This window comes from Cydia strobilella, chromosome 18, assembly GCF_947568885.1.
Source record: "Cydia strobilella chromosome 18, ilCydStro3.1, whole genome shotgun sequence".
NCBI classification, from domain to species: domain Eukaryota; kingdom Metazoa; phylum Arthropoda; class Insecta; order Lepidoptera; family Tortricidae; genus Cydia; species Cydia strobilella.
In genome coordinates, this window is record NC_086058.1 from 7,769,519 (window position 1) to 8,017,500 (window position 247,982).

The window sequence follows — 247,982 nt, forward strand, 5'->3', positions numbered from 1 at the left end:
TAATTTTAACCATTTTTCTCTTATTAATTTTTCACATAGCTTATAGGTACGATAACAGCTGTCATCTCAATATATATTTTGTTTTTTAAGTCTTTTATGCTTATTAATTGTATGGAGATGACAGCTGTCACCGTACCCAAGCTATTTGAAGAATACTATAGTCTCAAGGACTTGATCTTCAGTTGGCGCCGTAAACTGCATGCAGGTTTATGTTCTATAGATATATCGTCTTACGTAATAATTAATGTCACGCTTAAAATCATCTTACAGCGTCAACTCGAAGCCAAGGCCTTATTAGCTGGAATACAGCCTATCCCTTAACAAGGCCGATGCTCTTGCCGACGTCGGCGAACGCTTGCACCGCACGGGCGACGTCTTCCGGCGTGTGCGCCGCGCTCAGCTGCACGCGTACTCGCGCGCCGCCCTTCGGCACCACGGGGTAGCTGAATGCCACCACGTAGATTCCTCGCTCTGGAAAAATGTATAAAAACAACGACACTATTTAGACTGACTACAATATTTAGCCCTTAACACTACAGTCCCTAGCGGGTAAGAAGAAGTAAATTTTGATAGTTATGAATTGACCCATAAATATGACAGTAAGACTAACAGTTAAACGGTAGGTCTTAGCTTTATTAAATCAATATTTAGACTTGGTATATAGTAGGTAACAAATGCAGAAAAATCCATGACAGAGCTCCGCAGCCTTATACCCAGACCCTCGCGGTAGCTGCGTGGATTTTGATAGTCACTTGCGAGGCTTCTGTCAGTAGGACTAACAACTATTAAGTAGAAAGGTACTTACGTAGCATGCCCGAGGCGAGTTCAACAGCCAGCGGAGCATCGTCGACCATGACGGGCATATGGGATGGTCGTCACCGGCCACGGTCAGACCGGCTGCCTTCAGACCCTCGCGGAAGGTGTGGGTCTCATGCATCGCAGTGGAACATACATAGGCTTATAATGAAAGGTAGTTAGGTGTACTAACGTAACATGCCCGAGGCGAGTTCAACTGCCAGTGGTGCTTCACCGACCATGACGGGGCAGATGGGGTGGTCGTCACCGGCCACAGCCAGTCCAGCTGCCTTCAGACCCTCACGGAAGCTGCGAGTGTTTAGCTGGAGTCGCTCACGAAGCTCGCTGCTTCCCTCCACTAGATCTAACGACTGTTAAGTAGAAAATATAGCGTTAGCAAATTCGCAAGCGCGTGAATTATTATTGTTGATACATATATGAAACAACGCGTCAACAGTACTACCACTCTCGATTACTTTTCCAATCTGCAACAGTTTAATTATTGTAAAGATAGAGACATATGTCTTTTTGTTATGCTATCAGATACTGGTAGATACTTTTGACGCATAGGCTGATACATTTGATGCTGACTGTACCACAGTAAAAGTATGGACATGATGATTGAACATTCGAATTACATTTGAGGTAATGTAAAATCGACTCATTTACGATTTACCTTTAGTGAAGCGGCGACCACAGGCGGTGGCGGTGCGTTAGAGAACAGGTACGGCCTGGAAACGTTGCGCAGCAGTGTGATGAGCTCCTTAGGCCCCGTGGTGTAGCCGCCGGCCGCGCCGCTCACAGCCTTGCCGAGCGTTGAGCATATAATATCCGCTGCGCCCATTATTTTGCAATATTCTTCTGTGCCTCTAGTGTGTAAAGAAGTAAACTGAGATAAAATCAGATAAAAACAGAAAGGATTAGGTCATAGCTGGTAATTTCCCTAAACCACAGAATAAATAATAGTACTAAGTACAAAAGGTTCACTCTCTAACAAAACTCTGTCTATTACGACAGATATGACCTATATTTAACTATCCCATGTGACATTAAAAACATGAACACCATTTCGAGTTTTAACTCGCGATTAAAATGTTTGTTGGTTCAGAAGGCCTATTGTTCCGAAAATGAGTTTATTAATGAGAACAATGAGACCTGACGTGTTTTACTTAGGTACTTATATAAATATTTTTATTTAATTCTATACTATCCTCTCATTAAGAGAATTGTATATATAAATGACAATGTATGACTATTACTGAATAAATGATATATGATATGATATCAAGGGACTTCAAAGGCCGTTCGTAGGTATACATGGTAATAAGAGTGAGTTTTACCTTCCAGTTGCTCCGAAAAACCCAGTAGCATGGCTGTCGTCAACCGCCAGCAATGCCCGGTATTTATCTGCCAGGATTCGCAGTCCAGGCAAAGGAGCCACATTGCCATCCATAGAAAACACGCCATCGGTTACTATGAGCTTTATGCGCGCTTCGCTGTGCGCCAGTAAGTGCTCCAACTCTGAAAGTTTAATTTACGTTTAGTTAAGATAGTGGGACTTAGGCATATTATAATTACGCGATTAGAAGATCTAGGACATTGTAGCCTCGTCTATGGACTACCTACTGGACCCGTCGTAGCGCCCTCTGCCTGAAGTATGGATAAGGACTTGAACAAGCCTATCGCTATCTTACCTACTCTCGAACGTGAAACTGAACCAGAATATTCATCGATTAAAAGGTAAGCTCACCACTGAGATCTCTGTGCGGGTACCGGTACTTCTGTGCCTTGCAGAGCCGTATTCCATCGATGATAGATGCGTGGTTGAGCGCATCTGAGAACACAGCGTCCTCTGGCGTAAGCATTGATTCGAAGAGGCCGGCGTTCGCATCGAAACACGACCCGTACAGGATGGCTTCCTCGCGCCCGTGGAACTGCGCCAGACGATGCTCTAATTCCTGTTACAGATCATGATTAACAGCTTATTAAACGTTCTACTGGGAACAGAAATAAACACGAGCTTATTTATTTGCCGTCGGATTTTAAAAGGCATTCTTCTGTGAACAAATTTTTCTAAGACTGCATGCCTTTTATAAAGTGTCCGACGGCAGTTAGGTATAATACGCAGTTTATGATGAGAATGTGAATGAAATTACATAGATTGTTCTGACTGTGACTAGAAATTAGCCTGATAGCACAAAAGACAAGTTCAGGGTTAATAGTGTGCATGCAATGCATGCCTTGCATGTTCATAAATTGGTTCCATCAACGACAAAGAGACCGAAGCCACGTGACGTGTGATTTATTCACGATGTAGTCCCGTTCTAGGTAGGTAATAAGTTATATGTAGAACCCGCAAAATTTTCGAAACAATTGAGTGATGATTCTTACCTTATGTAAAGTTTGTGTGCCACAAATAAATCTAACGGAACTAAGCCCAGCGCCATATTTCCGCAGGCCCTCTCTCGCTGCCTCTACCACTTCAGGGTGATTCTGTAAAAAAAAAACAACATCAACACGCTACACGGAAAGCACAATTTCTAACTCTAATGTAACGAAATAAGTGATAATGTAACGAGCATGATAGTGATTATTTGATTAGAGTTAGTTCTTACCGATAATCCTAGATAATTGTTTGCGCAGAAATTCAGGAACTCCCCTTCCGCTCCCTGCACCCTCACCTATAAAATTTAATAGCAGAATTTACTAATCTGGAAATAATATGTAGGCAGATAAAGTTAGGTAGCAGTAGCACCTATACATTGAGGGAAAATGCAAAGCGTTTTTATTTAAACTTGTTGCAAACATTACAAGTTACTATTTACTACTCGTCGTGTTTTTAATGTTAGCCGCCTCAGCCTGATTAACACTGTATTTATCATTGTACAAAAACGGCTTGTCACATACACATGTAACTTCACATGCCTAGTGTTTCAAATTGTTGCTTTACTTTAATATTAATTTCTAATAACGAAAACTCTCTATTCAAAAAACGTCCGCTCCCTTGGGTGTCGCTATTATATATAGGTAGAGTTTACACTGTACTGTATTTCATTTATTGACGACTACTTAATTAACCTAATTGTATTACTTATGAGGGAATCAACCCAAAACGTGGTTCACTGTTTCAGGTCTACTAATTAATCTACCTACTTGTAATTTACGGTCACAAAACATGCTTTAACACACAGAAAACCGTTGCATTACCGAATCTGACACGAAAGTTACACCTTACTTTTGTGTCCTGTGGTGAGGTGAGAATTCTCTCATGCTTCCATGTCTTAGCCTTCTTGATTTCCTGCAGCCGGTCGTCGAGGATCTCTCTCAGTCTTGTCACTCCCGCCCGTTCCTTGCCCTTCAGCTCGTGGAGCTGGCGTGTTGCTTGCTTGCCAGCATATACTAAAAGTGTAAATAGTTTCATGAACATTAAAATTCTAACTCTAAATAACGGTGGAACTCTAGAAACTTAGATATATTTTACTAAATATTTGTAAGGGCTTCGTTGATTCATTGGACAGTAGTCTAGTAGACAGGCAATCTGCCCTTGATGCGGCCTGTGCGACTCTACTTCGAGGGTAACAGACTGAAATGTTTTTGTCCAAAACTCCAACCGTAAATAGTTACCTCGCACTGTTATCAAGTTGCCCTTTTGTATTTTCTACTTCTCCAGAAAACTATGCAAAAATTGGATTTTTCTGTTTCAACGGCCTTAGTGCTTTGCATTGCAATAGCATGAAGCTAAATGCCTTTGCATGCATTGTTTTCTTACACTGTTTTAGGCACTTAGTGTAAAAAAAAAACGGAAAAAATAAGACTTAATTACCTACATTTGTTTTACCTAATAATGTTGTGTTCCTGCCGGTGAGTAAGGTTGCCAGAGCTCGAGGGAGAGGAGTGTTAGGGTCGGAAACGCGCATGTAACTCCTCTGGAGTTGCAGGCGTACATAGGCTATGGAGACTGCTTAACATCAGGTGGGCCGTATGCTTGTTTGCCATCGACGTAGTATTAAAAAAAAACATTTGCTAGGGAGATCTTAAAGCACTGTGAATTAACTTTTAATCTGCATTCCTTTATCGCAAACGTAAAGGTAAAAACTGTGAATACGATACGAATAATATTGAATTACAATTCGATTTGGATTAGATTAAGATACGCAGAATGGTGTCCCTTAGCTCTTTAAACTTAATGGCAACGCCCATATAAAGTTGCACTAAATTGTGTCAATAGGTACATATTTCGCTTAGTCTTTCCTTTATACTGTGTAAAAGATGTACTTAATGATCAACTAAGACAACACACTGCATGGGTATTATCTGTCTATTTAACATACAGCACACCTCTAGATATTATTCCAACTAAGTAGAGCGGAAGACCAAAATACGCACCAAGGTCATAATTGGCTGAATTTACTTGTACTAAGTATTAACATACATGATGTCTGCATCTTCATATTAACGGGCAAAAATCTTAAAACTTACCTAAATAAGATCACATAGTTATTTATATTTATAGGTCCTTAATAATAAGTAGGTACTTATTGGTATATTCAAGATGATTTTTTTACATTTAAGGCAGAAAAATATTTAAGAAACACCATAGTGTACAGTATTTACCTACTTGAAACGTATGTTATCGTGGTATATTCAGTCAAAACGACCTTCATGATATCATCCTTAAAAACTCTACCAACGAACAACACAAGATTGGCTGCTTCTCGTAACAGTACATTAAACACTGGAACCGTCTCCAATACCACAACCAAAGTTTACAACTTGTAAATTATGTATTTTAAAATAAAAATAAATGTAGTAAAATTACCAGTGCGCAGGAGTTGTGAGCAGAGCGCCATCGCGTCGATTGGAGGCGCGGCGCCGGCGCGGCCCGGCCGGCCTTCGACTCGTTAGTAGACTGGTCACGCAGGTTTCTGTTTACGTTTAATTTGTTTTCGTTGCTACGCGGTTCTTACGAATATCAACTCAATCAAGCCTCTTCTCGCCATCAATGAACTACCTATATTGAAAGACTTAAAACCAGAGCAAACTATGCAATTAAACTAATTACCCCAACAATAGCTATTTGTGCAACAAGAGAGGAAAGTTAGTTTTTCTTGCGAGTGTTTATTTTGAGTCCCGAGAAAGCGATAGATTCTAAGTTAGAATCTTGAGCGTAGCGAGGGACTCAAAAACACGAGATGTAAAATAGCTTTGCTCTCGTGTTGCACATATAATTTTTCACCTCAGTAGTGATATTAAAGTCATATTAAAGATTAAAATGTATTTCGAATTACAGATAATAATACAGAGGAAAAAAAATGTATGAAGTGGCAGTTCATGGCCTTCACTAAATTAAAAAGCTACTTTGTTTCACTCCCTGGAGTGACGAAAGTAGGCTTGTTCGAGCTGCTGAGCTGAAAAATAGGTAACTGACCTAAGCTATGGGGTAAGAGTAGAGCCTTGCTCAGAAAAAATATACTTACCTTAGTCACAGATTATATAATAGTTGCCTTAGTATAGTAGGCGCTTACGTTGTTAAGTGTAACATATATATGTTTTAGAACATCGGTAATAATGTCGTAACGCTACCGAACTAATGCATTTCCCTAAGAACGGCACATTTGTTAAGTACCTACATATTAACTAAGGTTTTACTGCTAGTAAACTAGGACTTTTGCTGTCCTTGGTTCTTGCTTCATCACTACCTATAAGTAAGACGTGACGTGAGTGAGAAAATTCTTGGCACTCATTTTGCAATTACTGTATCTATTATTCTTATAGTTAGTAATTGAATATACCTAAGGTAAACAGAAAAGTGACTACTGTAATAGGTACAGTGAATAGAGTACAATGTTGTTCTGAAATTATAAATAAATTCAAAACTAAAGATAATTTATTGGTTATCTTACAATTAGTACATGGTCTACTGAAATATTCGAAAACACACACACAAGGCTCAAACTCATACATACAGACAAGTTCAAATAACACAGTAAGTATTAAAGCCCTGTAACTCACGGCAACCTCTTAGTTAAGTCCGGTTCCTTGATCCGGTAATTCAAATTAGGACATCCCAGGAGCCTAGGGCGACATTACAAAAGAGTAGTTCAGCGACCCGAGTTTCCAGAAATGGGTCACTGACAGGTTATTCCTTGATCTGTGTGCCGCGGACCTGAGAATTCTAAGTGTAAAGTTCGGCGGGGCGTGCAGCATGGCGTCGGGCTCACAAGTAATAGTAGTAGTAGCTGAATAGTAGTAATCACTTTATTGTCTTTTTTGTACACAACACTGGTTTACATAAATAAATTACACTAATGAAAGTACAAAGGCGAACTTATCCCTATAAGGAATCTCTTCCAGCTAACCTTCGAATGAGTGGAAAACTAGTCAGGTGCTGAAGACTTTCACCCGGCGCCATAACCTGCGACAACAATAATATATGTATACCGTATACCTATATCTAAGTAAGTATAACGTATACAAATAAAACTAAAAACTAGTGCCTATGTAACTAACATTTTTATGGACATACTATGTCTGAAATAAACAATTTTTATTTTATTTTTTTATGCCAATTCTTGGGATTAGTAAAGTTGTCAAGCGGACCCCAGGCTCCCATGAGCCATGGAAAATAGACGGGATATTAACGCAAGGAAGATGATGATCGTATACAAATAAATTAAAAATTCACGTGATATTCCGTCTGTAAGTAAAAACACCCATATGTAAAAATTACACCACAATAAAATTGCTGTGAAGTAGTTTCCCGAGATTATTTTTGTATCAATTTTCTTCTTCTTCTTTTAAAATTATGGCTTCAGCCCAGTGGGACTATTTCGCCAGTATCAAGGTATTAAGAGGTATAAAAACGACAAAAATTGTACGGTTGTACAAGACAGTGTACGGTGATTTGTTAGCTCTTGTAAATCGATAGCTAGACTTTACAAGAAGCACGTGGACTACCGGCCGTTGACTCCAAGATGGTGGTTAAACGCGCTTCAAAATTAATTCTCCATTTACTGCACACTACCACATTAGTTTACTGTATAATAAGCTATCGATATTACACTTTAAACAATATTAATGAGCAAAAAACAAAGTAATTAATCACGATGCTAACTATCAAGATGGCGCTCGAACCGGAAGTCCTCTGTATCAATTTTAAATATTCGCGGGACATGCGCGGTTGAAAGCAGGCTCGAGGCCATCTCGAGGCACATGACACAAATTGTCAAAATAATTTTTTTTCGACGTTTCGTTCAGTCACTGGAATAGTTTTTGATATTTTTCAGCTGGCAATAATCAATTGAATTCATTTACTTCATTCGTTTCGTTCATTCAATTTTGTCAAGGCCACGACGAATCCATTGTGCCTCTCACTCGATCAATGTGAAAACTGAATGTACCAAAAAGAGACAAAGCAAACAAACAACAAGAAAACAACGTCCTAAAAAAATATTTAATTTATTTTCATCCTTTGCTCTGCGTAGACGCATGTTGGGAACTGTGAACTGTCATTCGCTTCGAATGCGTATAGTTCGAGGAATTTGATATATTTACTTGTGTTTGTGTGTGTATTAACTAGTGTTCAAAACTAGTAATATGTTCATATGTTACAAGTGTTAACGTACGTTTGTTGACTTTGCCATTGATTCGACTTAGTGGAACTCACACCATGTCTCTGAAGGTGTGCGGAGTGTTGGTTGGAGTCCTTCTGCTGGCCCTGCCTATAGTTTTCGCGTGCAACGAGGCTATTTGCGCCAGCGTCGTGTCTAAATGCATGTTGACCCAGTCATGCAAGTGTGACCTGAAGGACTGCTCATGTTGTAAAGAGTGCTTTAGCTGCTTAAGTACCTTGTACAGCGAGTGCTGCAGCTGTGTTGGTAAGCATTCTGTTCTTCTACTAACAGACAAAACATGTATTATCGGGGTCATGTTATTAGGGGCATGTTTGATTCACCCAATACCTATAAAAAACTTAATACCCCTTCTACTTTCCTGTTCATATTGGGACACGTACATTACTGGCACCAAACATGTTACATGTTGATTTTTTCCTAAACTAGTATTTCCTTTGTAGTGTGAAAATGTAAAGCAGAACAGTATATTTCACATTTTTTTTTACTGCTAGTAATTTATTTCCCCAGGTTTTATCAATGCAATCTGTTAAAAAACACATAAAATAATTTTATTTGTTAAGTATGTGATTTTTATAACAAAAAAATTGCAGATGATAATCCGGACACCTTGCCTGGGTTATCAAGCTCCTACTGAATCAGTTGTTAAACATAGAACCTGTATGATTACTATGGATCCTTTTTATACCTCAAGATCATGGTAAAATTATGGATAAAATTGGGCTAATAACTCACCCAGTTAACCTTGTCCCCCATCTAGCATATATGCCCCTCACATCTAGACCTAGCATCTTGAGGTTCCCCATGCATTTGCTCATAAGTACATTTTATACATATGTATAATTTTTTATTTTCATGTTTTTGTTGAATGATCATACTTCGCTTTTTTATAGCCTACGTAAGCATTTTTAAACACCTCATCTCTTGATTTCTATCTTATTTCTATCAATTCCAAATTTATTCTTAGAAAAAAAATTATTCCTACATCAAAGTTGTTTATTCAACAGATATGTGCCCTAAACCAAATGACACAGCAACTGCACTGTCGAAGACATCCTATGTGGAAGAGCTGGCAGCCGACAGTGTCCCTGTCTTGTTCAGTAGTCTGACCAGTGATCCAGACCCAGAGGAGCGGTGGCTGTCAATCACATACCCGGTGGACCTTGACATATCTGCGTACAGGCCTGCTAAAGACAATCAGCTGGTGTATCATTTGCGTAAGTTTTAATAAGCTAAGCACAGATACTTAGCACTATACAAATTTTTACAGTGTATGAGTATCAAAACTTTTAATTGATGTACTTGGTGGGAATAATGGAAATATAGTTCATTTTTACCGTAAATACTTAATATAATGTTAAGTACATAAATGTAAATTATGTTAAGTACATATATAAGCTCCAAAATAAATGTAACAAGTACAAATCATAAAGGCATGTTAAGAATCAACGTTAAAAACTGGACCATAGTTGTAATATATGACTATAGTTACCTGAATTTACGGTACTGATAAAATGTATTCCATCTATAAGTATGCATTTGATTCCCTTAACTTAAATCTGATATCATTAGCCCATTAACCCTTAAATGCATGATTTTTTGTATAACTTTTTAATAAATTGAAATAGATGTGTCATGTTGTATAGATTGAGGGAAAAATAAAGAAAAAAACCATAGTATTTAAAAAAACCATCAAATATACGATGCATATATACATCATTATGCATTTAAGGGTTAAGCATCCATCCTCCTGCAACGAAAGTTGCCAAACGTGTCTAGTATCTTACGTTTGTCTATATTTCTTTAACCATATTTCTACTGCATTACCTACTTGTATTGCAAGTATCCAACTTCATTTAACAATATCATGATATTGAAATATTCCTAAGGTAGGTACTTATATCGCCACCATGTAACATTGATTCCTTAAGTATCAAATGTTTCATGTGCATGCTGGAAACAATTCAAATTCCAAATTTTAGTTTCCGCGAAAGTAATAAGTACCTACAATACCTATGCTGCTATTCATAATAAACACTATCAAATTCTTAGAACTAACAGTTTCTGCCTCACTGATTAGATAAGTGCAAACTTCCTCAGCTACTTAACTGTTGCATTACATTAAGCATAGAACAATACGGTTAATCTTCAAACGGTCCTCAAAGCCACACAAGTCGGCAATAAAAAGGGTCCCCCGCCGCGTGATCCCCTAAATGAGTCATTATTTTGGAATGCCTACCTGCTCGTAGAGTTCTCAGGCATTATAAATCGCCTTTTACTTATTTGGCGTGATGTATTGGTAATTAATACTACCGCGCAAGTCATTTACGCTATCTGCATTTGAAAACTCACTCAATTTATTCCTTGTTAAACTGAAATAAATGTCATATACTAAGAAAAAATGACCAAGGCCTCCAGTGCCCCAGGCTGGCTGGCTTATTACTTGTTTTCATACACATTAAGTTACATAATTGAATGAGTTCTTAAACGCAGATACGTCGGATAAGCCTAGCACGCCAGTATAAACATCACAGTGGTGAAACAAATTAAACAGCACCTGCATCTTATTATGCTAATTGAATCATATCTAACGTTGCCATTTGTCATAACTGTCATGAGACTGAGATTTTGTTAGAAGCTAAACAAGTAGGAATATTAATTTCGCGTAAGAATGTAATTTATAGAAGTGAATAGATATTTAGATACTACCTACTAGCTATTTCAGGGTTTATGTGATCGATCATTGTTTTAATTGCTTCTTAATAATAAGCTTATTGACTATTGATGTTGCTCTGAGCTTCTTTCTTTTGTGTGTATAACCCCTTTAACGATTTATTTTACCACGTAGTTACACGTAGGAAAAGGTGGGGTCCCTTTGTTTGACATAATTATTGAAAGTCATAATGTAATGATTGTCATATTTTCATTAGTCATAATTCTGAAACCGTTAACTTTTTAGGATTTTCCTCGGGTTACCCTATAGCTAGGTTAGGTTAGGTTAAGTTTGTTTTATGGCAATCCTGAAAAGTTACGCGTTTCTGAGAAAAACCAAATTATGACTAATGATAATATGACAATCATTACATCATGACTTTCAATAATTATGTCAAACAATAGAGACCCAGGAAAGGTACGTAAATTTACATGAAACTCACGTCAAATTTCTGCATTTACAGAGAGCATAGAGCAGGAAGCGGAACCGACCAGCCGCGACGTGGTCACATTCAACTGCACCATCGCGTACATGGCGCAGTGCATGTCGAGCGACAAGTGCCGGACGCTGTGCCGGTCCATGGGCGCCAGCAGCTTGCGGTAAGATTATGCCACAGTCTTACTATTTGTATAACAAATAGCAGTTCGTTCATCTTTTTTCGTAGTGTGTTTTCGATGGATGGATGGATGGGGAAGCAGACCAAGGACTACTACTGCGCAAACAAGGACAGACATACTCAAAGTATTGTTTGACGCACATCATGAGATGCGAAGCTTTAACCTTCCTGTAATATACACAAAACTCATTCGCGATGCAATTATTGCAAACCTTTGCACAATTTACAAATCTTATTAATAATATTTTATTTTTCACGCAAAATAGGCGAATAATATGACGTGGAGTTGCGGAAACCATGCCCGCGAATACCTAAATATAACCTATAGGTAGATGTTTTTCATCTAAGTAGATAAGAACATTTCCTGTAATGATTATATTATGTATTTGAAAAAAATTCAAATTAAGTTGGTAACTTTTTACCAAGGCAAGGTGGTTTTAGGTAATACAAGTTTCTTTGAAATAGGATGTTTTTTTTTTTTTAACTATGAGATATTTTAAATGGCTTATTAATTATTCTCCGTTATCGTTTTCAGGTGGTTCCACGACGGCTGCTGCGAGTGTGTGGGAGATAAATGCCTGTCATACGGCCTCAACGAGAGCAGGTAAAGTTTGAAATCCCATGAACTCCAGAGTATGCGCGTTGTATAAACAAACGATGTGAAAATAGCCCGCCGCTGAAAGATAAACAACACTGCAGAAACTTGAAGGAATATATAGGACTACAATAAAAATCCGCTAAGTGCGTACCTTCACTCACATACTTCACAAAAGAATATAGCTATTAATGAGACCATTTTTTGGGCATATCTCAAAAGTGCCACCAATTTTATAACAGTTATCATTAACAGTATTTGTTTTATGGATCGATTTACTATTTTTCGGTTATTCTCAAATTATGTTGTAGGCGTAAAGGCGTTGTAGCTATTGGGCCTAGAACAATACAGCAGTTATTTGCAGGTCTCATAACCCACAAGTGTTACTCAATACAAACGGTTACTACAGGCACATCTATTAGCCAAGCAGAGCGAAGGATACCCTCCCTCCTAACAACGGTGATTCATGCAAACACAACACACAAACATACACAAACACACACACACGTACAAACAGGCACTCACATAACCGCGAGCATTCCTAATGTCTAGTTATTGTTTTTATTACAATGTCATGTTGTTTCTTTATGTTATAAGTTTCTATTTTGTAATTTAACTTGTTATTATTATCTTCAATTGTTCCTATTTTAATGACCATAGCGTCAATTGTACTTAATTACGAGCACAGATGTTATCATTGTAATTGATATAGTTAATAATTATGCTACCCTCCGGCCGTCCTAGTCTGGGACCGGTCTGAAAACCAGCGCCGGGCATCTCGGCCCGGCACACGCTGAGACTGGAAACCCTTTGCCCAATTGATTGTACTTACTTATAAATTAATAATTGTTTTTTCTTATTCTTGTTTTATGTAATTTTATTTTATTATCTTTTGTACTTGATAATGTGGCAATAAACAATTCTTATTCTTATATCCGAATTAACTGTAAAATAAATTTGAACCATAGGAATAACATGGTAAAATTGCTTTTTAAACGGCTTTTATTCGACTAGCCGGTCCTACCGAGAACGAGCCGCAGTGCACAAAATTACGGTCTAAATCGAAACGAAAAGTTCACCTGACTTACTTCTTTGCCACGACATTGCGCGACTGGCTTCGGCTCAACAATAGGCTGGAGCGAGACACAGCGATCGGACATTTCGTTCCCACCTATGGTTTTCGCCTTAGCTGAAGCCAGTCGCGCAATGTCGTGGCCAGGACGTTATGCTCTACCTACACCACCATATAATAAAGTTGTAAACAACTTTGCTCGCTTTTTATTCATCCCTTTTATAATACATATATAGAATTATAGACGTATAAATGCATTAAAGAACAAAAAATGTATTTGTCTAGTGCCGACCACCTGTGAAGGCGCGGCGCGAACATTATCATAATGACCGCGGACATGTATCAGATAACACGCAGGTGGCGATTCATACAGTATTCTTGTATCAATATCGATATGTCATAAATGTGATCTCATGGTTTATTAATGTCACATGGTTTTTTTTTGTAATAATAACTTATTGATACAGGGTGGCATCGCAGTTGTAGATAACTAGAAGTTACCTTTTCTTGATCTGCAATTTGTAAAGAAATTATTCGAAATTCAAATTATTTAACTAATAACAATTCACGATCAAACTTGCTTTTTACAATATTTTCTTTTGATTTTAAGTATTGATCAGGTACACATACCACAACTAAGCAGCTCCTTTCGGCAAATACGATTTTAATCTTTTCAAAGAGTTTAAAACAGTCGCAAGTACCTGATTAGGTTATTTTGTGAACCAAGGAGTTTCATTTTAGGCCCTACTGGTAACTACTTAAAGGTCTTTGCTTGTTATTCTATAGTAAAACAAAGATAGGCAACAAAGAGGATATAATAGGATAGAGCGGTACTTCGTATTAAATTTAGTAGTCACAGTAAATTCACTGCCTCCTATCGACACATGATTAGAACTAAAAATGAAGATGTATAAAAATACCATATATGTATTTCTATATGGATAAATGTTTTTTTTGCATTAATTATTTTTATATGATTTTGACCCATGGTCTTTCACTGATATGCGTTAAAATTGTTAAATAACAAACGAAACCGTCAACGCAATTTATTTGAAAGTAGGCCAAAGGTAGTGGCGCCATCTGATCGAGAATCAATTTTTTTTGATTTTCGAGGCACGTTTTTTCCTTAGACTATCCATATATTACAGAGTTATATATCTTTGATAGGCAAGCAAAAATAAAACGTACACCCAACTGCAAAAGTACATGACCATGGCATTATGCGTCCATGCAGTTTTGCAGCTTGCTGTACCTGATCAAAACCACTCATCGCCTCCATTAACAAAACGAATATTGTTTTCAGATGCCCAGGCTGCCCCGCCGGCAAGGAGGAGGAGGACGAGCTCGCCTTCGACGAGCTGGACTACGGAGAAGAAGTTATGTCCGTCGCCGACGCCAAGCACAACTCCTAGCCTGTAGGAAGTAAGATCTGATCGTGCCCCTTTAAGGCTTATTTTAGTTACATTCAGTAAAATTTGGTCAGCAGACGCTTACATGTTGTCTCTATGCGAAATTACTGTATCATCAAGGTTTATTTTTCCATTATTTATTCTTCACATTCATCTGATCACAGAACGTACCGTCTTTCTCTTATATAATATAATTATTATAATATAATTCCTTTTTCGACTATTGTAATGTGAATGTGGTTCACATTTTGTGTAGTCTTGCCGTAATTGAATCGAGGATAAAATTGGTTCACGACGAGTAGGCTACTCGTCGTACCAACCAACGGAGTAGCTACTCGGAGTAGCTGCTCTCAACTCTCAATCAGTAGCAAAATTGATACGTATAGTAACTTACTAACCATTTTTTTGGTATTTAGTTTTGCCTTCTGATTTGGTCAGGTAAATATATTGCTGTTGTTCATTTTATTAAAATACCTTAAAGTATCATTTCAGTTCATATCAGGTTGTTGCGACGAAACTTTTATTTACCCCTTTGAATGCCACGCCTATCGTGTGCGGTGAAAGATGATATTGAGATCTAGCCGCACGCGTCAGTTGACATCTTCGTCACAGGGTTAAATTGTAAAGTGATGCTTTTTTACTTCATTTTTTGAACACATATTTGAGATATACTCAAAATATTGCGATATAATCGAAAATCATCTTATGAATCTCGTTAAATATGTACTCGTACATTTCGATTCGATATCAAACATTAAACAAGAAGAAGACATGTAACCTTATATTGGAAACTGTGTGTTAACTATACATGCCTTATTTTGAAATAGTTATAAAAGATCTGATTCTAAACCTTGTAAATTCAGATACGGTAGTTAGGTTAGGGAACAGTATTTATTTATGTATAATCTTATTACTACTTATTTAGAAATATTTTCAGTCCTTAAATACGTTGCGTTAATTATTTTTGTAATGAAGATCGTAGGTACAAATATGAACAATTCTTAGTTATAATAAGTAAGTTTATGAGCTTTAAAATTATTAAATACGTGCCTCTTTCGTCTTATGTGCCTCTTACTTGCAAATAATGATAAGATACATAGGTATGTATTTGTTACTTTAATTTTGCTTTACAGCTACGTAAAGTACTTATTGTTTTTTAAGTAACTGTAGTACTGAAGAAATGTTTTTGATAAAGAACTATAATTGGCATCAAGAGGTGAGTTTGCAACTCCAATCTCGAATCACGAAGAAATATGTGGTTGAGTGCTTCTCGAGCTCTTTTAAGATGCAACCGGGAAAAGGCCTTGGCCTTATCTTATCTTGATAAGGAGGACGAATCTCGCAGTTTATAACTTTTACACGATAGTGTGACCGGTGTGAGTGAGGGTCTTAATTTCGACGGTTCGAAGCAGAACTGGTTTTCATTTTACTAATGTAATCACACTAAAGATTGATTACAATAATAACCCGCGTCCGGTCTACCACATTAAAAGCATTGGAGAAATCTAATCAGTACCAACAGCGTAACTTTGGAAGATTCCATGCCGAGTCTTCCTGATGAAATATATGATGTATTTGTGTTGAAATTTCCGTCCTTTCGTATTATGATGTTTCGTAGTGTCTTGAAATTACTAATTGTTTAAAATTACTAGTGTAGCTAAATCATGAACAATTTATTTTTACATATTTGGTAGATACACCAGAAGTACTGCCACGTGCCTAGCAAGTCTCCAAGTGCCAAATGAGTTGCTTGTACAAACAATGCCATGTGTATTAGAATAATATGACTACTTAATTCTTACCTTATTTACTTCCTGATATGTCGGCGGCCGATCGTAAGATCAGGCAGATCGTGAAATTCCTAGGCATATCTTGATACTTGAAATTCTTTGTCTCATTCCCTGAGTCGATGGAGCCCGCGCTTCTATTTCTGGACAGTTTGCCCTTCGCGCATCTGAAGCAACCTAACGAACGACGAACCTATCCTATTGGTTTATTATTCAAGACTAAAGAAAATAGTAGTCGGTTGTGTTGGGGGCGTGGGGCACGCCGGTCGAAGGCGCGCCGGCAAAGCTGGTAGTTTGTATGGCAGATGCAGGACTTTATTGCTAAGTCAGTAAGGGTCGTAAAAGATGATTTAACTTTATGCTCTAGAAGACTTTATGTCGTCTACGCACGACTTAAGTCGAACTTTACTAGCATGAGAAGTGTAAACATTATTTCTACATTTTCTATATCCGTTCCATAATATGTAATAGATTTTGAGGCCCAGAATATTCGGAATCCCGAATCACTTTCTTGGAATGAAATAATAGTCAGCATTGAGTAGTCTGAAGAATAGTTCTACTTAATATTTATTATAATATGAACGATGTATTTTTGTAATATCCGCCATAAATGCCCTAGTGCAGAGCCTTAACAATATTATGTAAGATTACTTTATTTAGTTTAAGTTATAATAAGTTGCCTTTTACATATTTTTGATATTTTACTTTTTTTGAGATCTACATATGTGCCTTGGTAAGAAATAAATAAATTGTATACGTTTTATGTAAACTTTGTTTTAATTAAATACATTGAAATACAGTACTGATCACCACTGTCAAAATAATACAAGTAGGTTTAAATTTATGAGCAACGTCAAGATAACTATAAGATAAACTAGGTGTTGCCTACTAAATTTGTTACGAGTTCGCAACGCATGAAGTATGGTTTTGGCAGCTGTAATACTTGTATTGTAAATTTAAACCATAAATTATTGCCGTGCGCTACATAACCGACACCTGTGTGTAGTATACCGTAGACCAAATAGAGAGTTAACTGACGTTTCGTGGACCTTATTGCAAAGACATACGGTGCAATCAAGTGTAATAATATGGGTGCATATAACTTACTCAAAAGTATATCCCATAGTTCTTAATTCGCTGACATAAGAGCTATGGGACATATTTTTGAGTATGATGTGTGCACCCATATTTTTACACTTGATTGTACAAAGATGGTCAATTAAAAAGTCATGGAGACTGTATAAAGGAGCCAAATCTCTATTTATGAAAAGTGTCCATCAAAAAACAGTAATTAGGCGGCGCCACCATACACCGAAATACTATCAAAAACAACCTACGTAATTTGATCGGGTTATTTGTTGCCTTATATGGTTCATGTTATACTCATGTCCCAGAGCCTAACTAGCGCCACCGGAGAGATTAGGAACTATTATTTAAAGCTGAAAGCGGTCACTTTTGCAACAATTCTGCCATAAGAGATTAGCATCCTTTCTTTACCATCCATATAAAAAGTGTTGGTGTTAGTACAGTCACGGAATTTGAAAGTTTGTCACTTTTGAACCTTAAGGCCTCATACGCACGAGAGCTTAAAAAGCGTTGCGTGTGTGACGCACCCATAAGTAAGAGCGAGAAAGCGATATCTCTTTCTCGCTCTTACTTATGGGTGCGTCACACACGCAACGCTTTTTAAGCTCTCGTGCGATGGGGCCTAATGCCATTACATAAATTCGAAACTTCAACTTCCGTGACTGTACATGACTAGATGAAGTTTTAATTACACGCGTTTATATATCACTTATACAGTATAGTATTTTTAATACCACAACGGTTACAGGCATTTCATATTTCTATGGTTACAGGCAAGCGTAAAGGCGCTTTATAGGACAGTGGACGCCGTCATGAGCGTGTTTTCGACACAAAACGTATATAAGGATTTACTGTGACAGTAGTCACAAGGTCACGGCCGACCATAAAATTACGTAAGTACCTATGTATAGCTGATAATTTAGTAAAAGCTGTAGTTACTAATTAAAACCCATTCAGCGCTAATCATGACACATTGTCGTTTTGCATCTACGAAGCATTATCGCTACATAGCGGGAAACTCATCTGTTACGACGTAGCGCTACGTCCGTAGCCTAGCGGTGAATGCGTTAAGGAAGGATCCGAATAGTTGATTCTGGTCCCTAAGATTTTTTTAAAATTGAAGTGGAAAAATAACTGATATAGTTATGTATGTGTTTAATCCTCATTCTACAAACCTACTTATTATCCTGTATTCAATTATGTTAGAGTCCCACTCGCACTTTAACGATTTTAAATCGCAGTGTTTAGCGTTAAGTGAGGCCATATTTTTGAGGCTTGTTTCGTGTTATCAAATCGTTTTATAGTTAGGTAATAACAATAAACGACGTCGGATGTAGCTGTGTCACGATGATAAAAATATCTGCGGCTACAGAAAAACACTGCAGATGCCGTGCTAACTATTTTGAAGATGCACAGTTTCAGATTATTAGGGTTCCGTACCCAAAGGGTAAAAACGGGATCCTATTACTAAGACTCCGCTGTCCGTCTGTCTGTCTGTCACCAGACTATATCTCACGAACCGTGATAGCTAGACAGTTGAAATTTTCACAGATGATGTATTTCTGTTGCCGCTACAACAACAAATACTAAAAAGTACGGAACCCTCGGTGGGCGAGTCCGACTCGCACTTATCCGGTATTTAGCTCGAAGGTGCACCACCACAGAATTGTGTACTTTCGAAGACTTACGTAAGTTTACTGAGAAATGATGTATCACCGTATTGCTCAGCTCAGGGCCATTGTGATGAAGCTTTTCATCAGTCTAGGTAAAGACATTACCGTGACACAGCTTGGAACGTGTCAAATGGAAGATTGGTTTGAAGAGGTGGTGTTCGGTGGCAAAATATTCAATGGTTGGGAAATTAAATAAATATACACAGGTTATCGTCGTGTAGTGCCGACCGTGTCGAAACTCTAACTCTGGGCCATCTTGTTCGTTATGCGACTGTGAAGGCTGTGAAAAAAAAAACGCGTTGCAAAGATAGCCGAAGTTTTGAACACGACTTTTTGGCTGTTAAGGGTCATCTATCAATTACATCACACGTTTAGGGGCAGGGAGGGGAGAAAATGTGAGATGTGGCAGTCACAAACCTTGTGGCGTCACTTTAACTTTATCATCGATTTTAATTATACCTAATTGTATTTTTAATTTTAAGTTTTATCTCAATTTATATTTTAATTTTTTGGCAAGTAAATTGTTTTTATGAATAAAATGATTATGATGATGAAAATTTAAGTCCTATTTAAATTATTTTATTCGCTGTACAGTTTAATAATAATATCAAGTTTTTGGAACGATAATAGGTTTTATTCGTTTAATTTTCTTTCCTAATCAGTTTTGGGTTATAAAATGACTAATATTTCTTAAAATATTCTGATAAAATATTAAGAATACTTAATTCGATTTGCCGATTTCGTTAAAAAAATATGTCGTCACACCAAGGGGGGGGGCAAATGTGACCAAGTGTGACAAGGAGGAGTCAAAAAACTACAAATTCGTATGATGTAATTAATGGATGAAGGTCAATACGTTTGTTTTCAACGCACGCCACTACAAGGGCTTATAACCACGAGCCTCGAAAAATCGAAGTTTAGTCTCTTCCCTCTCTATCACTCTCATACCTATGTGAGAGCGACAGATAGGCATTCAATCAACGTTCGCGGCAGGCCCACAGCGATAAGCGACATAGCACTGACAGAACCTTTTCTTCCGTGGCTAAGGGGTAGGGTTTCCTAAGTTCAGAACAGAACACAGAAGCTAACTTGTAAATAAAAAAGTGTGTGCATGATATAGGCTCGTTTGTTGACCCTTAGGCATAGCACAGTAGCTATATATTTACGTGTTGAATAAGTACCTGTGCACATGTACCGACAATGACAACCCTGTTACCGCTAAAGAAATAAACAAAAATATAAAATTATAAACGTCAGTATTTTAAAAGTTAAACTCCCTTGCACCTTGACTTTAAACAAAGTATTTTACTTACAACTTACAACCTACTTGGTTCGTATGAATTAGTGACATAATTAAAAACGAAAACTAACTCGCTAGGGAGTTATAGGTTTTATTTTTTCACAATCCGTAACTCCCGCGGGAACAATGTACACCTGCATGAAATATAGTTATTTGTTATACAAGGGTGCAAAGTTGTATTTTACCCGCGAGTGTAGAATTGAAACACGAGCAAGCGAAAGGATTCTATAGGTGAACCACGAGCGAAGCGAGTGGTTCTAAAATAGAATCCTGAGCGTAGCGAGTGTTTCAACACACGAGAAGTAAAATACATTTGCGCCCGTGTGTAACACAAAACTTTTCACCTCACTATAGCGAGGAAAGTGCAACATCCACAGGCGTTAGATCATCTTCATCACTGAAATCACTCATTTCTTTACGATATTATAACAGAAAACTCTGGAAGTTGTGTATTTTTACGCGAGTCGGTGAGAAAAGGTTTTTTTTAAGTAAAAGAATTGTTGACAATGTTGACATTTCTGATGTATGTCATAGTCATAGTCATATCATTTATTGCATAAATGTGTTTACATTAGGTCTTATTTATATCTTAGGTTACAACATGCACCCGTTAGGGCATAGCAACATAGTTACTTAAATAATACTTAGTCTAAATTATATTTTATTATATTATATTTTATTTTATGAAATGTCAACGATGCGTTTTGAAATTGCATCGACTCAAATTGTGCGTTCAGAATTATATTTAACATCATTATTTTAAAAACAAACGTTTCTTATGGAATTTTAAGGTTTATGACTTAAAATCATTAAATAAAGCTAAATTTGGTATTTTTTATTAGATTCTCAAACCATTTATTTAATGATAATTAATATCGAACGAACCATTATCATGAGCGTTTTACGTTTTGTTATCTGTCAAGCTACTTAAACACGCTCCATCCAAGGTCAAATTACTTTCCCCACTAGAGGATAAAACGCGTTTTTCCCCGCTTGCATTGAAGGATAAACGACAACTTTACGAGCTAGTGAGGGGAAAAGATCTTTTCCGAGCAAGTGTGATGAAAATATTTAAAATGTCGAGGGGCCTAGGCTTAGAAGGTAGGTTTTAGGGATTTTCATTATTAGTTAAGTTTAGTTTTAGTTGTTTTTTTTTAGGTAGCCAATTATTTATCCCATTGTATTTTTGTAGACCTATAATTCTACATACTTATTATTATGATTATGAATAAATCTTAGGCTCCCTAGCCTTCTTTAATTGGTCGGACTGGCGGGCACCGGCGCGCCCGACCGCCTGCGCGGTGCGCGGCCCGCGGCCGCCCGCCGCGCCGCCCGCGGCCGGGGCGAGGGGCGGCCGGCAGTATGACAGATGCAACACACAATACTAACTGTTTTAACTATTAAAATTTGATTAATATGAAAGTTTCTTTTTTTTCTCGCAAGTGTGTTGAAAAACGTCGTATGAAACGCGTGTGCATTGGTCATTACACACATCGGCTTTCTTATTGCGCGCTCGCTTGCAGCTCGCGCGCACAATATCGCCTCGTGTGTAATGGCCAACTTAGCACACTTGTATCATAATGTACTATTAGTTTTGATTCTCGGTGACAAGTTGATAATTGGTACAAGGTTAATAAAACTCATATCTCACAAAGGAATTTGAAATTCATTTGTAAAAATTAATAAAAATAAGAAGTTAATCAACTATGCTTTATATGACATCCGCTTAGTATGACGTATTTGTCACTTCCCTTCGATGTAATTATAAGCGGATTCTACTTTATACATTATTATGTATTATCCTTGCGGAGAGATAATTTATCGGTGTTTGCTTATCTCATAAAAATCATACCTACATCGCTTTAATAACGTTATCGAATCGACACGTGACTTAACCATGTATTTTCAACAACAACCTCTAATCGCATGGCTCGCATAGGTACATAAAAGGCATTTAAACTAAACCTCTTTATTCGTCATACATATTAAACTTATGCACGATATATTTTTCTACAAGTTTCTATTTGACACGTGCTGTCTCCTCCATAAGAGCTTTACTCGACTCGAGTCATCCTCATCTCTACAAAGGCGCTCTGTTCTAACTAGGTAGAGCTTCTGTTCGACACCCGTTATTTCTTTTCTGCGAAGAAGCTCTATTCGACACGTGCTTTGGCTCTTTAACTTTTTTTCAAGCGTTATTTATCTTCTACGAAGAAGAACGGCGCGAAGCCAGCATACAACTAATATAGAAGAGTGATAGAGAGACACAAAGCATATCGTTATCGTAACTCAAACGATTGTCACCTTGGTTAGGCACCCTGCATTTGCCCTGCATCCAACACGATTCACCATTTTCTTGTCGTTCAACAGGGGTATTATGGTACTATCGAGCTGATCTGATGATTGAGACAGGAGGTGGTCATAGGAACTCTTTGATAAAACAACGCAACCTAATAAAATTGTGTTCTAATTGTGTGTGGAAAGAAAAGTACAGTCAGAGATAAAAGCTTGTTCCAAAAATTAAATTTTTGCTAAACAATTATTTATTATGCTTTTAATTGAAGGCATTAAAGTACATATATACCTATCTATTTAAAAAAAATTGTTTAGATTGGATAAATGTAGTACCTAGCCTACAAGACCCACTAAAATTATTTAGACATTTATAATAGACTGTATGTTGTAAGTAGGCTTGCTTATCTTTTATTTTTTATTTACTGATCTTTTAGAATGTAGATAATGTTATTTATTGCCATCGCTCTCATAAACCAAGGTAGAATTATCGATGGAGTCGTTATATTTAATAAGGTATCATAAATTAAACCGATAACTGTTTAATTTGGCGAGTAATACCCCTAGCATTAGCGTGAATTATTAGGTTGTCTCCCCACGATGATCCATCGACACGTGACTCGTAAGGGACACCGGTTAGCTAACAGTTAAACTGCATCCAAATAATTCCATATTATTTATAGTGGGCGAATCAGCTGACGCGCGGCGGCAGAGCGCGAACCGCGGCCGCGCGCACCGCACCGACCGGCACTGCGCGGACGCGGACCTTATCGTGGCCACACGTGAACCGTTGTCGGCGCCGCGCGCGAGCTAATGCCGCGATTAATTACGAGACTCGCAGCCGAACGACACGCCGCGCTTTAAACAGTGATATATTGTGATGTAAATAATCCAATTATGTAACATAAATATTTGGTAGTGTTCCGTTCGATACGAGTGCGTGTAAAGGTTTGAGGGTGGCCGAGTGGGAGGTGACGATGAGGAGCGACGTCATGGTGCCCAGCGAGCTGGAGGGGACGGACTACCTGCTCTCCTCCACCATGCGGCTCGAGGACAGCTTTCTGCAAATACTCGGTGAGACAACATTGACCTTGCGAGACGAGTTTATACATGCCGATGCTAATGGAATTTTAAATTACTGTGCATCTATGAGAAGCACTAGCCGCCTGACGACCCGGTTTCAAAATTTGCCAGCTTAAATTTAACTCTGTCAGGTTGACAAAGAGTCAAAAGTTATTTGAGGCCTAATGTACTACTTGTAGGACGCGGGTCGTAAGGAGGCTAGAATCGTCGTTAAGATATACATTAGAGTTTTGAATGATTCAGGATTCAGGCTATAGACCAAGATTAAATAAGCTCATAAATAATACAAAAGGTAATCACGGTCTATATCCCGGTGAATATAAGTCTAGTGAAGATATACATTAGTACGATTTCTAGGTAGGTATGTATACTAGTGTTAAGTAACAGTGGTAGCGCCAACATTATAAGCTATAAAGACACAGCTTTTTTTTTATTCAATAGTAAATTTGGCTTTCGTTATAGTGTTTAAATTAATTGCGAATACATGCATGATTATTAACAGCTATTAGGCTAGGCCATACACTGAAAGCAAAACAAAAAAATCCCCTCATGTACCGGGTTGAATTTCTGGTTGTGACTTGGGAGTGTCCCTCCCTACATCACCCAAAACTGGTCCCGACATAGTTTACGGTACCTATATAATATAGTATCAAAATTGTGGATAATTTGTTTAAAAAAAAAAGACATGTGAACACTAAATCTGTGCGTAACCTAACTACAAAATTAAGGAAGACAGAAAGTAAAAACCCATAGATACTAATCGGTTCTTTTCTTACTGACCGCAATAATTAACACTGCACCCCAAAATTTTAACGGTGCATCGTGCATCCAACTTGTTTAACTGGTAGTCAAGTGCAGTTACACGTGATTTACCCAGAAACAAGTAAAAACGACATCGTGTCGATTTATTTGGTCTCAGTTTTCCAGCAAGAAATTGGCAAAAAGTACCTGTAGTTTAGCCTGTACATCTACACCCTCACCGATAATTTCATGCGTCACATTGCGTCATATTTGGCCGCAATAAAGTATCTAAAATTGCATGCGATTTGTTGCAAGGTCCTTAAAGAGCTTAAAACAACGTATACATTTCTGTAACAGGACTGCATCCTACTTAGAAATATGAAAGAATAATTTTACAATTGCCGATCTGGGAGTCTGAAACCGCGATCGTGAGTTGGCTTGGCTTTTCCGACCTTGCTTGAGCTTCTGCATTTCATGGTTCGAGGATCACATGTTCGTCTCGGTAGTTAAACATGTATAATTTTAGACGACTAACTAATTAAAACGTAGGTAACCTAAGACTATGTAGACATGCATTGCAATTAAACATAGAACTGCAGATTAATTTAGTCTAAATTTTATGGTGTTTTTTTTTTATTAACAATTTCAACAGACTTTATTGCTTCATGGGCCCGATGGCAGTCGCTTTCGTAAAAACTATAGTGCCTAAGCCAATTCTTAGGATTAGTTGCCAAGCGGATCCCATCACCCCAGGCTCCCATGAGCCGTGGCAAAAAACTGGAACAATGCAAGGAAGATGATGATAACATTCATGACCTACTCGAATTAATAAAAAAACTATTCGTGCAGACTTCTCTGTAGTAAATAGTCCCCTTGAGAACTGTCCATCACATATTAATTATGTTGTGATGCACTATCATAGAACCTAACAACTAGAATTGCAGCAATTGCCTAACGAGGTGGCCTAGCTCGCCGGTCGTGTACTAAATTAAACCTTAATTACTCGTCCAAAGGTTCAAAATGTGTTATTGATAGAAATCTATATAGGAGGTTGGGAATTTTAATCATCTATTATGGACTCTGATTACTAGCCTCCATAGGAGCGTCTGTTATTACGCGAATAAAGTTAAAGCATTTTTATAACTTAAATTAAATTGGCTACTTATCATACCCCGGGGTTTTGGGTGCGGGAATGTTTTACACTAGCCAAACGCCAAACCATGTTAAAAACTGTAAAAACTATTTTTGCAATGTTTGGAACTTACTACCTTTTTTTAATTCATCGTTTGGTAAATATTTTACAATAAACAGTTATAAATGCACGAAATCGAATCCGCATATTCCGCATCCAAAACCCCAGGGTACGCTAATTAGCTAATTACTTAGCTAGAGGCCTATTGCACTGCATGGCAATGTCATGGCCGAACGGTCAAATTTAGCTTTTCGTTAAATAGGTAGGTACTTATATTATGTAATCGATCGATCGCGTTGAAATCTTTTGACGGGCCTAATAAATTGCTCTTTCATACACTAAACTTGACGTAGACTTAAAATAATAATATGTAAGGACCACTTGCACCATTCACTAACCCGGGGTTAACCGGTTAAACCTTTAGTTACCATGAGTACTAGTACAATTTGACACTGGGTTAGTGCTTTAACCGGTTAGTGGGATGGTGCAAGTGGCGCTAAGAGTCCAAGAGACAAACATTAATGGCAGTCCTTTTAACTGAACTACAGCGAAGCCAAAAGAAAGAGTTAAATTATGTTTTTTGAATACGTATCTATATACAATGCAATATACATTGTATATTTTGGATGTATTTTCTACGGTAGGGTCAGGTGGGGTAAATATAAGACACGGGTAAGTCGGCAAAAAATAAGAATACATTTTTAACACTCAAAAACTTATTTTTTAATACAGTTGCTCAAAAAGTGCTACTTTACGTAGCTGTTTAGCGTGCGGAAAGTTGGTTTTCGCGAACTAGTGCTTTTTACTTTCCAATTTTTTTTAATTTATTCTTGTTCCAATTCATGACTACTTATTGGTAGGAGTGTTAATATTAGTTTCCTTTAAACGTCGTAATCAACATAAAAACCTACTGTTAATGCATATTTTATTACTTACCTCTTCATCATTATAATACGTCTATTTTAAAAACCGTTCTTAATAAGTTGTCTGAATGGAACGGAACGCCTGTGTCAAAGAAGAGACGTTTTTTCTTTCTGCTTTAAGTTTCCAAAGGCAACATTCGATATTGTTTTTATAAATATACGATACACAAATAATCGTAATTAACGATATTTGGGTAATAATAGTAAATGTTTTATATTTACAATTGTTTCTGTCTTATAGAAAATGCATTTAAAAAAAAACTTTCATTGAAGTGGGTTCAGCGGGTCAATGATGTCACAGAATTAATAATATAAAAGTTTCGAATTCCTTACTTGTTGTTTTTCTTATTTTTTCGCAACTGTATTAAAAAACGTCGTTCGATACACGTGCGGAAATGTTATTTTTCACTCGCCCCGAGTCTTGCCACGAGCCGTAGGCGAGTGGCAAGATATTTCGGTACTCGTGAAGTAATGACATACTTTCCGCACTAGCATCGAAATGTACTATTACTTCATTCCTATTCCATTTGAAAAGTCGAAGAAGAAGAAGCCTTGTGTAGACTTCTTTTAAAATGGAATAGGAATGATATATAATACGTTTTTTAGTGTCTTATTTTTACCCGTGTCTCATATTTACCCCACCTGACCCGTCGACAATAGGTACTGAGCCTGAAAAAAATATGCATCAAATTGTGTAATTTACTTCTAGTAGGTAGAGTCGCTAATTTCGCGATTTTTCTGTGTCACAGTAGGTAAAGTGTATCCCACCAAAAACATTTTCATGTAAAATGTTGCCAAGACGACCATAATATATGGCTCGCATTGTTAAAATTTATCAGATCTCATGTAGAGCCAAGCTTCTATCTCTACACGCCCTAACTCTACAAGCTTTGGCTTCAAACGAAGAATATTGTATAACAGAAAAGTAATAAGTGAAAAGTAGTTAGAAGCTTGGCTCTACATGATATCTGATAACTTTATGACAATGCGAGCCATATGGTCGTCTTGGCAACATTTTACATGAAAATGTTATTGGTGGGATTTTACTACTTGTTGTAGGTTATTTATGACAATCTTTCATCCCCTAATTTAAAGGAAGGGGGTGATTTAATAAAAATCCTGAAATACGTATATTTTATTATTTATAATAAGGAGTCCCTATATCAATTTTCAGACCTCTAGCATCAAAACTTGCGGAAGTCTCATACAAACTTCCATCCCCTAGTTTCAGGGGTTGGGGGGTAAAAATCCCATCTTTTAGGATTTTTTTGTTGTTTGTATCGTAATACTAGCTTACATACCAAATTTCAGCTTTCTAGGACTTCAGGAAGTATCCTAAGAATTTTGATGATCATCAGTGAGTGAGTGTCGAAATCGGGGTATTTTAAAATCTGAAGAGATATCCCGAGAATTTTGTTTATTATCGAAACCCAAGTTATGAGGGTTAAAAAAAATGACGAAGCGCTTTGAGAAAAGGTAGGTAGTGCCCTTGCGCTTCGCTTGCCTCGTCTTGGCGGGGGCACTACCGTGCCCCCAGATTATTTAATTGACCTTCAACCCTTCAAGAAAAGAGCGAAGTTACGCCCATCTTAAAGGCCGGCAACGCACTTACAATCCCTCCGGTGTTGGGTGTCCATAGGCGACGGTAATCGCTTACCATCAGGCGATCCGTTTTCCCGAAATTAGTAAAATATATTCAATAAGTAAGAAAAATATTAACTACGTATTATTGACTAAGTAGATATTAGATTAATTTTTGTTTTCTTGGTTTACCTAACGAATTTAATAATTTGCATTCAATTTAACCTCTTTAAATGCACTTACAATGAGAGTAGAGGGGGCAGCAGTGGATAGGCTGCTGGCCGGTGATTAAATGATGGTAACGATGACGATATTATTGCTAGGTAGATTAGTTAAATATATTTTTTACCGTGCACTTTAATTTTTTATTTAGATTCGATTGTGCTTAGCGTAGGTATAGGATAGTTGCGATTTTATATTGATCGTTTTGCAACTCGCGCTTAAATTACATACATAATTATAAAAACGCGAAGTCCATGATAACAGACGATTAAAACACGACCACCATAGGCCGGTAAGTGTTGTAAAAATTGATAATTTATATTACGTTGCTTATCAATCGACTGTCTCAACCTTGTAATGTGTAGGATTAAACTGGTATTACTTCAGATGTTTTCGATGCCGTATGTTGTCGGCAATCAATAAACAGATTAACTAAAAAAATACCAACCAAGTAACCATCAAAAAAATTATAAATCTTGTCTTGCATAATGTTGCTGTAAACAATTTGCGATTACGTTTATGAAAAGTAGGTACGTAACGTACATAGTACATACGAGTATTTTTTTACTGTCAGATTTTACAAAAAATAAAAACTAGTCACCGATAGCTACCTATTTTGTATACGAATACGCGAGAGTAGGTATTACAGTTCTGCGCAATATAATAGCAGTCAATAGGAAAATGAAAATTAGGGGAAAACTATAACTTTAACGGATTTTTTTATAATTCTTCTGCATTACTTGACATTGTTTCAAAATTAACTGTAATATTTACTTAAAAGGACTTCCGGTTCGAGCGCCATCTTGATAGTTAGCATCGTGATTAATTACTTTGTTTTTTGCTTATTAATATTGTTTAAAGTGTAATATCGATAGCTTATTATACAGTAAACTAATGTGGTAGTGTGCAGTGAATGGAGAATTAATTTTGAAGCGCGTTTAACCACCATCTTGGAGTCAACGGCCGGTAGTCCACGTGCTTCTTGTAAAGACTAGCTATCGATTTACAAGAGCTAACAAATCACCGTACACTGTCTTGTACAACCGTACAATTTTTGTCGTTTGTAAACCTCTCAATACCTTGATACTGGCGAAATAGTCCCACTGGGCTGAAGCCATAATTTTAAAAGAAGAAGAAGAAGAAGATTTACTTAAAAAATATTGGAAGTGAAAAAAATATGAAAATCGGCTTTTTTACTAAATACCTCGCGGAAATTCTTATACAAACGTAACAACGTACGAAAAAAGTACAATTGTGTACTATAATTGTAATTTAGTATCTTGCCTATTATTTGCAATCATCTAAATCCATATCATCCAGAAAAAAAAACTTTTCTATAAGACGATCTTCGTGGCAGAGTTACTCACGGATCTCGCATAACAGCATAGCTCAAGACTTGATGAGGAACAGGAGAGTTGCGTTAAGTGTCGCACTCCAAAAATATAAAAGTTAATTTCCGTCCATCATCAAAAATAGAGGAATACTGTGCAAGAACCAGGCCGTTAAATTGTTTACCAAACTACCTGTAGAACTAAAAACAATCTCAAGAAGATATCTTTAAACACAAATTAATAAGTTTTTATTGAGAGGGTGTTTTTATACTGTGGATGAAGTGTTCGATTACGTATGTTTAGTCTTAAGTGTTGATTTACTTGTTTTTGTTTAGTTTTAAGTTTAAGTGTGTTGTCTAGTTGTATATTTGATAAGTTCTTTTTGTTTTTCCCTCTCTTAGTGTATTTTTAAACACAATCCTGTATTGTTCATTTATTTATTTTGTTTTATTTTTTACTGTGAAACCAATAGACATTTTATACACATACACATAGTACACAAGTCAGTATTAACATATCACAGTAGTCCATCGTTCGGACTTTTTTGGTGATTTTTAAACAAATACTTGGTTTTGTTTGTTTGCTCTAAATGATATGCCGCCCATGACAAACCAAGTAGTCGGTCAAAAATCAACAACAGTCCGAATGATGGACTACTAGTACACTCTGCCTCGAAGATCGTCTTATTTTTTTATTTCTAAATTACAATTATAGTAGGTAGACAATTGTATTTTTTCGTAGGTAGCTAGGTAGTTACGTTTCTATAAGAATTTCCGCGAGGTAGTAAAAAAACCGATTTTCATGATATTTTTTTACTTCCAACAATATTTAAGTAAAGGTACACAAGGGTTAAGGCCGTTCCATCGGTTTGCCGCTGTCACTGTCACATTTTGCAAGAAAGAACGGGAAAGATCATACGCGCCAAGTGTCAATTTTGATCGAATTTTGCCAATTTTTTTTATTTTAAAAACGTTACCTTACAATATCGAAATTCGAAAGCTATGAAATTACTATTTAAGTTAAGATTATTTTTTCTCCTTTTTTTGTTTATAGTATCACATAATAAATAACCGAGTAAAGTAGGATTAAAAGTCCGAGTTAGAGGTTACTTTGGGAATTAATTGTATCGAGCGAAGTGTCATACATAATTCGTGTATCGGAAGCTATGTTGTTAAAGATAATATAGTCAAGAACTACATATATTTTTTCTACGTCTACAAATATCAACGCCTCTTAGAAAAACATGATCATATAAGGGGATTTTTCGCCTTCTGGCTCAGGAAACCGCCTAAATTTTGGAAAAATGTCAAGTAATGCAGAAGAATTATAAAAAAAGGTCCAATAAGTATAATTATTCTAAAGTTATAGTTTTCCCCTTTTTTTTAAATAATTTCCCCTAATTTTCATTTTCGTATTTGACTGCTATTATATTGCACACAACTGTATAGGTATGTATGTTCAATATTTTTTTTCATAAGTTAAGATAAATAAAGAACGTGTAATATTTGTCGAAGAATGGCGAGCCATACTTAGTGTAGGGTTCCGTAGTTGGGAAACTTTTACGTAACTACACTGTCACAATAGGCTGACTTAAAAGGGGGCTTTTTTGTACTAAGTCCTAAAAGGGTTCCGTTATCCGTACCTTAAAAGGAAAGAACGGAAACCTTATAGGATCACTTTGTTGTCTGTCCGTCCGTCTGTCTGTCCAGACCCTTTATCTCGGGAACGCGTGGAGGTATCGAGTTGAAATTTAAACCATAATAATATGCTCAGGTCTACGGTTCCTTGAAGCTATGAAAAAATCAAACTTATGAAGCAACGTAAAAAAAAAGATACGGCCGTTTGTCGCAAAGCAAAAGACATATATTTTGACACTCAATGGAATCAAAATTCATAGGGTACTTCCCGTTGACCTAGAACTACGAAATTTGGCAAGTAATATCTTATTTTTTTTTTATTTTTTTAAACTTTATTGCACAAGCAAAGAAAAATGTACAAATGGCGGACTTAATGCCAAAAGGCATTCTCTACCAGTCAACCATTAGGTCAAACAGAGACATAAATGTTGGTGCAGGATAGATTCATAAATTATAACGAGAAATAGAACCAAAAAAATTCAAATATTATGTATATATATATATAAACATAATAACGTAAACTAACAAAATTATGATTAAATACTAATACTTATATGATATACAAAAGATAAACTAATACATATTAGTACATACAAGATGGAGAACATTATTTAAATTCTTCTGACAGAAGATGCTAATATCTTCTTATACTACAAATACGGGATAAATCTCAAAACTCTAAATTTGGAAAACAAGGTTAAATTTGTACGGAACCCTCGGTGGGCGAGTCCGACTCGAACTTGTCCGGTTTTTTATAGAGGAAATCAACAAGCCAAGGAAGGATCATTGCAGCACTTAGGTAATTACATCGTTTTACTACGAAGGAAGGACTTTTCAAGTCAAAAACGGCTTTCAATTTTCAAAAATAGTTTTCAATAATATTAATTTACTTTTACTTTATGTAAGTTATGTATTTTATTCATAAGAACTTCATCGACACCCCTCACCATATAGTTGAGTGCTTTGAGTGTTGAGGACATGGGGAAATTTGTTTTGCATTGACATTTAGGACCACGACCCCAAACCTCAAAATAACCCAAGTACATAGGTAACTAACGATCACTGAGCAGTGAGCTAAGTCGCGAATAGACAGACGGACTTAGCGAAAAAAGTCGATTACGGATCCCTAAAAATGGTGATTGCAGTCATAACAAAGTATTGATATTATTTACCTTCCCGGATGTCCTAATCGACACTATAATATCCACGAAAACGACAGATAAATTATCAACAAGTAGATAGGTATGTAGTTAACGTCTTGTCGTTGTGAGTGTATAGAACTCACTTTTAAAATGGTACTATAATATAAATTATTGCAGTTTTAGGTAATAAGTAAAATTTCCTATTGGCGGCCACGAAACCTAAAATACCTTAGTTATTCTGACTGTTGAAGTCTGTCAAACAAAATGTACCTTACTTTGTATAGTAAGGTCTAATCTGTTAAACAAAAGCCTTTGTTTATTTTATGGAGAGGCTCCTTTGGCGCGTGCCAAAGCAAACATGTCGTTAAATAGCAACTATCGTGATAGTATTAAGGTTCAAATTTATGTGTAGCTCATTCTGAAATAACGCGACTTTGGGTAATGTAGGACGTTCGGTCGCCTGTGTGGCGTGTCAGATAAATGTTACTTGAATTTGAACCATATAAATAGGACAGTAAAAATAAACTTATATTGACCGGGATATAGACCGTGATTACATTTGAATGAGGGTAGACAGAGCGCTGTCTACACAACTTTGACACCCACCCGCTATCTTCAGTCACCCGTGAACATGATGCATGTAACTGCGTCGAAATATCGGGAGCTCACAAATAATACAAAAGGTAATCACGGTCTATATCCCGGTCAATATAAGTCTAGTGAAACTAACCGTGAATCATTCAAAACTCTAACAGTAAAAATAAGTTTGTTCCGGTTTGTTTTCCCGCGGTGGTATTAACCGCTGCACAAAAGAAACAAAGGTTTTAGTTTAACAGATTAGGGTCTGAGGCGTAAAAATCATTTGAGAAAATTCATACTATACCTACCTTTGAAAAGGATCCCGAAAGTTGACATTTCGCCCACGCCGCGCGTTGTCGTCCCTACTACTACTACTACTGCTGTGGCGCGACGACCCGAAGTGGATCTTGGCCTCCGACACCAAGGACCGCCATGCTACTCTGTCCAAAGCCGTTTCTGTCCAGTCGAAGGCGCCGAGTTCCCCTAATAAAAATAAATATTTGAGGTTCCAATTCGCATACAAAATGTTAGACAACCAGAATATGGTTGTCTAACATTTTGTAAGTTGTTAAGAAACGTTATAAACAAGACCTATTTCATAATTGCCTATTATCTGGTTGGAAAGTGACCTTAAAGACGCTTCTCTTTGTTCACTATAGTCACAACAATTTTATTTTTTGTACTTATTCGGTGTGTGTGTAAAATCGAGGTGAAGAGTTTATCTAAATTTAAATGTTAAGTATTATAATTTATTTCTAGCTACTTTGCTTATGACACGTGTCATAAATAGGCAGAAAACCCAAAATTATATTATCTTCCCGCTCTACACCCAAATGAGAATAGGTATTAAAGACTAATTTCTGGTGATCGCCCAGAACCTTTCTAACATAGTTCACGGGTGTTTCAAAGTTGGTATTTTTATGTATTTTACCAATATTCTTAATTTTCAGGAATGAAAAATATTACAGATGATGACTTAAAATTGATAGACCGGCCTAAAAACCTTGTTTTGCTTTAAAAGAAAAATACAGGGAATTACTTAAACTATTTTTATATTTTTGTTGGTACGTGTTTGCTTTTTAATCTGCAAAGGAATATTAAAGGACTGTATTGAAATGCTAAAGACCTATTATAATATTCATGAACGGTCTAAAGTAAAACAATATAGGTTGCGACCCCCAGCGCCGGTCGTATTCGTTCATTACCCGCCCTCTGACAATTTTCTCTTTCTAACGTCAAACCAATTTTGTTATCCTTTCCTAAACTGCTAATTAACAATTTAATAAAAAAAAGAAAAGCGAATACGTAATCCACTGCCTCATTATTATTATTATAATACCACGTCGATGGCAAACAAGCATACGGCCCGCCTGATGGTAAGCAGTCACCGTAGCTTATGGACGCCTGCAACACCAGAGATATTACATGCGCGTTGCCGACCCTTTAAAAACCTGTACACTCCTTTTTTGAAGAACCCCATACTGTAGCCCCTCGGGAAAACCTCGGCAGCTCGGGAGCTCATTCCACAGCCGAATTTGAGATACTAACGTATTAGGTACCCTTCTGCATAATTAGGTTAGGTTCTTTCAGGTAAAAAAGTTTTCGAAATAATGAAAAAAAGAAAACTTGAAATGGAAAAATCGAAGTTAGTAAAGCGAGAGCCCGAGACCTAGGCTATCCTATCCCGTACCGGAGTCGGGAATTAAAGTCTCGTCCGAGGCAGTGGATTATTGTCACTGCACTGCATATGCACTTTAGTGTCAAGTAGTAAATAAAGATTTTCCGCAAATTAATAGTACTTTCTTACGCTTCGCCACATATAACAACAATACTAGCTAGCCCTAGTATGTTGATGTTACATTACATTTAAACACCTTACATTATTGTCCTGCCTGAGTTTCAGTACGTATCCATGCGAGAAAACAAACATTAACTTATCAAAGTCAACGTCACAAACCGCTATTATCAGATAACAAGTGGGAAACGTACTGTGTATCTTCGCAGATTACTGCCAAATAATTTGCTACGTTTAAAATCGATAGGTAGGTAGTTTACTGAAGCACAGCTGTGTAAGAGTGGACACTTAAATGGTCAAGTAGTTAGTATTAGAATAATAGTGTAAGCCGTTCGAATTAAAAAACCACAAATCGATGTACAGGTTAGCTGTTTGGCACACGCATACTAGAGGTTAAAACAAAATTTTTGACCCGCAGTTCCTAAACAAAATTCCCGGGGGAAACCTATCGTGTGTGGTATCATACGAAAGGGCTTTTTGAGGCGATTCTAAAAATATATCACATTACATTTCGGCCATTTTATTCCATAAAAAAAAAACATTTTGCCACCCCCCCGGGAATTTTTTGCGGTTTTTCTTTGTAATTGGTGTCGAGCGGCTTCCGCTAGAAGCAAGATGACGGTATTCAATCATTTCAATCTGCACAGGAGTTACAGGACTGACGGCACCTGGGGCGGTGCGTACTGCGTACGTTGATTGTATGGTAACTTGTAAAATTTTCACTCGACTACTAGTCTGCGTACAAATGTATCGATATTCATCATATATTCATGCATGCAATACATCTCGTGGATAAGAAAATTCTTAATAATTAATAAATGAAAATAAAGTTAAAAATTTGATAAAGACACTATATTTTACTTATTTTATTGAACAATTAAACTAATAAACTTAAAAAAGAATTCACAGATTATCACGGAAAATAAATTCTACTTTTAACAAATAATAATCTCTACTATAGTTGACAAATAATAAGTATCCTCAATTCGGAACGTATCTTAGTTTTTTTTTTACAAAAAAAGGCAATTGAAGTGTCAATTGATCTTCGTTATTTCCATATTATTTTACTGAAATTTACTTCATTTTGTTTTTGTGTTTAATTGCTTTAATTAAACTTAATTGCTAGAATCGACTGATAGTCTACCGATTTTTGCGTGGAAGGGGCACGTCAAATGTATACGTAACGTAAAAATAGCCATGTCAGATTAAACGTCAGTCCATACATTGGGTATGACCATTGGCCGCCTATTTTCGACAAAGGGGAACGCCTGTTAATGGCTACTCCGTTTGGTTAAATTATATCCTCTAAGTTTGTGTTGTATCAGTCGATCTTATGAAAACTGAGTGAATAAGTGATGAAGAAGGATTACATTTTTCAAGTTATCTAATATGTTCTCACTGCTGAGGTGAAAAGTTGTGTGCTTTTGAGTCCCTCACTAAGCTCAAGATTATAGATTGTAGAATATTTCGCTTGCACGGGACTCAAAATAAGCACTCGAAGAAATATCAAACTTTGCTCTCTTGTTGTACAAATAACTGTTGTCCATCAGTACACCTGCCTGCATGAAATAAGGTATTTTTCGAGCAAGTGTGATGCAAAGATAATAATAATTATGTAATAGTTCCAAACAATTCTTAATAAATCACAGGCTATTCTTCTTTTTTAAAACCTTCTAAATCATAGTGTTTTTTTCGTTAACATTTTCATTTACAGATACAATACTTATATAAACTGATTCAAAACTTAATACCTATTGTAGAGGTGATTTCACGGTGATTTCCACTTGAAGATCGTAATAAAGAATATTGTTTTCGTTTTCCATATAAAATCGGAGTAACATTACTTAAATTATCTCGGGTCACGGACAAGGTCAAGACTGAATTTCTTATAAATCTTTCTTAATATTAAACAATCAACCTTATTTCTATAAACCGAAGGTTGATATCGTCCAACAAACACATGTGAAACATAAGACCGAGTCGCGGTTTTGTTTTTCTTTTGGCACTGAAACGCATTTGGATCTGATCGCCCTTGAGAAGTTAGGATCGGTCAGGTCACAAGAGGAATGACATTTGGCTGAATGTGACATATCTATATTATTTTGTTGCGTTTGCATGAACTTATTTTTTAATTATGAGTGTTTCGGCCTGAGTGAATATAAATACTTTTACAAGATAAGGTCCCTTTTTATAGTTTTTCGTAAAAAAATCTTAAACGGTGGCCCGTAGCAAGAAATGTTCTATTACATAATCTACATAATTTATTCTACAAAAAAAGTTTAGTACACTTTTTCGCTAGGATCAATATTCCAATAGTTATTTTCAATACAAGTGCGGAAAAGAGGAAATTCAAAATGAGTGGCGATAAATTAAAACACGACCACATGGAGTGTTTTAAATCGACACGAGTTGCGAATTACCTATTCGCACGTGTATCGAACAACGGTTTAGTACATATTTTACAGTACGGTTTACAGTAAAATATTTTACAGTACATATGGTGCTACTTTCTCGCACTAGTGCGTAAAGTGCACTTTTCGTGCATATGTAGAAAGTTTAAAGGGCCATATGTACTGTAAAAACGTTGTTCGATACACGTGCGAAAAGCTAATTCGCAACTCGTGTCGATTAAAAACACTCCCTGCGGTCGTGTTTAAAGGGGCCCACTGACTATCAGTCCGCCGGACGATATCGGCCTGTCAGTTAGAACAAAAATTTGACAGTTCCGAACAACTGACAGACCGATATCGTCCGGCGGACTGATAGTCAGTGGGCCCCTTTAATTTATCGCCACTCGTTTCGAATTTCCTCTTTTCCGCACTTGTATCGAAAATAACTATTAAAGTGGGATAGTTACTTATAATTTGTTATGTCGTTTGTTTTTAGTTTTCCTAAATAACTCATAAAGCAAAAAATTGTCTTGTGTGTAAATAATCTATATAAAATTTCCTACAAAATAGATATACAGGGTATCGCAAAAATACCACATCAAACTGACACTGGTGGTATAGGACACCGTTTAAGAATTATTTACGAAAAACTATTAAATGGGACCTTTAAACCGTACATTGCGTGAGGTGTGCAATAATAGTTATTTGTGCAACAAGAGAGGAAAGTTGGTTTTTCTTGCGAGTGTTTATTTTGAGTCCCGAGAAAGCGAACGATTCTATAATTGAATCACGAGCGAAGCGACTCGCTACGCTAAAGATTCTAACTTAGAATCACTCGCTTCGCTCGTGATTCAATTATAGAATCATTCGCTTTCTCGGGACTCAAAAACACGAGATGTAAAATAACTTTGCTCTCGTGTTGCACACATAATTTTTCACCTCAGTAGTGAGAACATATTAAAGGTTAAAATGTATTTCGAGTTACACAGAATAAAAATGTAATAATAGTATGAAGTGGCAGTTCATGGCCTTCACTAAATTAAAAAGCTACTTTGTTTCACTCCCTGGAGTGAGGAAAGTCGCACGAAAGTATTGTATAGTTCTCGCTTAGGGGGCCGATTTTTTAATTTCGACCGCTCGATTTCGTCACTCGAAAATCTGTGGAAAACGGCAAATTGATATTTTTGAAATACGAGCAATAGAAATTGAGAATCTAGTGGTATTGACGTCTCGTTTGTTGTAAATCCTTAGTAGTGGAGATATATTAAAGGGAGCCCCACGAAATCAAGCGCTCGAAATTCAAAAATCGGTCCCCAGGAGTTGTTTGTTGGGTTCGGCCAACGAGGTCAATCGGCCACGCGGTTGTTTGTTATTTTTTGCCTACCCCACCATCAAAAATAACGAAGTAAACTAGTGGATAGACAGGCCAGTGAACATCCGAGATGAAATATCAAAATAACTAATGTTACGTATCCACGCGGCGCCATACAAACCTTAATGCCGGTATCTATTTGGGACGGTTTGATGCAATCGCCGAAGATAATGCAGCATGAAAACATCAGTCTTTAGTCATTTGTTTTTCCTTCCATTTAACGCCTTTGCCTTATTATCGTTGAATATTATATTATATAAACAGGATCTTATAGGTAGCTAGATAATTTAATAAAACGTGGCCGTAACTGTTTACCTACTATTTGTTTTTCAGTACATTCCTAATTTAGTATTTTTATTTTATAAATGTAAATTACGATATATTTACATATATCGTAATTAAAAGGCTTATTTTATTATGAATAGGTATATAACAATCTGTATTGAATAACATTTAATTAGGAATATACGTATTAAAAGACTCTACCCGCTCTACGTAAGTTACAAATATTTAAATTAGTTGCATACGTAAGTATTTATTTAGCAAACGATTTTAGGTAGTAAGGTAGTTATTACTATTTGTTTATTATTTAGGGCCTTACGTGTCCTACTGCTGGGCAAAGGCCTCCCCCAATTTCTCCACAGATCTCTTTCCAATGCTGTGTCTGATGGCCACTCCTTTAAAAAGGAGTGTCTAGTTCATCCCGCTATCGCCGGCGGGGTCTGCCAAATCCCCGATTTGAGTTTTCGGGCTCCCACTCTGTAGCTATTTTGCACCACACCTGACCAGTAATTTACATATATTATTTTGTTACAATTTTCTATCACCGACTGTTGTTTTCTTTACTCTTTAACCCCACCTATACCACCACCTCAAATACTTAATGGTCAAGCAAGCCTTAAATTTGCCGACACAAAGGAGAGGAAGTGGAAGACCACCTGCCACTTGGCTGACGACAGTCGAAAAAGACATGAAAGATGTTAATACAGACGCTGAAATAGCCAAAAACCGTGTATTATGGAAGAAAAGGACAAGAAAGGCCGACCCCAAGTAAATGGGAAAAAGGTCAAGGAGGAAGAAGAATTAAAGTAGTCGAATTACCGGTAAGAAGCCGTCGTTGCGATGATTTGTGCAGTGGTTTGCCTTGAGCCGCGGCCGCGCCGCAAATTACCATAGAATCATTATACCTGCTAGCGCCAGCATTTACACGCATTTTGACAGCAGAATATACGAATATATTTGTATGTACCTGTTGCACTAAATACTATAATCCTCAATTATATACAAATACCGGTTCCTAAGTAATATTAGATACACTCTGAAACATAATTTCAGGATGTAGGTATGTAAAAACAGCAAAGTATAAAAATATGGGTGCATACAACTTACTCAAAAATATGTACATAAGAGCGCCCATATTTTTACACTGACTTGTAGGTAGTCATAATCATAACTGTAGTAGGTAGTCGGGGTAGTCCTGACGTTTCAGATTCAGATCAAATTCAGATGCAGGGGTACACTACATAATTCCGAAAGTTTTTATTCCGAATTTTAGAAAGTCGAATTTTATCATTCCGATTTTTAAATGCTCGACCCATCAAAATTCCGACTGTCGTAATTACGAATGATGAAAATCACGAAGATTTATATTTCCGAAAACCCAAAAAGCCAAATTTTGTAAATTCCGAACCCCATAATTCCGATTATAACAATTCCGATGGAGACAAAACCGATTTTAACAATTACGATTTTTGAAATCAAGAATTCCGAATTGCCATTATTCCGAAATTTTAAATTCCGAACCACATAATTCCGATTAAGTATAACAATTCCGACAGTGACAAACGCCGTATTTAACATTTACGATTTTCAAAATCACTAATTCTGAATTGCCCTTATTCCGAATTGATCTGATTCCTATTTTAAATATCCCAATTTTTTTATTTCCCTTGAAGGTCTCAGTTCTAACGTAACCTAATCCGCTTTTCTGGCAACAGTTCGTTTTCTTGGGGGTCGCAGTTCTAACCTAACCTAACCCACTTTTCTGGGAACAGTTCGTTTTCTTGGGGGTCGCAGTTCTAACCTAACCCACTTCTGGCAACAGTTCGGGTTTGCCTAATTTATTTATGCCGAATTTTTATGCCAAAAATATTTGATGCCGAATTTAACACGATGCGGCACGACAGGCACCCGTAATAATTACTAAAACGTGAGTCTTCATTTGAATATCACGGATTTAATGTTTCCGACCTTACAAAAAACCTAATTTCTGAATACTGAATTACTAAAGTAAAACGTGAGTCTTTATTTGAATATCACGAATTTCATTTTTCCGATCTTACAAAAGACCGAATTTCTGAATACCGAATTATTTTATTTCCGATCGGACAGATTTTTCGGAATTTAGGAATTCGGAAAAAATATTTTCGGAAAGTGTATAATCGGAACTTTAAGTGTTCGGTCAAGTGACAATCGGATTTTAAGATTTCGGAAATAGCACATTCGTGATTTTAGTCCATCGTGTTTTTTAAAATCGTAATTTTGATATTTCGGACTTATAAAAAATCGGGATTATGAAAATCGTGGTTATAAAAATCGGAAAAACGTATTTCGGAATATTTGGGTGTTCCCAGTCACATTTATTTCATCTCACTGCCGGTAGTAAACGATAAACTGGCGCCTTTTCTGTACGACTTGTACGATAGGTACTTTCGTGTCTTAAAACTACGATTTGCATTGTTATTATCATTACTCATCATCAAAAGTATTTAACGATCCTATTTGGTTCGTCAATCTAATAGTGGAAAATATGAATGATTAAACTTATGATAGCCATGTCATAAGTGTAATTCAGACTAGTGGAATGCGCTCCAAGTTAGTAACTATATAGTGATACATGTACGTAAAATTAGAAATACATAAACACTAAAATGTGGCCAACAAAAGTCTTCTGAAATAAAACCGATCGTGCGTAGCAAGTGTCTTTTTTTTTCCTGGCAGTACCGCTGAAATATAAAAGCGCTGGTGGCCTAGCGGTAAGAGCGTGCGACTTTCAATCTGGAGGTTGCGGGTTCAAACCCCGACTCGTACCAATGAGTTTTTCGGAACTTATGTTCGAAATATCATTTGATACTTATATCAATACCAGTTGCTTTTCGGTGAAGGAAAACATCGTGAGGAAACCGGACCGGACTAATCCCAATAAGGCCTAGTTTCCCCTCCGGGTTGGAAGGTCAGATGGCAGTCGCTTTCGTAAAAAGTAGTGCTTACGTCAATTCTTGGGATTAGTTGTCAAGCGGACCCAGGCTCCCATAAGCCGTGGCAAAATGCCGGGATAACGCGAGGAAGAAGAGAGTACCGCTGAAATATAATGAATAAATGAACTGAATAAGGACTGGGTGCTCAAATTTCTAGGGCCCATATTAACACTCGTTCGTAAAAGGAGGTGTTCCTGTAGCCAGGAGTGGGACTATTCGTACAGGCACAGTCAAATGATGATCCAGCATATTGTTATATTTCACATAAGTAGGTATTGAATGATAACGATTATCTAAAGGCCTACATCGGTATGAATGGATCGCGTCACTCCGCTGTAACGACCGTGTCATTGAACGACCTGCACCCCTGCCAACTGCAGCGCTCCGAGTGCTGCCAACTTCTCACGCACACTTACAAAGACGGACGTATTACCAGCACCTGTGCAGTTGCGGCCTTTTAGAAAAACTCGTCGTCTGACGTCACCGATATTTATACCGCTGTATTATTAAACATGTTATGCATTTGGTTATGCAAGGAAGCGTGGTGGAAGCATTATGACCTAGTATGTTCGATTGTAGAGATTAACATGATCTGCATTAGGTCCATCGGGGTGGGTGAGTCGTTCGCGCAACAAGTTCCAAGAATTATTCTCAGCTCAAGCAAGCGAAAGGGTACATGTGCGCCGCGCCGTGCGTAAGTAATAGACAGCCCCCTACTAAGTATAGTAGGGGGCAATCGGGGCTCCCTACGATACCTTAAACTGAATTTTCTTGCTCTTTAATGCTAAAGACAATAGATTTTTCCCTAACTCTTGTGTTAAAGTTGTTGAACAATGTCCTAACAATGGGGTTAGTGTGTATACGGGCATGCTTTACTCGTAGTGAATGTAAAGTCACTAAAAATATTTTTTTAATAAGTATCGTAGGTAGTAAAAGAGGAAATCAGTAAAAGTGGTCTCTGCCTACCCCTTTGGGAAATAGGCGTGATTACGTGTGTGTATGTATTTTAATTATTAAAAAAATACGTTGTTACGTAACGCCTTGTTCCAACCCCCCCTACGGCCCCTGTAACGCATCGTAGCGTTTTACAAGACCCCCTCCTAAATTGCGTAACGTAATATTTGAACGCCCCCTTAGCGAAAATATTAGGTATCTATATAATAGGTTACATTAGGTAGGTACCGTAAAATGGGGTGAGTAGGGACAAAACAGATTTTCAAACCTCGATAAAAAATTATTTTCACAAGTGGCACGTTGATTTTTATACATTTAAAATTGTCCGGCCGTGTGAATTTTAATTTTTTTATCATTATCTGTCGTTTCATTTCATAATTTTGACGACAAGTACAAAATAGTGCGAAATACCACGTCACCCCGTAGTTGAGGTTATAGGGGATAGCAATGGGGTGAGCTGGAAAAATGTATGGGGTAAACCTTTCGGATTGTGTATTTCGGATTAGCTTGCCTTGATCCGCTGTCTGTTCCACGCTCCTCTTTTGCATGATCACAGAGGGCCTACACTGCGACGGAGAGGAAACACGTCGAACCCCGCCACCCTGATTCCGCTCCCGGCTTTACACCTCTCTCACTTCTAGATTCCAGTTTTTTTAACGTTATAATTTGGCTACTCGGTGTTGCCACTATAAAAATAAATATGTCTAAAAGTATAATACAATTACTCTTAAAGCAACCTGAGCCAGAAAATCAAAGTAGTACTAACAGAAAACATTCGCGTCCCTTCTGCCCCCTACGGTACTTATATGACGTCGAATGATAGGCAATTAAGTGATATTTGCTTTGTTGAGAGAAGAAATTTAGACAAAGTGGCGTTTAAAATTTCTTTTGGCCCGGAACCCGGATTGTATGTGAACAGTGAGTTGTTATGGAGATAAAAATAAAATCGCCCAAGATTGTCAGGGTCGTGAGATGAATAATTGACTATACCATCAGGATTTGTCGTAGTTAAATTAAGATTTGGAGAACCAGATGGACATTAATGTAACATTCTTTTGCTTGACCTCTAGATTCGTAAAAAAGTATAAGTAAATAAAATTAAGATAAATTCTGCAACGTGTAGGTAGGTACGTACGTTGTATCTGTAAGAGTAAGAACCATGTTTATCAGTCAACAAGGCTTATTTTAATACCATCTAAATTCTAATTTCAGACTGGGTCAACCTGCTCTATTCTATTACTATTGCTAGCGAAAGCAACTTATTGACAAAATGTGATTTTCCATTAGAGAAAGAGTAAATGCTTCATCTGCAATAAGGACGTTTCTACTCGTATTAGAATTTCTGTTGGAATTTCAGATGGAAACAACCGGCCCAAACCACACCTAAAGCATAGGACCACAAAAGGGGAAAATTCCAGTGTAGGTAATAAGGATGGAAGTGTAATACGGAATGCCACAAATGACAATATTTCCTATTTTGTGTCAACTCAACTTTTTTATACAACGACGGTGACAAACAAGTGTACATAATATTGTCTTCGGTTACCGCGTTAGTTACTCATGAAATAAAACTATGAAAACGGATTATATCGCGTATATTGAATTTATAATACATCCCGACGTTTCGAACTCTTTACAGCGTTCGTGGTCAACGGGTGACTTAGGAAAAATTACAATGTGCAAAAATACCCACATACTAAAATAATGAACAATCATAGACTACAAACTTTAAGGCTGGTTGTACATGCAAAATCGGTTCATAAGGCTAGTTATACACTACAATTATTTTCAAGTAAAGATATATATATATATATAAGTGTACAGTCACCGTCATAAAAATTGATTACCCTAGCTATGGATGGTATAAAAAGGATGCCAATCTCTTATGGCAGAATTGTTGCAAAGTGACCGCTTTCAGCTTTAATAGTTATTTGTGCAACAAGAGAGGAAAGTCGGTTTTTCTTGCGAGTGTTTATTTTGAGTCCCGAGAAAGCGAAAGATTCTATAATTGAATCACGAGCGAAGCGAGTGATTCTAAGGTAGAATCTTGAGCGGAGCGAGGGACTCAAAAATACGAGATGTAAAATAACTTTGCTCTCGTGTTGCACGCATAATTTTTCACCTCAATAGTGAGAACATATTAAAGGACCGGACCGGACCGGACCGTAGCGGACCGTACCGTAAAATACCATAAAAAAAATGTAATAAAAGTATGAAGTTCATGGCCTTCACTAAATTAAAAAGCTACATTGTTTCACTCCCTGGATTGAGGAAAGTCGCACTTTCCTCACTCCAGGGAGTGACGAAAGTAGGCTTGTTCGAGCCGCTGAGGTGAAAAAAATAGTTCCTAATCTCTCCGGTGGCGCTAGTTAGGCTCTGGGACATGAGTATAACATGAAACATATAAGGCAACAAATAACCCGACCAAATTACGTTGGTTGTTTTTGGTAGTATTTCGGTGTATGGTGGCGCCGCCTAATTACTGTTTTTTGATCGACACTTTTCATACATAGAGATTTGGCTCCCTTATAGCCTCCATGACCCTAGCGCTTAACGGTAGTTATGTAGGTTAAGGTTAAGGTTACATATTTATACCTAAGTTCGGTTGAAATTACTTGTACCTACTACAACTTATATAACAAGTCGTATAGTCGTAACAACTTGTATAGTCTATTTCAGTTTACCTCTTGCGGTACCCTACCCGCCTGCCTACAGTAATAACAAGGATATATGATGCATTTTTGTGTACTGTCTCTAATTATTACTTGTAGATAGAGAGTATCACGAAGAATTAAAGTAGAGGTACTTAGTGTTAGTATTAGCACATTAAACATCTACCTCTCTTTCATATTTACACGTGGAAATCGAGAAATAAGAATAGAAAATAGAGCATCTATAAAACGACTATTTTAGCCGAAGCGGTCTGGAAATCAAGGACACTATCGTTTATTTTTTTCTGTATGAACCACTAAATTAGAAACAGTAGCAGTGGGTACATGTAGAAAAACAATCTTATTTTTAATTCAAATATTTAATTCTTTACAATTATATAATATCTATACCTATATATAAATGCGTGCGTATCTCTCTATATCTTCTATATATATATAAATTAAAATATAAATGCGTGTGTCCGTGTTCTGACTAATCAACGCAGAGCCGAAACTACAAATGATATAAAGTTGAAATTTGCACACTTGCATTTATAGTGTACTTTGTATGGCGTTCAAATTTTAGTTTAAGCTAGGAAGTTGAAACTTCGTAAAAGGTATTAATATTAAAAGAGAGGAAAAGTAATTTCAGCGTTTTTGGAAATTCATCCCCCAAAGGGGCTAAAAAGGGGATGAAAGTTCGTAAAAAAAGTATTATATTAAAATAAAAGAAAAGCAATAACATCGTTTTTGGAAATTCATCCCCTAATAGGGTTAAAAAGGGGTTGAAAGTTTATAACGGGAACGATTTGAGTAGGGACTTAAAATTAGAAGGGAGAGAAAATATTACAAAGTAAATACCTACGAAAAATACTTAATTTTAGAGCTTTTGAAAATTCAGCCCCTAATCCACGTGGACGAAGTCGTGGGCAACAGCTAGTTATATATTTATATATACTGACTGACTGATTCGTCAACGCAGAACCGACACTACAAAAGCTAGAAAGTTGTAATTTTGCACACCAGATTACATTTATAATTTGTACAAGAGATAAGAAGCGATTTCGAGAAATTCAACGAAAGTTTGTATTTGGTTCAAGTATTATTTTAAGCTAGGAACTCGAAACGACTTCGTAAAAAGGTATTATATAAAATAAATAAAGAAAATAAAATAAAATAAGAAGAAAAGTAATTTCAGCGTTTTTGGAAATTCATAAAGGTGGCGGAAAAAGGGGTTGAAAGTTTGTAGGTAACGATATTTTTTGTGACTTGAGATTCGTAGGAAGACACAATATTAGAAAGTAAGAAATAGTCGATTGTTAACCAAGGGATGAAAGGCACCCATTCCTGCAGAGGTAGTTTGGCGCTCGAACGCAGCGAGAGCGCCAATAGTCCGAAACTGAAAAAGTGCCTTCCACCCGAGTTAAACACTACTTTTCATTTCGAATACGAGGAAAGTAAAATATACATGTGTATTTAAAAAACATGACTAAGTAAGTACATATATACTTTTATAGTATTTCTTGAGGGTACTTTCAATTAACAATTTAGGTAAAAGTATCACGATAAATATCAGAATGGAAATTAGGTATACAACAAATCCATTTAATATCAAATTTTAATTGCTTAACGTTTGGACTGCTTTTTGGACCCGGGTGTGTCCTTAAACTACGTCCGGACCCGGGTATGACCTTAAACTACGTCCGAAGGAGAGGTATGGGCACTGTGAATGACATCTCGCTTTGTGTGGTAGGGCACAGGACAGCGGATGTCATCTAGAGCAGAGCCCAACGGGGGAAATACCTCCACCTTACAGAAAACCGCAGCCAAATATCACTAGACCCTACTCATAGTGTTGTGTTCCTGCCGGTGAGTAAGGTTGCCAGAGCTGAACGAGGGTGCGTAGTGTTAGGGTCGGCAACGCGCATGTAACTCCTATGCTATGAGTAAAAGAAAAAAACGTACTGGGAAAGTAAAATGCTCTAGTGCAGAAACGTATCATTTTCTGCACACTTATTAGAACAACAACGACCCACTTTCCGAGCATGAGAAATGAAAAATAATTTCAGAGCTTTAGACAATTAGATAAACTACGCAAAAACGTATGACTTGATTAATGGATGCCCCCTAAATAGGTACGCTCAATACACAGCTTTTAAACACACAACAGATAAACGTTGCTTGCATGAACAATAAAATACCTACTGTTAATGAAAGACACGTGTAAAGGCAGCAGTCAGCAACATTTTGTCTCACATTAATAGACTACCTAACCTATGCTAATTGCCTTCATGGCTTTTCCTGTGGCTAGCTTAATTTTTCCCATGTCTAATAAAGGCCGTTTTATATCTGAAAAACTACAGATACCTACGGAAATAGTAGATTGTGTCACAAGGGAGTAAAATGACATCTTTACGGCGAGGGCGTACATTGAATCCTGAACGAAGCGAAGAATTCTATAATTGCATCCTGAGCGTAGCGAGGGATTCTAAAATAGGATCCTGAGCGTAGTGAGGGATCCAAGTGTTATAACGCCCAAGGTGGAAATAATTTTGCTACCATGTGACACATACTGCTTTTTACATCACCTACGAGGAAATTGTTGTTCCAAAATATTATTTAACCTAAAAAAATTGTATGCAAAAAAGAAAAAAGTCATGTCCTAGAACAGAAAAGTGCCACTTTGATCCCTCCTAGCAGAGAAGAAAAGTGCCTCTTTGATCCCTCCTAGCGGGGAAGAAAAAGCCCTTTTTCGAATAGATGATGTGAAAAAGCGTATTTTTCTCTAATTGGGTATCTATAATAAAAATAAATAATCTTCTTAGAAATAAACGCAACGCTAGCGCCACAGACTCGGAATGATCAAGCTAATTGCAGTCAACTGCCCCAAGGTACTGAAGTAAATAATACCTACCTACTGGCTCCTAACAATGCAACTCATAGCATGGCTAATACACATAATAGAGTCAATAATAGAAATTACATTGCCAACTTATTTTCATTTAATAATGTTATTTCGTTGCCTTTAAGGGAACTAGTTGTAAAAGTGAAACGAAAGAAAAAAACGGCGGCCCACTACGGCACACGTGTGGGCAGAATTATACATCCTGTAGTAAGTTCTGTTGTGGAAGTATGCTATTTAATTTCATATTAATATCAACCCTCCTAATTAGGAGGTTTAATAAACTTCTCTATGCGCCGCTATTGAAGATTGAAGCCAACATTTTAATATATTACATATTACCTACCAAGAACCTCACCAAATATCACTTGCGTGATTTGTGCAGAAGCCTACTAAGTTGTTCAGTATGACCGACATATTTACTCCTCAGTTTGGTCAGTGATAACATGGTGAATGGTGATAACAAAAGCAGCCTGTATGTATACGACAAAAGATTTTTCTTATTGCAGCGACATCTATGCTTTTGTATAAAACATCTACATTTTAGTACAACAGTTTGTCTACTCACCGCTAGATGTCACTAAAAGGAAACGTTTAGATTTTTTTGTTATGGCAACCCAATACAACCATTCATTCTTTCATTCACTATATTTTGACATACATACTATGACATACTTCCGGATGTCAAATTGGCAGCAGCTGTCAATTATTTACATATTTGTTGAAATACTTGTTACCAAATAAATGTTTAATTGTGTGGAAAATAACAATTACTTGGGTGCTAAAGAAGTCAGGAGTGACGGCCCAGGAAAAAAGACTACAAATAAAAACATGGGACTCTGCGATGAAGGTATTTATGCACATTCTTCAATAATCGTCATCATGGTACCGTGATGAGGTAAACAAGATAATTATCCAAGACATTTACGTATATATTTTTCGTATTTTTATAGTACGTCTGTGATTATTTAACTAGCACTAACTATAAAGATTATTTACTGCGACAGTGTGACAGAATCTTTGTTTGTTTAGTTAGTCAGTGACAATGTTTTCAGTTTGTTTAGTTAAAGGTGTTTGGTTTAACACTTATTACCCTTCCATGCAATCTCAATTCTCATCACGGAACTAATGTACGAGAACAGGTTTGACCTCTAATCTCGTTTACACAATGTTTATGCTGGAGATATTATGAATAGAAGGGTTATCTACCAGTGCATATTTAGGTCAATGAAATGATTTAACATGCTCTTATTGACAGTTTATGAAGCTAGCATCGGCTATTAACCCGTGTAGCGCCCGTGTGTCACAGTAGTATGAAGTTAGTATCACACGTGTGGTTCTAGGGCGCTCCATGGGTTAACTACGTTAAAAACCTTATTATAGTGATATTATCATACAATTAATCAGGAAATGAACTGTTTTTGTTTTTGTGTGTGCAGTACAGTTTTAATGCCTTATTTATTATCTAACTATAAAGTTACTGTAACTGTATTATTCACTACTGCATTTGAGTTCTCTTTTTCATACCAGAAATGTTACACAATATAAGAAAAATAATAAAATTGTATGATTGTACTCAAATTGTTTTTGTTCTCATGCTTAACCTTTCAAGTGGCATACATCATTTTTGAGTTGTTGGAATTTAGATTTTATTTTATTAATCAAACTTCAAATTTAATTGATGTAATTGTCCGGTAGCCTCCTCCTGCCAATTAAAAGGTTATACAATTTATAAAAAATGTATATGACATACGGACAGACATGGCAAAAAAATAAACAAATCATAAAGTTATAATGGAATCATAAACAATAGAAAATTATAGTGTTGTAGAAATATCATGAATATGATTACTTCAATATTAATGGTTACTGGGCACTATAAATATTCTTAAAATAGAATTATTGTCCAAGTGTAATAGTCAAAGCAATTTTTGGGTTGCAAATGAGGGAAGGCAGAGGCTTAGCACTTACTCTCACATTCACATTTATGGCCAAATGTGCCAGGAAAGCTTTAATACACATACAAGGTCAGGAATGTCAGGATAATCTAAAGAAAACACGTGCAGCGTCTGAACTGCAGAGATTGATTCCTCTAAACAAACAATCTTACACAAAAAAAACCGGCCAAGTGCGAGTCGGACTCGCCCACCGAGGGTTCCGTACTTTTTAGTATTTGTTGTTATAGCGGCAACATGATGTATTTCATCATCTGTGAAAATTTCAACTGTCTAGCTATCACGGTTCATGAGATATAGCCTGGTGACAGACACGGACAGTGGAGTCTTAGTAATAGGGTCCCGTTTTTACCCTTTGGGTACGGAACCCTAAAAAACTTCCTCTTACAATTACAGTCAGTTCTATACAACTTGTTTATGGGTACTTAACAACAATACAAAATAAAAACCCGACTAACAATTAATTATTCATGGCCAATATATAATAAATAAATGATTGTTTACTTACTACACAATTATGGATGTGCTCATACTCGGAATTGAACCCAGGCTACCTTAGACTCATTGCAAACTAGACTAAAACGCTTTAGTAAAATATAAGGGAAGGCAGAGTTAGTGTAGTTTTGTGTAAAAAGAAACTATAACGCTGTCAGCGCATACCCCTGTTGTAAACGATGTTTTCATGATAATGCGACGCTCTGCTACGTAAGAGTTACAGTCCCTTTTTATACAGTACTACACATATGTAGCGCATAGGTACGCACGTGTATTGTAATGCAATGGCTGGTCGCCACTATTATACACAGTACTCTAAGAACACAATTTGTTTCAATTGTGCGTGCCACCGCGCTCGGCAATTGATCGCCCAGTTACATCGTTAAAGTTAGCCTGGACTGTATGGAGATGACACATATCAATCTAAATTATTTTTGTTAATTAGCTTATGCCCGCGACTTTGCTAATGTAGCAGAATCTTTTAAAAGCTATTTGTCCCATATTCTTTTACTCAGATGTTGGTCCCTTTGATACCGTATTCGTATTTTTTTTTTTTTTATACCACGTCGGTGGCAATCAAGCATACGGCCCGCCTGATGGTAAGCAGTTACCGTAGCCTATGAACGCCTGCAACACCAGAGATATTACACGCGCGTTGCCGACCCTTTAAAAACCTGTACACTCCTTTTTTGAAGAACCCCATACTGTAGCCCCTCGGGAAAACCTCGGCAGGGAGCTCATTCCACAGCCGAAGCGTACGCGGGAGGAAATTCCTCTTAAACCGCACAGTACGCGACCATTTAGGTGCTAGGGTGTGAGGATGAACACCCTGCCGATGGCGAGCGGTGCGGTGATAGAAAGCGGCCGTTGGCATCATGTCAAACAATTCTTCAGAGCACAGCCTATTGTACAAGCGGTAGAACACACACAAGGAGGCGAAGTCTCTCCTTAGACTTAAAGGTTCGATACCGCTTGTGAGTTTGGGATCGTCGACGATTCGTACAGCGCGCCTTTGGACTGAGTCGAAGGGTCCAAGCTGGCATCCAGGTGCTCCTGCCCAAAGGTGACAGCAGTACTCCATATGGGGTCAGACTTGCGATTTATATAGCAGCAGTCTTTGCCCCGGAGTAAAGTATCGCCGAGTAAAGTATTACATAATATAATACTAGTGGATCTGTAGAACCCCTATGGATCCGCCATTTTTTATTTTTTTCAAAAACTGAATCGACGAAAAAATACATATAGTTTAGTTGGTCAAACCAAATTGTCAGTAAATAAGAACAGAAAAAAAATATGCTCATCCTTTTCTTTTGAGTGCTAGTACTAGTGTAAAAATACAAAGATAGTATGATTCTCTCTGTCTATGTATGAAATGAGACAGTCCTTTGACAAATTATATTTATTGAACCTGCTTTCCAAATTTCGCAACGGACTAATCTTGCCCAAGCTGTAACGGAGTTGCCGAACTAAATTAAAAACGCTACAGTAAATTTATTTAACTACAAAACAAAAAAAAAAACATTCACTAAGTACTACAAGAAACGTGTAATTATTGACACATGTTCAATAAACGGTGGCTGTTACGTACCGGATGCAGTAGGGTCAGGTAATGTGCTGCCAAATCCGGCGCTTATCAAATGGGCTATCGAGCCGTCTAGCCAGTTATCTAATACCTAGCAAAGATAGATATAACTCCGTAATATATGGACACAGTCTGAGGAAAAAACGTGCCTCGAAAATCAAGAAAAATTGATTCTCGTTCAGAGGGCGCTACTAGCTTTGGCCTACTGTCGTATAGATGGCGTTGACGGTTTCGTTTGTTAAATTCAACAATTTTAACGCATATCAGTGAAAGAACATGGGTCAAAATCATAAAAATAATTAATACAAATAAAAAAAATCATTTATCCATATTTAAATACATTTTATCGTATTTTTATAAATTTTCATCTTTAGTTTTAAAGTGTGTCAACTGACAGATGGCAGTGAATTTACTGGGGTTACAAAATTTACTATGACAGTACCGCTGTAGTATTCACGTTTTTGCCACGTCGTGCGCATGGGCAATAACAGATTACCCAAAGCTGTGTTCTATTCCGAGCTCTCTAGCGGAAAAAGGAAACAGGGGGGTCAGTACTTGCGCCATAAAGACGTCCTCAAGCGTCACCTATCCACTTGCGGTATACCGAGCGATTCCTGGGAGGAAAGCGCGATGTGTAGAACGGCATGGCGCGCAACTATTCATAAAAGTGTAGAGCAATACGAGCAGCAGCGCTTAGAAGACTTGGATGCTAAGCGCCATCTCCGTAAGACGCGCCTGAAGCCTTCGTACACCTACACCTACAATTCAGCCGGCCAGCTCCATTGCGTACCATGCAATCGTATCTTCAAAACCAAGTTTGGCTTCGCAAGCCACATTAGAGCGTTCCATGTTTCCCATTAAAAACGGTTGGAGTCGCCGTCGTCGGACACGGCGAGGAGGACATTATTAGTATAAGTTACTCTATGTACCTAGCTAACTCGTAACCACATAGGGTAGGACGGGGACGTTTAAAACACTATGTTTAACCGCCTGTAACTATTTTATTTTTACAGTTAGAAGGGTATGTGCCTGTATTATTAAAGGCTATTTATTTAGTTTTTAATTAAAATGTGTTTGAACAGCCTGTTACGTAATGATAGGGAATTAAAGAGAATGTGGAAGAGTGGTTCAATTGACCCCATAGGTGTGTTCATTGAAACACTATGTGGGGACGTTTGAAAAACCTTAATATATTCAGCAAAATGAAAGATAATTTGTTATTTCTAATCTTTTTTAACATATAGATAGTCATCACGGTATTCAACGAGATCAAATGAAGTTCGCAAAAAAATACAAACATTTCAAAATTTACCTGCGTCTGAAGATCTTGTTCAAATATAGGGATGCAAAAAAAAATGTAAGACATCTAGACTTCTTTGTTGTGATTACCTTATACATAGAGCCTAATCAAAGACGATAAGGATTTTTTGTAGAAATATATAATTGTATTTCATACACTCAAAAGTTTAAATTATAACAATGTTTCAATCATGACTATAATAAAATCACTGTCACTCCCTTTTTCACAACGCATGTATTATTTTGAAAAAAAAAGTCTAAATGTCAATAATCAACTATTTGTAAGACTTGTGAAAAACGCGGGGACGTTTGAAAGTTTTGAAACTTTTCAATCGTCCCCAAGTACGTTGTTTCAACCGTCCCCACGTCACATGGTTTACTTCAAGGACCAATATTCTTTACAAACAACACACCATCGCTGTTTAATGGCAGTTAAAATATTTCATAATTCCTATCCAAAACACCAAAAGAATTCAAGTAGTCAAAATACATAAGTAAAAAAAATAAATGAAAAAGTATGCGAACACACCTTCACTTTATACCGCAAAATTTTTGAACGGCTTCTTAAGTCTACTACGTTGCTCTCGCGCTTGAGCGCTATTGGTCCAGGATTTAAGAATGACTGACCGCATAGCCTGAGTATTGCGTCACATGCATAGGTATTGTAATTTTCAAGAAATTTGACTTGTTTCAATCATAACGTGTTTCAATTGTCCCCGTCCTACCCAATAATAAAAGACGTACAATGCGGGGCAAAATATTGAACGATATGGCGCTGCACGCCTTTGTAGTACTTAGATTTTCCAACCTTAGCATATATTATAATATTCTTCTAGTTATTAGGGCTGGATCTAGGGGAGGGCAATCGGGGCTACAGCCCCGGGGCCTCCACAAAGGAGGGGCCCCACACAATAGAGACTTCGGAAAAATAATTTTCCCCTCACTAGCTCGGAAAGCAGTCTTTTATCCTTTAAAACAAGCGGGGAAAAACGCATTTTATCCACTAGTGGGGAAGCTTTTCAATCTCGTACCTTAACTTAAGCAACTCAGCAAGCTTCGTTGCTTAAACACGGTACTCGACTGAAAAGCTCTCTATTATATCACGATTGTATAAAATACTATTGTTCTCTGTAATATGTCTCGCGACGTACAATGATTGTTTTATACAATTAATGTAAATTTTATTTATCATCTTTTCAATAAAGCTTATAACATAAAAAAATAATAATAATGATTATGTATATTTCTTAAATCTAAGTATATGTCGTCAGAATCAGGATCATATTCGCAACTAATATTTAATTGACAATATGTGTGTATTTAGATTTAAGAAATATATATGGAAAGTTGCAGAAACAAATTGGTTATTTTATTTTACGCCTATTGCTTGTATTGAACAAAAACGAGGAATGCATTGTTTTTTACCGTATTTATAACAATATTATTTACTCCGTACGTTTCCGGGACTTTAGTCCCGAAAAAAAATGTTATCGCAAGGCAGTCTCCACTTTATGACTTTGTTCTACCAAGTTTAGGTATTTATACTCTGCCTATTCCGATCACTGCTAATAAAAAATACCAGATTTAGCTTTATTTAATGATTTTAAGTCATAAACCTTAAAATTCCATAATAAACGTTTGTTTTTTAATAATTATGTTAAATATAATTCTGAACGCACAACTTAAGTCAATGCAATTTCAAAACGCATCATTGACATTTCATACGTCAGAAATGTCAACATTGACAACAAACATTTTACTTTAAAACTTCTCACGTAAAAGTACAGAATTTTGAGAGTTTCTTGTTATAATATCGTAAAAAAATGAGTGATTCCAGTTGATGAAGATGATCTAACGCCTGTGGATGTTGCACTTTCCTCGCTATAGTGAGGGGAAAAGTTTTGTGTTACACACGGGTGCAAATGTATTTTACTTCTCGTGTGTTAAAACACTCGCTACGCTCAGGATTCTATTTTAAAACCACTCGCTTCGCTCGTGGTTCAACTATAGAATCCTTTCGCTTGCTCGTGTTTCAATTCCACACTCGCGGGTAAAATACAACTTTGCACCTTTGTATAACAAATAACTATTGGGGCCGGGGGCCTCCACTCCTTTGTTGCCCCGAGGCCTCCAGATCAGACCTCTAAATGCGGCCCTGCTAGTTATATACTTATATATATACCGCATAATGTATGCGACTGTACAGCGCCATCTATTTCAGCCTACAATATTTTGCAACACTTCGGTCGATTATTATTTCTTTGTCTATGCTTGCAAGTAATAGGAGACCAACTCCAGTAATCATTGAGTAGGCGAATCAAATTCGTTTTTTTCGAAAAATTAATTCCCAGCAGGCTGGAAATCGTTTTAATACCTTCATTTGGTCTTAAATGCGTGTAATCCGAGTTTGCGCAATCCCAAAAATAGTGCGCTTTAAAAAAAATAGTTTTCATATCATTCCTGAAATGGTTTCTTGTGCCCGCCTACATATGAGTTAGTCATTCAGTTGTTTTCATGCTCTGCAATGACTGCAGTGACTCATGTCGCGATTGACCCACGATCGGAGATTCCGGGAAAATTGTGCGTTATTTTAATTCATGCAAGCAAATTATAATGTATTGCTTATTAAATACTTGAATGGTGACTGTCATAATAGGTAGTCAATTAAACAAACAGACTGAAATTTGCGCTTTTATTCCATGATTTTAAAATATATGCGCTGTATAACTGCTTTTTCCTCTGTATTGTGGTATATCTGCCTCATCACGCATAAAAGCAGTAACACCCATTGGAAAGCTAGTTTCAATTTAAAATGTACGTGAGAATACAGTACTTACTTGAAACTATAAGAGATGGCTAAATTTGCTCTTAGGCCAGGATTACACTTGTAAGTTTTACTTACGTAAGTAGGGACACAGCTATACTACAGAATGAGATATGAATATCGTTATCTCATTCTAGCAAATAGCTTTGTCCCTACTTACGTAAGTAAAACTTACAAGTGTAATCCTGGCCTTAGTAACTACGAGGCCAGTTTTACAAACAAGAAAAACAGCATTTACTCGTATTCGATTTTTGTGCCATATTACGATGGCCGTCAATGGCATAGGATCCAAAAGTTAAGTCAAAAACTGGTAGGTTAGGTGGATAAACAAAGCGCCCCTTACACCATCCCACTAACCCTGGGTTAACCGGTTAAACCCGGAATTACCATTAGGTTAGTGGGATGGTGCAAGTGGCCCTTACTTAAACAATTAGTTAATTTGATCACCCAAAATTATTATAAAACTATTAAGTCTAATATATCGAAAGACGTATTACTCTTTGTACCCAGTTAAATCGCTAAATCGTTTGTCCAGTTCCACGGTCCAAAGTGCATGTTTAGTAGAACATTCCGTTGCATCATGAACTAAGTTCAATCAACTGCAATATATTGTATATTTGTTATTTAAAAACTGCGCACATCTGTGGATTGTGCTAGGTATATCATCTCGCTTTTCTCTAGTTTTTACCTAATTTGACACGAACGACTGCTGCAGAATTAAGACAGCAAAACACACTCGAAAAACTACTTCTTTTTCAACAGTTGAAAAGAGATGGACGCGATTTCGTCTCCGTAGGTATTAGTCTTTAATTGGCCCCATCATTTCCCCCTAGCTTAGCATTCCCGTACTTTCCACATTTCACAGAAAAAGAGTGTCTTAATCAGTGATTAACAGATTAATATGTTCTCACTATGTACAATTACAAGACTAGAGGACTAACTAGAGGACTAGGAGGAGGAGGAGGATAACTTAAGTAGTTTCAAAACCAGGTAGAGTTTCAAGTTTTTTGTAGTAATTGATGGTCATTGTAACTGGTTAACTGTTATTTAGGTAAGTTTCAAATAATTTAAGATCATGCCCTCTTACTTATGTTGTCCAATTATCTCAGAAGTATATCATGTACAAGGTAATCAAAAGCTTTGGGCATGTCTTAAAGCAAAGATACACAAGGTTGCTTATAATTAACTTTATCCCATATGCTCTTAAACTTTTTAAGATTTGCCAAAGAAGCAGATTTTTGTTTTTGGAAACCAAATTGCCCTATCCAATTCAGCATGTTTTTAAAGTCAAAAAGTTGTCCAGTCTTGTGTAAGTAAATTGATTTTAAAATTTTAAAAACTCATTTCTACATCAAGAGTCAGACGTTGCCTGGCGTTATCTGACTCGAATCTTGTTATTGTAAATTGTAAGTACATATCAATAATTTGAACACTGAAAATGAACTCTTTATCACAATTAGCTAAACATCATATTATAAATAATCAATTAAAGCTTAAAAACGTTAGTTGTTTTTATTTATATTAATATTCGATTACAAACAAAAAATATATTTACACATTCAACCATTGACGTCATACCCACGCCGCGCCGGCATGCCTAAGACGCGTGGAGTGGATGTAGAAACATTGAATAGTGTCACTATGCCGGTTAACAAAATGCTGAATTCGTGCTCTCTTCTTAGGAACGATACAAGAGAATTTTACGAGCAAAGTATGCGCCTGAAGAATTCATATATGTAGGTCCGCTTTATTGTTACCGAGTTACCAAAAGTTACACTGATTTAATTTGGTGACATGTATAGGTATAAGTATACTGGAATTACTGGACCTAGGATCCCAACTAGGCCTAGTTTCCCCTCTGGGTTGGAGGGTCAGATGGCAGTAGCTTTCGTAAAAACTAGTGCCAACGCCAATTCTCGGGATTAGTTGCCAAGCGGACCCCAGGCTCCTATGAGCGGTGGCAAAAAGCCGGGATAACGCGAGGAAGATGATGTCTGGAATTACGGACCTTACACCGGTTTTCTGCGACACGAGTGGTACGGTTTGCAAAAGAATTTTGCTTTATAACTACATAAGGTGCAAAAGTTCATCTTTGAGCATACAGGGGAGAGTCGGCTATATCGTACCGCTGGTTAAATCGTACCACCTCTAGTTTTACCACTAAACAACCTAGTTTATTACACGTAAGGCATCAAACAGTGTTCTAATGGGATTAAGCTCAATAATCTAATTAGGCATGACATGGCATATGACTACAAACGAACGAAAGGGAGAAAAAATATGATTTTCGTCGGACTTGGTCAAGTTTCATTTTACCAAGTATTATTTAGTCAAATGTATCATTAGGCATACCTAACATTTCCCAAAATATTGCATGGCATACGATTTACTTCCCAATAGAGAGCCTGCAGTATTTTTATTTTTGCTTTTATTTGAAATGATCCCGTTATTTTCATCATTTTGTTTACGTTTTACGCGAACGGATGTGATTTGTTGAACTGTAAGTACCTAATTGCAGTCCGTCTGTTTCTACGTTGTGACTAGCGTTTTATACGAGCGTACGCGTACGCGCGTATAGATCAAATAAATGTAAACGAGTTGACATTTGACATTTACGTTAAAGACTGCGTGATGGACTCGATAGCATTCCCACTCTATCGCGCCAATATATCAGTGCGAGCGAGATGGACAGCGATCTAGTTTACGCAGTTCCAAACGTCAAGCGTCATCTGTGTACCCTTACCACGTATTTAGAGTTTGTGCGGAAGGAGAAAAGTCGTAGAATGTATTAGTTCCCATATAATCCACGAGTCTTCTCTTTCCGCACACTCTTCCACGAGTTACTGACAGTGTCAAAACTGACATATACGCTAACGTCTACGTCTACTTTCTATGCATCGCGCTCCAATTTTACTCACACACCGTAAAGTTCCAATTTTGAAACGTAATTTATACTATTTATGTGTGGATTGTTTCACGTTTGCAGAACCACGTCAATTGATGTAAATAAAATTATAGTTTTGACGATTAAAAAAAAACCGATAACTGTTTTGCACATGTAGAATCGTTGCGTTTCCCACAGCGTGGGCTGGCTACAAATTACTTTATAACAAAGCTAACAATAATCGGACACTGACAAGGAAATAAAACAAAGATCCAGACTAATATTATAAATGCGAAAGTCTGTCTGTCTGTCTGTCTGTCTGTCTGTGTGTTACCTCTTCACGCTTAGACCGCTGAACCGATTTAGTTGAAATTTGGTATACAGATAGTTTGAGTCCCGGGGAAGGACATAGGATACTTTTTATCCCAGAACTCACCCCTCAAGGGGGTGAAAAGGGGGGTGGAAATTTGTATGGGGAATCAATAACCGCTGAACCGATTAAGATGAAACTTGGTATGGGGATAGTTTGAGCTGTGGGAAAGGATATAGAATAACTTTTAACCCCGAAATCATCCCTTAAGGGTGTAAAAAATGGGGTGGAAATGTATAGTGTGGACCAATTTGGGGGTGAAAAAAGGAGATTTATTTAAGAATTAAGGTACCCAAATTACTAATTCCACGCAGACGAAGTCGCGGGCATAAGCTAGTGGATAAATAAAGGGAGAGTGCAGACAACGAAAATGATGTACATTTTACAACACTTTTACTATTCTAAAATGCACATTGCGTATAACCGGAAAAGATAAAATTTAATATATTTAATTATTTATCTAATATCATCTAAGCTTTGGCGAATTTAGGACGCAGTCCCTACAATAGGAATGGTAGCTGAAACTGATGTTAATCTTCAAAATATGATTCACCGATTGTTGTTGAAGTTAACTTCATGCTCATGATTGATGCATTATAAATGCTGGCAAAGTATGTAGAATCGTAGGGCCTAAATATTGCCTTCTAAATATAATTGCCCTAAAGAACCAAACAAAGGAAAGAAAGTAAGCAATCTATGGTCGAAAATCGCCACCTCACCTGCTGCACCTCATAGGTACTAAACCTCATTAGGTAATATGTAATATGGAGGGCGTAAAAATGTTTCCTGGGAATCCTCAGATGAAAGATACTGACTTTGAAGGCCATTTGAAGTAGTGAAGCAGCTGATAAGCTGTTGACGCTATTGAACAGGTGTTACGAGTTCAACAAACTCACCTTTGGACTTGTATGTTTACTAACATTACCTACAATTCTAATTTCTATAATCGTAGCATGCATGACGCTCTGTGGTGGAGGGTGTGGTTTCAGATCGTTAGTATTCGATATGATAACAAGATAAACGCGCTAATTTAAGATATTTTTCATTCGGTTTTATTCATTACATTTCTTTACAAGAGCATGGGGTATACCGTGCGTGATCATTTCATTTCAACATCATTGTTGTTGATTGAACATTGAGATTAATACCTATCAAAACTGAAGTGACAGATGAAGATAATATGCGATGCGCCTAATGCCAAAAATTTGCTTGTTTGTTCTTGTTTAAAATAATGTCTGAATTAATACTAAATTAATTTATTCCACCTAATTAAAAAAAACATGCACATAGACATCTAATTAACATAGGCTGACGAAAATAACGTACATACCTTAGAATTTACTTACCATAATAATATGTGCCATTTTCAACCAAAAGGGTACTTATTGTCGCTTGTCAGTAAGGCACTATTTCCATATAGCTTCAATTAGAAATCAACCTTATCAACAAGCGACAATGTGGTACCTTTTGGTTGAACACGTCACATATTTATTTACCATTTTATTAGCCTTGGTGTGTGACATAGCCTTGACTGCTTGGACATAAATAACGTTTCCGTATGTGTCAAATATTACATAACATGTTGAGTTGAGGTAATACTTGATGTATGGGACAGTGGTTTAGCGCGACACCATGTTGTTTGGCTTTTAATTTAAATGCAAGGAATACCTATTCGTTTATAGATTCAAGCGGATCGTGCGTTAATAGATAAAGATAAGTAATATTGAAAGACTTAAAAAAACCGGCTGAATACATAAATGGTATGCTTACCTACTGGTACTGATATATACATATATCGCTTTTCGAATTATGTACCAAGTAACATAGAAACTCGAAAAAATGTAAGTACCTACTCTCAATTTCTTTTTTCAAAGAGAATTTTTTGCGGTCATAAGTAGTAGTAGTAAACTCTTTATTGTACAAAAATACATATTAAAAATTACATGGTACAAATAATAAGATGTACAAAGGCGAACTTATATGAACTTATTAATTTATATGAATTTCATGTTATCAATTTTTGTTTTGTACAATAAAGTGATTTACTACTACTACTACTACTATCCCTTTGAGGGATCTCTTCCAGTTAACCTTTGAGTAGATGAGAGGAGAAAGTGAAAAGAGGGTGACAAATGTAGCAAAATGTACAACAAGGTACCAGGAAGACAAAAGATATAAATACATACAAAATTAATAGGATAAACGTATAATATATTACACAAAAAGGAATGGGGAAAATACACTAAAAATTGGAAAGAAGTAGAAAAATATAAAGCAACATACAATACAAATATAGGCACATTAATCAATCAGATAAGTAACCGAAGTAGCTGGCGAAGTAAAACATAAAAGGTAAATAAAGGGTAAAAGGCATTGAAACAGTACAGTGGCGTAGTATATCTCTGAAATTACGAGAAAGTTGATAGACGATGGCTTTATCAAATTTATCACAGTCCTTATTAGATAATAACTTTAATAATATCCTGCTTGTTCAGTGTATGTTGATTGTGCGAAAATTATTATTATTTATCTAAATACAACGATGTTGAACCGTATACATAGGTACCACTGATATCATTATCTAGGTAATCTCTAATCTCCATATCAATGTAGAAAAGTTAGATAATGTCGACATCGATATAATTATGTTTGCTACTTTTGATTGCTAATAATATCACATCGCTACTTTTTCGTGTCGAGCTCCCCTTGATAAAAATAATCGTGCCCTAATGGGGCCTGTAGACGGGCCATATTTTCACTACAATATGTGGCGGGCAACTATCGGTGTCTTTCTCTAACATGTGAGTAAGAGAGGGACACCAATAGTTGCCGGCCACATATTGCAGTGAGAATGTGGCCCGTCTACAGGCCCCGAATTCGGCGGTTTAGAAAATCAGACATGCTTCGGGAGTTGGGAATGTTAGGATACCTATATGTTATTTACTAAATTTACCCGCTCACACGGTAGCATTGACCGCCGGCATCATCGGCGAGACAGCAATATAATTATGCGTGTGCGAAAGAGATAAAAACTGGCGGGTCAATTTACGAAATTATTCGTGTTTAGCGTCCTTTCTTATGGGCCATGGGCCTTATTACAGAATTAGCTACAGGCCCCGCGCTGGCTTAATCCGGCACTGCCCCCACCCCAACGCCCCTCCTAGGAGGGCGGGGCGCGCCCAACTGATAGGAAACTCCAAAATTGAGTATGTAATACTTTATCATTGAACGGTATTGGACATTGGACTTGCAAATCGTGACTAAAGACTGTACACGATAAAACCCGGCCACGCACGATATGGTAAATCTTTAAAATAAATGTGCATTTTCAAGCAGCAAAAAGTATTTTTTTGGTAAGATGACATCCTAATGTGCATAAAACAACTTGTAAAAATATAAACACAATTGTGGCTTTGTAGCAGGAAGCGAGTGAAGATTATCAAAAAACCCTGGACAAAAATAAAGATATGTTGGAATATATTCGGCGAAAACTCACACACGCCCATACATTCATTTCATTTTATTTTATTCACAAGCAATATTTACATCGCATTGGAAATTATACATTAAAATAGACTAACACAAAAAAAATACACAAAACATACAAGGAACAAAAATAATTTGCTAATAAAAAAAAACAATTACAATTATAAAATGTCAGTCTTAACTTGTACAACTACAACTAAAAAAAAATGAAAAAAATATATAAATATGTCAATTACGCAATTATTCTATTATTTATATTGTATATGAATGAATAATTCTAATTTGAGTGTATATAATGTCAATTCAATAAATAATTTTAATTAGTAGGCTGACAAAATTCTTCCACTGAGTAAAGACACTTGCTTAGCAAAAAAGTCTTGAGCTTGGTACCTGTTTACATTGACGATAATATTATTGTATTTTTATTATATAGTACTATATATACAGATAAGTAAAAAAAATTAACTGCTTGGACATTCGGTAAAAATATATACCAGAAACCAGATCATGCATGGCCGGTTTATATAGTGTACAGTCTTTATAAACCGAGAATCCAGTCCATTCCGTCACTGATGTTTCTGCAAGTCACGATGATGCGAACATGTAATCAGAAAACCCAGCGGTTTGATATAAATACTATGTATGTTAGTAAAAAAACTAATTATGGTTCATCACAAGAGATTCTTGCTTTATCATCACAAACTGGATTTTTATATCCGTCTTCAGCCTTTTTTTGGTGGTCCGCAGCTGAAAAGACAGCAAATCTTCACTGTTTTTCTGTCTGTCTGGCTGGCTGTGGGGAGTGTGGGGCATACATACTTCGTGATCCGTAATAGGTACACAATTAAATATGAAATTCTATTTCCGCTGTAATAAAATAAAATAAAATAAAAAATGAAATGAGTGGGAATAATATTTTTTTTATTCAATCTTTGGATCTTTGAATGACCTTTACTGAACCGTCCACATCGCATGACCCGATATGCAAACTCCCAATATTATTTAAACAAAGGTTACAGTTAATTTTGAAACAATGTCAAGTAATGCAAAAGAATTATAAACAAAGATCCAATGTAATTGATCTAAAGTTATAGTTTTCCCCTAATTTTCATTTTTCTACTGACTGCTATTATATTGCACACAGCTGTACGTCTACCTAGGAGTATTTAAAAACTATCAACCCCATATGGATATTTGACTTTACAAAATTGTCATACATATGTCACTAAAATAACTATATGTGACGTTTTCAAGCAAAAGGTACCACATTGTCGCTTGCCATAAGGACAAAAATTGCTTGCATCTTTATACGAAAAACCTGTCAGAGCGTGCTTATGGCAAGCGACAATGTGGTACCTTTTGCTCGAAAATGACACATATTAACCCCTGTACATTAGTCGTTAATAGTAGGTATATCTAATACACAAATTACACAATATTTAATTTACATGACGTCCTATCCAGGATGTCGTTTAGTTGGTGTTTACGACCGAGATTCCTATCCTACCTAATGCGCTCTCTGTCAATACTGTTATCAAACTATACTATGGCTCTCACATTCCAGTTTCAGCCAGTTATATGTTTGTTGTTTTGTTGCCTTTTGATGGCGGGACATTCATAGAAATACGATTGCCACCATCAATAAACAACATCAACAATACAAACAAATAACATCATTCGTCGGATCACTGAAACCTCATGGGGTGCAACCGCACACACAGGTCAGGTAGACACTGTTCTCAACGAAACCTGTCGACTGATCACTGGGTGTCTTAAACCTACCAGCGATCATCTCTACCAAATGAGCGGAATCGCTTCTCCTCACATGCGTAGAGACACCCACTACATTCGCATACTCCTATAACCGGCAAGCTAAAGTCACGCAGGAGTTTTGTCACCAATCCAGCCCTCGAGTACGAAACGCCACAAGAGGCGTCTTGTAGCATGGAAATCGCAGCTCAATGGAAGACTCTCTAAACTTAACACCTAAAGAGCATTTACCCCCTGGCGCAAGAGAAAAATAGTTGACCTGGAACCGATGGAGTGGGCCGATCAAAAGACAACCTTCTGAAATGGGAAATCAACCCGGGACAAAGTGATGTACTACGCGAATGTGGCGACCTTCAAACAACGCAACATATGATGCAGTGTTCCCTGTGTCCAACTAGGTGCACTACAGAAGACCTCATAAGTGCTACCCCCCGGGGGTTAGAGGTGGCAAGATACTGGCAAAATATTACCATTAAATTTGGTACATTTAAGACGTTATAAAAAGGAACGGCCTTTTGTGGGGCTTGGTATAAATCGCAGTGCCAATTGAAAAAAAAACACCAGGAAACATCATTAATAATATAGTGTGGGAGCAACTTTACAATGTACTACATATCTTGATAAAAACAGCAATCAGTAGTTTTAATTGATGTAGTTTTAAAAGTTGGTACTACTGCAGGTACAGCTTGCTTGAGAATCCTGAGAGCTCTTAAAATGATTGTTTACAAATAACGTAAAAATTTTTTTTTATAAAGAAACGTTGAAATTAAACGGTATTTTAATACAGTTTTTGAGATGCGATGAGACGAAAACAACATTACTGTAATCACGTAGGTACCTATATTAGTATCGTTTACAGACAATAAACAAAGTGTCATTAAGATCCCTCATTAGTGAACTTTTAACGAAATGTGTTATTTATTTTATAGCAAAAGTATTGAAAAGGAGAGTAGAGCGGAGACGCGCCTATGTGTTTACAAAACATTTATTTACGTGTCGACTGCTCGCTCCTTTCTACTTTTGCTAGACCCGGAGACTCGTAATAGCTATGTGAGTTCGAGGTCAGACTTCTATTGGGCGAGTGAAGTGTTGTGTAGGTTTTAAACAACAACCAGGGCATCAGTCACCCGCGATAGCCGGCGACCCGACCTGAGATAAACACGTCTCGCGCGAGACTTGAGATCCCCTCCATCTGACTATATCTTCATTGATTTCTGGGCCAACTAATAATCATGTGTGTACTGTAACCTCTTCAAAATGAGAAAAATCCACGCCCAAAATTCAAATTTGCACGAAATAAAACTCACGTAAAGTTTTTTAAAAGGTGCAAGTCCGAGCTCTTTAATTTTCATTATTTGCGTAAAATCTCGTATAAATTCGTTGTACAAAGCATTTTCATAAAGTTATGAATGTTCCTGGTATAATATGTTTTTGTAAAATAAGATTTTTTGAAAACTACTAATCATCATTAATCAGTCTTCAGCTTCGAATTCAAATATTTTGTAATGTATTATACAAAAAGCAATCAAATCAGAATTTTTCGCAAAACACGACAGACCTATATCTATCAATACTGCACATTTTGCAGAATGCACCTACTGTTTACGTTTTATGATTTTATTCGTACCTATAAATACTTAATCTCTCGCGACTTATATGACTAAATCGGTTATCTATATCCTTCAAAAGCGCATTAATAAAAAAAACAGCTGACAACAAAGGAACAAAGCGAGTGCGTGTGATCTAATTAGTCACAACTGCTTTGCTAAGTAATATGCTGTTATGGTAAAAGTTGGTCAGCTGCGAGCGAATGATTCGTCGGTGCGTGCGGCGCATCCGTTGCTCTTCCGATAACGCGTGAGTCAACCGCGCGCCCAGCGCGGGCTGATCTTAGGGTCGGGTCATTCATAGGTAGGGGAGGCAGGGGAGTATTGGGCACTTTTTTACTTAAGTCGTGATAAAAACGTAACATTTTAACATAATCCACTCATTATTGCATATATTAGGAGCACATCTATTCAGCTTCAATTAGTATTAAGAACACTTATACGTATCTATAAACAGGCCTAAAATTGCAAGTGATTTTTTAGGGTCCGTACCCAAAGGGTAAAAACGGGCCCCTATTACTAAGACTCCGCTGTCCGTCTGACCGTCTGTCTGTCACCAGGCTGTATCTCATGAACCGTGATAGCTAGACAGTTGAAATTTTCACAGATGATGTATTTCTGTTGCCGCTATAACAACAAATACTTAAAACAGAATAATATATATATTTAAATGGGGCTCCCATACAACAAACGTGATTTTTTTGATGTTTTTTTTCGTAATGGTATTATGGTACGGAACCCTACGTGCGCGAGTCCGACTCGCAATTGGCTGGTTTTTTGTTAAACCATGTCAAAAGTGCCCAAACCGCCCTGTGGTCGGGTGGTTATAACTAAACCAAGTACAGGAAAAAAAAAACAGATACCTACTAAAGATTTAAAGATTTAGTACTCAATACTCAGTAATATTTTTAAGTAATAAAATGGATCTAAGATTCGATGTTACCCAGATAGGCTTATCAAAACTAAACTAAGTTTGCTTCATGTGACGAACTTCTTAAATTTGGCCAACAAAGTGATATACAGACGATTGCCGATTTTCATCGATTGCCAAAACAAACAGAAGGGGCGGGAGCATGCCCAAACCTCCCTCTATAATTAGTGATCAATGCTCCCCAAACACTCTTTCACTAATAAATTAAACTATGTTTTTTGCAGTCAAATGAATTACCTTAATTTATACTTTAACATAGACTTCCGGAAACACTTAACTAAATATGAATTCAGAATCTTGCGTTTTTATACAGATCATGTTGTTATTTCCTTCGAAATCACATCATAATACTGTAACACAGGCCATTAAACAATACCACGAATGAGATTAGCCTGAGCTTTCATGGCAGTAGTTGGTTCAAAATGATTTTCGTTGTCTTGTTTCTGACCACTCTGTCAAGCTTCTATTTTTATCTTTGATCAAATAAATAAAAAAAGTTGCTATTGCATGTCTTTGTAGCCGTGTGTATAATTCTCTTGAGAAAAATTAAAAACTACATTTCACTCCATAGCTCCATACAAAAAGCTCCACTCCGTCACATTGTTGGGGACAAAAAAAAACAAGACAACGAAAAGAAATTTGACTCAGTTACTCTTGAATATATACCACTGTATGACTGTATACAATTTTAAGTAATGTATCTTCTACACGTCTCGATTTAAAAGGTGGTGGTGCCCGAACCTCCCGACTGCCCAATGCTCCCCTACCTCCCTGACTGTCTCATCACCCTGTCAGCAGTTTTCGCACTTCGCAATGTATACTATAGGTGTCGTGGTCACAGTCCCCTATCAGTCGAACTAGTGCCGCGTGTGAGACAGGTCGCGTCCGGCCACCCGACGCCGCGACAGTCAACACGATTATCGCCCGGCTATAGTGTGATAAAAATGAAAACTACCCCGACAGATCCGCTTAGTGACCGGTACCCTCGAAGTGTTATTACAGTGATTTAAAATAACGCATATAGCTTATCATTTGGAGACTTGTGTGTCAGCAGTGATAACAGTGGCGGTGACAGTTATTTCGACGCATTACATCACCTGTTAATTGGTCGAAGCTATCATTATTATAGTTATCAATTAGGGATCAAGGGTAGTCGAGTCAGTAGCGCCTAAAAGGTAGAAGTGGCAGCACTTCTTTGTCGGAAGTGCTAGGAAAATGCCAGTGTTCGGCTGCGAGATGTTGACATCGTCCGAGCTCTGCCCCATGGGGTACGGAACGGCGCCCGAGTACATGCTGCCGGGGCCCGCCATGACCTGGGACAAGCCTCAGGAGAGGCATAACTTCAGTTTCACGCATAATAGGAGTATCTCGGAAGAGCTGAGCCGCCCACCATTGGCAACCACGGTGTATAATAACAATAGCGAAGGTGGGTTTCATGAAATTTCACGTGCCAACGTAGATTTATGTCTATTGATCGTATCTTAATGAAGTAAATTAATTTATAGAAGTCAATGAGTTCGTGTTCGTAGATCGGGATCGGGACCCTCTGAAAGATATGTAAATTAACCAGGCGTCGTTATTGTGTTGTGTTGTGTTACAAGTACACAACACATATTAAGCAACGTCAATGTCGTTATACCTTTATATTCTAAAAAGGCAGATGAATGGTTAGGCCAAGCAATAAGAAGGTATAGAGGGAAATGCTAGGAACACAATTTTTGACTTCGTAGCTTTGTTTGGACTAGTTAGGAGGTGAACATATCAAAAGTCCCCGGCCGTAACCCTGGTGCTGGGGGGGAGAGTGGGGTTTGAAGGTTCCATTTTTCGGTTTTTCGTTTATATCTCGGAAACTATGCGTCTGAACGACATGGCCACTTACACAAAATGAAGTGATTTAATTTGTTATAAGGTTTATTCAGTCAAGATTTTCGATATCTTATATAGTTTTTGAGATATCCGCTTTTGAAGGTTTATTTAGGGCTAACATTTTTATCTTAACTGTCTACATTAGTGAAGCTGCTAGGCCGGGTTTGGGATCGTTTTCGTATAAATCGGGGGTGCTGAATTCATATATGGTATCAACATTGACACCATTCCTGAGTAAAAACAAAATATCTTATCTTCACGCTAAAACTCTACGATCAATACCTTAGGAGCTACAGGGTGTTTAAGTTAACAAAGAGATGAAAAATAGACGACATAAGAAAACGTCGTTTCTTCGTAGTTGTTCATCATAACTGAAATTTTTAGTATAGAATAAGCAAGTCGAGTCACCTGCTAATCAAAAATAAAAATAAACCGGCCAAGAGCATGTCGGGTCATAATCAGTGTATGGTTTCGTACTTCCGTAGTTACCCGCCCGGCAAGATATACTTTTTGCAAAAACTCAAAAATGGCTTAACTGATCAGGTTTGCTGTAGTTTTCCTTGAAAGTCTTTAATAAGCTTTACTTTCAGAATTTTTTTCATATTTTTTGGACCCATGGTTCAAAAGTTAGACCATGGTCGAGAAGTGGGGATGAATTTCTTTTTTCGCTTCAACCCTATAGTCTGGGGTGTCATTGGATAGGTCTTTTAAAATGAATATGAGTCTTTAAGAATTTTTTTTTGATAAACGTGATATTTCCGGAAATATACGCTATGAAAGAAAAAATAATGTTTGTGAGTCCCCCTCTAACTTTTGAACCACGAGTCCAAAAAATATGGAAAAAATCGTGAAAGTAGAGCTTTGTAAAGAATTTCATGGAAGACTATAAGCAAATCTGATCTAACCGATTTTGAGTTATTGCAAAAAGTATATTTTGACGGATGGGTAACTACGGAACTCTACACTGAGCATGGCCCGACATGATGTTGACCGTTTATTTTTATAATTGATCAGCAGGTGACTAAGCTTGCTTATTCTAAACTAAACATTTGAGTTATGATGAACAACTACGAAAAAACGACGTTTTCTTAATTCGTCTATTTTTTATCTCTTTATTAATTTAAACATCCTTGTAAAGTATTAATCGTAGAGTAAAATGAATATGACCTAATTTGTAGAAAATTTTATGTAGAATCTTTTGTCCGAAGTAATTATAATGCTATTCGTACAGATATTCGAGATATGAGCAAAAATCTGAAAAAAGGTACCTTCAACCCCCTCCTACACCCTTAGCTAACCCCCCACCCCCGAGGACTTTTAGTATATTCATCTGTACACCACAAGGTATAACTGTACCAATTTTCAAAACTACACGAATTATTTCCGCAGATCGCCCATTTTCGGCTCAATTTGACGTAGGAAAAAACGTGCCTTCGGAAATCAAGAAAATTTGATTTTCGCACAGATGGCGCTACCACCAATACCAACCTTAGGCCTTTTCTCGGCTAGATGGCGTTAACGGTTTCGTTCGTTATTTAACAATTTTAACACATATCAGTGAAAGAACATGGGTCAAAACCATATAAAAATAATAAATAAAAATAATAATAATTTACCCATATACACAGGGTGACCTTTGCCTTGTCCAATGACAAACCCTGAAATCCCACGTAGGGTTACTTCTCAGGAATGCTCTAATGTTAATATTTTTTTAATTAGAACAAAAGACAAAAAATAAATTTTCAAACAAGTTATTTCCAATAATCGACAACAAAAATAAACAAAAATTAATCATTGGCAGTGTTTTTGACAATTTGTTCGAAAACGTGCGGCAAAGATGACATTTGTCAAAAGTCAGAATCTTATTAGGTATAGAAAGGATGCCAATCTCTTATGGCAGAATTGTTGCAAAAGTGACCGCTTTCAGCTTTAAATAATAGTCCCTGATCTCTCCGGTGGCGCTAGTTAGGCTCTGGGACATGAGTATAACATGAACCATATAAGGCAACAAATAACCCGACCAAATTACGTAGGTTGTTTTTGGTAGTATTTCGGTATATGGTGGCGCCGCCTAATTACTGTTTTTTGATTGACACTTTTCATACATAGAGATTTGGCTCCTTTATATAGTCTCCATGTTAGTAGTGACATAAATAAAAAAGATAATCAAAAAAGTCGAAGGTTTCATACTATTTATTACCTCAGGAGCTACTAACACATACAGGCTGCCCAACTAAAAAATCGTATTTTGTTAATTTCTTCGTAACCGCTACACCGTTTGTTAGGATACTTTGTATACCTTCTGGTTCTAAGTTCTAAATACCCTAATGCATATATGTACATTTCGGATGTGTCCAATGGCTAGGGACACCCTATATACATTTTTAGATTTTTTTATTTAAATGGCAGTAAATTTACTGTGACTACAAAATTTACTATGACAGTATACCCCTCTATCCTATATATTCTCTTTGATCATTTGTTGTTGCGATAATGGTTTGGTTTTCGTCAATATTTTATTAGATACAATATCGTATCTCAATTATTTAATAAACTGTTATCGCTGAGGCGATAAAAACTGACTCCGGTGCTTTCGAGGCGTAATGACTTACTTATTGAGTAATTCAACACTTGATTTTGCGAAAAATGAGACATGCTTTTCAAGCGATTTTGTCAATGTGAACCAGGCTGAATTAGAAAAAAAAAATACATCACTACCTGCGTTGTTCCGGCATTTTTGCCACGGCTCATGGTAGCCTGGGGTCCGCTCGGCAACTAATCTCAAGAATTGGCGTAGGCACTAGTTTTTACGAAAGCTACTGCCATCTGTTCCAATTCCAACCCAGAGGGTAAACTAGGCCTTATTGGGATTAGTCCGGTTTCCTCACGATGTTTTCCTTCACCGAAAAGTGACTCGTAAATATCCAATGATATTTCGTAAGTACATAAAAGTTTCGAAAAACTCATTGGTACGAGCCGGGGTTTGTACCGCGACCTCCGGATTGCAAGTCACACGCTCTTACCGCTAGGCCACCAGCGCTCCCTACATTAACTACACATACTTATATTTTATTCATTAAACATATACTTACTTACACTATATTTTATAAAACTGAATACTTTTCTTAATCACTTGCTAGGTTCACACAGCGTTAATTTTTCCCGTATACCGTATACGAGATTATAGTTGTGTTCGCAGACAACATAAAAAGGCCAAATACGGCTTTCTCTGAACCAATGGTGACCTTTGGCAGAATTAATCTTTGTGTTCCTAAGACGTATTTAAGAACTGGAGCCACCCAGATTTTTGATGCAGGTGGAGGGAGTGAAACTTCGGCGACGTATATAAGCTATATTTATTTCTTACTTTAATACATAAGACTTACATACAGGGACCGGACAACCCTTTCCGCGATAAAACCCTTTCAATGGGCAACACTTAAACACGGCTAACACATTGAAAGACTTTCCCTTTTGAACTGCAAGCCCATTCATAGTTTCATACCCTTACCTTTGACTAACCCTTACCGAAAAGCTGACAAAAATAAGGCTAGCTCTTAATAAGGGTTACCCTTATCTTAAAGCGCTTTTTATAAAGGTTTCCCTTTGCGTGAAAGAGACAGGATTAGTATATATCTACGGTAGTGTATGAAAAGGAAAGAAAATACGTGGCTAGTCAAAGAACGCCGCCGTCGCCGCCGAAGTAATGTGTGCTTTATGAACAAGGTAGACGACTTAAATTAGCACGTTTATATGCTAAAAGGGAAGCCCTTTATAAGGCTAACCCTTATAAGCAATATGCAAGGTGTTGGTGAGCGGATGATAAGGGTTTTGTAAGGGTATTTGGGCTACCGATTACTCAAATGTGGTAGCTTTATATAAGGGTTTTTAAAAGCAAAACAAAGGGTTTCGTCTGGCAAAGGGTGAGTTAAGCCTTATGCAATACCCTTATAAAACCCCGATAAGGGATAGCGGGCCGGTCCCCTTACATAAGAATACCAATCGAATGAAGATAACTTTTTGATGCCAGGGGACTCTGCTCATCACTATCCATAGTCGTCGCGCCGGCGTGCCGCCGCCGAGCAACCTAAGCGCGCCGCCGCCGCCGCCGGGTCGTTCAAAATTTCGCGCCGACCTCGAAATTCGAATTAATATTTAACCTATACGATTTTTCTGTTTCAAGAAAATTTGAATTTGTACGCAATTTGTACTTTGTAGAACTATGGTATATCCAAAGACGATATGCCTTCAGCGGAGACTATTGGTCAAACAGCGTTGTTAGATGTTTATGAACACATGCTATTGAAGATTAAATCGCCAATAATTGTTGATGCATCGCGTCATGCAGCGCTAACATTTGATCTATGAACCGACCAATACCGCAGGCATTACCTGTACGCTACATTACATAGCATCTGTAAGGTTTAAACATTATTTATTGTTTTAAACATTTAAACAGTCTTTATTTAAGAATACTAAAATTTGGCGCCTTTACAAATTTTCAACTTAAGTCGTTTGCACTGAGCACAACGAGAGGACGGACGGAGGAAGAGGTCATTGACAAAACTAAAGAAAACTTTGGCTTGCAAGATCGGGAAATACACACAGTAACGTGCTGTTATGTTGTCAAATTTTGATGGTAATCTGTGTTTAGGCCATGGATTGCATAATTTGGTCACTGTTGACGGAGTACAGTAAGTTCAAGAAATTGAGGCGTTGGTCAAAAAAAGTAAAGTATTAAGATATCGTCTTCCCGAATTGGAAGAAAATGCACAAAGTGTTTTCACTTTGAAAGAGTGAAAGCATGTGAGGCTGCCGCTGAGAATTTGGAAATTGACGAAGCAGACCCAATTCCTAATGAAATGGAAGAACTTGCATCAACTTGTGACCGTGAGCTGTTTGGAAACCCACTGCATGTGCCGAGCATAAAGACTGCGTCGCCAACATGCTGGCACAGCGTCCTCACAATGCTTGAAAGCTTGGCACATTGCTGTAATCGTACTTCGATAAACGAGATGTTGACTAAAATTGGGCAGTGACTTGAAAATTCAAGCCGAAGAATGGAATATTTTGGAGGATTTGATAAAGTTTCTGAGGACTTTTAAAGAAGCTGTAGAAACGTCTTTACAAAAGATGTGTTCTTTGAATTTGGCGCTGGAGTATTGGGAACAAATAAAAATGTTTCCTTGGCTTGCAGGGTTGGCGCGGTCACTTTTAAGCATTCCAGCTACAAGTACACCCAGTGAAAGGGTGTTTTCTGTAGCTGGGATGGTTTTGACTGCTAAGCGATCGCGCTTAAATCCGGCAAAGGTGCACAAAATAATTTTTATTCACGATAATTACAACCAATGTAGCTGTACTGTAAACAATTTTTAGTCAGTGATTGGAGATAAGAAATAAATGTTTATTCCTAGCATAGTTATGTTTTTTTAATTATTCCTCCTAAAAAATGTCCTCACGCCGGCGACGCCGCGCCGCGCCGGGTTCAAAACCCAGCGCGCCGCCGCCGGGGTTTTTTGGCTGCGGCGTAGATCTCTAATCCATACCATATAAATTTACATAGATATAGTATAATATAAGTATGTACCTAATTATCAAAAAGTGGTCGCCAAAACCCGCGCCAAGGCTCCCAAACCTGCCTGCTGACGCCAGAGTCGAGTCGCTGACGGCATAGCATGATTGTGAACAGGTATATTATATTAAATACGTTCAAATACCTAATTCATTAAACATTTTTTCTACTCGTCGAGTATAATCTGTGTATTACGACTTCACATGCAACACTACAACCTTACTCTTTTCAACGTTGGATAGTCTATGGCACTTCCGACTCAAGCATAAGAATTTTATTGATACGGTTTAGTCAATTATAAAAATTTTGAAAATAGAACTTCATACATTTCAGTAAAATATTCCTTGTTTAAGGAGACTCGATTCAATGCAAATTAGTCTACTTAAACATGCTGCGTCGTATCTGCTTTGTGATTGGTTGGCCAACAATTGCTTCATAAGTCATAAACGCGCATGTGACACCCTTCATATAGCAACATCCATATCCTACGAAAACCGCTTAGCGTTGCGTGTTAGTCTCCATAGGCTACGGTGGCCAAAATCAAGAAAAAAACTGTCTTAAAATTGAATTTAGCGCGGAGCAGGTACCAGGGTCTCATGAGTTACGAGGAGGTGTCGTTGACCAATCCGCCGGGGGCGCCGGGCCCGCGGCGGCCGCGGCCGGGGCGCGCACGAGTATGAAGGTATCGCGGGTCGCGGCAGCTCGCGTATCTTAGCTGTATACTTTTGGTTTATTTACTTAAGTATATGATTCTACTAGTTGAAAGTATTATTTTTTTGTCTCGTAGAAAAAGTATTGTATACAATAGTGATATAATCAAGCTTTTCAATCTCGTACCTTAACTTAAGCAACTCAGCAAGCTTCGTTGCTTAAACACGGTACTCGACTGAAAAGCTCTCTATTATATCACGATTGTATAAAATACTATTGTCTCACCTGCTAGCTCGTCTCCAGTATCAGTTGACCTTGAGATTCGTAACGATCACGCTTAATTGTATGTCAAACATACATGCAGGTTACGCTCAGTGGTTTAATTATTTGTTACCATACTACCTACGAATGATACGTTGCTAGCCAGTAGACATAAATGCTATAAAATTATAAGTCGTTGTGTCTTTGAAATATTACTGTTCGCATTTTCCTTATTCGCAGATTGTGTTTCCAAATTATACAAGTTATAATTTGTGCCATTTTCAACCAAAATTGTCGGTTGTCATTGTCAATAAGGCGCTATTTCCACATAGCTTCAATTCGAAATCAACCTTATCGACAAGCGACAAGGTGGTACCTTTTGGTTGAAAACGTCACATCTGCTTATTTAAACCATAAACAAGGTAACACTTAATCGGCATATTTGTTTTGAATAAGTTAATGCTATCCGAATAGCAATATAGACAAAATATATTTACTAAAAGGCGTAATAACAATCTCCAACATATATTTCAAGGGTAGAGTTCTATGAACTCCTATCCCCTATTGCTTTAGCGGCCAACAGTCTCCGCTTTCAAAATAAATCTACGAACACAACTGAGAACAAAATCAAATTATTTTTATCAAATATTTTGATTTGTGTTTTTTAATTAGTTACACTACTATATATAAATTATAAACTGAAATAAATGTCATAAATATTAAAGAAAAAGTGACGAAGCCGAAGAAGTGGTGAAGGCCGGATTCGAACCGGCGTCTTTAGCTATCGCGCCTAACGCCATGAACCTCTAGGCCACCTCGCCACGGCGGATCCGGTCCTAATTTCTCGACTATATGCCATTTTAGTAAGACTAGACGTTCGACCAACTCTAAGCAGTAGGTATGTGCTTGCACCTCCTATACGAATCCTTTACAGGTTTACGAAATTACGATATACCTAGCAATAGAGATTGGTGCTCTACAATTCATCAATGTATCTTTGACACTACTATGTATATATAAATTATAAACTGACGGGTGGGGGTATTAAAGAAAAACCACTGGAGGGTTTCGTCACTTATTCTTAATATATGACATCTGTTTCAGTTTATAAATCCACGAATTACAGTACAGATGCTACACCGCGGTGTTATTTACTATTTCCAAAAGATGCATCCATCTACTATGTTAATTTGCTCTACACCAACAACCATAATAATATGTCAATTGTGAATTGTCAACAGACAGCGACATGCAGCTAGAGACGAGCAGCAGCGAGGCGAGCGCCGGCAGCTCCGCGGCCGTGTCGCAGCACTGCGCCATCTGCGGCGACCGCGCCACCGGCAAGCACTACGGCGCCAGCTCCTGCGATGGCTGCAAGGGCTTCTTCCGGCGCAGCGTGCGCAAGAACCACCTCTACACCTGCAGGTACTGCACTATTATTGGAACATTTCCACCTGGAACTGACCTGCAGTTAGACATACAGGCAGTACACCAGTTGCGCACACTACACACGAAGTCCCCATAGCGTGTGCCTTTTAGGAAAGCTCATTCAGTGTTTTAACCTCAAGCGAACTTTTAATGAAACACGAGAGCTTGGCCTTCCGCTGAGATCTGAGATTGTCAAATCACAGCCATTGGATTTTATAATATTTATGCAGAGTTAAATCACATGTGCCGTAGGATATTAGTAAAATATTTAATATATTATTTTATTAAAATTTTACATGACAGGTTTATTTATAAGAAAATTGGCGTGTGACCTCACACGTGTGCCTTGACAAATTCAAATTGTCTTTTAAAGATGGCCAGCGTTAACCTCCAACAGATTTCATCCGTGTCTCGTTTTATCTACTATATATACTGAACAATAAGTTAAGACTTTATCTCTGCTTTCCTAAAAATATGTATTGTTAAGGCAGCGCTTAAATCCTATAATCAAGAAATAAATAGGTATATTGATGTTGTTGTTGCTTAAACTGAGAGCACCCGACATAGCAACCACTTAGACACTTGTGCGCACACGTGCGTAATGAACTCATCACATATGTAACACACTTGCTAAGTTAGTATATCTTGTCGTAACGTTGAATAATGCCTACCTACTTAATAGAAGGTGTTTACGAGCCTCATAAATTTAGCCGAATGAGAATATTTCACCCGAATATTACCTATGTTAACTTAACTCTTTATCTAAGAAGAATCTGGTTCAAAATCTAAGGTTTTGATAGAAATTTGATCGCACTGAGGAAACCCAGACAATTTCATTCCGTCTACACGTACGCCATGCCATTATCAAGGAGAAGCTGAAACTATTGTCGTATGGTATTAATATTGACACAGTACACGGAATCGCCAACTTCATCGATGTTTATTTGCCTTATTATGCAGTTTGAAACGAAACTGTGATTGTAATCGTACACTGTTTTATATTTCAGGTTCAGCAGAAATTGCGTAGTGGATAAGGACAAAAGAAATCAATGCAGATATTGTAGGTTAAGAAAATGCTTTAAAGCCGGCATGAAGAAAGAAGGTGAGTGCATGTGCTTTAAGTTTTAATGAAATCAATGTATTTTTCCAACATGTAATATAGACATAATAAAATCGCTTACCAAGTTACCAGACTTACACCATAAAACCGCAAATCCCGGCGAAGACCTGGAAACTCGGGACATGGTCACCCGTATTCGCTGCGGGGACCTGCCTCAACAAATCAGTAATAGGCACCTACAAGACATATCAAATATAGCTTTTAAGTTCTATCCGACAAAGAGCAACCAACCGGCCGCCCGTATTTCTAGCGAGGACCGATTGACTTACACAAATGACATAATTTAATTATATATATATATTATTGTCCTTTTGGAAAAAATTACGCGCCATTACCTACCTACTTTAATGAGACTGACTAGTAATGAATAGGGAAGGGAAATGGAATTTTTTTAGGTAGCCTAAGAATATTCGCTATAACTAAGAAGTTTAATATGCTTAAAAGTTATCTTTTTTGATCCTAGGAACTGCGAGGTTTATTTTTGAGATAGGTGAATATGTATTGTATTGATATAGATTTTCAGAGAAACAAGATTTTTTTATAAACAGGGGATGATGTTTTCTGTGGTACCCTTTACAACCGAGACATATATCGGCACTACTTTGATACAATCTCGTATCTCACACTACTACTCAGTTGAAAGGCAGTAACTCTGTATGCATCCTATACATATATACCACATTTTTCTTTTGATTGACAGAACAAGATACGAGTTTTTTTCCAAAGTAGTGTCGTATGTTACACATAATTTTTATAAACATTACATTTACTACATCAGTCTTGTAAAAAAAAATACTACTAAGTATGTATGTAGGGTACAACGTAACTTTACCTAATTAAGTGGAAAATAGACATATGGAGGGCTAAGGTCGTCAACCGATATGCTCTTATTGGCTTTATTGCCCGTCTCAAGGAAACGAGATTACAATATAAATTTAATGTAGCTATTTACTTTAATTAGCTGTCATCAACTATATCGCAAACAACATTTCGTCGCAATTAGTTCTAGATGTAATTACGCGGTAAACACGCTTACTCGTATGAATAGGAACCAACATTATTTGTAAACTCATTTATAATGAAATCATTATACTTATGTTTAATTATTGAAATATTTCAAACAGCTAATGTTCGCGTTTTGACGTAAGGGGAGGGAAAACAGCACAAACTTCCGTACAGTCATTCGTTACCATTCATGGTAAAGCACAATGAATCATAATAATTATATTCTATGTATGTATATACAATATAACTTGCTGTTTCCATGGGATGCTATTATTTCTGGGCTATTGTTATTGGTCACGTGCAAAGTGCAAATTCTTTTAAGTTTGAAACCCATTGAAAATGTTGAAACCCATCTTCTGAATCTACACAATTTGGTAAATTTGATTGGTTGTTTAATTAAACCAGCTCGATAAATTATCGGCTAGTTTTAATAAGGAACGGAATGCCATTTGTATGAAATGGTAAATTTCCGTTAAAATGTGGTTTTAATGCTGCCGATAATGTCGTCCAGACATGCAGCGCATTATTGAAACTGTACATTGAAATTGCAACTTTAACTTCTTATCGTTTAGTGTCATTATTATTCCTGCCTCTACTAGGCGCCTGCCGTAACATAAGTTTCATTATATTGCATTGCCCGTTCGTGAAAATTTAGGATAGATTCATCATATTACTCGTACTTATGTACATATTATGCTTACCTATTACCCTAAAGAAATATACGTAAATGACTCGAGTATTTGTTTGTCTACTACAACAGTCATAAACAACAACAACAGTCACCTAATAAAATGTGCCATTTTCAACCATAAGGGTACTTATTGTCGGTTGTCAATAAGGCACGATTTCCATATAGCTTCAATTCGAAATCAACCTTATCGACAAGCGACAATGTGGTACCTTTTGGTTGAAAACGTCACAAATATTCAATAAATTATAAACAAAAGCTACTTTGTCCGCTGACCCATTGCCCATAGCAAAGGACAATCTAGCTTTTTAGCTATCATGTTTAGAATGCTGTTGTTACTTCCGCGCACTCTGTCAAGCAGTGAGGCCGTTTTCTTGCGCCACACGGCATCGAAACCGGCTGTGCGTGCCTTGGCGAACATGGACGATGCGCTGCAGAAACGCGGCAGTCTCAACAGCATTCTAAAAGCATTATTGTATTGAATGCGCAAGGCATTGTAAGCTCGCTGAGTATATCTAACCCACAGACTTGACGTGTACAGTGATGTACAGTTATAAAGCTCTTCAAACGATAAAAAAGTGAATGCGTTGTTTTTGCAGCCGTCCAAAACGAGCGAGACCGTATCAACTGCCGCCGGCCATCGTACGAGGAGCCCACGCAAGCAAACGGGCTCTCCGTTGTATCCCTGCTGAACGCCGAGCTGCTCAGCAGGAAGGTCATAGACGAGGTGAGGCCAGACACAGTCTTCTTCTCTTCTCTTCTTCAGCCATAAAATAGTTCTTTTCCAGCGTAGCAATAGTGTTCAAAGTTGTTTGCACGCGCGGAGTTCATTGTTTTACATTAAAAAATAGGCTATCATTTATGATGTCCTTATATTTGTTTTTCGTTGTCAGTTGTTCTGTCCTTGCTGCAGTACAGAACAACAAATAAGTCTTGATAAGTTTAAAATAATACCGTAGTCGAAATTACAATAGGCACTTAAGACGATACGATTTGTGTACAAATAGATGGAATATGTCTACAAATAATCATATTCATATAAGCTATAAAGACAAAGTCCTGGCCATTCGGTAAATAATATTATCAATTCTGGCTTTCAGTCTGGAATAAGGGTATTTCCCTCATCTAGTTTGATAAAACTAATGTGAATTCTATTTCTTAGTGTTAGTCTTCTCTAATATTATAATATATAAAACCTACATTTAGGACATTTTATTACTATCTGACATTTATTTTGTTATTTTACAGACCATCAACGTGTCGGACGCGGAGATCAACAATCGCAAGCTAGCGAAGATCAACGACGTGTGCGACTCCATCAAACAACAGCTGCTGATCCTCGTGGAGTGGGCCAAATACATCCCCGCCTTCACTGAGCTCCACCTTGACGACCAGGTACGAATCGGGGCGCCCTTATTACATCGCATTAAAGTTACAGTCTGAATTAAAACGGGGGCTTCATATAGTGCATGGCTTGAATCAATCAATTCCTTATTTAATCGATTGAGTCAATCGCGTTTCACACGTTCGACCATCACTCGTGGCTAATGGTGTTGATAACTTTCGCCAATACAGATTAAACAAATCGTCAATTGTAATAAATTACACTACAGATACCATAAATAATGTATGTACTTGTGACACACATGTGATAACTCAAGGATGATATGCCTGATTTGAATTTCTACGAAGACAACATGGTAGTCGATTTCGCGGTTTTCAGGGGTGTCGGTTTGTAAGATGTTATTGGAAACCAATCCAAGAAAGATCTATCATATGCTATGGATTCTACACTTAAGCTATGTACTTAGACTGGATGTTGTGTGGTCACTCGTCAGGTGGCGCTGCTGCGCGCGCACGCGGGCGAGCACCTGCTGCTGGGCTGCGCGCGCCGCTCGCTGCACCTCAAGGACGTGCTGCTGCTCGGCAACAACTGCATCATCGCCAAACACAACATCGGTCAGTCGCACGTCGCACGTCGCACGTCGCACCGCACATCGTGCATTACAACATACTCATTTGGCACTAATAAATCTCTAAATTCTCGATGGAACCGATGGTCCAGGGTTCCAATCCCGGTAAGGGCATTTATTTGTGTGATAAGCACAGATATTTGTTCCTGAGTCATGGGTGTTTAAGTAAATTATATATTATATCGTTGTCTGAGTACCCACAACACGAGCCTTTTAGCTTAAGCTTACCGTGAGACTAAGTCAATCTGTGTAAGAATTTATTATAATATTATTATTTATTTCAAATTCAACATTTGTAGGTTTTTCGACCCTTCGCCCCTACATTGTTAAAATTTTCCGCCTTTTTTACTTACAAATTGGTCTGCTTGCAAGACCAATATAGATTAATTCCCTTAGTCAATGAGCGGTTTCTGTAGTGTTGGTAGGAACTCGTTGTTTATGGATCTTTAAGGAGTCTTAACCAACATTGGAAACGGTTTCTGCTGTCATCTGCCTGAACGTGCTCTTTAATATTCAACATTATACTAAGCACACAATAAACGGTCTGTTAAGTTAAGCTCTGTGCAATCTTTCTAACCAGTTATTTATTACAAATGCGTCACTGAAAACAATATTTCGCTAACAATTAAATGATCCTACATGCAAATCAATATATCATTTGGTTAATTTATTGACAAATATATTAATAATCGGATTAATCATACTCACAATGATTGTACTAATATAATGTACGATTTCAGACGGGCGTATGGACATAGACATCAGCATGATCGGGATGCGAGTGCTGGACGAGATCGTAAAACCGCTGCGAGAAATCGACATTGACGACACAGAGTTCGCCTGCCTCAAGGCCATCGTCTTCTTCGATCCTAGTGAGCACCCCACATTAGGCTATAAACTACAAATAAATTCTTAAAGAATAACAACATATATACCTACAACTTACACTTTGTTAATGTAATATAAAAGTATTAACCTTAGTAAGATAAGTTAATCATTAAATTTAGATTAAGGTACTTACTAACATTGAAAATGAGTGCACCATTTCGCCGTTAAACGCAAGTTTGGCGAAACTTGTATGTTTAAAATGTGTTATACTTTTTTGAAAATAAATTAAATAAAAAAATGTTCCCTAATCAGCGCGAGCGTGGACCAAACGTATAATAAGAATAACGGACGAGATAATCGAGCCACCGCGAGTGAAGGATAGCGGCGAAACAGAGTTCGCCTACCTTAAGGCTATTGTCTTCCTTAACCTTGAGTACCCACACTATGTTCCTTAATAGGCACAAGCGTGGGCCATCGTATTCGTAGTAACATTATAAGACCGAAATGGGCATTGAAATTGGATCAGAATAGATGGGTAATGAATAGGATATCACGGTCGATTCAACGCCTAATTTATTTTGACACATTTTTGACGAAGTATCTGTAATTTGAATGATATTTCTGGTGGTTTGGTAGTACTTAGTCAGGGACCTCTAACAACCAACAAAATACCACAAATAAATATGTCCAACGAAACAAGAGGGGCAAAAACCCTCTTTTATTGACTCAAATCGCAGTGTTTTTTTTAATGTTATAATTGTCAAGGTAGAGATTATAAAAATATATCCATGTTTATTTCACAGACGCTAAAGGCCTATCACAGCCGCAAAAGATCAAGCAGCTCCGCTACCAAGTGCAGATAAACCTGGAGGACTACATCAGCGACCGGCAATACGACGGCCGCGGCCGCTTCGGCGAGCTGCTGCTGAGCCTGCCGCCGCTGCAGAGCATCACGTGGCAGATGATCGAGCAGATACAGTTCGCCAAGTTGTTTGGAGTCGCACACATCGATAGCCTGCTGCAGGAGATGCTTCTTGGAGGTGAGATAATTGCAAGAATTAGGACAGTTCGACGCTTGCCGGTATTTTGGAAAGTTACTGCTGAGCCTGCCGCCGCTGCAGAGCATCACGTGGCAGATGATCGAGCAGATACAGTTCGCCAAGTTGTTTGGAGTCGCACACATCGATAGCCTGCTGCAGGAGATGCTTCTTGGAGGTGAGATAATTGCAAGAATTAGGACAGTTCGACGCTTGCCGGTATTTTGGAAAGTTACTGCTGAGCCTGCCGCCGCTGCAGAGCATCACGTGGCAGATGATCGAGCAGATACAGTTCGCCAAGTTGTTTGGAGTCGCACACATCGATAGCCTGCTGCAGGAGATGCTTCTTGGAGGTGAGATAATTGCAAGAATTAGGACAGTTCGACGCTTGCCGGTATTTTGGAAAGTTACTGCTGAGCCTGCCGCCGCTGCAGAGCATCACGTGGCAGATGATCGAGCAGATACAGTTCGCCAAGTTGTTTGGAGTCGCACACATCGATAGCCTGCTGCAGGAGATGCTTCTTGGAGGTGAGATAATTGCAAGAATTAGGACAGTTCGACGCTTGCCGGTATTTTGGAAAGTTACTGCTGAGCCTGCCGCCGCTGCAGAGCATCACGTGGCAGATGATCGAGCAGATACAGTTCGCCAAGTTGTTTGGAGTCGCACACATCGATAGCCTGCTGCAGGAGATGCTTCTTGGAGGTGAGATAATTGCAAGAATTAGGACAGTTCGACGCTTGCCGGTATTTTGGAAAGTTACTGCTGAGCCTGCCGCCGCTGCAGAGCATCACGTGGCAGATGATCGAGCAGATACAGTTCGCCAAGTTGTTTGGAGTCGCACACATCGATAGCCTGCTGCAGGAGATGCTTCTTGGAGGTGAGATAATTGCAAGAATTAGGACAGTTCGACGCTTGCCGGTATTTTGGAAAGTTACTGCTGAGCCTGCCGCCGCTGCAGAGCATCACGTGGCAGATGATCGAGCAGATACAGTTCGCCAAGTTGTTTGGAGTCGCACACATCGATAGCCTGCTGCAGGAGATGCTTCTTGGAGGTGAGATAATTGCAAGAATTAGGACAGTTCGACGCTTGCCGGTATTTTGGAAAGTTACTGCTGAGCCTGCCGCCGCTGCAGAGCATCACGTGGCAGATGATCGAGCAGATACAGTTCGCCAAGTTGTTTGGAGTCGCACACATCGATAGCCTGCTGCAGGAGATGCTTCTTGGAGGTGAGATAATTGCAAGAATTAGGACAGTTCGACGCTTGCCGGTATTTTGGAAAGTTACTGCTGAGCCTGCCGCCGCTGCAGAGCATCACGTGGCAGATGATCGAGCAGATACAGTTCGCCAAGTTGTTTGGAGTCGCACACATCGATAGCCTGCTGCAGGAGATGCTTCTTGGAGGTGAGATAATTGCAAGAATTAGGACAGTTCGACGCTTGCCGGTATTTTGGAAAGTTACTGCTGAGCCTGCCGCCGCTGCAGAGCATCACGTGGCAGATGATCGAGCAGATACAGTTCGCCAAGTTGTTTGGAGTCGCACACATCGATAGCCTGCTGCAGGAGATGCTTCTTGGAGGTGAGATAATTGCAAGAATTAGGACAGTTCGACGCTTGCCGGTATTTTGGGAAAGTTACTGCTGAGCCTGCCGCCGCTGCAGAGCATCACGTGGCAGATGATCGAGCAGATACAGTTCGCCAAGTTGTTTGGAGTCGCACACATCGATAGCCTGCTGCAGGAGATGCTTCTTGGAGGTGAGATAATTGCAAGAATTAGGACAGTTCGACGCTTGCCGGTATTTTGGAAAGTTACTGCTGAGCCTGCCGCCGCTGCAGAGCATCACGTGGCAGATGATCGAGCAGATACAGTTCGCCAAGTTGTTTGGAGTCGCACACATCGATAGCCTGCTGCAGGAGATGCTTCTTGGAGGTGAGATAATTGCAAGAATTAGGACAGTTCGACGCTTGCCGGTATTTTGGAAAGTTACTGCTGAGCCTGCCGCCGCTGCAGAGCATCACGTGGCAGATGATCGAGCAGATACAGTTCGCCAAGTTGTTTGGAGTCGCACACATCGATAGCCTGCTGCAGGAGATGCTTCTTGGAGGTGAGATAATTGCAAGAATTAGGACAGTTCGACGCTTGCCGGTATTTTGGAAAGTTACTGCTGAGCCTGCCGCCGCTGCAGAGCATCGCGTGGTAGATGATCGAGCAGATACAGTTCGCGAAGCTGGTCGGGGTGGCGCACATTGACAGCTTGCCGCAGGAGATGCTTCGACTCGGAGGTCGGTTCAAACGAGCACGAATCTCTCGTAATTTCGAGTCGACGATATTTGTAGTAAGATCTCGAGTAAAGTTTTCGATTCACTTACTATGTTTCGACAGTTCTAAGAGGAGTCCTCAGAGAACTTAAATACAATGTATTATGTTCGGTCGGGTAATAAAGTCCGTTCGTTTGCAGGCGCATGCGCCGAGCCGAGCTCGGAGGCGGCCCCGGGGGCCACCCCCCCTCCCCCCTCTGCGCAGGCGCACGCGCACGCGCAGGGCTCGCCGCCGCTGGTGCCGCAGCTGCCCGACGCCGCCATGTTCCCGCCGCCCTTCAAGCAGGAGCCCAGCATGTGAGCTACAACCACTCGCCCTACCTACCCGTACCCGCTCATCATCATCGATATAGGATTCCACGTCATCGTAACATGTCTCAAATTGTCGCGTAAGGATCTGCCGCGCCGCTACTTTCGAGACGTTGCCGCACCGAGTACCCGGCAACTTTTATGACAAAAAACGCAACGTTCGAGTTTAAACGCTTAGTGCAAGGCCTGAGTGGACGCTCGCTCTGCGAGGCGTGCAGCGTGGCGTCGGGCTCACAAGTGACGTGAGCAACGCGCACTAAGGCCGCTCCTATACGTTTGCATTTGTTTAACATGCACGCCGCACGCCCCGCTCCGCTACACGCTCAACTCGAGCGTCCACTTAGGCCTTACACTTACATATTCATCCAGTAACACTGTTGAAGTGTTTTTGAATTTTACAGTACATGTGGTGATACTTTACCGCACTAGTGCGATAATTAGCACATTACGTAACTATGTCGAAATTTTAATGGGCCAAATTAAGGGGGAAAATTTTAAGGGGTCTCTATGTACTGTAAAACGTTGTACGATACATGTGCGAATAGGTAATTCGCAACTCGTATCGATTAAGAACACTCCCTTGGGCCGTGTTTTAATGTATCACCACTCGTTGCGATATTCCTATTTTTCGCACTTGTATCGTAATGACTATTATGATACAGTGTAATGATTATGTTATGTGTATATTGTATATTTGCCATGTGTTTATTTTTACCAACTCATCTACATTCAAGCCAAATAATTGTGCCTTAATGCTTGCTTAGAGTTATGTGGGAATCGTTTTGTGTCGCGCTTTTTTTGGTGGTTATGCTGGTTTTACTCTTAACAGAAGCGTCACATGTGTTTTACTCATTAACTAGCACAACATTGTCTTGCATCACGCCACTACTAAAAAGTTTCCAGGCAACTATGAGACAAGGTTATAGGACTCAAAAAATAGACATCGAATTTACTCATGCATTAGATTAATTGTTTGTATCGTTTTCAGGCAAAAGGTGCGACTTTTTGTTAATAAAACTATTTCTAATTGCATTTTTATGCCCGCCATTGTCTACCATCTAAGACTCTTAGTACCTTTTGCCTGAGAACTACTATTTTAGTAGATCTGTCAAAGATCTCACCTATGTTAGTTTTACAATATATGTCTGTTTTTCATCTTAATGTTGCTCATGGGCGCTTGAATTACTTTAAGAATGTTATTATTTCGGTATCTATAACATATTGTTTATTGTTTGAACCAGGAGCCCTGAGCACTCGTCCCGCATCATGAAGAATGGCGACATAATCATGTTATAAAACAAATATCTCGTGAAAACAATATGTGCCTTCCGGTGTAAGCAGCTAACTTTAGTTAGAAATCCTGTTTCTGGTAGTCAGACTTGTATGTGTCTGAGATGAAAGATTGATGAACTATTTATATTATCGTATTTTAATTGCGACGTATATCGCAGATATTTTCGACTGTTTTTAAATGTTAAAAGGAACGTTTGTTAGGGACCCGTTAGTCTGTTAGTTTTTAATTATGTGGTGCCTGTATTTTGTAGATTTATACACTTAGGTGTAGGTATATGACCATTTCGCCGAATATAAGTTTTTATTTATACATAGTTTAGTCGTAAGTATGGATACTCCAAAAGTGCAATTATCTTCAATAACTCGGCTGTGCGACTCGAGGAAAACAGTGTCGTGAAATGAACAAACATATCGATCAATCGAACAAAAGCGACTTAGATATATTACAAGAACATTCAGGGATAATAATTATGTAAATGCAGGGTGGCTAAAAACTAAGTGCATTCCCGTTGCCAGGGAGGTTTTGGGATTATACTGAGCAACTTTTACTATGGAACCAATACAGAAATCGCGAAAAAAAATTTGGCTGTTTTGGCTGGTCCATTTTCTATGGAAGGGTAATTTTTTTTCGCGATTTCGTGGTTGGTCCCATAGTAAAAGTTGCTCAGTATAATGCCAAAACCTCCCTTGCAACGGGAATGCACTTATTTTTTAGTCAACCTGTATATATTGTTTTTCTTTATATTTCACTATCTGCTGATTTCTTGAATATTAGTTACCATTAGTAAGCTTAGGTGATGGTTACATTGGTTTTTCGTTATATAGAAGAAAGCTATGTACGTTTCAATTCCTTTCGAGTCAAACGAGTTGTTTTGTAGGCATTTTTTTATAAAATATAAAATGTGAAACGTGTGATTTAATGTGGACTGTATCTACACAATAATTTTTAGCATTTTAATGCGCTTCCTTTATTATAATTTTGTAGTCGATTTATACCATTGCTATGAACTGCTCAATAAAAGTTTCCTTTAAGTGGTTGGAGAAGTTTTGCCATATGCGGTGAAAGTTATGTACGTATTAGATTTAGTACGAAATGTTGGGTTTGAGTCGTAGTTGTTATATAAAATGGGTGCCTTATTATCCTATTGAGGTGTATTGTTGAAAATGTACATACTATGTTATGATTTTTTGTAGAATATATTTTAATACATAATAATCTGTTACAATAAAGAAGTTATTTTATTTAATAGCACTGGATATAAAATATTTAACCTTTTGAACGCCAATGACCGATATATATGCACCGTAGGTTCAACGCCAAAGACCGATTAAACGGTCATAGACCACAGACCAACATAGACCTACGTGCATATGCATTAAAGTTCAATTTAAGTTTTGACACTTCGGTGACGTGGCGTCTGAATGACAGCTTTTGTGTTTGACACGGCGTCGAAAAGGTTAAAGGGGCCCACTGACTATCAGTCCGCCGGACGATATCGGCCTGTCAGTTAGAACAAAAATTTGACAGTTCCGAACAACTGACAGGCCGATATCGTCCGGCGGACTGATAGTCAGTGGGCCCCTTTATGCCCTAGAAAGTAAATTTACTATTAATAAAAATCGTGAACGATACGCGAATTATAAATATCTATATTAGTGCCAAAAAAAAACATGAACATTCACAAAATTGTTGATAATAAGGTCGTTTGCAGATATATTAGAGCACGTCGTTCGCTCTGATACATCTGGTGACCACTGGGCACTATATACTCTACCCATTATTCTTTATAAGTTGTAAGGGTAACATTAAAAGGTTTTACAATATTAGTTCCTCGTTTACATTCCTTATGTAGCGCAATTTTGCTCTTGAAAGGTATTGTATGGATGTAGAATTGCCCCGTCATGGAGGGCCGCAGGTGGAGAGTTCGAAAGCTAAGTGGCCGGTTTCTCGTTGACGTCCATGTATCCTTTCCTCCTGTCAGTGCGAGTCTTGCAGTACAGGTACAGCACGGACAGCGCCGACACCGCGGACATGGCCACCAGCGGTACGTACACGGGAAACATCTAGCAGATCATCCGATCACGCTGTAAATGTTGACTTCGTGGTATATATCGATTCCAGTGTGAGCTGGAATTACAACTGATAAGAAAAACGATAACTCTGTGAAAACTGTCATTTGTCAGTTGGACTTGCTACATGAACTCTGCAATGCAATAAAGAGGTAGGATTACTATACTATCACCATTTTTTTTGATATTATATTTGAAGTTTGCACAATTTATTGTCGAGATAATCCATCTTGTATATCTGTAGAACAAACAGAATATACCACTACGTTAAGGTAGATGGCTCTAAAGGGGCCTGTAGACGGACCACATTTTCACTGCAATATGTGGCCGGCAACTATCGGTGTCCCTCTCTTACTTACATGTTAGAGAAAGACACCAAAAGTTTCCGGCCACATATTGCAGTGAAAATATGGCCCGTCTACAGGCCCCATAACACAAAACCCGAAATAAGTTCGCGTTTGGCTAATTTCAGCAAGTCGATAGGACTTATGCGGTGGAACGAGATCAAAAACATGCGTTTACTGGTAAAACAATACAAAAATGTATAAAGAATAATTATTTATTTCGCTTCACAAAACTTCACGTGTACTTTACGTGTATTTAAAATTCAAACAGGAACTTGATATATTATAATGTATCCTTTAATAACATTAATTGTCCAGTCAATAGAACCAGTTAAAACCTGTATTTAAAACTAATATAATTATTAATTAATATTGCGCATGCAAGAACTATCATTATGCTTATATTTTACTCTTTGACATTCCGTTCATTTTACGAAAATAATAGTTAATTCTTATAAAGCAAAAAAACAGTGGATATAGTTGATATAGGGCATGTTATCAAATGGTTGGCCTGATTATACCCTATTTTTGTTTGTAAATTACCACTGTTGTATTATAATTTATAATAAGTAATAAGGTCGAAGAAGGAAATGATTTCGAGAAGGACATTAGTAGGTATGGTTATAGTTTGCCCTATATGTATAACACAGACATATTATTACACTTCAGTCTCGAATTAAATAAATTATTAAACAGACCGTACTATTTGAGTCAGCCTGTATGTACTATCCGTCACTGTCACATAGCGCACAGTAATACTTTACATTTTATTTACAAAAGAGAAACGTAAAAAATCATATCATTTAACTCTAGGGCTACTTAACGTGCGCTCCTTGAACACGGGCCGTGATGAGCTTGCAGCAGCGCTAGACCGACACAAACCAGATATTATAGCATTGAACGAAACGTGGCTGCGTAGCGGCGAGGAAAAATGTATACCTAAAATGCCGGGATATATCCTTAAAAGCAAACCACGCCAGTCAGCCGCCAGAGGAGGAGGGGTAGGTTTTTATGTGCGTAAGAATCTCCGTGTACTAATTAAACAGCATCCTCCTTCCTCTCTGGAGCAAATGTGGCTAGAGCTGCGGATATGCGGTGTCGGGCGCCTTGCGATCGGCACCGCATATAGGCCTGAATCAGTGCCCGTTGACAGCGCTATAGACTCTCTTAATGAATCTTTAGACGTATTTTCATCATACAAAGGCGTATTCCTATTGACTGACTTTAATGTTGATGTACAACTTCGAGACAAACGTAATACAAAAAAACTATTTACATTTTTATCACAGAGAAGTTTGGAACAAATCATAAATGAACCGACTAGAATTACAAAAGATTGTTCTTCCATAATAGATCTTTTTATAACAGACAAGCCTGCTATTTGTAAAACAATAAATGTGCATCATAATCCTAAACTAAGCGATCATGCTATGATAATAGCAGAACTACTCATTGTCAAACCTAAACCAGTGCCACAATATATATACAGGAGATCTCTAGACAAAATGGATATAGAAAGTTTCAGTGCAGATCTTAGACAAATACCTTGGAGTCAAATAAAAGACATAACCGACTTGGAAGGCAAAGTGAGTCGTTTTAACTGCCTTCTATCTAACCTATTCGACAAGCATGCACCCATACGTCGATCGCGAATAAACGGTACTTCGCACCCATGGATCACAGAAAATATTAAGGCCATGATGGACCTTCGTGATGCTGCCTTAAAAAGAGCGCAAAAAACAAAAAATGAGTCACATCGCAAGTATTACAAAGATCTTCGTAACTACACTACTGGGGCATTAGAGCGTGAAAAAACGGCTTACTTCGCTTTCTACGTTAACAAGAATAAATCACAACCAAAACAAATGTGGAAACACTTAAAAAACTCATCGAGTATAGGAGACACGGATAGATTCACTATACCTGACCATTTATTGAAACCGGATGAAATAAACAACTTTTTTTTGACACTGCCGGGGAAGCCCGATACAGACAAGGAAATGCAGAAATTCTTTGAAGGACAGAAGCTTCACAATAGCGTGTTTGACATTAAATGTTGTTCAGATAGCGACGTCAGTAAAATAATTAACTCGATAAAAACAACGGCAAGTGGTCACGATAATATTAACATAGAAATGATCCGACATACACTAGATGTCACTGCCTGTAATAACCCACATCATTAACACCTCTATCAAATCTAGGACCTTTCCCGAAGCCTGGAAACTCGCCAAGGTAAAACCAATACCTAAGTCCAGCAAAACTGAGGAATACAAAGATTTGCGCCCTATTAGCATCCTACCTGTGCTGTCCAAAGTCATCGAAAGAGTTGTCAGTCAGCAGCTGTCTATGTACTTAGAAAATAATAATATACTACCTAGTATACAGTCCGGGTTTCGCGGTAGGCACGGAACGGCGACTGCCTTGGCCAACGTGACAGATGACATCATCGCGGCATCAGACAGGGGCAAGGGATCTATTGTCGTTTTGCTCGACTTCTCGCGTGCCTTTGACTGTCTTAATCCAAAACTGCTGCTGTCAAAAATGTCATATTACGGCGTATCTATACAGGCGTGTCAATGGTTTGAGTCGTTCCTCACAAACCGCAAGCAGTATGTCGAAGTACTAAATAATAAAGGCGAGTTGACTCATTCAACTACTCGAGTGATCAGTCGTGGCACACCCCAGGGGTCTATTTTAAGTCCTCTGCTATTTATTCTGTACACGGCTGATCTTGTAAAAAACTTAAAACAGTGTGAAGCACATTTTTATGCAGATGACACCCAAATATATTATTCATGCGCACCAGATGAACTAGACACGGCAGTTAGTAAAATAAACGAAGATCTCAGAATAGTAGCAGATTGGTCAATCAAGAATAACCTGGTTTTAAACCCTTCTAAATCCCAGTTTGTAATAATGGGAACTATCAGTCAACGACTAAAAATCAAAGCACAAAGACCAAGGATCAGTCTTGGCACAGAGATAATCTCGGAAGTAGAACACGCAAAAAATCTAGGAGTGACCATGGATGGAGAGTTGCGGTACATAGAACATGTGAATATAAACATACGAAATGCCTTCTACAGACTTAAGGTACTGTATAATATTCGTAAATACCTATCGGTTAAAGTCAGGGAAATTTTAGTGGAATCACTAGTTCTCTCACTATTTAACTATGCCGACATTGTGTATGGACCGAGACTACTTGCGAAAACAAAGAAGTCTATACAGCGTGTGCAGAATGCATGTGTTCGGTTCTGCTATAAAGTTCCAAGCAGGTCACACATTACTCCCTTTCTTAATGAGAACAAAGTTCTAAATATGGAAAATCGAAGACGACTGCATTTGGCATGCGCTGTTAGGAAGGTGTTAGATCTTGAAAAACCCCGCTATCTGTTTGATAAAATAAAATGGATATGGGATACGTGCTCAAGGTCGCTGAGAAAATGCACAAAACTAAGAATCCCACCGCATAAAACTGCGTCTTTCAGGGGGAGTTTTAAATTTGCCGCTAGTAAAGTCTGGAATGACCTACCACCCCCCTTGCGAGAACCTTCAGCGTTTTTAAAATATAAGCGACTAGTTCGAACACATTTATTAAATATGCAAAATATGTTGTAAACTCTAATAACTATATATTTATTTATTTATTTATTGCTATATATACATCTTTTTTAATTATTTTTTCTTTGATATTATATTTTTTAATTTTTCTCTGTATGTAATGACAAAACATGATACACACACACAGTACAAAATACATTCTTACCTACACTACATCCACATATCAGCCCCACATATCCATATACGCACACTAATAACACAAATACACATAGTTATAAATATAGAGCTGTACCTAAGAAGGGTACATTATGATAGTAGCGACCGACCCCAACCGTCCCGGGACCAGTCTGAAAATCAGCGCGGAGCCCTCTGGCACCGCACATGCTGAGATTGGGACCCTTTGCCTCACCATAGATTTAAGTTAATAGTTATTATGTTATGTTAAGTTGATATTTAAGTTTAAGTTTAGTTTATATTGTATTTTTAAGCTATCCTTTCATAAATTTTAGATATTTTTTTCCTAAGGTGTGGCAATAAAGATTTTTTAATTTTTTTTAATTTTTTTATATGTAAATGCAGTAATGGGTAAATAATGATTTGGTGATTAGGGGGTCTTATTATCGAATTATGCTTTTTGACTATCATGATTCATGTCATTTTAAAGTTGGCCGGGATTCTCACCCATATAGAAAGGTCCCAAAATACAATTTACTTTATAGTAAAAGCTTTCACGGTTACAATGTGTTTACAGAACCAAAGGCAGTTACCATTTTAGAATTATAAGTAATCAATTCCAAAGTGATGGTGGTTCTTGTAATGATAATAATGAAAATAAAAGAATCGAATTAGTTGAAAAATTTACAAAGTGACATATACAACATTATGTACTGCTAAAGGTCAGATTCCAGTGGAGGTCATAAATAATATTATAACTCATTCGACAGTGGTGGTAACCAAGACAACAATAACAAATTTCACCTGTACACATAGACATAGTATATAAAAGTAGTTATAGACGCGCCACCGAGCGACCGGGGGTAAGAGAAAGAATATTCATATAAAATTTGGGCAGCATAGGATTTTTTCTTTCACTCTTATAAATTTCGGTATTTCGCCATGTGATAAGGTCAAAAAGCATGCCACTATTTTCTCTTTCCTCTTATGGGAATCGCAATAAGACTATCTTTATCTATCAAAGAGTGTCAGGCCCTTGCCTGTACACCAGTTTTCTAACGTAAAGCCAGCCTATCTAAAAGTGGCACCGCGACAAATGTCACACCCGACAAGGACTAGTCGTCTCTTTCTGATTTATACAGTATGATAGGACTGTAAATAATAAAATTGAACTTAAGACTAATTACAAATAGTTTTACACTTAATGGCTCCTGTACACCATGGCCCAGCGTAGGCGGCCAGTCTAAGACGCGGCTATGCAGTGGAATGAGATAGCAATATTACTTGCTCCCTCTAACACATAAATGAGTCCCCTGGACTGGCCTACATTGGGCCATGGTGTACAGGAGTCTTAGCTCAGACGGTTGTTAAGATAGCCGTGCACTTCGTGCAGTGAATTTTTAGTTTTAAGTTTAATTTTTACTTAGTATATATCATTCGAACACAAAACCTTCAACCGCACCGCAGTATACTAAAACCAATCGTCGCAGTAATCCTATAATGGGGTTGGCCAGTCGAAATATTTAGCAGATGGCGTCAGCATAACTTGCGCTGTCAATTCCTAGAATTATGTCAAATTTTTGATTTTATTAAAAACAAAAATCATTAGCTTTGGATGCCATCCCTTTAAGCCAAATCACATAAAAAAGGGGCAAGCTATGATGGCGCCATCTATGCAAACCTTTGACAGTTGCCAACCCTATTGCAGTGTTTAAGGCGATTTCTTCCCCGCCCTGGCGCGTTGCCGGGTGGTGTTGGCGCCGACGTAACAGAGCCCGGTGCGGATGCCGTGCTCGCGCAGGTAGTTCATCCACTGGATCTGCTTCATCGACGGGTGGTCCGAGTCGCTCTTTACTTCTACGAACTTTATCTGGGAAATATAAATGCTTAGTGAAAATTATTACATTATTGAGTGTAGTTCACCCTCTGAGTTGGAAGGTCAGATGGCAGTCGCGTTCGTAAAAACTAGTGCCTACGCCAACTCTCGGGATTACATATTTAATCATTATTAAATTGTCAAGCGGACCCCAGGTTCTTATGAGGCGTGGCAATAGTGCCGGGATAACGCGAGGAAGAAGCAGAAGAGACTAGCGAAGAAGCAAGATTTGGTTATATTATCCATACTAATATTATAAATTCGAGTCTGGGTTACCTATGAGACAGGCTAAGCCTAGTGTAGGAACCAGAGTAACCTGACTGTATTTTTCTATGCCAGGTACAAAAAAAAAATGCGAAAGTCTGTCTCTCTGTCTGTGTGTTCCATCTTCACGCTTAAACCGCTGAACCGATTTAGATGAAATTTGGCATAGAGATAGGTTGAGTCCCTGAGAAGGACATAGGATAGTTTTTATCCCGAAAATCATCCCTTAAGAAAGTAAAAAGCGGGGTGGAATTGAGATATTTAACGAAGTGCCTGCTAATTTGTGTGCATAATATGCTCAAATTTAGATTGCTATGAGATTTTTTCCAGGCGCTATACTTACATTAGCTACTGTTACTAAGTCCGCGCAGACGAAGTCGCGGGCAAAAGCTAGTATAAAATAATCGTAACCTGTTTGGTATAGACGTTCCATAGGGTAACGTCGGGGAAGCCGCTCCGCGCGTGGCGGTAGTGCCGCGCCAGGCGCGCCGCCAGCGCGGCCAGCGCGCGCGGCCCGAGGCACGCCGCCACCGCGCTCACGTGCTCCCAGCCAGCAGCAAGGTTGATGCCGGAGATCTCGCCTAACACAAAATAACCAGATTCAATCATCTAAGTATGGCTACGAGAATTCTATAATTAGATGGCGTTGTACTTAATCTACATACCACTAACGCCCTTATTTCAGTTATAAATAGCAGTAAAATGACGTACGTACTAAACTAAAATGCGATCAGAATAAATGGGGCATTTTCTATGAAAAAGGGCCTTATTGTCGATGGCGCTTACGCCGCACGGCGTCGCGCGACATTGTATTTATATCGGAGCATCGTTAGATGTAGTGTAGGGACGCCCGGCCGGAAGCAGGCGGGCCGTCGATCACGTGTCGTGTTCATCGGAGCATCGTTAATAATGGCGTAAGAGCCATCGACAATAAGGTCCCTTTTTATAGAAAATACCACAAATAAACATCTAACTCGCAACCAGCCAACTAAACAATGATATGGCACACGGAATTGCCCGGACGTCGTTTTTTAATTCACTCCTCTTTGATAGAAGCGATGCATTTGTGTGTTCATAATACATGTAGAATCATAGAAGACACTCGTTAAAGGCCCGCAACTTACCTTCAGGCCTGTCTCGCCAAGTATTCTCCATCATCTCCAACACTTCCTCCTCGGTAGAACTCTCAATGAGCCGCAGCCTGTCATCGATGAGCACCTGTCGGTTTATTTTTTATTTTATTTTTTCTTTATTGAAGAAACAACAGAAGTACAACAGTATTATAAATGACAACGTCGGCAGTACATTAGATGTGCACCTACCTCCTAGAACGCTCTCACTAAGAGATACATAAGATAGATAAAATAATGCTACAGTAAATTAACTTTTTCGACGCCGTGTCAAACACAAAAGCTTTCACTCGGAGGCCACGTCACCGAGGTGTCAAAACTGAAATTGATTTTTATGCACATGCACGTAGGTCTATGTTGCTCTGTGGTCTTTGACCGATTAATCCGTCTTTGGCGTTGGACCTGCGGTGCCGATATATTCGTCATTGCCGTCCAAAAGGTTAAATTGAACGCATTTTTTTAACTATGTAACAATAAGACGAACTACACAAAGATCTGAACCTGCTTTGCTTGTATTGAAAATGTCTGCAGCCGTGAATAGTGTTGTATGAATTGCACCTGTCGGTTGGTGTAGAAGCTGTCGGAGAACAGGTCCATCGGGAACGCTTGGAAATGCGTGAGGAAGACACCGCGGACGCCGCGCGGCTTCGAGTAGATGATGTCCCAGAATAGGAGGAAGAACATTGTTGTGACGATACGGCCTTCCCAGTGCTCGCCTGTAAGAAAAAATCCAGTAAATAACCATCATAAATTCCGGTTTATAAATAATTGCAAGGGTATTATAGAGGCAGACTTAATTTCAAAGCTTTTATTAACTTCCAATGTTTGTATGAATGTATGTACAGGTCAAATTAGACCCACTTCCCATTATTCGATTGATCTGAAACTTCATGTTGGGTGACAATGCAATATTTTGCTATTAATGGTACCATCGAGCTGATCTGATGATGTACACAGAAGGTGACATTAGGAACTCTGCGATAAAACAAAGCAACTTGTTAGAATTGTCTTTGTTCTCTGTAAAAAGAAAAGACAGTCAGCGATAAAATCTTGTATAAAAAAAAATTCTGTGTTAAATAAGTATTTGAATTCGTTTACGTACTTGGTACTTCAATCGTTGACATTGGGTTTACCGTTTCTCAGAAGCCTTGCAGCTATAAAAATAGCTAAATAAAAAATATACGACCGTTTTTATTTTTAGTTAAATTGATAACTGAAATGTTAGTTACCATGAGTGAACTCTCCAGTACTGATGCAATGAGTAATACAGTACTCTTCTACGCTTTGAAAAACCCTGCCTTCTGAAGTTTTCGTTTCAAACCTTGCCTTGCCTTTTGAAGTGTTCCTGTAAAACAAAAATAACACATTATACCTTATTGCTTAGGAAAAAATACTTGTTACAAAGTGGGACAGGAGAAAGAGAGGACGTACTGTTGACAAAGGGATTTGAACCTTCCGCTGCCGCACTACGCCACACGGTCGTGACTGGTCGCAACCAATGCCATTTAAATATGCCATGTAGCTACTGTACAGAAGGTTCGAATTCCTTTAACTAAAGGGGTAAGACACTCCCCGACTCCAGCCGTTTGATGATAATCGTGAGTTTCTTCAATCATTTATTGAATGAAAACTTTTCAGTACTAAATAAGTAACAAAGAGTTATTGATTGTAAAAATAAAATCGTGCCCTCGAGTTTGACAGCCGAAGGAGATGGCGCTGTATGTCACCATATGTTTTGTGGTAAATGAATTATAAAACGTGAACTTTTGATAATCAGAGTGTAGGAATTACTCACGGCTACCCTACACGTGACCCCTGGGTGGTGCTAGAAAGTGCAACACTGGCAACCGTACTGTCTTCCAGAAGATCTCACGGTTCTCACTATCCTGTTCTACTAAAGATAATCAGTTTCCGCACAAGAAACGGAACCGATCAGCGCCATCTACATTAGCTGTCAAATTAGGAGGAGAATCGTTTGTCCCTATCCGTCATTTTGACAATTCTGTTTGATGTTTCTGTTCTCCTTTTTAGGGTTTCGTATCCAAAGAGTAAAAACGGGACCCTATTACTAAGACTTCACTGTCTGTCTATCTGTCCGTCACCAGGCTGTATCTCATGAACCGTGATAGCTAGACAGTTGAAAATTTCACAGATGATGTATTTTTGCTGCCGCTATAACAACAAATGTTTTTTGCCGTTTTTTGCGTAATGGTACGGAATCCTTCGTACACGAGTCCGATTCGCACTTGGCCGGTTTTATTTAGCACATGATTACTGATTACAATAGTGGTTTTCAATAAAAAGACACGTCAAGATCGCTTACCTTCTTTCTAATGCTAAAAAAACGAAGTCTAGTAGGGAAAACATTTAACAGAGGTTTATAAGAGGTTGTCAAGTTTTATGAATAAGGGGGTTAAGGTGGTTCGATTTTCATACAAAATTCAATCTGCTTTAATTAAGGCACTACACACTATTACTACACAAATATTTGCTCATTTATCTACTTTCGAATATTCGTTTGCGCTAAATTAATAGAAAAACTTTGTTTCATACAGAAATCATACATAAATCAACGTAATTTTTTCATCAATTTTACGTATGTGTGTGTCACAAATTTCGTGTACAAATACGTTGCGTGCGGCGTTGCCACTCTATGACGTTGGCGACGTTGCCTGGCCGACCTGGCAGGATTTGCAGTGCCGTCATCTTCTTCTTCTTCTTCTTTTAAAATTATGGCTTCAGCCCAGTGGGACTATTTCGCCAGTATCAAGGTATTGAGAGGTTTACAAACGACAAAAATTGTACGGTTGTACAAGACAGTGTACGGTGATTTGTTAGCTCTTGTAAATCGATAGCTAGTCTTTACAAGAAGCACGTGGACTACCGGCCGTTGACTCCAAGATGGTGGTTAAACGCGCTTCAAAATTAATTCTCCATTCACTGCACACTACCACATTAGTTTACTGTATAATAAGCTATCGATATTACACTTTAAACAATATTAATAAGCAAAAAACAAAGTAATTAATCACGATGCTAACTATCAAGATGGCGCTCGAACCGGAAGTCCTCGCAGTGCCGTCATCTTCTTCTTCTTCTTCTTCTTTTAAAATTATGGCTTCAGCCCAGTGGGACTATTTCGCCAGTATCAAGGTATTGAGAGGTTTACAAACGACAAAAATTGTACGGTTGTACAAGACAGTGTACGGTGATTTGTTAGCTCTTGTAAATCGATAGCTAGACTTTACAAGAAGCACGTGGACTACCGGCCGTTGACTCCAAGATGGTGGTTAAACGCGCTTCAAAATTAATTCTCCATTCACTGCACACTACCACATTAGTTTACTGTATAATAAGCTATCGATATTACACTTTAAACAATATTAATAAGCAAAAAACAAAGTAATTAATCACGATGCTAACTATCAAGATGGCGCTCGAACCGGAAGTCCAAGTGCCGTCATGTTTAGTGCATTTTTATTTGACAGTGTTGACACTGACACATAGGGTCATGTTTATTGTGACATCAATTTGTTTGTATAAATTGAAAATGATAGCAACGCAAAGAGTATAATAATATATGTAGCAACGTCTAAATCAAGTTACAAAAATCATCGGTGTTCTGGTCCGCGAAAATCCAGAAAAATTCAGACTCAATTGAAGCGGAATTCATGATGGTGAAGTTTCGTAAGGTAGGTACAGTTTCATTCCTTCATTGTACATTGTAATTTTCTCGTGCCGATCTTTTCAGAAAATAATTCTCACTTCTTCCGTAATGGTAGATATAAGCAGTGAACAATACCTATAGAATGTAATTATTACTGTTTTGGTTGCCGAATAGTCAATGTGTCACTAACTCTAGGTTTTTTTAGGTATTGTGCAAAATGAAGAGGCATTCTTGGAAATAAAATGTTTTCCTTCATTAGCCAGAAAAAATCAGGACATCCTCACTGTAATAAAGTAAAATAAAACATTTCCTGGGGATGAAAATTATGGAATTTTGTCTATGAATGAAAAACACAATTATTACTAGGTAAGTAAATGATAACTTTATTAGAATCCATATTGTTGCTTCATCTTTCTTCCTATAACATTAGAGATTTTGTGCTATCATGATATTATTTTTCTTTCAGGTACAGGGACAACTACGGATAACAAATATGAAAAAATGTTATTTCATTTGTTGTGTGAATCCATCTACACCAACAAGACATCCACTGCTGGACATAGGCCTCCCCAGGGATCTCCACAACGACTGGTCTTGCAAGACCGGCCAAAATATCGAGAAATAAATAATATAAATAAACATGATAAATATCCCGTTTTCTATAATAGTTATAATTAGAAGGCCATGCAATGTTGTTACTCACTGTACCTACTTGAATCCAAAAAAAAATATAAAAAAAGTTTTAATTTTATTTTACAATTACTACTTTATTATTAGTACATTACGATACAAGTACGAAAAGTAGGAAATTGGCAACGAGTGGCGATAAATTGAAACACGACCGAAGGAAGTGTTTTAATCGACACGAGTTGCGAATTACCTTTTCGCACGTGTATTGTACAACGTTTTACAGTACATAATTATGGCCCTTTACATTTTCGACATATGCACGTATTGTACTAATTACCGCACTAGGGCGGTAACGTATATGTAGCACCATATGTACTAAAAAGTATTTTACAGTACATATGGTGCAACTTTCTCGCCCTAGTGCGTAAAGAGCACTTTTCATGCATATGTCGAAAGTTTAAAGGGCCATATGTACTGCAAAACGTTGTACGATACACGTGCGAATAGGTTATTCGCAACTCGTGTCGATTTAAAACACTCTGCGGTCGTGTTTTAATCTGTCGCCACTCGTTTCGAATTTTCTCTTTTCCGCACTTGTATCGTAAATAACTATTTCAAACTGCAAGGGTACGATGATAGATCTCAATTCAATATAATTTTGCAACATTTGGCATTATTAGGTTATAAATTGTATGGAGATGAAATCTATCATCGTACCCTTCCAGTTTGAAAAATACTATAGAGGCTGGGCAGTAAGGGATTGCTTTACTTGTAGAACTATATTTAGCGCTTTAAAAAAAAACTGATACCTGACACTTACAAACCTGGACTTCCTTGGGCTAGTGCTACTAAGAATCGTCAGTATTCTCCATCCTTTCTGAGTTGGAAGAACCCAAAGAGGTGAGATTTGTGAAAGTCAGGTTTTCAATATATGTGGCGTTTTCAACCAAACGGGTACCTACTTATTGTTGTCATATTTCCATAAAGCTTCAAAATGAAATCAACCTAATCGACAACCGACAATGTGGTACCTTTTAGTTCAAAACGTCACATATTTTTATAAAATGTTATAAACTAATTTATTAATAATAATGAATATCTGGGAGAAAAAGAAAACATAAGTAAAAACTCAAAAATGCTCGTTTTCCCAGAGATAAGACCTAGCTAGATCGAACCCCTTACAGCAAATTTCATCGAAATCGTTAGAGCCGTTTCCGATATCACTGAAATATATTTCGGTTATATCGGAATCGGACAAGAATTCGAAGAATAAAAGGTATAAGAAACATAAGATAACACAAAAAGGACAAAAAAAAGTACCCCTGACGTACCAGTCTCGAACCCGAATCCTCTTGCACGTATTTCCACGAACATACCGCAACGCCATTGCAGCATACTTACACTGCATGAAATTGTCTACTACAAGCAATCACGGAAACACTGTTTGCATGTGTGAGTAATAGTAGGAAATAGCATGACAGAAACACTCTGTCGACTTTAAAAGTGTTTTTTACACTAATGAAGTATTCAATGTTTATTATAATAGTTCAATATTTATGTAAAGAGTGCGCTAAACATACTTTTAAGTATACAGATACCAACACTATTCCACAAAAAAATAAAACCTGAAAATTTGCGAAAGTGACGCCATCTAGCGGGGTTTAAGCTTTGGGTAACCTAGTCGAACCACCTTAAACTTTACACATTTTACACAATCAAATAATGTGATGAGAACTTACTCCATAGGTTGTTTGTATATGTGTTCCGCGTCGATATTCTTCTCCAGTATAGCGTCTTTACTGGCGTGTTCCAGTAGCCCCTTCTTCAAGTGGTCGCTAACCTTTACAGACTTCTGCCGCGCTATCCTGATGGCTCGGTTGCGCATTATGTCTTTTTCCTCGTCGGTTAAGTTGGACTTGAAGCCTTCTATCAGGACTTCGGCTGCCTTTAATGAAATAAATTAATATTAGGGTACAATTCTACACATACTGCAGGCCTAAGATGGTCTCTGACTAATAAGTAAAAGTGCAACTATTATATTCATACAGATCACGCTCCAAATTTAGGTAGACTTGTTGGGTAAACACAACTTACACATACAATACCGGAGACAACGAGCAAAGTCGAACAATAATTTGTAGCAACATAACAGTTTCACTAGATGGCACTAACAGCACTCTGTGACTGGCTGTTAACTTTGATAACCATAAAACATTCAAAATAAATAAATAAATTTTATAGGACATTCTTACACAGATTGACTAAGTCCCACGGTAAGCCCAAGGAGGCTTGTGTTATGGGTACTCAGACAGCGATATATATAATATATAAATACTTAAATACATAGAAAACACCCATGACTCAGGAACAAATATCTGTGCTCATCACACAAAATAAATGCCCTTACCGGGATTCGAACCCAGGACCATCGGCTTCACAGGCAGGGTCACTACCCACTAGGCCAGACCGGTTGTCAAAATATAAGTAGGAAGAAATTTTCGTGTGAACAAATAAATATTACTTTTTCTCAGGATTCAAAGCTCAAGTGAGCTCCGAGGAATTACAGGGGAGCTCCGCTAACTGAATATGCGCAATTTTTTTTATGTGGCTGTTTATCATATTGTACATATATCTAATAGTTGTAAGTAAGTAAGTAAGTAAATATTCTTTATTGCACCAAAATTATACATTTTACATACATGTAAAACTACAAAGAAATATTTAAAGAAAAAATAGAAACAGGTAACAACAGGCGGTCTTATCGCTAAAAAGCGATCTCTTCCAGACAACCTTTGGGTAGCAGGAAATGTAGAACTCATACAAAAGTCAACAGGTAGTGCAAAGAGCTAAATATGGAGACTATTAAACACAAACACACATACTACAATTACTACTTATACATATAAGTATTAAAACGAAACCTAACACACAAATAAATATACAATACAATATATATATATATATATATAATATATTTATACAAGCATATATACAATATATAAAATGGCAACTTAAGGCAGAGATAGAAAGTATAGTTTTAGCTGATTTTTGAATATGGGGAGAGATTTAGCTAATCTTGTTGTCTGTGGTAAAAGAAGATAACCCTTTGATACATGTATTATTATTATTTGTCTGTCTTTCCATATCACGGGGCCATGGGGTCCCGGACCTTTGGGAGGCATGCGTGGGGCCGAAGCGCAGAGGCCCTTTAAGACAATTTATTCTAAAAACAAGGGATACATACACGTGGCGGATATCATCCCCGAACGCACAATGAACGCGCAATCCGGAGATGGACCCCGCCAGGTGCAAAGACTATTGCAGTGCAGCACTTTTGTGTTGCGATGGGAACTAAGGTCATGGGCTATAGATTTGAATGTTGGATGGACTGGATAATGGGCTATGGGAGAGAGTAGCGGACACCTGCCGTGACAATCAGTCTCAAAATTGTTAAAGACAGGTGGTGACTCGCCAACTCATTTACTGGGCCCTACAACGGCCGCACGCACAGTGCGACAATAGAGCAACACTTCAGAGCGGCTGTGAGGTTGTAGAGAGGTGAGTCTGCGGTAGGCAGTTCCTGGTAATCCGTTCAGCAGGCCGCCGGCGTTATGACATTTTACACTTCCAACATGGAGCATAGGTCCCGCTCTTGCGACTCCACTCTGGCCGGCCAGTCAAGGCAAGCACAGAGGCGAGGGCCAGATGAAAGGGCCCTCAGGAATAGGGGTCCGCGGTGTCGCCACTCACCGTCAGCTCGCCACAAGCCGCGGGGTTATTATTATTATTTTATACCACGTCGGTGGCAAACAAGCATACGGCCCGCCTGATGGTAAGTAAGATGGTATTAAATAAAGATCTACCTCATCACACCTCCCAAGTAAGCCATGAAGAATCAACGCCTTCTCCGCGTACCAGCCCGCCTTCTTATGCTGTCGGAAAGCAGTCTGCTCTATCAAGCCGCTCAGTATTTCTATCGCGAGTTCATAAGACTCGACAGTTTTGGTTTTCTTCAAATCTTGTATGCCTGAGTCTAGAATTCTGATGTAGAGATTAGCTGGTGTAAACCGCCGAAGCCAGCTTGGTAGGGCTTTGTAACTGAAATTTAAGAAAGATATTAAATTTAAAGTAAGGAAACTTACAGATTAACACAAACATAAAATGGAAAGAGAAGACCATTTAAGTCTTAACTGTTTTACCAATACATATGACGTTTTATACAAAAATGTTGGGTTATAACCTGAGAATATTTAATAAACGTACCGTAACATTTCTTCATCGTCTATTGCTCTGTAGACCTGATAAACTTGTTTGACTAGGGCAGTCTTCTCATCAGAGCATGTTTCAGCTAGAAAATCCTCATACACGTTATGTGCAGTCATGTACCTGAAATATAAACAAGCGAAAATTAGGATTAGGATAAATATCACTGAATATCAACAAAAACATCATGATCATCATCTTCCTCAAAGAGCGGCGACTGGCCATATATGCGTTGGAATGTACAGTACTCTGGCGTCTCTGGCCTCTTGTTTTCACTCATTGTAACTCGTCAAGATTATCTCGTGTTCCGGCGGCAAGTCCTTTCCCATTTCTATATAAACAAATTTTAATATTGGGCACAAAACCCTGGAAATCCAGGTTCTGGAAATCTAAAATAGTCTGTATTGTTTTTTTGTGAGCAGTTTACACTATTACAAACCTTTCAAATTCGTCATTGGTTTCAAAAACTACACTAGCATTGTCAAGTTCCATGTCCTGGTCCACAGGATAAGGTTCTCTGCCTATTTTATCGTAGATAAGTGCCAATTCAAACTTCTTGTCCCGTATGAGGCTAAAGTCCATGCCTAGATACATGAGCACATACAGCTGGTTGAGGGTCTTTATAGCAACTTCTGACAACTTATAACAGGAACCCGCCTTCTCTCTCATTCTGTAAAAATAAATACCACACTGCAGCAATGATGCGCACTTTTTTAAGTAAATATATATGCAACAATGAAATAATGAAATTCAGACTAAGGAAAACTTTAGATTTGACAACATCTTTTATCTTTGTCATAGGGGTTTTTGTAAATACCTTAGGTGCTTAAGGCAATATATCCTATCATTATTTTGTAGAACTGGCTATACATTTGGGTCTCCACTTAGAAACTCACAAAAATAAATCTACAAAGTGAATGGACTTTTGTATGCAATCAGTGCATGTTAAGAATTTTTAACTCAAAATAAATTCAAAAAAACATTTACATTTTTAAAACCCTTTCACTGTTATCACTAGCCTTGCCGTTGGTGAAGTAGCTACAAATACTCGATGTGCGCCGGCTGTAAGTCCACAATGAATCAATTGCCTCTTGCTTTGTGCCTCCTTTCAGCTTCAAGTCTTTGCAAATGAACTTCAGTTCTTCAGCTTTGAAGAGTAATGACAGTTCTTTGAAAGTCATACAGTTGCTACCTAAGAACATTATTTATTTACAGAAGAGTATTAGCAGACTAGAACTCTATACATATTAATTTCTTCATCTGTTGATACCAGCTCTTGGGAATATTTATGTATTTGCTCTCAAATAATACTTTCTATATAAATTTGAGATCTGTTGCTAAAGTATAGTACATAGGTCACTAGATAAGTTTTGCAATAGACAAATATGACACATTTCATATTTGTCTATTGCAAAACTTATCTAGTGACCTATGTATAGTCAAAGAATTTAATTTCAGTACCATTTCATACTACCACCAGGTGGACTGATGACCTGGTAAAGTTCGCGGGAGTCAGCTGGATGCGGGTGGCGCAAGACTGGTCATTGTGGCACTCTTTGGGGGAGGCCTATGTCCAGCAGTAGACATCCTCTGGCTGATATATGATATGACAATGATGACGAACATTTCATACCTTGTCACAGTGATAATTAAATCAATATGAAAGTTGCTAGGGACCTCATACTATAGTCAATATGACAAGGTATGAAATGGTCCTGAAATATAATTCATTGACCGTACTTAAACATTTCAATTTCAAAGTCATTGTTTTTTTTTCAATTACTTATCTAAATAAACACACCTATAGAAACTTACTCTCTTTCAACCAAGCTCTTTGAGTCAATGATAGAATCATTGCTTGCAGACTGGGATCATCCAAGGGTTCCTTATCTTCGCTGACAATCTCCATGATCTGTTTCCTCCGGAACCACTGGTCTTTGCGCCAGAACAGTCTGCACACTAGCTTCATACCTGGCTTTACCACTGACTGGCTACTTTGTAGCAATTGTTGAGCTCTGCTGTTTAGGAGTGGCTTTAATGTACTATCATTTAGGTATTTGTTTATTATTTGTAAGAGGAATATAGCTGAAAATATAAACAATGAAATATAAATTTAATATAAAGTTTAATCACATATTGATACAGTGCAATGGAAAGTTGTTCCAAAGACTGGACTAAACCTGTGTCTTAACCATTGTTAAGTATTAAGACGAAAGTGGAGGACCCGCACGAAATCGCCTGTATATACAAACATAGTTTTCATTTTCCTCTCTGGATATTAACATTATTAAAAATATTTTGACACAACTTATTGTATATCAACCACATGCCCCTACATTTGATTTTTTTTCGAATTTTTAATTAATATAAGAGTTGAAGTCTGTTTTTTGCTCCTAATTTTTACCATAATCAAAAAATCGTAAAAAGTCAAACATTTATTATGTCAATATCCAGAAAGGAAATTGTGACTATGTTTGTACGGAGAAACGGCTGTCCCATTTCCTCTTAAGTATACATGTTTGAATTGGAATACAGTAACATTGTTAACATTTAGATTATATTAACAATTATTATTTACAACAACGGGACTTAATCGCGTAAAACTTATTTTACGCGATTAAGTCCCGTCGTTGTACATTATAATGAGTAAAAATCGTGAAAGTTTAAATCAGTGTTATATTAACAATCAATAACAAACATTCCTGAATTACTAAAAATTATTTAAATGACATAAGGTAGGTATACAAATAATCTTACTCTTATCATCCATGCCTTCACATGCATATTCAAAGCATACTTCTTCCACAGACTTTTCTAAACAATCTCCATTTCCAAGCAAACTGCTCAAATTTCTTTTGCTCTTTAGAGGCGTCCTTTTCTTAACACTGCGATTTTTTGTTGGAGAGAAAAATCTGTCTTTGGCACTCGGAGTCTGAGATTTGGAAGTTGAACCGAGGTTTGGAGAACTCTTTGGGGTTTTTTTGGGTGTCTGCGAGGATTTTTTCGGCGATGGGGTATATATAATTGTTTTCTCACTGTCATTAGAACTCTGCGAGAGACTCAGAGGCTTTGATTTAACAGGTGTGCAAAAGTCGTCATCGTCACTAAGTATACTTCTATCATCTTCAATTTTTCTTTTGCTCGGGGATGCAGTAGGTGTTGAAACTTTAGCTAAACTTAAATTTCGTTTCTTTCTTTTTATAGTGTACATATTTTTCCCGAAATTTGGAGATGGATGCACTTTCTCTTTGAAAAAGTTTGTAATGGCCAATTGTTGTGACATATTGTATTACACTGAACACGAAATAATTTGAACAGAACGTAACATAACTTCTTTCCGAAAACTCACTAAAATGAGAAATGTAAATGTAATGTAATGTAATGTATAAATAAACACGTTTTATTTTCTTTGTACGTTCGCCTAAATTTCGCTCACAAAAAAGCGAACTGTCAAATGACATTGACAGTTGACAGCAAAGTATTCCACACTCGCGTTCGCGGATTCGCGCCGTGATTCGCGCATGAGTGTGGAGGGCCCTTATTAGGTCGTAACACAACGTTGCGTTTTGAAATCTCTACCATTATTAAAGAATTGTAATTTTATCGGTCTGTCTACTACCTCTTCACGCTTAAACCGCTGAACCGATTTAGATGAAGTTTGGCATGGAAATAGTTTAAGGCCCGAGGAAGGACATAATAGGTTTATTTTTTATTTCAATCATCATCATCTGATCCCACGCAGACGAAGTCGCGGGCAGAAGCTATAATCATCATATATAGTCTGTCAAGCTGTATATGTCAGTAGTAATGTAAAGCAAACTAAAGTATCGTATTCCTAGGAAACCTCAGAATAATGACTAAAGTAGGAAACGAACAAAAAGCAGCAATGTACATGGAACAACGATGAATTGTCAGTTCAACAGATAAGATAGATTTTTGAACAATAGGGTTGGCCGGTCGAAGTGTTTAGCAGATGGCGCCAGCATAGCTTGCCCTGTCAATCCCTAGAATTGTGTCAAATTTTTGTTTTTTTAATGCCCTGGATGCCAGCCCTTTAAGCCAAATCTCATAGAAAAAGGGGCAAGCTATGATGGCGCCATCTCTGCAAACCTTTGACAGTTGCCAACCCCATTCAAACGTAGTGTTGCTAACCCGCGATTTTTCAAATTTGCCGCCTTTTTCTACTGACAAGATTTGCTTGGCCAAGTATAGTTTGTCAAAGGACTGTCTCATTTCAAACATAGACAGAGCGAATCATACTATCTTTGTCTTACACTAGTACTAGCACCCAAAAAAAAAGAATGAGTATAGTTTTTTTTGTTCTTTTTTACTGACAATTTGGTTTGACCAACTATATGTAATTATTCTCGATTACAGTTTGCATAGTTTATACATTTAAAAAATGTTTTTCCCCTTATACGTGCAATCTGATGCATATCCGGTTCGAAGGACCAAACGAAATAGAAATGTAATAAAACATTTAATGACTTCGACTTTTTCCATAAGTTTTTATAGATATAGTTGGTCAAGCAAATCTTGCCAGTAGAAAAAGGCGCGAAATTCATAATTTCTATGGGACGATATCCCTTCGCGCCTACATTTTTTAAGTTTTTCCGCCTTTTTCTACTGACAAGATTTTATTGATCAACTATATACTGTATCTTGTCATAAATCAAGATTTTACTTAATCTAGTTGGTCGTTAGTCGTATATATTAATACCTATGCATTATATGTGATTTTTTCGATCTCCTGCTCGCAAACAACAATGCCGTCGGGGGAATATAGAAGATTCTCATTTCGTATCCCTAGTGGCCCTAAACGAAGTCTAACTAAGCCTGTTAGTATACGTATTTAATCATAGACCTAGCATTACATAGATACCTATACGCCGTATACGCGTGCGCCCGTGAACGACAGAACATACGTAATGCGACAATATGATTGGTCGAGTAAATTTGTAGCCCACCATAAACCATACTAAATTTACGGTGAGGAATAAAAAAATATGTGAGACTATGACAAGGACAAACAATAACAGCGCTTTCTCTGCTACTCCTACTGAAAGATACATAAGACTATCCCGTTCGGTCATTTCCCCCCACCCCTCATAACCGATCCAGTTATACTAGATTCATGTATTTAATATAACAACACAAACATATTATACGATGCATATGGCCTAATTAATGATATCTGAAAGTTAATACCTGCAACTTATCTCCTCCCCTTGATCATAATAATTAATATTCTCTTGCTTGTGTAAATTCCCCTTTATGAACGGATACCTAGTTATTGATCAAACTTCGCAATGACCGATAATCAGCCGCCGCCTGTACCCAAACAGGTTCGCGTGTTTCAACCAACGTATCAGCTAAACCCAAGAAAGCGATTCAACGTCGAGAAGGTCCAGAAAATACTAGCGCAGCTTCTCGACCCGGAGCTAGAGGAGGTCGAATACAGTGAGAAGGTGATTCCCGAGCTGTGTGTTAACCTGGCTGAAAGCATTCGCAATGCTGTGAAAGAAGAAAATTATGACAGGTTTCTATTTTAAAATCGTAGATTCGAACTGGCCAGTTTACCCGACCGATTAAGAAAAAGAGGAATTTAAATTTAACTTAATAAAATCGCCAGGCGCTTGGCACACTCGATCGGATTCGCACCTCGCTCCGATGTTTGAGCGGGACAACGCTATGCGCGTATTATAGCGACATCCCACTCGCAAACCGGAGCGACGTGCAAATCGGATCCAGTGTGCTAAGCGCCTTAGATAACAAGTTATAGGTAATATGAGAACGCCGTAATTATTAGGTACTTGAAACCAGGTGCACGTGAGGTGCACACATAGGTACGGATGTAGTGCATAATCCTTTACCATCGTATTTTCACGGAAACGCGCGAACGTGTTATGCTATTTCAGTCAGTCAGTTCAAAAAGTACAGGTTGACTGAAGTAGCATGTCAAATACGAACGTTTACGAGCCTAGATTGCTGTACACCGGAAGCATAGTAACGTAGACGTGCACATGGGTGTTGTAATGTATGAATCCCCATAAAAGACGTCGCACCGCTCGCGTATTAGCGTGAACGGCTGTTAAGTTACGAGGATTCGAATCCACATTACCTTGTAAATTAGCTAAAGTGAAACATTATTCTTTTCAATTACCTAATAAATTTGAATCACATGCCATGCCATACATATTAATGCGTGTGCATGCACAATCAAGCTACTTGAGCATCCACTTAATCGATTTTTTCTATCACTTGATTTTAAGTTATTCCTTGGAGAGAAGGAACTATATGATCAGAGTCAGATGCAAAGAGAGGTGACCCCTGTATGTACATTAAATTTTGTCCTTTTCTAGGTACCGAATTATAGTGAATGTGACCATCTCCCAGCGGCGGCAGCAGAGCCTCGTGGCGTCGCAATCGTTCCTGTGGGACTCGGAGCGGGACAACTTCGCGGCCCGTGAGTTCCACAACCCGCACATTCACGCCTACGCGGTCGTCTATGGGATATACTTAGACTAACCCTACCTAAGATAGAGCACTTGTGTTGTAAACGTGTGTGTTGTGTTATAGTCAAGTGTAAAAATATGGGTGCATACAACTCACTCAAAAATATGTCCCATATATGGTTCTTAATTCGCTGACTTATAGAGATATATGGGACTTATTTTTGAGTAGACTGTACACACATTTGATAATAACGTGCAAATTATAAAAAAAATATATTTCAAAATAAAAATAAAATTTTTTTTCGCTAGGTGGCGTTCACATCAAATTTTTCATAAGTAATTTAGTAGGTAGTTGTTTTGTAGCAAAGACTATGTAACTCCGTATAAGATGGATACAGTCTAAGGAAAAAACGTGCCTCGGAAATCAAGAAAATTTTATTCTCGAACAGATGGCGCCACCACGTTTTACTACCTTTGGCCTATTCTCGACTCTCGACTAGATGATGTTGACGGTTTCGTTTGTTATTTAAATTTTTAAACACAAGTATATGTAGTAAAGTTTAAGTATTTGGACAGAGTTCTAATGAAACTCTACCTCTTGTATGTGACAGATCATTTTAAAGCCTACCTACATTCGATTTTATATTTTGCACTAATGCGTATAAAGTAACTTTATTCGTATAAAGTAACTTTATTAAAGTGTATATTATTAGGATGGTATTCCATCTGCCCAATATCTTGGTCAGACTTGGTCCAATGTGTATTTGAATCTCATATTTAACTTAATGAGAGTGAGACGCAATGCACATTGGACAACGAAATTGAACGGGATTCTTACCACCACCCCTAAGGTACATTCATTAACATGTCAGCAACAATATAAGGCGGCTTCTTAAATATCGACTTTATACCGTTTGCACTAAGGTTGAAAATAAATTGTATTAAAACCCATTTGTCAGTCACAAACTGATTTACCTGTACCGATTAAGATGCATACCTACACATATACATATAATCATATATTTAACCAAAAATTAGGAGGGCTAATAAAATAAAAGATTCCAGTAAGCATTTTTACAGATCATACATATTTATTTATCCATTTCATAGTATAGATATCACACTGGCCCGCCCTTATAAAAATAAATGTGTAATACAATAACGACCCAGCCTCTGACGGTGCCGGCTGCCGGCTGCCGGCGCGGCGGCGCGGCGGCGCGGCGGCGCGACTGCTCTCAATAAATATTGGCATCAAACCTAACCTACAACAACTTTGGACACGTTCTGCGCCGCCGCCACGCCCGCAACACTCCCTAGTGATCGGTTCAGTTAGCTATTCTTACAGAGGAAATCCAAGGATAAATCTAAACCATTATACTGGTCGATATACACAAGATTTAATAATAATGATATATGTTTACATTACACGAAAATCGCAGGTATTTGACACACAAAGCGACGAATAGGTTAAAAATAGATATTGGTCCGAGACACTGAAGCGAGTATCCGCGTACAATACAAGACGAAACTAGCACCAAGCCACCGTACGATAACCAAAGCATCTTTCGTGAATATAGTCGAAATACAAAAGCTAATGAGTCAGTCTGGATCCAGCGACGCCTCGCGCAGCTCACAACCGACAGGCAGGTTTTGTTGGGACGTTCCGTTGGCTAACCTCTACATCAACTACGGCGCGCCGACTCGCTCTCGCTCAATGTTACTAAAGGGTAAAAGGTTTATAAAAAATCCTAACGAGTCTCTCGCAGGCAGAGCGGCCGGCACGTCACTTGAGCACTGCCGCGCACGGCGCTTCCTGACTACCCATGCATGATATGTTAGTGGAGATATAGTTGTTCCATTTGTAGCTGGCCCCGAATGGCTAATCCTGTCTATTGTTAAGTAAAACGGCACGTGCCACTACCGGCAAAAAAAGGCTCGTGTAATTCTAATTGGCACCTGAGCGCGGGCTAGTCTAACGCTCAATAAAACAGTGTAGGTGCGCTCTACGATAACGCGCCTTTGACGCATCTCGATGACACATTTTAGACTGGTTCTGTAGCGTTCGACTCGCCGGCACTCAGGAACCGTAGAGGGACCACACAAGAAGTCGCAAATGATTTTTCCATTTGTTAATTTTGAATCTTATTGCAATCTCCATAGTTGTAATTCAATAACCGGTTAAAGTGATCGAACCATTTTTATTGCACGTGCGGTTTTACTTAACAATAGACAAAGGATAAGCCGTTCGGGGCCAGTTATAAATCCAACGACTATACACGTGTAGTACTGGGTACACATACTTAGAACCATACTGTACATTATGGCGGTAAAACATTACTTACAACCTTACAAAATTATGGTACATAAATTAACACTAGGTTATATCAAAAAGAAATGCAGTGAATATCTGTATCAAAATATTATCCTAATTTTATATCGTGTAAATGCATTTTGTGATTAGATATGTGATATTTGTGTGTAAAGATACATAAAAAGCTTCTTAGAAAGAGATAGTCACAGTACGTGTATAAAAATATGACATTCATTTTAAATGACGGCTTTGATCCCGTCCGAGTTATCAAAGACCCTGCAGACGGCCACAAAAATACAATTTGATAGGTATTACAAATATTACAAGCTCTCCCCGGGAGGCGGGCGCTCGGCCGGGCCGGGCAGCCGCGTCGGACCGGGTCGGACCGGGCCGGACCGGGTCGGACCGGGCCGGCCTGGGCCAGCCGGGCCGGACCCCGCGCCTCACGAGAATGCAATACTAAATAAATTCTGTCAATTCTTTTCTTAACTAGAAAATGATTTACAAAATTTCAAGTATAAAAATATAAAATAAATGCAATCAGAGCTCAAATAAAAATGTAATGTTTAGGCAGCTCAAAAACACCGCAAAATATCTAGCATACTACAAAAATATCACACGTAACGTTTTCATTGGTTCGTTCGATAGAGTAGAGACGACGGCGCGCGGAGCCCGGGCGGGAGGGTCTCGTGGGCCACATTTTAAACATTTACTAATAAAATATTAAAGCTTAACATACATAAAGATTAAGCATCTCTGCACCTTACATATAGGTATAATAGCCATTCAAAATAACTGCAGATTAAAATATCTCATCTTAAAAATAAAATCTTAAATGTTAAACTATAAAAATAATCGTAGAAAAATTTAAACGATCCTAACTTAGTCCAAATTAATCTGAGAGTAAGGATTAAAAAATATAATTATTTTAAATTTCGCTGTCGCATACGAAGTATCTATACCGATCGCGTTACCGTACAATAATTTACTCGGGAAGTAAAAATAAAAGGTAAGAATGTAATGATAGACGGATTAACACTAAGTAAGAACGAGTACGACACAGGTCGATCCTCCGCGGGGTCGCAGACAATGTTATTATAATGCTCCCTTCTGAGGCATCGACCAATCTCGTATGCAAGCTTATTCATATAGACGAAACATAATAAACATCAGGCAACATAGTATACGTAGAGCGACGGCTCGCGGCGGCGCGGCGTCACACGAACAGCTCCAACTATCAAATAATCTATTGGCGGTGGTTTATCTGGTCCTGTCCAAGGGGGAGACAATTCAGCTCGACTCCTTCTCCTTGTCCTTCGACTCTGTAGACAAAGTTGAAAAAAACATTTGATAAGTCTACATGAAGTTTAGGTGTTATAATCTGCTAAACGAAGCTACTAGAATGGCAATAAAAAACGGCTAACTATTTATTTTGTTGTGTTTTATATTACGGAAAAGTTAGTAAATATAACTAGTAAAACAGATGGAAAAGTTAAAACAAATAATTATCTATACCTATCTAATCAAATATTGTGGATTGTCAGGACTTGGTCAGGACTCTGTTATATCGTTGCATTTAGATAGTATTTGCTAATAAACAACTCAGGCTAAAAATAATTAAATGAACATATCCTTCAATATGCTTTATAGTATTACTCGGCCTGTGATAACTAAAGTAGGTATATTTACAACTAAACGATTTAATTATTGAGCTTTATCACGCAATAAACGGCTTTTAATGGGTTCTTCACTTAATAGGCAATGTAGAACTGATGATATGGTTGCACATTATTATTAACTTATCTCTACACAACCAAGTCCATGCTTCGTTACTTTGTTTTTAATCACCTTATAAACTGCATTCTTTATGGAATTCAATGCCCACAATCCATCGATTCATTCGGTAAGTATTAGGTACTCTGATATCTTTTCTATAGAGGGTTGTGGGCAGTGAATGCATGGATAGCCAATATCTTGCATAAATACGCATAATATACTTAATATACAATTAGGTATAATCATGATATTGTAGAAGTACCTACTTACGTTTTCACTTCGGAAATGGACAGATATATTACCTAGACAGAATGTCTAAGTATTGCGCCGTCAATTCCAGAAAAAAACATAATCTTAGGTCTAATATATGGATGGAGGTCCTCGACCCGGCTTCTCATGACCTGTCTGGCTAAACCTACGTCACGTCACGCACCAAGAAGACAGTAGGAACTAACTAACGTCTTACATTCCATAACGGCCAAAGTCTAATAGATAAGTAACGGTTTTCAAGAGGTAAGCTTAATATGCAAATGTTTTCTTTGTGATATTAACTTTTCAAAATCTATGAATGTACTAGTATTTAAGTAAGATCAGTTTAAGTTTTAATTCCACACTGAGTAAAAGGGCTAGTAACTTTTATAAAAAAAATATACAAACTAACTTAAAGTACCTACGTTGCAAACTAATAATTATGTTATCTACAAACTAGTTATATTAACATGATCGGCGGTCGGAGTCTGATTGTTTTTCCGATCATTTTGTTATTGACACAGACCGCTAGGTTCACCTACGCAAAGCTGCGTTTTAAGTCTTTTAAATCATGGTTATTATCTAAGTTTTTTCCGCCATACTACAATAAAAAATGTTTCAATAGTAAGATTAAATATTGTTTTGTCTTCACTAAGTATTGACTTTTTTATTGAGCTATAATTATACATATTAATTATTGTAATCAATGGTACCCAAAGAATACATAGAATGTATGATATCAATCACATGATTTGATCATGCTCGTTTGTTTGAAATGTTTTAATATTAAGTACCGGTCGTTATGCTGAGTGATCATCAGAATAGTTACCGAAGGTGTCATCTCGACCTAGGTATAAACATTAACATAAAGCTGCTCCCAACTCGTTTAATCAGTTACGCGCTGCGCTGCGATATGCCTAACGAGCTCACCAGGAAGGCCGATTATGAGCAGTGTTTAGTAACAAATTCCTCTATGTCATTTGCCCCCTGATGTCTAGTCTTAAGCGGGCCATTATGAAGTCGTTGTTTTTATGTCGTAGGCTACTACCAGATCTAGATGATAAGTTTAGAAAAGTAAAAATATGCAAGCAAATTATCTACTTCAGGCAACGCTAAGGAAATCAAATAACGAGAATTGCCCTAGATGATATTTTTTCTGAGATTACCTACATGATAAACGAACTTATAAACTTTAAAAGCTTATAACGTAAAAAATTCCAAGATGAATTTTTGTAAGATAATAATAAAAATAAAAATACAGTCGACGTAAAAGTTAATGTTACATTTTTTCACCTAATTCGATAAGGCGAAAAATGTACGCATATCTTGTCGACCGTGCTCAGTGTAACGAGACGCATGTTTAGCCAGTGCGTGCGTAGATAGTATAAAATACTTAAAATATAAGCGTAACTCAAAAAAAACGCATAATATACTAGTAACGATGCGAAGCCTCTACGCATACGCATGCGGTCCGTGGATCGGGGGGACCTACCTTGGTCGCTGTTGCCGTTACCGTTAGTGAGGGGCTCCTCCTCTTTCTCACCGTTCTTGTCTCCGTTCTCGGCGGGTTTCTCCTCCTTCTCCTTATCCTTCTTCTCCTCGGAGCTCTCCTTGGCGGGCTTCTTGTCCTTGCCGGACTTCTTCTCCTTGGCGGGCGTGGCGGGTTTGGGCTTCGGCTCGAGCGACGGGTCGAGCACAAGCTTGCCGATGTTCTTGCGGTCGTGCATCTTTTGCATGGCTTCGCCGACCTGTGCAAAGTTTCCTTGTGAGCTCAATATGTTAAGTATATATTTTATTGTGGCAGACGAAATTAGGACTGGTAGGTAGGTAGTAGGAGTAAAATACCTATTTTATTTCATAGTACTACGACAACAAACTTAGCTAGAAATAATTTCATGACGCTTTAGTCCTCAGGATATGCTTTAAAACAAGTCAAGATCTTAAGCTATTAGGTACCTAAGTAAAATCTAATTGAAGATCTCCAATTGTTGGAAAAGATAAACTGTATCGGCAATAGGATAGGCCACAGTTGGAACACGGCGTCGACGGCGCGGCGCACGTATGCGGCGCGGCCGTGCTGGAACAGCAGGGGCCACGGGTCCAGCCCAACTCGTCCAACTTACATCCTCCAGCGCCCAGGTGGAGTCGACCAGCGGCTTGACCTTCCCGTCGAGCCACAGTTGGAACACGGCGTCGACGGCGCGGCGCACGTACTCGGCGCGGCCGTGCTGGAACAGCAGGGGCCACGGGTCCAGCCCAACTCGTCCAACTTACATCCTCCAGCGCCCAGGTGGAGTCGACCAGCGGCTTGACCTTCCCGTCGAGCCACAGTTGGAACACGGCGTCGACGGCGCGGCGCACGTACTCGGCGCGGCCGTGCTGGAACAGCAGGGGCCACGGGTCCAGCCCAACTCGTCCAACTTACATCCTCCAGCGCCCAGGTGGAGTCGACCAGCGGCTTGACCTTCCCGTCGAGCCACAGTTGGAACACGGCGTCGACGGCGCGGCGCACGTACTCGGCGCGGCCGTGCTGGAACAGCAGGGGCCACGGGTCCAGCCCAACTCGTCCAACTTACATCCTCCAGCGCCCAGGTGGAGTCGACCAGCGGCTTGACCTTCCCGTCGAGCCACAGTTGGAACACGGCGTCGACGGCGCGGCGCACGTACTCGGCGCGGCCGTGCTGGAACAGCAGGGGCCACGGGTCCAGCCCAACTCGTCCAACTTACATCCTCCAGCGCCCAGGTGGAGTCGACCAGCGGCTTGACCTTCCCGTCGAGCCACAGTTGGAACACGGCGTCGACGGCGCGGCGCACGTACTCGGCGCGGCCGTGCTGGAACAGCAGGGGCCACGGGTCCAGCCCAACTCGTCCAACTTACATCCTCCAGCGCCCAGGTGGAGTCGACCAGCGGCTTGACCTTCCCGTCGAGCCACAGTTGGAACACGGCGTCGACGGCGCGGCGCACGTACTCGGCGCGGCCGTGCTGGAACAGCAGGGGCCACGGGTCCAGCCCAACTCGTCCAACTTACATCCTCCAGCGCCCAGGTGGAGTCGACCAGCGGCTTGACCTTCCCGTCGAGCCACAGTTGGAACACGGCGTCGACGGCGCGGCGCACGTACTCGGCGCGGCCGTGCTGGAACAGCAGGGGCCACGGGTCCAGCCCAACTCGTCCAACTTACATCCTCCAGCGCCCAGGTGGAGTCGACCAGCGGCTTGACCTTCCCGTCGAGCCACAGTTGGAACACGGCGTCGACGGCGCGGCGCACGTACTCGGCGCGGCCGTGCTGGAACAGCAGGGGCCACGGGTCCAGCCCAACTCGTCCAACTTACATCCTCCAGCGCCCAGGTGGAGTCGACCAGCGGCTTGACCTTCCCGTCGAGCCACAGCTGGAACACGGCGTCGACGGCGCGGCGCACGTATGCGGCGCGGCCGTGCTGGAACAGCAGGGGCCACGGGTCCAGCCCAACTCGTCCAACTTACATCCTCCAGCGCCCAGGTGGAGTCGACCAGCGGCTTGACCTTCCCGTCGAGCCACAGTTGGAACACGGCGTCGACGGCGCGGCGCACGTACTCGGCGCGGCCGTGCTGGAACAGCAGGGGCCACGGGTCCAGCCCAACTCGTCCAACTTACATCCTCCAGCGCCCAGGTGGAGTCGACCAGCGGCTTGACCTTCCCGTCGAGCCACAGTTGGAACACGGCGTCGACGGCGCGGCGCACGTACTCGGCGCGGCCGTGCTGGAACAGCAGGGGCCACGGGTCCAGCCCAACTCGTCCAACTTACATCCTCCAGCGCCCAGGTGGAGTCGACCAGCGGCTTGACCTTCCCGTCGAGCCACAGTTGGAACACGGCGTCGACGGCGCGGCGCACGTACTCGGCGCGGCCGTGCTGGAACAGCAGGGGCCACGGGTCCAGCCCAACTCGTCCAACTTACATCCTCCAGCGCCCAGGTGGAGTCGACCAGCGGCTTGACCTTCCCGTCGAGCCACAGCTGGAACACGGCGTCGACGGCGCGGCGCACGTATGCGGCGCGGCCGTGCTGGAACAGCAGGGGCCACGGGTCCAGCCCAACTCGTCCAACTTACATCCTCCAGCGCCCAGGTGGAGTCGACCAGCGGCTTGACCTTCCCGTCGAGCCACAGTTGGAACACGGCGTCGACGGCGCGGCGCACGTACTCGGCGCGGCCGTGCTGGAACAGCAGGGGCCACGGGTCCAGCCCAACTCGTCCAACTTACATCCTCCAGCGCCCAGGTGGAGTCGACCAGCGGCTTGACCTTCCCGTCGAGCCACAGTTGGAACACGGCGTCGACGGCGCGGCGCACGTACTCGGCGCGGCCGTGCTGGAACAGCAGGGGCCACGGGTCCAGCCCAACTCGTCCAACTTACATCCTCCAGCGCCCAGGTGGAGTCGACCAGCGGCTTGACCTTCCCGTCGAGCCACAGCTGGAACACGGCGTCGACGGCGCGGCGCACGTACTCGGCGCGGCCGTGCTGGAACAGCAGGTGCCGCAGGTTCAGGCCCGCCAGGCTCTTGTTCTCGTCGAACAGCTTGATCGGGGACACCTTGTCCACTTGCCACCACTGTCAAACAAATATTTAACGTTAATGTATGTATTTAATAATTTCTAAACTAAAATAAATCAAATGCCGCTACGATTTTGCGCTGAATTTAATAGTCGCAACCTCACAGCTTGGAAATTACGCCAAGCTAACCTAAAGGTGTGACCTAAATTTATTATATGAAGGGATACCATTGTGGAAAAAGAGGGTGAGGGGTTGTATTGACTAATACACTTGTGACATTTGTTGACTAACCGGTTTTGCATTGATTTTCGATTACCTCATTTTTTCTGACGTAATAAAAGAGATTATAGGCATCTAACGTATCGTTCGTATATTTTCCATGATATTATTATATAGATAAGCCTACAACAAGTCCACAAATTATTGCATAGAACTCTTTCTCCCACCATATCGCGAAAAGCTCTTAACAGTTGGCACTGTCAAGGAACTAGTAGTTTATGGACAATTATATTCCACATAGAAAGTAAAGTGTACCACGCAACTGCGCATTTGATAACATCAATGGAGGCTAAGCTATGAACGCGGAATTTTAATGGGCGAGTAGATACAGAGATATCCGATTTTATTTTAGTCTGAGTAGTCTGACGCTCGCACTGACGACTGATAATAACAGGGCTCGAGCTTCAATGCTGGCAGAACAAGCAGATTACTATCTATACCTACGTGCGGTAATATACCACTAATACTAACGCAATGTGCACAAATGATAACCATACTTCATAAGTATCTTATAAAACGCCATTTTATGATTGCATGAGCTTTTGTGAGCTTCGTATCATAATATTTTGTTTTACAGAACTTGAATTACCTACTTATTCTTCAATAAAAAAAACCTACATTGTAAGGTTTGGCAAAACTTTCTTAATCAAAGCTTTAAATATTTTGGTTAAAATTCTATTACACACCTATGTATAGATTGTGCAGGGTGCACTTTATAGAAGGTTTCAGATCGCTAGGCTTGTATTGTAACACGTAAGTAGTGGTTAGGACCAACGGTCTCATAACGTCCTATATCAACATGTGTTATCTTAGTATTAGGTGTAAGTTCCTTGGCACCCACGTATATCGTACAGCATAAGTTTGGCGTAACCGCAAAACCCACTCATATGGCAGTATTGTGGTTAATTACTGCAAAATTAAACTGACAATAGGAAATACTTGCTACTTGAGAATCAAAAAGTACCTACTAGGAAGTAATACAGCGTCTTATTAAATTTGGGTACATATTAGAGGTGAAAACAAGAACCAAACTCAACATAAATTCAATGATGTCCTTAATAAGTTCGTTTCGTTACGTACGATAAGGATACATTGTCTGTGGTTACGGCTGATACATTACAGCGGAAGCTCCAACTTCGGGTCTTTGCGGATAATAAACGGAATTAGGAATATCCGAAGTTCGGAAAATGTTCCGAGATAACTTACACTTGGAGAAGTTACGAATAAGTGAATTAGCACAGCAGTCCCAGTCGAGAACTGCGTGCTTGCACAATACGATAACTCATTTTGACTCCAAATTTTAAGCTCAGAAATAAATTAAAAGTGGAAAAATTCACTGTCTTGAGTAGGACTTGAACCCACGAACCACTGGATCACTAGTACAGTGCTCTACCGTCTGAGCCACCAAGACCGTACCCAATGCAAATTTTAAATTAAGTAGGTAGGTTAAATAGTAATACTTCTACGACGGATAAATCTACGACGATTATCTACTATTTGAGATTTACTCGACTGAAGATAGGTAGTTTTTTATGCTGCGGAAATGCCATCAAGTTTGTGTCATTCCTCCCCGAAATACCAGATTAGGAAAACATCACATTCCTTAAATACGGGATCCCCTAAAATAGCAAATATATTTTATTGATCATGTTTTATACCTTCCTAATGTGAATAGAGTGACTCGCGTTTGATGTTTTTTGTTGGAGGAATATAATGAAGAAGTGATAGAGTGCTTTAGCTGACAGAATACTTATAATAGTTAACGCACTGATGATCAAACATCGGTAACTATCGTATCGCGATGTTCGCGGATGGATGTCAATAAATCTTATTCGATGACATATGCTTAGCAACTTCTGCTGACTGTACAGCAGCAGAAGTTGCTAAGCGGGCGAGGTGTTCAAAATTACCTTGACACGCTCTTATTCTCTTAACAATAAAGTCGCGTCAAGATCATTTTGAACACCTCGCCCGCTTAGCAACTTCTGCTGCTGACTGTACCACCTCCTCATTACTTCGTTATAAAACACGACGCAAATTAAATACCTACGTCAATTAATTTATTGATATAGGTACAGCCCAGTTCGTTGATATAGCAGATTGCAGTTACGGATGTCAGCTGATAGAGAAGATTTAAATAGAGTATTAAGTCTAATTTCCAATGACTGTACGCACACAAACTTAACACAAAAACCATGTGACGATTAACGTAGAAGCTCTGGATTAACTTGGATTAGTAAGGACAAGCAGTTGCTGCGCCCGAGATTTGAACGTCGACCGCGCATAGCTTAAAGCGTGGCGAGGTTACTGTCTTTGTCTTTATGCTGTGTGACTGTGTGACTTGTATTACCTAATTGATAGGTATCAGAATACTCAGAATAGCTACTCACAGCACGCGCAGCACTGAAGAAACTCTTCGTCTCGCCGGTCACGATGTTGGACGATCCTGAGATAAAATTATCCGTTATATGATTTAGATTAAAACATTTTCAAACTGAGAAAGTCATTAACGTAGGTGGTATATACTTTTGAAAAATGTGTGTAAATCACAAGTTTATTACCAATTAATTTAGCCTAGCTAAATTAAATAATGCAAATAAACCAAAAACAGCGAAACAGAAGTATCATGCAATTATTTTATTGATCTCAAAAGAGCCCACACTAAAATAGCTCGTTGCATTAACGCCGTGTCGTGCTTTTTGTTTCAGTGTGGTGAATCCTAATAGAGTAGGTATATACATTTAAGGAGTATTCTTACCGTAGAGGATGTACCGGCCCATGGGCTTGAGCAGTGAGTATCCGCGGTTGCACTCTTCTCCGCACAGGCAGTCCAGGACGATGTCCACGCCATCTGGGGTGATCCTGATACAACACAACACTGTTAAGTATACTATTGCTACTAGAACTAAATATGAATTAAAGTCAACTTAGTACGCATAATCGAAAGATGATTTGATTCGCGATTTAATACACCATTGACTAGTTTAAAAAGCCTGATTTCTATGCACTTTTTGATATCTAGTCTGAGACTCCATTTCAACGTCCCGACTGAGTGAAAGCAGCCATTACGAATATTAATGTTCTGGCTCAAATAACTACGGCAATATCCATTTACCTCAGCAACGGACAGCTCTAGTAGATATCGGTTTATTTACATCCATTGAACTTGTGCGGTGCGGCTTGTTTACGCTTTAAAGAGCTTACCAGATGTAAAAATATCTTTTTCTATTTACAAGAATTAAATGCCGCGGTTGTTAAGAAGCAGCTGCCCTAAGGAGCGGGTTATAAACGGAACAATTAACGTGTAGTAAGTCCAATATGATTGGACCTTGACTTTACCGCGGGCGCGTCCTCTCGACTATCCGAATGTGTGAGGCGTGGAGCGGGAGGGGGTCAAGATAAATTGGTGGTATTCGACACACGAGCCAGGCTGCGCTTGAAATAATGTAACTGTAATAAACACCAATTAACAAAGCCTGAGATCGAGAACAATTCGGCTTATTAGCTCGGAAGCGGTAACAGAGTCACACGCAATTAAATTACGAGTATCATGTCTTAGACATCCTTTAAATGAAAGTGGCTAAAAAATTGACAAAATTTATCACTAATATAAAATTTTGTTATCCCAAAATATGTGAAATATGAAACGATTTTTTAAACCTATACATAACAATATTTTAATGCGATTTAAAACGCTATCGAAACAGCTAAGAGTTGGATGGTGTCTGATATTAAATAAATCCCGCGTCGCGCTAACACAAACAAGGGATTAGGTAGATGAAGGGCCGCTGAGCTCGTTATTATTTTTAGCGCCTATGTTTCATCCCTTCATTTTTAGAATTCACTAACGCATAGCGTGATTCAGAAATTTTAATACATTGTTAATACGTTCAATATTGAAAATATGTTACGATTAAGTAAGTGAGAAAGCATGATAGGTACCTTCTAGTATTATAAATGCGAAAGTAGCTCTGTCTGTCTGGTACCTACCTCTTACGCTTTTCGATGAAACTATGTCGGGGGATAGGTCGAGTCCCGGGAAAGAACGTATAGAATGGCTTTATTACGAAAATTTTCATTTTACGCAGACGAATTCGTGGACAAAGTGTAGGTAGTTGATATATTTATAACACGGCTACAAAGAAAAATCTTGTAACAAATAAGTTAGTTTTTAAGTCGGCATTTTTTTTCCGATAACTACCTTAGAGAGAATCAGTAAATGATGACTAAAGAGATATTTAAGTAGATGAAACTTTAATATACCTACATATTCATACGAATACATGCAGCTTGGTTAACACGATTTCAGGAGTTTACACACTGACCGGTGATTCTTTCTGTTTCAAGATTCGCTAGTCAAGTCGCTTGTTCGAAATCAAAGCAATACTCAATTCAATACTCACTTCCTGACTTCGCTGGTGTAGTCGCTGCCGCGCTCGAGTAGATGATCAATGTTGTTATTGTTGGCCTTTAAGGCCTCGTGCTTGGTCTTCGAGCACACGCCGAACACCGTCACGTTGTCCACAGTCTTCGCCAGTTGGGCTACTGCTTGCCCCTGTCGGTACAAAACTCAATTATTACCCGATCACTTTAAATTTTATCTAAGAGGTAGGTGGTTGGATCCAGCCACTATTGCACAGGGTAAGAGGGCACACTGACATTTGTGGTAACCGCCGAAACCATACTGAAATGGTGGAATCGCCAAAATATAGTTGGTCAAACCAAATTGTCAGTAAATAAGAACAAAAAAATCTGTTCTCATCCTTTTCTTTTGGGTGCTAGTACTAGTGTAAGACAAATATAGTATAATTCTCTTTGTCTATGTTTGAAATGAGACAGTCCTTTGGCAAACTATACCATAAGACAACAGTAAACAAGGGGGAAGGAATTTTTTGGACTAGAAATTATTTGAGTCACTACATTACAATAAAATAAATGTATTTCATACCGTGTGGGAAAGCGTATATATATAGTTGGTCAAGCAAATCTTGTCAGTAGAAAAAGGTGCGAAATTCAAATTTTCTATGGGACGATAACCCTTCTCGCCTACGTTTTTTAAATGTGCCACCTTTTTCTACTGACAAGATTTGCTTGACCAACTATAGCTCATTATACAGCATGGTCCTCGCCATACGGGTGAGAGCGTTCCGCAACGTTCGCAATTGAATTCTCATTTTCAGCCTAATCGAATCACGGCGTAATTGACACTCCGTATAAAGTGGTTCATAATATGCGACCGGCAGGGGACAATTATGGAAGAGAAGATGTTTCTACGGCATCTCCCTTTGTAAACCCATTAAGTGTATTGCCGTTGGTTTTAAATTGATACCTCTATTGGACAGACTTAGTAATTGATTGGACCATTTGGACCCCACCCAAAGTTAGCCTTTCGCGGTTAAGGTCATTGACGCGAAGGGTTGAGTGACGTCTTGGGCGGAAACGGTGAGATTCCTAAGCAAGCAGAGTTTTTTCACCCAATTTAGAGCAGCAATTAGAGAACTAGTTGGATTGTTTGCACAGCTATTATGAAGTTCACATACGCGCCGACAGTTCTCGGAAGATTTAAAATGTTGCTACCGAGCTTTGAAGACGTAGGTAACAATGCAAAGTTAAACATCTGACGGGAATCTTTTTAATCTCTGTTTTGTATTTGTTAAGATAGATTAGTTTGTTCTTCTACTGTTCGAAAATGGCTTAGATCTTTTATAAATGAGAATATTTTAAAATAATAATAGCTATCCTACTATAAGTACATTAGTGGCAATCAAACTTAAACGCAGCTAAATCTAATCGCTGCGCTAGCTACTCTCGATTGCAACAGCGGGATGTTTGCCAATCTGGTGCCTAATCTTAGGAAACGGTAAACCTAGCTAACCTCCGTTAAGGTAGAAAGACGCAAAGCGTAGTATAGATTATAGATAAGAGGAGCTAGGATAGAGAGAAATTTCGACGATTGCGAATTGCAGACGATTAACTATGTATGTTATATTTGTTTTTATTAGTCCTGTGAACTATCACTCCTGAAGTTAGTCGTAAGCATCCCAAGGTAGTGAGCGTAAATTATTAGGCTTCCGGACTGTGCACAAATATTCATGACTTAATTTGTCAATAATCGCCTCTCTAAACGTAGAGAAATGTGAACTTACCACACCGCCGCCGGCAGAGTGCACGAGCAGGCTCTTGCCAGGCGCTAGATTAGCCATCTCGAAGAGCAGCAGATACGCCACCACGTAGTTGGTAGTGACGGCGACGGCGTCCAGCGGCGTCATGCCGGCGGGCAGCGCGTACACATACTGTGCGGGAACTGATACCAGCTCTGCCCAGGCTTTGTACTCCGGCAGGGCCACCACTTGGTCGCCGACCTGGACAAAACACAAAATATCGTTACAACACAACGTCAATTATTTTATTGTAAAACTTACTATCGAACAAGTTAGCAATTTTCACGTATACGAAAGTAAATCAAGTGAACATTCGGTGAGAGAGAAAATATAAATTTTAACTGATGTTTTATCCTTTTAGAATTTTGCGATACGTAAATAGTTATTGGTACCTACACTGTACGTGCGTTGTTGAAAAAGAATAAACCATTTACCGCGAAAAGGTTTCGAAAACCGAAGACACATTTTAACCACTAATTGCCTGTATTTTTAAGTTACACGCATAACCCGATTTATAAGTAGGTTTCTAGTTGCATCTAACATATCTCACTGAGTAAGATAATCACATTAATATGATGTAAAACATAATTCACTTTTAATGTTCACAACAACTTCTAGTGTTAACGTGTTAGCGTGAAATTGACGGTATCATAGCTACCATAACGACCAAGTATATAGATAAAATCTTAAAACATAGGCTGCACTAACGTTTTAATTGATATCCATGTCCGCTGCCGCTAACATTGATATTATCTTCGGCCATCCTGTTATTTTCCCAATTATGTATTTTAGTTTTACTGTTAATTAATTGATTCAGAATTACAAGAGAGAATTTAGGTTAGGTATTTATCAGTTATCATGCGAGGAAAAGGTTTCCTGCGTCGGATAAATTGCTGCCGAATATTCAAACAATTGTTGGATATTTGATTGCAGTATTAACTTATACAAAACATTCCCAATTAAGAATATACAGATACCAACCTAATTACGCCTTTGAATTAGAAAAACCGACAAAATATTTGTTTAAAACGAGGTTGCTTATATTGATATAGATATCGACTTCTTTATGCTTTATTACGCAAAACAAATACTCGTAACCAAAATGCGGAACTAATTCTTCATTTGCTGCCACCAGTTTAAGAAATAATAAAGTGAGCGAAACTTGTGATCGTGGCCATCGTTTCGTGGGTCGTGCAATGAGAAAAATAATTCCTAGGTAAAAGCCATAACGACTTGACTACAGAGTTACAAATAAATACCTAGCACAACTAATTAGGTGGTGTTAAGGGGTATTAGTATGCTTATTGATTTCGATTAATCACCGACTTGGAGTAAATATGCAAGTGTAGTCCCCCACGCGTGGCGATCGCTGGACGAGAGACAAGGCAACAAAACAGATTGGCATAGTTCGTAATTTACGCCTTACGAATCGTAAGGCAAGCCGCTCTATCATGCTGGAATTTATTAAAATAAGCAAGCCGGTAGGAATTAAGTTATATTGTTGAGTTGTGCTGCATATTAATATGATTTCATTGTGGCAGTCGTGCCAGTCGTGGCAGATGATAACGCATTAGCTAGCTCTATCTGACACCTTTAAGCATGTTTCTTCTGTTTTAACTTCCTAAGATACATAGCTTGGATACTAAGACTGCGGAGGTAAAAGTGCTATATAAATTCTGGGTCTGATACATCGCTAAGTGGCGAGTGGTAGCGCAATTCTAAGCAGGTACAACAATTAAGAGGACGCGACTCAGTTTGAACATTTCACTTTAGTTGTTTTTTAATTACTTGTCTTTGAATACGTTGTTCATGCATTGTACATATTAAGAATAGAAACGTGTTATTTGCTTTCATCGATTTGCTTACCTTGGTAAGTGTTCGTTAGGTAATTAACATTAAATTTACTGAGTTATTTGCTGAGCCTTAAGTATTAGGTTAACAACTTGGTTTAATCTGCTTGCTTAAGTCATTTTTATTGGTCGACTGCGGCGACACAAAAGGGCGTGGTGTATGATAATTGACGTTAAGTAAATATTATTAAGGTATGCGTACATCCATTATATGCCCATCATTATAAATATACCCATTAAGACGCATTAATAATAATAAAATGTAGTACGGAAACCATAGATAGCTCCATGGTGCACCAAGACTGCTGTATTTAACGGCCTCTGAAGACATAGAAACTCAATTTGCCTCAGCTTTTAGTAATAGACTTTTAGTAATGCACACAAATTTTAACCAGGCTACATACGTCGGTTTTAGCCGAAATACGAGTCATAATCATTAGAAAATAAATTTTAATTTATTAGGCTTACAATTTCCGAAAACAGATTTTTTTTTTCTGCCTGCTTAATATGACCCGGGAAAGAAAGAAATATAAGCCCCGACAGTTGGGCACTATTCAGTAAACAATATAAAAGATATATTCGGACTACCCGAAGCAAAATCGTACCTTGAAGTTGGTGACACCCTCGCCGACCTGTTCGATCTCTCCCGCGCACTCGAAGCCGAGGATGAAGGGGGTCTTGGGCGGCGAGTCGATGGCGCCCTGTCGCACGATCAGATCCTGGAAGTTGAGGCCACTGGAACAATGGAGACGACACGTCAGTAAACAATACATGGGAAAATACACCATACTGCAGTTAACAATAAGGTGGGAGAAAGGATCTTAGGAGGAATACTTAAGGTCACTTTTCGCTACAAACTGATGCCGCATTATATGATATAGGTAAGCTTGTCTGGTCATACGCCGAAACAAAAACAATGCCTTCCATATCATGTATGCGGATAGCCCATTACTCCCATTAGGTATGTTTCAAATGATTACATTTTTGTTGCAGAGATTGAGGGCGACGATACTGTTAAGTTTAAAAAGGGTTACCTACTCATACACGGAAACAGAAACAATTAAACCCTTTCCATGTTAACATGTAACTGTTTCACGCCATTCCCTTTTTAGATTAGACCCTAGATTTAACCCCACATTTTTTTAATGTTTTCAACCCTAGAGATTTGACTTTTGATTTCGCAACGGAATTCTTTTGAATGCCCGATCGGCTTTTGTTTACGTGCATCGAGTATTGAGCATTAAGGATCCTGTGCACATACATATGTAGAAATAATATTAAACATTATGACTGTGTTAGCAAAGGTACATTCAGATGAGCTTACGTTGCATTGCATATTGATAAGTTAGATCGTACACTAACACTGCGTCAAAGCATCCACATATGATCCCTTCAACATCTCCAGTTATCTGGAACGAGACAAGCTACTGCCCTACACAATGAGAGTTGCTCATCGTGTACCTAATGCATCACAGTACACTGTTTGTTTAATCGTACATGAGGCGCTCGGTTTAACTTTATCGTGCAACGATTTAATAAAACTGGTAATTAACGGAGTGGGGCATGGAATGCGGCAGCCATTTGTTATTATGCCAGAGGCGCAAGCGGCATAAAGATACCCATATTTAAATATTTAACGCTGACGTATCATTCAACATCAATATGGAGGCCCTTTACTGCGTCTTACTATTGTTATGCAGTGTAATAAGTCTTCATATATGTACATCACCTTCATGTACACCAGTAGGTCAGTTGGTTTGTCATTCATTTTTGACGAGTAAACGTATTAGATTTCGTACGAGAGAAGAGACGACTGAGATTCGAAGTGCCTGTAGTAGGTATCTGATACCATATGACGATTACATAAAAGTCATAATTGAGGGAAAAATAAAAACATAATAGAAGGAGCGAGGTGCACAGGAAATCCATGACGTGTTTATAAGTAAGTAGATCAAGCTAAAGATACGGTTAATGTAAGATCGTATTAGGAACTAGAAACAATAGCTGAGAAGCAACGTGATTGGCAATTTGTCTATCGACAAGAGCTAGTGTGTTAAATTTATGAATGGGATGATGAATCGTCTTTTATTCAAATACAGAATATAAAAAACTTATGAAAGTTATAAAACATTTATAGATCCCTTTACTTCTGTAGGACGAATGGGCATCGCGTAGGTAAATAAAAGCTGTTCCAGATTTTTTATCTGACGCTCTTCAATTTGATGTGAATATTTGATCGCATGAGCTATAAAGATAATAATATATGCTTAAATATTCAGTAAAAGCAGCGACTGCGTCATAGCTCCAGATTGCGAGTGTTTATACGCACGGAGCATGGATCGGAAGCACCGTAGAGGCAAATCGTATAACTGTTTTCAGGAACCTGTTTCAAGTGTATTGCAAACAAATTGCGATTTGTTGTAATAGAGAAACTACAATAAGTACTTAATTTGTTTAATACAAATGGTTAATTATTATTAGTAATATGGTTTCATTTTTGTAATCGCTTAATTAATAATTTAGTAAGTCTTACTTACTTCAGATTTCAGAATTCACGCAATTTTCAGGCATTGAATAATTAATCTTCTATTTAATTGGAGTCAAATTATAGATTATTAAGTACAAGTATCAGTTAAATTGCTCTCAGAGCCATAACTATCTAACGATAGACTATCGTTAAAAGATGATTAAATCTTGTTTGGCACCTGAAACCAAATGACCCATTAATCCCATCATATACCTTATGTTCAGCCAGGAGGGCGATTTTTGAATTTCGATCGCTCGATTTCGTCACTCGAAAATCGGTGGAAAACGACGAAATGCTAATTTTTTAAATACGAGCGACAGAAATTGGGAATCTAGTGGTATTGACCGCACTCGTTTTCTATTCTATTAGTAGAATTCAAATGCCTAGTAGTGGAGATACCTATTATTGAACGAAATACACGAAATCGAGCGGTGGAAATTCAAAAATCGGCCCCCAGTGCGCGAATATAAATTCCTTGTAAATACACTACAACCTTCAGGTGTCGATAGATATAAGTAGATGTGTTAATTAATGAATATGTAACAACAGTCATGCACGTTGTAGATTGTTTGGCGCGGTGCGTGCCGCGCGTTACAAACACAAACCGCGCAGTGGCCGCCGTAATCGATCCGACTTGCGATTGTCCCCTTGCGACATCTAGTCTGTGCCTGTATTACTTATACTTGTCTGTTGGGTTGTCATAAAAATCGCACGATGGAGTCGATGGCTCGAAACAACTAGTATAAAAGAGCTCTTGGATAACGAATAGTTAAAAGCTCACGTTGCACTAGCTACCCAAGATTAAGACTTGCAGTCTTGCACCGCACTCTAACTAATGAGAATATACGTCCACACGTCTACTATGGTACGTCTTCAATAGCAATGCGTAGGTACTTGTAAGGGTATGCCCGATTGCCCGCATACTTGCATGTCTGCATTAATTATTAGCATATTTCCTACCTGCATATTAAAATGATAAATTAGCAACCGTTAGGTAGGAGGGGAGTAATAGCGATACCTATCCATTACAATATTTCATCATAAGCATAAGTGAAATTAAAGAAAAGAAAGATCAAAAGAAAACAGTACTTAAAATAAACATTAAGAACTTCTCAACATAATCGCTGAGAACGAATAGTGTACAATTACGGTATCCCAAAAATAAACACAAAATTAATCTAAGGAATAAAAAACTTTAGACATCCAAAACTTATGGAGTATCAGGAATATGTAAATGAACCCAAAATGTAAATGTTAAAGATTTGGTATCAGAGGGCCTAACCGCGTACCACGTTCGACGTGTTGCCCCTCTGTCGCACTTTTAAATTCGTACGTAAGTGTGACAGGGAGGCAAAACGTCGAACGTGGTTCGCGGTAGGCCCTCAGGAGGGACGTAAACATTTCTTATGATGCGCTGTTAGCTAAATAAGTCATTACCATGCATTGCCCGAGCTAGGAGCTAGCACTTGCTGTATTGTCATAATCATAATTGCAAACTGCGATTAGTACCTATGTCAAATAATAGTCTCACATTTACTAACATTCGCGAGTTGTGTTTACATATATCCGATTAATCTTACTGCCGTAGGCCGCTATTGTTTACACAATTAGGCCCCACTTTTTATAAATTTTACGTCGCCTTTTACTGCGAGTCGTAAACCCTAAAACAGCTATTGGAGTTAAATCATTGCACACCTAACTAACTAGGAAGTGCCAGCTAAGCCAAAAATACCCTTTCGCTCATAATGCACCCAGTAGTTCCTATTCCTACAATGTAGCTAGTGTACCTAACTCCTTGGGTTTCCCAATCCAATTTGTTTCGCGTGTTTACGATCCAATTGCGACTGGATATCGTATAACGCGGATATCAGGGTGTTTGGAACTTTGGAGCTCTTATTTAGGTACAATCACCTATTTGCCATTGCTTTAATTACTTAGGATTTGAGTTTTAAACCTTGGACATGTACCTATTTACACCCCTTAAAGTTGGAAATTGCAGCGGTCGGAAATGTAGTCTTAGATAGTCATTTCCTGTTAGAATTTCTACTAATACTTTCCTTTAGATCATATTAGATTGTCGTTTGTGTACACATTTCCTATTTTGTAATATGTATTATTTAATTGCATAAAGTGAATATCAATGTAGGGGCAATAATGCACACGCTCCCCTCGGGCTTGGAACACGCAGCCGACCGCCCCACAATAGTCAACATTAATGCATTAAAGCTTCGTAATTCCGAATAATTACGGCGACATCGGAGTCGCATGGCCGTGCCATACTAGTTCAGCTCCCTGTCCGCGCCCGCATGCTTTTTATTGGGTGAATTGGACGCGGGCACTATCGTTTTATAATCAAAAAAGCTTTGTACCATATCGACGATTCCTGGGACCCACATTGCTCCGGAATGTTAAGCCGAGATAATCTGTCGAGCCTCGCATCGAATTTTACACACGCTACCTGACCGCTTACACGTATTCAACAGACTTGAATGGCTTCCTTTAACAACAATAGTCGGTAATGCGCACCTTATACGCAGGTAGGAGACTTTTTGTTATTAATCCGTAAAATTACTGACGCATTGTCACAAAAGTTTTAATTCGTGTTTACGATGCACAGTTTCAAAATTCCTAAATTGTATCACGACATTATAAATTAAGCTTTAAGTTTTGGGCACTCGTGGTAAGCGGTTGTTGCTAGTTACGTGTCAACTAGAGTGAAACTTGTGTCAAGGCCCCAACTCCCGGTCGTCGACTGTTCCAATTCCCCGAGCCCCTGAGCGAATTACCATGAGACTTGTGCCAACAACCCTGCCCTCCTTCGCCTATCTTAATTACCTGTTATTTCCATATCCTTTTAGATAAAATTAACCCGATTAACGCCAGTTTATGGTTTTATGCTACTGCCACCTAAATTTGGTAGGTTTAGGTACAGTACCTTTTATAATTTAAGTACATACTACAAAGTAAAATTATGCCGCTTGTTTCATTTTTTGATAAACAATGATGTGGCAAATTATTAACTACGATACGAGCCATAAGAAGTTCCAACAACTCAGACAACAAGACAGTTCGTGTAAAGAGCTGCCTCATCTCTTAATTGCAGTTCACGTTCAGTGCATCCTGAAGTTTCGCTAAAGCAACGTTAAACAATTTAATATCGGATGAGTAATCCTCGCGGGGTGAGTAATTGTAAGTAGATTGCATTGGGGTTGAAACGGCGTCGCGACGTCGCGCCGCCGGTAGGCGAGGCAGACACGATCGACCTGCACCGACATGGGGTGACATTTCTAACCTCGATACTACAGTCAGTACAATAGCCTAGCTAGGTCCTAGGTCACCTACATGAGTTCCTCAGGGAAAATAATTATCCTTGGAATCATGGAATCCATATGTATTTAGTAATTATAAAAATACCTAAAGGGTATGGACACTCGCAAAATTTAAGGGATAAAATATTTGGAAAACACAATCAGTCCTGCTGTTTAATTTAATTGAAGTTAAAGAGATTAGTAGGACAATTACAAGAAGTTATAGTTACTTACTCTAACGAAAGTAACTTGGTTTGAGTAGTATTCAGTCGGTAATTATATTAAAATTAAATTAAGTTTAAATTTGTTGTAATAAGTCGTTTTAGGTTGAATAGTGGGTAATTAGGGTTCCGTACCCAAAGGGTAAAAACGGGACCCTATTACTAAGTCTCCGCTGTCCGTCTGTCACCAGGCTGTATCTCATGAATCGTGATAGCTAGACAGTTGAAATTTTCACAGATGGTGTATTTCTGTTGCCGCTATAGCAACAAATACTAAAAACAGAATAAAATGAATATTTAAGGGGGGCTCCCATACAACAAACGTGATTTTTTTGCCGTTTTTTGCGTAATGGTACTTTTTTTTTTGTGCTAATAAATATTTCTTATTCTTATTCTTATTCTTAACCCTTCGTGCGCAAGTCCAACTCGCACTTGGCCGGTTTTATTTTTACGTCAATAACACAATGTTCAGTCACGTTCAGTTAAGTGAAAAAGTATGCCACGGTAACAAAATCTTTAAAATTAGCATGATCATTTGTAAGTTGACAGACTCTTCTACTTGTTTTCTTGAATGAATGATGCTTTATTCGAAACACACATACACAACAACATAAAAAATAGTCTTAATATAGGTAAATTAAAAGTTACAGTGCTGCGGGTGGTTCCAGTAAAGGATAACATTTAGCATGTGTCGCAGCACTGAAGTAGTGTTACGAGTTACGACACTGTTTTTCAGTGTACCTACCTACTCATTGACACGTAAAACAAACTTCTTGTCGAAATAGTAATTATTGTCTTCTTTGCGAGCACAGTAACTGATTGTTACTGTTGGTATAAATTTCGTGGCGTTCACGGTGAAGGAATTTGCGCAAGTCGGATGTCGAGCGTCACGTTCCATTGCGCTTCGGCGAAATCCTTACAGCCAGCACTGGCGCCCGCGCGATATTGCATCTCCAACTTTACTACTTTCATTTTCAATACGAGCATTCCAGGCATTCCAGCCGACAGAATCGGGAAGGTTAATGTAATCGAAAACGTTGAGGCGGAAGACTAATTTATAAGCCCCATCGTCGCCGGTTTAAAAAGAAGAAAAAAGGACTAATGTCAAAGTAAATCTTTCACTATCATGCATCGTTATTCGAGAAGGCGTAGCATGTTTAGCGCAGCGACGTCATTGTAATGCGCCGTGGGTGCTACATAGAATGGAATGGTAAATAATGAAGGATGTTTGGCTTTAGCTTCATACTTCAAGTTCTCGGTGGAACATGTTTATCGCAAGGTATACAGCGGTGTTATTGGTAAAGAAAACCAATAGATCCTTGAAGCTTAATTTGCATGGGATGGAATTAAGCCGCGTAATTAGTGATAATTGGGTCCAATTAGGAGAGTTGATGAATAGGCTTTAAAACTGCCGAAAGTTACCTTGCAGAAAAAATCTTACAGTAACAAAATTACGGCAGTCTGTATAGATATATTTTTTTAGCGTAGGGACACTTTGCTTCTTGTTATAGTGAGTAAGTATATGTATCACGAGCGCAAAGTACCTTATAAACGTTGCAAGCACCAAGTCTTGTAACATTGACTGATATGACTATAACTATAGTCTCAGCGGCGATAAATAGCTCGCATCAGATTAGCATGAGTACAAATGCACTAAAAGGAAATTCCTCACTCAAGTATGTACTTTCTGATTCATTTGTATTCCGGTTCGACGTGTTGCCGAGTTAACGCACATGGTTATGCGTCTATTACGGCCACAGGAAGCTGACTTTGCTCATTCCCTCATAATACGAATATGAACAGGCTGAATCAATGTTAGCTATACACGTAACGTTATATACGATGTAACTCTATTTGTTATTTAGCAGCCTTGCCGCAGAATAATGCGTTTTAATTCCAATACTGGTCATACTTGTCTTATTAATTGCTTGAATATGACTTATGGTGAATAATAAATACAATAGGTGCAGTCCGTTCGTATCCTTTCTTTGTCATAAATAGTTAATTGGGTAAGTTATTTTTATACATATAAATATATAATATATAATAATAATTTACAAAGAAATAATTAGGGAATTCATAAGGAATAGTGGACTGAATATGTATGACGATTGGTAGCGATGTTCTCGTTGTTAACAATTGGCGTGCATTTGCAATGCAATGATGTCCATCGAAGTACTGCCATTACAATGTAATTTTAATCATAAGTATGGAATGTAAAGTATGGAAATTGTCGCGTGAATAATGAAACTGTGCTAGTGTGTCAAACAAATAGCGTGACTGAACTTATGGACCGCATTTTTACTTAAACAGTCTAGCCGCAATTAATTAACCTTGTCCAAAAATAAATTAGAGCCATCGTGTCATCACGTACCCTAGAGCAAAATTTTGCTTTGCAGTGATAAGTTAAGAGCATGACATAGGCTTTTTTTCTTGGAACTGATAACGTATGTCGTCAGGGGTTGAAATCATTTCCATGGCTTTTTTTTTCAAAAGCGCAAATACAAGTAGCGTCCTTAAGGAGTAGGTATGCTTATTTTTCTAATTCAGTCACCAATTTAGGGAGGACTGATAACCAAGCACCTGCTTTTTGGACGCGACTTAATATCCGGTTAGCGGTTTGGGATAGCAGAGTGAATACAAACAATGTAACGCGTGTGACCGCGGCGTGACAACTCTATCGGCTTCCGATCTCTACACTCGCCGAACTGTGACTAGGGCTGACGGACTCCACCTATGGTGAGGTCGGAAATGAGCGGCATAGCTCACATACTTATTTTTGATCCACATAACGTGTCGTTTATGCGTCCACACTGAGTTTTTTATTGGGAAGCGAGCGTCCTTTGACAAAATCAACAAAATGGTAAAGTCTACGAATAAAAATTTGCTCGAGTCGATCAAAAATGACTAGCAAATTTGAACGTGGAGTAATAGTAATTTCAACTACCGAACGATCTACCTAACTGGCAGCTTAAAAATGATTTTTGATGGATTAATCATTTAAAATTTTAAGGCAAGCTTTGTGCTGCAGAGTGATTTTGGACTTCGATAACATACTTCGTACATTTTAAATATTATTATTTCTTTGACGGCCCTGAAGCTTCAGGTACTCGTCACAGTTTCATACATCATAATGGACGTACATTTCGTTATCTGCCATAATTGCCTTTACATACTCGCGCGTATTACTCCCGCACCGGTATGCACGTCAGGCTCCGAGTAGCTAAGTAGGTATGTTATGCGCAACACGTGCTACTTCTGTGTGGCACTTAAACACATGCTTTAAGCTAAAAAAACTTAAACGGAAGTATTCGTGATTTTCGGAATACCAAAATGTATTTTTAGGATACCGTTTAAGGCCTTTTTAGTCGGCACAATCTACGCTTTAAAAATTTAGTGGTGCATGGGTTTAGGTTACGCGTAAATTTAAATACCCTGCGTGTCTATTCCTACGCTCTCATATTATGAATTTTAATACAAAACTGTCTAGCTTCGCGCCAGAAGTACATATAATTAAAACGACATTGACTAAAAGTATACATTTAAAAAAGTGATTAATTCAAAAGACAAGTTCAAAAGTTGGAAAATGGCTGTCTGAGCGATTAAGCCCGTCGTCGGCGTTTGGCTGAAAGTTTGCACGAGCTGTCTACTAATTTCAGCAAAGGGATCAACAATCTGTCAACGCTTCAAATGTACACTTTACATCGAGATTTGATCTCGTTTCATTACTGGCAAAGCGTTGAAAACTTTAGGGACCATTAAAACACATGTTAAGACTGCATGTGAAGTCCGAAGCCAAACTCTATTTCTTGGACAATAAGACCATTTTAACCTTTTTGGTATATAGCTATTAACGGATCTACTTACATACGATGACTATGGTATGATGGTATCATGAAGTGTTGGTGCCTTGGCACCAAAGCAAGTAATTGACGGAGGAATGTACATTTGCAAGCTCATTGTTAATTAGTCACCCCACATAGCAACCGTCGTAGGTACTACAAATATTCGCCGCAATCATCCGCGTTAATTGTCCTGCCAGGAAGTGACCAGCGGGTAGAACTTGACTGCCATGAGGGGACGTATCAGGGTCTAAACCAGACATTTTGGGTATGCAAACTGGCTACGTCTTATTAAAAAGTTTTTTATGAAGGTCAAAAAATTCCTATGTCTAACCTACTTATACGAGATAAGACGAATAGAGTTCTCAATTAGTTTCTATCTCTACCTATTTTTCCTCATATTTTTTTTTTATTTTGTCACTATTTCGTTTAAAATGAACATCATTCCCAGGTGGGATATAAAGTACCATACCATACCTAAACATGTTTAATGTAGTAGTTATGTTCGAAATAGCCTTTCTGTAGGTAACCAATAGGTATTACAAATATAGAACATCGGATGTCTACAATTACCATCACATTCATGTTTCCCCCTATGCTTACTCTAATTCCGTAGCCACGCGTGCTCTCAAACTGTCTAATAGCAATACAACGCTATAAACAGACAAGAATTCGATTGATGAACCACCAATTAACGCTCTCAGGAGCCCGCGTTACACAATAACTGATAATAACTTGACTTTGACTCAGAAGGGCTTTAATGAATCGGAATTCGGAAGTTACAGCTCCGTTTGACTTCAGGCTCTCGTAAAAACTTGGAATGACATGTTAAGTTGGTTCCTACGAAGTACAGTCTTGAATGAGTAAAGGGGTTATTACATATATCCTTTGATCGGTCACTTTCTGCTATCTTACCTATTAAGAGGGACAAAGATACAACTTACACCTTTCTCTGTCCTTAAAAGGACAGATGTATGTACTTACTGTTGTGGATAGATTATGCATGTATGTGGACAGATGTATGTGTACCCTTATAGAACTTAGTTGTGCAGGCTACTAGGCAAGAACAAGTTACCATTTTTAGATCTATGATTCCAAAGCGAGATTCATGAATGGCTAGACTAATACTGTATTTCATTACAACTTCATTTCATTAAAGGATGCCCATTGATGACAAGACGTTTGATGTGAATGGGTTGGTAAAATAGAATTTCACAATAAAATCGCTAACATTTTCCGAAGCAATGGAAACGAATGGGTGCCGATTGCCTCCTTCCATCAGCTAACGAAGTCCGACGGGCCACAACGACCGACATTTATTTAACACCCCTGCTGTTGACTAGTGAAGAGTAATTCGCTACTATAAGTTCAAATAAATTTTATTTAGTTTGCCTTATGCAAGAAGAGCTTATTAGGCGAGTCTTTTAGAACAAACAAAACGTAAATCCAAAACAAGCACGATAAATGCGCAGTTGATACCGTTACGAAAAGGAGAATTAAAAAATGAACAGTAGCATCCCCCTGGATATGAAACTTATGAATAAATTACCCCCTTCTGCGGCAGTCGAGTAAAGGCAGCTTGTCTTTACAACTTTTTGACGGTTGGTGCATGTGTCGGCAAAAAAACATCATTCTGCTTTTCTTTCCAAACAATTTCTTTGTTTGTATCTGCATCGATAAACAAAACAAATAGAGATAAAATATTATCATCCCTCAGAAAACAAAAAGAAAGGTCTTCAGATAAGAAATTGCTATGGAATGGGCCTTTCAAATCATTATTTGGGCAGCGTCTAAGGGCCACTTGCACTATTCACTAACCCGGGGTTAACCTGTTAAACTTGGAGTAACCACATGGTTACCAGTACATTTAGACACTGGGTTAACGATTTAACCGCTTAAACCCGGGTTAGTGGGATGGTGCAAGTGGTGCTAAATATGACAAATATTTGCTAGTACAGTAAGTAAAAGGTAGTCATTTTTGAAACATTTTCTATTTACGATCACCAATTGGGTCAAACAAAATCGAATAACGAATAAGACGTCGCGGTAGATTTCGTCGGTGAGCAGGATCGAGATCCTGTACGAATAAAAACAATGTAATCGAATCTAAATCATCAAATCACAATAATGTTTATGACTGCCACCGTAATGTTTTAAAGCGGAACGCAAGAAAGACGGTACCTGTACCTATAATACGATACGCTAGTGTAGCACGCCCTTACTAAACATGTGTATGAATGCGGGCGCAAAAAAATGACGCAGAATACTGGCATCGAACTTGATGCCGTCACTGGGTAATAAACGGAATATCATTACAGCGTCCCAAATTTTGTAGCAAAAAATGCCGAGCGCTAGGGCGAGTTGAAGGCATAGGGAGCCCTTACTATGTAACTAAATATAGTTCTGCGTGTCGGCTCCGTACCGGAATTTATACTCTAAACACGTCTTGCGTTCCCGAGGCCCAATCCTACACGACTAGCGGATTAATACTGGCAGAGCCATCTACTTGCTCAATTAATTTAACTTTGCGCGTTCGCGGGACGGCGGTTGATGCCCGCAGGAATGTTTCTCACGACACGACGCGTGGTCCTGCTTTTGCAAAATGGGAATTCACTTAGCAAAACACTACCTATAGTTTTAATAATTACACAAAACGGCGCTGATGAACAGTCTTGTGGCATAGTTTCTTAATTAAGTTACTTATTTAAAAAAAACATAGAACACATACATTTTAGTTGTTTATGAACGAAATTGTACATATATGTCTGCCTTTACCTTTACCTACAGTAAGACTTGAGAGAACTAATACAACGACGCAATTTAATAAGGAAATATAAAGATTATATTTCCAGTTTTCTCTGTTCCTTAATACTTTTAATGTTAATTAAGTGAAACTTTATTAAAGTACAACGGCCAAGCTGTAAAGGATTATAGATAGAAAATATAAGTAAATGGGCAGGTCGTAAAAACGAAATAAATAAAATTGATGATACCCACAACTAAGCTAGGTCAAGGCATACGACTTACAGGGATTTTTATAACCATCGGCCAATTATTTATAAAAATAATTCAATTAAATAGCCAATATTATATTATATATCGAACAGATCCAACCTGTTTTACTAAACGTACTTTCGGATTATACCCGCAATAAGAATGGATCAGTATTTTTTTTCATAGACTTTTAGTCAATTTGTTTTCATTAAGTACATATTATTTAGGAGCTAAGCCAAATTTATTTTAAATAATATTATTTATTTTAAATAATATTTATTTTAAACAAAAAAAAAACCGGCCAAGTGCGAGTAGGACTCGCGCACGAAGGGTTCCGTACCATTACGCTCAGAAACGGCAAAAAATCACGTTTGTTGAACCCCACTTAAATATTAATTTTATTCTGTTTTTAGTATTTGTTGTTATATAGCGGCAACAGAAATACATCTGTGAAAATTTCAGCTGTCTAGCTATCACGGTTCATTAGATACAGCCTGGTGACAAACGGACAGACAGACAGACAGCGGAGTCTTAGTAATTGGGTCCCGTTTTTACTCTTTGGGTACGGAACTCTAAAAACAACCAAATATCTAAAGGTTGACTGGAAGAGATCCCTTATAGGGATAAGTCCGCCTTTGTACATTGTATATATTTTTGTTCTTTTATTGTGTTTGTAATCTGTCTTATGTACAATAAAGTGTTAACATACATACATACATATCTTGTTATTTTTAGTATCACGAGGAGTACATACTACAGTGTAAGTACACTAAATATATACTCTTAGTATAAAATGAATAATGCGCGTGTTACTGAGTAAGTAGATAAGACATAGTCAGCGTTACATTCAACAAGTAGTTGGTAATGTCAGCCGTTACTCACGTCGGTCTAAGAATCGGTCCGATAATCGAAAGCCATCGCGTGGAGAAAGATTGTGCTCGATTGTATCAGATATGAATTATTAACATAATAATAGAAAGATGCCGCTAGTCGAGAGAAGAAAAAATATCAACACAATGTGCTTCTATTCATTTATCGGAGAGCTTGGTTAATGGGTGCTATAAAAAATAAGCATTGGCGTCGAAAGACGTAGGGCCCGCGGAGATTGGTCGGCGTGAGGAAGTGAGGTTTGAGGTGAGGGCAGGGGACGCGCCGTATTGATCCGGCGCGCACCCCGCACTTCGCAGACTACGGGAGCTGAACCCCTCGCCCCCGAGTGCGACGAACACCCCCCATGCCGACCACCCTGCCACGACGCAACCACACCCCTTTTCCATGCAGTACCCAGTCACGGGATTTTCCAATTTATTTTGCCCGGCAACCGCGAAAAACCACCTACAATAATTCACAATGAAGACTGGAAGGCACATTACGTTTAAACGATGCATAAAAGACGTTAAATTCCATAAAGCGACGAGATCGAGATTGATTTTAGATTCACATCTAAATAAGGGCACACGCACGACACGTTTAAGGTTCCGAGAAATTCCGGTAGAATATTTTGGAGATTTGTTACCTGTCATGCGTGTTTTATTTGTCAAAAAAGATAAAAGAATCCGGCTTGTTTACTGCCATATAGAGCGGCGAGTTGATTCGATTATGGGCACAATAAGCGAAGGAGCATTTTCGTAAGTTCAATGACTTGGCAAACTCACAATGTGGCCGCGGGCGGCGGCAGGCCGCGACCCGGCTCCAGCATCTGCTGCGATGAAGGATTTTATAGGCATGCATATGTTCAGTCAGACTCCCGATCGAGCTTCCGCCTGACTTGGAGTTACGGAAAATAGGACCATCACTCCGCCACAACCTTCTCAAATCTACAACACATGATGTATTCTCCTTCTGTCTGAGATTAGATGCATTCGGGTAAAATGTCATTGGCCAATTCTATCAGAAATCTACTCTCTGTTATTTCAAAGAAACTTTATTGAAATCTGCACATGCTTATCAAGTTTACGGACGAGCGACTTAAAATTGGTGAATTTAGAGTGAAATTTTAGACTGCAATTTATAGGCCACCAAACGATGGAAAGATGGGGAAAATAATTCGTGTATAAGCGTATTTTGGCATATTTGTAGGAAATGTTGTATTAAACAACATACTAAAAGTACCGGAGGGTGGGGGTGAAGCTAACGGTTAGCGGGTATTTACGAAAACACTATAAAAAGGGACCTTTAAACCCTGTCTCTACTCTACTCAGGTGATCGGTTGCCGAGAGTGCCGAGACTATCGATTGTTGTTAGAGCTGACTAATCGATGACTTATCGCACGCAATTAAATGTAAAGCGATAACAAAGCTGAGTGTCATAGTTTTTTGCACAAAAAATCAATAAACTTCAAAATTAAATTAGGTACAGGTCGCGTCCAATTTTATTGTTATACATATTTACTATTTTTAATGTCAGATTCTGATTTATTACGGCACATACGGACTAGGTTATAGCAATATAAATTTTTATTAGCAGTTTAATTATTTGTTTTCAAATGGTACATGATGAGTCAATTACGATACTACCGTGGACTGACTCATGTGCGTAAGGAGTACCATGCCAAGTAAGTACAAAGCGAGAATAAAGATTATGACACATCGCCTATGTCCCGCAAACATTTAGTTCATTGGATTTCCTACAAGTATATAGAACATTTCACAATAAAAATAAAACGTTAACACCATTTTAACAAGTTTGACTGTAAACATAAGCTGCCCATCAAACTGAATATGATTGATTGAAAGATGGATAGGCGGTTGCATCTTGACACAACGGGATAACGTGTTATTATAGAATAAAAATGATTACACACCAGATCTTTTTTTTAATTCTTTCAATAAATCATAATTAAGGTCCATAGTACTAATAAGTTTTACAGATTTTCAAGTTTACGCAACAAGAACGCTTTAATACAGTGTAGGTAGAATTATAGAAGCAATTGTAGATGTGCAATCTCGGGAGCAAGTCCACCTACACAGTGGTTGCAGTGCTTGCAGTCAGGTAGAATGGCGAGTTATTCCAATCGAGTTAGTTCAAGAACATAGCTTTCTAGTGACTCATAGGAAGAGTGCTATCTCGGCCAGACGCTCTCAATAAGGAAGAGGGTAATAAACAAATTCATCTCTCCCATCTTATGTGGCTTCAAAGCCCATTAAAATGCTCAATACTGCACTTTATACCATAGAGCGTCGCATCACGAGGGGCAAACGCTATTTTTAGTCCTTAAATTGATACGCCAACAAAGGAAAGGATGTAAGCAATTAACGAGGACTTTCGCCACAAAAAGAAGACCAATTACGTCATGAGATAGACATCTCTCATTAAGTTTGACAAAAGATTTTAAACGTAATTGAATGTTACAGTTTAAGTATACTAATTTAAATCGACGGGTAGGTACATTTAATTTTACATCAATGATTCGAATAAAGTACACCCAGTCGACCAAGAGGGTTTCCACATCGTTCCGTGTTCTAAGAAGTGTATACGATGTAGAGCAGATGCCCGCTACACAACAAAAAGTCTACGATCGCATTTCCCATCCCTCACTACTTATCTCCACATATAATTAAGCACTCTCGGAATCAAAAAGAAAGCCACTCACGAAGGCGTGAGTACGCCGATTGTTCTTGGAAGACATCTCACACTGACACAGGCTTGACCTAATTGAAAATAATGGTATGTTATTCATTGGTCAGAATCCTTTGAGAAGTCTTACTAAAACATTTAGTTGATCGCAGACAACGCTGCAGCGACGCACCATGTATCGTCGGAGAGTTTTTATTTTATAACGGTCACAAGTCATTAATTTAATGGCACCGTCAAACAAGACACCCTTGTTCTGCAGCCTAGGCTGATTGATCGAAAAAGAAACAAATACATGAGGGGACTACTTCACATTTTATGACTTTGTTTTTATCACAGATTGTTAAGTTTAGCTTAGGTAGCCGTTAAAACAATCCATGTCATGTGCACAAGAATAATCTCACTCAGCCGCGCGCTGCGATTTCTTCCACGATTGTAATGAGAAGCTTAATTAAGTGAGACATAATCCAGATCCCTCTCGGTGCAGGATTTATTTTTCTTATCCAAAACAAAGCTTGAACTGAAATCTGTAACACACATCGTGTTGACAAGCGAATGCTATTCAGATGGAAATGAATCACATCGATCTCACGATACGATTGTAAAAAAAGTTATTGCAAGGAAAGTTGTATTAGGTACCCATTCGGCCTAGTCTCGTGTCTCGTCTCGTTGTCGTAAAGTCATGGCCACCATAGCGGCGCCGCGTGACTTGAGGCTAGACAGGTATTATTTAAAACATTCGGCGGCGTTACATTACATTATAATGAGTATTTAATTGTGGGTCAACAAACTCCGAGATAATAATCTAGTTAAGTTGTTTGGTAAGTATTTGTAGAGTACTTCGTTAACCTTGACTTGAGCGCGTTCAAGTTTTTTATTTTATTTATTAGAGCCATCGTTCATCAACTTTCAAAATAACGACAATACGCAATGGTGAATGTGATTGTCCTAAAAAAGTTTCCCATAATATTTTAAAACTTTAATGCCCGTTTACTGAAAAAAATAAAATAAAAAAATAAGTGCTTGTAAATAAAGTCAATAAATGTTAGGCATATTTTCTTGTCGGCCTGAGTACCAGTGCGCTCGCACCGTGTGGGCGGAACTCACACGTTTTTGCGATGCAGTCTAGACTCAGAACTGGTACGTATCTCGTAGGGTACCGGTACCAATAGCGAGGCAACCGTGGCCAGGCCGTTCATAATTCGCGGCAGCTGGCGGTTGTCGCGGTCATTTCCATAGTAAGCGAGCGATAAGCGGCTAAAATTAGCGCGGCCGGAGGATGCACCTCCTTGCACCTAGCTTACCGACGATTAAAGGAAAGAAAGCCAACAAGAATGTATGGAGTCTATACTTCGTTTCTTTCCATTGGATTATAGTTCATTATATCATGACCCAGCGTCGCTTTATCTAATTATAGTGATTATGATGGCCTTTTATATTGCAAATACGATTTTATGCTTTTTAAGTTGCTAGACTTGCTAGTATAAATAAAATGTAGTTATTTATTTTATGGAGTTTTGTTACGGACCACAAAACTGCAAATATAATAGTACTTTGTGCAACGAGGGGGTAAGATAAATTTTGGAAACGAGGTAAGTACATGGTTAATTCACGACAGCCACAGGCGCAAACATTTACCCGCCATATTGTCACAGACCGAAGTAGCCGAATATAATATATTCGGCATTCAGCCACGATTGAAAATTGTGTAAAAATATTTTAAACGTCTATAAAATCAATCGAATACAATATTTTTAAACATAAACAAAAATATTAAATTATAAACGTCTGTATTTTAAAAGTAAAACTCGTTTATACCTTGACTTTAACGAAGTATTTTACTTATATTATAACCTAAGTACTTGGTTTGTATGAATTAGTGACATAACTAAGAAAAAAAAACCGGCCAAGTGCGAGTCGGACTCGCGCACGAAGGGTTCCGTACCATTACGGAAAAAAACAGCAAAAAAAACACGTTTGTTGTATGGGAGCCCCATTTAAATATTTATATTATTCTGTTTTTAGTATTTGTTGTTATAGCGGCAACAAAAATACATCATCTGTGAAAATTTCAACTGTAGCTATCACGGTTCATGAGATACAGCCTGGTGACAGACAGACAGACGGACGGACAGCGGAGTCTTAGTAATAGGGTCCCGTTTTTACCCTTTGGGTACGGAACCCTAAAAAGCTATAACCCCTAGGGAGTTATAGTTTTTGTTTTTTTTTTACAATCCATAACTCCCGCGGGAATAACATAGACCTATGTCCTTCAGTACACCTGATGAAATAAGATCTTTTTCGAGCAAGTATGATGAAAAATAAATTAAAAACCGCATCTTACTAAAAAAAATTATAATAAAAAAACTGACCAATAGAGAATTACTTTTTGTCAATAAATTGCAACATATATTCGACCTAATGTCAAATTTTTCCCCAAGCCAAGGTTTTTTTTTTACTACGACCCAGTTTGATTTATAATTTCGTTGTAAACTAAGTTTAGAGGGAGACGAGACGGTCGGATTAGTTGCACTTATTTGTAATGAATGAGGTGAATGCGTAAGAAAATATGGATGATCGGACCAATTGGAAATTGTACAAGTATATTTAGCTTTTTCATTTCTCATGCTCTGAAAGAGGGTCATTGTTGTTCTAAAAGGTGTGCAGAAAATGATACGTGTCTGCACTAGAGCATTTTACGTTCGAAGTACGATTTTTTTAATTTTTATACGATAAGCAATTGCATAATTATTGATAAGAAATTTGAGATTAAATGGATTTGTTATACAATTTCCATTCTGATATTTGACTCTCCATTCCATAAATAACGATACTTTTACCTGAATTGTTAATTGAAAGTACCCTCAGGAAATATTATAAAAATGTATACTTAATCATGTTTAAAAAAAACACATGCATTTTACTATCCTCGTATTCGAAATGAAAAGTAGACTGTTTAACTCGGGTGAAAGGCATCTCACTGCATTCGAGCGCCAAAATACCTCGGCAAAAATGAGTGCCTTTCATCCCTTGGTTAACAATCTACTATAGTTATCTTCTTAAGCACACGGGGAAGTAGGTATAACACAAAAGTGAAACACATCATTCATCGTTAAGTAAGAAAATTGCTGAAACAAACACCAGTTAACTTTAACAAGAAAAGTGGCCGATAACTCATGACCGTGTCGTCTCGCAAGTAGCTTCGAGCTTGAGGCGAGTCGTCTGTATTATCTCAAGCACTGGAGCGATAAAAACGAACAAAGAACAATGTCAGTGGGCGCTCAACTCACTTTCGCATGAACTCGCCACGGTGCGGCTTCATATGACAAAATATCATTAAAATTGTAGCCTTCCACGGCCGAGACAACACGCTCCGCTGCACCGATGCATGCGTGAACACTCGTCGGATTGAACACGATTTACTTACCATAACTATTCATTGAATAAACAATGAGCTATCTAGCGAAATCGATTGAGATCACGACACCTAGGTGAGCAAATGAACAAGAATCGCGATCTCAGATTTATCGGCTCATCATTATCCCATGTCTTATCAGAAATTGCAATGGATTTTGACAAGCTTCGTAAAGTGGTCTGCCTAATAATAGTGCTTGCGAAAGTTGCGAATAATTATGTCGGGTTTAATGTGTAGTTCCGTCGCGTCGTGAGTCGTTGGAGTGTGAATCCGCTGAAGGGCGCGTCGCGTCACACAGGTCGACCGCGAATTCGAGTGCGTGTAGAATTTTCAATTGGTTGCATCTCGGTGGCGGCAGATGTGAATCAGCAATGTTAATGAGGCAGACGAGACGAGACACGGCGCATGCGGGGCCCGCCGCGCACCACGCTCATTCGCAGCATATTGCTACCTAAGCAAAACCTCCACCCCATCAGTGCCAGACAACAGAAAGCCAGAGCTACTTGCCCCGATATTATGGGGAGGTTGTTCATATATTTATCTGTATCTGATTAAGCCACAAATACATGACCGAATGGTTTCCTTGTATTTTTTTTATTACGTAGATTTTATCTTAAAAGTTTAATAATAGGATTAATTTCCGGGTAGGATTTAGCAACAAAAAAATTCCCTAGCTAACGGTTAACACAAGTCATAGGGATGAAGTCGTCCGTTAACACCAACAAAAAAAGGAATACCCTCTTCTCTTCGTCATTTCTAAAACGTTTCTAGTCTACAAATTTAAAACACATTTAACGTCTTATAAAAACACGTTGCGTTTAAAACTTAAAACGCACAGGAAACCCGTTCGGATTCAACGTTTCGGATATTTTAGCAAGAACCTATATGAAATCAGTCATAAATTTTGAAAAGACTCACCAGGCTTTGACGCGAATGAGGACCTCGCCCTCGCCGACCGTGGGCTCGGGCTTCTTCAGGATCTTGACGGTCTTCAGCCCTCCGAAACCCGTGAGGACGACGGCGCGCATCTCCTTGGGCGGCGGGGTCTCCTCCTCCTTTTTCTCGGCTTCCTTCTTCTCCGGGGTCTCCTCCGGAGGAGTTTCAGTCGTTCCATTCTCGGTCGGGGTTTTTTCGGGCGCTGCGGCCGCCGGGGTGTCCGTGCTTTCCGTCATTGTGAACTTGTGGGGTGCGTTGAGCGATACAGGGAACGGACACGGTGCGAATGAGCCCGGGTATCGGAAGCCGGCCGGCGAGACGACGCGTCGCGAACGAATGAGGGGAGGGAGCCGAGCCGACGCGCGCACCTCGGGCGCCGCGGGGCGAGGGTGCCGCGGGCGGCGCGGGGGAGGGCGCGGCGAACAGGTGGCCGGTGGGAGCGCGAGAGCCGCCCGGCCGGTTTATGGCGCTGGCAAGCACCCCCGCCGAACATGTGGGTAGCCCAACATAGCCCATCAACATCATCTTGCAAAAATCTCGTCCCTGATAAAACACAAACAGTAGGTACGTTACGGAATAACGTCAATGTAAGGATGACAAAAATAACACAAAAACCTGCTTGTAATTTAATTAAATTCATATAAAATATTGATAATATTTAGTGGTTTTTAATTACTTATTTTAAATTTGTTACTAAAGCTTTGAACGATCCTTTTTTACATGACAGTCGTATGGAACTGATATTTATACTAGATAGGTACTTATTTTAACTTAAATGGTAAAATTTACTTACCACGCAATGCATCGTGCCAGTTTCAGGCATATTCCTTATTTACATATAAGTAACTGGGTCACAGACGTGGCGAAGGGCAGGTAATGTTTTCCCTCTAAATTGGTATGTATGTGAATACTTGTATAGGCACGCCCAGCAGACCAAAGGGTTCGCTAATACCTAAAATCAATGGAACTAGCCTACTAATATGTCGGATTTAAAAATAAAAAGTAATTTATGGTGACTATTGTTTGAATAAAAATACAAATAAGTAATTATTATTATTATGAAGAAAAAAAAACCGGCCAAGTGCTAAGTAACGAAGGGTTCCGTATCATTACGCAAAAAACGGCAAAAAGAAAACACGTTTGTTGTATGGGAGCCCCGCTTAAACATTGATTTTATTCTGTGTTTAGTATCTATTTGTTGTTATAGCGGCACACCCTATAGGCAAGCACGTAATAGGTAGGCATTGTGATATAGGCTATAGGTATGTGAGCCTACCACATCACCAAAAAGTAGGAATGTAGGTATATCCGGGATCTCTGATAGCTGACAGAGAATTCGTTATAAAAAAAAGGTAATGTAGATTTATGATGGAACGGACTGTAGCAAATACCCATCCGCGATGAGGCGTCTACCAAGTTTTTGATATAAGTTGCGAGCCCAACAAAAAGCACCCTTCTTCATATTATATGTATAGCACTGGCTCAAGGCCCTGATGTTTCCAATCGCCCATCAAACGGCTCGACTTCAAACCAGTATAACTATAACCAGGATCCCCAACAACTGTAGGTAATCGGAGGTCGTAATTATTTTGGACCCCTTTAGGCAGTTCGCGACGAAAATAACATACAAGGTCTCCCTATTTCCACCTGAACGTGACCTGAACTCTAACAGCCTATTTTTAGGGTTCCGTACCAAAAAGGTACAAAAGGAACCCTTATGGTGTGACTTTGTCCGTCCGTCCGTCTGTCTGTCACATTGCTAAATATCTCGAGAACTACATTTGGAATAGTTACGAACAACCCTAACCCAGACACATTAAAAGTGTTATTTTTTCATAGTGAAAAAACAAATGTAAAAAAAATGCAATTTAACCCTCTTTGCGGGTGTTTAATATACTTGAAATTTCTATGAGATTACACTAAAAACACCTTCTTCGGTCGGTTCGGTTCACATGATAAAGAATTATCCCTGAAAACCAACATACATACAGGTCGCGCAAATTAGTTAGCCAATTTGCCGATAGATGGCGCTGTACACAATTATGCTTAACGTGATGAAAGTAGTGAGCTAGTAGTGAGTGAGTGAGTGGTGATTTAATAGTTTAGGTGTTCCGTTCACATGATATTAAGCTTCAGACCAAGCTAGGTCTCTGTGTATATGGCCATAGTTCTGCCCAATCTCCTGTATGCCTCTGAAGCGTGGTGCCTTTACCAAAAGCATATTCGCACATTGGATAGATTTCACCTTAAATGTCTGCGTGACATTCTGAACATCTCATGGTCGGATCGTGTCAGGAACACAGAAGTGCTACGCCGTGCTAATGTCAGCGGCATTGAAGCCTATCTAATGCGGCGTCAGTTGCGATGTTGTGGTCATGTCTCCCGTATGTCCACAGAGTTGCTAAGCGCATCTTTTACTCAGAGTTGCAGAGTGGGAAGCGGAAACAGGGCGGCCAACTTTTGCGATACAAAGATGTACTGAAGCGCCACATGCGGAGATGTGACATTGAACCAGTGCACTGGCAACTGGCAGACTTCGGCACAAGATCGACCGAAGTGGAGGCATACAGTGAGTATAAAAGTGCAGGCCTTCCAAGAGCAGAGACGAGTGGAACTCGACGAGAAGCGTGACGAGTTAAAGGCCCGACCACCTGCGGTCATCAACTACAATTTTGCCGGAGGGGTGCTGACCTGCGGTGAGTGTGGCCGTACATGCACTGCAAAAATAGGCTACGTCAGTCAGCTCACGACCGTCGCTCTCAATAGCCAGTACAAACCCAGTCGCCGTGGCCGAAACCGGCCAGGACAGGATGATGAATAGTTACATGAGATTTAAATAGAAAGTTTGTACGGAACCCTCGGTGCGCGAGTTAAACGAACTCGCACTTGACCGTTTTTAGGGTTTCGTACCCAAAGGGTAAAAACGGGACCCTATTACTAAGACTTCGCTGTCTGTCTGTCTGTCCGTCTGTCACCAGGCTGTATCTCATGAACCGTGATAGCTAGACAGTTGAAATTTTCACAGATGATGTATTTATGTTGCCGCTATTACAACAAATACTAAAAACAGAATAAAATAAATATTTAAGGGGGCTCCCATACAACAAACGTGTTTTTTTTTTTCGTTTTTTGCGTATTGGTACGGAACCCTTCGTGCGCGAGTCCGACTCGCACTTGGCCGGTTTTTATTTTTTATATTCGAACACTGGAAAACCTACCCTCATATTCAGTGCGTGTCCCGGAATACCTATAGAAGTATAGACCCAGCAGCAGTGCGTGAAATAAGTGTTTTATTATTGTGTTGCCGGCACGTTGTCGGTTTTCATTCCACAGCTATTAGGAATGAAGGTGAAGACTGAAGAGAAAAATAGCTTTATTGGTTAGGTTTGAGGAAACACTGAAGTGGGTAAATGCCTCTTTAAATGAGGGCTACCGTTTTTGTGCTCACCAGTTGGCGCCACTGTAGATGTAGGTCCAGAAAACAGATCTCAAAATTCTTCTATGCTTATTTTTATAAAATCAATACGTTTTAATATACACAAAGGTATTTTAACGTCTAAATGTGCCATTTTTTGAACCTGTTTAATTTTCCATATATTTTAGTTGGCACTTTTTTTAACCACTAACATTTATTGAGCTATATCTATTGTTTACTATGATTAATCAAAGATAGACAAAAATTTACCACAATTATGAACAAGGAGTGAAAATTCCCGTTTGACATTTTGAAAGACCTCCATCTACACTAGCGCGCGAAATTAAACGCGGTACGGAGCCCTAATTAAATGCGTGATAGATAGGTATGTTATTTGTATTATGTTGAAATCAAACTAGTAGGATGGATAGGTACAAAATTGAATATGCAAGTTCACTTTTAATATAGGTACAAGTATGTACTAGGTACCGAGGTACGGGGTAGATATGTAGTAGATGCCGAGCGGAAAATCGCTTTTCTCATCGTAGGGCGAAAAGCTTAGAATTGGCTACGAAAATTCCATTAAAAACGGGCTAACTTCATATACACTTAAAGATGTATTGTATCTCAAATTTCAAATGAGCAAGTAAACTTGAATTAGGACTATGAAATCATGTCATTATTTTCAGATCTGATACCCTACACAGGAAAGCCAGCCGCCAACAAAACGTGTTTAGTATTATGCTATGTCTATTTCCACGCATTGTTATTGAGTTATTGCATGTATATAGGTATCACATATGCGTGTGTCGTAACTTGCACTTGATAACATTATAGCATTGTTTATTCGAATGAGGTTGCGAATATCAGCGTGACCTTACGAAATAAAAACAAGCTTGTTTATGTGTTTATTGTTGGAACGGGAACTTTTAATTAAAGGGTAATAAGAAACAGGCAATGATGGGCGCGTTGATAGCACTTCTGAAAGCTTTTGGGTGCAGTTGGGAATAATTATTTAATATAAGTATTGGTTTTGATAAACATTGCAATGTTTCAAGTAAGTTTCTATATTTTTGAGAGGATTACAGATAAGTATCTAAGACTTGATACAGGATTTTATACGTTTTATAACCGAATTTCAAAGTAGGAATATATACGAGTAAGCTCATCTGTAACATGTTTGGTAACTTATAACTCTGCTGTTTATTAACAAATTTAAACATTTTGATCCCTCAACACTTGAACACTCCAAGTAAGCCCATTAAACTAGGTTACCTTAACTTTTGTATTTTGTTGCATATCGGTACCTATTATCTTCCTATGCCTATGTTATGAAAATTATTGGAATTAGCAACAAAATTGCCCGTTTACTTTGTTCTTGGATTTAAATACAATGTAGACTTCAGAAATAAATTATTAGACCGTTTAATCACGAGCGTTCTACGGGTTTCTCCTAGTTTCATTTGTTCCTGGCAATCTATCATACGCTATTTTCAAGCGTGTTGCAATACTGCACTCCGGCCTCCCTCTGGCAATCATTGTTTTTCAGAAACTGCTAAATTAGTCTTTGTTAGCCTTTGCTTACCTTAGTCACAAAAATCGATATACTAGTTTTGACGCTACGCTGGCACTGGCACACGCTACACTTACCTACATAATATATAATACCATACATAGTACACCCTGCTGAATATTTTCTTTCTTTCTTCCCCTGGTCAAGTAAAAATATATTCTAAGAACAAATTAAATTACTTTCTTAAAAAATTTTTTGTGTAATAAGTAGTCGAAGTATCTATAATATGAGATCTTTCCTAGGGGTAACTACACAAAAGATCCCTATGGGTCGAAGTGTATCCGTAAGGGCCCCCGAAAGCCACAAGATAAGATGAATATAAAATGAATGTCACAAAACATATAAACTCATAAACAACTAGTTGTAGCCAATTATTAATTTATTACCGACCCTATTTTGTTTTTTTGCTGGGACCCTTATGAGCAGTCGAATATCTAATCTATCGTCGCAGATGTCACCATCCCTAATCGCGTGCGATCTGTCAGTTGACAATGTTGACATTAAACGAATGGACTAGAATAATAATGTCTGATGGTCTACCGCGAACCACGTTCGACGTGTTCCCTCACTGTCGCACTTGTAAATTCGTACGTAAGTGTGACAGGGAGGCAACACGTCGAACCTGGTTCGCGGTAGGCCCTCTGATTCTCCCCTCCCCGTACCAGGGTACGACAACAGGGTGAATCTCTGGAACAGGGATGTCACAAATGTCGCATTCTTAACATTCGCGAATACGAATATCCAGGATGCTAATGTGCGAATGCGAATGTTAGGGAATATATGTAGGTAAGTACATATTTTTTTATATATTAGAATCAGAATCAGAATCAGAATCATCGCATTTATTCGTGATAAACTATAAATACAAAAGTATAAAAACAACAAAGAAAATATTAGGGGACATCTTACACAGATCAACCTAACCCCAAATTAAGCAAAGCTTGTACTATGGGTACTAGGCGACGATATACATAGGAAACACCCATGACCCAGGAACAAATATTTCTGTTGATCACACAAATAAATGCCCTTACCGGGATTCGAACCCAGGTCCATCGGCTTCACAGGCAGGGTCACTACCCACTTGGCCAGACCGATCGTCAATTGTTATTTTAATTCCAAATCAGAAAAAAAATACAGTTACTGGAAAACATAAAACCTACGTTACCTAAGAACGGGATGTTATATTTTACAATTAGTAATTTTTAGTAAGTCCAGCTGCACTAAAAAGTGGTTCGCTTGGAACACTGGGTGGTGAAACGCGAAAGTTCGGTTAATTTATCGTGTTTCCATCAATCATACTACAACTCGTACTAACAGTCATACATACGTACCGCGAATCACGAGCTTGGTGTTGTTTTAGCCTTAGTACCGTAACAGGTTACATTCAAACTGGGCTCAGGTCTCAATCTACAGATCTAAGAAAACTCCAGATTTCTCTTTGTCGGCACCTTAAATAATACTGTGACAGGACCTCAAAAGTTCTTCAGCAATTTGGAAATACAAGTAAACTATTAGCAAGTTCACAACAAAGAAAATATATGTAGTTATAGGATAGAGGGGTAATGTCATTTTGTAGTCACAGTAAATTTACTGCCATCTATCGACACACGTTCGTTGGATCTCTTACATTTGATAGTTCTTGATGAAGACACGTACTTACTTAAAATATGTTCGTGGCATCATGAAAAAGATTGATTAAAAAAGTAATTTCAAATATTTTTATAAGTGTTGTTTCTATTTTCGCGCGGTGCCAGAAAACCACGTATATTTTATCTTATCGACGCAATAAGGCTCACTTTAATATGTACATGTGCTGATATTAGCTAAACTGTCGTCGTATGGTCGTCTTGAGTCCTGTATTCCTCATTCTCACTTTTGTTCGTCTAACAGTCGAACAATTCGAAACTATAATTAAATACAACAAGGGACTAACATCATCGCGGGTCCTGTTTTGACCGCCCCAACTCTTCATAGAGCCTGTCGTCGTCATATTATTTAATGTTCATCACTGGCCCAGTACTCTTCTTCGTTAATATTTCGTTTTCGGTCTTTTAATACTACAGGTTAATTCACAAGAGCTGGCACGAATGGAACGAATGAGTGAATGAAAATATCTATGTGTGTACAATAAAACGGCAGCTCTGATGACTGTATACCGATACATGTGTCACTTAATGTGTCATTCGTGACAGCTTTTCGTGAAACGACCTATACGTTGTAATAAAAATTCATTAATGTTGTACTAACTATAATTAAATAATTAAGGGACTAACATCATCGCGGGTCCTGTTCTGACCGCCGCAGCTCCTCATAGAAGCTATCATCATCATATTCCTCATACTGTTCGTCGTCAGTCCAGTACTCCTCTTCGTGAATATTTCGCTCTCGGTCGTCTAACACTACGTTGTCGTGTGCGTTGCGCAGCTCTTTGTGGAGCTTGTTTTGTTGAATCTGCAAATAACAAGAAAAATTATATCTATTTTGAAAGGTTTGAGCACTTTAAGCTAGTAGAACAAACTAACTCACTAGTCCATAGAGTACCTATCGTTAAGTCTTAACCTAAAATATTTATAGTTAACATATCTACTACAACAAAAGGCCCTCAATGTCCTCATCTATTTTTGTTGGTCAGTTTGTGTTGTTTCGGCATTTTCAACAAATTGTATCTGTGAAAATCGTCTGACAAACCAGAAGAGCTACTAGCTGTATGTATATTAGTAATTACTGAGATTAAGAGAGAAGCGGATTGTAACAAAGGTCAATTACAATAATATAATTGTATAACTTAATAAGAATCTTCCATCTTTCTCTCAATTCACGAAATGATATTTATCCGATAATGCATTGATTAGGGGATTGTGTGAATTGGGCACCCTCTTTTATGCCCCTATAATCATCAAAGACGGATTAATGCAACAATAAAAGTATTATTATACCGTGTAACAAATCGCTGTTTGTCAAAGAATAGGGGTATTGTATGTCATATATTAAATCATAAAAAACCGGCCAAGCACGACAGTACCTATACAAGCAAGTAATGGTTCTGTGGCGTCTCTATAAAAGATCCTTCTAAAAATATATAGGACATGATTCCAGTGCAGTTCCCTTTTTTATGCATGTCGAAGGTTAATAAATAATTATCAATTAATCATTAAAGTCTTTAAAATGCAAAAATAAGTCATTAGTACCTTGGAAAAGGGTAAATTATAGGCGAGATTAAAGGCCGGTTGCAGCAAACCGTCTGTCACCGATAAAGCGTTCGCTAGATTTTATTGTATTGTAAGTTTGGTTGGTGCAACTGGCCTTAAATATGTTATAATCTGTAGCCACATCAAGAAAACTGTACCGGAAGGCCTGAAATTCCATCTAATAAACATCCTCTCAATTCCAAGGGAAATCCCAGTATACGGGACTTTACACTTGGATTGGATAAATGCACACTCATAAGTCATAATCTAGAATTAGTTTCTAAATTCGATTTAGATCAATGTCGGAGTGCCCAGCATAGAACTCAATAGGGTGGACATAGACGTAGACATTTATTCATAATATTTTAAATATTATATGTCAATCATTATTCAGTTCGTATATAACATTAAAATGTGGTATTTTCCACATGTTGAATTTTATAACTAAATCTAGTTAAATAGAAAGAAAATGAGCAATTTATCACGATAAATTGGAAACTTAAAAAATATATGGGTTTAATACTATAAATAAATACAACATATCAGTTAACGAAAAATTTTAAACTTAATTTTTTTTAACTTTCAAAGGAAAAAAAATAGTACCATCCGATTCCTTACATTAAAAAAAATATTGTATCGCAACAATATACATAAACGCAATATTTCACCGACAAAATCGCAATTTCCTTATTATCCACGGCTTCTAACTCTTCTAAGCGATAGCGTTAGCGACGTTACATGCTAACGTCACGATGTAATGTCATTTTGTATGAAGCGTTCGTGAGTAAAGTGCGGGTGCCAGACTTTGACCATCATTTGTGACTTTTGTATTGCTTTAAGATAATGGGTCCCCAAACAGACATTTGATCCTCAAAACAAACCTAATCGACTGATACTATGCATAAAAAATTGTAGAATACCCTATTTCCACCGGCACGGGCCTGTTTATTAAAACCTCAAAAAGGGTGAGGGGTCTTACGCGTAGTATTTCATCTACTATAGTCAGGGTTTAATACCAAAGCAGCTTATATTACCTGTCTCTTCAACAGGGACGAGGCCAGTTCCTCTAATTCCCGCTCACTTCGTCCCCTGGCTTGTCCGCCGGCGTCTGATACGATATCACATTGTTGTCCACAACCCCATACCTCCACGCTTCAGCTCTCTACCTATTTGCACGTACCAATTTTCTCGAATCGAAAGGCATGTTTCTTACCTGTCTCTTCAACAGGAACGAGGCCAGTTCCTGCTTTTGATTCCCGCTCTCTTCGTCCACTGGCTTGTCCGCCGGCGTCCGATACGATATCACATTGTTGTCCACGTCCACGTTTCTCCACGCGTCTGCACTCTTCTTCCTAGCGGCTAAGAGCCGGCTCATGATCTTGGCGTGGTCTAAACCGTAGACATTGTTGGTCATCTCTGGTATTATTTCTTCCTCTATTGGTAGCTGGTCTTCTACTTGTTTTATTTTCGCCTACGAATAATATTGCAGCAATCAATTTATTGAATATACCTACGATATTAGTTACTATGGAAAGGACATGTATTATCAGGTACGTATGGTACGAGACCAATATTTGACTTTACTATAAAATAAAAATAACTTAATAAATCGTCAGATTGAATTGTTAATTTAAGTACAATGATATGAGATGAGAAGGTAAGGTACCGGTAGCACAAAAGAGTTTGTATGAATGGAGATTAAAATAGAACTGATAAGAAACAATCACCACGATTTATTACTCCCCAATAGACAATGCTCGCCTAATTACCTCCCAGAAATATTTTTGAGGAATTTCCAAAGGCAGCCATATTATCTATGAATGCGGTATGAATTCCTTAATACGCATGAATCGAAGTATTTATGATTCACAATAGCGAACTATTGTAATGAAATAGCTAAATGAGTAAAATGAGGATTCATCCGCTCTAGGGACATAAGATAAAAACTGACTCAGACAGAGAGTCATTAAGGGTTTATGGTGTAATGACGTCATAATTTTGTCTCAACTATTTGGATTGGAAATTGGAATGGACCTAATAAGGAAAATATCATTGTTTCTTTACTGTATTACGTATAAATATGGTTTTGTGACTGGGCTACAAGTCAACATTAACATACCTAAATCCATTCAGAAAAAGAAAAATGAATGAATGAATGATTCATAAAAATGAAACAAAAACATATTATATTACTAAAATTTTCATGAGTTCAAGAGCTTGAACAACTTACAATTGGAATCAAAGATTCAAAATCGTGCATATCTTTATGTCATGTTAAACGGTTGTCAAGATTATAAAAAGCATATACCATAGAAATCCATTCTATATTAGCTGATAGTTATACGGTTTCTCAATTTATGTGTCGAGAATGATCTCTCTACATCCACTGATGTTAAGAGGGAAGTACCTATATATAGCTCGTACTAGTCCATACAAAAAAAGAAAACGTTTTTCCACTTCTAAACATTTTCCATTCAACATGATTTTTTAGTATGTTATTGACACAATGAAAAACTAGGTTTATAGGATTTCCTTTTTACAAAATCTGCAATACAAAACAAAATAATTTTTTTAACCGAAACCAATAAACCTAGAATATATTATGCTGAAGCGATCGACATCAAAATCAAAGTGATTTGTTAAGATTTAGTTAATGGAAAACGTTTTCTCCCAAAATGGAAATTGTATGAAGAAAGTGGGTATTGTCAGTAGCTACTTTTCCCTCTTAACGTAGCATAATGTTTTATTAACATTATTATTTTAAGTTATTTATTCATCTGCGTGAGACGTACATTACATTCCGAATAATATAGGTATAGAATTGCTCTCTTCGCTATATGCAAGTTCTTGATATGGTTAATTCAATCCACCTGACCAATTGTTGAAATTAGCGGAGTATTCATTTTTAACTATAAAACTCCCGTGAGACTCAAACATATTAAATTATTTTAAAACGGTTCACTCACGTATTATTAAGTCGAATAGCTCAACATGTTTCGATCCAATTTACGAGGATCGTCTTCACGGAGCAACGACACGTCTTCACCGGTCGAGGGCCCGCTGTGATCCGCCGCGCGCCGGGTCGACTTAATAATACGTGAGTGACCCGTTTTAAAATAATTTAGTATTGAAAAAATGAAAAATGAAAAAATGTTTATTGGTTCCTTACAAGTAGTTTACAGCATGGGATGGGATATTCTTTTAAGCATTAGATATGCTTGTGACAGAAAACCCCGCTCTTCCGAAATCGCTAGTGTATAAACCATTATGTTTGTGTCTTTAAATCTAGTATTTAACACTTAAATCTAAAACTAAATACTTCTTTTATACTAAAAAGTAGTACTAGCATGATGGTTACAATTTTTTTTTTTTTTTTACTATTTAATACTTATTAATTACTTCAGTAACAATTCCTAATTATGTATTTAGAGCCTGAATGGCTGTGGAATGTGTGTGTGTGTGTGTGTGTGTGTGTGTGTGTGTGTGTGTGTGTGTGTGTGTGTGTGTGTGTGTGTGTGTGTGTGTGTAGGTATGTGTGTGTGAAGGTATGTGTGTGTGAAGGTATGTGCAGTGCAGTGCAGTATATGTAGTGTAAGCAAAAGTCTAAATGCAATTTGTTAATTAAATAGGTTGTCATAATATTTATTTAGTTGTGGACAACTATGTAATATAGGTAAGTAACACCTCAGTATTTTCATAGGTTTGTGTTTTTAGCCAGTCTATGGTTGCAGATTTGCAGTCAAATAGTTGTAGCGGATATATATCGATGATTTTATTGATTTTGTTGTATAAATAGGCTGATTGGGCAGTGAACTGTCTCTGAGCAAATTTGGATTTAGTTGGAGGTCTGGGGGCCACACTGCTTCGTCTGCTACGTCCCGCAATGGCTTGGTTATAATTCAGAGTCTTATGCACTTTTACAATAGCGCTAACTATATACAGTTGGCGCATTGAAAGAAGACCGCATTCCTTGTATAATACAGTAGTAGGATGCCAGTACGGCTTAGAAAGCATGACTTTAATGAGACATCTTTGTGCTCTTTCGACTTCTATAAATTTAGTTTTAATGCTGCCCCCCAGACTGGGATACAATAGCTCATTATGGATTGGGCCAATGCAGTGTAAATTTGCTTTAAAAGAGTAGTTGAGGCTATGTGCTTTAAGGTTTTAAAAATCCAGATGAGCTTCCGTATTCTACCATTTAGATACTCTAAGTGAGCGTTCCAAGAGCCTTTGGTCCAGGATTATACCAAGCTATTTAACAGTGGGTACCTTTTCAATTGTGGTGCAATTACAATTTGTAGTTGTAGCTAGGTCACACTTGCACTTGTGTATAATCAATTTGAGGTGAGATGGGGGCTGTGTGTTCTCATACTTCGAAAAACACATGTAATTGGTCTTGGTAGTATTTAGAGTAAGGAGGTTAAGTTGTAGCCATTGGTTAACCTTGATTAGTCCCTGTTGTGCCTTCTGGTATACAGCCTCCCATGAGCGATCTTTAAAGACAATTGCAGTATCGTCCGCATATGAGAACACACTGCCTCCCTCGATGGGGAGATTAGTTAGGTCGTTGATATAGGTTAGGAATAGTGTGGGCCCCAGAACGCTTCCTTGGGGGACCCCATATGATATGGATCTTACACTGCTTATTTCGTTACCTATCCTAACGGATTGAGTGCGACCAGTGAGGTAGCTTGTCATTAACTCAAGAGGCTTTCCCCGGATGCCCATGTGCTCAAGTTTATGGATTAGAGTGGGGAGAGAGACCGTATCGAACGCTTTCCGCAGGTCCAAGAATATGGCAAGGCACTTGTTCCCTTTATCCACCTGTCGAGTAATTTCTGTTGTGAGAGCTAAGACCGCATCTTCTGTAGATTTACCGCGCCAAACTGCGAATCAGAGAGTATATTAAATTTGGTGAGATACCCGACAAGTCTGACATTAATTAACTTTTCCACAAGTTTTGAGATAGCAGGTAGGACGGAGATAGGGCGGTAATTATTAACGTCAGCTCTCTCCCCACTCTTATAAACCGGGGTGACGATGGCTTTCTTGAGCTGTTCCGGGAAAACTCCCTGGGCGAAGCAGAGATTGGTAAGTTTGCTTATGACAGGCACAGCGACGGTTCTAGCTAGTTTTAAAAAATTTGTAGGTATTCCATCACAACCTGGGGCACTATTCATTTTATTTATACTTGGAAGTTACATCGAAGACAAACAAAAAATTGTGTTACTTACGTCCCACAAATTAATGAAACTATGATTTGTGAGAGTTGTCTTAATTGACAGACTAAAAACGTCAATGAGATAAGAGTTAGTTGCAGGGACATTTCGGTCAACCAAAAAACTCAGATTTGTAATAAAATGTTATAATAGAAAATCTACAAAAAAATTTTTTCCATTCAATCATTCGTTCAGTTATAAAAAGTATATGTTGGCAGCTTCACTGCACTTCTTGTGCTAAATGCCACGAGAATCCTAACCCTAAGTCATAAGCATAAGTGATTCGAATTATATCTTACCTTCATTTCTGGAGATAATTTAGTATTGAGTATGAACTCTGTTCTGAGCAGATGGCCTAAATCTGTAGGTTCGTAATCTTCCCCATAGTCGGCGCTGGCGAGCCGCCGGTCCAGGTCCACTAACTGCGCCTCTTGTCGGTCTGAATCGACAACAGTAACTTTAAATTAACTAGTAAATTCTTTATTTAAATATATATTTATAAACTTTATTATGCCAACCAACGTTTATGAACAATAGGGATGATGACACACGTTGAATTTTATAACAAAATCTAGTAAAATATATAAGCAAATGAGCAATTTATCACAATAGTGTGTATATTAAAATAATATATGGAAATAATACAAAAATACAGGACCTGAATGTTTCAAAATATAAAGTTTTTTTTTAACTTCCAAAAAGGAAGAAAGTAAGGGTACCATTCGATTCCCTACATTTTATCCAAAAAAAGATTGTAGAGTAACTATATACATAAACGCAATATTTCACCGACAAAAAGGCAATTTTCTTTTTCGTCCATATTTCAAGATGGGTTCTCAGTGACCTTGACGTCACGTTCACTTATTGACAGTTATCGTTTTGTTAGGAGCGTTTCGCGAGAATCGCGAGTGAACTACGACTGTCGGACTTTATCATTTCTGACTTTTGTAATGCTTTAATGCAGTGGGAACCATATAGATATCAGAACCTAAAAACAAATTGATACCATTAATGAAAATTTGTCATTTAGCCTATTGAAAATGAGTTCTATGATAATTGATTAAAATAAAAATTTGAATGCAGTGCCAAAAACATTATACACTCTATATAATGTATATTTGAGAATACTGCTTTCTGCAGTTACAAATTTACCATGGCAACAAAACATATCAAAGGGTTATACTATATAGTGGTCCTAGGTGTTACCAATGAGGTAAGAAAAATAATTCCCATTGGCTACTATCAAAAACTTTTAAATATTTAATACTAAAAAAACTTCTAGACAATGGGAATACCGGAATATAATTATTTCAATGTGTTAAAATGAAGTATTATTAAAAAATTAAAACTCATTATTTATAAAAAAATTGTATAGGTAATAGTAGGTATATGCTATAGTTATTGGCCACTATATACTAATTGGCCACTCCTTACAATACAAATAAGAAAGAAACAAGCCAATAGAAGTCTTATTGTTAAGAGTAGCAAAGATAGATACAACTCCGTAATAGATTGATACAGTCTAAGGAAAAAACGTGCCAAGAAAATCAAGAAAATTTGATTTTCGATCAGATGGCGCCACTACCTTTGTCCTACTCTAGTATAGATGGCGTTGACCCATATTAGTGAAAGAACATGGGTCAAAATAATATCAAAATAATTAATGCAAAAAAAAAACATTTATCCATATATAAATACATTTTTTCATATTTTATTTTTAGTTATAATCATGTGTCCATAGATGGCAGTGAATTTGCTGTGGCTACAAAATTTACTATGACAGTACCACTCTATCCCATTATATCCTCTTTGAGAGTAGCCAATTACTGTGTAGTGGCCAATAACTATAGCAGGCTAGATAAAAATTTTGCTTTCATAAACCATTTTTAGTGTTCCATACCCAAAGGGTAAAAACGGGATCCTATTACTAAGACTCCTCTGTCCGTCTGTCCATATGTCTATCTGTCACCAAGCTGTATCTCATAAACCATGATAGCTAGACAGTTGAAATTTTCACAAATGATGTATTTCTGTTGCCGCTGTTACAACGAATACTAAAAAGTACAGAACCCTCGGTGGGCCAGTCCAACTCACACTTGTCTGGTTTTTTTTTCTTGATTTGTTGTTGTTAGGGGCAACAACTTGGTGGTAACAGCTGGTCAAGGCATATCTTACTAGCATAGTAAAAGAAATTTAAACCTTAATATATACATCCATTACCGTGCTTAAGCTGCATATAATTTTTGAGATGTTTTAGTTCTTATAATTGATAGATTAATTGCATTGGTATGATATGCAAATTTAAAAAGCCTAAGAAATAGGAAGGGATTTTTTATGTGTGTATGTGTACCCAAGACCCAACATGCATGTAACTCCTCTGGAGTTGCAGGCGTACATAGGCTACCATCGCCATAGTAAAAAAATATGATTTTTAGGGTTCCGTACCCAAAGGGTAAAAACGGGACCCTATTACTAAGACTTTGCTGTCCGTCTGTCTGTCTGTCACCAGGCTGTATCTCATGAATCGTGATAGCTAGACAGTTGAAATTTTCACAGATGATGTATTTCTGTTGCCGCTATAACAACAAATACTGAAAACTGAATAATATAAGTATTTAAATGGGGCTCCCATACAACAAACGTGATTTTTTTGCTGTTTTTTTCCGTAATGTCACGAAAACCCTTCATGGGCGAGTCCGACTCGCACTTGGCTGGTTTTTATTATAACACTAGCTCTGGGGTCTTCAAACTTTTTGATCTGAGTTATCCTCTGGTGCCTTTTTGCATGCTAATTGTTTAGAGATTGACCCTTTCTGTGGGCATAGTTTGAACACCCCTGATTTAGCTGATGTGTGCCAATGATGCCACACACAATTTAAATCTACCTGTATGTTCATCATACCTTTAATAAAATGTATGTAGGGTACCACACCCATGACCCGCAGACTGGACAGCTCGGCTCTTAAAGGTCCAGCTACCTTGTTCAGGACCTCTTCTGTCTCCTCATCGGTGGAGTCCCCTTTGCATACCCAAAACACATTTACTGTCTGGAAGTCTGGGGTTACCTTCACCTGTTTAAAAATTATGATTATGAAGGCATTATGACAAAAATAACACACTGATATAAAAAAGTAAAGTTTTTGATAAAATTTTTTGATGCTAACTTAATTATTATTGGATTTTCATCAAATTGGTGCAAATGGCGGAGTTGTGGAAGAAAAGACATGACCCCAAATGAATGGGATAAGGGCAAGCTAATGATGATCATCAATTTGATGCAAGGTTGGTTAATATGTCAATAATATGTAAAGCCATCAGGTATTTGCATATCTGATATATATAAATATTCTAAGTCTACCTGAGGATAAATAAGTACATTTATTTTATTTCACAACATTATGTGAATTTCAGCGCGCCCTTACTTTAGATATTTCAATACCGCGGCCAACCACATTCATGGCCAGGGTTCCTGTAGACATTAGATCAGTAATGTTCTTCATGAACATCTTATTAAGCATGGCCATTCGCCGCTCACCGCGTTTACCGGGCTCATGCTTCACCTTAGTTAAACTCTTTACACTTGGCAAACTATTACTTTTATCATCAAATGTTGCTGGGAAGAACTGCCTGTAACAAAACATAACCTTTAATTATTTATATATATATATATATATATATATAAATGATTATGGCCATAATAGCAAATCAACATGTTTTTTGGTTTTGGCTATATTTGTGTATTTATTTCCCTAAATTAACCACGAATGTTGTTTAGTAAACAAGACAAGATAGTAACATTACTTTTTTGCTTTTGGATTGATCATTTTACAAAGCTTCATGCCTTGTTTTTTCACATTAAAAGCGACACACGAAACGTGATAAAATCGTCTTAACATTTTTAACTTAAACTAGAACTTAATCATTGAGAAAAGTTGGATTATTAAATCAAAATATTAAATTTAAGATTTCGGATAAAAGTCAAAACATAACCAACATGTATTTGACATTGTCAAATGATTGTTGCCAGTATTTAAAAATAATAAATAATTTGAATCCCATTCTACAAGATTATTTAATTATAGTTGGTTAAACCAAATAGGCAGTAAATAAAGACAAAAAAAACTATACTCATCCTTTTCTTTCGGGTGCTAGTACGAGTGTAAGACAAAGTAATAGTATGATTCTCTCTGTCTATGTTTGAAATGAGACAGTCCTTTGACAAACTATAGCACTAAGCCCACTCCGACTACGCGGCGCAAAGCCGCGATTCGTGCAAGAGTGGTGTGGAGGGATCTCTAGGTCTATGGGGGTCGATTTCACAGATCTGCGAACTCGACTCCACACACGCGTTCGCGGCCTCGCGCCGCGTTACTCGCACGAGTGTGGAGGGAGCTATACAGGTGACCAAAAACTATGACATCTCATAGACAACCACCTACAACAAAAAAAGGCGCGGGTGTTGGGTAGAGGTGCATATCTTCCCGCCAAGAAGCTGTCAAAATTGTCAAAATCGGGATAACTTTGCAGGCCCGATCCACTGTTGTTTATTTTTATTAAATCAATCATTGATATACACATTTATTAATCAAAAGTACTCAGTAAATATGTCTAATTCAGAAGAAAATGAGGAAAATTGGATATCGACTATGGATAATCTGTGCTCTAAGTTAAACGTAGATCCAGTTGCTGCAAAAAAAGCCAAGGATTCATTTTTGGAAATAAAACGTAATTACACTCTAGATGTGAGTATTTCAACAGTTAAATGTTAATGGGAATCGTAATTTTTGATATAAGGAGGATAGTGTTAGTGATGCATTCTACATAAATTCATACAATTCAGGTGTCCCTCTTTATTACGTCAACACTTGCAATTCTCTTTGTATTTAAAGAACATCGGTCCATTCTACGAATATATGTCTTGGTTTGAGTGAAAGAGCCCCTTAAAGTTCATGAAACTCAAAAAGCATACTGGTTGAATTAAATTTGTAGGTTGTAAGGGAGTAAAGGTCCTTTGTAATGTTTAGGTTTATGAATTTAACATTGATTTCAGGAGAAAATATTTAGAATTCAGCTCATTCACAATCTTGATGAAGCTGTTACAGATTCAATAATCTCTATTTCAAACTATTCTTAATATTGATGTTCCAAACACAACCTATAAATAAATGTAGATATACTATCTATAAATAGAATTATAGCACTACAGAACTATTCAATATATGTTAATTACCTTTCTGATTAGTCCTAACTACATAAGTATGTAGTTCTATCTCAGTTTATAAGGTTTGGAAGAAGAAAAAAAATGTAGATAATATTAGAAAGATATTGAAACTAATTAGAAGAAGAAAGAAAGAAAGAAAATACATTTATTTTATTTAGATATATTTATCTATTACATTACTATCTACTAATTACATATATTTATCTAAATCAAACAATATATCCAAGGGTTTTACAGTATAGAAATAGGAAGTTGGTACCCTTTATAATAAAAATTAACTCGTGTTCAGTAAAGATATGTTTATTATAGGGAGAAGCACTTCACTGGATGGCATGTGCAATGTATGTGGCCTGCCGCACCACCATCACCCCCACACTATCAGGAAATGCTGTGGAAGGAAACTGTGTGTCATTGACCAGGCTTTTACGAATTTGCAACATAAGGTATGCTTTTGACATTCTGTTTGTAATTATTTGTCAACCATGAACTAACATGCTTTTTTGTGATCTAAATTTATTTTATTATGTTTTTAAAATAGAACATATACAACACATCAGTCATACTATTTATTACTAAATTCTTGGTGCAACTAACTTGGTGTGCTTGGCGTACATAGGCTATGGAGACTGCTTAAAATCAGGCGGGCCGTATGCTTGTTTGCCACCGACGTAGTATAAAAAAAAAACTATGTTATTAGTTTTATTTTATTATGTAATTATGTTATGGAAATGTTTTTTTTTAGATGTTAAGGGTTTTCATCGTAGGTATTGTGAGTTTTAGGTAACTGTAATAATTCTAGTAATAATTATATCTGTTGTCCACAGCCTTATACAGTTTTTTAACAAAATAAAGAAATGGATGGAAATGGCAGCCATGTCCACAGACTTCAAAGACAGGATATCGCACCTGGAGCACAAATTTGCTGTATCTACTGTGCTGTTCAGGAAATTTCAACCAATCTTCCAGGAAATCTTTTCAGGATTAACAAATGAACCTATGAAAAGCAGCACTAAAAGCAAGAAGCCAAAGTAAGACAAATTTTATTGATCTTGAAACTGTTCTTAGCTTTAGAATCAAATGTAAAAAAGTACTGAGTGTTTGCCCACTTTTATTTAAAAATTTGTACCATCTTGAAGCAATTTGGCTATATTCATTTCTAACCATAAATTATAAATCGGGTACTAATCAGTATACATTACCATGTAGCTCTCAATTAATCACAATTTGATAGTGCACATAGCCTAGTTAGCAATAATGATGCCATGATGCCAAATAGATGTGACTAAGAAAGAGTATGTAATATTTATTCAGTTATTGTGGGCCAACTAGGTATAGGATGCAATGGAAAAATCCATCGATAAGAGAATAAGGGTGGAATCACATCTATCACCATTGAGCCGCATTTTAATATATGAGAAAATGCTTGTTTAGTATGAAGATGCGTACACATGCTTTCAGCTTTCCGATGCATACGCGCGTAAATGATATTTTGTACAAATAATGAATTGTAAAATGTTATTGTAATATTTTAGGCTACAACCATGCACCACAAATGCCCTGTTTGAGTTCACATGGTGCCTGTACATCTGTGTTAAAGGAGAGTTCCACACCTCTGCAGATGATCTGGTAGACATGTACCACATACTGCTGTCATGTCTAGACTTTGTATTCGCCAATGCCTTCATGAGCAGAAGGATTGACTTGATCAATCCGGGATTTAAAGGTAACTGGTTGCATGTTACACTGAGGACTTCTTTCTGTATTTTATAGGGTGGAAAATACAAATTTTATATAAAATGTTTGTAAAAACCTCAATAGAATTTTTCCTTAGGTATTTTCTTGAACTGTAAACTCTAAATATTGATTAGGTTAGGTTACCTATCTGGGAGAAGGCAGTTCGTTAAAGTGGGTTCTTTTAACAGTGACTATGAGCACATTGGGTTCGGGGTTCCTCAGGGTAGCATTCTCGGCCCGACACTTTTTACAATCTATATTAACGATATTCTTAATCTTAAAATCCCAAATTCTGAGATTATATGTTACGCTGATGACACCGTCATACTGTTCAACAATACTAATTGGGAGAATTTAGTTGCTGTCACTGAAAGAGGTATGTAAATGGCATCGCACTGGTTTCATGCCAACCTTCTGACCATTAACAGTGACAAAACTAAATTTTTATGTTTTCATAAAACTGCCTTTACAAAACCATCTTTCGAGCCCACCATAAAGATTCACTCATGTACTGAGTTTCTGGATAATCTCTGTAACTGTAACTGTGATAGTATCCAGCGCGCTGACATTATAAAATACCTTGGCCTGTTTGTAGATGAAAACTTAAATTTTAAACATCACATTCACAAACTCTCTGGTAGAATTAGAAAATCTATTTATATATTTAAGAAACTTCGTCATTCTGCAGATGAATCTTTGCTAAAACTGGTCTACGTCGCACTGTGCCAGTCAATAATCTGTTACTGCATTGCAGTGTGGGGCAGTGCAGCAAAGATTACCATGTTAGAAATTGAAAGAGCGCAGCGTTCAGTCTTGAAAGTAATGTTCAAAAAACCTTTTCGTTTTCCAACTGCTGATCTCTTTGCTCAGGCTAAAGTTCTATCTGTTCGTCAACTGTTTATACACAAAATTTGCTTACAAACACATAAATCGTCTAAAGTATCAAAGGAGTATAATATATTATCACAAAAACGCGTCTTCAATTTACCCGTTCCAAGAGTAAATTCAGCTTTTGGCAAACGTTTTGGGGAACGCATCAGGGCGTCTACATACAATGCTATAAATAAACTATGTAACCTCAGGGATTGCACACAAATGGAAGCGAAAAAACTGCTTTTCAAACTGCTGCACTCACAAAATTATGCCGAGACAGAAGCCATATTTAACAAAATTTAGTTTCAATATTGTGTTTAGAATAAGCCTTAGTTTGTAGTTTTAATTGTAACAAAGTCTGATATTTAAATTATAATTGGTTCCCCGCGATACAGGCACTGCCTAGTGCGGAGACCCCTGGAATGTCTGTAACCTTTAGCTGAAAATAAATGATTTTTATTCTTTATTCTTATTCTAGGTAGATTTTTTAGTGCTTGACATTATCCCATCAATCGGCACCTACATATCTTTATTAATAGCAACAGAGGTGACAAACAGTGACTCAGTGATGATGAGACTGTACCTATTGGTCAGAGGGCAGAGGGTGCAAAACATTGATCTGTTCACTTTAACTGTCAGTTACAATACAAATGTTTGTTTTTAAAATTGCACAAATAATGTTATATTTTTAGGTTTACCAAATGATTGGCTGAAAGATGATTTTGAATTGCCAAAGAAGGCACCATGCATCATATCAACATTGTGTGAAATCAAGGAGGGACTGGCAGTGGAGGCCGCCACCATGAAGGAGTACAGTTGGAGGCCTGTCATCAAAACTTTTTTTGAGAAGGGGGTAAGAATATTTTGTTTAATCACCAGAGCTCGGGTAGGGTGAGCTATTTGCCTTATAATGAAGGCATGTCAAATTATAAGGTAAATAAGCTCACCCTGTCGGACCTCTGTTCATCACGTACTTAAATTTCCTCATCTATAGTTGCTGAAAAATGAATTAAATTGTTACTAATATACTCTAGGTTTAATAATGATATGAGAGGTCCAGCTCTTTCTCAGTTAACTACAAAGTTGGCTGGAACAGAATGGCTTATGGGATTAACTTGAAGACCATAGATAAGATAGTTACAATCTCGTTTTGAACTCAACAACATGTAAACTAGTGTAATAACAGAAACTAATTGTATTTTGTATATTTGCAGATTTTGCAGGGCAATGGTGATCAGTTGACTGGTCTATTAGATGTAGGACTATTTGACATCAATTTGAAATCATTAAATAATAATTACGAACATTACGTTCTCAGCGTAGGTGAATTTGACGAAAGAATATTTTTAGGTAAGAAATAATTTGTTCAAATTCATTTACTTACTTATTAACTGCTTACTGCTAGCCTTTCTCTGCAGACGTTTTGGCTTATTGCCCTTGGCATAGGCCTCTCCCATATTCCTCCATGTGTCCCAGTCCAAAGCCGGTCTTCACCACAAGGCTCCAGCCACCTGCCTGAACTCGGCTTCCCATCAAATTTTTTGCCCACCATCATTCCTTTTCCCGCCTTTTGGGTACCATGCTGTAATGTCTTTTGACCGAACGGTGAAAAAAAATAATCTATTTCGTCTCGGAGCATGTGGCCGGTCCACTTCCACTTTAGTGTTTTCATAGTGTAAAAAATATAAACTATATATAAATCAACGTAAACAATTATTTTTGTTCCCTTTCTAATGTCTTTCAGTTTTATTCTGTCTTTCTGTCTCTAAGTTTTACATTCAACATGCTTCTTTCCCTCTTTTTTCCATACAATTTTGGCAGACTTGGAGAGCTTTCCTTTCTTTGATTTTCTTTTTGTTGTTACTGGTTGGAAAGAATTCCGCCTTTAAATAGCTAGCTAAAGTTTAAAGTTTGTAAAATTATCCTCATTGTTGTAACCTTTATATATTCATTTAAAAAATATAAAACTGTTATTGTTATGACAGGTTTTATAAATGTCAGTTTGGTTTATGATTTCATGTCAACATGTCTGAATATTTTGATATTAATTCAATTTTGGCTTGTCTAACGGAATACAATGATGGTAAAATAGTATAAACAAAACTGTTAAATTTAGAGTTAATTGTATATTTTGTTTAAATTAAACATATCATTACAGGAGAACACGCCAATGAACAAATTGGTATGAAAAATAAAGTATCCGGTGATGAGATATCTGAAGTTATTGCTACATTTGGACCGGTAAGATTTTCTCACAGAACTAAAGCATACATTTTAGGTCTGTGGATTTTCTTGTCATGTTATATATGGTTTAGAATTTAATTTAGTTGCACATATTATGATGAATCGTTTACTCCTATGGATGGAGGCTTGTACCTTCCAATAGTTCTTATAGGTTGACATTGATGGTTCCGTTATTGCAGAGCGGGAAGGCGTGTCCCGATACACCGCTAACAGGGCGCGGGTACCTGGGCCGACGGACGCCGCTGACGCCGGTGTCCGAGGCCACCAACAGCATCGCGCGCCTCGCCAACTACCTGCGCCACACCAAGTCGGCGCCGAGCCACCACATGACCCGGCTGTTCGCGTGAGTAACTCGCGGACCCGACGCGGGTACTGGGTTGCCGGACGCCGCTGACGCCGGTGTCCGAGGCCACCAACAGCATCGCGCGCCTCGCCAACTACCTGCGCCACACCAAGTCGGCGCCGAGCCACCACATGACCCGGCTGTTCGCGTGAGTAACTCGCGGACCCGAGGCGGGTACTGGGTTGCCGGACGCCGCTGACGCCGGTGTCCGAGGCCACCAACAGCATCGCGCGCCTCGCCAACTACCTGCGCCTCACCAAGTCGGCGCCGAGCCACCACATGACCCGGCTGTTCGCGTGAGTAACTCGCGGACCCGACGCGGGTACTGGGTTGCCGGACGCCGCTGACGCCGGTGTCCGAGGCCACCAACAGCATCGCGCGCCTCGCCAACTACCTGCGCCACACCAAGTCGGCGCCGAGCCACCACATGACCCGGCTGTTCGCGTGAGTAACTCGCGGACCCGACGCGGGTACTGGGTTGCCGGACGCCGCTGACGCCGGTGTCCGAGGCCACCAACAGCATCGCGCGCCTCGCCAACTACCTGCGCCTCACCAAGTCGGCGCCGAGCCACCACATGACCCGGCTGTTCGCGTGAGTAACTCGCGGACCCGACGCGGGTACTGGGTTGCCGGACGCCGCTGACGCCGGTGTCCGAGGCCACCAACAGCATCGCGCGCCTCGCCAACTACCTGCGCCACACCAAGTCGGCGCCGAGCCACCACATGACCCGGCTGTTCGCGTGAGTAACTCGCGGACCCGACGCGGGTACTGGGTTGCCGGACGCCGCTGACGCCGGTGTCCGAGGCCACCAACAGCATCGCGCGCCTCGCCAACTACCTGCGCCACACCAAGTCGGCGCCGAGCCACCACATGACCCGGCTGTTCGCGTGAGTAACTCGCGGACCCGACGCGGGTACTGGGTTGCCGGACGCCGCTGACGCCGGTGTCCGAGGCCACCAACAGCATCGCGCGCCTCGCCAACTACCTGCGCCTCACCAAGTCGGCGCCGAGCCACCACATGACCCGGCTGTTAGCGCGAGTAACTCCCGGACCCGACGCGGGTACCGGGTCGCCGGACGCCACTGACGCCGGTGTCCGAGGCCGCTTTTCTTTTATCGCCCAAAATGATTATGTTAGTTATACAAGGGCATCCAGCGTTAAATTACGATTTGAAATTTGATAAAAAAATAACTAAAAGATGTAAACCAAAACTATTTATTCTTATGAAAGGATTTCATTTTAATAACATAAATTTTAATATTAATAAATCCTATCCCTCAGTGAACGTGGTGTTTCCGAAGAAGTGATCAACACGAGCATCATCCAGCCCTGCAACCGCTGGATGGAGCAGTTCTCCAACGCACTTCGAGAGACAAACTGCAGTGCGGAAACCATCACGTTCCGCTGCAACATGGTCACGTGTCTCTACTACAAGGTCTTCGAGCACATCATCAGGGAAGAGCATAGGAAGAAACCGCACATTTCGCTTCAGGTGGGTGTAGTTAATTAGTCATCAAAGATTATCGGAATACCTTGAGAACGACTCACACCTGCAACCGTTGGATGACTTCTTTTTGACGCGCTATGAGAGACCAACTGCAGCGCGGAGACCATCACGTTACGATGCAACATGGTCACGTGTCTCTACTACAAGGTCTTTAAGCACATCATCCGCGAGGGGCATAGGAAGAAACCGTACATTTCGCTACAGGTATTTGAGATCTAAACTATATAGGCAATAAACATCACTTTCGAAAACACACCGACGCACAAGCCCTGGAGCTGGAGCTAACTACCTAATCACTAATGTAAGGGTACACAATATAGAAAAATTCTGCTGAATTAACGGCACTAATTATGTCAGTCCCTATTAGAATTTTCCACCACCACTCATGACCAGTGTTGTCAATGTTGTCATGTAGTCACTGCGAACTGTGATCTATCCAATTCTGACCTAATCAATACATAATAGCAATAAACCATAAGTATTTTGCTTAGATATAAACTGCTGTCAACGGGCAAGTCTCGGTAGCTCAGTTTTTTAAGCGGCGAGCCGATATTCATAGTCGCGAGTTCAAGTCTCGCCCGTCAGAAAGTCAGTTTGTCCACTTTTCCTTTATTTCTAAGTATTGTAGTATCGTTCGCAGACGTGTTTGCTTAATACAAAATGAATACCATTGTATTTTTTGACAGCTGCTAGTGACGCAGCAGACATACCAACTATCCCTGTTCGCGTGCTGCGCGGAGGTGGTGCTGCACGCGTACGGCGCGCACTCGCTGCGCTTCCCGCGCGTGCTGCGCGTGTTCCAGCTCAGCGCCTTCCACTTCTACAAGATCATCGAGCTCGTCGTGCAGGCCGCCAAGGACAACCTGAGTCGCGACCTCGTCAAGCATCTTAACGCGGTTAGTAACTTCTAATCCTGATTGTGCAAGTGATTGCGCGTGTTCCAGCTCAGCGCCTTCCACTTCTACAAGATCATCGAGCTCGTCGTGCAGGCCGCCAAGGACAACCTGAGTCGCGACCTCGTCAAGCATCTTAACGCGGTTAGTAACTTCTAATCCTGATTGTGCAAGTGATTGCGCGTGTTCCAGCTCAGCGCCTTCCACTTCTACAAGATCATCGAGCTCGTCGTGCAGGCCGCCAAGGACAACCTGAGTCGCGACCTCGTCAAGCATCTTAACGCGGTTAGTAACTTCTAATCCTGATTGTGCAAGTGATTGCGCGTGTTCCAGCTCAGCGCCTTCCAGTTCTACAAGATCATCGAGCTCGTCGTGCAGGCCGCCAAGGACAACCTGAGTCGCGACCTCGTCAAGCATCTTAACGCGGTTAGTAACTTCTAATCCTGATTGTGCAAGTGATTGCGCGTGTTCCAGCTTAGCGCCTTCCACTTCTACAAGATCATCGAGCTCGTCGTGCAGGCCGCCAAGGACAACCTGAGTCGCGACCTCGTCAAGCATCTTAACGCGGTTAGTAACTTCTAATCCTGATTGTGCAAGTGATTGCGCGTGTTCCAGCTCAGCGCCTTCCACTTCTACAAGATCATCGAGCTCGTCGTGCAGGCCGCCAAGGACAACCTGAGTCGCGACCTCGTCAAGCATCTTAACGCGGTTAGTAACTTCTAATCCTGATTGTGCAAGTGATTGCGCGTGTTCCAGCTCAGCGCCTTCCACTTCTACAAGATCATCGAGCTCGTCGTGCAGGCCGCCAAGGACAACCTGAGTCGCGACCTCGTCAAGCATCTTAACGCGGTTAGTAACTTCTAATCCTGATTGTGCAAGTGATTGCGCGTGTTCCAGCTCAGCGCCTTCCACTTCTACAAGATCATCGAGCTCGTCGTGCAGGCCGCCAAGGACAACCTGAGTCGCGACCTCGTCAAGCATCTTAACGCGGTTAGTAACTTCTAATCCTGATCGTGCAAGTGATTGCGCGTGTTCCAGCTCAGCGCCTTCCACTTCTACAAGATCATCGAGCTCGTCGTGCAGGCCGCCAAGGACAACCTGAGTCGCGACCTCGTCAAGCATCTTAACGCGGTTAGTAACTTCTAATCCTGATTGTGCAAGTGATTGCGCGTGTTCCAGCTCAGCGCCTTCCACTTCTACAAGATCATCGAGCTCGTCGTGCAGGCCGCCAAGGACAACCTGAGTCGCGACCTCGTCAAGCATCTTAACGCGGTTAGTAACTTCTAATCCTGATTGTGCAAGTGATTGCGCGTGTTCCAGCTCAGCGCCTTCCAGTTCTACAAGATCATCGAGCTCGTCGTGCAGGCCGCCAAGGACAACCTGAGTCGCGACCTCGTCAAGCATCTTAACGCGGTTAGTAACTTCTAATCCTGATTGTGCAAGTGATTGCGCGTGTTCCAGCTTAGCGCCTTCCACTTCTACAAGATCATCGAGCTCGTCGTGCAGGCCGCCAAGGACAACCTGAGTCGCGACCTCGTCAAGCATCTTAACGCGGTTAGTAACTTCTAATCCTGATTGTGCAAGTGATTGCGCGTGTTCCAGCTCAGCGCCTTCCAGTTCTACAAGATCATCGAGCTCGTCGTGCAGGCCGCCAAGGACAACCTGAGTCGCGACCTCGTCAAGCATCTTAACGCGGTTAGTAACTTCTAATCCTGATTGTGCAAGTGATTGCGCGTGTTCCAGCTTAGCGCCTTCCACTTCTACAAGATCATCGAGCTCGTCGTGCAGGGGCCGCCAAGGACAACCTGAGTCGCGACCTCGTCAAGCATCTTAACGCGGTTAGTAACTTCTAATCCTGATTGTGCAAGTGATTGCGCGTGTTCCAGCTCAGCGCCTTCCACTTCTACAAGATCATCGAGCTCGTCGTGCAGGCCGCCAAGGACAACCTGAGTCGCGACCTCGTCAAGCATCTTAACGCGGTTAGTAACTTCTAATCCTGATTGTGCAAGTGATTGCGCGTGTTCCAGCTCAGCGCCTTCCACTTCTACAAGATCATCGAGCTCGTCGTGCAGGCCGCCAAGGACAACCTGAGTCGCGACCTCGTCAAGCATCTTAACGCGGTTAGTAACTTCTAATCCTGATTGTGCAAGTGATTGCGCGTGTTCCAGCTTAGCGCCTTCCACTTCTACAAGATCATCGAGCTCGTCGTGCAGGCCGCCAAGGACAACCTGAGTCGCGACCTCGTCAAGCATCTTAACGCGGTTAGTAACTTCTAATCCTGATTGTGCAAGTGATTGCGCGTGTTCCAGCTCAGCGCCTTCCACTTCTACAAGATCATCGAGCTCGTCGTGCAGGCCGCCAAGGACAACCTGAGTCGCGACCTCGTCAAGCATCTTAACGCGGTTAGTAACTTCTAATCCTGATTGTGCAAGTGATTGCGCGTGTTCCAGCTCAGCGCCTTCCACTTCTACAAGATCATCGAGCTCGTCGTGCAGGCCGCCAAGGACAACCTGAGTCGCGACCTCGTCAAGCATCTTAACGCGGTTAGTAACTTCTAATCCTGATTGTGCAAGTGATTGCGCGTGTTCCAGCTCAGCGCCTTCCACTTCTACAAGATCATCGAGCTCGTCGTGCAGGCCGCCAAGGACAACCTGAGTCGCGACCTCGTCAAGCATCTTAACGCGGTTAGTAACTTATAATCCTGATTGTGCAAGTGATTGCGCGTGTTCCAGCTCAGCGCCTTCCACTTCTACAAGATCATCGAGCTCGTCGTGCAGGCCGCCAAGGACAACCTGAGTCGCGACCTCGTCAAGCATCTTAACGCGGTTAGTAACTTCTAATCCTGATTGTGCAAGTGATTGCGCGTGTTCCAGCTCAGCGCCTTCCACTTCTACAAGATCATCGAGCTCGTCGTGCAGGCCGCCAAGGACAACCTGAGTCGCGACCTCGTCAAGCATCTTAACGCGGTTAGTAACTTCTAATCCTGATTGTGCAAGTGATTGCGCGTGTTCCAGCTCAGCGCCTTCCACTTCTACAAGATCATCGAGCTCGTCGTGCAGGCCGCCAAGGACAACCTGAGTCGCGACCTCGTCAAGCATCTTAACGCGGTTAGTAACTTCTAATCCTGATTGTGCAAGTGATTGCGCGTGTTCCAGCTCAGCGCCTTCCACTTCTACAAGATCATCGAGCTCGTCGTGCAGGCCGCCAAGGACAACCTGAGTCGCGACCTCGTCAAGCATCTTAACGCGGTTAGTAACTTCTAATCCTGATTGTGCAAGTGATTGCGCGTGTTCCAGCTTAGCGCCTTCCACTTCTACAAGATCATCGAGCTCGTCGTGCAGGCCGCCAAGGACAACCTGAGTCGCGACCTCGTCAAGCATCTTAACGCGGTTAGTAACTTCTAATCCTGATTGTGCAAGTGATTGCGCGTGTTCCAGCTCAGCGCCTTCCACTTCTACAAGATCATCGAGCTCGTCGTGCAGGCCGCCAAGGACAACCTGAGTCGCGACCTCGTCAAGCATCTTAACGCGGTTAGTAACTTCTAATCCTGATTGTGCAAGTGATTGCGCGTGTTCCAGCTCAGCGCCTTCCACTTCTACAAGATCATCGAGCTCGTCGTGCAGGCCGCCAAGGACAACCTGAGTCGCGACCTCGTCAAGCATCTTAACGCGGTTAGTAACTTCTAATCCTGATTGTGCAAGTGATTGCGCGTGTTCCAGCTCAGCGCCTTCCACTTCTACAAGATCATCGAGCTCGTCGTGCAGGCCGCCAAGGACAACCTGAGTCGCGACCTCGTCAAGCATCTTAACGCGGTTAGTAACTTCTAATCCTGATTGTGCAAGTGATTGCGCGTGTTCCAGCTCAGCGCCTTCCACTTCTACAAGATCATTGAGCTCGTCGTGCAGGCCGCCAAGGACAACCTGAGTCGCGACCTCGTCAAGCATCTTAACGCGGTTAGTAACTTCTAATCCTGATTGTGCAAGTGATTGCGCGTGTTCCAGCTCAGCGCCTTCCACTTCTACAAGATCATCGAGCTCGTCGTGCAGGCCGCCAAGGACAACCTGAGTCGCGACCTCGTCAAGCATCTTAACGCGGTTAGTAACTTCTAATCCTGATTGTGCAAGTGATTGCGCGTGTTCCAGCTCAGCGCCTTCCACTTCTACAAGATCATCGAGCTCGTCGTGCAGGCCGCCAAGGACAACCTGAGTCGCGACCTCGTCAAGCATCTTAACGCGGTTAGTAACTTCTAATCCTGATTGTGCAAGTGATTGCGCGTGTTCCAGCTCAGCGCCTTCCACTTCTACAAGATCATCGAGCTCGTCGTGCAGGCCGCCAAGGACAACCTGAGTCGCGACCTCGTCAAGCATCTTAACGCGGTTAGTAACTTCTAATCCTGATTGTGCAAGTGATTGCGCGTGTTCCAGCTCAGCGCCTTCCACTTCTACAAGATCATCGAGCTCGTCGTGCAGGCCGCCAAGGACAACCTGAGTCGCGACCTCGTCAAGCATCTTAACGCGGTTAGTAACTTCTAATCCTGATTGTGCAAGTGATTGCGCGTGTTCCAGCTCAGCGCCTTCCACTTCTACAAGATCATCGAGCTCGTCGTGCAGGCCGCCAAGGACAACCTGAGTCGCGACCTCGTCAAGCATCTTAACGCGGTTAGTAACTTCTAATCCTGATTGTGCAAGTGATTGCGCGTGTTCCAGCTCAGCGCCTTCCACTTCTACAAGATCATCGAGCTCGTCGTGCAGGCCGCCAAGGACAACCTGAGTCGCGACCTCGTCAAGCATCTTAACGCGGTTAGTAACTTCTAATCCTGATTGTGCAAGTGATTGCGCGTGTTCCAGCTTAGCGCCTTCCACTTCTACAAGATCATCGAGCTCGTCGTGCAGGCCGCCAAGGACAACCTGAGTCGCGACCTCGTCAAGCATCTTAACGCGGTTAGTAACTTCTAATCCTGATTGTGCAAGTGATTGCGCGTGTTCCAGCTCAGCGCCTTCCACTTCTACAAGATCATCGAGCTCGTCGTGCAGGCCGCCAAGGACAACCTGAGTCGCGACCTCGTCAAGCATCTTAACGCGGTTAGTAACTTCTAATCCTGATTGTGCAAGTGATTGCGCGTGTTCCAGCTCAGCGCCTTCCACTTCTACAAGATCATCGAGCTCGTCGTGCAGGCCGCCAAGGACAACCTGAGTCGCGACCTCGTCAAGCATCTTAACGCGGTTAGTAACTTCTAATCCTGATTGTGCAAGTGATTGCGCGTGTTCCAGCTCAGCGCCTTCCACTTCTACAAGATCATCGAGCTCGTCGTGCAGGCCGCCAAGGACAACCTGAGTCGCGACCTCGTCAAGCATCTTAACGCGGTTAGTAACTTCTAATCCTGATTGTGCAAGTGATTGCGCGTGTTCCAGCTCAGCGCCTTCCACTTCTACAAGATCATTGAGCTCGTCGTGCAGGCCGCCAAGGACAACCTGAGTCGCGACCTCGTCAAGCATCTTAACGCGGTTAGTAACTTCTAATCCTGATTGTGCAAGTGATTGCGCGTGTTCCAGCTCAGCGCCTTCCACTTCTACAAGATCATCGAGCTCGTCGTGCAGGCCGCCAAGGACAACCTGAGTCGCGACCTCGTCAAGCATCTTAACGCGGTTAGTAACTTCTAATCCTGATTGTGCAAGTGATTGCGCGTGTTCCAGCTCAGCGCCTTCCACTTCTACAAGATCATCGAGCTCGTCGTGCAGGCCGCCAAGGACAACCTGAGTCGCGACCTCGTCAAGCATCTTAACGCGGTTAGTAACTTCTAATCCTGATTGTGCAAGTGATTGCGCGTGTTCCAGCTCAGCGCCTTCCACTTCTACAAGATCATCGAGCTCGTCGTGCAGGCCGCCAAGGACAACCTGAGTCGCGACCTCGTCAAGCATCTTAACGCGGTTAGTAACTTCTAATCCTGATTGTGCAAGTGATTGCGCGTGTTCCAGCTCAGCGCCTTCCACTTCTACAAGATCATCGAGCTCGTCGTGCAGGCCGCCAAGGACAACCTGAGTCGCGACCTCGTCAAGCATCTTAACGCGGTTAGTAACTACTAATCCTGATTGTGCAAGTGATTGCGCGTGTTCCAGTTCAGCGCCTTCCACTTCTACAAGATCATCGAGCTCGTCGTGCAGGCCGCCGAGGACAACCCGAGTCGCGACCTCGTCTTAATGCGGCCAGTACTATACTGTTATTACTGTTGAGCAGTCATCAACGTAAATTTAATGCAGTAGTGTGTAAAAAGTTCTCAAGTAGTCAAGCTGTAAAAGTACATAACCACTATAAATGAATTCCATTCATGAAGTCGGTACGCACTTTTGCAGCTACTGTCCGCGCGCCAATTCCGTGCATTCGGAGGTCAAGGAAGTGACGGGTGTGCGTCGCGCCCGTACGTACAAAATGACACCACTCTGTCATGACGCCCAACATTCTTAACATTCCTCAGCCGTGCACGGAATTCGCGCGCGGACAGTATGTGTACAAATCGAACTTACATCACTTTCACTTTAACTTTTAGGAAAACTGAGATAACTACAATATGTCAGCGTGTGTGTGTGTGTGTGTGTGTGTGTGTGTGTGTGTGTGTGTGTTTGATGCTCTCTTTCGGACCATTTTATCTTTAGTCTCTGACGATTAGGCACTTATTTTGCTTGGTGATTTGGTTCAATTATGATTTGCAGAAAAACTACCTGTAGTGTGTGCTTTAGGTGTACAGAGAGCTGCAAAAGTGCATAGCCACTTTATGAATAAATTCCATTCATAAAGTGGGTCTTTTGCAGCTGTGTGTGTGTACATCCATGCTTGCAGTACAATTTACTGATAGTCTTACATCCTTCAATACTTGATCTACATCTCTTTGGATTCCGTGTGACAATGTAATACATTCCCAGGTTGAGGAGGAAGTACTAGAGTCGTTGGTGTGGACGTCGGACAGTCCGCTGTGGGAGCGGCTCGAGCAGGGCGCGATACCGGCCTCTACCGACGTTTACATTTCCGACTCGCCGCTGCGAAGAAGCAACGGTGCGTATTTGTTGTAAATATTTAAATAAATATGTACAATATGTACTAATCATCCAGAGCGGTGAAATGGTTTTAAAACTGAAAACTGCTAATAGGCTTTAATACTGCCAATTCTTAAATATTCCAAGTACCAGATAGTTATGGGTAGGTTTATAGTTTCCATTCTCATAATGTGCAAAGATAAAATATACATAAGCAAATTTTGAAGGATGTTTGCCTTCGGTTTCAAGTTCTAATCACCGTAAACAAGAAATTTACGGCGCCATCTACTTCAGCTTTTACTCTTGTAAGATACTTAAGTGTTCCTGTGTGCAGGTGGTATGCAGTCCCCGGTGTCAACAGCGTTCGACCGCTTCCTGCTGCCCATGGCCGACCACGCCAAGAAGCAGCTATTCAAAGACAACATCAAACCAGGGCAGTCACTATTAGGTAAACTATACCCTATTACAACGCGATAAGGTCTAATTTACACTTTTAGTAAGCATTAATATTCGGAATTAAACTATCGTGAGACATATTTCAAAATATTTAGATCACTACGGTTTTACTTACTAGTATTTTTAGTCGCTTTTGGCGACATGTTTCGGACTCGTCGGGAGTCCTTCCGCGGCGGCTGTACTCCGTGCACTGCCCGCGCCGCCCGCCTCGTCGCTCGGAGCACGCGCGCTGACGGGGCGGTGGCGGGGGGCGGGTGGCGCGGGGCAGTCCGCAGCTGGAGTCTTCCAAGTGAAGGTCTGGATGTCGCCAAAAGCGACTAAAAATACTAGTGAGTGGAACCGTAGTGATCTAAATATTTAGCATTAATATTAATTGTATAATTTCAGTACCAAACAGTAACGTAGTGATCAAGCAAGAGCCTCAAACACCGACGCCACAGAATTCGAACGCTCCCAGCGGTGAAACGACACCTAATTCCACACCCAAGAAAGCCAACAACTCTCTAGTGCTATTTTTCAGAAAGGTAAAATTAAACTTATGTAAGGTTGGTATACCATCTGTCTAATATCTTGGTCCGATGTGCATTGCGTCTCACTAAGCAAAATGTGAGATGCAAATACACATTGGACATAGATATTGGACAGATGGAATACCAACCTTACATAAGTTTAAATGCAAATTACTAAGACCTTTGATCCCTTGGACGCCTTATAAAATTACGATATTTATTCTTGTTAATTATCAATCACATTTTTAATTTTCATTAAAAATTGATTTAAATGTTAATGGTTTGTGAAGCAATAACCATTAAGTCTTTTTAATTGTTAATGGTTCGAAATAAATTAATAGTAATTGATGTTAATGACAATTAATAATTAATTTGCCGTCAATGGTTAATGGCAATTAACCTTTTCAATGGTTAATTTTAATGGTCATTTGCATTAACGTTCGGCCAACACTGGTTGTGAGCCCATAGCTGTCAAGAGCATAACTCAGTATTGAATCTACAAGTGACATGTATAAACATCTAAGCGCCACTTGCACCATCCCACTAACCCAGGGTTAACCTGTTAAACCAACCAATGTTTATGGATACCTAATGTGTCTGAAATAAAGTTTTTCAATTTCAATTAAACCTGGAATTGCCAGTACAATTTGACACTAGGTTAACAGTTTTATCGGTTAACCCCGGGTTAGTGCGATGGTGCTAAGTGTGATAATAGGAATTTTGAATTTTAAGTGAAAGAACTTACCTAATAAAACTAAAACGTTTTTCATAATGTAACGTTACGGGCAGTTATGTCCCTAAGTTGGTAGGGAAAGTAAATAAGTAATTACCAACTCGTTAACAAATTAATTTATTTAAAAAAAACAACTAAAACTGAATAGGGTCGTGGGTGGTCAAGGCCCGTCTAAATTTGCACCCGAGATCCGGTACTGCCCTGGCTGGCCGAAGGTCCGGAACCGGAGCAGGTAGTTCCCACTCGGCAGCGCTTTAGAGGAACAGGGGGGCGACGGCGGGCGAACGACTATGGCTCCAACCCTGCCGTCGAGGTGGTAGGTGGCGTGTTTGTTGTCGGCCGACGGTCTTCTTGTAATTATAACGACGCACCCTGTGAATTTCCAGACGTCTTAGAAATGTGTTCCTGCTCGCTCTGCTTTTGTGAACACCCTGTGATGATGATGATGGGACCATGGGAAAGCCGGTGCACCATGAGCAGAAAGCGTGTTTGTGTTCACAAGCAGAGCGGAGTTACAAAAGCGAAGGAAAAGCACAGAGTAAAGAAAGTAAGAAGAACAAAGAAGTGAACTTTAAATAAGTTGGGGGGTACGCATACATACTTAGTCGTACCCGCCACTATAGAACAAAGGAATTTGCAATATCTTGCTGGCAAAGGCATTTAGCATAAAATGGGAATGTATGATTTAAAACGTTAAAGACTGAATAATAAGTGAATTACAAGAGAGCTACTTTATCCTAAAACTAAACTATTTATCCTAATATTAAAACGTTCAACACTTTTCACTTACCAGTACGTGGGTGCGGGAATACACTTATAACGAAAACGTCGCAAATGAAAATTATAATTAATAGGTGTCCGCGCCCACCTGAATTAAATTAAAAGAATTTAAATTCGTACGGCGCGCTAGACGACACGGAGGCCCGTGTGCGCGGCGATACGTGCGTATGCAAAGGTGGGTGGCGCGGACTGACTGGCCCGCGGACGACGGCGCGGAGGCAGCGATCGACAGACCGGCTTCTCGATCTTTCCATGACGTCACTCAATAAACCAGTCGCGAGTATAGTCAGTACGGATAAAGTGCGAACGCCCGAAAACATGCAATACCTAATCATCATGTTTTCCTAATCTTACTTTACTATAGTAAAGTAGAATAAGACCATTAATGTAAATATAAAATTTGATTAATAAAATTGTATAAATAAATAATTAATTGATGTAAATAATTAATAAAAATAATAATTGATTAGGATTGAAATAAAATAATAATTCATGCAATAATAATTTAAAATCTGTTATAATTAAGTTAAATCCTAAAATTTTAGTAATTTAAAATGTAAAAATAAAATAATTAAAGCTTATAATTAAAACATGTACGTGCAACGTTACATTACCCCCTCGCGCCGGAAAAAGGATTTTGTTCCTCAGAATAAAATCCGCGCAATATACGTTTGCGTATTTGCATTTACTATTTCAATCTATCTATCTATCATACATCACGCAGTCGTAAAAAACATTAGTATCTAGTATTTTAACTATAGATGATAATGCGCCCAGACTTTTGTAGGTAACCAGTTATCGTTCAACCGGAAACCAAAACAAATACATTTTGTGCACTGAGATAGGTGTTAAGAGCGCGATTTGGGAATCAATGCAACAATTTATTGATTACAATGTATTATTTATTCAAACCTGTTATTTTTAAATCTTTTATGTGCCAAGTCCCTAAATTCTTTCCGGACATGTCCTCTAAAACATATACCAAAGGTGACTTCTTTTCAAGAATACGACACTGTAAAAACTTCGGAGCTAGTTTTTTACTGAAGTACTTATCTTTGTCACTTAAAACATAAGCACGTTTCATGACTATATCTCCTACATTAAATTCGACATGTTTACGACGTAGATTGTAATGAGCGGTATTCTTTGCATGAGCTTGATATAACTTTGCCTGTACATTATCAAATATTTCGGACATGCAACCTAGATTTTCGGCGTAAATGTCACGTGGTAAAAATATTAAGTCTCTACCGAGGTCATTATCCACGTAATGCGTACCACAAGTCACAAGGTCTCTGCCATATACAAGGAACGAAGGAGTGTAACCTGTTACTTCATTTGCAGAGTTATTAATGGCAAATTGTACTTTTGGTATAAACAAGTCCCAGGTCCTGTGATCTTCATTGACAAATGTTGATAAGCAAGTGACAATTGTTCGATTCTGACGCTCGACGGGATTAACTTGCGGTGTGTATCTAGGCGTATAGAATACATTGGGTACATTATATTTTTTAAACAAATCTACAGTCATGCCGCTAGTAAATTGACTACCGTTGTCGAGAAAAATCGTTTGAGGAACCCCATGAACTAAAAAAAGTTGGTCCTCAATAATTTTTGTGATTATAGTTGAAGTCGCATTACGAATAGGGTAAATTAAACAAAATTTTGAAAAACAGCAAGTTATGACCAGGATATATTGGTTCTGTTTTCGAGTGATAGGCAGAGGGCCCATGAGGTCAATCGAAACCATTTGAAGAGGTCGACAACATTGTTTGGGACGACCCATTTCACCAAGCACCTGATGGTTTTGATGTTTATACTCTAAACACTTATTACACGAGCCTACGAATTTTACGACGTCTTTATGCATCCCTGGCCAGAAGTATCTCAACGCCAATCGACGATACGTTTTAAAGATACCTAGATGTCCAGCCATGGGTTCAGAATGATTTTGTTTCAAAACATCGTGACGAAATTCGCTCGGGACGACTTCCTTCCACGAGAACTCGGAGGTTTGCTCGTGTTTATTTTTACATAATCTATACAAAGAACCGTTCTTAATAACAAAATTAGGAAAATTTTGAGGCTTTGTTAGGCAAGAGTTATAAATATTTTTATACCATGCATCTGACGTATTAAGGTAAGAATTTGACAAATCGATAGCGCTTATAGGGACAGCTCTGGAAAGAGCGTCGGGAATCACATTATCCACGCCTCGACGATGTTTCAGCTCGAAGTTAAAACACGACAAACGCACTCCCCAGCGAGCCAGACGACCAGTAGGGTTACTTAGAGAGAGGAACCATTTTAAAGCACTGTGGTCTGTAATGACAGTGAACGGCTGTCCATTCTCCAAGTAACATCTCCAATGCTCAAGAGCTATGATCACTGCAAGTGTTTCACGCTCCGTTATGCTGTAATTACGTTCAGCCGGTGTCAACGATTTGCTCATGTAAGCTACCGGGTGCTCCTTACCGTCAATTGTTTGTGTCAGCATTCCTCCTACGCCATAATTACTCGCATCCGTATGTACTTCGAATGGCTTGCTGTAATCAGGGCAAGACAACACTGGAGCTGAAACTAAGCATTCTTTCAGCTTACTAAAGGCAGCATCGGCTTCAGGAGTCCACTTGAAAGGCGGTCTACCCTTCCTAGAGGATGTGAGCTGATTAAGAGGACCCGCTATCGTACTAAACTGTGGCACAAACCGGCGGTACCAGGTGGCAGTTCCTAAAAATTTCTTGATGTCTTTCACACTAGTAGGTGTCGGATAGTTTACGATGGCGTCTACCTTACCTGGGTCCGTCCGAAGACCTTGGCTGTCAACAACGTATCCTAAGTATTTGAGTTGACCTCTGAAGAATTGACACTTTTCCAAGTTTACAGTCAGGTTTGCTTGGCGAAGTTTGTCTAATACCCGGAGAAGAAGAGACACATGAGAATTAAAGTCCTCGGAAATTATAATTATGTCATCTAAGTAGGCAAAGACTTTTAAGTCAAATTCTCTGAAGAGAAGATCAACTAAACGTTGCTGCGTTGCTGGCGCATTTGTGAGGCCAAATGCGGTTCTTTTAAAACGGAATGTACCACGACCAGGGACATAAAATGCAGTTTTGTCTCTATCATCGACAGCAATTGGTATCTGCCAAAAGGCCTTGGACAAATCGATACTCGTAAGGTAACGAGCGTCACGCAGGTTGTCCAATATTTCCGTTACATAAGGTAAATTATACGCATCCTTTCGAGTAACGGAATTCAGCTTGCGACTGTCGAGGCAGAAACGAGGCTGACCATTCTTCTTTGTGACTAGCAGGACAGGTGAAGACCAGGCGCTTTCGCAGGGCTCGATAACGTCGAGACTAAGCATTTCGTCAACCTGTTCGACGAGGATCCGCTGTTTCTCCGGTGACATACGATAATACCGTTGCCGGATCGGCTGCGCATCCCCGGTATCCAGACGGTGTTCTATGAGACTGGTCTTACCTAAACCTTTGCGTTCGGCAGAAATATCCTCGAACTGTGCAATGATGTTGTCAGCAATGGACTTCTCCGAAACGCTTAAATGATCATATCCATGAATAAACGTAGGGTTATTTGGCTTTGGTTCCTCTTCAACTACTGTGGCTTTAGCAAAAGTAATGCTACTTAAGTTAGGAAGAATATTAAATTTACGCCAAAAATCTATGCCTAATATGAAATCCGTGTTTACATCTGGTACGATATGAGCGGTAATGAAACGGAACTTATCTTGAAAATGTACAGGCAAGACAATGTAACCCCTGCTCCGCATAACACGCTTGCCAGCGCCTATGGCTGAAATTAATTGGTCCTTATGAACAGGTAAACCTTGGAGCGCTTGATGAGCCTCACTTTTTAACACAGTTATAGCAGCACCAGAATCGAGTAAACCTGTCATATTAATACCATTAACTTGTACCGTTACGTAAGGACGATTATCAATACTGGGATCATCATTCAGAATTGCGTCGATCTTATACGAAATGAAAAAGAAGTTAATAGTTTTCAGCCAATTGCTCCAATCTACAGGATCAAAATGATTAACTAGATGGTAGGCACAATTCTGTTTATTTAGTTTTTTGAGGTGGAGGGCTTAACCTTTTTGCAATTAGGGCAATCTGGAGACCTAACACCTTTATGGCCACACTTAAAACAATAAACTTCATCCTTACTAGCTGGGCATTGACGCAAGTTATGGCTATTGTTGCGACATCTAGGGCAAAACAAGGGTTTGGAAGAGGGTGTAGAAGTAACTGCATGTACCTGTTTCATGTTGTTGTTATATTTATTAAAATTATGGGTATTAGTAAAAGACTTATTATTGTTATTGTGATTAGAATTAAATTGATTATACTGTTTGTTGCTGTTATTCCTGAATGTGAAATTCTTGTTATTATTGTTGTTATTACTTTTGTTATAACTATTTTGAAAAAAACAACGTTTCACAAAAATAAAAACAGCAAACACACATAATTCTGCGGGGCAAATTTAGACCATTTAGACCACGTTTAAGGCGCCAATGTAACGTTACGGGCAGTTATGTCCCTAAGTTGGTAGGGAAAGTAAATAAGTAATTACCAACTCGTTAACAAATTAATTTATTTAAAAAAAACAACTAAAACTGAATAGGGTCGTGGGTGGTCAAGGCCCGTCTAAATTTGCACCCGAGATCCGGTACTGCCCTGGCTGGCCGAAGGTCCGGAACCGGAGCAGGTAGTTCCCACTCGGCAGCGCTTTAGAGGAACAGGGGGGCGACGGCGGGCGAACGACTATGGCTCCAACCCTGCCGTCGAGGTGGTAGGTGGCGTGTTTGTTGTCGGCCGACGGTCTTCTTGTAATTATAACGACGCACCCTGTGAATTTCCAGACGTCTTAGAAATGTGTTCCTGCTCGCTCTGCTTTTGTGAACACCCTGTGATGATGATGATGGGACCATGGGAAAGCCGGTGCACCATGAGCAGAAAGCGTGTTTGTGTTCACAAGCAGAGCGGAGTTACAAAAGCGAAGGAAAAGCACAGAGTAAAGAAAGTAAGAAGAACAAAGAAGTGAACTTTAAATAAGTTGGGGGGTACGCATACATACTTAGTCGTACCCGCCACTATAGAACAAAGGAATTTGCAATATCTTGCTGGCAAAGGCATTTAGCATAAAATGGGAATGTATGATTTAAAACGTTAAAGACTGAATAATAAGTGAATTACAAGAGAGCTACTTTATCCTAAAACTAAACTATTTATCCTAATATTAAAACGTTCAACACTTTTCACTTACCAGTACGTGGGTGCGGGAATACACTTATAACGAAAACGTCGCAAATGAAAATTATAATTAATAGGTGTCCGCGCCCACCTGAATTAAATTAAAAGAATTTAAATTCGTACGGCGCGCTAGACGACACGGAGGCCCGTGTGCGCGGCGATACGTGCGTATGCAAAGGTGGGTGGCGCGGACTGACTGGCCCGCGGACGACGGCGCGGAGGCAGCGATCGACAGACCGGCTTCTCGATCTTTCCATGACGTCACTCAATAAACCAGTCGCGAGTATAGTCAGTACGGATAAAGTGCGAACGCCCGAAAACATGCAATACCTAATCATCATGTTTTCCTAATCTTACTTTACTATAGTAAAGTAGAATAAGACCATTAATGTAAATATAAAATTTGATTAATAAAATTGTATAAATAAATAATTAATTGATGTAAATAATTAATAAAAATAATAATTGATTAGGATTAAAATAAAATAATAATTCATGCAATAATAATTTAAAATCTGTTATAATTAAGTTAAATCCTAAAATTTTAGTAATTTAAAATGTAAAAATAAAATAATTAAAGCTTATAATTAAAACATGTACGTGCAACGTTACAATAAATAAAAATAAAATTAACATGATATGACCAGGAGAGGTGCTCATCTACTTTGATGGTTTGATGGTTTACGACATTGGAAAGCCAATAAAGATTATACCTCGATTGAGGATTTATATATACTCTTTTACCATTAGGAGACCTTATTTCTTTGCATTAAGGTGTAAGTCTTAAGTATTGCATATTGCAGTGGGGTTGTTCAATAGTCCAGTAATGTTTATTTGTGTGTACAGTTCTACAGCCTGGCAGTAGTCCGCATGAACGACCTGTGCACTCGCCTTCGGCTCACCGACGAAGAGTTGAAGCGCAAGATCTGGACGTGCCTCGAGCACTCCGTCATGCACCAGACGCATCTCATGCGCGACCGCCACCTCGACCAGATACTCATGTGCGCCGTCTATGTCATATGCAAGGTTAGTGTTGTACAGTAGTCCGCAAGATCTGGACGTGCCCCGAGCACTCCGTCATGCACCAGACGCATCTCATGCGCGACCGCCACCTCGACCAGATACTCATGTGCGCCGTCTATGTCATATGCAAGGTTAGTGTTGTACAGTAGTCCGCAAGATCTGGACGTGCCCCGAGCACTCCGTCATGCACCAGACGCATCTCATGCGCGACCGCCACCTCGACCAGATACTCATGTGCGCCGTCTATGTCATATGCAAGGTTAGTGTTGTACAGTAGTCCGCAAGATCTGGACGTGCCTCGAGCACTCCGTCATGCACCAGACGCATCTCATGCGCGACCGCCACCTCGACCAGATACTCATGTGCGCCGTCTATGTCATATGCAAGGTTAGTGTTGTACAGTAGTCCGCAAGATCTGGACGTGCCTCGAGCACTCCGTCATGCACCAGACGCATCTCATGCGCGACCGCCACCTCGACCAGATACTCATGTGCGCCGTCTATGTCATATGCAAGGTTAGTGTGGTACAGTAGTCCGCAAGATCTGGACGTGCCTCGAGCACTCCGTCATGCACCAGACGCATCTCATGCGCGACCGCCACCTCGACCAGATACTCATGTGCGCCGTCTATGTCATATGCAAGGTTAGTGTTGTACAGTAGTCCGCAAGATCTGGACGTGCCTCGAGCACTCCGTCATGCACCAGACGCATCTCATGCGCGACCGCCACCTCGACCAGATACTCATGTGCGCCGTCTATGTCATATGCAAGGTTAGTGTTGTACAGTAGTCCGCAAGATCTGGACGTGCCTCGAGCACTCCGTCATGCACCAGACGCATCTCATGCGCGACCGCCACCTCGACCAGATACTCATGTGCGCCGGCTATGTCATATGCAAGGTTAGTGTTGTACAGTAGTCCGCAAGATCTGGACGTGCCTCGAGCACTCCGTCATGCACCAGACGCATCTCATGCGCGACCGCCACCTCGACCAGATACTCATGTGCGCCGGCTATGTCATATGCAAGGTTAGTGTTGTACAGTAGTCCGCAAGATCTGGACGTGCCTCGAGCACTCCGTCATGCACCAGACGCATCTCATGCGCGACCGCCACCTCGACCAGATACTCATGTGCGCCGGCTATGTCATATGCAAGGTTAGTTTTACTGCTAAGGTGCTCGTCAAAAAAAAAAGCATTATACCTACCTCTTAACCCTTAAATGCATGATTATTATTTTTTGTTGGAAAAAATGTTTAGCTTCAGAAACTTAAGCTTTTTTCTGTTGAATCTGTGAGCTGTCCAATGCTTTGTATACATTTGGCAACAATATGCATTTAAGGGTTAAATAAATTCCATATATCTAATTTATATTCCATGTAATGGTCACTTGTCTTAGTTACTGAAACATAAATGCAATCGAGAAGTTTATGGGTGATTTTTATTGTATCTCATTTATTATTTACTAATCTACAGTGTTGACTCCTTAAGTTACTAGCCTGTTGAAGTTCAACGGCAGAGACTGTAAATAGTAGATTGTTAACCAAGGGTGGAAAGGGTTGATTTATTAAAAGTAGTATAATTTTCTTCAATAATGCAATGCAATTGACATTTAATTCGATAATACTTGGTCTGAAAATGCGGAAGCTAATATGAGAGCTTTTAACAGAAGTACAAATAAAAAAATGCTTCCCATTTCCACCCTACGGTGCGAAATGCAATTTTCCACCCGGCTATCAGCCTAAGAAAGGTGAATTTTCCGAATAGATGAGAAACAATATTCACAATAATTAACATGCTTCTTTGCCACCTACCGTTTACGCTTTAACTCCATATTTCTTACGTGATGACGGAAATCGTCTGTTCTTATCTCATCCTCTATGTTGTTGCAGGTTTCAAACAATGCTAACAATCAAGTAGAGAGAACGTTTGCCGACATCATGCGGTGTTACCGACAGCGACCCCTGGCGGACAATCATGTTTACAGATCAGTTTTGATCAAGCAAAGTACTGGAGACAGTAAGTGTTCATTTAATTTCTTCAGAGAAAGTTTCTTTCACTAACTCGCAATATCCTCATATTTCGCATTTTCTGATCATTGAAAGTCTGATTTATATTCATTGAACATTCTGTAACATCAACCATAAAATCCTAGCATGTTACGTAAAATACAATTTATTTACCGAAACATAATACTGCTTATTGCAATTGCTTATTTAACTTTTGAGCTTATTGTAATGTGACGAAGCCTGCGCTGTGGATCTGATGGTATGCCTTTTTTTTGGTTAATAAATTTTTTCAGTAACATAATACTTACTCTGAATTAAAAACACTACACTACAAATAATTTTTCTACGCAACATCCCATGTACGTTTTGATCGCATACATTTTTAGTGCTCCGTGAGTCACATATTTCATTTGATAAACTAGTAATTTGTTTTCAGGTTCTCCTGAGAGAGGCGATTTAATCAACTTCTATAACAAAGTGTATGTGCAGTGCATGCAGACTTTTGCACTTCGGTTTACTGGCAAGCATAAAGATGTAAGTATGGCGAACCATGATTAAATAAGATACTAATATGCGTTGCCCAATTTATATGTGATCCGAATCTTGTCGCAAGTTCACTGACACTCGTTGAACCACATCGACGTAATGATTGTATACTGTAATTAAATAAATGGTTGCAACAGCAACATACTCCACATCCATCTTGACGCTTGGCGTTCTACAAATTACTACATACGATCGTGTGGATGCTTGCACGATGATCTTGCCGATTATAGACGATGACACGATCAACGATCGATTAATCAGAGGGCGAACATCGAAATTAGTTAGTCGTCTCTGTCGCGCACACTTGTATGATGCAAACGGAGGACCAAAGTGTTTCGCGGGTTTTGGGGAATCTTTGGGAGGGTTTATAGGCTCAAAACGATACAGGAATAAAGTGTGTACGGTTGCAGGAGTGCAGCCTGTCGCCCCTGCCGGCCGGACGCGGCGACGCGCTGAGCTCGCCGGGCGGCCAGCGCGTGTCGGAGCGCCACCAGCTGTACGTGAAGCCGCTCGTCTCCCCGCCGCCCGGCCTCAACCAGCTCACCTACCGCTTCAGCCGCAGCCCCGCCAAGGTCAGCGTCTACCACTCTACCTGCCTACTCTCTGATGTATACCTATACATACTCAACTCAACGTCGAGCGAGCGCTTCCGTGACCGAGGCGTGGTCTGACTAGCGGTTTTTTTATGTACATATGCATATACATACCATTAATAATTTAATTTTTTTACTTAGGATCTGCACGCGATCAACACGATGGTGTCGTGCGAGGTGGGCGGCAAGCGCATGAGCGACGCGGCGCAGGACGTGGTGAAGCGCGCACGGCTCGGCCTCGCCGCGCCCGGCGTCGCGCGCAAGCTGCAGGGACTCGTGTCCGACCGCCAGGCCGTGTGAGGTGAGCCTCCCCAGGGCGTCGCGCGCAAGCTGCAGGGACTCGTGTCCGACCGCCAGGCCGTGTGAGGTGAGCCTCCCCAGGGCGTCGCGCGCAAGCTGCAGGGACTCGTGTCCGACCGCCAGGCCGTGTGAGGTGAGCCTCCCCAGGGCGTCGCGCGCAAGCTGCAGGGACTCGTGTCCGACCGCCAGGCCGTGTGAGGTGAGCCTCCCCAGGGCGTCGCGCGCAAGCTGCAGGGACTCGTGTCCGACCGCCAGGCCGTGTGAGGTGAGCCTCCCCAGGGCGTCGCGCGCAAGCTGCAGGGACTCGTGTCCGACCGCCAGGCCGTGTGAGGTGAGCCTCCCCAGGGCGTCGCGCGCAAGCTGCAGGGACTCGTGTCCGACCGCCAGGCCGTGTGAGGTGAGCCTCCCCAGGGCGTCGCGCGCAAGCTGCAGGGACTCGTGTCCGACCGCCAGGCCGTGTGAGGTGAGCCTCCCCAGGGCGTCGCGCGCAAGCTGCAGGGACTCGTGTCCGACCGCCAGGCCGTGTGAGGTGAGCCTCCCCAGGGCGTCGCGCGCGAGCTGCAGGGACTCGTGTCCGACCGCCAGGCCGTGTGAGGTGAGCCTCCCCAGGGCGTCGCGCGCGAGCTGCAGGGACTCGTGTCCGACCGCCAGGCCGTGTGAGGTGAGCCTCCCCAGGGCGTCGCGCGCGAGCTGCAGGGACTCGTGTCCGACCGCCAGGCCGTGTGAGGTGAGCCTCCCCAGGGCGTCGCGCGCGAGCTGCAGGGACTCGTGTCCGACCGCCAGGCCGTGTGAGGTGAGCCTCCCCAGGGCGTCGCGCGCAAGCTGCAGGGACTCGTGTCCGACCGCCAGGCCGTGTGAGGTGAGCCTCCCCAGGGCGTCGCGCGCAAGCTGCAGGGACTCGTGTCCGACCGCCAGGCCGTGTGAGGTGAGCCTCCCCAGGGCGTCGCGCGCAAGCTGCAGGGACTCGTGTCCGACCGCCAGGCCGTGTGAGGTGAGCCTCCCCAGGGCGTCGCGCGCAAGCTGCAGGGACTCGTGTCCGACCGCCAGGCCGTGTGAGGTGAGCCTCCCCAGGGCGTCGCGCGCAAGCTGCAGGGACTCGTGTCCGACCGCCAGGCCGTGTGAGGTGAGCCTCCCCAGGGCGTCGCGCGCAAGCTGCAGGGACTCGTGTCCGACCGCCAGGCCGTGTGAGGTGAGCCTCCCCAGGGCGTCGCGCGCAAGCTGCAGGGACTCGTGTCCGACCGCCAGGCCGTGTGAGGTGAGCCTCCCCAGGGCGTCGCGCGCGAGCTGCAGGGACTCGTGTCCGACCGCCAGGCCGTGTGAGGTGAGCCTCCCCAGGGCGTCGCGCGCGAGCTGCAGGGACTCGTGTCCGACCGCCAGGCCGTGTGAGGTGAGCCTCCCCAGGGCGTCGCGCGCAAGCTGCAGGGACTCGTGTCCGACCGCCAGGCCGTGTGAGGTGAGCCTCCCCAGGGCGTCGCGCGCAAGCTGCAGGGACTCGTGTCCGACCGCCAGGCCGTGTGAGGTGAGCCTCCCCAGGGCGTCGCGCGCAAGCTGCAGGGACTCGTGTCCGACCGCCAGGCCGTGTGAGGTGAGCCTCCCCAGGGCGTCGCGCGCAAGCTGCAGGGACTCGTGTCCGACCGCCAGGCCGTGTGAGGTGAGCCTCCCCAGGGCGTCGCGCGCAAGCTGCAGGGACTCGTGTCCGACCGCCAGGCCGTGTGAGGTGAGCCTCCCCAGGGCGTCGCGCGCAAGCTGCAGGGACTCGTGTCCGACCGCCAGGCCGTGTGAGGTGAGCCTCCCCAGGGCGTCGCGCGCAAGCTGCAGGGACTCGTGTCCGACCGCCAGGCCGTGTGAGGTGAGCCTCCCCAGGGCGTCGCGCGCGAGCTGCAGGGACTCGTGTCCGACCGCCAGGCCGTGTGAGGTGAACCTCCCCAGGGCGTCGCGCGCGAGCTGCAGGGACTCGTGTCCGACCGCCAGGCCGTGTGAGGTGAGCCTCCCCAGGGCGTCGCGCGCAAGCTGCAGGGACTCGTGTCCGACCGCCAGGCCGTGTGAGGTGAGCCTCCCCAGGGCGTCGCGCGCAAGCTGCAGGGACTCGTGTCCGACCGCCAGGCCGTGTGAGGTGAGCCTCCCCAGGGCGTCGCGCGCGAGCTGCAGGGACTCGTGTCCGACCGCCAGGCCGTGTGAGGTGAGCCTCCCCAGGGCGTCGCGCGCAAGCTGCAGGGACTCGTGTCCGACCGCCAGGCCGTGTGAGGTGAGCCTCCCCAGGGCGTCGCGCGCGAGCTGCAGGGACTCGTGTCCGACCGCCAGGCCGTGTGAGGTGAGCCTCCCCAGGGCGTCGCGCGCGAGCTGCAGGGACTCGTGTCCGACCGCCAGGCCGTGTGAGGTGAGCCTCCCCAGGGCGTCGCGCGCGAGCTGCAGGGACTCGTGTCCGACCGCCAGGCCGTGTGAGGTGAGCCTCCCCAGGGCGTCGCGCGCAAGCTGCAGGGACTCGTGTCCGACCGCCAGGCCGTGTGAGGTGAGCCTCCCCAGGGCGTCGCGCGCAAGCTGCAGGGACTCATGTCCGACCGCCAGGCCGTGTGAGATGAGCCTCCCCAGGGCGTCGCGCGCAAGCTGCAGGGACTCGTGTCCGACCGCCAGGCCGTGTGAGTCTCGTGGACTCGTGTCCGAAAACGGCGTTATCTTTTAAAACTTTTGACAGTGAAGCATGCGACAAGACAAGTCGTCCAGATAGTTAACGGGCGGAATCAGGGTCGAGCGTACGTTCTGTGGCGTTCGAGTAACGTATTACGTCCGTACATGTGTACGTTTATACGTTTGTGTATGTACACAAAAGCGAGAACGAGTGATCTCTGCAATGATCAACTAGTTAAAAGAGCTTGGGCTTCCTTACTAATAATTTTATGTCACCATTTCTCTCATACCGACTTCCATTTTCAGGTATCATCTGACCGCGAGGACTGCAGACATAAGCTACGCTATGAATTTTGTCTTTATTCTTCGGTATTGCAATAAGACTACCTATTTTATTTGAATCGCAGAAGGCGGCAGATATTTTATTTCTATTGGAATAATAAACTAGCGATCATCTTATTATTTATAATCAAGTCTTTATTTGGAATACAAGCCAGATACCGTAACTGATTCTCTTTAGTGGCTTCGCTTGTAAAATAATACATTTGACTTATCAAACTAAGAATCAATTTTGAAAGTTAACCAAGTGTAGAATTGACGTTTAGTTTAACCTTTTATCCTTTTTATTTGTTAGCCCTGTGGCTGGCCCAAAGTGGGTACTTGCGCTAGGGCATTCGTCAGACGTCGGCAGTCGCGGTGAACTGACACTCATCAACCATATTGATCTCATCTCTTTTATTTATGTTGGTTATGATTTTAAATATGCCATAAATAGTCTAAACTTGCTCATTGCTAATGTAAACTACGATTTAAGTTAAGATTTGAGGAAATGGCTGTGTCAGATCAGGTTAGTACATAAGTCCATGTATTTCCGATTCTTTAATTACCGGCGACTGTTCCGATAGCCTTCACAATTATTTTTTTATGATGTACTTGTATTTTTAGGTATAACTGACAAACTGCAATATGCGTCGCCATCAAATCGATTTGTATTTTATTTAAGACGATCACAATTTATTACACAAAAATTAGTTTGTAGTGACTTGACTAAGGATGGTATTCCATGTGTCCAATATCTTGGTCCAATGTGCATTGCGTGTCTCACTCTCTCATTAAGCAAAATGTAAGACGCAAATACACATTGGACCAATATATTGGAATACCACCCTAATAAACGAGACAATCAAACTAATAGATATGTAAAGCGGAACCACGGAAAAACAAAAACAGGGAAGCGAAATGAGCTTGGGTCACTATAGGAACCGGTGTCGCCAAAACTTGGGCCATACTATCTTATTACAAAAGAGATTATGAGCCATCGCCCGTCACGATAATTTGAACTTTATAAACAAAGAAACCTTTTCGACGCCGTGTTAAACACAAAAGCTGTCACTCGTGACGCCACGTCACCGAAGTGTCAAAACTGAAATTGAACTTTATGCACATGCACGTAGGTCTATGTTGCTCTGTGGTCTTTGACCGATTAATCCGTCTTTGGCGTTGGACCTGCGGTGCCGATATAACCGTCATTGGCGTCCAAAATGTTAAATTGACACCTTTTGACCTACCCAAAACTTAATTAAGGGACGGCTTCTGAGCCCCTCTACAGTTTACACGTTCCCTATACAAGTGTTCTACTTGGACGTTACGAATTCTCGTTCGACTTACACGTCTATTTGTTGAGCTGTCTCTACCAATATAAATAATGTTTTAAACATAAATGTATACTTTTCTTTATATTAAAATTGAAAGATTACCTATCATGCGCTCGCTGGATGGAATCGTAATTTCGGCGAAATTTATTTAAATTGCTTCCATGTTGATTTAATTATTTTTTAGTATTAAACATAGAATACAGTAAAAATCAAATTTGTTATAACTTTAATCAAAATTAAATGATTATGTATATTTCGGACATAACCATTCTATCATGTATTGTATGAAGAGTACTATTATGTATTTAAGGTTAGTAAAAGATGTGTATGTAATAATGATTTTTATTTATAATACCATGAGATACCTTACATCTACCAACGAGAATTTAGTATAGAGGCGATTGTCAAAGTAAATTTTGTAGTCACAGTAAACTTACTGCCATCTTTCGACAAAGGATTAAAACCTTTAGAACGCCATTTGATTTTGACCCTTGTTCTTTCACTGATGGCGCCATACCTTTGGCCTATACTCGTGTAGATGGCGATACCTTTTGATATTTATCAATTTTAACACATATCAGTGAAAGAACAAGTATCAAAGTCAAATGGCGTTCTAAAAGTTTTAATCCTGTGTCGAAAGATGGCAGTAAATTTACTGTGACTACAAAATTAACTTTGACAATACGCCTCTGTTCTAAATTCTCTTTAGATCTACTTAAGGCAATGCTACTAAATGCGGAAGGACATTGTTTACATCTTTTTTTTTTTTTTTTCAATATAATTCACCGTTAGCTTATTAGAGTAAGAAAAACAAAATTCATCTTTTCTGTGGACACCTAATATGCATCTAATGTATGTTTTGTAACGCTACATGATGGATTAGGTTAGGTTAGCATCTAAGCCCTTATTAGTGCCAAGTTAAAAAAAAACCGGCCAAGTGCGAGTCGGACTCGCGCACCGAGGGTTCCGTACTTTCAGTATTTGTTGTTATAGCGGCAACAGAAATACATCATCTGTGAAAATTTCAACTGTCTTAACTATCACGGTTCATGAGATACAGCCTGGTGACAGACAGACATACGGACAGCGGAGTCTTAGTAATAGGGTCCCGTTTTTACCCTTTGGGTGCGGAACCCTAAAAATAACAGTCTTACTCATTTAATATAGAACACACGTTTCAAGTCGAATGTGGTAACTATGCCTGCCTTGATAAGGAATAATTGAAACTAAATAGTTTACATTTTACCTCATTTCACCAAATCTACTGAGTAAAATCTAAGCTAATCATAGTTATTATAGATAGACTAATTTAATGCTGAAGTAACATGAACATTAAAGTAACACAGTATCATAAATCCATTTCTAAAATCGATTCAGTCATTCTCGAGATCGGGAAACATTGAACATACGATATCCCTAAAAATTTCAAATAACGGTGGCTTATCCTCGTAAGGCCGAATATACAGTGGACGTCAAAAATATGTTGACATTTTTCGCCTTAAATATTGCAAAAAGTGGTTAGTGTTCAAATTAAAAATAGGATTTTTTTATATGGTGAGCCTTACGAGGTAATCGTGCGCGTTCTGGTACTCGGCGACGGTGATTGATACAGAAGATACACTGAATGCGTACGCAGAACAGAACGTCCCCGGCTCGACGCAGTACGGTCATTGCGCTACTCTTCGTCCACTTGGCGAAATTGAACTGAATTGAACATTTATACATAAACAAATATCGGGTAGTTTAGTGTTGTTTACCAATATCTCCATTGACAATATTTTGCTGGGACATCAGTCTTCCGTGACTACAGCTAGTGCAACCTGGCTGAAACGTCGGATAAAAGGTAAAATAATGAAATTTAATCGCTTTAGACCCGTTAATGACATAATTATGTGTACAAAACGCGAGAGTTTAAAGTGTTACATTGGAAACCTACCTTGCCGCACAAAGTTGGAATTATTGCAATCTTTAATGTCTAAACAATAGTTTGTATACAAAGGTGCTAAGCGAATAGTACTGCTGACTGTACATATATATATATATATACCTATATAGGGGAAGTGGCACGACGTGCCGCTTGGAAGCGTGCTGGGCCCATAACCTAATATATGTATAAAGGAAATGCACGGACTATTTTCAAATAGCGAACTACTACAGAGCATAAAATACATTGAAACCTATTTGGTATTTAAGCACAACATAGTCGCTACTCCGTCAAATGGACGAAAACTAGAGCTGGACGGAAACTAGCGCAATAACCCTCTGATCTGATCGCTTGCGTAACTTGCGTTGCGTACTGTTTCCATAAAATAAAGCATGCTATAGGTCCCTCAGCCGGGGAACTGTTTTCATTGGTCGATATATAGGGCCCGGGTGCGGGCGTGCGGGAGATTTCCACAACGCGTACCATTAAGAGTTTTACTAGTAGTTTTACCGCCTACGGGGAGTTATCGACTTATGAGTTTCACTAGTTGCACCGCCTGCGGGCAGCCACCGCCACCAATGAAAGCGAGCCTTAAAGCAGGGAGTCGCCGGAGTGCACGGAGGCGGAGTCGGTCCCGGCGCGCTGGCGCTGGGGCGCGGCCGCGGGTCAGGTGGCGCGGCCCTTGCCCTCCTTGATGGCGATCACGTAGCGCTGCGCCACGCGCTCCGGCGGCGAGTACCCGTCCGCATACGACGAGTCCTGACAATTCATGTTAATCTATTTCATTTAGTCCTGTGGTCAATGCGAGTGTTACAATGCGATTTGGCAACTATTATTATTATCTGTCTGTCTTTCCATATCTCGAGACCATGGGGTCCCGGACCTTTGGAAGGCCTGCACGGGGCCGAAGCCAACAGCGCAGAGGCCCTTTAAGACAAATTAATCTGAAAGCAAGGATTACACGTGGCGGATACCATCCCCGAGCGCACAATATGATACATCCGGAGGTGGTCCCGCCCGGTGCAAAAAATATTGCAGTGCAGCACTTTTGTGCTGCGATTGGACTAAGGTCATAGCATATTAGGCTATTGATTTGCAAGTTGGATGGACTGGATATCGGGCTATGGGAAGAGACTACCGGACACCTGCCGTCACGTGGTGACTCGCCATTTCGTTAACTCAATTGAGTGTGCTCCGCAATGGCCGCACGCACAGTGCGACAACAGGGCAACACTTTGGAATGGCTGTAAGGCTGTCGAGAGGTGTCTGCGGAAGCCCACTGCTGGGCAAATCCCCCCCCCCTCCCCTTTATCCAGTCTTCCCGATCCTGTACAGTGTCTGGCCATTCCTTTAAAAGGGCGTCCAATTCGTCTCGCCATCGCCGACGAGGTCTGCCAGATCCTCGTTTTGAGCTGGGCTGCCACTCTGGCGATCTTGGCCCACAGCTCAGCATATACGTGTTTGTAACGTAAAAGACTTTACGTGTACGTGTAGGGTTACCTATTTGTTTTTGTAAATGGTTTAAATTAAAATTATATTCATATGACACATTGCAACTACACCTAGAATCGGTCTAAGCTAGAAGTATTTATCAGAGTAAACATCATAATTTCATAGAAATTTGAATTTATAAGGACCCTTTCACACTTTGTCAGTGCTAAGTTAGCTTTGTCAGAGTTGTGTCAAAAAATGCAGCAATAAAAAAAAACCTCAGAGGTAAAAATTCTATGATATTAAATTACAACTTATTTACAATACGCAAAATTGTTTTTCCAAGGACCAGTCAGTTTCCCATACTGTCAGTAAAAAACAGTGCAAAATAACCGTCTAGAACACCTACTACACAACAGATTACTAGGAACAAATGGGAAAGAATGAGCTTACTTCAAACAAAACCTCGTAGGGGTCGGCGGCAGAGGCGGGCAGGCGGTTGACGACGGCGCGGTAGAAACACGTCGTCTGCGGGTACAGCGCCATTACCTGTACGGGCAAATAATGTTTTAGCACTTTAATGTTTGTGTCGATTTTGGTGAATAAGGTGTAAATTCGTTTTAACACACGGGTAGACTGAATGAAACAAGTTTCTTTTTAACGTATTTTTTTTAATGATGTGGAAATAATAAAACTGACCACGGCGCCCTTAGGAAATAGCGCGTGTTCGTCGGTGCGCAGGTCGGCGCGCATGAGGGGTAGTCGCACGACGTGCCGCTTGCTTAGCACATGCCGGTTTTGCTCCTCTACAATAACTGATAATAACTGACCACGGCGCCCTTAGGGAACAGCGCGTGCTCGTCGGTGCGCGGATCGGCGCGCATGAGGGGCAGCGGGACGACGCGCCGCTTGCTTAGGACGTGACGGTTCTTCTGCTCCTCATCAATGTCGTCCACCTCGTACTTGCCCTGCGCCGGCAGCCAGCTCACTACCTGTCAAGTAAAAAGTAGCTTAGTAGATCGATCATGTACATTATTAAATAAATGTGACTGAACTATATTCAAACGTCATTTTATAAGACTATTTTCCCGGTCCATGTCCCAATTTCATTGTGAGATAGATATACAATATGTCTTTTTAATGAAATATCATGTTTGCATTAGACAATTCAAATCTTTTTTTTTAAATGATGAGGCCCCTAAGTTTTTTTAGAATGCAATCGGGAAAGCTCGAAGATCAGGAGGCCAGGTGCCACTAGTTCTATTGGTAAATTTAGTAGAAATAATCGCCAGGTTTACATAAAGCCATTCTAGCGGGGACAGCTTCGAATAAGCTCAGTCTTCATCCGTCAAAAATAAGCCTAGAAGAAAAACGAACGGTAGTGTTATACCTCAGCCAGGATCCAGTTCTCCTCCTTGTCGGAGACGCGCACTAGCGCGGCCACGGCGTCGCCGGGGCGCGCCACGTGGCCGGGGTCGGCGGGCACGGCGCCGCACAGCGCGGGCGCACGCTCCCCGCCCCCGCCCCCGCCCCCGCCGCGCCCCACGTGCAGCGGGAGCGTGGCCGCGGCGGACAGGAGCATCTTCATGAGCGCCCCGCACCCGATTGTTTCCTTGTTGCCGGCGTGCCGCGCCTGATAACATTTTACAATACGGTCCCCTTGTCTGGCAGTATCCAAAGCGATGCTCCCGAATCTATTATACCCGAGCGCCATGACGTCAATATATTCGCGCATGCTGTATTACCGTAAAATGGGGTTACTTTGATTCGTGGGGTAAAATTGATCATCGATTTTTAAACTATAAGGACATCGCTTTCATCATCTATTTCTGATAAGTATGCCAACCACAATATAAAATGTTTAAGTTCGCCCATTTTACGATACTGACCTAAGTACATGTTTTATTTACAACATGGTGACTTCAAGGCAACATTCGTTAACATTGCCAAACTGGCAATTTTAACGTGGCATATTGCAAAGATAGCAAGTTTGCCAAAGATGGCATATTGCAATGACTGCAAGTTTTAAAAGAAATATAGAATACAATTTTATTGAGGTCATAGATGTTAATATGATAATAAGTGGCCTATTTCGGGTTACAATTTTAAAACAATTTTTTCTTAGTAATCTACATAATATTTAGATCCGTATGGTTTCACTCACTATTATTTTACAATACGGTATTGTATGTAATTGTATGTTGATATGGGTGTACAACTGTACGTGTTGCCTGAAATAAAACTTAATTTATTTTTATTTTTAACCGCTTTTGGCGACATGTTTCGGATTCGTCGGGAATCCTTTCTCAGGCACAACTGTCCGCGGCGGTTGTATTGAAATATGTCTCACGATAGTTTAATTTCGATTAATCAGTACATAAGTTTGAAATTGTCAAAAATTTGTAAATAATACCTGAATGCGTCGCTCATTCTTAATACTTCGAATTTCGTATATCCGATTGAGAGCCGCGCGGAGCACCCTTTCTTCCTGTTCGGCCGCTGCAAGTCCCGCTTTGTACAAGCTTTTCAGTTGCATTTGCTATAAAATAATGTCATTCCAAAATAAGGTATTTATGAAACATTTTGGATAATGTATAATAATTTCGAAAATAATCACAATTAGTTTTTTTGTTTTAAGTAAGTAAGTAAATATTCTTTATTGGGCACCAGAAAGTAAAACAAATACACAAAGAGAGATACAAGCTTAAGAATATGTATCAACAGGCAGAATTTTAAATGAATCTGGATCTGGATCCCCTTATTTTTTTAAAAACGCAATTTCAGTAAGATTTATTCAGGCCGTCGGCCATAAATAAATGGGAACACCCAATAATTCCGAAATATGTTTTCCGAATTTCATAAGCACGCTTTTCATAATCCCGATTTTTATAAGTCCGAAATATCAAAATTACGATTTTTAAAAACACGATGGAAGAAAATCACGAATGTGCTATTTCCGAAAATTTTAAATCCGTTTGTCATTTTACCGAAAGCTTAAAGTTCCGATTTAACACTTTTCCGAAAAACCATTGTCCGATCGGAAATAATATAATTCGGAATTCAGAAATTCGGTCTTTTGTAAGGTCGGAAATATGAAATTCGTGATATTCAAATGAAGACACGTTTCGTTTGAGTAATTCGGAATTCAGAAATTCGGTCTTTTGTAAGGTCGGAAAAATGAAATTCGTGATATTCAAATGAAGACACGTTTCGTTTGAATAATTCGGTATTCAGAAATTCGGTTTTTTGTAAGGTCGGAAAAATGAAATTCGTGATGAATGAAACTCACGATTTAGTAATTATTACGGGTGAGGCGGATGTCGAGATTAGGCAAATAAAAAACGTCAAATATTACACTAGTAATTTTAATTTAAAAAAAAACGAAACTTAGTATTTGAACAAGAATATAGGTGCCCCACAATCTATACTATACTAAAGTCCAAATAAAACAAACTTTTCACTTCTTGTCGCTGTCCGTCATAGGCTAAAGTGCTCGATCGAGGAATCAGAAAAACGAAACGAGATTCCTATTGGCTAATGACGAAATTACCTAGCACTAACGCCGCTGCTAAGACGTTCCTGTACCTACCTGTTCCACATCCGCATCCGCATTAAGCTCCGCATCGATTTTATGCGGATGCGGATACGGATGTTGAAAATAATGCGGAAGTTCCGCGGTTGCGGATGCGGATGCGAATATTCGCAACATCCCTGATTCGGAATATCGTTATTCGTAAATTTAAAAATTGGGATATTTAAAATAGGAATAACGACAATTCGGAATTAAAAAATTCGGAATAATGGGAATTCGGAATTCGTGATTTCAGAAATCGTAAATTTAATTTATTTGCGTTTTTCACTGCCGGAATTGTTATAATCGGAATTATGTGGTTCGGAATTTAAAATTTCGGAATAATGGCAATTCGGACTTCGTGATTTAAAAATCGTAATTGTTAAATTCGGCGTTTTTCACTGTCGGAATTGTTATAATCGGAATTAAGTGGTTCGGAATTTAAAATTTCGGAATAATGGCAATTCGGAATTCGTGATTTCAAAAATCGTAATTGTTAAATTCGGTTTTTGTCACCATCGGAATTGTTATAATCGGGATTATGTGGTTCGGAATTTACAAAATTCGGCTTTTCGGAAATATAAATCTTCGTGATTTTCATCATTCGTAATTACGACAGTCGGAATTTTGATAGGTCGAGCATTTAAAAATCGGAATAATATAATTCGGTATTCTGAAATTCGGCATAACATTTTTCGGAATTATGTAGTGTACCCTAAATAAATAAATAAAATAATTATTTCTGAGCATAGGCTCTTGCATCTATATGCAATTTAGAGCTCTTATATGCTAGGTAAACTTTGAAATAAATAAATAAAAAATACATACACACAGCAAGCTGCAATAGTGCATGGTGGCCGCTTTATAAATAAATAAATAAACATACACACAGCAAGCTGCAAAAGTGCATGACCACTTTACGAATGACTTCCATTCTGGGTGTACCTGTTGGGATGATCCAGACGAATCCTCATTTGATGTTGGAGGCTCAGCTGCTTTTTCTGCCTTTAATATGGACTCTATGCATTGTTCATTGCGGCCCCTTTCTGCTTCAATTTCATATATCAGCCTATGCAGTGCTCTAAGTCGTTCCTGATAACAATTGTGAGAGGTATATTAGTATACTACTAGTAGGTATATTAGTGTACATTCTTCAAAAACTTGTGTTAAAACGTTACGTTTAAAAATATTTTAATACAAAATGAATAAATAAGCAAAATGGTCACCTGCACTTGTTGTGCCGCAACGTCAGCGGTTAGCGGCATTGTTGGACAACTTTGTAGACAATTTCCAGCTTAAATACCCAACGTGCAGCCAAGTACAGCACACGAATACCTGAAGACGATAGTAACAATAATAAAATCACTAAACTGTAAATAAACTGGTAGGTATGTAGAATACGCCAAAAATACTACCAGAATAGCAATTTCACGCCAAGTCAAACTGATAACCATTAGATTTACTTTTTAATTACAAACGTATATTATTTACAAACAAACTGCTAGTATTATTCACTCCTTTACAATACAAAGCTTCAGAAGAGTATTAAATTTTTCGATACGATCGAAATTATCAAAAAGCTAGCACTAGCACTAGCAGCTAGCTTGATTGACAGATTGACAAACTTGACAGCTGACATTGAATGAATGAGTGAAATCAAGTTTTCGTTCACTCAGTCTGTTCACGGAATAGTTTTAACCGTAGTACAAAGTCTGCAATAGCTGAATTTGCCACGTGAGTAGACAGCTTTTTGGCCATAGACTTACTGCTGCTGTCATTATATTTTTAATTTACTATGATTGTCATTTGTCAGTAGTGTTTGGTTTGGCGTTTAATTTTCGGTTATCAGTATTTTGCCAAACAAATCTATAAATATCTGGAAAATAATGATATGTTTGTGAAATTTACCCCATCATAAAATATTCGGTTGACCGAAAGTAAGTGGCGCTAACCGTATTTTGTATTTAGGTCAACCGCTTATGAACAAAGTTGGTTACCGGTACGTCGATAGCCTTAAACCGCTGTAGCATCTTCGTAATCATTATTATTATCTCGGTGAGGACTGATGTTCTACATGTAGTGTTCATTTTCAGATAATCCTCAGTTTGTATATCTTCAAATATTGTATTAATGATACAAGAAGTTCCCTGACATGGCTGATAATGATGACTATTTAGATTCGATTGACAACAATCATCTAGACGGGACCAACGGTTCCTTGAACATGACCGACAGCAGCCTTGGCGTAAGTACACCTTGTAATCATAACTTTCATAACAATCTACATGTGATTCAGTTATTAGATCCAGATTCAGCCAGCTTTTGTTAATTATAGAAAACAACTTTGCAATTTTGTACTGTTAAATATGTTACTAAAAGATGTAACCAGAAATTTAAAGACTATTTTAATTTTGCCATTCCTGTCTTACTAAATTAATACCTATAAAAGTATAAATGTGGAATGCAAGAAATTTATTGCACAGTGCAGTGTTCTATATGTTTTAGTGGAAGGATTCAGATAGTGTCATATTAGTATGATTATTATATTTGTACAGTCAGGGGCATAAATATATATATATACATTCCCAAAGTTTCAAAAATATGTGTACACTTACACCTTAGACAATAAAGTCGTGTTCACATACTTTTGAGCCATTGGTCTGGATTGCTATTTTTGCCTTTAACTGTACTAAATACATTAGTTATTCAAGAATTTTAATCTGTACTACATACAAAACCAGTTTTTAGAATTTCTACTTTATTTTTTACTTTTTATGATGTCTATGAGTTTCATTTGGGTTGTTTACAAGTATTATATATATTTAACTGTATCAACCTTTGTACACTATAATTTCATACAAATTAGTACTATATATGCAGGATAGCAAGGGTTAATAGCAATCTGAAGTGACGGGTAGAAGGAAAATAAATTGCCAAAAGTGGTTAGTTATAACTTACGAGAGGCTTCTTTTCCATCAAAAACTTGGTCCTGACCTATGGTAACCTCTTTAACTCTTAATTATAAACTTCAAGTTCCCCTAAAATAACAGTGAACAAGTTGCAGCGTTTAGGGGCCCTGTTAACTAGGGGGCCCTAAGCACCTGCTTGCACTGTATGATCTTGTGTGTGATGTAATGCAATAAGAATAACTTTTTCCCTAGCTTTTTTTTTGGCAAACAAGCATATGGCCCGCCTGATGGTAAGCAGTCTCCGTCTGCAACTCCAGAGGTGTTACTGCACATTGCCAACCCTAAAACTCTGCCCCAGCTTAACATTCAAACATCAAGTCTGACGGCTCTGTCCATCAAATATGCAGGCCCATCCCATCTGCCTAATGAAGCTCAGGATCTGGCTGAAGTTTAATTGCATAGTTTGGCGTTATTCATAAATGCATTACTGGCCTGAATTAGCTATGAATTGTTTGTCTTTATCTGTCATTTTGACTTATGTATCTGGAGAAAGGGATAAAAAATAATTGAACTAAATCAGGCCTGTAAAGTTTTATGAATAAGGGGGTAACTATTTAAACTGCCCCATTTCTGGTAAATATTTGCAACAAAAATCATCTCGTGCCAAGAACTTTGAATTTGACTTCTAATGTAAAGTAAAAAATGTTTAGTTGAAACATAAAACCAACAATTCTACTATCAAATCCAATAAACTTAGTAATATTAGAATAGCGATTCCAGGGTGGGGATGAGGCAGCTGGGGGAGAGGTACCAGACCTGGCGGCCATCAAAGCGCGCGTGCGCGAGATGGAAGAGGAGGCAGAGAAGCTCAAACAGATGCAGACGGAGGTGGACAAGCAGATGAGCATGGGCAGCCCACCTGGCCTCAGTGAGTGCAATTATACCTATTATGCGCAGTGCAGGGAAGGTGACTGACTGACTGAGTTATATGAGGTTAAAACTCCACAGGTTACGATGGTTCCAACTGTATTTTGTGCATTCTTAATAACTCTAAAAACAAGTTTTTTTTTAAATTCTAATCCTTGAACTCAAACATATACAATTGCTGTATCACCTGGTTCAAGTTTGTGCATATATCCTTATTTGCTTCTATTAGGAATTGAGTAATATTGAAACGACACCCCACTGTATAGTTATTGTCATATAGTAGATTTTATGACTAATGTAAAAAATTCAATGCATGAAACCATCTCAACAACATACAAATGAACTCTCTAAAAGCACTACACTATTACTAGGTTATGAACTTAGTTTAGGATCATAAATACTAATGTCACAATTGATTTACAGCGAGTCCACTGAACATGTCGATTGAGGAGAAGATAGAGGCGGACAACAGATCCGTGTATGTGGGCAATGTGGACTATGGGGCTACGGCTGAGGAACTTGAACAACATTTTCATGGCTGTGGCTCAATTAATAGGTAAATTTTATTATCACTATTGTTACTGTTTAGATGACGTGATTCATCTAATTGGCAAGATTTCACTGTTTTAGAAATAATGCTTATGTGAAAAACATTTTTTCTGCCCTCTGGCCCGAAAAAGTCAATCCGTCGAGCAGAAAAATAATGAGAAAGAAGCATTCTTTCTATTTTTTTTTGGTAATTAAATAAAAGTTCTTAGAATAATTTAAGAAACACATCAATGTTACACTTATTGGAAGGGGATTGTCTATTTGTAAATAAATAATTTAGGTATACCGTATACAGCTATATTCCTCCTTCCCCTTTCAAACTCCCGTTTCATAATAGGGACACATTCTATAACCTCCTAAGGCCCACCATACAAAAAAATTGCTAGTTAAATTTGAAATCAATATTGAAGGAAATATGGTTGAAGAAAAAGTAGCAGAGCTACACTAAGAAAGGATTTTTTGTTCAAACATAACATCCAACTTTTAAAGAGGTGAAAATGGAAATCAAAGATTGTATGTATAGGAGTTTTTTATGCAGACAAAGTCGCGGGCAGGGGCTAGTTGAATATAAATATGTATTTTTTGTTACAGGGTTACAATATTATGTAATAAGTTTGATGGACATCCAAAAGGATTTGCATACATAGAGTTTGGAGACAAAGACAGTGTACAGACCGCCATGGCCATGGACGAGTCGTTATTTAGGGGGCGTCAGATTAAGGTGAGTCCATTTTAAGAATAAAATTTATTCTTTAATAAAAATGGGTAGGTTGTATCACGGATGCAGCCGCACTGGAGTACTAACAGCAACACTTCACTATCAGTGAACCTTATGTCTTTGTGATAAGGATTACTCGTTTCACCTGAGCCTTCATGTAGCTTGGGCGTATAAAAGCGCGTCTTACCGCGATGCTCTGGGCCCCTTATCCTTAGAGACATCGGTTACACGCTACCTAATTCTGGCGTCAGTTCAGTCATAAAGTGAGGTTTAGACTAGTAAGAACTTGCATGCAATTTACGTTACATTGCCGACTACTAAGGTAAACTGCATTCAAAATGTTTATCAGATACCGCAATGTTATGAAAATTGCATGCAAGTTCTTGCTAGTCTAAACCTCGCTTAAGGCTCATTAGAGTTTTGACTGATGCCAGAATGATGGAAATCGGACACGGTTACACGATCAGTCCAGACTGACAACAGACTGATAAATTCATTTAGTCTTGTAGTCTAATATGAATATTATAAAAAAAAGGCCTGTGCTCTGATAATTATCGCTTTACTGATAAAAAAACGTATGAAAAGAAAACTGTGGATAAGAAGCTGGTTACAAAGAAGAGATCCTTACATGCATCTAAATTTAATGAATGAAATACGAGTACAGAAGGAAAACGAAGATTTTGAAAATGACTATCGGATGAAAGAAGCCTGCTACGATCAGTGCGGGCGGCGAATCTTGCAACGCGTCTTGCTCTATTGTGGCGTAAACGGTGACTGACGCGAGAATGGCACAAACAGGTTACACGATCAGTCTCCTATCGGTTTGCTGTCATTCAACATGGACTGATGAATATCTACAATAATTATCATCAGTCCAAGTGTTATAATAATTCTCTCGTCATTCTGACCAGAATGATGAACTGAACTGACGCCAAAATTAGCGTGTAACCGATGTCTTAATACGCAGAGTTCAGCCTTCGTCCTTTAGTGACATTTGGCGTCAACCAAACTCGGACTCGCCTTCCCGTTCTTTTACTGGACTGCGAGTTGAGGGCTGATTTTTTTGTGTCAGGTGATGCCCAAGCGCACGAACAAGCCGGGGCTGTCGTCCACGAACCGGCCGCCGCGGGGCGCGCGCGGCCGCGGCGGGCGCGGCTTCCGCGGCGGCTACTCGTCCTACTACTCCGGCTACCGGCCCGTGCGGCGCGGCAGGTACAACCCATACTAACCCCGACCCGGCAGCGGTGCGAGTGCGAGACCACTCTGCACTCCGCACTCCGCACTCCGCCGTGTGGGGCTCAGAATAATGTAACACCATTTCCTGGTTACGGGTTAACGCCGAGGACGCTCTTCGCGCACTATTAGATCGAATTACTTGTAGACGTAGTGTTGACACTATAGAGGTTGTGCATGATCGCTGTATACGAGTATGGTTTCTTTTCTTTATGTTATGCTCTACTTATTTATTTATTTACCGTGGTCCGTTTTTGTTCCTAGAGACTTCGGCAACTTTTTAATTTCGTAAATACTTGACGTATCCGGCATGTTAAATTACATGTGGCTACAGTAGTAATTTGGATAGGTCCGATGTCGGATTTATAAGGATAGTTTATTTTTAAACGTACTCATGTTATGAACAGAGATCAGGTCTTTTGCGATATTTGTATAATTAACAGATTTCTAAACATTATGATTACTTAATTTTGAATAACCTAATGTGTAAACCCTATAGTTCTCTAACATTTATATAGTTTTAGTCTCTGGGATTAAAACAGATACCTAATCGGCCGAAAGGGGAGTAATTGGTATTATGTAAGGTCATGTTTGCCTAACTGCAAAAATATGATTATGAATGAAAGTATTGTTTAAATTTACGTTACATATTATTAGTATTTTAGGACACTGGTGATTTAATGCACTCTCGTTGCACTTGCTGTTTGAGTAGGTGCCTATCTGAATAGCCATGTAGAAAAATGTCAATATCCCCTTAACATCTGGATCGTGCAATGTCTAACTTATCATATAGACTTGAATCCTGATTTCCGTGGTAGCAAAAAACATATGTCAGTATCATAAAATTTCTTAAACTTGTTACTAACTACTAATACACGAAAACAACTAATAAATTACACAATCCAGATATTCCGACGATATTGTCATTTTCATACATGGCTTTTCTGATAGGAACATTAGGGACCTTTTACTCTCTAAACAATCTATACTCCTTGTTTGTTTAGTATTTAATTATTTAGCCTTTTTATATTCAGTGTTTTACCTTTATTGAATTTTGTTTGTACTCGTTTGTAATTCGACTTAGTAGTGCTCGACAATATGTTTTAGAATGCAGCTCAGTTTGGCTTCACTATGTGGAACAGTTGGCTCTTAGTACTAGCTATGGCATGGTCCTCTCCAAAAGGAGTTCTGATGAAATTATTTTATGAATTATGTCCTCAAAGAAAAGTGCATCTTATTATATGATAGGTATGCATGTTAGGGTGGGACGTTGTTGTATGGAGAAAAATAAAATTTAAAAATTCATAATGCAATAGGTATCAAAAGTTGCGGGAAAATACGTAGATCATAAAATTTTAAATTAACTACCACTTTTAGCCCTCTACCAGCCGCCAAAGAAAAAAAAAGGTAAAATTTAAAAATAAATGAAATATGTCAATGGCAATTTTTTTTTTTTCGATTATTAAAATATGGCATAAAAGAACCGGTAATCAAACGAATTTAATCATAAATACAATAATGTTTTAATTTATTAATAAAATTGTAAATAATAATACCCCAATAATTAATGTATAACACAATAGGGTATTTGACTACTAGTCAAATCAGTTTCTTTTTTCGAACTGTCAAAACGATTTTGCTACTAATATGGAATTTATATGAAACACTAGCATGTGACGTCACAATCAAATTACCCACTCTTTATAGTTTTTTACGAGTTTTAAAATAGAAATTGTGTCTAAAAATAACTGCTGTCTATGTTTCTCTATTAATCTTCTGGTGCTTTATTTCATGCATAGTGTAAAATCATTTATATTAAATACAGTCAAATACAATATAAATACAAATACAATGGGGTTGGCAACTGTCAAAGGTTTGCATAGATGGCGCCATCATAGCTTGCCCCTTTTTCTATGAGATTTGGCTTAAAGGGCTGGCATCCAGGGCATTAAAAAAACAAAAATTTGACACAATTCTAGGGATTGACAGGGCAAGCTATGCTGGCGCCATCTGCTAAATACTTCGACCGGTCAACCCCATTCTTTATAGTATACATGACATGCATTGGTATAATGCCACTTTAATGCATTATTGTTATTCATTCCTATTTTTACATTATGGCCAAAAGTTGTAAATTGCGACATTTTTCGTGATTTTAGGCATACTTTCACGCGTTTTAGCCTAAATTTTTGGTTGAACTAAGTTGAACCAATATGTTATTTTATCTACCTACTATAATTTTATTCTGATTGTAAGTGTTTCTGCCATATGTTTAGAACATCCATTTGGGTACGAGACAAATTTGCTTTTTCGGAAAAAAAAACTATTCATTTATTTCTAAGATCTAATGGTACTGCCTAGGGAATGCAATCCCGCATGAGGAATTCAATCCCGGTATTTGGCGGGATTGTCAGTTTCAGTCCCGCAAGTTACTATAAAATTTTACGAATTGGTACTAAATTTGAAGATAATTGTAACACTGACAATGTATGATTGATACAAAATAAATAAATATGAATATGAAATGAATATGAATATGATTTAATACAAAAAGTAAACAATATTTGGAAATAGTACATTGTGTATTATGGGCGGTAAACAAAAATGTACGAACGAGTGTGAACTAAAGGCTAAAAACACTATTTCGTAATTCCTGTACCGTGGCACGCCAAATGTTCCTCACAAGTCTCATCACACTTGTGAGAAAAAAGAGGGAAATAATAAAACTTCTGCTTAATTTCGGTACGTACATTACAGGCCTAGGTCCAAATTTACGATTTACGGACCGCATCGCCAACGTGTATAGGTAACACTTTTTACGAGCAAGTGAGATGTTTTTTTTTTTATTTAACTTCTTAAAGAATAATTATTAGACATTACTGGTATAAAATACGCCCCCCCCCCCCCCCCCACACACACATATTTATTATTGTTTGACACAACTTGCATAATTTAGCAATCTGCGTAAAATACTTTCACACACAGCGTACATTTCCTAGTAGGTACTGTTGCTGTACTGCCAGTACTTCGAAACTCTTTATACACCGTCTCCAACATACTTAACAGTATGTACATACAAGCAAATGAGTTTGCTCATATAAATAAATGTTTATTTTTGAATATTTAATCAAAATAAATATTACTCAATTCACAAGATAGCAAAACATTAATTCGGGCAAAATTCTCTTCCGTGTCCCTTCCCCCTTCCTCCACAGATGCATCTAGGTTCCGTGAAGCACTTTTGCCAATAGGAGACGTTAGTTGTACTTAGTAACACATAAGAACCACGTCGCTCCTCAATCCCGCGGGATCCCGCTTAATTTACACGCGGGATTAATCCCGCAAATTGCATGCGGGATCCTGGTATCCCGGTATTGCATTCCCTAGTACTGCCCATTAGATCTCAAAAATAAATGTTATAAAGTAAAATAGACTTAAATGAAAATTATTTCTGCTACTAAGGGGATTGTTTATATGTATATAAAAGTAAAAAAAAAATATATACATTTAACCGTTGGTAGAGGGCTAAAGGTATATTGGTTCGATTTTTTTATTATTTTTCTCGTGATCTACAAAAAAATTGGCATTTTTAAAGTGGTATTAAATTACATATTTACCAAATTTTCACAAACGGCCCACCCTAAATTGCATGTGGGTCAGTCGTGACATATTTTGTTCATAGCGAGAAGTACAATGTAGAATTGTAACAAAAGTCCCTTATTTTAACTATGTTGACAAAAAATAAACATATTTATACCCACTCTACTCTATTATGATGAATAAAGTTTTTCGATAAAGATATATGTATTTTCAATACTTCCTCCTCTTCCTAGTTTCAGTTTGCACGTGGGGACGTTTGCATGAGCGCAGTAGTGCATCCGTGTGTTGGTCAGGCTAAGGTAGAGATTAATGTCGTGCCTTGTTCGCAGAGGTTACAGGCGCGGCATGTATTACTCCCCTTACTGAGTGCGGTAGAGGGGCCGCCCGCGTAGTGTAAGCGCTCTAACGTTAGTGGACCCGCCGCCGCCGCCGCTGCGCGACGCCGAGCCCCGCCGTCTGCCCCCGTCCCCGCCCCCGCCCCCGCCGCACCAAGAGTGACAACTTACGTTTAGGTTATGGTACACGTTTCTTTCCACCGCACCGTCGTCGCTACCGGATCTTCTAATAGTACATTGTGATACAAGTCTGCTACGTTGGTCATTACACACGAGGCGATATTGTACTGACTGACGCAATAAGAAAGCCAAAGTGTGTAATGACCGATGCACACGCGTTTCATACGACGTTTTTCAACACACTTGCATGGAAAAAAAAAGAAACTTTCATATTAATCAAACTTTAATTGTTAAAACAGTTAGTAAAAGTCTAAAATCTGTCATCAAATCGGTCGGCGGGGCGCCGACGCCCGCCAGTCCGTGTTGTAAAATCTCGACAAATTTAAGAAGGCTCGGTTTCCATACATATTATTAGCAATCAGTTACTTTCTTATTCTATAAGTCAGTCGGATTATCATTCAATACCTAACAAGTTATATTGAAAAAGCACCTGTTTAATATCTAGGATTATGAGCCTAAAAGCGGTTCAGTAACTTGCATGTTACGAGCAAGTGTGTTAAAAAAAATAGAACTCACGGTTCCGCTTGCAGTTCTGTGAGATCTGACAAGATTAAAAAAGTAATATAGGTAGGTAGGTAACTACCATATCACTGTTCAGTTAGCCGCCTCAGACTTTAACAGGATCGCAAGCGAGGACATTCGCAACGAAATCTACTAGTGAGGTAGCCACAATGAACTAGATGTTCAAGTTGTGTTGTCTGGTTAACTATGCAGCTACATAATTAAAATAGGAAATGTAAGGGAGGAACGACTCGGATTATGTTTAAGCCTAATTATTGAAATAGTAGGTATGTAAGAGAAATATTGATGAAGGTGACTACAAACTATTATAAATGACTCAGAAATTACTATTGACCGGTGTGAATCTTATCTAAATATAGATAATTAAATTGTAAGCGTTTTGTTGAGCGTGGATAGGTGTGCCTAATAATTTTGTTAGATGTTTTATCTTGTAGCATTATCGCGTTTTAGATGTTAACACGAGGTGATGGTATGCAACCATGCGGATAACTAGAGATGTAGAAATGCTAGCCACAAGTTTAAAGTATGAATTATCAATTATAATGATCTACAGTATTTTCCTTGTATTGTGTTGTACAGTTTTTCTTGTTCGTTGTAAGATCACATATAAATATTACAACATTTTAAATATAAATAATTAGTACCATTTGGTTGTATAATGGAATGGATGTTCCATACCATATTGTATCAGTGAATTAATTTATGTCATCTTATATTTCCTTTAATTTAAAAAAATGAAATAGCACTCATAAAGTATTAAGAAAATGCAAAAAAAATGTGCTGAATGAATGAGAAATAATAATTAAGAATAATTTTAAGAACGAACTGTTGTTTTATTCAGTAATGTTATATTTTACCCTACATTTTATGCAAATCGCGACTACTTTTTTTAAAAAGAAGTATGAAGAGTTCTACAGTTGGCTGGCCAGATGTTCACAAAACCTTCCACAACTTCTTACCTTAACGAGAGACACCCAGCTATTGATAATTAATACACCGGTTCATTCAAATGTATCAAGTGATTTTGGCTGCAAAGTAAAGCGGGCTACATAACATTCTGCACCGGTTCCTCATGTGCTTTCAAACAGCGCACATGGTTTTACATGCATGTTATATGTGACGTTTTCGACTAACAGGTACCACTACCTATTATACTTTTTGGGTACCACATTGTCGGTTGTCGACAAGGTTGATTTCAAATTGAAGCTTTATGGAAATAGCGCCTTATTGACAACCGACAATAAGTACCCTTTTGGTTGAAAATTACACATGTGGTACATAAGTTCTTTTATTTATATAAGTTTATTCGCAGTCGTATGAAATTATAGTTTGTCAAGGGACTGTCTCATTTCGGGCGTAGACGGAGAGTCATGCTATCTTTGTCTTGCACTGGTGCTGGCGCCCAGAAGAAGGGGATGAGTGTAGTTAATATTTGCTTGACCACGACATACGAATACGATACGATAATGGGATACGTAATATCCGAACGCTCCTGCTCCTTTGTCCTCATGCCTGTCACCCAGTTCCATTCAATCAATCAATCTTTGGGTATTATTGTATTATTATTATATAAGTTACTCTATGATTATTATGGCTCCATCGATATTGTCAATGATTCCGCCAACGTCAAGGTTTAGGAAGGCACGTGCTTTATGAAGACAATTGGCCGGTGAATATCCACGACGCAGTTCACTCAGATGAGAATCAAATGTAGATCTACCAGGACAAAACAAACATATATTATTAAAATTAACTACTACAAATACAAGTTATTGTTTTTAATGTGTTTAGCTAAAACGTTCACGAAAGGGGAGGTAACTATTGTAAGGAGGAAATTAATGTTAACAGGCCGGGGAATTTTAGGGGGGAGTATGTCATACAAGGGGGTGACGAGACGATTACAATTCCAAAATACGTATTCGAGAGTACCCTCCGCCAGAGATAATGCTGCCGTAGTCAAAGTGACTCCTAAATTCCTAATAATAGCGTTATATAAGTTTCTGGCAATAGGGGTGTCGCGACGCTCTCATAATGAACACTATAGACAAGCAAATATACAAGACTACCATAATAGTCCAGAACGCCGCGACAATAGGAATAAATGGTATGGTATGTGAGGGTTGATAGGAGTGGTTAGTCCTACCTCACAGTCCAGTTGTAGTCTTGATAATCTGCTTCGCTCATCTGCCTTATGCACCATCTGTGGTTAAAAGGGTTTATATGAAATGACGCATCACTAAGTGTCTACCACTAAGTATGAGAGTTTAAACCTCTATCTTTTATGTCTATATGTTTCTAAGGATGATGGCATCTTCCATCAATCATAAATAAGTGTCAAATGATATCTATTAGCTACTATAACATGTATGAGTACCATCTCACTAGACCGGATGAAGGCTACCAAGTGCCAACCACCTGTAGCTGCACATTTACAATCATAAGGGGGGCGCCTGGCGGCCGAAGCCGCCACCCTTTCGTGCTGATAAAGGAATACATAGCGACCGTAGTCACCTCTGCACTCCTGCACAGGATAAAGGAGAACCTAGCGGCCAGAGCCACAGCACTCCTAGAGCCGACCACCAATGAAGCCGCCCATACCTATAGATAAAGGAGATGCTACGCGTTGATAAAGGAAATCCAGTAGACGGAGCCGCTGTCTTCCTGCACGCCAACCAAGTACCTAGTCCGCCTTACCTAAGATGGCCTCCAAAGAGCTTCCACGACCTTTATCGTGGCAAGCTCAATAACTCATAGGTACAAACTTACTGGATCCACGAATTGCCGCGTGGCAACCAGTAAGATGGCCTTTAAATTATAAATCAAGATAATTGTACAATAGTATAAGAACTATAAGACAATAGGTACAAAGCAGTAAACACTTAGCTTTCAGGTAAACCAGCCCATGTGGTCACCGACTCTGCGCGTCGCCTTTCTTGGCTTCTTGATAATAACACTTGATAATACTCATTATATCAGATCAAATTGTATTAGATAGAATGGCCGTTAAAACCCAAATATTATGCAAACCTTTGTCTCATCGAAATGTTAGACCATAGACAATATCTTATTTAAAACTTCACGACACTGTCGAACCGATTCGACTTGACTCGATCGGATCGACTGTCGCGACAAGGGGTGTGAACCCCACCTTACACCGGACAAACGACGAATGATACGAATGATATTAATATTTTTTTCCACTTTTTGACACAGGTAACGAAGAAGGCTTACGCCCAGGAGCTTGGAATCAAGAATGATGCCTAGAAATTTTACCTCTTCTGCTATCCTGACATTTTCCTCGTCGATCACAATATTCATTACCGGCACATAGCGTTTTCTAGTAAATATAACCGCACTGCTTTTTTCCGCTGACAAGGAAAGACTATGATCGGACAACCACGTGCTTAGATAGAAGAGAGCAGAATTTATGGATTGCTCAGTTTCTGAAAATACTTTAGAAGAAGCATAGAGGACAATGTCATCCGCGTACTAATTTTGCAAAAACAGTTAACTGAGGTATCTAGATCTGAGGTGTAAAGACTATAGAGAAGAGGGCTCAGTACCGAGCCTTGGGGGAGGCCCTTCCACACAAGATTTGCTGCAGGCAACTTTCCATTTGCTCGTACTATGATGGAACGGCCCATATACATATTACATATGATGTTGATGATCCTCACAGGGATACTCAGATTGAGCATTTTCTGCCTGAGTATAGGAAGATCTTACTTACTGACAAGATTTGCTTGACCAACTATACGTAATATCCGAACGCTCCTGCTCCTTTGTCCTCATGCCCAGTTCCATTGCAGTCTGTCTGTCCTGTCTGTCAAAAGTGTCAAATGGTCAATACAACTTGAACTCTTTCTATGTTGTGTTGTTACTAATGTTACTTGTTAGCCAGGAAAATTATTGAAATTGTTTCTTCTTTTTGAGATGTACAGTTAGATACACTAAAAATGTCCGCTGTTACTGCAGAATATTACGAATTTATTAAAAAATTGGAGGAAAATGATGACAAATTAATAGCAAACCCCTTGGAACAGCCTGTTGACTTCGAGTTTAATGTAAGTTGTGCAAGATTCGTATGTGAGACATTTATATTTACAATATCAGAATTAATTAAGTCTCTAATTACTGTTGTAGAATTCCACGTGCCATGTCTGCAACGGTTATTATGGGCCAAGTTTCGGAGAACCAGTGTGCGTGACTTGCCATGCGTTTCTTTATCCGAATTTTCCGTCGTTTTGTCCTAATTCTTACTACTACAGTGAGAAGACTGACGACGGAGATTCAGGGAATGACGAGCCTTCAGATCTCAACTATAGCTCAGACCGGAGGGTCAATAGAGTCTGTATGGTGCCGGCCAGCTGGTGGTACATAGTAAGTAAAGTTAAGAAATTATTTATCATACAAATTATTAAATTTAAACATTTCAAAGTGTGTATTCATTATTTTTACACCTTCTAATCAAGATAAGATAAAGTAGTTTTTAAAAAACAATATTTTTTTATAGAGCCAGAAATTTTTAATGCCAGTGCCATTAAAACTATAGATCTACAGTGGGTACTGTAGATAGATAAGATTAGCATTTCCCAAACCCATAGTTACGCGAAAACGTTCCAACCCACAAGTCACTCGAAAATGAGTTACCATAACCAGGGTACTATTTTTGACATATTACATCATGTGCACACAAAGATGCTAGTATTTTTAGGTTAGTTTCATCAATAAAGTTTGACCCAAATGTTCCAACCCACCATTATGCCAAGGACGTGTACTCAAAATAAAGTAAAAACATTACATGCATACTGAAACATATTGTTAAAAACTCTTAATAGAATAACATATCGTTATAATGTTCCACTTGTCTTGGAACATTATACTAAATTCATAAAACGCACATTTAATTGTTTCTTAAATGATCCATGTGGGTTGGAACGTTTTTGCAAAATCTTTATACATTTTTTATTCCTGCAAAAATGTTCCATGTAATTTGAAACCTTTTAGATTAATCCATACTGTTTTTTTAAGGTGCGAAGACTGTTCTAAATAAATTGGAACGTTTTATTATAATATATTATTTTATAATTTTTTGCTATAAACGATCCACATATACTTGATCCATTTTTGCTATTAAATATGTTCGAGAGAAAAAAATATATTTTACCAAAACTAATAACTATGGTTTATTTAAGTTTATGTATTTAGTCAAAAGAATCAATGGACTATTTACGATAAAGGTGGCAACATTATTACTCTTTGCTCCCGTAAAATGACAGCACCAACGAAACGCACATGTGAAACGAAACGCCGCCGCGGACCTACTTGTCATCGTAGTGTGAAAACAAATGCCGACAAAGTAAGACGTGCTGCCGTGTTGTCTTCTTTTGTTAAAGTGGACGTAGTTACGCGAAAACGTTCCCACCCACAGCGACCCCATTTTGAGATAAACACAATTTTGTGTTTTAGTGGTACACTTTTTCCCTGTAATTTTATTTCAGGCAAATACTATTGGTTTTACTGTGGAATGCCAAACTGGTTATTGAATGATATGCATATTTTTTGTAAATACATAATACAAGGGGCATATAAATAGGTAAAACGAGTTTGAAACGTTTTTGCTAAATTTAATTTTGTATGAACCTTGTTAAATAGCAATTATGCATAAACGTTCCAAAACGAATTTAAGTGTATTATTTTATAAATATATCTAAAATAAATTTAATATGTAAAATAATAAATAACAATGAGGAACATACAAAAATAAATAAAAAATTGAAAATGTATTACAAAAAAAATAGGACGTGATCTTTTGAGCTTAGAACCTATGCCAAAAATTAGCTGATATGGTTCCAAAAGTTATCAAAAACTTATATTAAACATTCAATCATCATCGTATTCTATGATCTCAAAGTCCGGAACTCCACCAAACCCATCAACATCATCAGTAGCTTCTTCATAACATCAATATTATTAAAACCTGTAAAAAAGTTAAACCTCTTCAAGTTTACAAAATGACAAAGACTGATTTTTTTAGTTCAACTAAACTGGAAAAGAAGATTATCAATAGGAAGAAGTTTACAGACTCATCTAAAGTTAGTTGGCTACATACAAAAGAAATTAAGTTGGATAAAGATAAAATGTTTTCTATTTTTATGCGGTCTACGATGGATTTCATACATAAATACATACATACATATAATCACGCCTATTTCCCGGAGGGGTAGGCAGAGACCACGGATTTCCACTTGCTACGATCCTGACATACCTCTTTCGCTTCCTTCACTTTCATAACATTCCTCATGCACGCTCGCCGGTTTAGGGTGCTCTTGACCTGGCCTTTCTTCAGGATTTCCCCGATCTGATCAGAGAAAGTCCGCCGAGGTCTGCCCCTTCCAACTCCCGTTTCTACCTCTCCCTTATACACTCTCTTTGTTAGCCTTCTTTCACTCATTCTTTCCACGTGTCCAAACCATCTCAACATACCTTTCTCAATTTTTGTCACTACATCTTCGCTCAGTCCACACTTTTCCCTTATCACACTGTTCCTAATTCTATCTTGTAATCTCACACCACACACACTTCTCAACGCTCTCATTTCCACTGCATTCACTTGGCTCTGATGCCTCTTCTGCCATACCCAACTTTCGCTACCATACATAAGTGTAGGCACCAGCACCCCTCTATGCACAGCCAACCGTGCCTTTTGCGACACCTTCGTTGTCGACCAATGAGTTGAAAATTGATAAAAGAATAAAGCGAGAACTGCAATACATAAAAGAATCTGATTTTTGTTTATTGTGGCCTAATGGCAAAACGAGCGATGGAAAGGAGCATGCTAAAGCTAAGGAAAATACATAAAGTCAGAAGTAAACGCATAAGAAACAAAACGAAAATCACAGATGCACTAAAATATGCACTTAAAATAAAATGGCGATGGGCCGGCCATGTAGCAAGATACACAGATGAACGGTGGACAAAAGAAGCGACTCTATGGAAAGGTCCCGACGTAAAAAGAAAGGCAGGACGACCACGAAAGCGATGAAGCGACGACATAGTAGCCACGGCCGGTCTAAGATGGCTAAATAAGGCAAAAAACAGAGACGAGTGGAACAAATTGGAGGAGGCCTTTACCCAATAAAGTGGGGTTTCTATCAACTTTTAGTTTTAAATACATAAACATAAAAATAAGTAAAATAATTATACTAACCGAGTAAAATAAGTTTTAAAAAGCAAACATATATATATTAATTAAAATAAATTAACAATATTAAGTGTTACCAAGTTTGTAAGTAGTTGATAAGAAAATAAAAAGGCTTTTTATTATTATTATATAATGGCAAACCGATTGCTCCAGCGAAATTAGTGGACTTACAATCCATGTACCACTACATACCTGAGGATTGCCTTCAATTTTATAGAACGCTTCAAAGTTCTGAAGAAGCTACTGATGATGTTGATGGGTTTGGTGGAGTTCCGGACTTCGAGATCATAGAATACGATGATGATTGAATGTTTAATATAAGTTTTTGATAACTTTGCGAACCATATCAGCTAATTTTTGGCATAGGTTCTAAGCTCAAAAGATCACATCCTATTTTTTTTGTAATACATTTTAAATTTTTTTTGTTGTTTTTGTATGTTCCTCATTGTTATTTATTATTTTACATATTAAATTTATTTTAGATATATATTTATAAAATAATACACTTAAATTCGTTTTGGAACGTTTATGCATAATTGCTATTTAACAAGGTTCATACAAAATTAAATTTAGCGAAAACGTTTCAAACTCGTTTTACCTATTTATATGCCCCTTGTATTATGTATTTACAAAAAATATGCATATCATTCAATAACCAGTTTGGCATTCCACAGTAAAACCAATAGTATTTGCCTGAAATAATTACAGGGAAAAAGTGTACCGCTAAAACACAAAATTGCGTTTATCTCAAAATGGGGTCGCTGTGGGTGGGAACGTTTTCGCGTAACTACGTCCCATTGATGAAACTACTAGGGCATCTGAGCATTGCAAATAATATTTTATGCCCCCTTTTTAAGACAGCCAAGAAGAGGTGGGTACCGAATTTGACAGTTTATGTTAGGTGGGTCGGAGCCCAGTAATGGAACCACTGTAATGATTAGATAACTGCAGGTTGACTATAGGTAATTTACTGCCTTTTTTACATTTAATATAGCTAAATTGTGTATTTTCAGAATTCTGTAGATAGTGAAAGCCCGGAAGATGAAGCCAGTAACTCTGGCAATGCAGCAAGCGCTGGTGCAAGTGGAAGCGGCAATCACAGCAACACAAATGGTAATGGCTCTGCTCATGGTCCAGACCATCCAGACATCGTTGACAATGAGGAAGAAATGCCCCAACCACTTGCCCTGAGGCCTGAACCACTGGCACTGAGGCCCCCGCCTTGTCTTGCACATTCGTTGCAGGCCTTGTCTACTCCGCGCCCACCAGACAATGTGGCACCTGAGTTAATAGCACAGTTGCCAACTGAAGGTTGGTACCCTTTTCAATATTAATGTATATATTGTAAGTAAACAAATACCAAGTGTTTATTTTCACAAATTTTACAAATTGATGAATATTTAATATATTCTTTTGACTGAGGTTGACTTGCTTCTTGTCATTGGCCTCCCTTAGAATTCTCCATTTCTCTCTATTAGTTACTATACTTGATATGCATCTCTTCTCCATTGTGTTTCTACGGCTGTTTTGAAGTCATTCCATCTGTGACAAGTTTGGACTATTTATTTGTATCGTATCATTCTTATTTCCATTTTTTTTTTATAAAGTTATTTCATTCTAATCTTTAGTCAATATGACTGGCTTTCATCAGTTTATATGCCCATGTCGGTGCTCCTTGCCTTTCCAAATCATTAATTACAATTTCATTTAAAATGTTAGCTAATGCATTACTTGGCTGAATTACAAGCTTTTATAGCTGACTCTTTCCATAGGCAACTAATACTCATTGAGATAAATCTAAAAACCCCAAACACAATTAGGTTTCCTTGTTTTATTACAGAGTTCCTACGGCCACCTCCTGTCTCCATCATCAGATCAGCTCGATGGTACCATAATATTGCATTGTCACCCGACTTACATATGTATTCAAATTTCAGCTTCATTACAGCGTTAGGTAGATACATAGGTATGTTGCAAGTTAATATCAAGCTTGTAATAATGTTAATTTGCATGTAGAGAAAGCCATGCCAAAGCCAAATGATGTAAAGGAAAGTGAGTGTTTAGATGTATTTGTTATCTGCGGCACCGGCAGTACTGCTGGGCATCTTCAGCTACCTGGACGACCTCTCCCTGAGCGCGTGCGGCGCCGTGTGCGCGCGCTGGCGCGGGCTGGTGCGCGCCCGCGTGCGCGCGCCGCGCTGGGCCGCGTTCGCCGCGCGCCGCTGGCCGCTGTACCGCCCGCTCACCAACAACAGGGACTGGTACAAGGTACGAGTACGACAAGTGCATGTGCTGCAATGTGTAATCGTTCAATTCAACTAAAGCTTTGGTTTCCTAGGAAAGCGGTGCCGTCATATAGAGGACGCAAAAAGGCGGCCTTCTTTACGGTGACGACATGTGGAAAGTTCCACGGCGTCATAATACACAGTCAGCCACTAACGTCAAACGAAACGTATCCAGGAGGGAAAATGGACGACCTTGATTTAGCTATAATAATTTACTTGGAGAATGAACTATCATCAGAAGAGCAAAATAATCGTAGTACGGAAGATCATTTATTCAAATCTCGTGGTACGCAAGGTGCATTTGAGATTTTAGTAGAAATGACTTCACCGCTGTCAAATAAAACTTTCACGAAACTATCGACACCGTCAAGACGGCAGCCATTCAGCCATGCAAATGGCGGCACCGCTTTTTGACGTCATGGTGTCAACCACCGCCCTATTAGGAAACCGCGCCATTTGGTATACATAGGAAACGTTCTAGTGACGTCATTCACCGCTGTATTACGACCGCTATATGACGGCACCGCTTTCCTAGGAAACCGGAGCTTAAATGAACAGGTACTTGAACGACTTTCTGCTCAGATGTGAGATGTGACGGTACGCCTAGCGCAGGGCGAGCCGTTTCTGCTATACCACGCGCTCAACGACAACAGTCACTTACAATTTATGCTTTTATTTCTTACGAGATGCCTCTACCATATCGTTGAAATTGAGTCCTACTTATATGTACAGGTACAGAATTTTAGACAGTGTTAAACATCTTTTTATATATTTTTAGAAATGAGATACGTGAGTAGATTTCCATGGTTGTCCAACCTCGGCTAGCCACATTGTACATCCCAATCATATACCCACCTAACTGCATGTTTTCTATAGGTTTGTGGTAGCTCATCTCATGGTAGGTCATGTACTTTTGTTTGGAGACTAACGACTCCGCTGTGATACCAGGTGTACCAGTCACTCGTGGAGTCCTGCTTCTGTCGCAACTGCCTCGTGCAGATGTGCGTGCAGGCGCAGCCGCCGGGCGAGGAGAGCGCGTGGCGACACAACAGACTCCGCATCGAGCTCAAGGTACGCAACGTACCACACACGTAATTACCGCTAGTACCACCACTAGAGACATCTAAGTAGTTGGAAAGGAATGCCCCTTGCTGATCTACCTAGATCTGCCATCGCCAACCAGACATTTAAAAATTCCTGATGTTTAGCTAATAATTTCTCTACGCAACTAAGATAATTAGACAAAATATTTTTGAAATTTTATCATCCAAGACACACCTAACCACAATTTGGGTTCTATTTTGTCATGTGTGTTCTTGGGAACCATCGTCAACACTGTTTTGACAATTTCTAAATATTGTTGCAAAGACAGGGTCGAACTATAGTTAGTTGTTTTGTGTGTGAACATAACATAACATAAAATACAGGTATACATTACACTAAGATATACCTTATACTTATGTATTTTAAAGTGAATGTGCTTGATGTGATGGCAAGTGTTTAATCAAGTATGTACTGGTATTGGTATTACAACTGTAGTGTACCTGTACGGAATGATTCAGATGATGCGCAATGACCCGCCGGAAGGCATCGCGGCGACGCCGCTGGACGCGCGCTGCTGCCACTGGCAGGCCTCCGTCACCGGCCCCGCCGGCTCCCCGTACGAGGGCGGCATCTTCTACCTGTACATACAGGTGCCTTACGCGTGAGTACTGTACTGCTTCAAACATACGGTAGGTACATTTCTCATAAGATGAGTTCAGAGGGCCTACCGCGAACACCAAAGTTCGCAAATTGCGGACATCTTTCTCTGTCACTCTAATTACGCCTAATTGGAGTAAAAGAGAAAGATGCCCACAATTTGAGAACAACGGTGTTCGCAGTAGGCCCTCTGATCTAGCGAATGTGCCACGATAAAGCGTGCGTACCTAATACAGCAAACAAAGAAACAAGATTGATTTTGACTTACCTTATATGAACACTAAATCTGAAGCGTATTTACAATTGCACAAATATTTACGGCCACAATAGGTACTTTTTGTTTTACCCTTCGTCGGTGTAATATCATCGCCCTCACTGTTTTGATAATTCGTAAAGACATAAGGACCACAAATGGCTACTAAAGTAAGTTTTGCTCGTTAGTGGTCCAAAGTCGACATAACATAGTGACGTCATCACGACCTGTTTTGATGACGACAGAGTAAATCCCTCTAGAAATTCTTGTTTTTAAACTATTCTTAACGCATTCACTGCCAGGGGGCGTGGCCTAGGAACAAACTTGTATGACGGTGAACGCACATGTGCGTTGGGGGCAGTGAATGTGTTAATGCCCTTTGTTTGACATAATTATTGAAAGTCATAATGTAATGAAAAATTACGCGTTTCTGATAAAAACCCAATGATGACTAACGAAAATGTGGACAAACAATACATTATGACTTAAAACTATATGGGAAACAATGAATTTATATTCAGGTACCCAATGAGCCCACCGGTGGTCCGCTTCCTGACGCGCATCCTGCACCCGAACGTGTCCCGGCACGGCGACGTGGGCATCGACTCCGTGCACCACAACTGGTCGCTCGCGCTCACCATCAGCAAAGTGCTCATCTCTATACAGAGCCTGCTCACGGACCCCTACACTGCCGTTAGTATTTACTTTTTTTACTGTGGTTATATGCTGATGTTTCGTGGTTAAGGCATGATTATTTGGGGTAATATGTTTTTATGACTAGAATTTGTAAATGTAATTAAAATTATTCATTTCTGTACCGAAACACTATCTACCAATTTTTTTATCAGAGCGCATGCTTTATGGTATACGACAAAGCCAAAAGGAAACTGGGATTTTAGCTGTACTAAGTATAGGTATATGATATGTAGGTACGTTTAAAGAGGTTAGCTAAAGGAGTTCAGAGGGGAAAATGAAATTTCACCACGTCGAATTCAAAGGGAGGAATGTCAAAAAGTTTCAATAGTGTGAAACTGTGTTTTTTATTCGTTTAGGAAATTCTAGTTTCCAGTAGCCGTGTTTCACGACTACTGAATGTGAATGAGTAAACAATGTGTTCCAGGTGTGCATGGAACCGGAACTAGGCGAGATGTACGTCCGCGACCGAGCGCGCTTCGAGAGCCTGGCGCGGCGCTGGACGTGGCGCTACGCCATGCAAGACATCCTGCCCTACTGAGGCTCCTGTCACCATGCACAGACTATACAAACTGACCGTTTACAATTTACAAGTTGTTATCTGGGGTTCCAAATTATCCAGATAATTATAGTCTTTGATAAATATTGGAAATATCTTACGGTATTTGCCGATATATTATCGCTCCGTTAGCTCCGTCTGTGATGGGCTTTAAAGTTGACTTGTTGATGCGGATTCTTGTTAAGAGCATACTGTCGCCTGAAGAAAGTAGAACTTATGAAATAGTTTCTAACGCTTGGCAATATATTCACGAATACCTGCATCATAAAGCCAAGAGAACAAATTGATAAATATAAAGGCTAACTAAAATACCTACAGTAGGCATTTGCGATTGTTATTTATGGCGAGATACGCGGGAATGAGTATGAGTGATAGCGGGGATAGGGGCGTAAATGTAACGTAACATATACCTACCAAAATAAAACAATCAAATTGAATATTATTTTATTTTATTTAAACCATCTTATAGCAAATATCCCTTTGATAACTATAAACTTATAGTTATGTTTTTGTTAGTGTACCTTTTTTATAAAGAAGTACAGTACTGCCACTAAGTGTACCGTTATTCCCCGATTGGCCCCATTTTCTGTTCCATTCCTGCGTGAGATAGTCGCAGTCGCAGAGCAGCGGCAAGCATTCGGCTCTGCCGGGCGCGCGGCAGTACCCGGGGTAAGGGCTCTCGTGCTTCATCATCCATCTTCGAGTTTCTAAGGCAGCGGGAGCATAGTCAATAAGTTCTCGTACTCGATAAATAGGCACTTGATGCACCTTCGTTTTGAGTCGCAGATTCCCTGGTGTAAAGTAATGGATGTACGCCGTAAGCCACAAATATCCCTAAAAAATTAACAAAATATCCAAACGTTTGTATTTTGACACTATTTTAAGAATTTAACACTAAAAACTTATAAAATCTTACTTGTAAGTCAACAACTTGTAAACTAATCGAATACATGGCTATCACCGATTAAACATAAACAATGTGACTGCCTACTGTAGTTAATTTTAATGAACTGCAATCACTAGAGATAACGAAATTATTCACGGACTCTACTTGGGTTTTGACAATGTTGGAAATAAGTTATTGGTTTGACAAGGGAGCAGTTTTTTTGTTTAGGTAACCCTCTTGTCGCGTAAAATAAGTTTTAAATTTACCTCCGAGGTAAATTTAAACCTTATTTTACGCGATTAAGTCCCGTCGTTGTAAATAATAATGAGTAAAAATCCTGAAAGTTTAAATCAGTGTTGAACCCTCTTGTTAATATTGAGAACCTAGAGTAATTAGCGACAAATTCCAAATTTGAACTACGAGGGTAGCGAGTAATTCAACAAGTAATCTTGAGCGTTGCGAGGGCTCCATGGCACGAGAGGTGAACATATTGTTGGCTAGTGAAACGAAAATTTATACCACACTAAATTAATGCTAATAAATATTAATTATTCGCTAACAAACTTTTTTAAAGTCCCTTTTAATGTTAATTTTGATGATTTTGACGACCGGTTCCGGTTCGGTCCGGGTAATGACCTGGCCTATGAAGCCGCGATGGTCCCGGGTTCGAATCCCGGTAAGGGCATTTATTTGTGTGATGAGTCATAGTTCTTTTCTATATTTTTATATATTACTAAGTATTTAAGTATATTGTTGTCTGAGTACCCACAAAGCAAGCCTTCTTGAGCTTACCGTGAGACTTAGTCAATTTGTGTAAAAATGTCCTATTTATTACCTAGTTTTCGGCCATCGAACTCAATTCTTGCAACTGCACCCACAACAACAGTGCCTTCCTCTAGAACGCGACTGCGACCTCCGCCGGTCCCTGAACCGAGATTTCCCACCACGTCGCCTGTAATCTCCAGGGCGCGATCTCCCACGGGACTTGCCATGCGACCGACCACGAGATTTTCCTCTAGACTCTAGAGCGACCACGGGACCTTCCTCTCGATTTACTTCTAGAACGTGAACGACGATCTCTGGGCCCTCTCGTTACATCGAGAATGGCTCTCCACCGCTCTCTGATTGGAATGCTCACCTTGGTCCTGGCGTGGAGTAGACCCGTTACCACGTATTTAATTGGCAATTCCCGAATCCATCTTCAAAACCTCCTATTCGTAGATCTGTAAATACACAATCTATTTGTTTAAAAGTGGAAAAATTACTGCCTTCCAGAGGCCGTGAGTTCAAGTCTCACCCAAGGCAGTAATTTTTCCACTTTTAAATTTATTCTAAGCTTAATAGACGCAGACGTTTCTGCTTGTTAAAAATTAATTCCCAATCTATTTTTTTTTAGAAACTGTCGAGTACTTTGTTGGAACGCTTATTGTGCCTGGTGATCTGGATCTGGACTGGAGGTGGAGAGACTAGCGTTGGATAGCACTATATATACCCACCGCATTAATTGTGCAATATTTGTGTCATGTTGCAGGGATTTTACTCAAAATGTAATTTTTTGCAACAGTTTTTTTAATTGTGTAATAGGTGGAAAATTCCGGCTTTTCTTAGAATACTGATGATTCATTCCTTTCCACTCATACACTCCAACTTACAAACATCATTTGATTTTTACCAGTCACTTTTCGGTGAAGAAAAACATCGTGAGGAAACTGGACTAATCGCTTTCGTAAAAACTCGTCTTGGTATTAGGTTCCCGAGCGAACCCCAGGCTTCCTAAGTGAGGAATAGCAAAATGCAGGAACTACTAACCTGAGATGCGTTTTTTTTTAAATATGATGGCAAGTATGTTGCCACTATGGACTTGGGATGATCTTCTAAAACCATCGCTTTCGCCGGCAGACTGCTTCTATGAATTGAGGAGCACTCAAATCACATAGTACTAAACTAAATGAGTTAGGGTCGGTTGCACCAAACTGTTTGTCATCGTTAAAGAGTTCGCAAAATTTTATTGTATGGAAAGTTTCATAGTAAACTGCCGCGGCGCGCCGGGTGACGTTGATCAGTATGTCAAGTGTGGATGGTGCAACTGGTACTTAGTTTTGTATTATAAGCTGACAGTGTTTATACCTTGTAACGAAAGACGGATCACAGACAGATCACGATGAGTCACAAATAAGTAGTAAATAAAATACCGACCTTATGACCTATGTTATAAGTTCCAAATTTACGTTTATTGTTATGATTTAAAACTGTTTAGTTTTTGATGGGATTTAAAACAAATTAAAATAATACTTCATTATTATAGCTATTTATTTATTTACGCTTATAAGACAGAAGAAAAAAATGTCCAGTCACAATTCATATAAACTTAAAACCTCACTTGAAGAACCAAATCTACCGAGGCCGTTGCGATTTAAAAGCAAATCGTGTAACTTATGGAGAATTCGAAATGTCCATGTTGTCAGGGGAGTGCTTGTCCTCCGCAATGTCCGGGGCCTTCTCGACAATTGAAACATCCTTCTCTTCTATAGTGCTAAGGTTGGGACTGCGCTCGCGGGACTTCCTGTCGTGGGGCGTCTTGGAGTCGCGGTGCGAGCGGCTGCGGCGGCTGCCGGACCTCGAGCGCTTGCGGTCGCGGGACCGAGACCGCTTCCTGTCGCGGGAGCGAGTACGTTTGCGATCCCTAGATCTAGATCTCTTCCTGTCGCGCGAACGCGAGCGCTTCCGCGACCTAGACCGCTTTTTTTCCCTAGAGCGCGATCGCTTTCTGGAGCGAGAACGGCGCCTCGACCGCGACCGCTTCCTGCGCGAGCGCGACCCGGAGCGGCGGCGCGAGCGGGAGCGGTCGCGCTTCCTGTCCTTAGACCGGGAGCGATCCCTCTTCGACGGGCTGCGCTCCTTGTCCGGTTCCGGTTTATCGTCGGCGGGAGTGGACGCCTTCGATTTGACTTCGGCGCCGTTCCCGTTCGTTTCGACTTCCTCCTTAATTTCTTCTTTTTCTTCGACGTCTTTGGGAGGAGGCGCAGGGGATTTGGATTTGTCCTTTCTCTCCTTCTCGCTGGAATCCTTCTTATCTTTTCTGTCGCGGGAGCGGTCGCGCTTGGAGCGCGAGCTGCGGTGGCGCGAGCGTGAGCGAGAGCGCCGCCCGCGGTGGTGGGAGCGGGACCTGAAAAGGAAGAAATTGTAAATAAAATAAATAATATTTTCTTAATACTAACATTAAAAAAGCGTATCTTTATGACACTTTCGGCCGAAACTGAAAAACAGTAAAAACGAGTCATTTAGAAAAACATTTCCAACGAAACATGTCTTCAGCATAGCACTCTGTTAATCGAATAAGGTTCCTAGTTTTTATGAGAGTAATCACCATCCGAGTTTCCAAACCTGTGATCAAATCAGGGCAATAATAGGCGGGTCCAAACAGAAGGAATCGCATCCCGAGGACCTCCTCGGCCACCTGGCCGCGCGAACCGGCTCGGCCTGTTTAGGTAGACGTGGCATTCTCCGTGGAGCGGCATGGTCGCCTTACCTGGAGCGGTGGCGATGCCTGGAGCGCTCGGGGCGAGCGCGGTGCCGGGAGCGCGAGCGCTCGCGGGAGCGCTTGCCGCCGCCGCGGTGGCGCGAGCGCGAGCGTCGCGAGCGCGACCGGGAGCGTCGCCGGGACCGCGACCGGGATCGAGTTCTGAAATAACAAACATTTCATTTGCATTTTATATTACTCTGTTTAGGCGTAACTTTCGTATTTTCAGCCTTCTAGGTCAAGTAATGATAAGAATATTACCAAACAGTTTCAAGTAAACAAAACATGCCCCCTACTTTTATGTATGTAATGTAACTAATGTACTAAAATATAACTTTTATACAAAAAGAAAAGTTAAATAAAATCAGTTAAAAAAATATTTTGTAAAACAGCCATGAATAAAATTTTATTTTTAACACTAGTTTTTGGAACAGGAAAACTATTGTCACAATATCCCATTAAAATCCAGATCAAATAGATCAGATTCATTGATTGTATTTTCTGTGTAAAGTTTAAGGCAAATAAATATGTGCGTTGAATTTAAAAGTTCACATAGGTGCAGTGGTGTGAGTGTATAACTTTGTACATTATGTTGTAACTTTGGTTCTGAAAAGATGTTTGGCAACCCAGTGACCACAAAACATATAGTGCAGTATTGCACTGTTTACTTCAGCTCTCAAACAAGGGAACAATCTTTTTTTCTTAGTTTACCCAGATGGGTTAGTTTACCACTGCTGGGCAAATCTTATACAATGAATATTTGCTAATATCAAAACACAAACCTCCGTTTGTCTTTAGAAAGAAGCCCAATGACTGGATCGATGGCTGCAGAGATTAGGTTCTGGGCTTCCTTGACCCTGCACATGGCTTCTTCGATCTCACGTTGGGCAGCCTCGTTGCTCTTCGTCTGAGGCTTGGATATGGATTGGGTTGCATGGAGCACCTGATAAACAAAATCCATATTGTATATGTGTCAAAATCTCAGAAATTAATATGCAAATGAAATCATGTCTAAGCGACTACCAAAAAAATAAAACAAGTTTTTTTTTAAGGTGGTGTTAATAAATTTCAGGTCATTAAAACTATGTGGTCTACACGGGGTCCCTTTGTTTGACATAATTATTGAAAGTCTTAATGTAATGATTGTCATATTATCTTTAGTCATAATTCTGAAACCGTTAACTTTTCAGGGTTTTCCTCGGGTTATCCTATAGATAGGTTAGGTTAGGTTTGTTTTATGGCAATCCTGAAAAGTTACGCGTTTCTGAGAAAAACCTAATTATGACTAATGATAATATGACAATCATTACATTATAACTTTCAATAATTATGTCAAACAATAGAGACCCGGTCTACACACATACAAATTTCTTAAATGAACAGTGTATACAACCACTTACTACATATCTTAATACACAAACCTAGCTGCCACCGTACAATCAAAGTGACACTCTATTTTAGTCTAGTTACACAACATTCTGAAAAACATGGAATTTGACATGAACATTCAAGAAGAAAATAGAGTGAGTAGAAGCTTTGTATGTAAAATTTTTACTATCTCTAATTTCTTTGTATAAAAATTTTTAGAAACAGAAACTGAAAATTAAAGAAATTGATTATACAGGAGCGGCATTTTGGTGTCAGACTTGTATGACTCATAAACTACATTGATTGATTGATTATTCCATATTAGACATGCAGACAACTGATACTGATACATGAAACTTGATTTTGTCATTTTTGGTTATTTCTATCTACTCATTAAATTATATTACAAAGCCGGATTTTTAAAGCTATCCAATTATCCACATAGATCACAGGAGTAGTCAGAAGCTAGTAAATATTTATTGAACAAAAACAAAAGCGTAACAAATGATATGCTCACCCGTATAATTTGACCTTCAATAGTAGAACCATTGAGTTGCAAAGCTTTTAATACACTTTCTTGTTCTGACATTTCTATTAGGACATACTTCTGTTTGTCTGCATCACGCTCGCAGAATCGCAGGTACTTTACATCTCCTGCCATTTCAAAGTGATCTGATAACTGTTGGTAAGTCAAGGCCCCTATATCACCAACCAAAACAGTCCTTCGGATTTCTTCAATCTTTCTTGAGTCATATGATGCAGGAAGTGGTGGATATGGTGGTAATCCTAATGATACCATTTTAGGGTCATGAGTTTGTATCACTTGACTTGGCGGGACACCTTCCAATGTGTTTATGACATGAGCGGGGAGTCGCGGCTCGACCGTACTAAGGCCTGGCACTAGGGTACCATTGCTTGACATCTCTAGGGCCCTATGTTCGTCAGGAATCTCACCTGATTGCATGGGAATCACTATCAGTGCGCGGTCGATGAACACCGTGTTCGTCATATGTTGGGCTACATTGACAGTAGCCGAATCATAATACTTCACGTAACAAATTCGAGACTGAACCGGGCAGGAGACATCTCGGATAGTCGGATACAGTCTAATATCATCTATTTTACCCAAGTAACCGAATAAGGTCTGCATTTGATCCTTAGTCGCTTGAGGCGCGATGTTGGAGACTTGTATCACACGCGTACTGCCCGAAACCATTTTGGATGATTTACACATCAGACGTTTTAAACGTTTATTGATATTTACTTAACATTCCACAAATATACATTATAAATCCTGTGTCTACGTTTTAAACCGTTATTACGCCGACAGCAAACTCGTAAAATAACACGCGCACACAAACTTCATCGTAGTTTTTTTTAATGAAATGCCAATACCAACAGAAACCACCAATACCACCATAAACCACGGAGTATCCTACCCAAAGAGTAGTATAATATATAGGAGAAAGAGAGCCCTCTCGTGGAACTTTTTTGTATCCATTTTGAAGCGCCATCTGTAAATCTGAACAACAAGCATTAACGTCAATATTCATACCTACAGGGCCTGTTTACATATTGATTAATGTTTAGTACGACTTCATACATTTGTTACAAATGTATAAACTCACACTAAACACTAATCAATATGTAAACAGGGTCATATATCTATAATTTGTTATATCGAGTTTGATTTTCTAGTACCCATTAATCAACAACTTTATTATAATATTTGCTTGATGTAAGATATATTGGCAAGCACATATTGTAAAGACATACAGGAAAAGTAAGTGCAATACAATGTTATACAAAGCATGATTTTAACATGAAAATTATAATAAAGTAGCTCGTTAAATACTGGATAAAATAAAATCATAAGGTGAGTATAAATTGGAAAGAAAAGATAGTTGATATTTCATAATTTAAAATTCAAAAGTTTATTACACAAGTCGATATAACATTTACATGAAGAAAACATCGTCACATTTACAAATACAGGAGCCAAAAGTTTACTACACATGTCGATATAACATTTACATGAGGAAAATATCGCAACATATACAAATACAGGAGGCAATATCTACCTCATGCATGGGTAAACATAACTTTACTTAACCTGCCTAGTTTCCCACTCATCTACTCAAAGGTTATTTGGAAGAGATCCCTTATAGGGATAAATTCGCCTTTGTACTTCCATTACTATATGTTTATGTTTATCAAAAAATGTTCCTAGTTAAACTTCTTATACCTACACAGTTTACACAATAAATATTTCTGATTTCTGATAAAGTATTTTTGTAAACCTGTGTTGTGTACAATAAATTGATTGCTACTGTGTGTGTGGTGGACTTGGTCACTTTTTCTTCAGTGTATGATATCTATTTCAGTTTATAAAAAACATATACTTTATACCACAATAAACGTATCACACGATAGCAATTGGAAGAGATCTTAGAGGGAAAGATATTATGTAATAAGAAAAAACCGATTAAATAAATACTTTTTTATATGTACATACACAACAATCCATGGAGCCTAGGCTTTCGTTAAAATTTACAATATAAAGCTAATAAGAACAGGTGAAGGCCTACCAATTAGCGTTGGTAGCTTACTATCACACCATGGCAATTAGAAGAGATCTGGCAATTAGCATCGTGGCTCTTAGAGATAATGATATTATTTAATAAATAAATAAAAACGATTAAATAAAGATATTTTTATGTACATTTTCAAGCTTAGCAAGCTTTCAGTAGGTAAATAATTTATTACAAGTACACCATTTGTCTATAACAGATTTTCTCTTTTTTGCTGAAAGTCCATGCATTTTAGTATGAAACAATTTATAAGAAAATCAAATAACCTAAGCCAAAGCAGACATTAAAAATGTACAGATGGACATAAATTTGTATTAAACATATTAGTTTTTTTTTTAACAAAATAAATATCTGCCAACTTGTATTTATACTAAACGTTACAGTACAGTCTGTACAATATAAAAATGAAGCAAGGAAATTAAATTCGATTCGTCAATAATACATTCAATTTGGAGATATTAAAGGTCCCTAATGTCAAAAAACAATATTTATTTTGATGAAAATAAAAGACACGAATTCCATATAACTTTGGATATGAACATCCGACCAAAATGACATTTTAACATAACGGTAATAAATAGTGAATTATCTATCTAACAAAATGTAAACACATTGTGAGGTGTATGAGGAATGTTATGAAATTGAAGGAAGCGAAAGAGGTATGTCAGGATCGTAGCAAGTGGAAATCCGTGGTCTCTGCCTACCCCTCCGGGAAATAGGCGTGATTATATGTATGTATGTATGTATGTATGTATATCAGTAGATACAACTTTTTGCCTATAATTTTAGTAACAATACGTTTTGGTTCTGATATGTTAAGTGTGCATCACGAAATGGACCCAACTCAGCGTAATGCTAGATATAAAGCCAGCGCTGGTCTTCCGTGCGGTCCTTGAAGTGAGAAAGGCTTAGGCACATGTTAAAATGAAATTATTAGCAAAGTGCAGTCGGTGGAGGGAGAACACACATAATATTATGGAATGTCCCACATGAATTCTAGCAGCATCAGTTTGATAATTTCACTCCCGTAGAGAAGCCCACAAAATAAGGACAGCAGCACCCGTCGTGCACCTAGCCTAGCGAATATGAAATATGTAAGTAATTGTTTTGCGTCAGGAGACTAAGCTAACAGTCTTATAAACGAATGCTACGGAATACACAACTAATACGTGTCCAATAAGTCAAAATTGTACCATATTACAGAGACGCATAGTCTTTACGGTTAATGCATGAAGTTTGGAGAAGTGAAAGGTCCTTCCTCATCATCTTCCGTGCGTTATCCCGGCATTTTGCCACGACTCATGGGAGCCTGGGATCCGCTTGACAAGTAATCCTAAGAATCGGCGTAGGCACTAGTTTTTACGAAAGCGACTGCCATCTGATTGGTTATTTTGTGTTTAATTCCTTCGAATATAATTGTGTTTATGCCACTGTGGTAAGTTTAATTTCGCCTAATAATCTTTTCATCGCTTTGCCAGGTGGAAGTGAAAAATATTCACACAACAGCCTGTATTAGTACTTCGGACTCTATTTGTAAAGCGAGAATGCCATATTTTTTTTCTTTTAGTGAATAGCGTTGTCCTTTAGGGTGCTTCGTTGATTGTTATTGCATTTTCACTAAAAGCTGAGCTGGTTTCGTCATGTGCTGCACAATGTCATACTGTCTGGAACGCGGCAGTGCTTGTATGAAAGTCCCCTTTTGGGCAAACGGTTATCTTCCATTTGAAGTTGTTTTACCTTAAGCTGCACCTCACGTTTGTTCGAACCTGAAAGAAAACAAAATTATAATATTATACGTATAATTTTTAATAAATTTTGGTTTTAGTCTGTCACTATAAATTTAAGTTTTTTATGTCACCAAATTTATTGTTAATACAACTTTTTATCATCAACTGTATTTTTATTTCTACAATAGGCTAAGATGTCAAATTTTTATTTATGGTATCAATCGATCAGGTTTGTTTTTAGGATGGGATGAGATCCATTGCAAAAGACAAAAGTCAGAAATGATAGTCAACGCCGACGTCAACTACTGATGTGGAACACATACGGGCAGAAACAATGCCACTAACGGGAGCACACGCTCACACGCAACTAGCATACAGGGTTAAGCATTCCCTAAGTAAGGCTACAGACGAAAATCGCTAGTAGGCTATATAAACGCCCCATTGTAAAACTGTATCCTCGTCTATCATTCCAAAACTTAATCTTCTTGAGCGGTTGTTCAATATTCTTGCGGTATGCGGCCGGAGCGATAATATAAGTATATCAACTTTAGCGGGCTACAATTGCTATTCAATATTGTCCTGTCTCGTTGGCCAGTAGTCCTAGTAGTAGTACCTTCGAGTTTTTATGTAAAAGAGGTTATGCCGAAAAGGAATTTGGCGCAGCAGCGCATAATGCAGAGGTGGTGGCATTATAATCACACACCAGGAATACTAATCCACACCTTTTTGTAAAACAAAATATAACTAAATGTCAAAACTAAATGTAACTAAATATAACTAAATGTTATTATATATCTTGTTATAATAATTGGTGACGTTATAAATATTTACCTTCATCTAATGTCTTTCTTTTCGAACGACTCATCACACTATAATTATGTTCTGCAAATACAGAAGAATCTGCAGTACATATGTTGTTGATGATGGTAGGCACCTCAGACTGTTGTATAGCGGGCGTAACTAGAAGAAAACAATACAAATAAATCTACATAATCATTGTTTAGGTAAGTACTTCCGAAAATAGGAGACCTAACAATTTCACCACTATTTCATAACTATCGAGACCTTAGAAAAATATTTAGTATTCATGTTTCTCACATGTATTTTAATAAAAAAATAAATTAATGGTAATTGATTCCCTTTTTGGTCCAGAATCAAAATACAGAAAAGAAAATACAGCTTCTTATCGCTAAGAGCCCTATATCACACTGGCGATTTACGAAACTCACCGAGACTCAATTAGGTTGTGTTGTTTTATCGCAGTTCTTATGGCCACTTCCTATGGTTGGAGAGCCGGCAGTAAAGTTTCGAACCAACGTGATACCGCGATGAGATGCACAATGGTTTCCCATAAAAGTGATGCTAAGTCCGAATTTGATAGTCTGCCACGGCGGAACTGGCCGAAAGTATAAAAAAGATAGCCACTTCCGGTGCGAAAAAGGGGGGGTCATTTAACCCATCTGATACTGCAATAATAGCTATGGCATCAGTTAGAAATTTACTGGTAGATACAGAAAAGCGAAATCTGCCAGTATGATTCCTGCCGGAAGTGCTTGGCATACGCTCTCAAAGGTGACCATCGGGACCCCTAAATTAACCCATCTGATACCAGCATGAAACCAATTCCAGTCGGTAGATATGAACCTTCTATTCAGGAATATATAAGTCTGCCAGGGCGTTTTCAGCCGAAACACCTTGACGATACGAGATTTTGTGGCGCAACATCCGTGGTACCCGTATTTCGGAATTGTACATATTACGGACATTTCAAATACTGCAGGCTTATTAATTTATTACTCTATGCTTATATTTGTATATTATTACGTTATTAATAACATATATTTCAAATTTATTAATATACACAATATAATTTGGGCATTAATTTAATACCTGCTTACGGCTTTGTACTTCTTTGTTTGCCTTATAAAGGTGCTAACAAATTGGCTACCGATATATTTACAGTTGATAGTACTCGGCTCCTGAAGTATATGTAAGTATGAAACATTATAGGTTTTATGATGTTATTTTGAGAAAATTGGAAAACAAATTTGCTTTGTAAAAAAACTCTGTTAATGAGATAATTAAATGAGACCTCATTGAACAGATTCTAAAACCTCTTTTAAATATAAAACGTAACTGGCCACTTCACGTTGATAAATCAAATGACACGTTGACAATGACATTTAAGACAAACAAGCAGTTAAATATATGATGATTATTTTTAGATATAATTATAGTTTATTTATTTTGTTCGGTAAATAAAATAAAAATTATGAGAAAATTTCTTAATTTCTGTTAAAAGTTAATTGTTCTAGTGTAAAGTACCATCTCGTAAAATTTCTGTAGCTAATTTGTTAGCACCTTATATATAAATAATAAAATAATTTCAAATTACAATATCCTTTATTTGCCAAAATGAACAAAATTATTATTATTACATACTTATTGTAAACGGGTGTGAAAAGACAGGATTTTCAACGTCAAGGACGATTTTTACCAATAATCCAAATATGAGCATTTTACATCATTTTTAGGGTTCCGTACCCAAAGGGTAAAGACGGGACCCTATTACTAAGACTCCGCTGTCCGTCTGTCCGTCCGTTCCGTCTGTCACCAGGCTGTATCTCATGAACCGTGATAGCTAGACAGTTGAAATTTTCACAGATGATGTATTTCTGTTGTTATTTATAAATATTGGGTACTAGGCGAGGATATACATACATACTTATATAGATAAATATATACTTAAATACATAGATAACAACCATGACTCAGGAATAAATATATGTTTTCATCACACAAATATATGCGTTTATCGGAATTCGAACCCAAGACCATCGGCTTTGCAGGCAGTAAGTAGGCCAGACCGGTCGTCAATAGATTAGTTATCTCAATTTGTAGTGCTATAAAACAACATCCTGAATGTTAAACTACGTCATTTTTGCGTCAACGTCAAGAAATGTAGGGGAGAGGTGGGAATGACGGTATACTTAATGTTTCAAGTCCAATAAAACTAAAAATGCTATTCTTTTTAAGTTCTTGTTATTTTTATTATTATCTTTGGTAATCAGTCTTTCATAATCAACACTTACTAGGAACTCTCTAGTTAGATAATTAAATTAAAAATAAATTAAAATGGCCAAAAGTGCCTACTCTCCATCTTCCCCCCAGGTATGGTAAGATGGGGGAACCCCTACCGGACAAGATAAGAATGATTCATAGAAATATTATATTTAGGACCTAAACAAAACTTCAATTTTTGGATATTGGGTCCATCGTCTAATACCTTCTCACGAACTGTTTTACTTTTATTTCTTAAGTCGTCTGAGAGACAGAAAATGTGTTTAAAGCTAACATGTACCCCATCTTCCCTTTATAACAGCATCCACCGCTTTTTTCTTAGCCTCTAACCACTCTCCTCTATTTGACTTTCTTTTATACTTTTTCACCGTTCTACAAGAGAAGAATAAATAAATTCAAATCCGCAATTCTTCATCAGTTTATCACTTTAAAACTACGGCCGTCAACCCTATCTTGCCCCATGTGCCTAATGAAATTCGAAAGTAAAAAAAAACCGTACTTGAAACCAAACAAGTCCTTAGCTGTTGGCGTGATTGCTGGGCCATAGGAATAAATTAACAGTATATATGTGCTGGTGATAATAAGGAAACAAAACGCAAACCAAATAAAACACAAAAACCGGCCACGTGCGAGTCGCGTTCCGTACCATAATACCATTACGCAAAAAACGGCAAAAAGTCATGTTTGTTGTATGGGAACCCCACTTAAATATTTATTTTATTATGTTTTTAGAATCATTTATGCATCAATTGTGCATTACAGGTAATGAATACAGGTGTTATAAACAATTAGTTACAGTTTGTTGTTATAGCGGCAACAGAAATACATCATCTGTGAAAATGTCATCTGTCTAGCTATCACGGTTGATGAGATACAGGCTGGTGACAGACGGACAGACAAACAGACAGACAGACAGCGGAGTCTTAGTTATAGGGTCCCGTTTTTACCCTTTGGGTACGGAACCCTAGAAATAACAAGGAATATGGCAAAAACAGTTTTGTTGCAAATAAATAATTAACGACACCATTTGTCTATCCGGTCACTGTGCGAACTGATTGCCATGATGGCGACGCATCGTCATGCACTAACGGGATTCTGATGGTTGGTCAGTCGTGTCGCCATATAAAGCCGCTACCCCGTCTTACTCGTCTTGCCCCTCTCTCCCCTACATAAGATAGTGATTAGACACACCAAATAGGTGAAAAAACGCCTCAAGCGTAAAATAAACCACCAAAAATCATTTTATGTCGCATTTCAAGCCTGATTTAGTTATGAATACTAATACCCCCTTATTCGTAAAACTTTACGAGCCTTAATTAGTTAAATTATGTTTTATCCTTTTCTTACAAATACATAAGTCAAAATGACAGACAAAGACAAACGATTCATATAGCTAATTCAATGAGTATCAATCATATTAATCACATTATTTAATTTATTTTAACTTAATTTATTATAAATATATGTTATTAATAACGTAATAATATACAAATATAAGCATAGAGTAATAAATTAATAAGCCTGCAGTATTTGAAATGCCCGTAATATGTACAATTCCGAAATACGGGTACCACGGATGTTGCGCCACAAAATCTCGTATGTCAAGGTGTTTCGGCTGAAAACGCCCTGGCAGACATATATTCCTGAATAGAAGGTTCATATCTACCGACTGGAATTAGTTTCATGCTGGTATCAGATGGGTTAATTTAGGGGTCCCGATGGTCACCTTTGAGAGCGTATGCCAAGCACTTCCGGCAGAAATCATACTGGCAGATTTCGCTTTTCTGTATCTACCAGTAAATTTCTAACTGATGCCATAGCTATTATTGCAGTATCAGATGGGTTAAATGACCCCCCCTTTTTCGCACCGGAAGTGGCTATCTTTTTTGTACTTTCGGCCAGTTCCGCCGTGGCAGACTATCAAATTCGGACTTAGCATCACTTTTATGGGAAACCATTGTACATCTCATCGCGGTATCACGTTGGTTCGAAACTTTACTGCCGGCTCTTCTACCACTATGTCCATCATCAGATAAGCTCGATGGAACCATAATATGTACTGTATTGTCACCCGACTTACATAATAAGTAAGTGAACTTTTAGCTCAACCTAATAATGAGAAGTTGGTCTAGGCTTGTAAGATTTCTCGTACCGGGAAGCAGCACGCCTCGCCACCGTGACGGAAGCACAGGTGGTGAGACGCATAACGATGCTGGGTCTGGAGGTGGCGCTGCACAAGTCCGAGGCGCTCTGCTTCCACGCTGCCCGGAAGGCCCCACCTGCAGGATCCAGCATCGTCGTTGGTGGCACTCGAATCGAGGTAGAGTCCAACATGAAATATCTTGGACTTGTCCTCGACTCCCGCTGGAGCTTCCGCGAGCACTTTGCCCGCCTGACCCCCCGACTAATGGCAGCATCGGCCGCACTGAAGAGGCTGATGCCCAACATCGGGGGGCCGGAGGTTGCGAGCCGCCGTCTGTATATGGGGGTGGTGCGATCGATGGCCCTGTACGGGGCGCCGATCTGGGCGGTGACTCTGGTGGCCCGAAATGTCGCCCTGCTGAGGAAGGCTCAGAGGGCGATGGCCATCAGCGTCGTACGCGGGTACCGCACCACCTCATATGATGCGGCGTGCCTATTAGCGGGAACGCCTCCTTGGGATCTGGAGGCGGAGGCCCAAGCGGCCCTGTACGAGTGGCGCAGGGACCTCCGGCTCCAGGAGTACCATCCTGCGCCCAGGGAAGTAGAGGCGCAGAGGCTCCTCGTCCGGCAGTCCATCGTCCTCCAATGGGAGGAAGAACTAGCTCGGCGCGAGGGAGGACACAGGACTGTCGAGGCGGGCCGGCCGGTCCTACAAGACTGGCTGGAAAGAGAGCGGGGCTCGCTGACCTTCCGGTTGGTGCAGGTGCTCACGGGTCATGGCTGCTTCGGGAGCTACCTGCACCGGTTCGCAAGACGGGAGGTGACGGTCGAGTGTCACCAGTGCAGCTGCGGCGAGGACACGGCGCAGCATACCCTGGAGGAATGCCCAGCCTGGGCGGGGCAGCGCCGTGACCTCATGGCAGTGGTGGGGGACGACCTCTCCTTGCCGGCCGTAGTTAAGGCTATGGTCGCCGACGAGAGGTCGTGGAAAGCGGTCCTCTCCTTCTGCGAGGATGTAATGTCGCAGAAGGAGGCAGCGGAAAGGGAACGGGAGGCCGACCCAGCCTCGCACCCGATCCGCCGCAAGCGCGCAGGGGCTCGGAGGAGGGCGTATGCCCATCTCCTCCCCCCCACCTAGCGAGGTCTGGGCAGCGGCGCGGGGGCGTCGCTGCCCATTACATAGGCCACGCAGAGAAGGCGCGCGTGGTGTGCCCACGCGCCTTCTGAGGAGGCAGGGCTAGAAGTTACTCCCTAGCCCCCCCCCCCCAGAGAAGGGCCCGCTGCATGTGGCGGGCGGCGCCGGCGTGGTCACGGTTGCGTACTTAAGAGGACCCGTGGCCACGCCCCATTGGCGGCAGGCATACCGTTGGTTTTTTAGTGGGTAGTGGCGCCTTTTGCCGAGTTCCACATAACCCGCACTTTCTCCCCCCGAGGGTGTGGGTATGCATAAAGCATTTTTCCAACGACAAAAAAAAAAAAAAAGGCTTGTAAGATTTGACCCGAACATGCGTACAATATATACGTACATACAAATATTGCTAGAAAAATAAAAGCTTGTCTCAGGGCTCCGTAGTTACCATTCTGTCCAAGAGAAGACCTATCCAATAAGTCCAATAACACGTTGGATGTTGTACAGGTTAACATA

At 39.6% G+C, this 247,982-nt stretch overlaps 13 protein-coding genes across 19 annotated transcripts; 6 read left to right on the forward strand and 7 right to left on the reverse strand.

The window, feature by feature from the left end:
* Nucleotides 1–275: 275 nt before the first annotated feature.
* LOC134749281 (2-amino-3-ketobutyrate coenzyme A ligase, mitochondrial) lies at nucleotides 276–5,751 on the reverse strand. Its single transcript, XM_063684176.1, has 9 exons — nucleotides 5,615–5,751; nucleotides 4,031–4,194; nucleotides 3,411–3,476; nucleotides 3,187–3,288; nucleotides 2,546–2,753; nucleotides 2,136–2,316; nucleotides 1,472–1,664; nucleotides 989–1,166; nucleotides 276–471 (listed from the first exon to the last, which is right to left on the reverse strand). Exons 1-9 carry the CDS (start codon nucleotides 5,643–5,645, stop codon nucleotides 311–313), a joined length of 1,284 nt encoding a protein of 427 aa, XP_063540246.1. The 5' UTR covers nucleotides 5,646–5,751; the 3' UTR covers nucleotides 276–310.
* A 2,499-nt stretch (nucleotides 5,752–8,250) lies between these two features.
* On the forward strand, nucleotides 8,251–17,385 carry LOC134749529 (protein twisted gastrulation-like). 2 transcript variants are annotated; one of them, XM_063684496.1, is made up of 6 exons: nucleotides 8,251–8,672; nucleotides 9,434–9,643; nucleotides 11,603–11,738; nucleotides 12,291–12,359; nucleotides 14,726–14,844; nucleotides 16,526–17,385. In XM_063684496.1, the coding sequence occupies exons 1-5, from the start codon at nucleotides 8,465–8,467 to the stop codon at nucleotides 14,832–14,834; spliced, it is 732 nt and encodes a 243-aa protein (XP_063540566.1). In that variant the 5' UTR covers nucleotides 8,251–8,464; the 3' UTR covers nucleotides 14,835–14,844; nucleotides 16,526–17,385. The 2 variants fall into 2 exon arrangements, with proteins under 2 accessions (XP_063540566.1, XP_063540565.1); XM_063684495.1 differs by lacking the exon at nucleotides 16,526–17,385 and having other exon boundaries at nucleotides 8,252–8,672; nucleotides 14,726–15,934.
* A 6,329-nt stretch (nucleotides 17,386–23,714) lies between these two features.
* On the forward strand, nucleotides 23,715–84,520 carry LOC134749522 (transcription factor HNF-4 homolog). 3 transcript variants are annotated; one of them, XM_063684483.1, is made up of 8 exons: nucleotides 23,715–24,043; nucleotides 77,516–77,699; nucleotides 78,710–78,804; nucleotides 81,115–81,242; nucleotides 81,764–81,910; nucleotides 82,354–82,474; nucleotides 83,229–83,360; nucleotides 84,120–84,520. In XM_063684483.1, the coding sequence occupies exons 1-8, from the start codon at nucleotides 23,947–23,949 to the stop codon at nucleotides 84,503–84,505; spliced, it is 1,290 nt and encodes a 429-aa protein (XP_063540553.1). In that variant the 5' UTR covers nucleotides 23,715–23,946; the 3' UTR covers nucleotides 84,506–84,520. The 3 variants fall into 3 exon arrangements, with proteins under 3 accessions (XP_063540553.1, XP_063540552.1, XP_063540551.1); XM_063684482.1 differs by lacking the exon at nucleotides 23,715–24,043 and adding an exon at nucleotides 49,387–49,571; XM_063684481.1 differs by lacking the exon at nucleotides 23,715–24,043 and adding an exon at nucleotides 68,711–69,350.
* Nucleotides 84,521–94,824: 10,304 nt separating this feature from the next.
* On the reverse strand, nucleotides 94,825–109,686 carry LOC134749516 (fanconi-associated nuclease 1-like). The gene is made up of 12 exons (XM_063684462.1): nucleotides 109,016–109,686; nucleotides 108,074–108,343; nucleotides 107,246–107,450; nucleotides 106,698–106,928; nucleotides 106,259–106,381; nucleotides 105,859–106,093; nucleotides 103,735–103,940; nucleotides 98,928–99,043; nucleotides 98,257–98,414; nucleotides 97,693–97,786; nucleotides 96,980–97,149; nucleotides 94,825–96,298 (listed from the first exon to the last, which is right to left on the reverse strand). The coding sequence occupies exons 1-12, from the start codon at nucleotides 109,539–109,541 to the stop codon at nucleotides 96,140–96,142; spliced, it is 2,493 nt and encodes an 830-aa protein (XP_063540532.1). The 5' UTR covers nucleotides 109,542–109,686; the 3' UTR covers nucleotides 94,825–96,139.
* Nucleotides 109,687–110,956: 1,270 nt separating this feature from the next.
* Nucleotides 110,957–112,813, forward strand: LOC134749402 (dynein light chain Tctex-type 5-A-like). The gene is made up of 3 exons (XM_063684322.1): nucleotides 110,957–111,096; nucleotides 111,604–111,797; nucleotides 112,621–112,813. Exons 1-3 carry the CDS (start codon nucleotides 111,025–111,027, stop codon nucleotides 112,784–112,786), a joined length of 432 nt encoding a protein of 143 aa, XP_063540392.1. The 5' UTR covers nucleotides 110,957–111,024; the 3' UTR covers nucleotides 112,787–112,813.
* A 965-nt stretch (nucleotides 112,814–113,778) lies between these two features.
* On the reverse strand, nucleotides 113,779–151,053 carry LOC134749264 (synaptic vesicle membrane protein VAT-1 homolog-like). 2 transcript variants are annotated; one of them, XM_063684157.1, is made up of 9 exons: nucleotides 150,664–151,050; nucleotides 130,471–130,600; nucleotides 128,001–128,216; nucleotides 126,258–126,409; nucleotides 124,613–124,716; nucleotides 124,245–124,300; nucleotides 121,438–121,632; nucleotides 118,542–118,797; nucleotides 113,779–116,346 (listed from the first exon to the last, which is right to left on the reverse strand). In XM_063684157.1, exons 1-9 carry the CDS (start codon nucleotides 150,915–150,917, stop codon nucleotides 116,315–116,317), a joined length of 1,395 nt encoding a protein of 464 aa, XP_063540227.1. In that variant the 5' UTR covers nucleotides 150,918–151,050; the 3' UTR covers nucleotides 113,779–116,314. The 2 variants fall into 2 exon arrangements, with proteins under 2 accessions (XP_063540227.1, XP_063540226.1); XM_063684156.1 differs by lacking the exons at nucleotides 113,779–116,346; nucleotides 118,542–118,797 and having other exon boundaries at nucleotides 120,421–121,632; nucleotides 150,664–151,053.
* A 6,850-nt stretch (nucleotides 151,054–157,903) lies between these two features.
* Nucleotides 157,904–168,068, reverse strand: LOC134749289 (putative ribosome-binding factor A, mitochondrial). Its single transcript, XM_063684187.1, has 6 exons — nucleotides 167,884–168,068; nucleotides 167,505–167,709; nucleotides 166,985–167,153; nucleotides 164,382–164,521; nucleotides 160,074–160,331; nucleotides 157,904–158,123 (listed from the first exon to the last, which is right to left on the reverse strand). The coding sequence occupies exons 1-6, from the start codon at nucleotides 167,976–167,978 to the stop codon at nucleotides 157,947–157,949; spliced, it is 1,044 nt and encodes a 347-aa protein (XP_063540257.1). The 5' UTR covers nucleotides 167,979–168,068; the 3' UTR covers nucleotides 157,904–157,946.
* Nucleotides 168,069–168,549: 481 nt separating this feature from the next.
* Nucleotides 168,550–200,764, forward strand: LOC134749531 (retinoblastoma-like protein 1). Its single transcript, XM_063684498.1, has 19 exons — nucleotides 168,550–168,824; nucleotides 169,613–169,746; nucleotides 170,128–170,331; nucleotides 170,836–171,026; nucleotides 172,603–172,763; nucleotides 173,125–173,260; nucleotides 174,069–174,151; nucleotides 174,334–174,497; nucleotides 175,780–175,990; nucleotides 176,692–176,901; nucleotides 183,816–183,945; nucleotides 184,261–184,374; nucleotides 184,770–184,906; nucleotides 192,527–192,706; nucleotides 194,593–194,719; nucleotides 195,146–195,243; nucleotides 195,666–195,827; nucleotides 195,990–196,149; nucleotides 199,080–200,764. Exons 1-18 carry the CDS (start codon nucleotides 168,687–168,689, stop codon nucleotides 196,146–196,148), a joined length of 2,739 nt encoding a protein of 912 aa, XP_063540568.1. The 5' UTR covers nucleotides 168,550–168,686; the 3' UTR covers nucleotide 196,149; nucleotides 199,080–200,764.
* Nucleotides 200,765–202,493: 1,729 nt separating this feature from the next.
* On the reverse strand, nucleotides 202,494–208,926 carry LOC134749527 (SAGA-associated factor 29). Its single transcript, XM_063684492.1, has 8 exons — nucleotides 208,770–208,926; nucleotides 208,581–208,689; nucleotides 208,300–208,446; nucleotides 206,197–206,322; nucleotides 205,174–205,416; nucleotides 204,614–204,775; nucleotides 204,237–204,332; nucleotides 202,494–203,111 (listed from the first exon to the last, which is right to left on the reverse strand). Exons 2-8 carry the CDS (start codon nucleotides 208,617–208,619, stop codon nucleotides 203,019–203,021), a joined length of 906 nt encoding a protein of 301 aa, XP_063540562.1. The 5' UTR covers nucleotides 208,620–208,689; nucleotides 208,770–208,926; the 3' UTR covers nucleotides 202,494–203,018.
* Nucleotides 208,927–209,136: 210 nt separating this feature from the next.
* On the forward strand, nucleotides 209,137–219,152 carry LOC134749667 (polyadenylate-binding protein 2). Of its 3 annotated transcripts, none has more exons than XR_010128507.1 (7): nucleotides 209,137–209,291; nucleotides 209,448–209,599; nucleotides 211,044–211,191; nucleotides 211,614–211,746; nucleotides 212,331–212,460; nucleotides 213,530–214,952; nucleotides 217,351–217,491. XR_010128507.1 is itself a non-coding variant. In XM_063684684.1 (7 exons), exons 2-7 carry the CDS (start codon nucleotides 209,507–209,509, stop codon nucleotides 217,654–217,656), a joined length of 681 nt encoding a protein of 226 aa, XP_063540754.1. In that variant the 5' UTR covers nucleotides 209,137–209,291; nucleotides 209,448–209,506; the 3' UTR covers nucleotides 217,657–219,152. The 3 variants fall into 3 exon arrangements, 2 of the variants coding, with proteins under 2 accessions (XP_063540754.1, XP_063540755.1); XM_063684684.1 differs by lacking the exon at nucleotides 217,351–217,491 and adding an exon at nucleotides 217,620–219,152 and having other exon boundaries at nucleotides 213,530–213,669; XM_063684685.1 differs by lacking the exon at nucleotides 217,351–217,491 and adding an exon at nucleotides 217,620–219,152 and having other exon boundaries at nucleotides 209,155–209,353; nucleotides 213,530–213,669.
* A 3,017-nt stretch (nucleotides 219,153–222,169) lies between these two features.
* On the forward strand, nucleotides 222,170–231,441 carry LOC134749716 (uncharacterized). The gene is made up of 8 exons (XM_063684733.1): nucleotides 222,170–222,391; nucleotides 222,471–222,707; nucleotides 226,545–226,842; nucleotides 227,624–227,799; nucleotides 228,765–228,887; nucleotides 229,379–229,521; nucleotides 230,292–230,463; nucleotides 230,891–231,441. The coding sequence occupies exons 1-8, from the start codon at nucleotides 222,284–222,286 to the stop codon at nucleotides 231,002–231,004; spliced, it is 1,371 nt and encodes a 456-aa protein (XP_063540803.1). The 5' UTR covers nucleotides 222,170–222,283; the 3' UTR covers nucleotides 231,005–231,441.
* A 67-nt stretch (nucleotides 231,442–231,508) lies between these two features.
* LOC134749717 (uncharacterized) lies at nucleotides 231,509–232,073 on the reverse strand. The gene is made up of 2 exons (XM_063684735.1): nucleotides 231,939–232,073; nucleotides 231,509–231,856 (listed from the first exon to the last, which is right to left on the reverse strand). Exons 1-2 carry the CDS (start codon nucleotides 231,972–231,974, stop codon nucleotides 231,524–231,526), a joined length of 369 nt encoding a protein of 122 aa, XP_063540805.1. The 5' UTR covers nucleotides 231,975–232,073; the 3' UTR covers nucleotides 231,509–231,523.
* A 2,139-nt stretch (nucleotides 232,074–234,212) lies between these two features.
* Nucleotides 234,213–238,181, reverse strand: LOC134749509 (probable splicing factor, arginine/serine-rich 7). The gene is made up of 4 exons (XM_063684450.1): nucleotides 237,314–238,181; nucleotides 236,211–236,371; nucleotides 235,438–235,590; nucleotides 234,213–235,074 (listed from the first exon to the last, which is right to left on the reverse strand). Exons 1-4 carry the CDS (start codon nucleotides 238,028–238,030, stop codon nucleotides 234,342–234,344), a joined length of 1,764 nt encoding a protein of 587 aa, XP_063540520.1. The 5' UTR covers nucleotides 238,031–238,181; the 3' UTR covers nucleotides 234,213–234,341.
* Nucleotides 238,182–247,982: the final 9,801 nt, after the last annotated feature.

Excerpts from the sequence above, each read along its gene's own strand:
- LOC134749281 (XM_063684176.1), bottom strand. The coding sequence starts at position 5,645 with ATGGCGCTCTGCTCACAACTCCTGCGCACTG. Across the intron at positions 3,477-4,030 it reads CCTCACCACAGGACACAAAA|GTGAGGGTGCAGGGAGCGGA; the intron begins GTAAGGTGTAAC and ends TAAATTTTATAG. Across the intron at positions 472-988 it reads ACTCGCCTCGGGCATGTTAC|AGCGAGGAATCTACGTGGTG; the intron begins GTTAGTACACCT and ends ACATTTTTCCAG.
- LOC134749529 (XM_063684496.1), top strand. The coding sequence starts at position 8,465 with ATGTCTCTGAAGGTGTGCGGAGTGTTGGTTGGAGTCCTTCTGCTGGCC. Across the intron at positions 8,673-9,433 it reads CGAGTGCTGCAGCTGTGTTG|ATATGTGCCCTAAACCAAAT; the intron begins GTAAGCATTCTG and ends TTTATTCAACAG. Across the intron at positions 11,739-12,290 it reads ATGGGCGCCAGCAGCTTGCG|GTGGTTCCACGACGGCTGCT; the intron begins GTAAGATTATGC and ends TATCGTTTTCAG.
- LOC134749522 (XM_063684481.1), top strand. The coding sequence starts at position 69,140 with ATGCCAGTGTTCGGCTGCGAGATGTTGACATCGTCCGAGCTCTGCCCC. Across the intron at positions 81,911-82,353 it reads AGCTCCACCTTGACGACCAG|GTGGCGCTGCTGCGCGCGCA; the intron begins GTACGAATCGGG and ends GTCACTCGTCAG. Across the intron at positions 82,475-83,228 it reads CATCGCCAAACACAACATCG|ACGGGCGTATGGACATAGAC; the intron begins GTCAGTCGCACG and ends GTACGATTTCAG.
- LOC134749516 (XM_063684462.1), bottom strand. The coding sequence starts at position 109,541 with ATGTCACAACAATTGGCCATTACAAACTTTTTCAAAGAGAAAGTGCAT. Across the intron at positions 108,344-109,015 it reads TGAAGGCATGGATGATAAGA|CTATATTCCTCTTACAAATA; the intron begins GTAAGATTATTT and ends TTATATTTTCAG. Across the intron at positions 106,929-107,245 it reads AGTGAAAGGGTTTTAAAAAT|AATGAGAGAGAAGGCGGGTT; the intron begins GTAAATGTTTTT and ends TTATTTTTACAG.
- LOC134749402 (XM_063684322.1), top strand. The coding sequence starts at position 111,025 with ATGCCGTCGGGGGAATATAGAAGATTCTCATTTCGTATCCCTAGTGGC. Across the intron at positions 111,097-111,603 it reads AACGAAGTCTAACTAAGCCT|GTTCGCGTGTTTCAACCAAC; the intron begins GTTAGTATACGT and ends GTACCCAAACAG. Across the intron at positions 111,798-112,620 it reads AAAGAAGAAAATTATGACAG|GTACCGAATTATAGTGAATG; the intron begins GTTTCTATTTTA and ends GTCCTTTTCTAG.
- LOC134749264 (XM_063684156.1), bottom strand. The coding sequence starts at position 150,917 with ATGACGGAAAGCACGGACACCCCGGCGGCCGCAGCGCCCGAAAAAACC. Across the intron at positions 126,410-128,000 it reads ACTCTGCCGGCGGCGGTGTG|GGGCAAGCAGTAGCCCAACT; the intron begins GTAAGTTCACAT and ends TTGTACCGACAG. Across the intron at positions 121,633-124,244 it reads TCTTCAGTGCTGCGCGTGCT|TGGTGGCAAGTGGACAAGGT; the intron begins GTGAGTAGCTAT and ends TTTGTTTGACAG.
- LOC134749289 (XM_063684187.1), bottom strand. The coding sequence starts at position 167,978 with ATGTTAAGACGATTTTATCACGTTTCGTGTGTCGCTTTTAATGTGAAA. Across the intron at positions 167,154-167,504 it reads GCGGTATTGAAATATCTAAA|GTGAAGGTAACCCCAGACTT; the intron begins GTAAGGGCGCGC and ends ATTTTTAAACAG. Across the intron at positions 160,332-164,381 it reads AATTATCTCCAGAAATGAAG|GCGAAAATAAAACAAGTAGA; the intron begins GTAAGATATAAT and ends TATTATTCGTAG.
- LOC134749531 (XM_063684498.1), top strand. The coding sequence starts at position 168,687 with ATGTCTAATTCAGAAGAAAATGAGGAAAATTGGATATCGACTATGGAT. Across the intron at positions 168,825-169,612 it reads AACGTAATTACACTCTAGAT|GGAGAAGCACTTCACTGGAT; the intron begins GTGAGTATTTCA and ends TGTTTATTATAG. Across the intron at positions 175,991-176,691 it reads AACCGCACATTTCGCTTCAG|CTGCTAGTGACGCAGCAGAC; the intron begins GTGGGTGTAGTT and ends ATTTTTTGACAG.
- LOC134749527 (XM_063684492.1), bottom strand. The coding sequence starts at position 208,619 with ATGCCGCTAACCGCTGACGTTGCGGCACAACAAGTGCAG. Across the intron at positions 206,323-208,299 it reads CGTCTGGATCATCCCAACAG|CAAATGCAACTGAAAAGCTT; the intron begins GTACACCCAGAA and ends ATTATTTTATAG. Across the intron at positions 205,417-206,196 it reads AGAATGAGCGACGCATTCAG|GCGCGGCACGCCGGCAACAA; the intron begins GTATTATTTACA and ends AAATGTTATCAG.
- LOC134749667 (XM_063684684.1), top strand. The coding sequence starts at position 209,507 with ATGGCTGATAATGATGACTATTTAGATTCGATTGACAACAATCATCTA. Across the intron at positions 211,192-211,613 it reads GGGCAGCCCACCTGGCCTCA|CGAGTCCACTGAACATGTCG; the intron begins GTGAGTGCAATT and ends ATTGATTTACAG. Across the intron at positions 213,670-217,619 it reads CGGCCCGTGCGGCGCGGCAG|AGGTTACAGGCGCGGCATGT; the intron begins GTACAACCCATA and ends CCTTGTTCGCAG.
- LOC134749716 (XM_063684733.1), top strand. The coding sequence starts at position 222,284 with ATGTCCGCTGTTACTGCAGAATATTACGAATTTATTAAAAAATTGGAG. Across the intron at positions 227,800-228,764 it reads ACAACAGGGACTGGTACAAG|GTGTACCAGTCACTCGTGGA; the intron begins GTACGAGTACGA and ends CTGTGATACCAG. Across the intron at positions 229,522-230,291 it reads TACATACAGGTGCCTTACGC|GTACCCAATGAGCCCACCGG; the intron begins GTGAGTACTGTA and ends ATTTATATTCAG.
- LOC134749717 (XM_063684735.1), bottom strand. The coding sequence starts at position 231,974 with ATGTATTCGATTAGTTTACAAGTTGTTGACTTACAA. Across the intron at positions 231,857-231,938 it reads TACAAGTTGTTGACTTACAA|GGATATTTGTGGCTTACGGC; the intron begins GTAAGATTTTAT and ends TTAATTTTTTAG.
- LOC134749509 (XM_063684450.1), bottom strand. The coding sequence starts at position 238,030 with ATGTGTAAATCATCCAAAATGGTTTCGGGCAGTACGCGTGTGATACAA. Across the intron at positions 236,372-237,313 it reads TTGAAGGTCAAATTATACGG|GTGCTCCATGCAACCCAATC; the intron begins GTGAGCATATCA and ends TTTGTTTATCAG. Across the intron at positions 235,591-236,210 it reads CTTTCTAAAGACAAACGGAG|AACTCGATCCCGGTCGCGGT; the intron begins GTTTGTGTTTTG and ends TTGTTATTTCAG.